Source organism: Sturnus vulgaris, chromosome 6, assembly GCF_052056855.1.
Source record: "Sturnus vulgaris isolate bStuVul1 chromosome 6, bStuVul1.hap1, whole genome shotgun sequence".
Classification (NCBI taxonomy): Eukaryota; Metazoa; Chordata; class Aves; order Passeriformes; family Sturnidae; genus Sturnus; species Sturnus vulgaris.
The window spans coordinates 28,761,168-29,049,525 of record NC_142248.1 but is presented as its reverse complement, the minus strand read 5'-3'; the positions used below and the strand labels follow the sequence as shown (position 1 = coordinate 29,049,525).

The following is a 288,358-nucleotide window of genomic DNA, read 5'->3' as shown; positions in this document are numbered from 1 at the left end:
TATAGAATAAAAATATTTGAGTAGCAGGGGAATTATAGTAGTATTTATGAATCTTAAAAAAAACATAAAATACTGCATTCAAATGAGGACTCTGAAGTTCCTGTTTTTCTAGGAAACCTCCTTGATCTGGTTATCAAGGGGATAATCTCAAAGGAAAAGTGTTTAGTTTTATCTGAAACTTCTGGTCCTAGTCAGAATTCAAGAGTGATTAGAGGCTTCTTCTGCAGATTCTTCACTGTATGTGTAATTGGCACTATGTTATCGTGGCTCACAGCTCTGCATAGAAAACGAAAAAGTAAAAAATGAGAATTCAAAGGGCAGCATCTATCATGCTGGTTGTGCTTTGGCAGATTCTATTGCTCATCTCTGTAGAACAAGCACCAGACTCAGAGCATTGCTGCAGAACTAGGTGATACTGGAGGATAAGGTGTTTTATGATCATTCAACCAATTGGTTTTCTTATATTCATTTCTAGAGCAATATCTCTTGTCCATATTGATCTCTGCCCCTGCTAAATATCCCACCTAACATCTTCCAAGACCCTGTGTAGTGATGCACTGTCTTTAGCCCCATCAGGAATATTCTCAAGCAATGCCACTAGGTAAAAGAGCAACATACGGCTCTCCCAGGGAGCCACCATGGGATTACAACAATGCCTACACTTCGTATCTGTTCATATAATGAATGAGGGCTATTACTGAGAGCCTTGTCCCCGCCAAAAACCTCCAAATGAGGAGCTCTCTATTAAAATCTGAGAGGAGTCAAACAAAATAGGCTGCCAAGTCTGAAACATGCTGTGGAGGAGGGATGGTGTGGGGCAAAAAGAATCCTGAACTGGCATAAACTGGTGGGATCTTTTAGCTCCTACATCTAACCTGTTAGAATCTGACCTCAGCCCAGGGCAGTAATCTGTGGCCCCAGAATGACAACATTTACAGTCCAGATAAGAAGAGGTGTGCAGATGCCTCAAGAAGGGCTGCACCTGCCAGCTGTGAGGCTGCCCCTCTGAGCTGCAGGTATGAGTTCAGTGGGAGACAGAGACATCCAGTCACGCCAGACAGCCAACAGAACAGCCTCCAAACTATGGACTTGAGTTACTAATGAACGTAAAAGTTAATTAGCATATTCTAAATACAGAAGACAATGTTACATTTTAAGTTGTAAATGCCCCAGATTAATTCTCTCAGTGACTCTTCCTGCTGAAAGGGAGCAGTTACTTCACCTTATCACAAGGTTGATAATTCTCAGAAGTATATCCCACAGCAACTTGGCAATGCTCTTTTAAAATAGCACAATGCTGAAAAATGATAATTATAATTCTTATTACTATGCCCACCCTAAATGATTTCACACTGAAGCAAAAAAGTGCTTGTATTAGAATAATAGCACAATTTATTTATGAAAGGATTGTTTTCTGCATATGCCTCAGTCTTCTCCAAATATAAAAATTCAGTGAGGTGAAGTTATTTCATATTTATCCAGTTTTGAATTTTAATGAACAAGAATGCCATACGTCCATGAAATTTTTAAAACCAAAAGATGAATTAGATTAATCCACTTCACAGCCCCTCATGTTCTAGAAAGAGGTATTGTGCAGACTTTTAGGTAAATAATGTTTAATTTAATTTAATTATTTAGCTATATAGTGCATTCATTTCAGCTCGAGAGAGAGATGATTAAAATGCAAGAGGCTGGGAATTTTGATATCACTATGCAAATTTTCAACATATTCTTAAGCAATCATGTAAACTACCATAATTTTCCCAAAAAGTCTGAAATTATTCTAATTTATAGGTGCCAAAGATGATCTTCCAACATATAGGTAGTTCCTTCTTCTTCAGTGCTGTCATACTCCTGTCCTACTAGGTATGACACTAAGCTAATACAACAACTTTTGTAAGTTCAGAGGAACTGTGAGCAGATTCAATTGCTGATAGGAAGAATAAAACTCTGGGGGCGGGGGGTGGAGGATTGCACTGGCTGGGCTGTGGGCAGACCCTATGGCTGGAAGAGCAGAGAACACAGAAGACGAGGGGGGTTCTAGTCCATTAAACACCTTAGGAGCATGAAAGTTAAAATACCTTGATGTGCCCTAAGCTAGTAGCAAATGTGGGCTTACAAACGAGCAAACGAGGGAAGTGTGACAGGTGCTGGAAGGCCACCTGCAGTAAAGATGCCGAGGGACCAACACGGTGCTGGCCAGCCCACTGCTCAATGTCACACTTCCCAGTGTCCTACGGTCCAATGTCACACTGCCTGGTGTCCCTGTCCCACTGCTCAGTGTCCTGCTGCTCTGTACCTTGTCTTCCGCCTCAGTCCAGCACTTTACTTTCATAAGCAAAATATCCACTTATTACATCTTAAGTAAAATTAAACTCTTTAACTCCATCTTCACTATCCTGACTCCCCATCTACCCAGGTTCTCATGTTGCTTTCAACCCTTAGCTTTCAACCCTTAATGGATCCTCCTGTCATCTCCATTTTCTCCCCAAAAGGGTGAGAGACCCCAAAGGTTTGTTGCCTCTCTTAAGAGCGACCCTTCTCTCTGAGAACACTTCCAACAATTTTCTCACGTTCTGGTATTTTTAGATGGCAAGCCAGAAGTTTCACTGCACAAGCAAAGAAAGCAATTTACAGCTTCATGTAGCAACATAGCCGCTTCTAGTTCATTTGTTTTTCATCTTGATTATCAACACGTTTGTCATCTCTCTGTAATTTATTCATTATCTTTAGACAAGGGATGTGAAAGGGAGGGGTGGGAGTGAAGAAGGAGATAAGTACTTGTCAAAATGGGAAACAGATGTTCTAACAATGACTGGAGACAATTAATGTTCTCAGTAGGTATCAACAGGCAAGGTCCATGGATTGCTTCAAATTTTTGCAGCAAACAGTCTTCTGGAAAATGCAAATGCAGAGGCTTTATTTTCCAGGCACGTGAGAGCATGTCTTGTTTGTAATGAGCTGTCTTAGGGAACTTCACATTGCTTCTTGAAAGCGTGGCTGTTCTGATCATTGCTGGCCTAAATAATAACAGCAATGAAGGGGGAGCTGGGCACCTGGTAGCAGAGCTAACGAACCTGTCACTGCTCCCTCCCTCTTCTTCAGACACAGCATGCAAAGCAAAGCATTTAGCACATGTTTAACCTTGAATTGCTCAAAGTCAATAGCACATAAGTATGCACCTAAAGCAACTGCATACTTTTTGATTGCCAGGGTAGGCATGCATCTACAAAGGTCTCTGCTGCACTGGGGTCTTTCATTCCTCCATGAGGAATGACCCCCTTGCTACAGTCCTTAAGGGACAGCACCTCATCTAGTCTTCCATCCAGTACAAAAAAAAATAAAATTTGTACAGCCAAGGCCTTACGATCAGCCTTTAATCTGTATCACTCTGGGAAATACTGCTGCAAAAGCCAATTATAATAAATAAATATTGTCAGACAGAAAAAAATCTATAATGAATAGATCTGATCTGATTACTAACATTTGTAATAATAGTTTATTGTTCCATGCCACATGTAGATTTCATCTTCTCTCTCTACACTCTGTCAGTTTAATTTTCCCTTCTGCTGTTCTATTATCGAAAAAGATCAAACACCTACCATGCCCTGGAAAATACACCAATTAAGAGCTACATTTAAATCTGCATGAATGGGCCTGTCACAAAGTTAATTGGAACAAATGCATATTTGATATGACATTGTTTGAATTCTGCTTCAAGCCTGACTATTGTCCATTAGAAGCTTCCTTTTTGATAATTTATATTTTTCCTTTTCTCACTTTTCCTGCATTTGTTTCATTACTGATTAAGTAATGATAGCAAACACCAACCTTAGAAGTTCTTCCAGTTCTTCCTCCTTTTCCACCCCTTTCTTCCCAGCAGCCTCTCTCCCCAGCTGGGCAGAAAGGGCAGCAATTCAGGTGTCCTCCTGAGCACTCCCTCAGCTATGGAAAACGATTCCTTCACCACGGACCACATTGGGCTTTCAGATTTAAAAATCACCAATAAGCCTATCCAAAGGCCTGTTATATATTATATATGGCAATGAGTTCTACATTGGATATAAAATAGTACATTTTTACATGCTATCACTTTTTTTTCTGTTGGCCTCATTCCTGCTGCCATGTCTATTATAAAAAAGACCAGTGTTTACTTAAGTGACAGTCAGCAAATGCTCTCATTTTCTTTCCAGTGCAATTGCTTCAGCTAGGCATCAGCACTACAAAAATTAAAGACAGTGAGTATGGTAGTCTGTGGTCACTATTTCATAAAATATGGAGAGATTTATAGCCAATTGGTAAGATAAATTGATGTCTGCAGCAAAAGGAGCACTAAAGTTTGATCAACATATAAATCAAACACTGTTTGAGAAAAGCACGGCAAAACAGAAATCCTTGCCTTTCTACTATCACTGGGATCAGGGTATTGGGGTTTTCTAAGGTGACATGATTTAACTAGTCTAAAAGGAGTTAGAATGCTAATTTCCCTCTCTAGCTTCTTATCTTCTGAAACGAGTCAGCTATCCAAATGCACGACTGATTAAACTGCACTGCTATCACCAGACCTATATCAGGAGCAAATTTTTTTCAAGGGATGTATTATTCATTTAAATGCTGGGGTATGACATTTTTAAACATGCAAATGTGACTGAATAATTTTTACAGGGAAGACATCTGGGAAAGAGTTTCATTTTTGCCAGTCATCATGATTTTGTGGCATCCATGCATGGTACACAATATGAAATCAGTTAAAAAAGGACATGGCAGCTCCTCTTCATGTATGCAATGAGTATTTCTTCTCTAGCAGTAGTTCAAGTATTGAGGTAATCTATTTTTCATTTCCAGCACAGCCACATTTATTAACAGAGTTAATAAGACAGTTTTTCTCAGAACATATTGTCTGTTGTCAAGATCTAAGGATTAACATTGTACTGCATGTCTGAATAGAATTACTTTCCCATAAGACTTGCTATACCAAGTTAGTTACATGGTCCAGTGGGTCTGGTACCCTGCCAGATGGCAATAAATAAATGACAAATAAATAAAATTTCAAAGAAAAATGGAATTCTCATACACCAACTCACTCCAACATACATTATGTACCTTGATAATTGTTGCAGTATAGCACGAGAGGAAAGATTTCTTCTGACCTCTGTGGACAATTAGTTAATGCCCTAAAACCTGGCACTTGATTAAGGTTATCTGCCAGGCATAGCCACAAACACCATTATCAGAGATTCTTTCAGGATTACAACAGCCTTTTCACATCTCTGATTATGATAAGGAACAGTATAGCATTTGCAAACCTCTGTGGTAATCCAGATGAATTAGATTTCAGTAATAAGAGCTTGATAAAGGAACATGCTCTCCTAGCCCAAATCACTCATAAATATGTAGATTCTAATAAGTAATTATCTTAGATTTTCATGAGATTATTTTTCTGGGAAGCTGTCAATAACAATTTTATTTTAGATGTGGTCCTAACTTCTCAGACACAGTTCATAGTTTCCAGACGCCTGGTAAATGGAGGAATGTCTTTTTTACATGATGTGTCTCCCTCACTCTGAACTAATTGTTACAAACATGGAAAATATCTATTTTGCTATAGTGTTGAACTTTTCAGAGCTTTTCATTTAAGAGATCAGAAACAATCCAAATAAACTTCTTACCACCTTCACATCACTTTTTGCAGTGGAATTATATAAAATTATAGTTTCCGTTTTGAAAATAAAAGTGGAAAATAATTATTCAACAGTGACCTGGACAGACCCTTAATTAGTGATCTGTGCTTGCCTAAAACACAGCTGATTTGATTTTTTGCTGGGTTGCTGTTCCTAAAACTGGCAGTTGCTGTGGGCTCTCCTGGAAAAGCCTTAGGAGTGGGGAAGTGAGGAGGATTGATTTTTTAACCCGGCAGCATCCCCTACTGCTGCTTTTCGGAATGGAAATGCTTCCATTCCAAGGCACGTCCCGGCAGTGCCCAGACGGGAGGGCAGGACAGGGCAGCTCCCAGCGCTCACAGCAGACCTGAGGGGCAGCAGTGAGGAAATGGAAAGACTTAGTGTCCCCACGGGACTCACAGGTGACTCTTTAAGGGAAAGCTATGGCCCAAATAATTCAAAATAGTGCATATTTCACTACCATAAAAATATCAATGACTGGAGTAGCAATTTTCTAAGGAACCTTGACCACAAGAGACACTTGCTAATTTAAAACAGACTGGCTTGAGCTGTTGTGGTTTCTCCCAGTGAGTCCTATTCCCTCACAGAACATATGCCCATGTTTCTCTTAGTTATGTGACAGCTGTCAGCCCCAAATTGGCTTCCAGGTGTTCATAGAAAAAATGAATCTTTGAGTGTACTTGGAATTTTTTTGTTTTGTTTTGTCTTGCAAATACCTGTATGACTACTCATAAATTTGGAACATTTCTAGATGCCGTAATACTGAAAAGTACACTCAACCATATCCTTTTATCCCAAAGGGAACCTGTAAGCACTACTTTCAATTTTCATTTCTAGGGGTATTGAATTTTTTCTTTATGTATGAACAAAAGTTTGCAAAATATATAAGCAGGTAGAGGCAGGAGTCTGAATATATGTGTACTGATTTCTCTGCATCTTGCTTTCTTTAGCTATTAAATTGGGTTAACAGTACTTCTACATATCCCAGGAGTGTTGTGAAAGCTTACATATTAAAGTTGGTATAGTATTTTGAGATCCTTGATGGCAGATGCTACACAAGTACAGAAACATATCTTGATAGATACAAATGGCAATTTACTCCCAGCCTCAACAGTGTTCAGTAGGGGAGTAACTGAAGGATATCAAATGCTGCAGGCTCAAATCAAAACGACCTCATCAAAATAAACGATTTAGCAGAGGCTTCCAAGCACCCTGCTTCCTACAGATGAGATGAAGAGTTCATCCCTTTCTCTGCTTGACAACAGAGAATAAACCATAGCACTGCACATCACTAACAGTGGTAGTAGCATTATTCTCTGTTGGAGAATTTCACTTCATTGTAAAGCCCCATTAACTGATGAATTGAGGTCAGAATGGTTCATGTTATCACTGTGAGTACAGAAAAAAAAAAACTTGGCCCAAACATGGAAACCCAACTGACTTTCATCGTGAAAAAAGGCTCAGGGACGTAGGGATGTGATACCTGTGAGTATTGCCATATAAGAGTGTCTTTTTTTCAAACTTTTAGCTAGTCTAACCAAAGAAAAAGCTTGTGAAGAAAAAAAGTAAATAAAACGACCCCCACCCAACTTCTGAATATGGGGAAAGGATCCACTTGTATTTCTGTGTGATCTACAGAAGGAAAAATTTCTGCATCTTCAGTACTGTGAAGAGCAACCAATCTGAACTCATCTTTAATTTTGAGGGTTTATACTGACATAGCTACATAAGCCCCTTCTGCACATAACCTAACTCCTTTAGAGCAGCAAAGTTTCTAGCAGATTCATGAGTCCTCAGTGCTTCTCAATATCTGAAATTTAAAACTTTTTATGAGATAGGACTTTCTGATTCCATCAAATCTCTTCAGAATTTCTGTGCTTACAAACTTGACACCTAGTCTGCACAAACTGACCCAATTTGCCTTTTGAACAAAAGTCTGATAATGAAATTTCTAACACTCACTACAGCTGGACTAGAACTAATTCAATCAGATCTGACCTTGTGACAGACCAGGTATCTTACATCTCAACTCAAGTAGTAATTTTATCTATGAAACTAGAAAAGAAGAAGAGAAAGAATTTCAAACCAGAACAGAACATGGAAATTTCTGAGTCAGTTTTTCTTTTACTCACAACCAACTAGTCCCACTCCAGTACAGCCTTGTGACCCCAGACATGTTCTGCAGCTTGAATCACTCCTAATCCTCAGCATCACTGTAGTTATCCAAGAGGGAAACACCACTGTACAGCATAAATATGGGTACTGGTCTCAAAGCCCAATCCAAAATCCTTTTGAATCTGTGGCAACTTTTAAAATAGCTTTGAAGCAGAACTTTAGCTTTTAACCAATTTGCTACACTGATGGAGTTTCAGATGCCAAACTGACAGATAAGAGGTGCAGCTTATTTCCTAAGCACCTTCTACTCCTATTGATTTCACAGATCAGGCTGAATGAATGCTTTCAGTATGTTTCTTACCCGAAATGCAAGTTGTCTTAATGACGTTATTCCCACAAAGTTGGCATAAATTATTTGTAGACAAAATAAAGTAATCTTGAAAACTGAGGAGGAAGATAATACTCACTTTCACTTTAGAGCCTGTTGTTACTTTTTTCTAACTGTTCACAATTCATGATCAAGCAACTTATTCCTTTCTAGTCTTTTCTTTAAAGGAGATTAATTATTTTCATTACTAACAAAAAGGTTTTCTTCTAATTAAAAGAAATTATAGGGCATTCACCAGTGGCATTATTTTAGTCAATAAACAAACTATGGTTGTGGCAAATGAAGGAAAAGCCATTCAACTGATCTAAATACTGTTATTTAAAAATCATTAAGTATGCGATTTTCACATTTCTTGAAAAAGCAAAGTAGATCTTACACACACATTTAGTCACTGTTTAGACTGTACAGAAAAAAATATTGAAATCAGTATATTGCCTCTGGAAATTTCTAGCTGCACTACCTACATTCACTTGGTGCATCCTTGTGATGTCATTTCAGTTGGAGCAGGAGAAGAGCATTGAACCTCCCTTTCTTATTTTTCTGCTGAAATTTCATGCCAATTGAAACAAAGTCATTCCAAATAACGAAAGTGGCATGTTTTTGCCTGCAAAATAACATTCAAATTCAAATTCAAATGCTATAAAGACTTCATTGATTTCTCCCTGCTATCATCACCATCATCATCATCACCATCATCATCGTGAAAGCAATCAAAAATTTTTTTCACAACTTGGCAATGGGCTAAGAATGTTACATTAACTCTACATTACAAATAAAAATTTGAGAACTAGCATAACGGTGTTTTTCTGAAAAGTAGACATAAAGTCACTAGCCAAGTCAGACTTCAGTTCAAAGGCAGAAACTTTATCTGCAACTTATTAATTCTCTTACTTTTTGTGCACTTTTAAGGTACCTTTTTGACACAAGTTGAATATATGAGCCTAGCTAGATATTACATAAAAAGTTGTGATTTTCCTCAACAGAATGCACCTGTTGCCTAGGCATAGACTTGTAGTCTACTGCAACACAGAGCAGAACTGGTTAATTGATGGGTTCATTGAATCACAGGATCAAAGAACAGCTTGGGTTAGAAAGAACTTTAAAGATCATCTAGTTCCAATTCCTCTGTCAGGGGGAGGGACACCTCTCACTAGACCACATTGCTCAGAGCTCCATTCAACATGGCCTTGAAATGCAAATTGGTGTTGGGGGTGGAGGGGAGGATGTTTTTATTTGGTTGATTTAGGTTTAAGTATTGCAATGCAAATGTTGGCATAGTCCATAACTCCTCCTCATTCGTGGTGGTTCCTCTTGTTTTGAAGCCATTGTGACAGGGTTACAAGTGTTAATACAATCACATCCTCAAATTTGGGTATGTAGAAACATTTTAAAAAGGGATGTGATGAAACAATAGAAGGAAAAATATTTAGTCTGGATTTTGAAGGCCAATAACAAAAACTTCATCATCATAATCTGAAGTAATCCAGCCATGCTACTAATACTTCTGCCTTCCTTTTTGATAGCTTGCCTCCCTCATGTCCACATGAAAATCCTCCAAAATCAAGCTGCATTGGAAGGTATTCTGAGATCATTTATACAATCAAACTATGTCAGGTAACAGCAATAATATATTAAACCATCGTTAACACTTAATATCTAACTGATAATTTTTGCATCAAAGCATAAATTCTGCATTTACTGTTGGAGCTTTCTGATAAAGATTTAACATTCCATTTTGAATCAACCATTCAGCAAAGGGGACTAGGTGCTAAAATTGCTAAAAGTTCAGGAAATTTGCTAGGTTACAAGCATTTCTGAAAATCTTTTGGGGTTTGTAGCACACTTTTTGACCTACTTATTGACTCTTTCCAGCTACATAAAGTTTTGGATTGGAGAGGAAACTAGAACAATTGTTAGCTGAAGAAGAAGAAGACACTGCCATTACTCTATTAAAAATAAAAAACAGAAGCCAAGTTTTTGTTGTGCTAGGCATCTCTTCCATTTTCTGGGTTATGTATAGGACCTTTGAATGACAAGCTGGAAACAAATAGATTGAGATCTAATTTACTTTCACCATTATGAGTAAAATTGCAATGGGGATCAGACTCTATTATTTTTACAGAAGAAAAAAATTAGGGGAATTAGGGGAAAAATTTAAATTTTGGGCATCACTGGGCCTTCTTAACAACCACTGGGCCTGCTTCACAACCACAGATGCATGCCATCAGCAGCTGCTATATGGCTGGCCCTCAGCTCTGAGGGAAGACATCAACAGCAGCAATCATATTTACCTGATCCAGAAAATTGAGAGAAAAATACTTGTTTCTTTTCAGTCCACTTTCCTCCATCTTTTTCACTTCCCCATTGCATTTGTCTTTCCCACTCCATAGATGAATCCTTTCAAACATCTCTCCTATGCCCATTGAACTGTTAGCAGTGACTACTGGCTTTTCTGAAGCTGTTCACCTTTGCTCACAATTTTCCCTTACATGGACCACTGTCTGCAATCTCAGGCTGGATTACTGGCCCTGTTTACGAGGTAATGGCATACAACGTGGCCTTTCATATTAAGCAATTCACTTGCAATGCCATCAGTGAATGTCTTTCTCCATATTTAATGTGTTTCTACTTTTCCTGCTACCTCAAGTCACAGCTCAGTTATGACCCTTTCTGTACCTCATCTCTCATCTGACTGTTTTTTTGTTCCTTACCACTGTTCACTCAACCTGTTGGTCCTTAGTCTCTTCTTACTCACAATTTTTCACATCTAGCTTTTTATACAGCCTCCCAGATTTTGACAAAAAACTGTCCTCTCTCTCCTCAGTAGTTACAACTTTAAATCCTGTCTAATCTAGTTCCCACTGACACAGCGGATCTCATCTTTGTCCTCACACAGTTTCCAGTCCTCTCCCTGTTGTGTCTCAATTTTCTCTCTCTTGACTTCAGGGGGGAAGTGCAGGGACCTCACATGAAGAGAAAGATTAACTGGGATTTACATGTCTAAGTTCAGACATGCTTGTCAAAATACCCAGCCAGTTGAGACTTAAATTGGAAGAAAACAAATTCCTTGAGTATCCCTGAACTAAAATGTGGGGCTTCCCAAGTGTTAAAAGCTTTATGCCACTTAGATGAGTGGGTTTGCCACTAACTATGGGAAGAGTCACATATGGGATATTTCTTTTGCCTCTCCTGCTCAAGCAACTTTGGTCTAGTTGACTGAGAAGCATCTGGCCAGATCACAAATTCCAGGTTTCAAGGATTCATTTTAAATAAAGAAATACTGGTTTCTCATTTTTATGTTTGCTCTGGGGAGGGCCATTGGTTTGTTTTAAATAATACCAGCAGGTGGAATAAATACATTAAATTTTGTCCACTATCTCAAAGAATACAAAGCTACATTTCCCAACCCTCAGAGGCTGCTCTAAGAGAATTTGCCTGTCATGAAGACATGAACGCTTGCCCTCAGAAGTCAATCTGCTGTATATAATTTAGGAAGGATGAAAACCTTGTCTGAACAAAGACAAAGAAAGCAAAGATAGAGGTTATTTTTAATAATGGCCCTTTATGCAGTGCAGTCCCACACATGTTTAGAGCATCCAGCAGAGCAAGGCAGCCCCTTCTGCTACAGAGATAAAATGAAAGTGTTGGAGGAAAAGTGAGAAATACCCTATAACTATGGCTTTACTTGTACAACGCCAGTCTGTCTTTAAGCTATTATATATATATATATATTGCCCAGTTCCCTGACCATCTTTGTAAATGGGAATTCCTATAGGCATCAGAGTGAACATGGAACAGAGAAGGCTGTAATGGCAAAGTCTCTGCTGATGGTTTGAACTACTCTGTGAAAGTGTAGATGAACAAATGAATGCACAGAGAGTATTTGTGACCAAAAAAACCCCAGATAATTATGCCAGCTTTATGGAGCAATGCAAACCAGTAAGAGAAAGGACTGGGATGAAATGGTAAAAGGAAATTAGAGTGTAAAGGTTAAGAAAAGAAGCTTAAGCTCACACTTGAGCATGGCCAGATGAGTGTGAAAAAATGACACAAACTGAAAGACAGCACAGTGAAAATGTCCTGGCTGCTCAGGAACATCATTATTTGTATCACACTCCCACCCAGAGGCTGCACATAAATATCAGGGTCCCATCGTGCTACATATTGCACAAACAGCAAAAGGCCAAAGTCGTAATCACAGGAATAAGCAAAGAAACAGCATCAGCACAGCAACATGTAGGAGGCAGAGCTTGGATGCACAGGGAGCGAAGTGAAAAGGTTTCATGCCAGAATGTCTCTGGGTTTGCTACAAAGGATCATGAACCTCTCAACGAACTTGCAGCCCAGTGAGTTCCATGTACTTTCAGGTGCTGTAATGAATGTTTCACAGAGAGATAATTAGCCCTCCTCACCCGAAAGCTCTGCAGTGCTAATGCTTTTCAGCACAATCTGTCCATGACACCATGCTAGAGTGCAGAGCCAGCTTTATTATTTCAGTTTGTTCTGCTCCTTTTTACTGCTACTGCTCTCTAAGGTTAATTGTACTCCCTGTGCTGATGCACAGTAATATCTATACATAGACCTCACTGTATGGATTCTTGCTTTTCCTTTTTCTTTTTTTCTCCCTTTTTAATCAATAAGAAGTTAAAATGCCATGCAGCTTTCTCAATAAAATGCCAGGAGTCATCCAATGAAGTGGGAAAGGGCAAGAGTAAAGGAGCAAACCCTTGACCCTCTATGACTCAGCCAATTCTACTCTTGGGCTAGAAGAGGACTGAAAGTAGATGAAAGAAAAGACACAAGATCATCCAAATGCAAGCCTTTTTCTTGTGAAAGGTGTATAGCAAATGACAGCACATACCATGACCCAGATTTCTATATCTCTGTCTGCTTCCAGACCAAAGTCCAAGATCTAGCTAAATCCTTAGGCCGTTCTTTCTTCAGATTACTAAGTTCATGTTCACTTCAGAGCTATTTGGGAGACTGGATCAGTGGGAGTTTCATCAGGGATTTGGAGATATATTCTTTTTGGGATTGGCTTCAACCAAAGGGACTACATCCATACCAGGAGTAGCACACATATCTGACCTTTGTCCCAACTTGTGACCAAGGGGATACAGAGAAGCAGAAGAACAAGACAAGTCCCTTGTAAATGTCTTCCTACTTCAGTAGCTATGTGAAACCCCAGTTTTGGGTTTAAAGTGGAGGCTCAGGTTCATCACATGCTAATGTAAGTATTCTGCAGGTTCAGCTATCTTCTCACATTGGACTCACGAATGGACTCATGATCACAGTATGAGATAAAGAGAACCAATGGTGCCTCTGAAGATTCAGGACCATCAGAGGAACTAAATCCTGAAGTCACCATGTCCACAGCATCCCATAACCAATTGAGGAGAGGACAAATATATGTCTTTTAGCATCTTGTTAAATGAGAGGAGCTCTGTCCTAAACAGCAGGCTGTCCACATGGCTCCTTACAGCACTAGTTCTGCATAGGGTCACCTTGCCTCAGACATGACATCCTACAAATCTGCAACTCCAGCAAGTGTTTTGCAGTCAGTCTCCAATTTTCTGTAGATCAGTTTCTCAGGGGTCCACAAACAAGCACGAAGATAACCAAGTTCAAATTCCAGAGCACAAGTTCAAAAATGTAAAGATTATGACAGATTCACTTCAGCACTGAGACAACTTAGCCAATTAGGTTAAGAAAAATTAGCTTTATCTTATTAGGTGCACTGCCAGAAATTTATCCCAGTCTCTAATAAAACTGTCATTAGAATCTGATGAAAGCCAAGCACACTGTCAGATCATTCCACGCTGATGTCTGTTACAATATGTTTCCAAGATAACCGTTTAACACTGCTCACTCGTAGCAAGCATCTTTGAGATATATTTTAATTTCATTTTGTGAGTGAAAAGATTGTATTTTAACAGGGATCTGTAACATATTCATGGTAGTAAGCAGTGAAGAGTTAAATCAGATTATTAATTTCATGCTGAAATCAAGCTGTGCTGAAAGTAAACAACCACCTTTGCTCTCTTTTGGATGGTCTTGCTTCTTCCTGGAACAGTTAATACTTAACTTGAAGAAATCTTTGCTTGTTTGGAAGTTTAGATTTGAGGAACAGACCAAGACAGATGGTTTCTTTCTCTGTAAGCTATTGATTAATGGATTGTACTAAATGGTGTGACATGCCCTTTAAATGGAATTTACAAGTAATATATTGTATGGCAACTGCATTATTAATGATTTTGATACCTGGTATTTGTGTCTTCCTACTCTGAATTCTTCTTATTTATCCTGGTGAAGGTAGAGGGCAAAAGCTGGTTTCTCCTGGTTGCTGGCTTTTGTTCTTAGAGTCATATATGTTCTTAGGTTTATTCCCCTTATTCACATTACAGCTAGCCTGACAATTTTCCTAACTGTATGCAAGCACAAGAAGGAAAAAAATTTCTCTTGCAAGAAAATTGCCAACGCTTCTAGATAAATATATCTATGTAAGAATTCAAAATGACTGGAGAGTTCACTTGGCATTATTAAAAGATGTTTACAGTCCTATATTAAAAAAAAAACCAAAAACCAGAGAAAATCAATCTTGATTTTTGCTTGGGGTTTTTTATTAGTTAAAAATTTCTCTGCTAATTTTTCCCACCTTTGAGAGGCAGCCTGAAGTGCAAATGTGCTATTTTGTTTACCAAGAGGTACACTAATGTATGGAAGACTGAAATAAAAGGGAAAGGGAAATTAAAAAGCAATTAAACAAGAAGGAAAACTTAAACAACAGCACTTTCAGTTCTTATTATTCAGTCTTTTTAGAATGAGAGAATTTTGAGGGATATTTCACAGAAAATAAAGACATTGCAGAAAAAAATGCATTTAATCTTCACAGGCAAAGGCATCAGGGAAATGTTTACTTCAGACCCTTTCCTGAGCTGTTGGAAAAGAAAATATGTTATCAATCTGATGGGTCAAACTACAATGAATCATAAGAATCTGGTTGACCTGCTGAGGAAACTTCTTAGTAAGGTAACTTGCAAAAGCAGAAGTGGTGCAACCTACTCATGAAGGTATTTTGCTGTCACCATTAAAACCAAGGAGCTGGCTCACAACAGGTAATCATGCCTAGCAGCTTTATGGAATACTGCATACCAGATATTGAAACAGCTTGGAATGATCAGAAGGAATGACAGATTAGAGCTATTACCTAGCATATGTACCTAAATAAACATATGACAAGGACTGGAGGTAACTGAAAGTCAGAAGTGCCACTTGGGAACATTTGAACTTGTGAAAATAATTTACCCATTTCAGAATCGCTAGCTTCCAAAATGAGAGAATGGGAAGTAAAATCCATAAGTAATTGCCTGAGAAAATCGGTGTTGGAATTTTCCAGGAAGTCACAGACTCTCACTGGGACATAGTTTAAGTTCACCTCCATTTCCATTGCTGCTGGACCTAAGGAACAGACTGGGAACCACGTGGGTACAAACTCTGGGAAGAGCATCCAGAGATAGACACCAAGCTTGGAAGTCAGGGATTTTCATGTTCACCTCTGCAGCAGGAATCGGGCAAGCCTGATCTCTTGAGCCAGTCTGAAGTGGTAAATTTGTTTCAGAATGGAAGATGCTTGAAGCTCAGGCTCTGGATGAAGAAACTAGAAAACTTAAACTTTTTTATTGAAAATAAAATTCCGCTCCTACCATGCAAAAAAATTAAAATTAGCATTTTTTTTTTCATATTAAAATAGCCAGTGTTATGGAACAACAGATTGGTCCAACAGAGAAAAGAAGTAATTACCATTGGTGACAGGCAGGTGTAAAAGTGTAGGTGTGCTCTCTGCTGAGCATGTCAGTATACAAACTTAAACCCTATGTAATAATTATACTGTTCAACCCTGTGCCGTGGTGTGACATACAAAATCTCATTAATTCAAAAGGCCACTATAAGAAGAAAAAGTATTGAAGAGTGCTGAAAAAGCTTTGAACAATGAAGTAAGAATAGATACAATTCAACATTCATTAAAGTAATTTCAGGGACAATTGCTGCATTCCAAGAATGAATATTATTTACAAGCATTTAACTAATCTAGGGAAAATTTTTTAAACCTTTTAAACCTGTGCAAAACCGCACAACTGTCTCAGAAAAACTCATCTGAACTACATCTTTTAAAAATTAAACCAGAAAAGGGAGCTTTTTCTCTACCAGTTCTTTAACCTCCAAGCAGTGTTTGAACAGTCCGCTGAAGACACTAGAACCATTTTCATGAACTGTGCAACTCTTCACATCTTGTGCAGCACTGAAAGCAAACAAGGATGATAGAGGAGAAGATGGGTTTTTAAGCCTAATAATCTTCTCAGGTGTTTTCATGCAGAAATTGAATTTTCTTGAATCCATTTATTGAGTGGAATGTATTGAATTTCCTTAAACTAGAGATTATTTTGGCCTTTGTTTTTGCATCATTAAGCAAGTTTGTTTTTCTGTTTAACATCAGGGTTTACACCACTTTCAATAGCCAATGGAAAATGTCTTCCAGCTCAATGCCAAACTTTCTGAGATGCCAGCTGTGCTTAGGTGCACAAAACTTCATCTCTCACACACATATATAGCTTCACAGTTAAAATGAAGTGTTACTCACAAAGCAGCAATGTACATTGGAGCAAAGATTCCCATTATAAAAGAAAGTTACTGTTTTTGTAGACTCCACAAGAACTGGATAAAACAAGAACTCATCTGATATGTAAGGCCAGTCTATATAGAAGCTGATTGAAACCCTACTTCAAGTTTTAAAAAATGGTTATAATCTGTTTTCTGAGTTATAGTAATTGATTGGGCTTTCACAACCTGTTTATTTAGAAAAATATATTTTTTAAAAGTGTCTTAGGAGTCTTTCAGTCCATTTGAAGACAGTAAGTATCAGATGTTTTCTAAGAAAATAAACATAGTATTATGGAACTTGCACATAATTACTGAAAATATAATACAAATCACAGTTTCTAATCTAACAATGAAATTTAAAAAAAAAAGCCTTGCTAAAATCATCTATATAGCTGAATAAATTGCTAAGCAGGAATTCTGTAACATTTTATCCACTTATCTGCAGGTTTTTTTAGAGTAAACCACTACTTCAAATGGATTTTATCGACTTTTAAGTTAAAGATAAGTGGTAAAGTTGAAAATCCTTTATTCCCTTTTCAACCGAAGTAATGATAGCAATTGAGGAACGTGGTAATTTTTTCCAAAAGTATGCTATTTCCTTATAACTCACAAGATTGTAATAACAGAAATTAAACTGACAAAGAAAAACATGGCAAAGAAATAATGTAAATTTACTGATGGAATCACTTTCAGAAAATGTGTAAACAATCAGGTATATTTACTTTTTCAAAGAAAAGACAGCGAAGAAATGTATTTCTTTCATTAACCTACCCATTCCTATGTTTCAGGTTACTACTTAGGAGATGCTAATATATTTCTATGTTGAGTCTAGAGCTAGCAAATGCTCATGAAGAAAAAAAGAAACAGTGTACTTTATCAAAAGTTTTCTCATTTCCTTATTAAAACAAAATGAAAAGTCAAATTATTGTTGTCAAGAAGCTAACTGAAATTATTTTTAATTCTCCTGATTTAACAGTATTGCAAGTCGAACTTAAATGCAAATAAAACAAAATTAACTATAGTAATTAACTATAGTAATAACTTGTTTCCATTCATCTATAAGTCCCCTCTTTGACCCAAATTATTTCTTTCTGAAGTGATTTTTTACACACTCTCTAAAGATTTCTTTTTCATGGGACAGTATTTGTAAAGGAGCATAGATTTTCTGAAGCTCACATTACGCATAGACAAGAATATAAATTCTATAAAAATATACACATAAACTCTTTTTTTTTTTTTTAATACAAAAATCAGAAGTTTTTGGATGCTTCACTGAAGAAATAATGGTGTCTAAAATTCAAATTCCTATCTTTGGACCTTCTGTGGGCAAACTCAATGTCCGCAAAAGCAGAAACTCCACCATCACCACATCAGCGATGAATGTGGCACATGGTAACCACAGTTCTCATTGCCAGAATGATTCGGTGGTGAAACACTTGCAGCATGTCATACAGTCCCAGTACCATTCCCACTAAACAGGCAGCTGTTATGTCATAGTAAGGCATGGCCACAGTCACATCCTGGTGACAAGATCTCCTAGTCTGTGAAGCAGCCCTGGCAACTGAAATACCTTTCCTACTCTTCCTCCTACCTTGACAAAAAAGCATTAGCAAAAAAATATTTTCTATTGTACTTTTTCCTTATAACAAAGTTGATTTCAAAAGTATTTAAGTTTGAAGAGGAAGAAATCAGCACCTTATGTGACAATGCCTCATTGCTTTCAGCATCTCTAGAAAGAAAAGTTATGTCTTTGGTATAAATACGGTTTTGTGTACTTTTGGGGAAAAAAATTAAAACACAGTAATCAAAGTGAGATAGAGACAGTAGTCTTTTCTTTCATGGGACATATTTTTTTAAAAAGCACATATATATATATATATATATACACACACACACACATATGTCGAGATAATAAAAGTCATGTATATTTCATCCCCTTCGTGAATGGGAGAAAACTATGAGCAAGGATAATGTAGGAATGAGACAAAAGACAAAAAGATGAGAATTTAGAAAAATGCAAACCTGATAATCCCAAATACACTGTCACTGGATTGTACCAAGTTCTGTATTTAAGAAATGCCTGATTGCATTTAAAACTCAAGCTGAGTCCCATCCACTTCAAGACTTGAGGCAAAAGATTTTTGGCCTTTCCTCCACTCCACCACAATGGAACCCCTCTACATGCTGACTGCCCAGCCTCTGGCTTCTACTGGCAGACAGCCAGCAAGTTACTGCAGCATCATCACTGTGCAGGATGTGTCTGCAATGCCAATTTACTGTAGGAATCTGACTAACCAGATCAGAACATTGTCCAGCCTTGTCAAAATATCTGCTATTCCCAAGGAGACCTTTTGCTGGGGTGAAAATGGCCCCAAAGTGCTTACAAAAACAGGCTGTCCCCCTCCTTTTATTTTTAAAAGAAGGAGTGCTCTCCCTTTCCTCAGGAAGCAGAAGGTCAGGAGCAGCTCATAATTAGGGATTATTATCCAGCAATATGAAATGATTGATACAGAGTTGAAGCTAATGACTTTAGAGATGATTAGGTCATTTTGTCACCAGTTGTCTATAGACACAAAAATCTCTTTACCTTAACCACTGCAGAGCTCTATATGATGCCTGATGGGTAGGAAAGAGAGTATAAAATGTGACACTGTAATGCACTATGATATAAGCTGAGCATTGAGAGATAAATGTTGAAACCAAAGAGAAAACTTGGCATTTGTCTAGATAAGCAAGCTGCAGCACAACTGAAGATGAGTTTGATGTCTTTCAGGAATTTCTGCATCAGACTTGAATGCTACATCTGAAACCTGAGGTTTGAACTGAATTTACTGTTTTCAAAAGTTACAAGAACTCTGTTTTCATTCCATTTTTTTTCATTTGAAGCAAAGTTAAGCAAATGATTGGAGACAAAAACGTGCAAGCAAAATCACAAAAAACATTTCTAGGTGAAAATGTCTGAATATACCTAAATGAGGTGGTAAAGACTAACACACCTGTAAGAAATCCAGTTTTTTGACCTGATTCAATACAGAACAGGAGAATCTACTTGTACTTTTAAAGGTAACAAGCTTTAATAACCTAATTTAATAACCTAAATCAATCTAAGCACGTTCTTACATGCTTTCCTGAATGCAGGGGGAAAAATCCTACCTCTCTAAGTGCATTGCTGAACCAAATATTCAACAACGACCTTTGAGTCGTTACAAATGAGTCCCAAGCAAATGTCGAGTCAGCAGAGCTGCTGGGATTCCTCAGCCTGCTTCTTCATAATCAAAGCAAAAACAAGCAAAAATGAGCTCTTCTCCCTATGCCCTCAGAGGTGGGAGGTATCTCACCAGTCTCACCTTTGAACTCATCATTGCTAAAGATTTGCAACACACCCCCAGTTGCTTTATACCTCGATCTCAGGAAGATACATGAGCTGGACACCTTCATCACTCCAGTAACAGGGAAATAATCAGAGGAGACGAGGCACTGGAGGGCAGCCTCCCAAGGGAGAAGGGAAGAAGCAGGGAGGTATCAGGAGGCCATGCCTGATGCCATCTGTCATTACTGCAGCTGCCTCATGGAAGACTACCCTGTAACAGAACCCTACCAATTTCTTTGTAAAGTATCTCATTAGTCCCTCTCTTCTTGAACTGCTTCTCTATTAAAATGTGATAAATTAATTCTGCCATTCCCAGTTCCAGCCTGTCCCCTTACTGAAATGTAGATGAGTCATGCGGGCCAGGACTCAAGATAGAGATAATTATACAGGGGCCAGGGAAAGTATTTCATTTGCTGACTGCTGAGCCGCCCTATCAGTAGCAGTGATGGGATCTCCCATCCCTCCCTTTGCTCTAAGAAACTCTGGACAGAGAATAAGAGGGTGTGGAAAATATTTTATGCACAGGCTCTGCACAGCATGCTATTGTAACATACATCTGACTAAGCAGGAGCAGTGAACCTCAGGGGTTTGATACTGGGACCAGATTTCAGTGCTGTGCAGGTCCTCCTTGTTCAGTTCCCACTGTGATCATGCAGTAACCCCTGGGTGCAGGACAGTGTCTCTGAGTGCTATCCAGAGATACACACAAAGGTACACATAAAGGTATGAGTGCTCTCTTTGCCTCTCATGGGGGTGCCTGCCTGTGCCAGCTGTGCAGCAAGGACACGCTGGAGGGCTGCAGCAAAGCTCTGACCTTCCCTTCTGCAGTCAGTGACTGCTTCTGAGAGGAAAACGTCCCCCAGCTCTGTGTGCGGTATTTCTGACTTCCATCACACACACTCACAACACAAGCACTGACTTCCCTGGGCATTTAATTCCTGGCAGGAAGTTTATGGGTCATAGTGAATCTGAGAATTTGACTGATTTTTCTTTTAGCACATTGCCCTCTTAAACACTGACAGGATCTCAGAGCCCCTGCTACTTTTCACAGCCAGCTAAGTGATGCACTGATGTCTTGCCAGCTACATCTGAATTCAGTTTTGCACAAGACAGAAACATCTTCTAGATGTGCTGGGTTTTAGTTGCATAAGGAAAGAAAAGAAAAAAGTTATGAGTAATCTGAGAAAAAAAAATCTTATTTTATCCACCCTAACCTTCATTAGCAAAAATAAAACAACTGTCTTCACCACCATAGTCACTGTCCTCCCTTCTTTTTTTTTTTCAGAACAAGAAATAACTGAGACTAGAGGTAAAAGAGCCATGGTTTTATTTATATATTATATTTCATTTACATCAGAACAACAGCCACCCCAGGGAAGAGGTTCATATTTTCCACTGTTTTACTGTGTAATAGTTGACAGAAAATCAAATAAACAACAAATGTTGCATATGCTTGAATAATGTCCATTCTCCATACCTTTCACAATTTAAATGTTGCCCTTAAACAGAAGCAGTCATTCTGTGCATGTATGTTGCCTGTAGCAGGCAGGGACACTAGCATGTGTTATACAGGATACCCAGACAGAATCCCCCAGAGTGGAGGCTGCCCAGGAATCCTGGGCTTGTAGGAACTATCTGCTAGAATTAACACTGAAATACATAACCAAGTAACTGAAAAAATTTTATGAGAGATTAAAAAAACAAACAAAATAGTACAGATGTACCCCCTCCTTTCTTATCTGTGCTATAGTGTCTTTTTTTATTTCTATTTACTTTTTTTCTTTTTTAATATATTCTTTCATATACAAAATGTTTTTGGACTAACAGTGCATTAAACAAGAGGATCAGCATGGATCAGCACAGAGCAGAGGCAATGTGAAAGAGCATGGTTCAGGGGGATGATTCACCATGTAACAGAAAGAAACAGGAAGAAGAAAATGTGAAGGCAAATATCTCTGACCCTCTCAAAGATGTCTCTACATCTCTCTGTCCATCTTAATCCCAGCATTTACCATCCAGGCAACTGCTTTGGTGAGCAAAGAATAATTCTGCAGCCTACAGAGAATAAGTGTACAGCTTGCCCAAGAATCTGTAGAGGTCAAGCTCTTCCAAACGTCCATGATAGCTTTCCCACATCACACCCAAACTGGCTGTTTGCTGGGTGGCTAAACCAGGGTCACAGCACAGTGACTTCAGGGCTGCCATCTGTAGAAGCAAAGACATGGCTAGTGAATCCTAGGGAATGAAAGACACTGAATCAACGTCTTCATGTCTGGGCAAATATAAAATACACAGTTGTGTAAATGATATGCAAAACTGAGAACAGAAAGGACATCATCCATTCAGAGAAAGAAGGGGAAACAGATATCAGATGGAAGGAGACTGGAACCACTAAGACAATTCATCTGATTTAGAGCCTTGAAGTTTGCCCTTAAAATGAGCACAATAGAGACAAATTGTTCTATGGCTTACAAATTATTAACCACTGGTATTCAGATTCAAAGTAGAAGCCATAGCTGGCAGTGATCTGCTGGTTTCAAGTGAAGATTTGAGCACAGTTTCTACACTCTTTCAAGACAATATCCTAATCAATGGCTTTATCTCCATGTTCAAATCTGTTCTAGATGGTGTGAAATAGCCACTGGGGTGTAGAAGTGAAATCTCATTGTTTCAGTTTGTTAATTCCCCAGCTGCTGAGATATCCATAATTTCTTTCTGGGTTTTCTTCCATATTGACTTTATAGAATATTATACAATAAGGCTTGTATATGAATACTTGTAGAATTAATTCATCTTTTTGTGTATTTGCATGCTCTACACTGAGTGTCATGTCCTCACATTTAGTAGAGTGAGGAAAGTGGGAGGTGATTCATTATTGCAAGGTATTCTCCAATTTGCACATATGTTGAATTTTGAAAGGGGCTGTGGGTAGACGTGTTAAAAGGGTGCTGGCTTCTAAGGGCAGTTTGGAAGTTTGCAACAAAGACTTGCGTTTTTGATCTCTTCTTGAAATCTCTTTTCCTTTTTTAATAAAAGCAAAATCACGCTATGAATACAGGTAGGTGCTTTGTGAATTTTCAGTACACTGCTGCCTCTGTAAAACCTCTACAGATTAAAGCTCCAGACCTGTAATTTTAGATTCTCTCCACATATTAACATTCCTAGGTATATGGCATGGCCCACTACTCATGTTTTCATTTAACAATTTCACTCTATATCCTTATTAAAATATTTTGCCTAAAAGACATCTATACACAGCCCACTACAGACAGTTGCATTTGTCTGTCTCAGGAGGGTGAAGAGTCAAGAAAATTATGACAGAATATAACTCAATATATCCAGAGAGGCTGAATATTTTGAATCAGATTGCTGAGACACAGGTGCCAACCCCTTTATTCAGAAGAGAACCTCTGCATTACATTTGGGCTATACATTTTGCTTTTAGCATCAGCTGCACAGAAAATATAATTGAAGAGATGTGAAACCAAATATTTTTGAATGAAGCTTTTATAAGAAATTAGACCTAAGAATTTGAACATTGTTTTCTCCAGATACCACATGGTCAAGAACGTGCATGCTCTGCATCTCTTCAACTCTCCCTCCCTCCCTGTGCAAGAGACCTGTGATGCTGAGGTAGCATAAAGGGGCTGTATGAAACATCCACGAGCAGAAAATTTTCCAATTCATAGGAAATGCCCTTTCAGCAATCACAAGCTGACTCTTGCCTTGTGCATTTCCCTGGCTGGGACAGGTGGTATCTCAGGGCCAATGGCTGTGACAGAGAGGAGTTACACTACGCATTTTTGATGGCACAGAGGCTATTAAAGGATGTCAACCAAGCAGTGGAATTAGAGTAGCACAGCTGAGCAACATCTGAGTTTGGGCTGGCCCTGCTCATAAAGAAAATGTAAATGGGTTTATCAAAATTGCATTAAGATTACAGAGGGTGGGTGATGTCAGCATTCCTTCATGTGTTAAAGGAAATCTTTCTCTTTCCATTTTTTGCCCACAACTTGCGTCAGTATTTATAAGTGATTCCATTTTTATTCTAAAATATCGTGACCAACATAATTACATCACTTCTGTTCTTTCTCCATCTCTCCCTACATTTTCATGAAATAATCTACCCTCAAGTGGGGATGAGAAAAGAGAACGGGCAAAGAATAGAAGTACAGTTTAATAATTTTTTTAATTGTTTTCTGCTATGTTGTATTCTGTAAATATGTGTATAGTCAAGAATGACTAGAAATGAAGCAGAGACTCTCAGAAAAAAAACCCAACCCTTACATATGTATATATTGGTATGTTTATATGAATATACATGTATGTGTCTATTTATACTATAAACAAACAACTGTAGTTTGCACTAATCACAGACATTTCAGGTAGAGGTTCAACCTGTGGCCAGCCCCACACCTGGACAAGCTTCAGATATTGCCACCTTGAGAGATTACCACTGCCACAACCAGTAACATATTTTTCCAATTAGTTTCAGGGAGGAAATGAGACATTTTTCTTTGTTAATGCCTCTCTCTCTTCCTCTGCTTGCCCATCCATTTTATGCTTCCTGATGGTGCTCAGGAGGCTGCCAGGTTCCCTCCAGCACACTTCCTGCTTCCACCCAGCAGGAACAAACTGTTAGCGCTTTGTTTGAAATGAGTCCTGAGAAGTCTGATTCCTCTCACCAAAATGTGAATAATTGTAGCTTTTGACTCTTGGCTTCCTCCTCGGGGATCCTTCTGAGTTAAATAGTTATTGAATTTATCCTAACAGAGATTGCCAAAGAAAACTTTATTTGAAGGACAGAGGGGGGAACAAACTGTTTGCTGAACTGAAAAAAGTTTGAAATACTATAAAGGGAGAGAAAAAGTCCCGTAATGGAAGGTGGAAATCTAGGACAGACAAATCAGGTTATAAAATGTAATATCAACACAGCAGTGGGAAGCAGGAAAGTGTATCCTGGGCCAAACATACCAGTGGATACAATTACACACACTGACCTCAGATGTCATACACAACATGCATCTGCAAACCACCTCATACTCCAAAGTCCCACATTACACCAAGCTCAACAAGTCCACGCTGGAAATGAAGAGGCTTGATTGTGTCAACAACAGTTAAGTGCTCAGTGTATGAATCTAAGACACAGACATCTTCAAACCCATGTATTCAGTCTTTCATTTCTAAACTAAGGCCACTGGTTTTCTTATTTTAAACAACAAGAATGTGGCTCTAAGCAAGGAAGAAATGGTCATCCTTTTCAACACATCTGCTTAGTGTATGCCTTTTAATTGCACAACATCCAGTCCAGTGAAGAGGCAGAAAAGCATGTCAGAAACAACACAGCTCTAGAAGAGGGAGCTTAACTCTCTTTGGACCCATGCACCATGGAGAACCAATAAGGCTCCTTAAATAACAGTAACTGTTATTCAAGTGAAATGCTAATGAGCTCCATCCAAGACAGGTGACTTTAAACTTCCCAGTCACTTTCAAGTGCAAAGCTCAGATGTGATTTTCAACCCTTCTGGTTTCCATCTGAAAAAGATGAGCATAAGTACTTGAAAGAATGTTGCTTTCCAGGTGTTCTAGCAACAGTCGTCTGCAAAAGGTGTCAGAGCAAAAGCCTGCTTTCTGTTAAATTTTTAGCTTAGTTGTGAAATTGGTAGGTGGTCTCCTACATGGAGTAGTAGCGTCACACTTGGCTTGCACATAAACTCTGTCACCCACTAACAGTAATGACATGGTATCAAAAGCCTTATGGAGGATCCCTTACAACTGAAATATCCTGTTCTGATCTGTTCTATTCTATTCTACTCTATTCTATTCTATTTTTCCCCAAGTCATCTGGTCAAACGATGGGAGGTAACATAGAGTCCTCTTGCTACAAGGCTCTGGGAAGCACAAGACTTTCAGCTTTATCTCAGCAGCCCATCTTTCCAGGGGTTTCCCACAGCCACAAAATGTGCATATATGCAACACTAGCCTCTAAGATTTTTCTCTGCTGATGTAGGAATACCGATTCTGATACATGTTACCATGTTAGCCACAAAAGGCCCTGACTAAGCCATTTCAGATTTGCTTCACCAGAGAAGCTGAGCAGCTCACAAACTGATTAAAGAACATATCCTCACATTTTTCTGGTGATATAAAGAAATGTCACCCTGGGACTTAGCCTAATGAGAGGAAAACAATGCACCATCAAACACAGGCCCTGTCAGCTGCCCCATTGTACATACTAGAGCATCAGAGCCCATCTGGAAGCACTCACAAGAACCCTGGTAACAACAGCTACTGTCTCCATTGGCAGCCAGATGTTTTTTGTGGTGAGAACCAAGGCTGTGCTCTGGTCACCAGGAGAGCATGCTTCTCTCTCATGGCATTTCAGAGTTCCAGACTTGGGCCCATAACTTCAAGATAACATAAACTCCTCTACACTCACAAGTCGTTTTCCTCTGTCACAAGGAACTATTAATGGCATGGCAAAAGTCTCAGCAAAGACTCCCATTTTCCCCTGAATTTTCTGCCCCTGCTGACACAGCTCATGAGAATTCACAGATTCTCTGAGAAGCAACAGAGGCATTGTGGTGGGGAGATCCATCCTTGATGACATAATTCCTATGCAGTTTAAACTCACCATAAGACACTGGGAGGGCAGTGGAGGACCAGTAGATGTGTGCTACAGCTACTAGCCTGGGGGTACCTTGTGTCTTCACTGAAGTTTAACTAAAGAGTAGGATTGCTAAATTGCCATCAAAGAGAAAATAGTGGCAAACACTGTAAGTGCTGATGAACTTTCTTTTCATGCTTACCTGTGGTCTCTAGGTGTTTTACTTACAGAGTCAAACCCTACCTCATTTTTCTCCATTCCCTTCTTCTGTTCACATTGTGTAGACTTTGGAAAACCTACTCTATTGGCAATAGTTAAGATTGTCACTAGTGCAGTGAATCTCAGAAAAGAGACTGGGCAGTGTTAACACTTTTACTGAGAATGGAAATGTGAAGCTTTTAAAGTCCATGGAACATGAAATCTCTTAGTACTTTTTGGAGTTATTTCTTGTCTTTCTACTGAATTGTAACCAGGGTGCAGATAACTAAAGAGCAGGATATTATAAGCAACAGAGTTCACAGTTCTGTTTGTGGCATATTTTGTCATTGTTTTAAAGGTTTACTCTAGGATCTCAAGGGATCTCTACAAAGAGATTTGTATTTTTGTGTGGGAAACACTTGTAACAGTGGTCAGAAAATGGAGGTCTTACTAAGGGAAGGAAGGGAGATAGGGAAATCCTAGAACAGCTTTTTATGGATTACAAAATCAAGATCGGGATCATACATGCTTTCAGAATTATTTCATTCCATATGAAGGTTACACCCCACTGATAACCAGCTGCTTTCCACAAAATAGTCTCCCACATTATCCCTTTCAATTTGGATTTTCCCTCCCATGTTCATCTGGAAGAGTGAATGAGAGTGCCAAGGTGTGCAGTGGAAAGGAGATGGGTCCAGACTGTGCTCATGGTGAGTTTAGAGAAACCACATGTTAAGGATCACCCTCTCACCTCCCAAACATCCATGAACATGAAGAAGGAAACCTGAATTGGTGAACTCCTGAGCAATGGAGTGAAAACAGAAGGAAAGAGAGGCCATAACTGCTGTCCCCCTAAACCACAGTATTCTCATGTTGATCAATAGCAAATAAGGACTGATTTTCATTCAAAACCAGACCCTTTTCTATCCCAGAGAAATCACAACTGTACACAGATTTATAAGAGCAGTCATGCTACATCAGATGAAAGGTCACTCTCTGCTAATACCTAGGGAGAAGTATAAGAATGCAGTAAATGTGATTTCCTCAGTGCCTCTTGCAAGCTTTTTGTAATGTGAGACTGAGACCTCTGAAGCCAAATAGCATTTTTGTGAATATGATGATTCTCAATGGACTCCTCTTGCAAGAACTTATCCCATCTTACATCAAACATATACAAACTTTCAGCCTGTGGCAAGGAGCTTTGTTCTCCAAGGATTTAAGACCTAACTCTGATCTGACACAGTTTTGTCATCTTGGCATGAAGTCCTCAGGAAATCACCTCTGCAAAATGCTGTGAGAAAGTCTTCAGAAAAGAAACCTTAAAGATAAGAAAAGGAAAATTACAAATTACCCCTGGGCCAGGGACGGTGGGTAGCTCAGAGATTCAAGTAAAAAAAAAAAAACCACCAAAGTGGAAAGGTATAGAATCCTAAGGGAAAAACCAGGAAAATGGCACCTCATCATTCTAGAGGTTTGGCTTGAGGGAGCAGCAGAAATCAGTCCTTCCTCACCTGACTCACGCCTGCTTTGTCAGGAAAGACTCTTGGGGTACTTTATCAGGTGGTGAGCCTGCCAGCATTTTGCCTTGGAGTTGTCTAAATCCTCTCTCTCTCAAGTGTATTAGCTAATAAATATTTACTTCATACTTTTAGGTCTGCTGGCAGAGTCTTTTTGCAGACAACTAAGGTGCCAAAATAAAGTGTCTCAACGAGGGAGGTTTGCACGGTTCAAAGTATAAGTAAGGCATTCAGAGATACATGCAGCACATTAGCAGATGCATGTGCATGATGCAGTCTTTAGAACTTAAGACTTCTAAATTAATAAAGCCAATATGTCTTCCTAATCCACAATTTTTACCCAGTATTTCTTTTTTGTTTGTTTTTACAGACACTGTGCACAAATAAGAACTGTATTCTTGGGCCACTACCATGCCTGATAAGAGGGATGAACAACACATACAAATTTTAAGGTCAAACTCTGTTTGCAGGGAACCAATACCATTATGGAAGCAAATACAAAAGAATGATCACTACTTTCTCAAGAAAGTAAAATAGATGTAAGACACAAGAAACTGTCACTCTAACGTACCCACATCATCAGACAGAAACATCTCAGTTATTTGAGGTAAAACAGCACTGTCAGAGGATCAGGGTTTCCTACTAGAATGATAGATACTTTGCCTTTTATATAGCAGTAGAAAATTATCATCTGTCTTGAATACATTAATGCCTTAGTCCATTCTCATTATCCCTTGGCTCACAAAAAACATTTAGAGTTCATTTCATGGTGAAAGTCCTAGTGAAGTGTCTGTGGGAGACAGATACATATGGGGCTTGATGGCAGAGAGAAGGGAAGGCACTGTTTCATATGTCAGCAGGGGAATTATTTAGTCATGTATGCCTCACGAATGTGGTAAATGTTGCCATAAAAGTCTCTTCCAGTTAATAATTAATTATCTAAACACAAACGTTCTTGTCTCACAAGAGAAAATATACCACTCACTGAAGAGTTCATGCTTACTCAGAAATTTCCCCTTTATTCCTCTTGTACATCGTGTCTACCCAAATTCTTTTGTAGCAGTAAACTTTAAACTTTAAACAAATATGCATATGCATATGCTTCAGATGTCCCCATGTCCAGGAAGGATCTCAACCAGCTGTTAGCCATGGAGGGCATGTGCCATGTAGGATAGGCATAAAACCATTTTCCAATTCATTATCATATCTGCCAGCTTTCTTTCATGTAATTGTACAAAAATGATTCATGACGACACCCCTGGATAATCACTGTGTATAGTCAAGAGAGAAAATCCACAGAAACACTGAATGCTAGCCTCTCCACAAGCTTGAAAGTAAGTGTTATTAGTAATTCCAGCAATAAAAGACAGAAAATCAACATTGTATTTAACAAGTTTTTGTCTTGTGCAAAAGTACAGTACTGCAGATAGTGTGCATGGAGATATATGTGAGACAAGGCACCTGCCTGCAAGCTCATGGCATCCCACCTGGGGTTTCTGGGTTTGATGGAAAGTAATGAGAGTTTGGCAGCTTTGGCCAAGTATTTAAGTGTTCTTGTAATTGCCTCACAACTCTCCAGTCAATCTGCTACAAATATGTGTCTGGAACAGCAGAGTCCCAGAGCTAAAGCAGCAGGGTTGATGTTAAGTCAAAATTGACTTTCACAGCTTCTGGCTATAGTGACCCTCATTCTTGCAGCCAAGACTCAATACCCTACCAATAAAAATTACTAAAATTTATCTTCAAACTGCTAATACAAACTGAGGAGAAAATGCCAACACAATAAACCCTAGGATCATTAAAGCACAGAAGAACACCCTTGACACACTCCATGTACTTCAGCTAGTGATCTTATGGTTGTATAAAACTAGCTGGGAAGTAAGCCCCAGGTAAGACACTCCCTTCCCCTCCACCCCTCTCTGGTGAGAGGGACAAAGGCAGAGACTATAGATTGAGATAAAAGTTTACTGAAAGCAAACAGCAATAAGGAACAGTTACAGCAACAATATTAATAACAAAAGCATGTGAAAGACAAGAAGCTTTACACACAAAAGGTGTTCATCACCTCAGCTTAGTTCTGCCTGACCACTGGGACAAAAACAAGATGGCAACGTTCCTGCAGCCCGGCAGTGACACAGTTATTCCCGAGGCAAAAGACAAGACAGAGGTGCTCTCCACAGCTAGTGCCACGTGTTCTCCTGAGACAAAGACAAGAGTGAGTGCTCTCCAGAGCTTGCATTCCCCAACCCCAGGCCTAAGACAATGAAAAAAAAAAATGATGGGTATACCCTCAAAAGGCCAGATCATCCATGTTGCATCTCTCACTTTCCAGAGCTCTGGGCTTGGCTGTGCTCAGCAGTACTCGGCTTGGCTCCTTGCTGCTGGGCTTGGGCTGGTTCACAGCCCAATATCAGCCATCATCTTAGAAGCAGTCTTTCTTCAGACATCCAGCTGAATATTCCTGAATGGCAGGAAGCAGTGTGAGTGAGCTAACCCACCACCATGAATTTGTGACCCTGCATTGAGGCTCTCTACCCCAGCATTTTCTAATATACACATCACTGTGACACACAGCACATTTTTTGCTTCCTCAATTATTGTGCAGGGGATACATCCCTTGTATGAAAGCCCTGATGACATTTATGGTTTTGCAGTGAGTGGAATAAGCAGGTGCATTATTAAACACATCCCTTTCAGGACATAAGAAGAGAGGAAATCTGTCTCCTCCAACAGCATTCAGCTTTCTGGGGATTCACTTATTTCTTCCAAACCTAAGTTGAAGCACAAGTAGCTACTTGAGGCCTGTAATACAAATGGTTTCCACATAATAACCCAGTCTCTTGTTTTTCAATTTTTGGACCAAGTGCAGGTGCCAGTGAATGCTGTTTCCCACCTCTTTTGGCATAGTGTGGCATCACAAATCATAACTTTCCCAATCCCAGTCTAAACTGTCTTGTAGGCTGTTGGCAACAGAAATAAGAATCCTAGGTCTCTTTACATAATTTCTCACAATGTCAAAGGAATGTTAAGAGACTGAAATGTATTGGATTATTCTTTTCCAGCTGTGCTGGAAGCCTGTATATTCTCTTGATGCATTAACAATGGAACATGAGGATACTAAAGAAATTCATGAATCACAATTGTCAAAATGAAGCTGCCTTTAGGCAATGAAATGGAAGATCATGAAAAGTGGCCAGACTAGTTAGGACAAAAGAAAATGTACTCAGAACTTTTTCCCCAACCAACTGGGCTACAGAAAGGGCTGTAGCAGGTTAGCAGACACCAGGAACAAGGAAGGTGTGTTAGGGCTGCCAGCACATCATGGCTACGTTGGCCCCAGCAGGATTGCTCTCTAGACAAGACTCCCTAGCACATTGAAAGCCCTGTTTTAAATGGGGCAAGCAAGGGGCCTGCTGCAGCAGCTTCCTTCAGGGAAATTATTTCACAATTCCAGTAAATCTTGCCATTAAAGACTGCTTTCTGACCAGCACAGTGACTTTTCACTGGCCTTGATCTTCATGCACACAAGCAAGTTCACTTAGCCTTTTTCCATTCTTCTCTTATACAAATCACTGAAATACAAGCAGAGGTTGCAAAATTCTTATAGGAAGGGGTCTGGAGTTGGCATTTTTTGTCTCTTTAATCCCACAAAAATGGAGAAATTGTGTCTTTTTGACCACCCTCACTCCAACATTTTTGCCTTTAAAGTCCATCAAAGCTGTCACATTTTATTCTCATTTTCTGAATGATGTCACTGTCATTGGCCTTTTACTTCTTTATCCCATTATTACCAACACAGCTTGGTTTTTATATTAAATTTTTCTCTTTTTTTAATTTCAAATTCTCTGGCCCTTTGAATAGCACAATTTATTTCTTTTTCTTATAGAGTTATTTCCTTGTAAGATCATAAAACTTAATGTCCCTCAGTGTATGTCATGTACATAATCCAATACAATACAGACAGACAGCATCCCAAGTTAAGACCTCCCCAGTGACCTCCCATGTAGTTTTCCTCTTTGAATGCATTGATTTTAAATATCTTCCTTGGGTACAGCCTCTCATTATTTGTGCCTTCTCAGAGGTGAATTTTTTTTTTTTTCAACAATAACATTAGAGCAGACAAGACACTTTTAAAGAAAATTAACACAACCAAATTGTTGTGGCTGCAATTTATATTTGTCTCGGTGTTACATGCTTATCTCATTCCTTCTTTATTCCAGAAGGGCAAAAGTAAACAGCAGTAAAAAAAAAACCCAGATAATCTGGTTGTGTCTGGTACTAAAGCCTTTGCATTTTGTGATGCATGCCTTTCTTCTCTTGGCTTATTAAAAATATAGAAGGCAATATCATTTTTCTTGCTGAATATTGAACTGGAACCCAAAATAATCTGATTTTATATATGTTCAATTACTTCCTATCTTTCAGTCTTCCTCTTCTCCCAGGGAATGTGTTTTGTTGACTAATCAAGTTAGACCCAGAGTGTCAGCTGAAGTGGGGGAATAGGATTGACCACCTCCTACTTGAAAAGGCATATATGAGCTTTAATTTAAAGTTGTCAACAAGCATAACAGCTTTTCCATAATTTTGCAACTCTTCCTCTTGTAAATTTCCCAGTTATTCTGTTCATATTTTTTATGTACTCCTTTCAGTGAAATTGGCAATGGCTTAAAAAAAAGTCTATTTGATGTTTTATGCTGTTGAAACAGAAGAACAGATGGTAGCAGAAGCTAACAGGAGACCTCTGCAGATAGTTCTGAAAAAAAGGGCAAAAAATTTTGTTTAAACCACCAGTATTGACAGAAAAAGAAAGAAACAAAGAAAAAAGTTACTATAATCTGTCTCTAAAATAAGCTCTTCTCCATAGAAGCATACGTTTGTACTGTATTACCAGTAATTTCATGGTGGGAAAAGCTAAATTATCTCAAATCTGACATAGGCTAAAAGCAAGATTTACCATGGTTCAGCTGTCTTTTAGGAGTTTGTTCAGCTGCACTAAATCATATATTTAAGAGCCAACACAGATTAGTTAATCCCACAAAATGTTTCAGTGCATTGAACTGTTTCAGTGCGTTGAACTGTGCTGGACTATAGCAGAGCAGAAGGGAAGGAGCCATGTTGACCTCCATAACTGACTATTCACTAATATCTTTTAAATTTTCTGCCTAATTTCTTGCTCTGTGGAATGCAGCTCAGAAATCTCTGACTCCAAGGCAGATTCCTATTAGTTAAGTGCAGCAGGAAAATATTATTAGTAAATTTAAAAAAACTGCTCTCTTAAAAAAAAATTAAATTACATTTGCACTACATGTAAGATGATCATTCTTCCTTTGTATACCAGACTGCCATATTATCCTAAAGTTCCTTCTTGTTATCCTTATAGCTGGTTACAAATATCACTTGAGACCTGAAAAACTTCTCAATACAATTTTCATCAAATCAGATAATTTCAGATAATAATTTTAAATAAGAATGCTTATTTCAAAGATTAAGCACTTTCTGACAAGCAGAAGTGTTTTACTGGATTAACTGTGTGTTAGCATCATAGCCACAAAATGTGATGAAGCAACATATCTTACCTTCCATTGTGGAAAAAAAGATATGGTTGCTGTGCATCAGAGAGAGAGTAGAAAATAAAGTTGAAAGCTGACAGCCTGGGAGCAGTTCACTCTCTGTTATGAAGCCATAAGAGAATGGTATGAAGTGTCATGGCACACATACCTTTTCTCTCCATTTTTTGAGTGAACTACAAGATAAAAACCTCAATAATTAATTCATTTTTATTATTATTTTTTAATTTCCATAGGAGAATGTATTTTGCAGAATAAATGTAACCACCACACAATGGCCCAGGCTGCTCTATTCACTTTCATTTCCAGTCAACTTTTAATCTGCATTCCTATTGCCAATAAATACAACTAATTGCACCTGGCCAGAAGCAAAGAAATATTTTTCTGCCTCTTAGATCACTTTCTTTGAACTTTACCAGCAGATACCAAAGGAAACAAACACACAAAGATAACGTCCAAATTCCAAGGGAGGACTCATGAACGTGTAACCTCCAGGCATCTAATGATTTCCAGGTGCACATCACCAAGTGTCTCATCCTTAATTAATTAGCCAGCTGTCCTGCTTTGTCAGGAGCACAAGAACAGCACAGGCACATCTTGAAGGTGTGCTGAGTGCCTGAACTTCCAGTTCTGTCTGTGACTAGGGAAAACAGGCACAGTGCTGCTACAGTTTCATACAAGTAGAGGCAAGCTGAAAATTCAGTTACAAAACTCCAGTGTTTTCCATGAAAAGTCCAGCATGTCTTGTTCGAAGTCAAACGCATGAGTTCTGTCCTTAGCTCAGTAATCAGATCAGGGAATATATAAATTGCAATAGGTATAGCTGGATATTCCTCAGGGTAAAACACCACATCCCCTAGCAGACAGCTCACTTTTCTTTAGAATGTGATAAATGAGAACATTTTAGAGTATCTTCCTTATTCAATTTGTTTGTTTTCTTTAGTACACATCTCTATTTTTTCTTCATGATACAAGCTGAAACTAGAAGGAAGTTATTACCACTTGTTAGAGAAGTTAAATGTTAGAGATAAACCTTAAAAAAAAAAGGGAAGTATTGCAAATCTCTCAAGAAAATGGTTTCATGATCCACTGGAGCACGAGAATCTGAATAAATATAGAGAATGGGAAGTGCAGTGAATGTTTTTGGAGCAACCAGATCTATGTCCATTACTCAACAGAGGGCATCTTGTTAAGAATTACTATGCACTGGATACCAGTGATTTACCCCAATCACAAGTCAGAAACAGTGCTGGACCACTCATTCAAATGAGTTTGCTTAATTGCAGTGGATGCAGCTGGGTAGAATCTGAAATCAACAAATTCAAACCAGTCGTGTTTCATCATGTTTGCTACAACCAGAAAGCTTTGAATATGGAAACTGGAAATCTCTAGATTATTTAACCCTTTAGGGATTTATTCTTTTTTGTTACTAGTTAAGAAAACAAAAAGGGATTTTGAAATAAAACATGTGACAACTGTTTTGTGTTTTTACCAAAATAGAACCTTTAACTGAGGCCTGGTTGTTCTGGTGTTCCTAGGGTGTTTAGTTTCCAGTTAAGCAAATATACCTTGTTTCTTCTGGTTTTATACTGAGCTGGGCTTGAGTGGATCCCAACAGAGTCTCTTTTAACTAAATTAAATTAATTACACTAACATTTTGCTAAAGAATCATCCAGGAAGGAATATAGTCTTGCTTCTGAGGCATCAAGGAACAGAGAATCTACCACTGTTCTTGGTTAAATTTTCTTACTGCTTAGATCTTTTGTTTATATATTATTTGATTCGATTTTTTTTTTCCTCCTAGCTTTAGTTTATACTTTCTGACTCACTACGCTTTTTTTCCACTAGATTAAAGAACTATTTACTACCAGGCATTTTCTTCTCAGGAAGGCACTTACATGCTGCAATCAAGTCACTCCTTTAGGAAAACCTCTTAAAGCCCATGGTATAACATTTTTCTGTAGCACTTCAATTATGCTTTCAATGCTCTTCTTAAAATGTAGACACTTTGGCTAGACTCAATATTCTAGTACTGGCTCTCACTACACTGTGTACAGAGTAAATCCCTCTCTAATCCTACTTGTTACTCTTTCTTAAATTTCTGGGGCTGAAGCATTTTTGCTGTTTGGTTTTATTTTCCCTGTATGAGTGTTCTGGTAGTCCCATGTCACATTGCATTTCAGGTCTAAATCCATGTCTTCTCCTGTGTCACTACTTTCCTGGGAACAGAGCCTGATTCTGTAACTGCTGCATGTATTCAGCTTTCTAGACAGAAGCCTATGATTTAGCTTAGTTGAACTTCTATCTTTTAAATCTTTAAATTTAAAATTGTCAAGGATTTAATATTTACTGCTAGAAGATTGCAAAAAAATGCAAGTGGCTTCCATCTAGTACTGATCCTCACAAATTCCCACAGGATATCATCTGTAGATGTAGGCTGCAGATGGTATAGTGAAAAATAGTGTCCTATTATCCCTTTAACCTTGAAGTGAAGGCAAGGCAGAAGCAGAATTTACTTTAATCCATAGGAATTGACTCCTAACTGTCAAATTATTTCACAGCCCAAGTAGAAAGAAGCAGAGGAAACAGGGAACTGTGTTTCTTCTTGTGTCTCTCATTACCTCAAAAAACATTTTCTCATGAAGTTTCTTCTCCATCACAGTGCTTCTGAATTAGTGGAGGGTTCAAAAATTTATTTCAGTATCTCACACTTTGCATGTTTTCCTCAAAAGCTGAATCTGTATCTCATTTGTCCTCTCCTTTTGAGGTACCAGAAATCTGGATCTGGATTTTGCACTCAGTGGCAAAGAAAGGCTGTCTGTGACAGAATAAAGTGAAATACAAATTAGACAGACAATAACTGAAGGAAATAAATTTACCTTCAGAATGACAAAGTGTATATCTTCCATCAATCGTGAGACTCTGCAACTCCAAGCTGATTCTTAATGGAACTGGCATGATCTTAAGATAATTTTTTATGAAAATTTTAATGGTTTTGAAAAAGGTCTCAGTTCATGGTAGAGATTTTGTAACTTCTTCTATTGTAATAATTGTAAAAAAAAAAATATTTTGGTTTGTTAACTGCATATCAAGGGGGAATTTTCAATATGGTTTTGCTTCCAAAAGAGAGAAAACAAAATCATCTCTTGCCTGGTAACTCCATTGCATAAAATGTGGTGTCCTGGTCTTAAGATTCATCATTCATCTTCAAGTCCTAATGATAAGTCAAAAAGTGAAAGCTAAGACTCCTTCAGTTGGCATTCTACATGCAACTTTTGAAATTGGCACTGGTATACTCCCCTAAGAGTCAGCTCCTGTTCTTTCCTAAAGAGTATCTTCCATAGTTAGCTCATCTGATTTTATTCTAAATTATCTATCATTATAGAATAACATAGGGAATATTTTCATTGGCTTTGTGAGGAAGATTAAAACATCCTTTTTCAATGGAGACTTATCACATATGTTGATATTTTGGCAGCTTAATGTAGAACTATTGAAAGTCTGAATTTGGAAAATACAGATGCAAGATTCAATTTCCTAGACTATCTTGAGAGGGTTTTCTCATTTGAAGAGTAAATTAAAGATACTTACATGAAGTCACAAGGGATGGAAATCCAGGAGATCTTAGTCTGGTTTACTGTGGAATTCCTTGTTCAAACATTTATCTTTAGTATTACTAGAGAAAACAGCTCTGCCACTAATTAAAAGATATTTTTTTCCATGATTTTGATTGCTCTGTCTTGGCATCTCACTTTAAAATAGAAGCCTGTGGGCTTGTTTTACACAGGTCAATTCTAGTTAAATGACCACTGCACTTCTGGAGACAATATCTTTAACTTCTGCTGTAGTGGGCATGATCAATAGTCCTGAAAATCTAGCACTGAATTCTGTGAAGATGAGCACCCAAAACCGAACCATAAAATTTTAGTGTCGGTATTTGAACCTCTTAAGTTTACCTGTGTTTTTTGTTCTCCAGCTGCAAAACAAGGTACTCAGACTGTCCATGTCCTACTTTACACTCAGCTTCCCCAGTTTGGCTAACTTATCATTAGAGGGAGGAAGTTATTTTAGTTTGAGATCTCAGAGAAATATACTGATACCAAAACATAATTAGCTTGCCTCCTTGGGGAAATAGATGGTCATTTTCCTTTGAAGTTATACATATTGCTTGCTATATGTAATGGCATAGCAATTTAATGCATGCCCTACCAAAGCTGGCAAATACCTGTGGAAGGATCACATTTCTAGACATTCTCCAGGCTTAACTCCATGATACTAGACATAAATATCACAATGGAAAGGAGCTTTATGCCCACCTAACCATCAAATTTACTTTGAGCACTTTAGTTAGTGCCTGTTCCAGTTTCTAGTCTACATCAGCTCCACTTAATTCAATCCTGGTCTTTCTTGGGCTTTCTGCCTTCTTCAGAAGGTGCTCTGTGCTCCAATGGCTATACAGAAAGCTAAGGCTCCTAATTTAAACTTGCAATATATATCACAGAAACACAGAATGGGTCAGGTTCAAAGAGACTCTAGTGGGTCATCTGGTCCAGCCTCTCTGCTCAAGCAGCATCATCCTAGAGCACATTGCACAGGATTTTATCCAGAGGGCTTGGGTAGCTCCAGGGAGGGAGACTCCTCAGTTTCTACAGGCAATCTGTTCCAGTGGTCACCCATGCAATAGACCATAAGAAAGGACACACTGCTGGCTCATGGACAGCTTGTCCACTGGTACCCACAGCTCCTTCTCCACAGAGCTGCTTCCCAGCAGGTTGGCCTCCAGCAGGTACTGGGGCATGGGGTTATTCCTCCCCAGGTGCAGGACCCTGCATTTGCCTTCGTTGAATTTCAGACCGTTCTTCTCTGCTCATTGCTTCAACCTGTTGAGGTCCTTCCGAAGGGCTGCACAGCCCTCCAGGGACATCAGCCACTCCTCCCAGCTTCGTGCCATCAGCAAACTTGCTTGCCTCGTTTTAGTCATTAATGAACAAGTTAAACAATACAGGGCTCAGTACTGAACCTTGGGGGACACGACTAGTGACAGGCCACCAGTGCCACTGATTCAGACCCTCAAATGAGTAAATTAATCAGAGAAAATCTCAATCTCTCCTCCATGCTCTGGTCACCCTAATTTTTTGAAAGTCCTCAAATCCTGCTGTGGGATTTTAAGCCGTTTTTCAGGTTTGGGACTCAGCCTGCAATCAATCTGTAATAATTTTTCATGTTTTTTTCTAATATGCCTTTTTGTCTTCAGAGCCTGGCAAGTCCTGATGAGACAGATCCCTGGCCTGGCCAGTAGGAGAAATCCACCTCATTATGCCTTCACAGAAAAATCTTAAGACTTTTACTGATTTGAATAAAGCTATTTTCAATCTTGCCATCAAGGGACACTGCAAAATGGAAAGAATTTCTCTCAAAACACGTTGTGGGGATATGTAAATCTGTGCCTGCTTGTAAAGCTCTCTCAGCCCTGGGGAAGGGGAAGCAAACAGGAACTATGCATTGATATCAAACAGCATACAAAACATATGTCCAATTTCAGGCAGATTGTATTTTCCTGTCTTATTAAATCTCTGTTGGGGGAGAGAACGGAGAATTATGCCTGAATTGTTTGCTTTCCTCCTTGTCATTACCCATATAACAGTTTAAACTCTTCCCTTCTTAATCTAAGGTGACTTACAGAGGTTTCCTATCAAACATAGACACTATACAACATTATATTAGATTTTACACTTTGTCAGAAAAGTGGCACTTTATATACTAAATGATAGCCTGTGCTCTACAACCATGCTATCATTCTTGCTCTAAGATCTTGTCAGAGCCTATAAGTTAAGTGGAATTTGGCTCTGGAGTTATATGAAAAAGGAGGGCTGTAGGAAACAAGAGGATGCTGCCTCAACTCACGGGACTTATTTAAAGAAAAAATCTCTTCCATCTGCCCCAGGGCTATCATTTCACCACAGGTTGCCTATTTTAACCTATACATGACACAATGAGCAGCAGCATTAGGATACCACTTCATGCTATTCCCTGACGACTGCGTCTTGAGTGTCTCCATCTACAGGAACTGCATCTCCTATTGTGATGCTATGCTATCCAAGCTAAAAGAGAGAGATGCTCTCCGAGTATGCACCAGATCTGAAACAACAGCCCTCACTGCAGCTCGTCTCTACAAAGCAGTAGGTCATTGCTTTGAGAAGCTGAGACATCATTGCTCAGAAAGCAATAGCACCCGAGTTACTGCAGAAAAAGGAGAATACAGTGAGCCAGATCACCCCTCTATCACATTACCATGTACATTTTTACCCAGGGAGGAGAACTGAGGAATCCTTGCACTGCAGCCCCTTGGTAGCCACTCCTGAGGAGGTGGAGGAAGCCCTTTGACACTGTCTGTAACTAGAAAGACTCAGTCAGAAAATGGACAAAAGAACAATGTTCTGATGCAATGTTCTTGGAACCTCTAACTACTTTCATTTAGATGTGAATATCTCACAATAACTGGGATAACTCTGACTATAATTTGGTCTGGCAGCCTCCCCAGAAGGAGAAATAAATGCTGTCTTCACACTTGCAGGTATTTTTACTTCAGGGGCAGGTAGCTGAACCATCTACAGAGTTCTTTGCTATTCTTAAAAAAGGACACATCCAATTTCAAAGTAATTATTAGGCTTGCATGGTGCATTGGCTTCAGGCAGATAAGGTGTGTGCAAACCACATGAATGATCACTGAAAACCCCAGTAGTGCTGTGCTCCTGAGCTGTTCAAGGACTCGAAGCATCAGTAGCTTTGCTGCAGAATGCAAGTGTGACTATATTTGCGTGCAAAATAAAGGCAAAAGAAACACGAATAAGTTTGTAGGAACATACAAGTCCTTCTTCAGGTTTGAAACAGAAACAGTAAGATTTTGAGTTAATGACAGATAAGGAAGATTTTTTTCAAGTGTAAATGAAGTTGGTTTGAGCAAAAAACACCTTGTAGACAAGCGGGAGCAGGATATCAGAACTCCCTGGTGTGGGGCCATACACGCTGGGCTCAAGCCCAGCGCACAGGGCTGTCCCAGCCAGCGCAGAGCTGCTCCTCTCCTGAAAGCCCTGTCAGCGTGGATTCACGGGGCAGAACAGCGGCCAAGATGACAGAGTTTTCCTACTCCGGTCTCCTTTAAGAGCCTTCCTGCCGCTGCCAGCCCGGAGGGAAAGCGGGTGGCAGCAGCAGCAGCAGCAGCAGCAGCAGCAGCAGCAGCAGCAGCAGCAGCTGTCCTGCAAATGCACAGTGACAGTGCTCTCTGGCGGCAGCTGCAATCCCCACCCAGCGCCTGCAGAAAGCACAGATGTGCTGCTATCCCAGCCACTCTTCTCTGTGTCACTACGAGGTGATGACGCCCAGGAGCATAAGCAAGTATATAGGCAAGCAAAGATATGTATTTTAAAACCTATGGAAGTTGGGCAGATAAAACTCCAATTAAAAGTCTCAGCACAGGAACAGTGCTTATTTTCAAAAGCTTTGTGGAAAATGCTTTTTTGCTCTGTCATACTGGCACTTTTTGTTTGTTTGTTTATTTTATATGGAAATGGATGCCACAGATAAAAAGAAATGTTTTCCTGGCTCTAAGTTAATGCCCACCTACCAGTCTCACCAGCATGAAAACTCTTGGTACAGCAAAATACAGAACAGGAACTCCCATAATGGCTGGAATCTGCAGATCTCCAGACACTTAATCCAGCCCTCTGATGAGGTTTAGAGTATCATAGTAAAGGAAATACTCATATAGATAGGTCAGCTGCAGAAGGTCAAGAGGTTTCTAAGTTGAAATATAGCAAGGAATATTGACTTTTGTCTCTGCCTCCTACAGAAATGACAGATTTGCAAATACCAGAAGCCACATGCCAGATACAGATTTTCTTTTAACAGTGTCATCAACTACAGGTCACAAAGGTTTTATCAACACAGGATCATGGAATAGTGATCCTATGTCGGAAGGGAAGGGATTTCTTGAGGTCATTTGGTTCAACCCCACTGCTGCTCAAGCAGGGCCGTTTAGAGTTGGTTGCCCAGGACTGTGCATTCTCTGTTTATGCTTCATCACCTTACTGTAAAAAAGTATTTACTGATGTTCAGATGGAACCTTCTGTGTTTCCTGTTTGTGCCCATTGCCTATTGTCCTGCCAGGCATGTCCTTCCATGTTGTAATGTACATCAATATTCCACATTTCATGACACACAGTCCTTTTCTATATCCAAAACCATCTGTACTGGCCATTTGGATGCTTTAACCTATTTCTGTGTGCAGAAGGACTTGACCAACAGGCTGTTAGAGGGAGTACCTATCCTTCACGAGTATGTTTTATTTTGTTTAAATGGGAGTCAGGCAAACAAGAAGATTTTTCAACAACTTAATGAAATGCTGCTGTGAATGTTTTCTTTGCCAGTGGGATATTTTCTAAGACATTAATAATTGTAGCTATGTCTTTTCAGTTCTCAGAGTTTGCTCTGGCACCTCTGCCAGGGCTTTCTGGCAGACCTGAGCTTGCACTGACTATGTACTGAACCAAGCAAGGGCAAGTGGGGCCAGAAGCAGAGGCTGCACATATCTATGCTCAACACAACCTCAGCAAACAGAATACTGCAAAAGGAATGTGATGACATGGTATTGCTGGTTTGGAGGACAGGCAGGCAGCACCTGTCACAAGACTTCAGTCTATATAGAATATAGAATTAGACATTTTACAAGTAAAAAAATCTGCTAGAACACAACCAACTAACAATTCTTGAATTCAGTCATGTACATTTTACACGAAACTCAGCTGAAGCCAAAAGACAAGCAATAGGCATCATTTGAATTCACAAGCCTGTAACTCAATGCAGACCTTACTCTCACCTATGAGGGTGAGACTGAAACAAGGTGACTGGAAAGCTAGAATAATAAGAATAATAATCTAAATATACGGAGTCAGTTCAGACTTAAGCTACCACATGGCACCTGAGTCCCACTGGCTGTTCAGGTACAGGCTCACAGCTCATAGCAAATGAGGAGACCTCAACTTATCTCACAAAAAGATTGATGCTATACCAAAACTTTTTGTGCTTCTTGTAGGCTAAAGAATACTTAACGCTAACTTTAGCATACATGTGATTTTTTTCCCTCACCAGGTCAGTAATATTTCCTCTGAACTCCCTGAAGTGGATCTAATTAAGCCAGGCAAGCTGTTTTACATTAGCTGGATGTCCTTTTTCACTCTCCACAAAATACAGATACTTCTTCAAGATTTGTGTGGTTTGCTTGGAATACCCAATATTAAAAATTAAACATTTCACACTGATTTCTTTTAAACAAGTCATTAAAAAAAATCCACAGCCAGACATGAACAATCAGAGAAAAGGAGAACAGAAGAAATTGTGTTAAAAGATATCTGTCAAAAACTCTTCACTTGTTTTTACATTGATCTCTCCAGAATCAACCTGGTAGAGCTGGGACAAGGACCTTGGTCCTCAGAAGTAGATATCAGCAATGCTTCATGCTATAAGATTCACAGCAAGTTTTACTGTTGCTATGGTTATTCAAATCTTCTGTTCAACGGGAGAGAAATAAATTCTCCAGGTCTCTGCAACACATAAGAACACAGCCATCTCACTGTCAGTCTCTCCACATGGGGGTGGGCTTCAACAGCATCACCCTGAATCCAAACATCAAATGGAGGTTCTTTAAATATTTAAGAGAATTTAAAAGCAATAATTACTTAATATAGAAGATGCAGAGGGAGGGAGGGAGGGAGGGAGGGAGGGAGGAAGGAAGGAAGGAAGGAAGGAAGGAAGGAAGGAAGGAAGGAAGGAAGGAAGGAAGGAAGGAAGGAAGGAAGGAAGGAAGGAAGGAAGGAAGGAAGGAAGGAAGGAAGGAAGGAAGGAAGGAAGGAAGGAAGGAAGGAAGGAAGGAAGGAAGGAAGGAAGGAAGGAAGGAAGGAAGGAAGGAAGGAAGGAAGGAAGGAAGGAAGGAAGGAAGGAAGGAAGGAAGGAAGGAAGGAAGGAAGGAAGGAAGGAAGGAAGGAAGGGTTCCTTGCAATTCAGCTTACTTTGTGAATCTGTGATTCTGTATCAAGGAAGGCTTCAGATCAAACTGTTCTCTGGTGCCAGAGAACCTTCTCAGGTGTCTTCACTTCAGCATGCCATGTTCACAGTGCTGTGTTGTGCAGTGTTTTCACCTCCATGATTTAGGCTCATCTCCCAAACCAGGTATGCATTTAATTGTTTCATCCAGACTCCAAAATACCCCATCATTGTGTAGGGTCAAAATCTCTGCTTTCCTGTTCCTATTCAGAAATTTTCTTCTTATTCATCTGAGGTCACATTAGTTTTCAGCAACAGCATCACACTGAGAGCTTTTGTTCAGTCAATTTTCCATCCTGACTTAACTCCTTTCAGGGTCACTGTTTCTCTGGAAGCAAGGTCTGCATGTGAAGTCTATTTCTCTTGTTCCCAAACATACAACCTTGCACTTGTGCTGGTTAAATAAGACCCACTTTCCAAATTAACTAGACTGATCTGTTAAACTGATCCAACTTCACCACTGTTTACTCCTACCAATGCTGCGTCCTCTGCCAATTTTACAGGCACTGATTTCCTCACTTCTAAACCATTAATAAAACCTCTGAATTGTATTAGATGGAAAAAGATTCCCATGGAACCCTGCTGGAAATACCCTCTGTGGATGATGATTCCTCATTTACAATTCCTTTTTTGAAATCCATCAGACATTTATAATCTATTTATTATGTGCTACATAAATTTTGCATAGTTCTAATTTTTTAATTGGAATGTCATGTGGTATGAAGTCAAATGCTTTTGAGAAGTGCAGGTAGATGTCAACACACTCCTCTAATCAGCCTATCTTGTCAAAAAACAAAGCTGTGTTTGCTTAAGCAGATCTGTTCTCTATAAAGTGAGATGTGCAACAGTTGCTGCATAAGACTGTGGATTGAAACAATTCTGCATTCTTAATGAGCAATGAGGAACCGTAGAAGCCTAATTTTAAATGGGATACAGACCAGTTGCATTTTCTTACTGCCAAGCCCAAAGATTTTCAAATCACAGTTCACTGCATTTTTTGTGTAATATATACTATGTTAAAACTCAAAGTGTATGTGGATAAAGGACTCATTTGGGATCTCTCAGCACTTCAAGCCACAAACACTTATCTACTCTGCAGTAGAAGGAGATGAGATGGACTCAGCAGCACATTTTCTTACTCCTTCCTCATTCTGTTTAACTAGCTCCTGTCTATCATCTCTAAGGAGTCCTTGTAGAAGAGTCCATCTCAGCGTTTAGAGAACATGTTCTATAAGGCAATAGAAAACACCTTGTCTTGATGAAATTTGATGAGAAATCTAGAAGATAATTTCAGCTTAAAGGTGTAATTGACAGGGGAGAGAAAAAGTAATTCATGAGTTAAGGGCAGGGAGAGATCACTCACCAAATACCATCATGGGCAAATTAGGCTAAAATTGGGGATACTAATTGAATTTATTACTAACGAAATCAGAGCAGGATAATGAGAAGTAAAATAGGACTTTAAAAAAACCTTCTCCATACTCCTTCCTCCTTCCTAGCTCTACCTACTCACCCAGTGGCACAAGGAGACAGGGAATGGGGGCTATGGTCAGTTCATCACATATTGTTTCTGCTGCTGCTCAAGGAAAGGAGTCCTTCCCCTCTTCCACCATGGGGTCCCTCCCATGGCAAACATTTCTCCATTAACTTCTCCAGCCTGAGTCCATCTCACAGGCAACAGCTCTCCATGAACTGCTGCAGCACGGTTCACCCTTCCATGTGGTGCAGTCCTTCAAGGACAGGCTGCTCTATCAGGAAACCTGCTCCAGCATGGGCTCCTCTCTCCATGTGTCTGCAGGTCCCTGCCAGGAGCCTGTCCCAGCACAGGCCTCCCACGGGTTCACAGCCTCCTCTCAGCCATTGGCCTCCTCTGGCATGAGTCTCTGCCATGGGCTGTGGGTGGATCTCTGCCTTGCACCATCCTCCATGCGCTGCAGGGACACAGCTGCTTCACCACGGTCTGCACCACAGACTGCAGGGGAACGCCAGCTCCGGTGCCTGGAGCACCTCCTCCCCTCCCTCTGCACTGACCCTGGTGTCTGCAGGGTTGTTCCTCTCACATATTCTCACTCTGTTCTTCTCTGGATACAATTACAACCATGCAATCTTTTTTTTTTTTTTTCCTTTGTCTTTTCTTCTTCTTAAATATGTTAACACAGAGCCATTACCACCATTTCTAGCTGGTCCAGCCTTGGCCAGCAGCACATCTGTCTTGGAATCAGCTGGCATTGGCTGTGCTGGACACAGAGGAAGCTTCAGCAGCTTCTCACAGAAGCCATCCCTGTAGCTCCCATGCTACCAAAATCTGGGCACACAAATCCAATACAGTTTTGGACATGTTTAATTTGGTGTTGGCTTCTTATAGAGAAAAGTAAAACACAGCTGAGTAGAAAAATGGGGAAGAAAACAGATAATTCATAACATTTATAATGTTATAAAACATTATAAGCAAACTTGAGACCATCCCCCAGCTAATCCTTCAGTACCTGATTATGGTTTCAGATGTCCTGAAGCCCTTTAGATAAGCATGTTCTGCTATTGAATAGACATTTGGCAATTATTACTATAGCTGCTTGTTTAAAAGAAGAAAAATATTGAAGTAGAAAAATAAGGCCTAGGATAACAAAATACATCATCCACCCATTATCCCTTCAATGTATGCATCCTGCTGGCATGGTTCAGAGTTCATTTACATGATAGATGCTTCTACTTCAGCCTAAAGCAAGGCTGGCCTTCATGTCATTTCCTGTCAGGAGCTGCTGGACCTCAATTATTTATTTGAGATAAATGATGTAATAAAAACACACTTTGCAGTCCAAAAGCCACCTTCATCAACCGTAGAGGCCTGGCTTACTGTTTCATTCCCACCCCCCCACAAGGCACTTGCCACAGTAAAATAAATTCTTCTGGTACCTAAGCAAAAGAACATCCACTTATTTTGCTCCTCATAAACAGCCTCAACCATCACAGCTGCTTTCTTGTTCCCTCCAAACCATCCTAGCAAAAGGTAACATGAGAAAGGAGGGTAACTTGTAAAGCCTGTGGCCAACTTGTAGGAGCAAAAACTGGTTAGGCCTTATTGAAGTGGCCCATGTTACACTCATTTCTCTTCTCTGCTGACTGGAGAACAATCTGAGGAGGAAGGAGGCTAGAAAAATTTCCTAACAGTGACAACTTCTTTACCTTCTTACTTTATCCAGCCTGCTGATGAAGTGAACGAGGGCTCACAGGGCTGACTAAATTCAGAAAGAAATTATAATCACTAGAATTCAGTTAGTTCTGTCACAGAGCAGTACTCAGTGAGATCAAAAGCTGTATAATAACAAATTAAATTCAAGTCTATCTCCTCTGTGTGCAGTTTCTCAGTTTATGTATATAGGAAAATACCCCATGGGGTGTGGTAAAGATTAATCTATTAATGTGTTGTATTTGAAAACCTAAAGTGCTATTAAGTGCTAGACTGATTATTTTAATCAACACTGTTTTTGCAACATCTGCAGTTCTGTGGGTACAAATGTAACTGTGAAATTATATTTCAGGTATACAGAATCTCTCTCCACCTCTCAATTTGTATTTCATCATTAGCACAGCACCCAAATGCTTAAGATGAAATCAGATTCAACTGCAGATGAAACATGAAAGAAAATGCAGTACGATGACATTTCTTCTTCTGAAGGGCCCAGACAGGTATTGTCAGATGGTGAGTTGAACATGAGACAGTTTTGATGTACATAGTCTTGATATTCTTGTGTAGGAGCCACAAGGAGGGGGGTGAAAAATGTAGGCTTTTTAATTTTCATTTTACAGTAACCAGAAAAAGCAAAGTTTAGACAGAAGACCTCCAGCTCTGAAACAACATAAAGTCACATACTTCATATTTTCTATTTACAGGTTAATGCTTTAAAAATAAAGAGGATGAAATGTTTTATTAATTACACACACTAAATATGCTTTGTAACCTTAGGAGAAAAGCAGGCAATAGATAAATCAAAAGAGATCAAAAGAGGGAGGGTTTAGCAAGAAATTTGACAGTGCTTGTTAAATAAACAGCAATGAAGTGCTAAGAAATTGCATCCTGAATTTTGTCTGGTGTTGCTCTGCACTGATAAATAGCTTTGGATCATGCTCCTATATGTTACAGCTGTGCTAAAGATAAGCTCTTAACCTTGATACTAGAGGGTTATGCTATTCTTTATGAAGCAATCTATGGATAAAAAGCCAACACCCCCACCCTTTTTTTTTATTACTTAATATCGTGGAATCCAATATTGACTTCATCCCTGATTTAAAATGATACCTGCTATGGACAGAATGGCACCTGCACCAATTCTTTTCACACAGCCCAGTCAGCAAAGACAGTGGAGCTACAGGGGAGAGGACAAATCAACAAACACTCAAACTATTACGAAACCTGCAGTTACAGAGAAAGTAAAGCTCTTACAGGGGTACAAAAACCATAGCTACCCCATATCGGTGTGAGCAAATAAGGGGAACTGGGCTGCCAAAGAGATTTTTTTCCCTTCCCCTCCTCTTCCTTCCACTCCCTTCTCTCTTTTCTTCTGCAGTAAGATGTGTTCAAAGATTCTGGAGTTTGAGTCCTTTTTCTCCATGGACAAATATATCAAAAAGGCTGGAGATTTCTAGCCAAAAATGCAAAAAGGTTTATTTGTTCCTGAATTTACATCTGCAAGTCTTCACTGGAAGCAATCTGTGTAACCTCTATGAATTAAACATACTACAGTCAAAAGACTTTGGCACCAGTTGAGGATTAATGGCCAAGTGGAAAGATGATGGCTTGAAGAAAGTTGAGCCATCATTAAGCCCGTATTCTAATGCCAGAGTTATTGCCATTATAGGCCATTTTAAAAGCACAGAAGAAAATAAATATTATAGAGCAAGTAGTTTCTTGTTTTGAGCCAGTACCCCTCCTAAGGGTTTCTGCAATTTTGAAGAGTGATGCTTTTACTCTTGACACACTTTTCCAAAGGTCTTTAGGAACCAATGCCTGGATTGCCTCATACTTGGCATGTCTTCTGGACCCCAGAAATGAGCCAGCACTTGTTTTGGTTGAGAGAGGGACGACTGTAGGTTATTACCAATTGGTAATGGCTGGAAAAGCACCACTTCTAAATCCACTTTCTCATATCCAAATGCACTATCACAGTCTAGAAAGTCTGTTTCTTGTTTGGAATGATTTCTGGGAACACCTGTGGGTCTGTATAAAATTTAGTGATATTATGAATGCTGAAAGGCCAAGATTCTGTAAATGGCCCAATCTTGGGTATATGGACAAGGGCTGGATGACCAAATTAAAAATACTTAGTGTTGTTAAATTGCAAAAGAGATTATCAAAATGTTACATCATCTTTCTGTTGGCATAAACATGAGATAATTATTTCTCTTTTAGACAACACAAATGAGAAAAATTTAAATTTGCTTATATTCGGGCTATTAATTTGTAACTCTTTATGGGGCCATTTTTATCTGTCACCATTCCATACTCTTGCATGTTGCAGTAAGTAGTAGGGAACAAGAAAAAGTGCAAACAAGGAGTCTGGGGAAGAACAGTAGAAGTCAGTGGTACATGAACAGAGCTCCTGCAATGAAGGGTTCTCTTACTGAAACAACTCTTTGGCTGTAAAATGATGCAATCCACCCTTACTAAACAAGTGCCTCACTAAGCTGTGTTCCCTGTTAATTCACTCTTGAACGATTTATTACAGCCTCTGGCTTTGCTGCTTCATTGTAACCTTTCTGAACCCCTGTCTGAACAAAACCATGATTACATGAGAAGTTTCCAATGGTGCTTCCATAGCATTGAATCCCAGTCAAGAAATTGGGCCTCATATACCATAAAACAAGTAAGGCAATTATATTGATTTTAAACTATAATTTTTAAAAAAAAAGGGAATGATAAAAAACAGCATCATTTATCAGTCCAAAATGTCGAGCCTTCCCACATGCAACCTTTTCCCCAAACTCCTTACTGTCTTTTTTCTTATGTTACACGTAGTCTCTCAGATTTAGTGACGTTAGAAGAAAATGTGCCACATTCATGGGTAATATGGCAAGACCCACAACAGAGCAAGAATTAATATATGCTTCTATCTTTTGAACAGTTTAAGCCATATCAGAATGAGAATACTTTATCTAGGCACAGCCTTGTTATCCATGGTTAAATCAACCTAATCAAAGAATTGAAGAAGATAACTTAAGTCTTTGATGTAAGAGAGAAAAGATTTGACATGCAGCCTCATCTGCTTTTGGGTCTTCTAGCAGTCAGTTATTTGAAGCATCTCAGTTGTTGGCTGCTACAAAAGTCCACAACACCACTCACATAAAGAATAAAAAACTTGTTTAACTCAGAATTGAGCCAATTCTAAAGCTTCCACTAGCATTTTCCCACCACTTTCCCACCTATATATAGTCCCACCCCTTTTATCAGCTACTGGAGGCCAGACAAGGGCAGAAAAATAAATTATTCTAGAGAGCTTTTCACACTTTTTTTTTTTTTTTTTAGTTTTAAATTTTTAAATTTCAGGCTTGAATAGGTAAATATAAGAGATTAATCATCTGGGATTTATTCTATCTGGAATACAAACAGGAGAACAGTTTCTACAGGAATCAAAGTAAAAGATTCATCTGACAAATGAACTCAAGCTAAAGCACAATTTAGGCTTCTAGAGGAAATCTACAATTTTGCAATATTTCACTTTTTTTTATAGGCCCTTCATTGGACATGTTAGCTAGCATATTCTTCTATATTATTAATCGGTTTCAGTCCTCTTCACTTTGCTTTACAGATATGAAGAAAAATGGGTACTTCATTAATCAGCTTCAGTCCAGTAACCAGTAAGGCAGAAATTTCACTGACTAGATTTTAATGCGTTGGCTGGAGAAAAAAAAGCAGACATAAAAATAAGCAAAACTGAAAATCATCCGATTAAATAACTCCTCCCAATACAGGCAACTAAGTAGTCTTAATCATTACTAATTACTATAAACATTTCAGTCTTGTTTTTTTTTTTCTGCATAAGAAGTCCTGTTAAAACTTATGTCTTTTGAAAATAATAGGGATTTCACATTTAGTCAAGGTTTGTTTATGTTAACAAGTGATAGGCAGAAATTCTGTACCCACGACACAAAATAATGTAAAGGAAAAATCAAGGTTTGGGAAGTTCTAGCTGGCAGTTGAACTCAGAGGACTGCACTAACAGTGACAGGTTTAGCCCATTCCTACCTGTTTGCTTAAGTCAATCTTAAGGACTGACTTGCTTCCTTTGCTTAAGGAAATCACTGAGGATGCCTGTGGGAAAATAAAAAAAATGTTCATAACAGCTAATTTCTGAAAAACAGTTACAATAATCACAATAGTCACAGAAATAATTACAAAAATGTATTTCTCAAAAAATCACTTTCTATGTATTTGTTTCTTCATTTTGGATTAGGCGTGGTTGCCATGACATGGAAGCTTCAAATATCTGCTGCTGGACTTGGCAAGTCAAATGAAACATTTGAATAAACATCTTTTACAAATGTAAGGTATTGCAGCAAGATCATTCAATACAGCTGGAATCTGGTGCAGATTCTTCAAAGTCACCAGGAAGATAACACTATTGTAGAAATGATGCAATTATATTTTCCCAGAAGGATTCTAAAGGCCAGATTTATTTATTTCCAGATCCATAGCGGCATCAGCTATGTGGAGAAGACAATTATCCTTGATGATATATTGTACTTGCTTGTATCTCTCTGAGAGGGATCAGTGTTCACTTACAACCCTGTGAAGTGGTTAAGTATCATCCACCTCAACCTCTAGAGAGCAAAAATAAGGCATAGAGTTGGGATAGTGAGAAAAACAAGTATTATAAGTCAGTAACTAAACTGGGAGAAGAACCAAGCACTTTCTACTCCTAATTTGGCCTCTGTCACCTAATGAAATATGAAAATTGTAGGTGTAGAGAAAGAGATTACAGGTGACCTTGCACTTGGTAAGTCACAGTTGTACTAATTACTAAAGAAGAGGAACAGCCTTGCCCTTAATGGGTCACAGCTGTGACTAATAAAGATAAGTGTGATAAAAAGGGTGGGGTGGCTGGGTAGGAGGGCTCTTAGAGGAAGAGAGCCTGGAGGAGGTACAGGAGTCCTAAGGAAAAAGGAACAATCCAGAGAGACACATGAACAAAACAAGTGAGAAAGTTAGTGAGTAAAAGTTCTACTATGAGGTCAGTCTAGGTTTGATGGAGTTGGAGCCTGCAGTCACAGCTGAGCTGGGTAAAGGCCAGTGCTCAGAGTCTGCAAACCAATGCTTACAGTCAGAGTCTGCAGCTGGTCCCTGCAGTAGGAGCTTGCTGTAATCTGAGTCAGAATGGTTAATCTGTAAAAAAAGAATAAACTGGGATCCCTTTCATGTTTTTCAATGAGAGTCTGTGTCTTCTAAGATAGAGGCAAGTGAAACTATATAGGTACCAAATAAATACTATATAGTTACTTCATAGTCTGTCTCCAAGTTCTATTTTCTAAAACTCCTGCTGTCATTTCCCCCATGTCTTTCTCTCTGCAGTCAGAATCTAAATAAAGATCTAAGAAATCTATTTAACATTCTTCCTATTTCTAATCTTCTATTGAAAATATTAGCTGCTTGACATCAATGCACCTTCTTTCAATGCAGACTTCTGTCACAACAGAAGAACAATAAAATCATTACGTGAGAAAAAAAAAATCACTGACAAACCAGGAGCCTTTCTATTTTTTTTTATGTCCCTCATTTTCACATTTCCATTTTCTAATTTTTTTTTTCTTTCCTTGAATGTCTGGAAAGACATTCTATTTCTGGTTTTAACATATTCTAGTCCAGTCATCTTCCTTCTCAACCTTTTTTCATGTGTTTATTATTCTTTTATATGGAATCACATTCTCTGAATCAGTCTATTCCCAAGTTGCTCATTTTCAGGTGATTTTTATCATGCTTTTTGTCAGTAACAGAAAATTGTCTTCCTTACATTATACTAGAGTATGCACTTCATAACTTAAGTTAGTTCATGCAGGGGTCACCTCAACATTCTCATTGTTTCAGTTGGAAGGGAGTCTAGAGCTGATCACACCTCTTCCACATTACTCATGTCTTTGTGATTTGCTGTCATTCTCAAACCCTCCTATTTTCAATTCCCTGCAGGAGCAATTTCTTCCTACTGTAGCTGCACAATCTTATGCTATCCTGTACTAAGTAACATTGATAACACTGTTCACCTGGGGTAAAATTTGAGATTTCTTATCTGGAGGAAAAGGTCTCTAAAAAACACAGACAAATTGACTGCAGAGAACTTACACAGATTCATCTAAAACATACATCACAGAAACAAAAGAAAGCAGAGTTGAGTTCTTCTTTACTATGTCATAGGTCAGACTGAACACTTATCTCTTTTCCTAGTTCTTGAGAAATGCAAAGTGAACGCTATGTGTTGTAGAAAAAAAAACCTAAGCAGATGTGTGGGCTAACTGTAGGATCATTCGGTTCAGGCATGAAAATGTTTCTATTTTACTTTTTCTTCTGATTCAATAATTCTGAAAGTCTCTTTCTGCCTGAAGACCCGTTAGAAACTTCCACGAAAAGAACTCCTGATGATCATATGTTACAGAGAGCATTACTGGAGGTGAGGAGATGAGCAAAACCAAAAGATATGAAAGCATCCATATGAAAGCATCAATTGATCTATAATTTTAAACCTCAAAATATGCAAACTCTTTGTACTCTGATCAACAGAAACCTTGCCTTTTATAGCTCTTCCTTCCTGAAGCAACCTATTGATAGGGCAGCAAAGCAGGTTATCAGTGCAGCACTTCCCTGAAGAATAAAAGTAAATGTTAACTACATTCTCAGATTCTAAAGCATCTCAAACCTTACTACAGGAGAACTAGCAAAAGTGTCTGAACTGCTCTAGTCTGTATCTTACTGCCAAGTTTGGCTGTTTCTGCAAATACAATAAAAACTGGTCTTATTTGCCATCTGGAATTAATGCATAAGTACTGTGGAAATCCTGCAGAGCAATAAAAGATAATTCAGTTTAAGAAGAATCTTTTCCAACAGCATAAGCATTTCTCAGCAATCATTCAGATTCATATGTAAAGGCATCTATATGTAACAGACCAAGCAGAGTGTAGTCCAGAGCTGGGTAAAGGAAAGTTGAAATGCATTCCTTTAAGAAGGGAATGGAGCCAAAGTATTCAATATATTTAAGCAATAGTATCCTTTTGATTAGTTTATAGAGACTTGTCATTTACTGATACAAGGTAGAGCTGCCAAGGCAGCACTATTGTTTATACCAAGTTGTCATTCATGTCCCTCACATTTGAATGTAAAATGGAAATCACAGAATCAAAGAGTCACTGAATGGTTTGGAAGAGACCTTAAAAATCATCTAGGTTCAACTCCCCTGCCATAGGAGCAGGTTGCTTAAAGCCCCATCCAACTTGGCCTTGAACACTTCCAGGGATGGGGTATCCACAACTCTTGGGGCAACCTGTTCCAGTGCCTCACCAACCCCACAGTAAACAATATTTTCCTCATATTTAATCTAAACCTACTCTCCTTCAGCTTAAAGCCCTTCCCTTTGTCCTGCTGGCTTTTCTGTAGTTGCACTACCACTCAGGTGAGTCACACTGTGTAAAAAACAGAACAGAAAAAATAATCAATTAGAATGAGTATGAAGAGTATGAAGCTTTTTGGTACATCCTTGCTTTCATTTCTAACATTTATTTTAATAGAGGTATAAAAAATGCTACAAGGGGACAATGAGGTACATAAAATATATTATTGCTTATATCCAGTAAATAATGCCAGGAATTTATCTCCACTAGGCAGAAAATAATAACTCATGATAACTCATAATTTCAAAAGAAAATTTTCATATCAAATTTGAGCTATTTTATATATTCCTTAATACATCACAAGGAGGATAAAGAGATCATAAGTAGAAACCTTCTATGAGTGAAGGTTAATTCTCTCAAACCTGACTGATCAAAACATGTTTAAATTAGAGTGAAATTGTTATTAATCTCAGGAGACCAGAGGAAGTGAAAGAAAGGAACAATTACTGCTTCCTTATCTAAAAGCTATAAAACTTTCCTTTTGTGCTTTTATAATTTTTTTCTTGAAGACTGTGTGACGCACACCGAAGAAAAACAGCTATAGAAAAACTTCCTTGGTTAAATACATTTTATGAGGAAAGTTTGTCAGCTGAATCATTAGAATCAAGTACGGCAATTGTGCAAAACTTCAAACTTGACCTTTATGCTTTACACAAATTGTCCTTGTCCCATCATTTCTCTCTCTTTAATGAACAAAAGTGTAGGCTGGCATACAGATACTAATTATCAGAGAAAACTGTGAGGTTCTGGAACAATATTAAACACAGAAGTACCATAAAACCCCCAGAAATCTACTTCTAAGAAGCAGCTGATAAACACTTGAAATGGCAGTGGCCAGCTGTAGGTACCCTCCCTCCACAATATTCCTTTCAGTTTCATATTCTCATTTGTTCACATCAGATATTTTCAGTCTGGCCTACAGCTCTGAATATAATATGGTTCCCACTTAACAAGGTGCACTACATTAGAATAAATCCTGTGTAGCATATTTGTGTTTACAGCTGTTGATTTCTTTAATAAATGCTTTTCACTTAAGAAGACTATGATTCTGTTCCACAGAACAGTCCAGAATGCAATAATAAACAATAAATATGTCCACAGACCACCTGTAGTTCTCTATGGTGTACTCTGCATTTTTTAAAAATATATTTTCTATAGATAATGAAAATTCTAGGGAAAAAAACATCCCCCACAAAATATTTTCCAGAAGTCAGATAAGAGAAGATTAGTTCCAATAAGTTTTATTCATTCTAGAAGCCTTTTCCAGATTTTTTTGTGCCATGCACTTAGACCTTTACTGAGTGAAAAATTCTGAAGTTTACCAGAAATTTATCTTACTATATAAGGATCCTCATTCTGAGAGACTGCAAAATACTTTGTTCTTTCGTTTTATAATAGACTCTGAACTTTGACACTGCATTCACATGACAGCTTTTTATTTAGATGTTGAACTGGGAACTTGGTTTCTGTAAAACGTTCTTTAATTATCATAGGCAAAGGATGTAAATTTTAGGGGTTAATTTGATTTAACAGATTGATATGACTTTGATTCAAGAGGCACCTGTCTTTGATCAATATAAATGACAATAATGTCTTAAAATATTTTGTTCTTCATCTCGTGTTTAGTTAAGAGACTAATGAGATGATTCTAAATTGACTTTGACATTCTGCCAAAAGTCAGAAAGCCTAGAAATAGGACAAGACATAAGCTATTAAGTGAACTAGTCAGTCAGACACAGACCAGTCACATAATTGGACACAGTGAGCCTTGTGGGTCCCTTCCAACTCAGGATATTCTATGGTTCTATGTTTCTAATCTCTTTCCAATGCATTTTTTAAAAAACTCAGACAGCACTGCTTCTTTTTAGTACTTGATGGAATAAGTGGCAGTTATATCAAAAAGAGATGCAGCTTCTTCAACAGTGATTATGTCAGCTTCTAGGTTTTATTACCTGCCCAGCTTGTATGATAGCTATGAAATCACACATGGATGAATGCTCTTTAAGCTCTGGGGCCTTTAAACTCTGGAACTTTTTTCCCCAGACCACAAAACTAACAGCTTTTCTTAACATAATATCTGTTCATTTTCTGGTGGCTCCATCAAAGTGAAAAAATTCCATGCTGTCACTAATTGGTATTTTGTTGAGAGTATTACAACTTGATAACTGAATTAATGGGTCAAACTCACCAACTACCTCATTTCTGGAAACTTAGTCTTTCACTAAAATGAATAACATCTTTACAAAGACTATATTTTTTAGAGTTTTTTCACTTACGATATTGAGACATTTTGAGGAAGCAGTTTCCACTGCCGTGCTCAAAGATACAGTCTACTATCACCTGACTCTAAAATCTCAAACTTGAAGACATTTGGACCAATATCTGAACTTTTCATCATCCCAGCCTGACACTCACACAAATATGAAAAGCAAAAGAGGAAATGGAAAGAAGTAAAAGTGGTAAGTTTAGAGTAACCTATAAGTTTAGAGAAATCTAGAAATTTAGATAAATAACTGTGAGATTTATTATTGAATGAAGCAGTTTTTCAAGTCATAGCTTCATGAATAAAATGAAAACACTGAAGGAAGATATGCCACATGGAAAACAGACAGGAGTCATGTTATCATCATATATATACTAAAATCCTTTGATGAAGGTGCATTTTGGACCCTGGAAACAGAAGGTCTTTTTGAGTGATTCTTTACATATTAAGCTATGGACTCAGATACTGTAAGCTCGAATGCCACAAGGACACATTTCCCACTTGGGATCAGAAGAAACCAGTTAGATCTGCCTTGGTTCCTGTTTTACCTTCAAGCATTCAAAATGAGTAGTGAGCAACACTAGTATGCTGTTCTGCAAGGCACCTGCAAGCCCACATGCAGTACAAGAAAAGGGGGCACCTTGATTTAATGCTTTATCCTGGTAGCAGCAGAAAGGACTGAACACAAACCAGGCAGGCCAGCAGCAGGAGGATGCCTGAGAGGAGGCTGTGAACCCATGGAGTCCTGTGCAGGAGCCACAGACCTGTGCAGAGAGGAGCCCATGCCAGAGCAGGCTTGCTGGCAGGACTTGTGACCCTGTGGGGGACCCACAGCAAAGCAGGCTGTGCCCTGAAGGACTGTACCCTGGGAAAGACTGACCAGCAGTTCATGGAGGAGTGTCTCCTGGGACCCTACCCTGAAGCAAAGGACTCCTCTCCCTGATCAGCAGCAGAAACAACAGATGATGCACTGACCATGACTGCCACTCCCTGTTCTCCTGTGCCACTTCAGGGAAAACAGTAGAGCTTGGGAAGGAGGGAAAGAGGTATATTTAACATTTATTTTACTTCTCATTATCCTGCTTTATTTTTATTACTAATAAATTCAATTAATATCCCAAATTTGAATATTTTCTGCCCACGTCAGTATTTGGTAAGTGACATCTCCCAGACAACTCATGATTCCTTTGTTATATTTACTCTCTCTGGTCTTGGGGAGGAGAGTGAGAGAGCAGCTTTGAAGGGTGCCTGGTATCCAACTAGGATCAACCACTACAATACCCCATGTTCCTAAGGCTGGAGATTTTTCACAGTGTATCATAATCTTAAATTTCGAGAAGAAAAATAGCTACGGGAAATAATAGATATAGGAAATACCAACTTGGATTAGATATTTTTTCCCCTAGAATGTGGAAAACATTCTCCATTAATAAGAAGTTCAGTCACATTCAATTTTCTTCTTCTGTGGAAGAACTTATTAAAAAATTAAAAGAAAGAAAAAGTTTTACCATCATCTTTGTTGGCGCACATGTCCTAAGTCAAGCTATGAGCAACCAGGAAATAATAGGCTAGAAGGGTGATGATATCATAATTAATGGAATTTTTTACAGTTTTGATCCAAATTTTCTGAACAGTACAGGCTTTAGTCTTTCATACATGCAGCCACAGTTCAATAAATTTCTTTACAATACAGAGGAACTGCTCTCTAGCAACTTGCACAGTTTGTGCTGATCCATTTCTAAATATCGGTTCATTCTTAACAAATTTTTGAAGCGTTGTGCAAGAGACACAATAAAAAGCTTCTTTCAAAAATTCTGAAGTCAACTGATTTGTTTTGGGAAAAACCTTGCAAATATAATCTCAGTTTTTCCTCAATGTGCTGTATAAATGCAGTCTGTTCTCCTCCCCTTGCAATAAATATAATCAGCATCTGAATATTTTCTTGTGCTTTTATTAGTATTATTAAACTATATAATCCTCAGAGCTCATATTCAAAAACTTATTTAAGAACATCAGATGGTACTTGTGTCCATTAAGAACTGATCTGGGTGATATTATGGTGCTAATATTTGTTATCACTGTATGAAAATTATTATAGCAATAAACCCACACAGTTTTCGAAGTGATTCCATTTAATCTCAGCAAAAACAAATAATTTGTCATGCAGAGTACTTTACATTATTAATCCACTGCTGACAGATAGCCAGAAAATTCGTAAGTGTTGTTCCTCATTTACTCATTCATGAAGACTGATCTGAATAAACTGGCAATGGGTGAGCACCACCAGACCTGGAGGATCACTTTGAAGCCAGTCAGAGCACTTGAGAGCATTATCCCAAAAAGACATTTATAACTCTGCAATGAGAATGGGGATGACAGTTCAATGATTGGGTGCAAAGAGTACCATGAATAAACAATAAGGTGGTAAAACAATTTCATAGATATCATTATTCTCATTTTATAGGCAGACGAAGTAAGGCACGGCTTCTTACATTTTTGGTCTTGTATTTTTAGCAAGTCTGAACTACAATAGGATCTTTCTACACTTAAAAACAGAAGCTGTGTGTCCAGCTGATATGCAGATTTGAATACCAGGACATTATTAAAAAGAAATTTTGTTATTATCATATTCTTCTGTGCCCAAAGATTCGTAATTTTTATGAATCCACATGCCTGAATGGTTCTATACTATACCACTGAGAATTTGGGAGTCACTGCCTAGAGCTGTATTAATCACTTGTCTGATAAACACATCTATAATACTGGCAAGAATTGTGTCATATAAATAGAATTAAAGTTTCTTGTATGATTACTGTCTACATTTAATTTGGGATGGTATTTTCACATTAGTGTGCTTGGAAGGAAATGTCTTTAAAAGATGCCTCATCATTATATGATGAAAAAAGTTTTAAAGAAAAGACTTGTGTCATTTCTGATCCAAAACCTATGGGCAACTATAGCCTGATTTAAGCTGAAAATATGTTTAAACTGTACCATTTTGCACAGCTTTACATTTGAGATAATAAACTATGCCTTTTGCAGCATATGAAAGTGTGACTTTCATTTTGCATCTCATTATATAGAAGAGTAGAGCAAGATTCTCTCCAAAGGCAGTCCCTAAGAAGGCTCTGAAGAAAGTGAGATTTTGACGAGAAGGAACTTGCTTTAAGGCCATGTGTCACCACATCAGCAGAGACAACATGGGAGCACTAAGACTTTCTCCCCACTCCCTCATTCCAACCAGTGGACCATAGTCCCAAATTTCTGCGAGTCAGTTGGTCCTTGTCTGTCACAAAGACTTTCATCCTTTCATGGATTGCTATCTCATTCCTACACTAATAAAAACAGTTAGAGTTAGTAATTGGAATTTATGACTTTATTTTACCACTTTTCCAAAGACTCATTAAATCTCTTTTATGTGTATTTTTCCGTGCCTCATACTTTCATTAACTGGAAAAAAAGAGAATAAAGTCCCATTTACAACACCACTGCAGCCATGCAGAATCCTTGCTTGACTGATGTTCTTCTAATGAATTATATGTATTGTAAATAAGTAACGAAAACTAGCCCAAGGTCTTAACCATTAATTTTTCATTAATGAAATGCACCACTTAGCTTGTTTGACACTTAAGTGATTCCCATAAATTTAAAATAGACATCACCATAAGGAAAGCATTTGAAAGTGCCATTGAGGGAACAAGATAATGAACTATTCACCCTTCCTCAAGCACTTCTAAATTCACAGGCTAGCCAGTTGTAAAATTTGAAAATGAGAAATATTTTAATTCTTAAAGTAGATGCCAAGATTTAATGAAAAAATTAAGTAGTAAGTGAGCTTCTTCTTAGGGGCTTTTTCTTGTCTTCTGCTTTTCTCTCCTTTTACATTCTACAGCAGGAAAATTCTTATGCCTTATTTAGCTTAGTATGTCATGAAAAAATAATAACACCTATATGAGAGAGGAGCAAAGGATAGAGTGGGCTTGGAGTTAACCTGTAACATCCTGCTTTGGCTGATTGCAATTGATGGTGGGGCTTGTGAGGTCATTGCTAATAGGCAATATCTCTTTCATGTTCCAGGGAGAGGGCAGCTCAGTCATAAGCTTTGACTCTGCTTTCTCACAGGAAATCTCTGCAATACAGGCCTTGATCCAGGCATCATTTTCTGCTACTCAGCTACACATTGCTAAACAGTGGTTTCTCCTAGCTATATCAGGCAGGTCACTTGCTGATGTCATTACAATACTACAATTAGGCAACAGACTTGAATTGCAACCCTCTGGGCCTGAAAGTAAAGCTTAAACATTGATATTTCCCTCCAGATCAAAATTTATGTGAGCAGCCAAGTGAAAAAAACCAAAACCCCATAACCAACAGTAATAAAAACAAAATTACAGCAAAACAAAAACAAACAAACAAAACCAACAAAAAAAAAAACAACGACCAAAAAAAAGCAACAACAACATGGAGGACAGCACAAGTAACCAGAAACCCTCTTTTGTGCAGAAATAATACTACCTACCCTGAAAACCTGTCTGCTTATCAAGACTGTTGTGAAGGCTGGCATGTCAGAGTACAGCCCACCAATAGCCAGTCTGAGGCAAGATCTGTGCTGTGCTTGCAGCAACCTGGTGCTGCAGCAGTGGTGCAGAGATTGGCCCCCAGGAGGCAGAGGGGACCATTTCACTGAGATGTTTCCTATTTTCACTAAGGATCTGGTTTTGGCACAATGTAAATATGATGGATGAAGCCAAAAATACCATGGTCCTTCCTGTGGATTTTCTTTCAGAAAAACCCCAAAACCCAACAAAAAAGAGAAATATATAGAATACAACAGCTCAATTGTAAGGGCCCTACAAGAGCCTTTACTCTCCCATTACATAAATGATCCCCAATGTGTTGTCTGAACCTACCCTTTCACAGCTTTGAACCATTCCCACACATGTTGCTGAAGGATGAAGAGCTCATCACCTCCCCAGAACACAGTGAAGTTGTCCCTCAGCCTACTTTCCTCCAAAGTAGACAAGCCTAGTGTAGCCAGCTGCACCTTATAGGGCATTCCTCCCTGTCACCAGCTGTGTTGCCCTTCTCTGAACATATTCAAGGACCTCCATATCCTTCTTAAAGTGTGGAGTGCAGAACTGCACAGAGTACTTGAGGTGACACTGCACTAGTGCTGCAAGGATGATGACCTCTTCTGCCCACCTGGTTACATTGTGTGGGCATTTTTTCCAGTACTTTGGAAATGTTAAATTTGCAATGTAAACAGAGATCTGAGGTGTCCTTTATATTGCCTTGCATAGTTACTGGCATAGTGGCACTGGATTTTTGGAAGCATTCCTTATCAAGAGTTGTGAAATTGGGATTTTAAAACGCTTGAAAGATTATGTAGTCTGGATCATACACTAATTTGTGTGAAGAATGATGTTGTCTAAAGCATCCTAGTGAACTACAGCTTACATAAAACCTCTAAACTACTTTCTTAGCTTTTCTTGTATTCTCAAAATCGTCAATCCCTATGCAAAACATGTTTTGTATTGCTGCTGAGCATTTGTCATTTTTTCTCATCTTCCATCCAAGAGAATTCTATATTGCTGCATTTTTTAAATGTTGGTTGTGAGATTTAAGAATACTGAGAATAATTTCTAAAGTGTATCAGATACAACATGACCTATAAATGACGGAAAGAAGTTTCAATGAACCCTTATCCAACTTTGATCAGTTCATATGGTTTACTTCAGATTTATTTGCAAGAATTGCAGTTCAAACATAATTTTTCTCTACAATCTGGAACTGCTACTCTCTTTTTAGGTGTGTGAGATATTGAGAGAGAAAAAACTGAGGGAAAAAAAGTGCTCTCACTCCAAGTTTTCTAGGTATTTTGGCATCCTCAGTAAATGTAACACTATCCAAAGGCAGAAATGATTAGCAACTAAAATCTAATGACTTGAGAAGTTTGTGTGTAGAAGAAGGGTCACAGGCACAAAATATTGGGTTGCTGCTTTTGATACAAGAGTAAGATAGCAAAAGTGCAGTCACCTCTCTGGGGAGGCATAAATTCTATCTAACCATGAAGTCTGAAATATAAGGGCATGACAATATACATAGAAATACAGTAGGAATGTTTGCCTTTCATATTTAGTTGTCACAAACGAATCTATCTTAGGCTATTTTTAAAAAATAACTGAAATAATTTCAATGGCCCTTGCAGAAGCAGTTCCTTGTTCACGGCTCATTTTCTTTGGACAGGTGTCCACCAGAAAAGAAATGCCAGGACTGCTAATTAGTTCTCTTTTAAAGAATCTCAGAAATAAATGCATGAGGCACGACCTCAAATCAAAGCATTGTCACTTTCAGCCCTTCAGTACAGGATTTAGGCTTCTGATAACTTGGATGGTGGTAATATAGGCTTTGCTCACTCTCTTTCTTTTAGGGTTAATAAATAAACATGTTCATAGCCCTGAGGGGCACTTGTGCAGCAGCAATAAATTCTGAAGGCTGTGTAGAGATGGTAATAACTATTATGCCTTTCACACCGCTGTAAATACATAGCAGGACAATGGAGGCCAATCATCATTAACATCATCTGCTAGTAGTCCAATTCTGTGGGTGAAATGAGCAGGTAGGTCTTGGCCTTCCTGAGTCCTGAACGGGTGAATCCATAAAAAGACAGACCACAGGCACAGCCAGCCCCCATTGGCTCCCTTGTTGACTCTTTTAGTAAAGACAACAACTAATGAGCAAGAATGAATTCTGAACTTCCTAAATACAGCTGCCTGCTAAGGTTTAGTTATGAACAACAGATACTGAGCATACAGAAACAACCTGCCCTGCTACTTTCTGTACTGAGTCTACTCTGGTTGTAAACCAAGGACTCCCCTCTTTTGGGCTGCCCTCATTGACATCAAAGGATTTAAAACTGAAACCACTTACAAATTGGAGCAGAGGTATATCTCTTGAGGTTAATAAATGGGGACATTGTGATGTTGCTAGTATGCAGCAATGAAGAAGGAAAAGCTTGTTTTAAGTCATACCTTAATGCAACTTCAGATTGAAACAATACTACATATTTTAAATACGTATTCTGCCTCTATCCATTTACCTCAGAGTTTTATAATAAACCTTTCATCACTGTATGAATGTCTGTTTACATCATTCTCATTTGCCCATTTCATACTCACCACCATCAAAAGATACATATCCTTCATTAAAAACAATGGACTATACCCCATAGATTTGGGAACAATGTGGAGGAGCTGAAAGTTAGTGAGTGCATCCCCCAGCACCATCTTAAAGCTAAAGAATAAGGTGTATACTATAGAACTTCTTACTCTGAAATGAGGATCCACTTACATGTTATAGTGGATCATGCATCAAAGCAGCTGACAACGTCTGTGAAAGCTGGAGGGATTACTCTTATTACTTGAAAGCAATACAGCTAGGCTGACTACAAAGAGGAAGAAAAAAAAACATTGACAGAGCTGAGAGGTAAGATCTGAATCTAAACATAAAATGCTTTAGCCTACAGACTTCATTGAAACAAGCCTCTTCCTCAGTAAGGTAAAAAAGGCAGACAACAGTAAGAAATTCACTGGAAGGAGAGCCACCGTATACACTTTAATGAAATTCAATTCATTCTGTAATTGGGTCACATCAGTAAAAATGAATGCAAATTTATGGGCTTACAATGTGTTTCACAGTAATGAATGCCTAATAAATCAGTTTTTAAAAACAATGGGTTTGTATTCTCACCCCAAACCTCTGTCCTATCATTAACCAATCCTACAAATGCCCCCAGGAAGTATGGTATCAACTATCTACAGCACACATGCAACAGAAATCAGGATGTAGCTCAAAACCTGTTACCTTTTTAATTAGGAGTTTAGGTCCTCACCTTCTCCCATCAATGCAGGCAGCTCAAACTTTAACAAGATGAGTACTTAAGAAATCAGTGCTTTGGGGTGCTGATGTCATTAGTTGAAACTCCACAGGAAAGCCAGGCACAATGTGGGTTCCAGTAACATAACACTATGAAAAGAAGCCCCAGACCCCCTATCTTTTCAAAAAGAAGAAGAAATTACTCAGAGGCTTTTTAAAGGGATTTTATTTTAACAACAAGAGAGAAATCCATTTCCTCTAGACTTTGGAATGTAGGTCTCAAAGAAGTAGAAAGTGCTTTCTAAGATGATGGAATTACTTATTGGAATATATGTTAATTTAACAGGATTAAAAGCCCTTAACGTGCAAGTCTCCTGCTCTGCCGTGTTTGCAAATAAAAGCTGAAGTATTTGTTTGAATTTCACAGAAACACAAAATATTCTGAGCTGGAGGAGAACCACAATGATCATCTATCCAACTCTTAACTGAATGGCCCACAAGGAGATCAAAACCATGAACCTGCTGTTATTAGCACCATGCTCTAACCAACTGAACTAAAATTTATTCCAGTAGAGACCTCTACTTCTTGGAAGGTTCCAGTCTTTTCATTAGACCTCTACTGTCAGAAAAAATCACAATCACTTAGGTTGGAAAACACCTTCAAGATCATGGAGTCCAATCTTTGACCAATCATCCCTTTGTCAATAAGTCCATAACATGAAGTGCCACCTACAGTCACTTCTTGAACATTTCAAGGAAAATCTCACCGACTCAAAAGGAATTAAGTCCCCAAATATTTAGAGTCCATATACTGTATTTCAAGACATGCTTGTATTAGGTTTGGGTAAAAAGAGATCTTAATCACAATTGCTATTCCTTTGGAAATTTCATCTGGGAGACTCAGGCTAATAAAATGAAATGGTAGACACATGAAAAGAGCATGGAAAGTAAGATCATCAAAAAACTTTTACCCTTCCTTGGACTTCAGAGGAGCCAGTTCCCTCTAGCTGCAGGCATTTTTATTAAAGCCAGATTAGTCCTGCTGCAGCATCTACAACACATTTGCAGAAATGGACAGCAGAGGATTAGTAGCATGCTTCTGTGCTGCTAACGTGGAATAGTTCTTTCATGCACTACCCTGTATTTATTTCTCAATCTGTACAATGTGAAATTCACTAAATCACAACAACATTCTGTTATCCCAAATTTGCAGTGTAAATAAATATTTACTCAGCTAATTTATCTTGCTATAAACTGTATGATTGCAATACATATTTTCCACTGTTCCAGCAGAGCAACATCCAAGCAAGGCCTCGGGGTTGTGCTCTTTGCTCTAGCTCTGACTTGCTGTGTCACTGGGGAGTAATCTTTTAACCTTTCTGTGCTGTGTTTAATCTAAATGTAAAATGAACTGATATTATAAACGCCCCTGAAGTTTTTCCATCCCAAGTGTGTTGTAAGGCTTAATTAATTAGTGACTGTGAGGCACTTCATGTGAAAGTTCTTAATGTGAAAGACAGTGTATACTGAGGTACTGTGATTGCTTGTCATGTTTATTAATTCTGAATAGCACCAGAAAGCCATTTTCAAAATATATTTTCCATGTATTTTAGAATCTGGTTAGGCAGAATTATTATAGGGAAATTTATGACTGCAAGACTAATTCACACTTTTTCAGACCCCTGTCTCAGCTCTGGAAATTCTCCTCATACTTGGCTCCCCAGCTTGCTCTCACAGATCCTCCCTGCACATAAAATCCCCTAGTACTTGAGTCTGAATGGAGTCAGGGGGCTACTATTGCCACATCTCAAGGCATTCTCCCAGGAAACTGTCTAGATCACCTAGAGAGGTGCTAACACCAAGAGGGTTTACTGTTTAAGGGCAGCTTTTTCAGAAAGAAGGATGCTTTGAATTCAGTTGTGTTTCAGAGTGTGGAGATGGACTGCTGCAGCATGTACCACTCAGACATTGGAAGGGACTAAAAATAATAATAAAAAACAGTGACTGCCAGGAACTAGATGATCTTTAAGGTTCCTTCCAACCCAAGCCATTCTGCGATGATTCTGTGAGTAAGATGGTCTGACTTCTTGCCCAACTTTCATGATTCTCTCCCCATGTTTAGATGTTTCCTTATGTCATTGCTGGTGATCTTCTACCTCCTCCCCCCCGCCCCCAATACTTGTTTTTCAGTCACTGAGTTAATAGGGATTTTGTCTCTGACCAATAGTGATGCTCTGGACTGTCCACCAGAGAAAGACTTTACTGCCCATCAAAGATTTTGTGTCCTTACAAACCTCCATGGCATATCTTTATGAATAACTGCACAAAATCTACCACAATTTGTAAGAGGTTCATAGGTTTCCTCAAATCATCTCAGCCCTATCATAATGTCTTCAGATAGCAGATACACAAAACTTCCATTACTGTGCTTTCTCTTCCCTAATCTTTTCCATGGATCATATAATTTTACTCAGGGTAGTAAACAAACTTAGAAGAACTAAGAATATTAAAGTACATAAAATTAGGTCATAAACTATGTAGTACCACAATGGCAGGCTGCAGTTCTATTCACTGAAGAATCAGAGATTTAAACCTGTAATAATTCTTTTATGCTGTATATTTTGATTTAAAAAATGTTTTCTGCATTAAATATTCACAGATACCTGTAGATATATTCTAGAACTATAGAAAACTTTAAGGAGTTTATGAATTTTTACAAGAATTTTAATACATACAATACTCCCTTTTGTCTAAGTGATGTTATCATGCTAAGTATTTAAGAAAACGACAACAGCACCAAGGAAGAAAAAAAAACTATGTTGAAATTTCAGTTGTTCTGAACAAAAATATTTGATCTCACAAATATGGAGTCACAGAGCATCTCAATGATTTTATTCTTTTATTATGGAATAAATGAGACGTCAAATGTGAGCAAGGGTTTAGTCCATAGTAATTAGGTCAGGTGAGATCTGGAAGAAATGGAAAGCCTCCTGGAACTATCACCATTGTGTCTATTTCACCTAAAACTGATACGACTTTGCTCCAGCAAGTTAATGAGCATTTCAGCTATTACTTCATTATGAACAAAATCATTCTTTTCAATTACATATTATTAGATTAAAAGCTCCCCAAAATGATCTATAGTTACTTGTAAATTATTAATATGACAAATACTTTCAAAATGTTCTAGGCAAGCTAAAACTTCTGAGTTTTCACATGGCATTTTGCTAAGCTTTTAATGGTAATATTTCTTTGTGTTTTTTACCAAAACCTTGAATAGGATGAATATTTGCTATGTCAAAAGGACCTACGTATCTACAGTCATTTAACAAAGAGTACCAGCAACTGAGCCCCCATGGAATACACAGATGCACATGTGCAAACTGTCCAATGGACACTGTCAAGTTGGCAGGCAGTGAAGTATCAGTGCCTAAGCCATGAAAGAAGCCAGGAATCCTGATCTGAAATTCCTTCTCCAAGCACAAACACAGCTAATCCTGGCAAATCCTTAAACACCTTTTGAAGGTCACTGTTTTTAATGTCACCCAATTATTCTATTAATATGGGTTTATTTATATGATTGCTTCCTTTGTGGTATTCAAAACTAGCCTAGATTAAACACAAGAATTTATATAGCAGTTAAATGTACAGCATTAGCATTGAATGACCTACAAATGACATTTTTTAATGGAACTAATTCTCAAAACACAATCGAACTTCAGAGCTAGCTATGTTACAGTAGCTCCTATAGAAAAAGAAAAGCAATGCTCTGTTAGGTTTAAGGTTTCAATTACATATTTTGTGTTTGAGAAATCTGTAAAACAAAAGGGTTTCCCCTTTCATAGGATAACAATCTGACCTCCTGTGACCATCCAAACTCCTGTTCTGTACTGCAATATTTCACATCAGAGGAGGCATTAAAGACCTTTTGTTCCCTGTGTCAAATCAAATCTCCTATGTTATATTCTGGGCTCCACTTCCTTAGGCTAAACTGCTTAATTCTCATGCTTCAATTGCAAAAAAAGTTAGCTCAAAACTCAAGATGAGAACTGACATTAATAGAAAAGATATTTTGCTGTGAAAGTGGATAGTCTGAATCAGTTGACATTCTGTAAGTGCTTTGAGATATTCAAATGAAAGTTTCCAGCACTAATACCGACTACGAGCTGTATTACTATTAATGCAATCTAACAAAAATTGCTGTTTTAAGAAAGAGGTTTTGCTATTTTTACAGTTAAGCTACTAATGCAATTGGCTAAGAGAGACAAAGCCAATGGTATAACAAATTATTCAAAGAATTACTAGAAAATAATTCCACCGAGAGGTTTAGGTGACATCTTTAACCATAAGAGATCCACCAACACACAATTTCTAAATATTTATAACAACACAAGGAGGAAATTAATGCTATGTAAATCCCTGCAGAATACTTATTTTGCTGGAAATTATTATATTGGAATAAGAGATTCTAATTTACTTACGTGAATATATGAAAATTAAAGCATTAATTATTCATACAAATAAAATGAGAAAATTAATATAGGCTGTATATTAAAGTTGCAATACAATATGACCTGATCCCCTCCTCCATGGAAATGGAACCTGCTGCTTTCTCAGCTGTGCAAAAGTGCCACACAAAAGTTGAATATTTTCAAGCTGTGAAAATTTTCTCAACAATGCAGGATTTGGATACAAAGTTTCAAGAATCCGAGCCTGTTCGATTAATTTTGTGTCTTCAAGAGCAAACTGCTACCCTTTCTTCTAGTTCTCATCTTACCCTGCTACTTCAAGGTTTATTTGAAAAGCCTGACCCCAAACATGTCACTTTAGAAGAAATCAAGATTTTCAATATTACCAAAGCTTGAGGTTTTACCAGTCTTTAGTAGGATTTCATGTTAAGCTGAAGCACCTGGTAAGTCTGTAATTGCATGTGCATTTTCAAGTTTAAAAGGAAAAAAAAAACACTTGAAGGATATATTTCTATGGAGAGGGGAGAGAGGGGAGAGAGGGGAGAGAGACTCATGCATTTAAAAGCAAGAAAAATGCACATAAAAGCACTTTCTCTAGAACTACAGAAAGCCAAGGACACTCCTTAGTCTCTGCACCAATTCTCAATGGCTTACACTTCAGTGGACTGCAATGAGACAAGCAACTTGGACAGTGGCCTTAGACCCATGGGAGCTTCATTAAGCAGCACTCCAAATCATCAGTGAATATTTAGAAGAAAAAGAAATCCCCACAAAGATTTTATAAATATATTGATTGGTTTCTCATGGCCCTGCAAGGGTTAGAAACAATGGTCTGAAAAAACATTTTCTCCTACATTTATTGTTTCTATCTCTGGGCAGATTCAGAACAAAGTTATTAATGATGCCCTAAAACCAGAGCCCTTTGCCAAACTGTCTGTGGTTCAAGTCCCTGCAACATCAGCTGTGTTTTAAAGATCTGACTCCTGTGGCAAGCTGTGCAGCAGCTCTGCATGCAAGACCAAATTTTCAGAGTGATGGTTCTGTGTTCCCATTAAGCCACATGGAAGGAAAAGAACACTGAATCAATGGCTCAGGAATACCACGTCCCATTAACACATCTACCACTCACAACTGACACACAATCTTCTACTGTTGCATCTGTATGTTATTTCCAACATATTTACATTTGCTCTATTAACAGGGTGAACTACAATTTTACTAGGGGTGACTCAGGTGGCACATTCAGCCATTGGAGATATTATTTTAAATGGTTGATGGCTAAGACCTGCCTGGTTCTGTTACAGCAGGTGCCTTCAGCTGGAAAGGTTACCAACAATGACTGCAATGAGAAGACATCACTGTACAGACCTGTCACTCCCTCTTGAATCTGCAAATGCTGGCCAACACTGCTACCATGAGTGATGATCCATCACAGCTCAGCTGCCTCTCAGCTGCTATAAATACATATAAATATATAGCAGTATTAGCATGAAGCTTCCTCAGCACTCAAAGTTATCAATTTTTTTCATACTAGATATTTGAGTTTAAATGTTTTCCAGTGGACAGATGTATATTTTCACAAAGGATTAATGGTAAGAGCAGGTTTTCTTTTCTAGATTGGGTTGGCCAACCAAAAAGAGGTGTTGCTTAAGCTGGCTCCAGTACCTCTGATTTTCTTCTTGTCCCTGAATTATCCTTTAGGTAATGGTGGTAAAAACATTTATGTTATCAAGTTGCAAGGAAACAGGAAGTCTGGTCCAGCTGACAGATAACCTAGGTAAAAATAATGATTATACTGTTACTAGTATTACTCTTTTGCAAGTGAACCAGTTTTCCAGCTCAGTTCACAGAATGGCTGCACAAACCCATATGCAGAACCAGCACAGGGCCAGTAGCACACAGCAGATTAATAACTACTCAAGGCAGAACTGTGGCTGAAAAGCAGTTTACTAGACTGCTCTCTTGCTTGAAAGGTTGCAATCCAGAAGTCACAGTGTACATATTAATAGAGTGCCTTCAACATGGCATGGTCAAAATCTCAGGGAAAAAACATGCAGTTGCACTTTTTGACATTCATGCCATATGCATCCATAAAATTGATGCTTGAGACAACACAGAAAACAATATGCATTATTTAAACAATTCTTGTTATTCACTGTGTGCTCCCTGCTTAGTAAGAAAAAAAAAGAGGGGAGGGGAGAGAGAGGGAAAAAAAAAATCTTACTAGCTTTTGTTCTGGTTTTTTTTTTTTTTTGTAAGGGATTAAAATTTTTTTACCCTATGTACTGGGGATTTCATCTCAGGCAGCTGTACATTTTCACCTACATTAAAACATCAATGTGTTCTTAACAATTTAAGACAAGAATTGTGGTCCCTCTGTAAATACAGGGAATTAAACCCCATTCTGTTGCTGCATGCTGAGTAAATCTAGAAGTATATGAGCTGTTAATTTTTTTGTTTTGTATATCTTGCCTCTATTAAACCAATTTTTTCAATCATGCTGAACAGTTTCCTGCCGCCTACATTCATGAGAGTCTTGCTTGCCTTGGATGGTGATCCCTCTGTTGCACTTTGCTCACAGCATTTCTAACAGTGGGGTACATTTCCCTTTGAGGTATTTTTACTTGCTTCTATAAATACATTTGAAATCACTGAATGAATATTTTCCAGCTTTCTGCCAGGTTCCCTCCAGCCCTCTTGTACTATTCCCAGATAAAAAGGACCTTATTGGAAAAACCTTATAAAATTGAATAAAGACAAAACACTCCCTCTAACCTAACCTGAATTTTAAAAGACATAGTGCTACCTGCTATGACATTTTCTTTAAAATGCGCTTTAGAGCAGGCCATGAAAAGAAATATATATTTGTACCAGTGCATTTGAGACAGCTCTTTTTTTGAGTCAGAAACATTTCAGTGCAAAATAAACAGAGCTAAATGAAATCAAAACTAGGTTAACAGGGTGAAATTTATCCTGAGAAAAGCAGTGGCAAAAATACCCTCATCTTCTAAGTTCTTATAGAGCTCTTTACACCACCAAAGACTTTAACAAAATGTCACCAGAAAGAAAGATAAAATAAGGGAATTTTCACACAAGTTCTTGAAACTCAACCATTCACACAAATATCTGAGCACTAAGGAGGACATGAATTGCAAAAGTTATACTGCTATAGAAGTGATAAGTGTATAAAATTATTGGCATCCCTCATTGGTCATCAAATGGACAAAATTCACTGTATTCCTCCAGAAAATACTGAAACTCGATAAGCAAAGTATAAGAAATGTAACTGGCATTATTTTAGTCTCCAAAGGAGCTCAATTTTTATATAAGGTTTACTTTATAAAGGAGACATGACCATCACCAGCTCAAACAAACAGCCCAGTATTTAAATCTTTCACTCGTCAGACAATAGCTTTTCTCAGTATTTAAAACACATTCAAAAACCTATCCTTTTTTTTAAGCATGTGTTCACACACAGATTTCCAGGTATTACACAAAGGTCAGCTCACACATAAATATGAGATTTTCTAGAAATTCAGTCCTAGTATAAACCAGTGCCTCACTTCTGCTGATCTCCCCATTCTTCGCCTCCTTGCACCAGGTCTATTTATGATTCATTGCTACAAACTCATCAGTATCTTCTCCTAAAAACTGCCTACTGTACATGACTAGCCCTTTTTCAAGGAATTCACCCTGTAATGTTGTAATGAACTTTACCAAAGTCTAGCTCAGGTATAACTGATCAATCAGTGAAGGTGCTGTTGTTCTACCATCCCATTGCACTTCTTGGAAGGAAACAACTTGATAAAACTTCCCTTAGCCTAATCTTTCAATGCTCAGTGCCAAAAGCACTATGTCATTCCTCTCCTTTATGTACCTTCGGACAACTTCAAACAAAGCCTTTCCCTAAATGACCTGTCCACCTGTACATTTACTCAACAATGTATATGAATGTGTGGGGTCTCCAGATAATGATTTTTCACATTTAATTTCTAGGGAATGTCAATTTCCATCAAGTGATACACAAACTGCATGTTAATCAAATTCCATGTCTATAGGGGCCTGAATTTACCTACCTCATGAATATACAAGCAGCTCTGTTTTTTGTGTAACACAAGTATGTTTCTTATCAGATAAGGAATGCAGTTATATGTATATATTTTCTTCCTCCTTGTTATTTTTTGCATAAAGAGGATGAGATCCAATGTTTGCCAGAGCAGACATATTTTTTCCAAGGTATAACAGCAGCCTAGAGCTAGATGATAAAACTGCCTGCCATCCATATAATGCAACTGCAGTTTGAGTCTTCTGGTTTTCATGTTTTTGTGTTGCACAAGCATAAAGCTGAAATCACAGGCAGAGTGATAAATGTTAACAATTTATTCAGGGTTTGAAAACACTGAGAATCAGCTCTCTCCCTTGGTCTGCTTTTATTCAGACGCTTAACACCAGAAATGGCTATCAGATCCCCTTGTCTGACCTTCTGTGTAATACATGCCCTAAAATTTTACCATCACCTGTGTATTGAGCTGGCTTTTTTTTTTAAGGAAATATATCTTCTAAAAATATGTTTTGTATTGCTCTATCTTTATTTGGAGACCTCAAGAAATAAGGACTCCATAGCCCTTAATATTTGTTCCAATGGTTAATCAATCTCACTCTTAGAAAAGAGGCACTGATTCTTAATTTTAATTTCTTTGGATGAAAAATTCAGCAATTCATTTTCTTCATGTCCTTCCCTGCTAGATTAATGAGGACATTACTATTTAGTAATTTTGACTTTTGAAAGTACTGATGTCTTGCAATCAAGTCTCTTCTCAGTCTATTTTTGGTTCAGCTAAACAGACCTTACTCTTCAGGCTCTTTCTGTAATGAATTTGCCATTTGTTGTGGTAAAGACTTAGCTTCTGCATTGTTTAAACTAGCGAATTAATCCTTTAAAAACTGTATTCTTGTAACATGCTAATGATACAAGACAGTATGTATCCTGGTACCTCAGTTACAGATGTATTCCAAGTTAAAACCTCTATAAATGCCTTATTTACATCCACAATTATGTTCATTCTCCACAGACCTGAAAGAGTAGAGCTTGCAGTTCTTGAAGTAATTCTTCAGTTATAAACACTGCCAACATTCATATTGTACCATGCATCCATTACATAAATCACACCTGACTGTAGACAGAGAATGAAGGACAAAAGAATTAAGTATATTTTCCAAGAGTCAAAGCTATGGAGAGATAGGCTTAGGACAGTATGGCAACCAGTTATGTAAGCTCCCTGCCTTTCCCAGACTCCATCTGCTCTTTCAATAAATCCTCTAAATGCACCTAGTGACACAAAAGATTCTGCAATCTGAAGTGTTCTGATATTTAACATCCACAGACCTGATGCAAAAGCAGCCATATTTCCATGAAATCTGCTAGGTGTAATTTAGACAATTTGCAAGAAGAATATTTCAAATCATTATTTCTGATGAAGAAATGTGTGAGGAAATCCTGTCTGTAACAGAAACTCTGACTGAAACCCAATTACTTTTTGATCTTAGATTTCTGCAAATGTCTTACCCTGTCCATGAGCTTTAAAAGTAGTTATTAATGAATCTCTGCTGTTTTCCATATTTTCTATTTTTTCCAGAGGCAAACTGACAGTCCCATATTTAGATAAAGGTGACACTCTCACACATTCACTATGGACGTGGCATAAAACCTAGCTGTCAAAAAATGTGTTCAACTAATAATCAGCATAGAAATGTTTCTCATTAGATGTGTGGTTTTTTCTACCAGAAAAGAAAATCCTTACAAGAGAATTAATCTCTTAATTTATTTTTAATTTTTTTTGGTTGAAACCTAACTCTATGGCTAAAAAAGAGAGCACAGAATGAGATTCTTGTAAAGACCTAAGCCAATAAAGTGGTTTAGTTTTGATCTGCCCTGGCCCAAAGAAATTCTATAATGGATAACTAACATAAACCTGACCTCAGGTCTCATCTCAGCATGTCACATTTTGCTAAGAAGGTTGGGAGACACTTTTGCTTATCTGTCATTTTCTTAAACCATGGGCCTTGATCCTTGACAGAGAGTGCTCAAAAGGACCCTAATGCTATACTGGAGCTCATACAAGATACACTTTTAGCTTATGAGGGCTTTGAGTCCTGTCCTTTGGTACTCTCCTTTTCAGAGAGTCCACATTCTGAGTCCAAAGAATGGTCATATGGTAAAAACCCTTTTCCTCTGACACTTTTGGACAGGTGAGTAGCTTGGTTTCTTTCCACAGCAATCACATTATTTTTTTCTCCTTTTTCAAACTTTGTACTATTTAAGCATGTCTAGTTTCACTGGCTTAGCAGTATACAGTGCTACTATCATCAAAAGGAAGAGTTGTAAAATAAGTCTTCATCTCACTAGGTGAATTTATTGCTGTCATAAAAATAAAGGCCCCCAAGGTTCATTGCATCCAATGTACTAAAGACACAGAGTGCAAGCTTGGGGAATTTACTGTAGTACACCACTGCGTCATTGTACCTACCTGAAAACTTGGCTAAGCTGACATCTGAAACCATTATTAAGGAAAATGCAACCTAAGGGGAAAGAACCAGGGATATTTGATTTGTCAAAAGAAAAAATGTATATTATTATGCAGTCAGAAAGCAAGCTGTAAGCCCAGATGAAGATGTTAGCTGGGCTTTATTAATGCTTTCATAAATAATTTGCTGAAACAGAGCCCTTTTACAAACTGCATACTTATTTATCTGGTTTGGGAGTTTGCCCCTTATAGGAAGCAATACCATTTGAGCAGGAATTTGGAAATGGTTTCAAAGCTAATTTTTAAAAGGTGGTTATCCTGAAACTTTGTTTTTTCCAGTGAGTCCAAGAGAGACCAACAGGAAACCCCAGATTGCCTATAGCAAGAGAAAGAGCTGGAAAAGACTGTGTTCAAGAAACCTCCCTGTCTGACCATCTGGGAGCCACTCTGGCAGTCACATTCAACACCTGAGCTGGGACTAAAACCCCAGCAACAGCCACAGCACCCCATGCTCATGCAATGAGTCAGGTCAGCTTTCCTTACTAGCTTGACCTTAGATTTCCAAGACCAGTCTCAGATATCTCAGTCCTTAAAATAACTTAATCATGGCACAACCACAAAGTGACAGCTCAAGGTGGGTAACTCCAAGGAGGGACCCCAAACAAAGGAAACTTTGGCTTTTTATACCCTCAGAGTCCATGCACACAAAAATCTGGGACCATCAGCTCCAGGGAGTGTCCAGTCACCTGGCTGGGCCACGGGTCCCTGTGCCCCTTGTTCTGCAGAGGGGTCAGCACCACTTCATGGCCTCAGGCTCCCTCCACCCAGAGCTCAGCCTAAAGCTCACACTGCAGCTCCACACTGAGCCACCTGCACTGAATGGATTCCTTAACAGACAGATGAGGAAATAGTAGGTTGTAAGAAGCTTTAGGATGTTCAGCAAACAATCCTTGCCAGACATGCTGCAAGACTGAAGGTGCTTGCTGAGTAAAACTTATTTGCAAGCAACACTGCCCAGATTGCTCTGTTGATAATGTAGGTGACTGGAGGACCACACAGAAGACAAGACCTAAGTATGCAAACTGCTGTTCAGTATTAGAAACAATTTCAGCCCTGAAGATACTACAGCCTAAAGAAAATGGGAAGGAATTTTAGGGATATAGAAGTCTCCCATGGTTGTGCCAAGAGGACAGTGGTAGAGCTCAAGGGAAAAAAAAAAAAGACAAATCAAATCAACCTGCCTGCTGCCTGTACAACTCAATACTATCTTCTAGATCAGCAATAGTATCAGCAGAGGGAAGAATCCCCAGTTTAAGGATTCACCCCATCTAATTTAAAGGCCTACTTCTGAAAGCATTGGCTATATATGTCTTTATGATGAACAGACTATTATGAACAGAACATCTCCTAGGCTTTTCGTGTGTATCTTTGTCTAGGAGGAATCACAACATAGATGTCTCCAGGGTTTTGTAAATGCAACAAGAAGAGACCTACCCAGCATAATGAGGACAAGCATTACTGGAATCCTTTGATTCAATTTGTGGCTGAACACGAAGCAAAACCACAGCTGAATCTAGAATTTCAAAAAGTCAGAGAGAAAATGCTTTGAAGTAAAAAAATGTATTCTGCTGGCAGCAATTTTAAGTGTTCAAGCTGTCCAAAGAAAAGTTCTAATTCTCAATGGTTTCATGTCATCATGTGACCTATCAACAAAGGAAAGCTAAGGATTTTCACTGATATTCCTGGGAAACTTCCCCAATAATCCTAATGTAAACACAGCACTACTGTATATTCTCAAAATAAACATACAACTCAACCGACTGATCATACCACATGAGAACACAGCTTTAAAAGCCAGTGTGTTCTAGACATTTGTGGCAAGAGAGTCTGCTGGGAAGAGATAGGGAGATGACTTTGCCAATTGTTTCAAACTTTTTGCAGAAACATAGCCTAGGCAGAGATATAATTGTATAATATTCTGTGTATACATGAGGGAATACTTTCCTTTTGCTAATACATCCTCTTCCAGCGTTAATACATATTAAAAATTTAAATATATTTTTTTTAAGTTAGACAATTTACAACCCTGAACACTTGGGTTTATTCAAGACAACTTTATTCTGTTTTCCCCCTCCATGAATTTCTAAACAAGGAAGCTTTCTAACAAAGATTTCTACATTATTCCAAATTTTAAAGGCTATTTTCAAATAAAACAAACAGAAATGTTGACACAGAGATCAAAATTCACAGATTCCTTATGCTAAGACAGCCAATATATGAAACACATAGCTAGAGTCATGTTACAGAGGTGAACTTCTGCAGAAAGCATGTGTGAGTGATATTACTTGATGGAAGGACTACATTATGTTTTTCCATCATTCCTTAGCTGTAGAAGATGATCCCAGCTGTCATATGAAAGTCCCACAGTTTTAGCAGGACAGCTTCACCCATCCGCTGCCAAAAAAGTCTACGTGTTTCCAGGGAAAATAGAAGCCGTGCACATTGTTCAGCATCTCACTAAAGCCCAGGAATGGGCTGGAAGCACAAGAAAGACTCATGGGAGCAAGTCACAGGTCTGGACACCTGGCCATCTCTTTCCAGAGAAGAAATGAACTAGAGTGATTTCAAGCAGACATAAATGATAAACCACTCAAAAAGCTTCACTGGTTAAACCTATGTCTTCACAAAGTTACTTTAATTTGGTGTGAAAGTAACTACTGCAGAAGTAGCCTTGTAACACCCAGAGAGAAATTCAAAGTATGTGTTGTCAGCTGAATTTTCATTGCTACTTTGGTGATAAATCAGAGGGAGTCTGTATCAATTCAGCTGAATATGTCACAAACCAGCAGGACTGAGATTACCATTGTGCTCTCATGCTGCAGATCAGACATCAAATTTTGTGCTTCCCCTCTCCTGCATTTGGTCAGGACAAAGACATCTCAGACTACGGTTTGCAGTCTGGAGTGCTGTAAAAATGAGGTACAATGAATACCACAGAAAAGCATGAGAGAACAGAAAGGCAGCAATCTGAAATTTTTCAGCATTAGTAAAAAGTAGTGATCACCTTTAGTGGCTACAAAGGGGATACTGGAGCACCCGTCATGGGTTAGTTGTGAAGCTTTTTCTATTAAAAATTTGTTCTTCAAAGAACTCAAAAAATCTGCATGCTTTCTTAAGATGCACCTACATTAGTGTTTCAGCTTCAGCTCAGGAATAGCTTTGATTCAGCTCTGCCACCTTCCTGCCATCTGCGACCATTTGCTGTCACTGATCTTAGTTTCTGAGTGGTTTTGGTGCTTGCATGTTAAATTCCTGTCAAAGGAAACCAAATGAACATCTGTGCTCCACAGATGTGCTTCATCATTTAATTGGGCACACAGACCTGTGAATGACCCTATAGGCCAAACAACTGCAAGTTTTCCCTCAGGGTTACATAGCACCCATCTACCATTGAACCACTTGAACCCTTAAAAGATCCTGTGACAATCTGTTGCATTTTACAAAGGACCTAATTCAGTGCTTCCATCTGGCACCAACTGCCAGCACTCCACTGACTATTCCAACTGATCTATCAGCTATTCCTGAAGATGAAGACACATTTTACAATTTTGCCTATCTCTTATCTGGTCTCTGAATCTTTATTTTACTCCCCTTCTCCCCTGCTTTTCTGTTTTTTAAAATTTTCTTAGCATGTTGTCACCTAGTCATCTCTACCAGCAGAAAATCAAAAATGTTGCAATTTGAAAAACAAAGGAAATACAAAATTTGCTTGAAGACTGGGAAGATTTCCTTAGAAGTTAGCATTACATGATGTCAGCCTCCTGTTGATTGCTGAGATAGATGGTGTTCAGTATTCACTCACATTTGGATAACATAAAAAGAGAAGGCAAACAGAGATGCAACGTATTTGAAAGTGGCAAAATGTGTGCCCATTTGTTGGGAGCTTGGTGCTGAAACTGCACTTCCACTGGATTTACTGTTCTCTGCTGTCACATCTGACCCCATGACACCAGCACCAACAATGAGCCACCAGCACTTCCCATCTTTGTGCCCCCAAAAAACCACTTGCAAGGATGCAGCCCAGGGTGCTACTTTACCCCACCCAATCTGCCCCCGGAGCACCTTTAACAGCTCCCAATACCAAACAAGCTGGATGGAAAAGCAGCACTGACTTTCTGTTCACGTTTAGTCCAGGCTGGGATAGAGAAAGAAGGATGATTGGGGTATCTTTTAAAATAATAGTATTGTGCTCCAAAATGCAGGGAAGTGCTATATGTCAGAAAGCAGAGTGATGGCAAGGGCTTTCATGTTTCTGGAAGCAATTACCCCAAAGCCACATAGCAACTACCAGTGTAAGGAAATATCCGCCCACTCCCTACCCTCTTTGAATGCCAAGCTTAGTCTCAGCATCAAAAAGCCATGAATGTGGTGTGCCATGATAAAAGAGCCCTGCGAGACTTCCACAATTGCTTCTCTTTGTAAATGCCCTGTCCCTTGTAGGAAGCAGTGGTGAGACCACTATTAAAGGCATAGTTTATACCTCTGCATTGTTTTGTACTTAATCCCTTAGCCAGAAGGATTAAGCAGGTTTAAGGGAGCAGGAAAGGTCCTGCTGTTCCTGAATGCCTGTTGTGTGCATGCAGTGTATTGACCTCTGAGTATGGCCTGCAAGCATCGTGTTTTCCCAAGCATGTTCAGTTGTTTTCCTTGATTTTTATTTCTTCAGTTGGGCAAATATCACATTCCCTTGAAATGAAGCCCTACTTGGTTTTTCAATCAATGGAAAAGGGATTGATTTGTCTTAAAATGTAGCAATTTGCACAAAGTCTTTGAAAACATGAGGATGATTGTTCGTATCATGAGGCAAAATACAGCACAAATTATAGAAGCGTATATGACTCTCCAAATCCCAGCTATTATGTTCCTAGGCCCTTACTGTAGGACAAGGTGTGATTTCCCACTCAGAGCAGTAGGAATGCTACTGGTAATCTGGAAGACAGCAATGGTAATGTGAATGTGTGTCCTTAATCAAGACATACAGGACTCACACACCATCATGTGTCACAGCCACGGCTCTGACTGCCTTCTCCAGCTAAAATTTGCATCATTCATTACATCTTCACTTACCAGAGGTACCCTGCTATGGACAAATGAGATGTTACCTAGGTACTCCCAGTAGCTGTTGCTATCTACAGGAAGAGAGTTAAGATTCACTTAGAATATTTTCATTCTATCTCCTGGTTGTCAAGAGTTTGTGTCTGAAAGTATTTTAACTTTAGTTTGTTTCCTGATTTTCACAGGTGTAGTTCTTGCTGAATCTGACATTTTAGAAGAAAGAATATACTCCTCAGGATCTATAACCTTACACTGATGACATTTTTCAGCAACATGTAGACAAAGACAGAAATTACAGAAAAGGAGCTCATAACAAGCAATAACTCCACCAAGCTCTGTGAATTTCATCATTATCAGTATTATTAATGATCTGGATTGCTGATAGAGAAACTGTGGTTATGTTGTAGGTAAAAGCCCTCAGAATAAAAATTTTGTGAGAAACAAAGGTAGTCCACAGACCTATGTGCAGCAGTGGTCACTGCTTCTGAAACTGTGAAAGGAAAGAAAAAAGATAAAAGAGAAATCCAACCCTAGTAAATTCTCTAAATTATGTTCTAAACATAAAAGAAATAATTTAAAAGGTATTAAAAACTTCAGTAGATGGATTTTCGTTAACCATATTTTTTTTTAAATTGAAAGCAAAACAAAAACTAAAAACTAGAAACAAAATATGAAGCTGTTCAGACCTTTTCATGGAGTGCTGAGGATTTTGAAGTATATACATTTAGCACACATTGCAGGACTGGAATGCAGAAAAGAAGGATAAAATGAAATGAAGAAGAATGGAAAGATTAATGTATAAATGAGGAAAGGGAAAAGAGATTTGTCAGAAAACAAAGTCAGGTGCCTGCAAGCAGCAGGGGGAAACAATAATACAAAAGAGAACTGGTCATTTCTAAACAACCAGAAAAGACTTTCAATTTACTAAAGACAGCAGCACCTAGTGAACACACCAAGACATTCTGCAGCCCTATCAAGCATCTGGCAGGCAATTCCATTACATTTGAGACAGGAACCAAAGACATTACAACACTAATAAAGGTTGTTACATACATTAGGAGACAAGGAGCTAACAGAGGTTCATGTCACGCTGAGACATTTTGACAATAATGGAATTTCAGTAATCAAATCACTCTGCACAAAAATAAAATGTCCAGGCAGTTTAATATCCCAGGCAGAGGATCCTCACAAGCTGTAGCTACACCAGTTTTTAAGGAAGAAATGCTGCACTTATAAGTGGTGTGTGAATAGAGAAAACAGGACATCAAAAACAAGGCATAGAAAATAGGATACATCTTGTTACATGCCTGGTTATCCACAGTAGGGAAGCTGTCTTACTACACTGCATCCTCTTCTTTATCCCCCTCCTTAAAATCCACCCTGCAAGCTTTCTCTAGCTTAACTCTAGGAGCCTACCTTAAAGGAACGAAGATTAGCAGAAAAGTCCAGACTATTTGAACTATTCAGCATGCAAAATTTGCTTCTTAGGAAATATTTCTCACCTGTGAGCTTCGGTGAATGATTACAGCATTTAAGAACAAGAGGGAGAAAGTGTATTTTTAGCATCAATGTACAAGGAGTAAGACACATGCCATTCATTGATAAGCAAGACAGAAAGGCTGTAGCAGAGCTGTGGTGCTGCAAGATGTACTGTTGCTTTGCCAATCTTCTTCTGTTCATTTTCCCCTGTACTGTCACTGATTCAATGGCATTATCTAGTCAATGCACACAATTCATATTAGAAGTATATGTTTTTATCCACTGCACATTCTACTTGCACATGTACAGCCTGTAATCAAAAACAGTACAGCATTTGAAAACCTCAGAAAACTGAGCTAGTTGTAGCTTGTAAGGCTAGAGCTGTCTAGCAATGTGTTCCTATATGTATTTTAAACATCAGAAAACATTTTCTTCCTATTCCAGAAAAAAGCAAGCAGTCATCCATTTCCACTTTCCCATGTTCAAGGCCATTCTTGAGAGGAAAACAATGAAAAAGCAGCAGCAATTACGTGCCTAGCAAGGTACTCACTCACATGATACAGCAGCCTGTATTACTAAACAGGGTAGATGATTCTTGCAGAATCTCTTCCCAACCTTTTTCCAAATTAAGCAGGGAAGTTGACATGTCCCTTCTTCAGGCAGCCTGGGTTTGCTGGGGTATATATGCAACAACAGTGCCTTTCTTCTCCTAATGAACAAACACACACAGACAAAAAAAATTATATCCCTTTTATTTTCAGGAGCTCTCTGTATTCCTGAATCCAACACAGAATTGTTTGTACTCAGTCCAGGGCAAGCTAGTTGTGCTTTTATTTGTTATTGGACTTGGGAGCAAGCCCAAGGTTTATGAAGAGAAGAATTCAGTAAAATTCCTTATTTAGGCTAGGGAAGAACAAACGAAGGTTTACTCACTAACATGACCTTTCCACTCCTTAAGTATGCTGTATTTAATTTTTACATACTTCTATCAATTCAGTATTATTTACTATCATCAGTCTCCTTTGACAACTCTGAGCAGTTTTGAAGGCTTGTTAAAGAAAACTTGCTATGCTAAACAAGAAAGTAAACAAAATCTGCCATATAAAGAAGTGTGAAGGACAACAGCACTTTGGAGTGAACATTGTCACTCATTGGGAATAATCTTTTACCATAGAGATAAGAAATTCACCTTGACAGTATTGAACAAATTTGTGAAATACTCACACACTTCTCTTACTGATATAATGACACACTCACTCTTCACTGCTCTGAAAAAAAAAATGGCCCTTGAAACAGGCAATCTCCTTCTTTGTTTTGTTTCCAAGCATAAGTAACTCAAAACTGCTCACTAGAAGATATTGGTCATGCCAGTCTTGATGCAACAGCAAACTGTATTGCTCTCTGTAAAGCAACCCTAAACTATCAGTACAAATTTAATGCATCTTTGTCACAGATTTAAGTAGTTGAAAGCTTCAGAAGCTGTTGAAAACTGTTTACAGATCTAGATTTGACAGTACACCCGTGTAAATCCAAACTGCTTTATAACCATTTTCTGAGTGATTTAGAACCAATGAAATATGCTTAATTAGCAGCCACTCTCAGCTCAAAGAAACACAAGGTTGGAAATGGCTCAGTGACCTTTCATTGCAATTGGCATTTTGCTTATAAAGAGTATAAAGAGTGAAGCAGAAGTTGACCTTTCTGTTTGGCATTAAGTTCTCAGCTGGGCATTCTGCTAAAAGGCATTCTAATGGTTGATGCAATACTGTTACCAGCCAACTGGTTGTTAGTCCTGACTTAAACCACCTCTTTCATACAGGTCACTGAAGGGCTGTCATGTAGCAACATGTGATTAAAAAGTGGATTCACAGACATGGAGAGTCAAGGTCTGAAGAACTTCATATCCCATTTCCAAACTAGTGGGCTCAATGGGACACAGTATATTTCACAAATGGCAGGTATATAATACAGCAGAAAGCCAAGAAAAAAAAACAAAAGCAGCAACTGAGGAATCTTAGCAAAAACACAGAAGTGCCACTTTTAATAAACCCGACTGTTTTATCAAAGCTGGAAATGGGAAAGAAGCTCTCTGTGACAAATTTAATGAGACTACATTTCAGTCCTTAAAAACTACTTCAATAAGGTAATTTTACAGACTACTTTGTCTTTTCATCTTTGTGACTCTGGGCGAATTATGGCAGGCAACATGAGAGAAAAGGAATTTTGTGATCCCATTTCTAATAGAACACATTGCCTGAAGATATCACCGTTGAGCTCTGTTTAGCAATTGGAAATGTAGATAAACCACACACAGAAGAGCTCACCTAACACAGTGTAACAGTAAGGAAAGTTAGAAAACTGTTCCTTACAATCAGGTTTCAGGAAACATTAAGAAATTTCAATAGATTTATTAAGTGAAACAAGACACGTTAGTATATGACATTAAACCTACTACTTCAGGGTTTGTGAAACCATCAGTCTTTTTCACACATTCTAAACTAACACATATTAAAGATAAACCAAGGGACAAACTTCATGTTCCTTAATCTCTGGCAAAGTTCCCATCAAATGAGAAATGCATGCAATATTCTGGCTTTATAGGCCTCAGTAAGTTAAATATGTAAATATTTGGCCCTGGGACAGCTGAAGTCTATTTTTGCATTAAAAGGGTAGCTTGATGAGTTTTTCTCCCTTTTACAAAGGCTAGGAGCTTTGTATCTAAGCACACTTCAAGTTGATTAACTATTAGAAGCCCAAAAGCCAGATAATATCAGGAAGAACATATTTTTCTTAAGCAAACCTCTCTCTCTTATGATATTCACATTTGCTTTTGTTTTCACACTTTTCAAGAATGGCCTTGAAAGCTCTCTCAAGTGTCTCTGAGGCAAAATGACAAATTTGTATGAAATTCCTTAAACTCAAATTTGAAGAGCTGACTGCTCCTTTGGGGCTAGCAGAATCATTCTTCATTTCACTTCATGAACTGATTTTCACTACAAATGCCAGCACACATTGAAAGAAGACAGCAAAGTGTTGAGTCAAACATCAAATGAGAAGCAACAGGATACAGAGGTGATGGCATGGCTTGGTGTGAATCAGCAACTGAAAAACAGATACAATATACTAACTGAAAAACAAATTTTAAAATACATATGTCAGAATTCATGTTTTCTTTCCTATCTTTTCATGGCTGCTTCTTATTACTTGAGTTACCATGACTTCAATATGAAGCAATGAAAGACAAATTGAAAAATAGCAGGTGTTTCCTCACAGAAAGGAGGACAAAGTGTAAAAGAAAAACCAAAAATCACATTGCATACAGTTATGTCTCAGCAACCCTCACAGTAATTACTGGACTTTATCCACATAATCTAAAGTCTGAAGGAACATCCCTATTCTGTAAGAGGATTGTTGAGCAAATTATGCAGGGAAATCTATACGAGGGACTATGTGGTGAAAAGTCATCTTAAATACAATCAGCTGATGCTCAGCAAGATAAACAGACTTCTGCACGATCTGATTAATTCCAGACTGACAAATAAGAATTATGGCAAGGAACAAATCAGGAATACAGAAATCACGTGTATTGTTATAGTGACTTGGAGCACAGCTTGGGAGCTATCACAGGCCAAGTTTCATATTAACTGGTTCAGATGAAACCTCACCCTTTTCATAAGCTGGCAGTGCCATGGTACTGCAGCAGTTCTGGGGAGGGGTCTCAGCCTCTGTACACATGCATAAGCACATCTTAACACACTCTGCAGTCCATAAACTCAGAAACTGCAAAGAAAGAGCAGAACATCTATGACAAACCAGCACTGCTGTGTTTGAAGGTGACCACACCTCAGACAGTGCAGCAACACAACCAGAAGGGCACAGCCCCCAAGTCCTAAAGAGGGTGAACAGAGCAGGGCTGGTAACTGCAGCAGCATCCAACTCCAGCATCACGAGTCCAACAACCATAAGACAAGATAGTGAGTCAAAGCCAGGATCGATCCAGAAAATCAGAACAACAATTTGGGAACAGCAGGGAACATGATCAAAGATAGACACACCTGTCCAATGAAGATTAGGTGCCAGGGCCTGAGTCCCTCGTGCAAGGATCAGAAAGCATGTCTGGGTAGGAGAGGGAGCTGTCCCTGGTGAGGCTGTCAGGGCTATGAAGACATAGTGGTGCACTCTGGATCCTGACACTTCTTTGGAAGCACTGGGGGTAAGAGGAAAACCTTGTGGAACAAAGAAAGCCAAAAAGAAATGAAAGATAATTTTCATGAACATCTAAAATAAAGTAGTTCAGGACCAGTGAACCTCTTAACATAAATGAAGTGATAGCAAGGACATGTCTAGACACAGGATTTCAAATACTGGTCCAGTACTGTTCAGTACAGTCATCTTTCTCATGGCAAACTGACATTCATTACCCATGATTCAGTTGAGATATTCTGGGTCTTTAATTTGTGTCTCTTCTTCCTATTTGACTGTATCTAGCCCAAGGAAGCAGAATCACTAACAGAGGTCATTATCCAGTGCTGCCCTCTTACTACTTTTGTCACCAGGTCTGTGGTAGATTCCTGAGCAAAAGGCAACTGCAATGAACTCTAGTGACTGCTGAATTTGACTTAAAGAAATAGGAAGGAGAGTGGGCACACAGACATATTTTCAGACCAGGGGAAACTATGGATACTCTGACAATGGCATCATGCACCTAAATTACACAAAAATTCAGAACTGATTATCACAATATCCAGTCAGTCCCTCACAGTTATTTCCCCCTGAAGCCAGGCTGCTGAGTGCCCTCTCAGACCCTTCAGGGCTGCAGGAACTACAAGGAGCAGCACAGTCACTGGGCAACAGCCACATAATTTAGGACCACACTGGTTACCTGGCATGAAGCATGGTGGGGACATTCAAAGCTCACACCACCTGATACACACTGGTAGGAAGAAGATCCACTTCTGGCCTCATAAATGATAAATACACCAGCTGTGCAGCATGTGTCAGCATAGCCAACCTGCAAGTGTCCCGGGGGCACCACCACAGACCTCCTCTCTCTACTTTTATCTCTTAAACACCGTGAATCTGGACATGGGTAAATAATCTGATTAATTACCTCAAAGACTCCCTCAATTTATTGTAAAAATTAGCAGTATTTTTAATTTTTCAACTGAAACTTTAATAGATATTCAAGTTTTTACACTAACAAACATTACAAGTATTAATAAGCATCAAATGACTTTTTTTTTTTAATTCTTAGTCCTTCAATATGAAATTACAAAGACTGGAACATATTGATGTATTGGCCTTTGCCAGAGGAAGTATCCACTCAGGTCAGTGTAACATAGACATACCTCAAGATGGCCATCACATTTCTCCTTCCTGGGCTGTCAAATAAAAAAAGTTTATTCAGGAGAAAGAACAATTCCTTGGCCTATGGCCCTCATTGCTGAGTCAGAAGTAACAGATATTATGTTATTGCCTGGCAAGCTGATAAAAATTAAAGTGTTGTCATTGCACCCTAAATCTGAAGAAAAGAGTGAAGACAGCATGTGCTCTTTCTTCCAAGGACAGCAAAAGTGAGACAATGCAATATATATGGATAAAATAGTGGATAACTGTCCCATAATACGTTTTTTCCCTTGGATTCAGTCACTCAGGTTTTGTTGCTTTTCTTTTTGTTGTTGACTGGAACAATAAAAGTGGTAGAATATATAATATGAGCCTGACGGGTCCAGTAATAAACCCACAGTCATTAATGATCTGTTCTGGTTCTAGTAATGAGACTCTGACAGCTGTCAGGTTTCAAATACATCAGATGCCTATCGTGAAATATTGTGAGAATATCTGAGGCCATTATGATTCTTAGTGTTGCATACACCTCCCCTTGCAAAGCCCTTTGGAATCATGTATCGTGTATTAAAGAATTTTTATAGATAGGGAACGATCATCTTCTTGTGGGATTTGCATCCTTCCTGGATGTGTAGCCCTCAGCTTGATGCTGATCATGTGTCTGCACTCTTCCTGTGGGATACTAAGACTACCTCCAGGATCCAAATATGGATTTTATCTATCCATCTGGTTGGAATGCAGTATGAGAGCACAAGGAGTACATAAACAAGTATCACAGGACCTGATTCTGCAAAATCTTCCATATGTGTGTAAAGACACAAGTACTATAAATTTCTGTTTACTTCAGAAATGCTCAGACACCAGGCTCCCATCACATGCAGGACATATAAGGATAAGCACAGTAGAAGTAAATGGATTCTAGAATTCACGCTTCAGGAAATTATGGAGTAGACCTTAAAGAAAACCCAAGCATATTTTTTGAATGGCTAGGGAAAAAAAAGTAGAACTGAGCTTCAGAATGAGGTAACAGGAGGATCATTTTTCCTTGGAACATATTTTGGGTCTATTTGGGACTGGCAAAGAGATATGGTAATTCACATCCCAGCCAAGCCTTCATATCAATCAAGGGCCAAATTTTAAACTTCATTCTTAATTCCTGTCTCAACGACGGTTGAGTGATAAAGAACAATTTGAAACACATGTTCTGAGAAGCAGAGAAGCAGAGTTTCTCCATACTAGGACAGAGTAAGCCAACAGTTCACTCTCATCACTGGTCTCTCTGCATTTCGATCATGCCATTCATTGCAGACTATATTCCCAGCTTCCAATATCCTTCAGATTTTTTCCTTTTTGTCAATTTACTTCCACTGCTTCCATAATCATATTAAGGAAGTTGTTAGGGTTATGAACTGATTCTTGTGATTACTCTGTTCACTGTCTTCTAAGTCCCAAAACAGCAAGTCCTTCTGTCATGCTAATGCAGCAGTGAACTGATACAGACAACAAAATCAGCAAGGACAAACCTGAGTATCCAATCTGGAGAAGCAATCTATCTGAAGGACTTGCTACAAAGCTGTTTATTCCATTGCTGGAACAAGCTATTAGTGGGGCAGAGTTCCTGGCATAGTCTCAAATCCACTTAAGCTCATAATGAAGGCCACTTTTAATGTTGATTTTGTATGCTTCATGCCCATAAGAGCTGCCAAGAAAATGAAGATAATTTCAGTCACAAGGTTCTCAAAACTCTCCTTGCTGTTGTGAATCTGTCCATGATTAAATCCATGATGAAAAGACTAAACTGCAAGTTTTTCCAACAGTTAGCACATTACTAATTTTTTTTTTTTTTAAAGAATACATGGAAAATATTTCTTTTAAAATAATTAATGGAGATGGGTATCTGTTTTCTCAATGTTGTCTTATCAACCAAAATGTTGCAGCAATAGATTGATAACTGAAGACTTGAAGGTTGCCTGTGTCCAGTACCTTGTGCCACATAATTATGGTCAGTGTCCCCAGCTTATCATAGACCCCAACTAAATGTCAACAACAAAAGGTATTAAAAAACCAGGAAATCCTAAGGAAAAGTGGAACTTCTTCAGCTGATCAAATGGAGTAATATCTAAAAATTAAAAAGGCACTTTCTACTGGCAAAAATCCAAATTAGATTATTAGAAGTTAAAAATAATAGTCTAAGTGACTATATGTAACCAAAGGCAAAAAAAAATTAAATGTACAAGATTTTAACTTTGTGGCTAACTGGGGCTATAGCAAATCGCTTCTCTTCATGTGGGAAATACTAACAGCACGTGATAAAATTATTAATGTGTTTGTTTACAATATATATGTGAAAGATAAATTAGGTATGCCTGTTTGTATGAAAAGAAATAACACAAATCATTGTTTGAAACAAATTTTGCAATCTACAAGGTGCCTTAGCAAACACTCTTCAAAGACAAACTGGATTATAATAAAGATGTATTTTAAGGATCTTCTCAGAATGCATTAAGAAATGGGGGGCTCAGATGTTACAGTTAGAATGTTCCCACAGGACATATGAAAGAATATATTCTTTGATATTAGAAGCTAACACTTTATAGAGCAAATAATGACACTTGTTTTCTTTTCAGTCACGTAAAGAGGAAGAATGTTATTTAGTGTCAAAATGTTCAGGTGAAGTCTTGTCTTCAGAACTTCAATTGACTTGTGGTTGAATTAGATTTCACGTCCCTGAGTGTCTTGGGGTTGCAGGACAGACACTGACCTTGGTGAAGCAAAACGAGACTGGAAGAGCTCTTTTTGAAATGAGAAACGAAGAATATAAGGATTGTATGGCAAATTACAACACAAGACAAACGTCCATCTAACATTACCAAATCAAATAGATCTCAGTGCTGTGTTAAAAAACAAAGACTAGCAAGTCTAACATAGGATGGGTTACTCTCAGCCTAGGAACATCCTTGAAGAGAAGGTAGGATGAGTAAGAAGTGAGGTGGGCAAAGATGTGCAAGGAAAGCAGACAGATGTGAGTTGAAGAGAATCATTGAATAGGCTGTGCTGGACAGGACTTTAAATATCATCTAGTTCCCTGAATGTCTCCTGTTACAGGAGACAAGAACAGGATAATCCTCATCACTTTATTTTAGAAGGTCTCTGTAGAAAACTGCTGTCACCAGTACCTGGACTAAGACACACAAGCCTGGCTCTCTCCTCTCCAGGAGGGAAGCAGGTTAAATGGCACTGATATCAACTTGCTCTGCACACAAGTGTAGAATTGCAAACATAATGTATCCTTGCAGTTGCAGCAGCTGTGGACCTGCGACCTTTGCACTCAACTTGGAAGTATGGCATATATATGCTGAATTCAAATTCTCTGCTCATTTAATTACTTCATTTAGAGAGATATAGCTTGAAATGGATGAGAATAACAACGTGCCCTTTCTACCACCACAAAATCCCTCACAGCTCATCAGCTGCTTGCCTTAAGTATAAGAAAGATAAGTTCAAGTTTACTTAAGCAAAAGTGAGACAAAATTAGATTTCCCTGAGCTGAACTACTGCTAGTACCTTTGCAGCAGAACTGCTGGGTAAACTTTGTTCTCAAATACCCTGTGCAGAGTCCAGTATTTCAGATTATATATGCCTTTATCAGCAATGTTGTAAAACAGAAGTACAATCCTAAACCTAAAGAAACCCAAAGAAGGCCCAGATATAAAGAAAAGTTTAAGATCACATCATCACTGGGATGCTTCATGATATAAATTCTGTAAAAGCATAAATATTTTCATGAAATCCACAAAGTTAATAATACTCAAGATTATGTAGTTCACTGATATCTCTGATACTTAAATTTTGCATTGTTAACCAATAGTGCCAGACAACGCATTCCTGAATCAGCCTTTCTGCAGACAAATTGTGCACCAGAGATTATAGTCCCATGGACTGAAATGGAATTTGAGAGGCTAATTCTTGTAAATCAATCCACCAGTTTTGCAAACTCTGGGCTGACTGTTTCTGCTGGAATTTTTTACTAAGTAATGTTGGATCAGAACAACTTCTTATCCATCAAATCAAGAGCACTGTTATATGAGCATCCACTCCGTATCTGCCTCCAGATACCAAGAAAAAAAAAAAGCAGCAATCATAATTAGTTAAATTAAAATAGTAAGACATATACAACCATCCCTTTTTAGACAAGACCAGCTCCTAAAATGACAACTGATGCAAAAATAATTAAAGCAAGACAGATGGGGGGAAAGGAAAAGGAGAAATAACATATTTAGAATTTGAAGAAAAGTAATTAGTTTTGGCAAGTTATTTATTTATATAAATTGAAAAATTAGCTGTAGCAGACACAGGCAGCAGATACAAATTTTGCTCTCTACTCACTACTCAGAAGAAGAAGAAAAAAGTTATGCCTAAATAGCCCATGGGATTTCAGAGTATGTATACTTCCTCAGAGAATATGTAAGAGTGTTTCCCATAATGAAACGTCTCTGGTCAACAAAATAGAGTATACCAAAAGACATTCTTGTTGTGTCTCAGAGGGCTTTAGGATGGGTTTTTGGTTTTTTTAACCAGAGAAACTTGCCTCAATTTCATTTTTCGTAGCAGTCTTTCAGTTCTTGTATTACCACTGCAGTGTACATTGTCTTCTCAAAATTTCTTACACTTCAGAAAATAAGCTGAAGTGTGACTCAGTAATATAGCTATGTGAATGGAATAGTACTACTGTCTGGAGAAAAAATAGATGGGTATAAGACATTTAAGTTTTAATGATGTTATAGTCTTATTCTTATACCTCCCACTCCCTTTGATTAATGTGTCCTCTGGAGACAACATCAATGCCAAGATGAGACAAGTATTTAACTTCTTGGTGTCAGGTGCTATTGTCTGCATGTTTACAGAGGCCCAGTATATTTTTAGCCAACATTAATATGCAGAACTGGAGAGGTTGTTGTTAAAACAACACACAATCATTTTGTGGTAAGTTACCATTCCCCAGTTTCACAGAATCACAGAACATACTAAGTTGGAAGGGACCAATCAGGATCACCAAGTCCAACTCCTAGTCCTGTGCAGGACACCCCAACAGTCACACCATGCACTCAAGAGCATTGTTGTGATGCTTCTTGAATTCTTTTAAGCTTGGTGCTGTGACCACTTCCCTGGGGAGCCCGTTCCAGTGCCCAACCTCTGGGTGAAAATCTTTTTCCTGATATCCAAGCTAAACCTCCCCTGACTCAGCTTCAGCCATTCTCTCACATCCTGTCACTGGTCACCATAGAGAAGAGATCAGTGTCCTCCTCTCTTCCTCTCAGGAGGAAGCTGTATCTGCAATGAGGTCTCCCTTCAGTCTCCTCCAAGTGGCCTTAGCTGCTCCTCATACAGCTTCCTCTCAAGGTCCCTCACCATCCTCATTGCCCTCCTTTGGACACTGTCTAATAGCTTAATGTCTTTTTCATACTGTGGTGCCCAAAACTGTATGCAGGACACAAGATGAGGCTGCACTAGTAGAAAGTGGTCCTTCAGCCTTTTTTCCCCTCATTCTTTTCTTGTATCTATATGAAAACCTATGCATCCAACCACAGGTAGACGATATTTTAACCCTCTACAAGGTTAAGGCACCATCTCCTTTGGTAGAGGAAGGATCAAACACCGAGAACAATTCTGTCCCCTTTTTCAACACATGGTGCCTTCGTTGTCAGACTCCCCAGTGTGATTATCCACTAAAATTCAAATTTAGTTTTGAGTAGCAGTCTTCTAGTTCATCAAGATTTACAAAGATTAAATCAGAACTATTTAAGCAGCACCTTCAGACAGACTTGGGAACTTACATTCTGCTTTCAGCACCCCAGTCTGGTAGGTGATACAGCATACCACCTTCAGCATCTCTATTTCTTGATTTCCAGATTTACAAAACATGGATGCTCCAAGGCATGCTTAACATCTGCTCTCCCCAAGGAGATCAACATCCCAAAGGCAATGATCTAAATACAAGATAACAAAAAAAAGAGTAGATATTATTGCTATTTACATTCACTGCCTTTGACCTGGAAAGCCTTTCAACCTTTGAAGCACACTTGAGTTGCATTTTAAGCCATTGCAGTCCACTCTTTCTGCTTAAAAGCACAAAATAACAGGCAGCAGAAGGACTATAAATTGCTTTATGGATGCTATAAATACAAATAATCCTCACCCATAAAGTTACATTGGCATTACAAAGATCTAGTCATTTATTTAATGCATGGCACAGCCACACTGCAGCACTTTGAGGAGGCAGATGATCATGCTGTCACAAGGATTCCATCTTTAGCATGTGAAATGTCTCTCTGACTCACATAAGAGAAAAAAAATGCTGGGAATGCAAGCACCAGCAGTCCACAACAGCCTTAGAATCATAAGAAGCAATGAAAAGTGCTCCTAAAAGTGATGAATGTGGATAGCTTCATCTTGTGATTTATATACTATCACACATAACTTCTGAAATCAGTATTTAACTGACTTTGTGTTATCCACCATTTTGTCTGGATCATCACTCCCGTCTACAAAGTGTGTAATCACACAAAAAAAGATAAAAGTCAGACAAGGCTTGTGAAAAAGCTACTTGTAGAATTCAAATAACATGCTAATAACTTCGATGATACCTGTGGAAACTAAGTTAAATAATCATTAAGGTTTTTGGGTAATTTATATTAATACTGTTAATAACTAAGTATTAATATATAACTGTAGAGTTATATATATGTGTATATCTATAACTATATGTAGTTATATATGTATAACTAAGTTATAATAATTCAAAGAGCTGCAAATATACAAACAGCAATTCTCCTAGGACTCATAACATATATATGGTATGTTTGCTAGAGTATATTAATTTTTTTGCTTTATTGATAAATTAATCTTGAAAGTCCTTAATACCCATTATGAAAAAAATGCCCACATCTAAAAAGATACTTTCATCCTGTAACATCATATTCACAGCCCTGATGGTGCACACAGCAAGTGGTACACCAGAGAAGGCCAGTAAGCAAGCCCTTCATCTTCCCTGCTTGCTTCTATGAACAATCAAGTTGGTTAAACACGGAGCCTTGAAAAGAGAAAATAATATCCCCATTGAAACTTACCAGTCCTTAGCCCATACTCCCAGTAACTTTCTTTTAGGGGACTTTCAGACACGTCTTGTTTGTTTTTTGCATTATTAGAAGTTATATTTAGCCTCCAGGGAACCTAAATTAGGCAACAATTAAAAACATTCTGACACTTACTTTTATAATTGCTAAAAATAAGCAGTGAGAGTACCATCCAGAATAATTCATAGCTAATCATTTAGGTTCCCAAAATTATGAACTGCCTAATTAACTATGCAGCCCTACTTCAAATGAATAAACAACTTCAACATTTAAAGAGGTAGCACAAGGAAGACAGGCTGAGATATAAAGTATAGACTAAATTCTTGAGTTTAGGATAGTCCTGTGGCTGATGAAGTTAGTAACTAGAAGGTGAGTATGGACACCTCCAAGTGGCATTCAGGTGTCCAAGGCATTTCATTGCTCTTGCCTCTGATTTGCTAGAGTCCTCATTCAGTATTCAGTGCTATTCAGTGTGACTACTCTCCTAGCACAATTTCCACAGTCCTTCCCTGCAACCTGTCATTTAACAACTCTTCTGTGAAATCACTGAGAGTCTTCAATCAAGGCATTCTGAAAGTAAAATAAACCAAATTTTCATTATTCAGACAAAATTATTTGCTTTGAATCACCCAGAAAGACAGAATCACTTCCTCAGGTAGGATTTAGCTGCCACAACCAAGAAACCATGCACTGTTTTTCCTGCTGTCTCCTCTCTCTTCTGCCCACAACCTCCCAGTATTTTCAAAATTTTACAAAGAAAACTCCTAGCATAAACTGCTGTGTTCCAAATGAGTCAGAAAACCTTACTACCAGAAAAAGTGTTTAGAAACTTGTGTCTGGTACTGACAATGTATCTAACCAAATGAAATTAATTGCATGGACAGCTTTCATTGCCTTACTTCCCAGTTGCTTACTACTGCTAGGCTGCCCACGAATTAATGTTTTAAAGTCACTTCAAGTGTTTGCATCAAGTGCTTGCATCTAGAAAGGACATTGACTGCAGCATTTCAAAGTTACAGTCATAGATGAAGTTCTGTTCATCTCTCACAGGTATACTCTAACTGCAGACACAGAATTTAGATGCAAATTTCTATGCAGAATTTGTACAAGATATGTAAATGATACCAAAGATTTTTCAGGAAGCCAAACATTAACTTCTGAGTTCAAAGCCGGATGGCATTTAAAACAACTAAACTGCATTTTCCCTATTGTCATTCTCAAGAAACACAAAGACATTTAGGACCGTGTATTCACAACTGCATCAAGCTGACATTCAGCATGGAAACAGTTCAGGCAACATTGTTAAGTCTGACAACTGAAAACATTGTCTTTTAAAGGAACTGATCTTTAAATAATGCATGATCCTCAACCTTGCAGTTGCTACAATTGGCAGCCCAATCAGACCCACCTACAATACCTGGATTGCTCAGGAAAAATGTTAATTCTTTCTCTATATGCCTTTAAACTCTTATCACCTGAACAGAGCATTGAATTAAAAAAATAAGCAAACCTGAACATTATACATTAGGAAGGAAGTGAAATAGGAATCAGAGACATGAAGCCCATATGTCCCATGTACACTACTACAAAAGGCCAATTTATCTCCAGGCTACCTGTATCAGCCTTTATGTAAGAAGTCTGATGACTTGATGAGCAGTAACATGCTGTTGTCTGCATATTCTTCCCACTCCAGAAGGTGATGCCATACTTTTTATCCCACTTTTTAACAATTACATAGAGGAAGACAGTTTTCCTGGAGTACTTTCCACTACATCCAGGATGAGTTCTGAGGCAATTTATTTTTTCTCTGCTGACTTCTTTCCATCTCAAGGGAACATTACCTTAATATAACCTTCTAGAGGGATCATTTGGATAAAAAAATTAGATACAGATTGGCTAGAAAACATTTTTCAAAGGGCTGGAAATTCAAATCAGGGCTTATAAACAGGCCCTGTCAAGATCCAGATTCACTGAGTATTGCTCAGTCAGAGATGCATAAAGCAGTTCCTGTGATGAAAGGCCAGCCAGTAACACCTGTGAGAACTGCTCACCTGCTAAGGGAGGAACACAGTTGCTGAGAAGCAAAATATGGCTGTAGGGGACAATGAAAGAGGAAGAGCTGGTCAGAACAATACAGTACTGCTAAACTCTATTAGTAAGCTCAGATCTTCAGCTCTGATGGTTTTATACTGTAAAAAAGGTTCAGCACAGTGTAACAGGACCCTAGTAGCTGTAGTGCCAGTCAGCTGCCAATGAAGTCCAACATAAACTCTGTAACCAATCCTGCTAGGGCCCGGCTTGGAAAAAAGCTTGTTCCCTAAGCAGAATCTCCATGCAGTGCTAGAAAACCTGCAGAGTAACCTGTTTTCCAGGAGGTATTTTTTATCCACTCAAACCTGAGAAGTTAAAAGGGAGAAGAGTTTCAAAGTGAGCATGCACAACCCCACAGTGTTTGCCTGAGGTCAATCAGCATGTGTGTGTCAAATTTGTCAGCAGAAGTCTCTGCACTGTTTGACATAAACAGCAGCTGCCTTTCTGCAGAGCAGCCATGGCTGCAATGCCAGGTTTTGCTCCAAGTCAGGACAGAGCTGGGCACCCCCAGTGCCCAATTATCTTCCTCCACATCCCCTAGCTCAGGGAGAATTCCTTCCCCTTAATGTCTCTCTACCATAACAATTTATGAAACACCACTGAGAGCTGAAGCTCAGCCAACACCAGAAAGCTATTATGGGGGAACTGTAATGTATTAAATGTAGCTCACAACTGCAAGGCTCTTAAATGATAGTAGCATTTGTTTTGGGACTTTTGCCTGGAAATGTTAGAAGATCTTTTAATAAATGTACCAAATAAGATGCATAATTTAGCTTCTTCTCAGCAGAACGCTGGCTGGCTGCCAGATCCACTCTCAGGTTTGACTCAATGTCAGGGCTGCCTGCTGGCCCAGTACAAATAGACTCATTAAAAAATGGTTGCTGCTGTGTGCTCAGGCTCTATTTCTCCCACTAATGGCTCAGTTTATGCCTCCCCCTCTTGAATAAATAGAGGAGCAGCCTCCAGAGAGAAAAATAATATTCTGTACACACATTCCACACGTGTGAATGCAGGCAACATGCTGGGAGGTGTAGGAAAGCAGAAAAGAAATGGCTGCCCCATGCAGGAAAAGGAAGACATTCAAAGCAGTTTTATCACATAACATGGACTCCAAGCAATCGTGGTGTTTATTAATCACAACAGAGATAGTTCACTGCCCAGATTTGGTCTCCATTTCCATTGTGGTAGACATACCCAGAGCCCAATCCACAGCCAGAGCCCGACATCTAAACAAGCAGCATGGACAAAGCCAAGATAAGAAAAATTTACTGAAGGAGGCAGCTACCCAGGGGCAACACTCACATGCCTCTGTTTTCAAGTCACATTAAGCCTTGTTTCTTCTCTTGATTCAAGATGGTCTGTGACTATTATCAAACCTAACAGAGTTTCTCTGTAGTCACTCATTTTCAGATTTGCTCCAATAAATTTCCTTTCAGATGTGTTTTCTGCTTAATAGCAAAAACAGTAGTATAGGTAAAACCAGTTTTTTACTTATTTCTATTAGGAGAGCAAAAGAATCCCACTTTATATTCTACCTGGACTTCTGGCAATGCCTAATAACACTACTGGAGGTAGGGGATGGGGTAATGTTATTTAAAGCTTTTAGGTTTTTTCAGTGGATTGCAAAAGGCTGATCCTTACACTGGAGAACATGACATTAGCAATATGTTTTGTATGCTGAGTCTGATAATACATCTTAGCTTAAAAGAGAATGTAAATGCAAAGGCTTAAACAGTCTCAAAACACCTCCATCTCTTCACCAAAAGTAAAAAAATTATAACACCTAAAATTATGTTTCTGTTAACTCTACAAGTACTTGCAACTCCTGAAACACACCTTAAAACACACAAATTCAAAACTCAAGCTAAAAGAAATTAAAATTAGTCTTCAATCTCACCCACTTACTATTATTCGTAAGAGTCATGTTCGGTCAGATAATTGAAGGCACAGCACGCCCACATAGCAAAATAAAGTCGTTTCCACATTTAACTCAGTGTCTGCCTTTCACAACAGTGGATCAGATCTCTAACTGTGAAGCTACAAAAATGTCACCATCCCACCCTCTGTGGCCCAGCAAATCATGTCTTCTTTTCTCTTCCCACCAACAGTCAGAAGCATCTGGTGTGTCTTCCCACATTGCTGCCTCCTGGAGTAGCCTCTATCCCCACATTCCCTCCACTAGATTAGTTCAGTGAAAAGGCAAGCACATGAAATTAAAACTATGTTTTGTTTTTGAATAGTATAGTAAGAATTACCAAGCAGAAACCCAGATAGCCATTCCTCACCTTTCAGATACACCCTTATATTTAGTGTTTCCTAGTTATTCACTCTGGACTATGCTCTATCACCCAGACTATTCTCTGAGGTGCCTACATTTCTTTGAGATCCTGCAAAGAATCCAGGAACACAAACCAGACATCTGTCCACAATATTTTTAGGTTCTAGGCGACATTTTTGCAGTAAAACCTAGAGTCAGTGACAGAAAAAGGGTAGGTACTTCAGGCTTAAGCTCCCTCGCTCTGCTCAAGCCTGCAGTGATATTGCAGTATGCTGAATTTCAGAGCTGGAATCTTTGATTCTATATTTTAAAACATTGCATAGAGCTTTTAAAAGCTCTGCTGTTGAAATCTAGTATACCCAAATCACTATGCTATTAATTCCACTTGGAGATCATTACAGCTCTGTTGAACTAATCTAACACCAGATTGAAAGAACTCCTAGATTCTTAGGCTATTTCTTCTGCAAGTATACACCTCCCAGGCATACATTGTTTACTTACAGTCTATCTCCCAGGCCTCCACTGCCTCTCTCACACATCTTAACCTTCACTGAAAACATTCTTCTTAATACTCCTTCCATATTTTCTTAATACAAAAACGCCCTATTTTTATTTTAAAGAGAAGCTGAATGGTTACACCTGCTAATCATTAGTACCTTTGAACTACATCTGACCTTCCTCTTTTAAAGGAGCTCAGCTCTTCTGAGTCCCATCTAGTCTATTAAAAAAAATTAAACCCACAACATGCTATTAGGGTAGACAATGGCTATGAAGAAGATATTAAGACAGCCACTTATTTTTTCTAGGTGTATTTTTGATTTAGAGCATATAATGAGAGCAAGTACACTTACAAAGACTTATAAATGCATATGAGATGACAGACTAGTGAGTATATAGCAAGGAATAGATGTTCTGCACCTTGTTCACTATACATTGTAATGTCTTTGCCAGTTCCGTACAGCTAAAATAGAAAAATTTCAAAACAAAACCAGAAGTGAGGCAGTGTTTTCTCAGAACTGGTGAGCTATCGTGGTGATACAAAGAAGTCTAGATAAGACATAGTTTAAGGATATTGTCTCTCAAAACACAGCGTTACCAAATCCAGATAGTCCATTTTAGTCCCGGAGAACCGACAGTCATCATATAATTGTGTAAACTAATTTACCCTTTTAATGTATGTAAAAATGTTCAGAATCTTTATAAATCCTGTGTAGCTCAAATTAAGACTTTAAATTCTATGCTCACTGGAATTCTTCCACCACAAAAGCTTGTCTATGTGCTGTCAGGTACCAGTACTTCATTTTAAGAATATATAGTACATTGTTTCCCAATTAGATGTTACACTGAAATCAATGGAGTCTCTCTTTGCAGCAAAATAGTAAAGCAATGTTCCAAAGCCTTATTGATTTTAAAAGGGTTGTGCTAGCATGGAAAGACCTATTTGTGTGAAATATTTTGTTGGAGGAGAGACTGGAGTTTTGAAAATGTCTAAAAGGAAATAACTTTCCTCTAAGGGTTATATGCATTTGTGGGGAGTACAAAGATGCTTTGTAGCTCGAGTGTTACTGCTGCAGCTATCTTATTCCGTTTGTCACTGAGAATTACAAGCCTTATTGACAGAAATATACAGTGTTTCATAACTAGGATTTCAAAGCTGAGCATACAAAAGAGAGTCAGGCTTATCTGATGTGTGCCCAAATGTCCCCAATACTCAGTATGCCAAACTTGCTTGCTTCATTCTCTCCTCCAAGGGATGTAATCTTTGAGTCAAGTTGTAGAAAATTCCCTCTCGTCCAAGTTGCATCAAATTATCCACAGTGATTCTGGGAGAAAAAAATTATACTTCTGCTGTGCCAGCATCTGGAAAGCAGCCTGATTGGCAAGACTAAAGAGCAGTGTAATTGCATGTTCAAACACTTTAACTCTGTCCTTCCATATGGAATAAACATTCAGTTAAGAACAAACAGCAAAAATTCCCTGTGAAGGAGGTGTTGAAAAGATTATCCTTCACCAATGTTAGATATCCAGGGTAAAAACTGTGTAGGTTTGAAAGCCCATAGTCTTACAAAGCTTTTAGATTTAGAGAGGCTGAGTTTGAACTATTTAATGAGATCTATGTGCTGGCACTTATATTAGCTGAATAGACTGGATATGATGGTATGTACTCAAGTATTCACAGAAATAATTTACAGCCAGAAAACCTGCAAAGTCTTTTTCGTTACAAGGGCATCCTGGGACAAGTCCAAAGAGGACAGAGCAACAGCAAGGCACTTTATTTTGCTGAATACTATAACATAGTCATAGGAAATCCGGAGTTGCACAGCATAAAAATCCCTCATCATACCCTCATCTCTGATTAATAGGAAATGAATGACAGCAGTGGAGCTACTCAGTTTAATTATCAGTTTTGCTGAATTTCTAATAAGCTCTTAAAATCTAATTTTGGAAGCAGGAGTTTTGTCTCCTGCAGGGAATGGCTGATAGAAATGAGCAAGATTTTGGTTTGTCAAGTCTGGTCATTTCTCTGGCATTTAAATCCTTAGTGAATCAGTAGGTTGGGGATAGAGCAGAATTTATGTAAACTCTAATCCACTTTACTGCTATTTTCTTTAGCTTTCTAGGGATACAAACTACTTCCACATTTAGACATGGCCCTGCCAATTCCAAGCTCCCTTGCTAAGGTTGGGTTATTTATGAGAATGAATAATCACTTCATTCAAGCCTGTCAAATGGGAGATAGACTGGCCATCAAATAATTTCTGACAGCCACTCTGCAGTAACAGTGAAGATCAGAACTTTGACTTACATAGCAAATCAATGTTTCATTAAGCTTTAGGAACCATTCAGAAACTATTTTAAGTATGCATTCATAATTACACCTGCTGTAGCAACAGGAATTAGGCTTCTGGCTGTTCTTAACTCTAATTTCCCTTCCCTCAGGCTAGTCTTCATTGCTATGCTAGCATGAAAAAGCACCAAGCCTCTCCTCTGACCAGCACTAAGCCTCTCCCCTAGCTAGCCACAGGTCTTGGAGAGATGTGTCTGGGGACACAAACCAGTTAATGGCTGCTGATACAGACTAATTTCTGAAGGCTATTTGTGAACTCATTCACTATTAAAAGTGATAATTTATTAAAAGGAAAACTGAGATTCCATGACCAAAGGGAAGGTCAGGTGGCTGGCTCCTTCCAGCACATAGATATCTCCTTTGGTTATTAGAGGGTAGGAAATCAGTGAAAGAAGTGTTGGATTAAATCTTTGTGACTATTATTCAAATCCAACAAAGGAAAGGGAAAGGGAAAAGGAAAGGGAAAGGGAAAGGAAAGGAAAGGAAAGGAAAGGAAAGGAAAGGAAAGGAAAGGAAAGGAAAGGAAAGGAAAGGAAAGGAAAGGAAAGGAAAGGAAAGGAAAGGAAAGGAAAGGAAAGGAAAGGAAAGGAAAGGAAAGGAAAGGAAAGGAAAGGAAAGGAAAGGAAAGGAAAGGAAAGGAAAGGAAAGGAAAGGAAAGGAAAGGAAAGGAAAGGAAAGGAAAGGAAAGGAAAGGAAAGGAAAGGAAAGGAAAGGAAAGGAAAGGAAAGGAAAGGAAAGGAAAGGAAAGGAAAGGGTTAGCAAAGCTTCGAAATCTCCCCTTTTTTCCCCCCTGTGTTTTTTCTCATATTTTGTAAAGCTGTCCAGCACAGACAGCAGGATTCTGAGATTGCCCTTGGGTTAAGGAGAGTGGGAGAATAGAAGAAAGAACCTACAAGGCAGGCCAGGCCATTTTTCAATCTAAACTAGCAACTCACAGCAAGGTCTGAATTGTTCAGTATTAATAGCGAAATAGTGGATAAAGACCTGTATACAAGAGGTACTGCTTATGTTTCTAAAGGCATATTTCAAAAGGGATTACATTACAGTAATACAAGAATAAATATGACTAGAAAAGATGTTACCAATGCATTGCATTCACTGAGGAACATATTAATTGGAACTTGCTCGTGTTGCCTCATGTCAGGAAAGAATCTTATTCATGGCTTCAGTGTGTGCAAGAGACAAGCTGCACCAGACTACACTTGACTTAGGATTTTGGATGGAAGATGTAGCCAGGCAGCAGAACGCTGATGAAAAATGAACTTATATGTAAGTTAGACTAAATACATTTTCTGCATTGATGAGAGTAATTACCTCTTACATAAAATTAGAAGTGAGTAGGAAGAGGGATTGCAATCCTGAAAAGAAAAATGCTGATTACAAAATATTTTCTCTTCCTAAATATTTCAGTTTGGTAATTGCAAATTATCATTTTTTTGGTACTTTACTATAATTAAAATTGACTTTTACAAGTGGAATAAGCATTTAAGAACTAAAATGAAAACCTTTTCATCTGAAAATCCCAGAAGAGGTATTTGAATTTTTTAACAACTATTTTTAGGAACACATGAACCAGAACAAGCAATTTCCCCCTTCTCAGTCTCAATAAATTTCAGTTTTAAGAATCTCTCCAGTCTTATCGGTACAGGGGAGAAAATAGACATCTGAAGTCTTCACCTCAAGGAAACATTATAAAAATCCATCTTGATAATATGTACTCTCCCACAGGGAGAGAGAAAGCATATCTAGGAGTCTCTTTGCTTCTTTCAGCACACTGCCATTTTTAGGTCAATGTCAGATACTAGGTGTTGCCTTATGGTAAGTCTGTGCATTGCGAGACTCAAGAATTAAGTGACTTTTTTTGCCTCTTACTGTATTTTTGCAGCTCTGAAAAAAGTGGGATTACTTTCTCCTTATTCCTTTGTTCAATGTTCCAGCCAGACTCTACTCTCAGGGAAGTTTGTCACCTTCCTGAGGTCCAGATTAAGACCACCTCACTGCATCCACCTCTCAGATCCTCAGCACAGGAAAGACATGGACCTGTTGGAGAAGGTCCAGAGGAGAGCCAGAAAAATGGCTTAAACTAAAAGAGGGCAGATTTAGACTAGCTGTAAGGAAGTACTTTTTTATGATGAGAGTGGTGAAACACTGGCACAGGTTGCCCCAGAAAGGTGGGAGATGCCCCATTCCTGGCAACATTCACATTAGACAAGGCTGTGGGCAACCTGGTATAGACCACCTTTAAAAGGTCCCTTTAAACCCAAAATATTCTATTTGGAGCAATCTAGAGGCTTGTGTCTGATTCTGTCTCCTGGTGGGATTAGAGAGTCTGATGTCTTCAGTCCACAGACAGTAGCTAGAGGGAAACTGTAGCAAAGACTCTTTGTGAGGAGAACCCGTTTGAGTGCTGAAAAGTATTCTTTTATTTCATATGTGGCTTTTTTTTTTTTTTTTTAGAAAAAAAGCCCTGGTCACTGCCATCTGGAAGGAGAACTATGTCAGTTCCTAAGCCATGTTGCTCTGGCAACTTCTAAAACAGTCTTATAGTCAATTATACTGTCTCTACAAGATTCCGACATTTTTGATTCAGACTTCTTGGAACCAAAGTTCCAAATCATCCAGGATTTCATTAATTTTAGTTTTTTGCAGCAGTGAAAGCAAATTGGTATTATTTTATTTAGACTTCTAATATTATAGAAAGCTAAAGCACTGTGATGTTTTGATGATCCTAAAAGCTTTGAAGTTGCTATTTCACATTGCAACTGACTTCCCATCACTTCATCCTCACAGTCGAACTACCTGTTTTACTTTTCACTTTGAAATACAGCAATCACTGAGGGGCACAAGCTGAGGATTTCTCTTAAAAGAAACTGAAAGGGATATGAAATGAGGACAGAGGTGTAAATATAAAACAGCTATTTTTCAGAATTTTCTAGACTTACAGCATATATAGAAATGAAGCTGCATGGCTACACAGAAAACCTCCCTACCTCTCTCCTCTTTCATTATTACTGATGAAACACTTTAAAATCTTAACTAAAATTGGAAATAACAAATGTGAGCAGCACTGAAAAAAAACCAAACCAAAACAAACCAAAACAAACAAACAAAAAAAAAAACAGAGGCAGGAGAAATTGGAAATCAAAAATGAAAGGGAAGTCTGATGCAACTTGAGGATGAAACTTCTATATTTACCCTGTAACTTTTCATTCTAGGAGATACTGGCTAGTAGTTCAGGTATGTATCTTTGCTTTTCTGAATACCTGAATTTGAACATACTTCTAACAGAACAACAAAAGGGTGAGTGGTGTTAAAGTTATTCCAGTTTTTCCTCTTTTAGAACTATGATTCCCATTGGAAATCCAGAATTTCATTTTAAGTACCTGTCTCTCTCTAAATATTAAATTTGGGGCCCTGGATGCTCAGCGTGGTCAAACACACACCAAACAGGGAAGCCATTTAAAGATCAGTTCTCTCATTTGATATGGGAACTGTATCTCTGAGAATTCCTGTTGTGTTTCTGTAAGCATGCCTGAAAATGCCTGTCAAAGTCAAACCCTAAAGTGATGCTTATCTCCTGAAGCCTGAATGGCCTTTCTTTCATTCTGCTCCTTTCACTCATGACCAATGCAGCTTTTATGCATTAAGAGAGTGACATCACGTGCCTCAGTAATTACAAAGCAGAATATTTAAAGAGTTCAGAGACTTATGAAATTAAAGGGCAGTTGAATGGGGCTTTCAGTACTGCAAGCTTGGACTTAATTTTAGGATCTTAAATATAATTTTGATGCCTTAATATTTGTTATTCTGGACATTGATATCTGAAAAAAATAAATTTTACACTAAAACACTAAGCATAAAATTAAAGTATTAAACACAAAATAGTGGATAGCAAAGAGATGCTACAAGAACAGCAGCATTAAATTTAGTAAATGGGGAAGGAACAGAAGTAACTTTGATATCTTTATTTAAAATCAGTCCTGTCTGATTGATTAATGTATTTCTTAGGTAAGCTGAAAATAAGAAATGTATGCACCTAAAATACAAATTAATCAGCGCTGTTCTTTATACCGTATTAATTAATTATACCACATGACAGATGCAGATTTAATCACTCCGTCTGAAGGATCTGGGTACAGAGATCAGTAGAGAAAAGCTGCATTTTACAAAATTTATGAATGTTCTACAACCACATAAACTGCTGAAATATTCCATGAGATGCTTTTTCTGGCAGATCTTGGGAAGAGTCTTCAGCAATAATTAGCAAAATTTGTATGTGCAGTCATTGATTTATTTCAATGCAGTGTTTTCAGTGGGTTTAATTAGGAGTTGTTAGCGTTGTGACTGATAAGTTAAAAAGTACAGTGAGATGCTTCATAAGATAGAAAGAGATATCTGCCTAGATCTGTCAAAGTCACCCTAATTTGCTATAAAACTGATTTTATTCCAGAGTGTAACAGGGAAAACAAAACTTTTCAAAAAAGCCACTTGAAAATCTTCAGGTTTTCCTATGCCTTTTACAAAGAATCTGAATTCCATACCATTCCACGTGTCTCCACCTGTGAAAAACGCTACACACTGAAAGGAGTACTTCAAAATCCTTTTCTAGATCTGGGTGGTAGCTTAGTCCTTGTTCTCTTTCCAGTCTTATCCCCTACTCTGTACCTAGGTTTTTCATAGGAGCAGGAATTCTAGGTTAAGAGTCAATAATTTATACTTTTTAAGGATTGCTTCATTTTTTATTTTACATGCAACAAATCCATGACTATCTGTTACTGAGTAGCACAATAGCCATTTCTTGCCTCACAACATGTTTAGTCCCATTCCTCCTGCTTCAGGAAATCAATTTTGTATCACTTGAACTCAAATTCTGATTTCTATCTAAAAAGGATTTAGGAAACTTTGATAAAAGAAAACTTGTGATAGTGATAGACTTGCATTTAAATGTATTTATTCTCCCCATTTTCACCTTAAGGAAATATCCTAAACAAAGCATTCAAGAACAATGAAAATTCCTACTCTGTTTGTTCAAACCTTTTTCTTGGTCTCTGACTGGCTGAGAAAGCTTCTCATTATACTACTGAGTAATGAGAGAGCCTTCAAAACAGATCTTAAACAACCTTCTGAAGGTGGAGAGCTGCAATAATTTCATTGAGGAGCTGAAAATGAGCCCCTAATGATTTGGAATATATTCTCCCGTATTAGGCCCTCTCTTTAGGTGCTGACATTGTACAGAGTCTGAAGCTGAAATGAAAAACAGGAATGTAGGAAAGAAAAGGACACATATGCAGAAATTTTGCATTATAGAGCAAGGAGTTATTAACTTCTTTATCTGCTGTTTCAGTGATTGCACCGAGGATATAGTATTTAGCCCTGGACTGCCTAACCTGAAAGAACAAAGAGAACCTAGGAAAAGACGAAAACTAAACATATAGAGAGGCTGGTTTAAAGATAATGATATGATGAATGAACTAGTATTGGTGTTAGGATTCTTGGAACTGTTTTATTATATATCAGTCACAGGCAAAAATACTCCAAAGAATATGCTGACAAGTCCTCCTTTTCCCCCATTTCTGACTTGACAAGCAGATCATGATTTTGTGGAATTAATTTGCTATTCAAGCTTATTTCCAAGTTAAATATAATGGCTCATCCACAACTACTTATCTGTAAGGATTTTCTATTTGAAATTCCAGCTGTGCTGTTCAGATTTGATAGGCTACAGCAAACACATGGTATGTGTTTGTTCCTAGGAGGATGCCTGCTACATCTCTGCTAGTAAGTTTGTCTATCAGTATTTTTGGAAAGCAGGCACAAAAGGGGCAATAATAGTGACAGAAGATTTTTTCAGACATGCAGAGCATGTTTTCAGGGGATAGTTTTATTTCAGGAACCCATCTTCAAGCAAAAATATCCCTTAGGTCAGGGAAGTGTCAGACAGCTGGCACACTAAGAACAGAAGGACCCTGAATGTTAACCTGCCAGTGGCAGAAAGGCCATATGGGCATGATGGAAAGGGTAACAGGTACTGGTCATGGAGTTATCAGCCATATGGCAACTGAAATTGATGACAGACACTACATGAGCATCAGTAATAAACACTGAAAGTGTTGGGATAAGGACTCCTTTACAGATTACAAATAAAAAGCTAGATTAAGCAAAAAAAAAACCTAAATAAGACAGGAGGACTGCAAAAACTTGCAGAGTATGGGGCTAAGGAATTAGCATTTTGAGGAAAGGTGCAGTGCCATACTTCAGAAACTCAGAGTGGACACACATATTGCAGAGAAATACCCCTTTTTTATTAATTGTGAGACAACTGTCTCTTGTGGGCAAGAGACAATGAAATATCTATGTACTAGATTTGCATTCAAGTATTCAAAAGAAACAACATTTACAGGTTTTGTTTTAAGGCTTCTTCTCTATTCTTATTACAGAGAGAGAGTGAAATTTGCATACAGGGAGTGTGTTTAAATAACTTGCAGCTCATTTCCATTTAGAATGTCTGTTTAAATACCAATTTGACCTCTGGCTGTCTTTGGTGCTGGATAATATGTGTAAAATGGTCACCATTTGAAGCACATGTGTGAAGCACAGGTTTATGAAGCACAAGTTGAAAGGAACATACTGAATTTTCTTATATGAATTCTTATGAATTTTCTTATTATTTTTTACCTGATTATTTTATTTTCTCCTTCAGGATGTCAAAGGGAGAGAGGATATAGGCAACAAATCAATAAGGCAGAGAAGAATCAGGATATTTGCAGTACAAGATGAGGAAAAGGAAAGCTGGGTGACTCATTACATCATGTAAAATATGCACTTTGTGACACCATGCTCCTGGAAGCAAGAATGCAATACTCTGGTGCTCAGATACCGTGCTGAAGAAGTAAATACAGTTGCAAGTAGCTCAGATCTAAATGAAGTTTCATGCAAAAACTGAAGGTTTACTACAGGAGAAAGTGATGTGCTGTTTCTTTATCATTGTTTATAATAAAGATTTTTTTTTTCTTTAATGCAGACTTCCCCTGAAATACTGGAAACCACAACATAGGAGGAATTGAGAAATGATTATGTCCATGAATAGCAAGTTAAATTCTGTGGGCCATGTACTTCAATAAAAGTAAATATTTTTTTGGTTTCTTTTGGTTCATTTGGGGATTTAAAATTTTTTTTTTTATATTTTCCTTTCTTTAAATCCCTCTAGCTTTGAGGGATTTTTATATAAGGCACATATCAAAGAAAGATGTATTCATAACTATCTTGCAGTATAATGGTAGACATGTAAGATTGTCCCACCTAGCACACATACAGTATTGTGTAACATTGAAAACTTGAATTAAGGTTCCAAACATTCCAAATGCAGTGCAGAACTCTCAAGCTTCACAATATCCCATTTAAAGTTTAGTTGAGACATAAAGGTTTTCTGCCCACAGGAATCAACACCTTCATTTAAAAGCAGAACTAAATTGCAAATTTTCCTATATGAGGCAAATCATTAACCTTTGCCAAATAATTACCTCAAGAGATAATTAACAGAGTTCTTGCAGAAAATGTAACTAATAAAAAAAGCTCTCAAAAATTAGTATGAAGAACAAATGTGGTCTGCCTCCCAGCTAAGGGACTCATGTCCCCAGAGAAACTAAGTTTCTAAGGATTTTAAAGACGGTTAGGCGAAGAAAAAGAGGATTATTCTAATTTACTAAACCCCCAGGTACTGGTCATCTTAAACTCAGCAGTGATGTTAGAGTAGAAATTTTATATTGATATCAAATAAACTCTGGATTACATTAGTTAGACTACAATTCAATTAAAAACAATAAAATTTTTCCCTAATTTTTCAGTAACTAACCTGACTTTGCCTAGTTACATAAGAAAGTTAAAGGCTTAACATGGGAAGCCAACACCCCTGGCTTGTCTATTGACTTCATTTCTTCTGATCTTCTCTTTTATTGGTCTATAAATATGCACATAAATATTTAATTAATTTACAGGACAATTATGAAGATAGATACATGCTAGTAGAGTCCACCAGGTATAGCATACCTTATGTTCACTCACCTCCTGGCAATTGCATGAGCTTTATGAAGTTGCAGGGAAAATCACTGTGATTTTATCACTTGTGTAATACTTCTATACATTATTTTTAAGAATCTAGTAATAGGACACATAGTTTCATTATATAACCCCATAAATAATCAAATAAAGTATAAAATTATATGTGCATCAGAATCAAGCAAATCGAACCAAATACTTACTACAGTCACGAAGGCTCATGAAAGTAATTTTTTCTAACAGATTATGAGATCTGGTTTCAGAACAGTGTCACAATGGCCTTTTCCTCCTAATGAATTAACTCAAGGAATAGGGACTATGGTCTCAAGAAAAAATAACAGCCTCAGCAGCCTGTCTGTCTCATTGTATACTTTTTGTTACTGCACCTGTCAGCTCCTGAGGGAAAAAAAATAAGTGAAAATCAGGCCATTCATAAAAGATAGGTCAATACTTCTCAGGAATTCCACATGCTGTTATTGGATCCTCTGGGGAGCACTATGAAACTTCTCCCATATTCCATCTACTTGATGAACCCTTGTCTTTCCTGTATTTAGTAAGGTGACTGCAGCAAGGTCCGAGCTGGGCATCTGGAGCCTCTCTTCTCAACACAGTGTGTAGGACTCTGCTCTGTGCAGTGCTGATGAGGATAAAGGGAGCAACAGGCATCCTCCACATGGGCTCATGTCTCATGTCAATAGAAAACAGCCACAGCCAGGATTATGCTATGTGTTTATAGGCAATCAGGATTGTATTTTAAGATAATGTTACGTGCTGAGGCTTCTGACATTTCTGATTTAAGCAAATAATCTTCAGCAGTTATTAGCAAGACAATATCTTGCACAATTAAAACAGCACATATCATGTGTAAACCTGCACAATACAAAATAAATCTTTACTAATGAGCCAAGCCTAAGAAGTAAGTCTTCTCCAGCTTTTCTACCACTGACTCCTCTTCCTTGACTAAGACCCTGGCACACGGTTTCTCTCCATTTTGTACATGGCTGCAAAAATGACAAGGACAATGTGACATTTATGCAAATGAGACACGTAGATATGGGCTTCTTTCCTCCATTTATTTCAACAGTGAAATGTATTTCTATGTTCTGCCTTTTGTATTGTTGGGCCTCTTCACAGGTAAATCTAAAAAAATACATGGGAATGACTGCTTTACTACCAAACCCCTCTTGCTAACAGAAAGCAGTGACCATGCAGTCACAGCATTATTGAATCCGTTAAAAATATTTGTGTAATCATTAACTGCAGATCTTTCAAGCTCTTTAAAATTGGGCCAAGTAGTTTTCTGTGAGTGATTTAGTATTTGCTATAGCTACAAATGAGAAAATTACCATAGATTTCTGAATTTGGGGTTATTCACACGTGCAAGGGGTTAAGCTGGGACTTATTGGACTGCTGAGTATTTAATTCTTCTGATAAGCTTCATGAGGTCTTTATTCCCAGACTGGATAAATACTTACTTGCTTCTGGATCAAAGACTTGCATTAACAAATTTAACATTAATTTTCTTCTAAAGCTTTTACATGTAATAGGTTTTGCATGTAATACCCCAGTTCCTTCATGACGTGAATCTTTAGGATACTCCCTGAAAGCCATGCAAGTAGGGGAGCATGAGAAAAGTGAGTGCATTCAAAAACTGACTGAATACTGTCAGGAAATTCCTGTGATAATTTGCTGTTATGCATATGGTAGAAAAGGATGTAGTCAGGAAAAGAATAGGGCAGAATAAAACCAAAGGAAGTATCACATGCTGGTGAGTCACATTGCTGGATTGAAACAGAATGGCCAGAACTTAAAAAATAAACCTAATGATCAGATAGGACATGCATAAGTATACTGAACTCCTACAGCTAGAGCAGAATAACCAAAGCAAATTTAAAAATCCAAGAGACTTGTTCTGAAAAATTTCAGCTGATGTAACTTCTGTAAGTGGCCTCATAACACACTGAATTTGCAAGAGTTATGAATAATGTTCTGTGTCTAGCCTCTCCCAATTTCAGGCGCTTCTCCCTTATTTATTTGCCAAATTATTTTATTTTACTCTCAGAATTTGATTCAATGCTACATCAACATAATTAAGAGTGCAATCAATGTCAATATTGAAACATATAAACTCATTAATGATAAAGAGCATTTAATGGTATGAATATGGAATTAGGATGGAAATTGATACATTCAGTAGGATTTAAGAGATTATTATAATAATAGGAAAACAAGGCTGAAAGGAAGCTCCAGGGGCCAGATACTCCATCCAGTGTAACAGGAAGAATCTTGTCACTGTCTGGCCTCCATTGAAAAGACAGTTTTCCCACACCATAAAATTTTGTAATAATTTTAAAAGTAAACTTATAATTCCATATTGTCCTGAAGATCTTCACAATTTTCTCCAGAAATACAAATTAAGATTCTCTGAGCTGATAAAAATACAATTTCAGCAGTTTGTTCACATTTTGTTTAATGTTTAATTTGTAGCAGATCTCCATCAAGTTGTCCTGTTTATCTCTGGTTAGTTCTCTCATTACTAAGCCATGATACTGAAAATATCTGTCTCTTCTTATATCTCTTCCACAGTGTAGAACATCTGCAATACAATAATGTGTTTCGGTCTGAGTATAAAATAAACTGATGCTTTAGGAAATCACTTTTTCAAAATGAATGAACTTTTTGGTCAGAATAACTAGCAATAAGGCTTGAACATGATTTCCTTTTTCCTGTTGACTACAAAAATTCACCCTGTACTCAGAAACACTTTTCCAAATCTAACTGTTATCCAACTATCTAAGTTTCTAAGTGAAAATGCATGTTTTTACCAAAGAACATTTCCCTGGTTCTAATGTTTCATGAAAAGCACCTTGAATTTAATTGCATCTCTGTGTTAAAAGTTATCAAACTTGAAATATGTCTTCCCCAAATCGTCAGAATCACTATCATCCCAGAGAATAAACCTCTCTGAGTTTTCAAATTCAGCACCTTTTGGTGGTATTTTCTATGTCCTCTGTGTAGGTATATATTTCATCGTTGTATCTATTTTTTCTATTTTTAAGAAAATGTCCATTTTTAAAATACACAGAATTGTCTATCCACAACAACCAAAGTAAGGTGAAAGTTTTTCTCTCTATATGGAAGAAGGTAGTGCAGTGTTCTTCAAAATAACTGTGAAATGACCACACAAGATGTTTAAAAGTCAAATATAAATAAGACCACGGTCAAAGCTATGTTGGAAGTAAACAGAATCAGAGAATCATAGAATGGAATATTCTGAAGACAGAAATGCACTTGTGCAGAGAAATGTACAATTGCACACACCAACCTAAAGACAAACTCTACCTTCCAAAGCCATGTTCTATCAAATAGATTACTTCTTTGAAGAAACTTCTTGTTAGGTAGACAGAATCATACCACAAGCCCTACACAATCCTCTCTGGGAAGATGTGTAGAAAATCCTGGACAAAGGTCATAACATGAATCCGTTTTTCAAATACTCTTTTCATCTCTTCAAATTCTCCTCTTCCTTTTTAGAATGCTCAGAAACAAATTTCTGTGCACCCACATACATCAGTGTCAGATTGTTCCTAAGCAAGAAATGCAAGATCCTACCATGCATTTCTCACATCCACAACAAAGTATGTTCACCTTGTCTCCATTTCATAGAACATCCAGAATATAACCCACTTCCTTTAGTGCATTACATATCATTGTAGCAGCTCTGCAGATGAAATCAAACAACTGCTTATATGGCAGAATAAACTTTCTCAGAGCAGTAAGTCAGAAATACCTATTTACAAGGAGGATAATGCTCTTCTCAAATCAATCATCTCATCTAGACTCTCAATCTCTGATCTTCCTACACAGAGTGCCAACAGAAATATGCAAAACACCATCAAAAGGCAAGACTATGAATGAAAATCCAGGACTACTAGTATATGCATGCCTTGGTTTTAATTCACAGGTTTAAGCCATGTACCTGGGTCCATGTCCAGATGCAGGTGATACTGTACAGACTGACGGGAAAACTGAGCTAGTTCCACTCTAGTATTAGAGTGGCAGGGTATCATGTTTATCAACTACAACAAAGGCGAGATTTTTTCAAACATAACATTCCTAAATTGACTGACCTGGACAGCTTTCAGTACCCAAGACTTTTCAGTGAGCAGCAAGAATGAGATGCTGCACAGGAAAGGTGAGCCAGCAGTCAAGTGAGATAATGAAGTTGTGGGAGCAGTGTCCTAAACACCAAGAGGGCAGGATGCAGAGCAGTGATGTCAGTTCTGAGGAGACAGTGATCAAGAGTGATCAGGGTCAGACACAGCACAGTGACCACCGAGCAAATCTGCAGCAGCCAGGCGGGTCCAAAGCCGAGCCAGGAAGCCAAACCAGCAGGCCCAGGTCAGACTCACAGAGGTGGGAGATTAGGCAGAGTCATAGTTGCTTCACAGATGTGATGTGGCATGGGCAGAGGCAGCACTGAAGTCTCAGCTGAAAGAAGCTCCCAAGAGAAAAACATGGCAGCTCTCACTTCCAAGTCTATTTGCAACAGCTCTTAGAAGCTACACTTACGAGCTGAATTCCTAGAAGGGGGACAGTCTCCAGTTTACTTTCTAAACTATAAATGTCAATTGGTAATCGTTTCTAAGAGCTGGAGAAATGTCAAAGAATGGAGAACTGCAACTAAAATCTCAATAACCAGAAAGGGAATTTTTGACCAGGAAGTCTCAGACATCCTGACTGGAAAACTAGAACACTATAGTATAAAGATTTCTGAACAGAAATATGGAGTTGTTTTGAGAGTACAGAATTTATTACACAAAATTTCTGCTTCCTCTAAGTTTTACTAGATTGGTTGCTTAAGGGCCATGAATTGCTATAATATAATTGGACTTTTTGTTGGCATTTGATTTAGCACTGAAATGTGTTTAAATGTAAGATTTTCTAAATCTCCCTTTCAGAAACAAACTTGATACTGTAAAGTCTTGCACATGTACTTAAATAATCTTAAAGAAATATATATGAGTAAAATGTCTTACTCTATGAGAGCTGGGTTTTCCTTTGATACTTTTTAGAGAAAGAAATGCAAAAATGTGGAGAAGACACATAGATGAAGCACTTAAACTAAAGGTACTTAGTTAAAAATTTAAAAAATACTTTTTTTCTCCGTTTTTTGAAAGATTACGTATTTTTCTTTTTTGCTTTAATTTATTTCACAGTTTTTCAGATGGACATATGATATAGTCACCTCATTATCACTTCCTTATTTTTAACACAATCTGGCAGGTGCTCATCACAGGCGTGCTATAGAGGCATTCATTTTCACAGCACCTCTTTGAGACATTCATTTTCCTACACCTCTGTAGCCATGTACAATATCTTACTTCACCACTCAGGGAGGTTAGAATTCAAGCTAGTAAGACCAGTTGCAGTAAATATTTTTTGCAATAAACACATTTTCCGGGTAGCATATAGGTATCATTGTTGAGTGAGAAAGATGCAAATAAAAAGCCATCCTCATTCAATCGACAAATGAGGTCATGAGTAAAAGTTAAGCTGTGTCTCACTAGCGGTCCACTTAGTTCAATATCCTGCTTCTGGAAAGAGCACACACTTGGTACTTCAAAAGAATGAAAAGCTGTTGACAGAGCCCATCATTATGTGACAGAAGACTCTTGTCTGACTTGTTTAAACAACATACTTGTAGATGGATGCTGATCTCAGCACGAGCAAAGGGCAAGGGTCAAAATGCTTCAGGAGTTGCTTGTTCCAACTGAAAGACATTGTTCTATTGTCTGCTGTTTTTTGTTTGGGTTTTTTTGTTTGTTTATTTTTTTTTTTTACTATTTTCATATAATGAGGCATTGCAGCAAATGACTGCAGCTCCTACTGGAAAAAGCCATGAGTGTCAGCAACCAGAAAGCCTTAGAGGCTCATTTCTCTTCTCTGCTTTCACCCATATTGGTCTGGCACACAAATTAGCACACTCCAAACTGCAAGCTTGGTCTTGTCAACATATCAAACTGGAGTGCTAATCACTAATAACTTTTTTCTGAGACAATATTGACAGCTGCTTTGCTTTATTACCAATGCCATCTGTGCCCAGCAACCCACAGTCTCCTTTCTACTACTTCTTAACTTGCTCTCCAAATGCTTTTCAGGCTGCAACAAGCAGAATGGAAACAACAGCTTGAGCTTCTTAAGAAATATCACCAGCCAACTCAGGGAGCCCAGAAGATAAGGAATAATATGATTGTAGCCTACTGAGTTTTCATCATAAGCCAGCTTTATGAATAACATGCTGTCAGATGCCTTTTCCTACTAGAGATCACTTTCACTGTTTCCAAAGACCAATATTATGCACTTGATGTTCAACTGGTCTTTTTCTATTCTGAGCAGTACTGAAGCCTCAGTAAGAATGATTAGAAAATAACAGTATCTGAAGTATTTTTTAGTCTCCTTATTACAGTCATAATACTATTGCTTAGGTCACAAACTTCTTAGTATCCAAAGACTAAATAAATGCTATAAAAAGGCAGCTCCTAGTCTTCTGCTGGGCTACTTGAAGATTTTTCATTTGTGAGTTCCCAAGGTGTTTGCACTTCAGTACAGCACTAATAATAAGACTTTTTCTTGCTAACCAAAGTGCATTCCTGTGAACAAATGAGAAAATTTACATTTCAGAGGTAAATTTAGCTTGAGTCATCAAAGGCAATTCAGTTTTAGAGACACCTACCAAAATTATTTAAAAACTTGTAAAGAAAAAGAACTGAGAGTGTTCATTCAAGCCCTTTTTGTGGATCAGCTCAAGTGGGATGAAAATGCTAAGATAAAATGTATAAATAGACAGATATTTGATTGTTCTGTAGTAACAATTTGGAAAAAGAAGGGAAAACCAAAGATTTTCAAATGACCCACAGATAAAATTTTAAGTGGGGATGACTTTTAAAGTACACGTGCTTTTGATTTTTCTATAGTGCTATTTTGGGCAAAGGTAGAAGGAGCCCAGAGATCTACCATTTTCTTTGGAAAAACTGTCTTTTGTCTAAGTGAATTTTATAATTTGAAATTTTTAAGTCAGAGAAAAGAAAAAGATAAACCGTGTTTTTTTCACATGTATGTATGTAAATGTAAAAATTCAAGTGCAAACTCAGTCCAAAGCTGAAAGGTCTGGAACAGATGGCTTAAAGTCTTTGGCATGTCAGTTGAAAAGAGGCTGTCAGTGGCAGATAATGATATATACCTTCAGTGAAAAATAAAGGAAGAACTCTACAACAAAGAAGGAGCTCAGGTAACTGGTTAAGAGCACTTGCCAGGAAAAGAGGGGAGTGCTTTCTGGGTGAAGAAGATAGTGTGATAATTGATAAAAGATTCGTGTTAATCACAAAAGCATTGGGGTTTGTATAATACTAAGCTCTGAAGTGAAGCATGGACACTAATAAAGGAAATTATATGATAAAATCATTCTGTTTAAAATCACTTTGTTATATTATGTTATATTATGTTACATTACATTATGTTATATTGTGTTATGTTTTCCAAATAAGTTGCATCAGCTACCAGCTTGCAAAATCAGACTTCCCAATAGCCCTTCCTCCCTTTGTCTGATCAATACTGCTTATCTCAAGGACCAGACTTCCAGACCTTCTCTGGTGGCTATCTACAAGGACCAGATGGCTATCTGTGACTGATTATCGCCTGAAGGCTTTGTGAATTTGTGTAAGGATGTTTATTCGACTATCACTGCTTACCTGGCAAAATTATGACAGCAAAAAACCAAAAATTATGGATTACAACGAGAACCCACAGTATAAGAAGAAGTTGCAAACCAAGGTTCAGGGGAGCGTGGAGTGGGTGGTGACCCCTCACATTCCCCAGCGCGCTGCTTGCTCTGTCTATATCAAATAAAGCAATCTAAAATTTTGCTAAATATCGAGACTTTTGTCTCTCATTTATAACAATAGATATATTTTTAACTGAGGAAGGGACTGGGAACTCAGAAAGCTTGTCTGTCTGCTCTTACCAACCTTATCACTGATCTAAAAAAATACCCTATCTCTGCAGAACTTGCCTCTATTAGATCTCTAGAAACCATAGGTTCAGCAGCCTCACTACTACCATGTAAGAGTCACAAGTCGGGAGAAAGAAAGGGGCTTCAGAAGGTTGATTGGAGGCTGTCACTTCATGGTAAGGTTTTGCAGGCCTGTATCAACTGGACGGAAAAAGATGAACAGTAATTTCTGCAAATTCAGTGTATGTAATTATCTCACACAGATGACCTGCCAGGACTGACAGCATGCTGCCAAATGCAACACAAAACTTTTTTAGCTTGAATAGTGGAGGAAGGCATCTGTGGTGTGCAGTGCTCGATGAATGACCACAGTTGCCATTAGGGCATTGTTCATTGTGCTTCCCCAGTACATTGACCCTTGACTGTTCCCATTAGTAGTCAGCAGAAAGAAAACTGATCACAGTGACCCTGTCTCGTGTGGTATCACAGAACCAACCTCAATAGAAACAGAATCTACCAGAGGATTATAATGCTTTCAACACTGGATGGTGTGTCTCTACCCATCTGTAACAAGACTGAATCCTGCAAAATCAATGTCTGTTTCATGTTACCCAGACTCTGTGGATCACAATAGGGGACATAATGAAGAGGGAACACACAAGAGGAAGCCAAGCTATCTGATAAGAGCTAACAGCCTATCAGGGCACAAAGCATGCCCAGGAGCTACTCCTCTCCAATCCTGATCTGGGATTCCACAGGAGACTGCAGATACAGGTGAACAGTGTGAGACCTGGCAGGTCCACTTTGAAAAAGGAGTAGAAGAAAGGCCCTTTTTCATTTAGTCATTACTCTGTCTGTCACACGGACACTGCTCCCTTGGATCATGTTTTCAATACCACACACAGTGTCATAAATAGTTCCTTAATTTTATAGGTTAAGTTCAGGGAACATTTGATCTTATCTCTCAATTCTCCATTCCTTTTGTTGCCATTCGTAGCATTAAAAAAATTTCAAACCAGCTTTCTTTTTCCAGCAACTAATGAATGAAAACAAATGTAATTGATGATTTCAAAAATACTGAGAACACTTAGGCATAAGGACTGAAAAATCTATCATTAAGTAGAATTCTACTTAAGAGACTGATTAACATATTAATAAACAGATAGAAATCTTAAGGATAAGGGGTTTTTTATTATTGTTATCATTGCTTTGGTCTATTGTAAATACAGGAAGCTTTATTTATAAATTCTATGATGTGCATACATTTAGTTACATTTCCACTAAGTTATCCCTTTATTTCATGACAGTTGCAGCCTCAGATCAAACAATTATCCTCTCCCTCCAGGCACAATTTTAATGTCTAAACAAAAGTCTGTATCAATGGTCTTTGGGACTTTAAATGTGTCTTTGAAAATTATATTGTATGCCATGTATGGTAAAAAGAGCGTTAACTATATCTGTACCTAGTCTAGCCCAAATGGTGTGTTAAAGATGTGTTTATTGAACTTGAAACTTGCCAAAGCAGACTAACATAAGTTCCTCCACCTGCTGTCAGATAGAGCAAGCTGAACTGCAAAGATAGAAAAGGTGTTTTCTTCTTTTCATTCTAGGTAAAAACACAAAGATTTTTGACCTAATTCAATTTTTACTTCAGGAACAGCAACTGAAAGAATTTCCAGGTTTCGCTGGAGAACATTTGAGGAGGTCAGTGAAAGTCAGTCTATCTTGGTAAACAAATATTGACTGAATAATCTCCAGGTCACTATGAGGGATCTCTTCCCTATAAAGATGTGTTCTTTAACATATAGAAAAGTGAATATAGACAAATTGACTTAATACCAATACATGATAAATCTGAAGGTATCAGACCTTATATGTCCCAGAGAACTCCCCAGACCTGACGTTTTGTATCTCTACTGTCTTTGAGGCTGCTTAAACCTGGCCTGTGCCCAGAGCACTTAGAAACTCCTCCTGTCATTGTAGAAGCCAATGCTGATTCTTCTAGGAAAGTACCCAGTGTCATCTGGCCTGCTGGCAATCAGCCATGCAATACCTCTCTGAGAGCAGATGGATAAAATGGAAGCTGCTCATCTAGGCAGAGCCTGGAGCTTATGTGAGCAACATCCAAGTGCATCCTGGAGTGGTGTGCCCTGGGAATTTGCTCTGGCTTGCTCAAGAGGCAGCCCTGACAGCATACCCAGAAACATACTCAGCCACAAATTACAGGGACCATTACTCGATGACTGTGACTGTGTGCTTGGTCTTAGGGACAGAGAAGTGCCAATGCAGTGACTACTCTGAGAGGCTGAATCCTCCCGTTCTTCCAGCAGTTTCGGACTTGCTGAAATCTCCTGGGCTGTGTCATCTAGTGGATGAAATTATAACAATGATAGAAAATAGGTCTGGAAGAGACCCCAAAAAGATGTCTAATTCAAAGCAGAAGTAACTAATGTTTCCAGCCCTATAGATTTCCCAGTCATTTTTCCAGTGCTTTGCTTTCCATTATTCTTACAAATAGAAAGCCTCTCCTACTGCCTAAATTCTTCACCCTTTCTCACCATAAATGCTAGTCATTAGCTGGCTGTATTTTTAAATTCTAAGTAATTTTAATTTTTCCAAGTAGACCTTCTCTAGAACCTTTTGGTCAAGTGACGGAACAGCAAAGAGTAAATCCACTCCACATTTAAGAGCACTAGATGAATCCCATGAGGAGGGACAAGGTGAATAACCAAGGATCAGTTACCACACTGTTTTTGTCTTAAGCTGCAATAAAGATTTTTGTGAAACCTACTGATTACAGCCATGCAATGAAAGTCCTCCTTACATCATTCACAGCTTTGTTATACACAAGAATGGCAACAGCTCGCTATTTGTTCCAGCTTGCCAGTGCACCTTCGATGTAACTTTTCACATAAAGGCTCTGAAATTCCTGATCTAGAAAGGGTTTTACAACCATCTCTCCCATAGTCTGTGCCACTAATGTGTCTATCACAGAACTGCCATCAAAAAATAAGCCTAATGCAAATGCTCATATGTAACTCCATAAAACTTTGCTACCATTTGATTATTACTTCATGGCAAATCACTGGGTATTGCTGAGGCTGGAGACATTGAAGCAGGAAACACAGGCATATGTAAGTCCAGGTACAAAACACCTGAGATATTTCCAAGCACATATCCACCTGCAGAAGTTGGCCAATTCTCTGTACTAAGATTATGATTTAAAAAAAAAAAAAAAAAAAAAAAAGAGAGAGAAAAAATTAATGCCTATCATGAAAGTAAATCATTCCCAAACAAAATCTAAATGTTACTGTTAATCTGCTTGAAAGTCAAAGGAAACATATTAAATGGTTTTCATTTAGGAACAGAAGCTGTACAAAGACATCTGGGAAAATGATTACATGGAAGCAGCTTTATGCCAAGATCTTCTGCTTATTTCCACTGGCACAGTGGCCTTTCTGGTCAGGATGCCAAGTCTGCTATAATCAGCAGAGTTAAGGGCTCTCAGTGCTTCAAAAGATTGGGATCTAATTGCTGCAAATTTAGTTAATGCCAAGGGAGAACGACAGGCATCAAGATTTGGGCCTTTGCCCCAAAAGAGAAGTGCAAATAATATCCATAATCATTAGACAGTTGTCAGGAGAGTGCTGAGAACTGGGCTGTACAGAAGCCTGCCTGAAAATTTGATGAACTAAAAAATTAATGAGCTTTGGGTTCAAAAGGTTTTCTTTGATGTGCATCAAGCATTTCCATGAAATACAAGTAACTACACAAATGTGCTATTTAGCAATAATGGGTCATATCAGAGCTGGATATCTCTTGATCTCCTGTTGAGATGACAGCATGCCCCACACACTTCTGCCAACACGAAACAAGTGTTAGCAGATTTACTCTTAATGAGCTCATCACACCAAAATACCAGTTAAAGGGAGTAGGTCACAGATCATGTTTGTTTAGTTGTCCTGATGTGTCTTGTTAATTCCACACACAAATGTGGTGCTGGGGGAGGAAGTGCCCCCAGCTCATAGTGCCTGCCTATTTTCTGCACTGACATCTATAAGCTTTCTGTCTGCCTGAACTTGGGGTAAATTGATACAAATTAATTTGTTCTGTGCCAGCTTTGAATCTTGCCCTGCACACATGCACTTTCTGCTCTTAACACCTTTGCCGACCTCTCTCTCCACTGAAAAAAGATGCAAAGCAAAGTTGAACATTTTGGCCTTGGATTTGGTGATCTTAGAAGCATTTTCCAACCTTAATGATCCTAAGTTTGAGGTAGGGAGACAGTTTCCAGCTCCACCAGTCTAGTATTTTCAGATTATGTTTCTGTTTATGTGTTTATCGATCTCATGCATGTTTGTATGTGGTAGAAGCCTCAGTCCCACAACCCTTTGAATTCAAAGGTGGCTAGATCAAAGAACATTAGGATTGAGAGGATACAGTCCTGTGATGCAGGAATACCACAAAATCTGCTGAAAGACCCACACTACATTCTCTTCTAGGTACATGAGAAACCTGGGATCAGGCAATGGGCATTACTTCAGCACTCAGTAACATGCACAGCTGATTGGCAGATATTTACGTCTAAAAAACACCACAATCCTTCATTCCCCACTCCTCCACCACTTCCAGTGAACCCATGCCTACCTACCTTTTGTTTCAATTCCTTTCTGTGCAATAGAACATTTTTCACATGAAAGTAGGGGACTTGCTAGAGGAAGAGGTTAAAGACCCAGAAGCTCTGCTGCATCTCGATTTTATTGCCCATGGGAATGAGGTTTACTGTTTAATCCAGGACTTCATTTCTCTGTAGGGAAATGCTTAAGGGTTAATGTGCAGTCTTGATCCCTTTCTCCTGCATAGGAAGACAGTGTCCAGTGCTGTATTCATAAGGTAAGGAATAGGTTAAGATGAAATAACTTTATATAACAATGACATACCAGTATGTTAATTTTCTTGAAGAAGCATCATCTGTCCTGCTATTCTCCTAACAACAATCTCACTTTAAATATTTTCTGTGCTGGACTTCATAAAAGAAGCAGTACGTGATAATGTTATATGAACACTTAACAGCCAATGCTATTTTCACAGAAATCAATTTTGTGTCATAGCCCATTAGGTACTTCAAGGCAATGCAACATTTGAAACTACAAAAGCTTTAGTAAGGCATATAAATTACACAACAGACTCTTATCCTTGTCAGGATATACTTAAACTACAACTTTGATGGTGGGGAAAGCTAAAAAGGCTCCTATTCTTCCCTTCTCTTCAATTTGTTTATAGAGCTGTCTTGGAAACCACAGCACAAACTGAGTTTTGGAGTAATTAATCTTAAAAATAAACCTTTCTATTTTTTTGAGTAAAGAGGGGCTGAATCCAGAATACAGTGGTGAAATTCCTGTGGTGTGACATAGTACACTACACTGGTAGCTGTACTGCCACAAAAAAGGAATAACAGTGCTGCACAAGAGCACCAACAAGAGAGCAGGAGCTCCTTAAGCCACTTTGAGTACTTGTTAATGCCTTGTTACTTCACACCTACCCAAAAACTAGTCCTATCAATGACTAGCTCTTGAAATTCAAAGCACATTTTGGTCAGTAATCAGCTTCCCTGATTTCCCACAGGTTTGTTCCCTGTGATTCTAAATGTATACAGTGATTTTTCATCAACTAGGACTAAATTTTACTCCACAAGACGCAATTATTTGGAATGCAGACAAAACATAGGAAAATGCTACATAATAATGGTGTCAAAGCTGGCTTTCTTTTGAAAGGAAGGGAGTTAAGTTAGCATTACAGGAAGAAGTTGGCCTTACTGGTAAATGATCCATTTCCAGAGCAAAAGCATTTCACTGATAGAAAGAATCAAAACACAATAGCACACCTTTGGAGCAGGTTATGGTGGCTACACAAGTCAGAGTTCAGTAATAGTAAAAGCAGAACAATGAGAATAAAAGTAGCATGAGAGCTCTTAAGAAAAAAGCATAAACTCATCTGGAATTACAAGTAGTACAGAAAAGATGTTTTGAGAACAGTGTTTTTATAACAAGAAAGCTGTAGAAGCAACAGTACTTGTCAAGGGTTTCCTCTGCTTCACGCATGATGTTTGGATCCAAACTGTCTGTATATCACTTTCACTTTAGACATAGCGTGAGACTTCATTATCCACCTCCATAGTTTTCATCATGGCTATTATTCCAAGTATTTTTCTGCTTTCCTCCCCCAGAGTTGATTGGCTCGGCTCCCAAAAGACATCTTTAGCAGCCCCCAGTTTGCTCTAAACAAAAATCTTCTGCACTGCTGCTTCAGACACCATGGCTCATGCCCCATCATTACCTCACCTCTTTCCAGATGTCTTAGTTCTTCTTTGTAAATATCTTACTTAATTTCAGGGACTGAATTAAACAAAAGCATTCACTGTTTCCTTCCCCTCTGTATACTCAACCAATATATGCATCACTGCAGTACAAACATGAGGTTAAGTCTGTGTTTATCAAATAACTCTGACAAAACTTGAGGTGTTTGGTCTGTCTTTACACACAAATGAAAGAGAATTTGGCCAGCTTAGGAGTGGAAACTGAGTATTAAAGGTAATTGAAAAATACGAGGTGCTGTAATTCATTTAATATTTCAGCATCCCAAATTGCCTCATATTGCATCAGTTTTGATGTGCTTCTTTAAGGCAGCAACACTTAGAAGTATTTTTACCAGCATACATCCTCCTTAGCTTTTGCATACTTGTTACCTAAATCAATATCCAAGTAATTAATTCTACACTCAAAGTCTTAGGCATCCTTACTGTCTTTTATCTGTAAACACATCTCCTTATTATCTCCTTTCTCTAATTGCTCTAAGGATCTCAGGGGAGACAATATCCACCTCCTTTCAGTGCCCTTCATTCCTACTCAAACTGTCTCAGAAGTTATGCTGTTTCTCTTACAGACTCAAACCTCTTCAGGACACACCATCCTTACTGGCTTACTTTGTGGCTTTTGGCAGCTCCTGTATTCCATTCAGTCGCTTGATGTTTTCCAAGCTTGTCTGTGATGCTCTATGAATTGTGTATATCTTTTGAAAAAAATATCCACTTAATTCTCTAGTTTTGTGCTATATGCTTCAAGAATTTGTTTGGAATATATTCACATTGTACTTTGAAATCCCTGACATTTATAAGATATCAACTTGAATGCAGAGTACAAGAACCTAAACGCAAGAAAAAATATCTCTATGAGAAAAGATCAGGACTCTGTACTGGGATTTGAAAAACCTGGGATTACTTCTTGGTTCAAGAATTCTGTGTGTGATCATGAGTTACAGCTGTATCATTATAAAACAGCGGTCTCTAAAGGGATAATGAAGCTCTGCCTTCACTCATCCTCTCTTCAAACCATCGCCTTGGAGATGAATTGGTGAGACTCTGTATGCCCCAGGGTGTTAATGTATTGGCAGCATATTTGAACACCCAGATGTTTGAACACATTATTCCTGTGTGCTTCAGAAAGTACAGCTTAGATCTATATTTAGTCTGCAAATTTGCAATCTGTACTTGCAGCCTTTAGAACTTCCTTGACCCAGTGGTGTAGACAGAACTTTTTTACCTCTTTCCCTTGCCTCCAACATCTCTTTCCCATCTGCTCTGAACCATAACTACTAAGATTATACCTTACTCTGTGTAAAAAATTCCTATTAAGAAAATATTTAGGGTGTACATACAAATAACACTAATTAGGACTTTGCAAAATCTTCAAACAAATGACATATTCTGCACTAATTCAGCGACTAGTTCCAGCATGTAACTGACTTTCACTTCTTAATATTTTCAGTACAAATTTACAGACTCTTAGGGCAAGCAGCCTTTTTGTTACATTCCTCGCCTCTGTTTAAACATAAGGAAAACTTTCCTTCTTTAAATTATTTTAGAACTGGAGCAGTCTGATCCCAAAATGTTTTCAGTTCACCTTACCTTCAGAAGTCACTGTACAGTGTATTGTTCAAAGTCACTAAACATCCTTAGAGCTGTGCTGACACCAGAAGGATCACTTAAAGCCTAAGCAGAAATTTAGTAACAAATGAGGACTCATCTGAACAGACCCCATGATACCCACATGGCAGGAGACACTCAACAAATAAACCTGCAGTAATGATCTCTTGGTAGTATTAGCATTTACATTAGTATTTTAAAAAAGTAAAACCAGGGCCTCCCTAGCTCTTTTTTGTTTCTTGTAACTAGAGAATGGGGTTGAGAAATATACACCAAACAGGGCACTTGGAGCACATCACAGGGTCTACAGGCATTCGGTGATCAGGATATCCTATATCTGCCTTAGGGTACTTCCTCTGGATACCCATCAGACAGTCCAGCACAGTGTGTTCCAAGGACACAGAGTTAAAGCAGGCAGCAGAATCTGAGTTCCTGGAATTCATTTTACTAATCGACTTAATTAATTTAAATGGATTAATTTAATTAATTGATTGTTTTAATTAATTTAAATGTCATTAATCACTTTACTTCATTTCTCCAATGACAGAATTGCAGTGAGAGCCAAAGAAGCACAAAGCAAACAAGCAATCTGGAAATTCAAGTCAAATGCAAGGCAGTTAAAGCTAAATTAATGGTGTAAACACAGCACATTAATGTACTGCAAGGTCACGGCTGCTCGGGCAGATGAGGACTGCATCCACCTGAGCTTTTCAACATTTGGTGAGGGATAAATATTCTGAGAGGATGAGAACCTGTCTCCTCTTGGCTGCTATGAGACACATACTATGACCAATAAATTCAGAACAAGAAAGCACATTCCAGCAGTGAGTACAGCTTTGCCCTGGAAGGTGAGAAGTGATATTTATGAAGGACAGTTAATGGTCCGTCCTGTCCCTGTCTGGCTCCCTGGACCATTCCCACATTCCGACCATGACTGAGCAGTGTCCAAGCCCCTCCTCACTGGGCCTGGTCCTGATTTGCTAAAACTTGACCCTGGACCTGTCACCTAACAATGGGATTTCCTGATTGCTGAGACTCTGAGCTGACTCTGGCTGCATCTCCAGCCAGGCTTCTGCCTGATGCCTTGTGCAGTGCCTAAGGTGAACCACCAGAACAAAGAAGGTTACTTCAGATCTACAGCCTTTTTACAGGCTGATCAGGAGAGTCTCATCGTACCCAGGACAGAGCCCCACTGCTCGAGTGGGATGATGGTTCCTCCACAGAGACTTCAAGAGTCTGCTTTAGGTACAGTCCATGTCCTGCCACAGTGAGGTGCAGAGCAGCAGCCTCAGAAAACTACCAGGATCCAAACACAGGAGTCTTGTTATGTGTCATTCCAGAGATATACAGGGGGTAAGGAGGCAAGGTGACATCCAGGCATAGTCAAATTAGAGGGGTACTGGGGATACCCAGAGACTTCATAACCCAGTTTTATAAAAGTTCAAGCGTTTCTCCTTTAACTAGTCTGTAGAGGTTTTCCCACTCCTAGTCTTCCAGTGACTAGGTGACACTTACTTGTTTGCAGACCTGGATTTTGGGATCCCAGCAAATCCAAACCAGTACTGTACATTAAACTAAACTTTTTGGAGGTTTATTTGTTTTAACATCTAATGGGATGCCAATCCAGACAATATTTGCTACACTGCCTTCTTCTTCTCACCTGTCACCTGTCATGGCTGCAAACCTGTGGTTAGGAGATACTGTTGCTCTGCCATTGTCTGAAGGATCACAGGCAATGGAGTGGACACCAGCAGAAAGCTCTATGCTGAGTCTGTTAAAGGAGCTCCAAAATCAGTTTCCATCAGATACTTTGGTTCTGTAAGAACTGCACATTTGCACCTGTTTCACCTCACTTCTGTGACTTGACCTGTTCTCCTGCTACTGCCATTCCTCTGTACATAGGGCTTACTCTCTTGCATAATCCCTTCCATGAGCTCTACTTCAGAGTCTCTATTCTAGGGACTAAATTGCTGTAGCCGATTTTTAGGATCCCAGTACACCCATTTAAATATTTTTACAATATGTAGGGACCGTATCTGCCAGAGCAACTTGGTAACTGAGCTGATTTAAAGTCCAAGTCTAAGCACAAATTTGCTTCATCTCTATCCCACAAAACTGTCAAATAAAATACAGACAACTAAAACTGGATTTTTTAAAATATAACGTACCACATTCTCCTACTACCTCCCCCCCACCTTTGCCTTTTAATTGCTTCCACTAAATTAATTATGTCATTTTAATGTCTGATGAATACCATCAAAACCCATTAATAAGTCATCTCAGAAGTCACGTAACCCAATCTGAACACAAAGAGCAGATCTCTTAGGATGGTTCCATCATTCTTCAGCACAGATTCACACTTTAAACCCTTTGACAGAAATATAATGATTTTTTTTTTCCAAAGCAGACAGCCACAAATATGTTAAATATGTACTATGTTATCTTTGTAATTTTTCATTCTTTTGGATTGAATTCCACTCCTGCCTTGTCAGGTCAAAAACAGTCCAGGAGCTATGCTGCTCTGAAAAATAGCATTGTTGCTTCTGGTGTGGCCTGTACCCTATACACTTGCACTAACTTTAACAATTTAAATAACTACATTGCAGTTTTCTGCACTTTGGTAAAGACAACAAAACTGAATCTTATTAGTTTTTAATTTAACATAATATTTTCACAGAAAATAATAGCTGAATTTTTTTTTCTCTCTCTCCTTCTGTTCCCCCTCCCCCATTTTTGGTTAGTAAAGCCACTATTTGGCTTAATTTGAGATTTGATGGAAGATAGCCAGATGGAAATATCTGTTTGGATTGTCTTTAATTGTAACTAAACTTAGAAACTGTTTAGAGTCCTACTTGTCAGAAGCACAAATGTACCTTAATTACTCCAGAGTTAAAAGAAGATTAAAATTTGGATGTGGAAACCAATGAGCATCTTCAGCATCTAGGTAGGTACCAGGTTTGGTTAGTCAACACTTTGGTACATTGAATAAGTGAACTTGTCAACACTGTCTTCTGCCTCTGTGAAAGGACAATGAAATTTCAACTGATAAAGAACACAGGTAGTGGGAGCTTTAGGTTTCACTTGTAACAAAAATGGAGTCAAAGGACTAAGATTTTTAACTTTGAAGACATCAAATTCTCTGTTCAGATGCAATTCTGAGCAGTGCATGCTGCCAGGGGCTAGAGTGAACTGTGTGAAAGAAGAGAGGAGCAGATCCAAGCTCCATGAGGGCTTAAATCCTCCATAACTGCAGAAAACTGGAAAATATCCAAACAGCTTTGTGTGCTGTACCTGCAAGGAATACATGATAATTAAAAAACATATCACATACTTCACAATGAGCAATCTTTGAATCATTTGATGCAATTTAGCAGCTTCAATTAACTCAAAGCAGGCTCTTTATGAAATCCTAATACAGAATCATGAATTCCAGGCAAAACAAAACACAAAGGCTACAAAAACAAAAGGACAATACAGGAGATTTTGTAATTGAGGGGAAGACAAGGAACAGATCTTGCTCTTTCTGATATTAAACACTAAAGAAAGATAATCTCACAGTAGTGATCACCAATGTGATCCCAAAGGAGGCACTACCAACTACTGACAAACAATCTATCCAGCACAGGCAGTCACCCAGCCCCATAATAAAGTGGTTTAGAGGACAGTAGCATTCTGGCAATAAGTAGTCTTATGTTGAGTCTTGTTAAAGAACTGGCAATTTTTCATGTGCTTAAAAATCAAGCTTTTGTTAAAAATCTACACTGAAATTCACTAAGACTTCAAAGGAATGATATCTGGAAGGCAAGTACCGGTGCATAAGAAAAAAAAATCTCTTGATTATTATATCTTGAAACACTACATTCAATCCATCATAATGAATAAAATAACCTACAATTTAACAGCATACCAACAGCATTTTTAAGGAACCAGGTGGAGAATCTACAAGCACAGCTGAAAAGTTGTGTGGCATGTTTCATCAGGATTGATCATGAATATTCATATCACATATTTAGACTAATGTAAAAGGCCACTGTCAAGCAGAAAGCATGAGTCAGATCCCAGGAGCCTATTCAAAGTTCCAGGCTTCTTTTTCATTTTTGATATTGTTTACTTTGCACCTTTCAGTCATCTCGATATAAACCCTAGGCCTCATCTTGTTCTGCCCACAGTACAGATGGCCAGAATCAGCACCTAAAATTCAAATTACATTTGGTAAACACAGGATGGAATAGAGGTAATTAGGGCCTCGGTTTTTTGCAGTAATTATAATTCTGACATGCTAGAAAATTCTGTTGCTTTTTAAGTAATTTTTATTCTTTTAATTTTTAAGTAATTTTTTATTTTTATAAGGGGAAATAATCCTCACCCAATGATTTACTGTTGTCTTAAACAATACCAGCTTGACTCACACTTTTTTACAGAACTCACCAGTGAAGAAATTTTTCCAAATATCCCACCTAAACTTCCTCTGGAGCCACATGAAGCCATTTCCTCTTGTCCTACTAATTATTACTGGGGAGAAGAGACTGACCCCCACCTCACTGCAACTTCCTTTCACAAAGCTGTAAAGAGTGATAAGGTCTCCCCTGAGCTTCCTATTCTTCAGGCTAAACAACCCAACCCCAGTTCTCAGCTGCTCCTCATAAGACCTGTGTTACAGACTCTTCACCAGCTTCACTGCCCTTCTCTGGACTCATTCTGGCACCCCAAGGTCTGTCTTGTAGTGAGGGGCCCAAAACTGAACACAGGATTCAAGGCACAGCCTTGTCAGACCCAAGTACAGGGGGGATGATCCCTTCCCTTATCCTGCTGGTCACACTATTTCTGATAGAGTCCAGCATGCCACTGGCCTTCTTGGCCACCTGGGCACACAAAGACTTATGTTCAGATGCCTGTTGACCAGCACCCCCTGGTCCTTTTTCACAGGGCAGATTTCCAACCATTCTTCCCCAGCCTGGAGCAGTGTATGGGGTTGTTGTGACCCAAGTACAGCACCTGGCACTTTGCTTTGTTGAGTCCCATACAACTGGCCTTGGCCCACTGACAAGCCTGTCCAAATCCCTCTGCAGAGCCTTCCTTCCCTCCAGTAGATCAATACTCCCACCCAACTTGGGGTTATCTGTTACTGACTGAGGATGCACTTGAACCCCACATCCAGACCACTGATAAAGATATTGAACAGGATTGGCCCCAATATTGAGTCTTGAAGAAAACCACTGATCACTGAACCCCAGCTGGTTATAACTCCATTCACCACCATACTTTGGACCTATCCATTCAGACAGTTTTTAGTCCAGTGATGAGTGCACCCATCTAAGCTATGGACAGCCTTTTATTATTATATTTAAGAAAAGAAAGTTAGCTCCTCTCTTCCACACTCTTTTTTGTTACAATGCTAGAGATTAAGTACTGATATGGCAGACAAATTAAAACGGATCTGTAATGCATTTGATATTCTGATGTGTCATGCTGTAGCCCTTCTCTGCAGTAAACTGACACTCTACCACAGTATTTCCCATTCTTCACTGTAGACAGCTTGTAACTAACACAGTGATTTTAATTACACATTCCTCTGAATACAGCAAAGAATGTATATTAAACTAGAAACACTGGCAGCTTGCTTGGCCCTAGAGTAAACCGCTGCTTGCTCAGTTCAGCACCATCACAGCTGCATGGCAATAATAGTCACTAGTGTTACAAAAAATAAGAAGGAATCAAAGCCAAATCCAATCAACGTAACTGCCATGTCCCCTAGGTACCTTCTAGACAACACACGATTGAGCAATCTCTCTTTAAACCATTGCACAAGTTTTGCTTGCCCCTGACAAAAGACACTTTTATACTGTTCACTTTCCACACAGGGTCAGCTAGTAAACCTAAATCTCCTTCCATTACTCCACACAATTTGGGAAACCATGGAGTAATCTTCAGGTGGAGACTAAAACTTATGACACAAAGGAACTGCTCCACCACAATCTAAGACTTGTGATACAGAGGACAGAATTCTAGCTGTGCATTCAGAAAATAAATAATAATGAATAAAAATGCAGCAATGAAGGGGCTAGGAACCTCTTCTTAGACACTCCAACTAATCCAAGTATTTCCCATAGCTGTCATTATGGGCTGTTCATACTGTATTTTATTTCACTGACGAAGCATAAAGAGAAGCAGAACAGATAGTATTTAGGATAGTAGTTGTTCTAATAGGAGAGATTCTGACAAATACAGTGTTCCAGTCAATTTGAATCTCATAGCTCTTCATAATCACAGTGAAAGTATCTGTATTGTCACTTCTATTTTCCAAAAATGCATTCCATTTGTGTTTCCTGAAAAATTCGACTATGCATTATGGTAGCTGAGCCCGAACAGAATCAGGGAAGAACTTCAAGGGAAGAAATGCAGTTACATATTTAGGATTCAGTCTTGCCACAAATCTTCCTATCTTACATTGCTCTTCTAAGAAAAGTTCAAAAACGCAACATCCAAAATGTGGGTGCTGAAGTTCTACTTCATTTCTCACATTATTTTTTTTTCTAATAATGATATTGAAGGAAGGCACCACCTTATGAATCTACTGCAGTGACAAAAATATATGGAACAACTGTTGGTATCTTCATGTTTCATTGATGTAAATTATGTGAAATGAAATGAAATGACAAATGTTTTCATGAAAAGCTCCACTAAGGAGAGATTGAATACAGACAGATCCAGCCCATCTTCTGAGTTACTGAACAGCCTCATTGGTTCACAGAACAAACTTATGTTCTGATTTTGATTCACAAAGAAATGCAAAGAGATTTGGTTTGGTTTGTTTGTTGCTAAGTGTATATTGCTATAGATGAACTTGATGTAATTTCTTGGCCAAAATCCAGTTATGAAGAAAAGCAGCTGCTGAACAAGCAGCGTAGAATTACTAGAACTTACAGAGAGGTACAAATCTCAGCCAGGTTTGTTATCTAAATTATTTTGCACAGTTCTGTAACAATACACTGGACATGAGTTCCATTCTCTGGGCCACTATAAAGATGATGCCTAAAATACCTCTTTAAATCTTTTTATCTGTGAATTATTTAGTTCCATGGATTAACAACCCTAGGAAGCAACAGCTTCTGTATGCTGTAGAACAAGCAGCATCAGCCAAACGCAGTGTAGGGAAATCCCTTTCCTGGTCTGTTAGTATGCAGAGATTTCTACCTGGAGATACCAATACATGCCAATAAACAGAATAATCTCTTGGTATTGATCTCAATATTTCTTTCCTAATATTCAAATGGAAATGATCCATTTGATCCCTTGCAGCACTTACATTGATCTAAGCAGATATTGCAAAGTGGAAAGGTTGCATAAATCTCAGACACAACCCTGTCTATTTTTCAGTCAGAAGCATTTTGACATGTTACTGTGGACTGTATTTTATAATGAAACATGCTGTGCTTTTGGCAGATGATGGCTTGTACCCATCTGGCAAAACATGAATCACAGTCAGAAACATAGCCTAACTGTTGTTATGATTTTAGGACAAGTCGAGGCTACAGAATTAAATTAAGCTTTCATATTTCCCCTGGATGAACTGGTCTCCTAAGCTTCAGAGTGTAAGTTCAAGCCTATTTTTATTACAGGTTGACTTAAACAGTACTAGTAAACATTGTGGCACTATGAGTTTTTAGCAGTCAGTAGGGATAAGTGACTACAGCAAGCAGAATGAAAAAATAATTGCCTTTGAGTCTATTCAGTGAGTAGAAAATCCCATTTGTTTCTTCGAAGCCAAAACTGGCCACAGAATTACAGAATTATATTTCCATATTATTTATGGAATTTATGGCTTGCAATTAGATACAAATGTGAAAATCAATTAGTTTAAATGGAGAGAAATGGTGCAGGTTCACACTGGTTTTTGAATAAGGATTTAACCAGAAGTTGGCTGCCATGACCCATATCTGAGACAACTAACAGCTGACCAATCTCTGTTTCAGCCATTTCAAGCATATAAAGGGCTTGCAGTACATTTTTTAAGACTTTATATCACATAAAAAGAGAGATCTTTCTTTCCCTCTGTACTATCTCCCTGGTTATTTCCATCAATGATGATATAGCAACATCTGCTTTTATTTGCTACAGGAGGCAGCAGACTGATTTTTTTTATTTGCTACAGGAGGTGGCAGACTGATTTATCCCAGAGAAAGCTCTTGCTTTCTCCAGTAAATTTATCCCCTGAGTAGCATCACAGATTTCACAACATTATATTAAGAAAAAAACCCTGGCCTATCCTCATATATATCATTTGGTGTCTTGAATATAAATCTAATTTCAGACTAGTGACACAAAAGTTAACCAACAATTCTTGTCCTTTCACTGTGGCACATATTTTTAAATTTTTAAGATTATTCCTCATTCAAGAATTGCAAGAAAATAAAAATGTTAAAAATTAAATACTTTTTGAGTTACATGTATTAACACCACACAGCAATGGCATATAGTTAAACAGTATTTCTTGCACAGTAATTACACAGCCATAAATGTTTTCAGAGTATTTTGCACAGAATGTTTTACTTCTAGTTACAGCACACACTAATACTTCGAGCAACAGCAAAGAATGCAAGAAAAACGTGGGAATTCGAGTGTGTTGGTCAAACTCTAAACTTACTTGACTGGAATACTCAGACTGAAGGTATATCTTACCCTTACCCTTACAGAAAAGGATGCACCATTGAATATGGCTTGACAGACAGTAATCCTTGAAAGAAAGAAGACTGAGGCCTAAAATAAACAAAACATAGAGGCAATTTATCTTTGCGTATTTAATAGGATGTTTCTTCCATGTTAAAGATGACTCTGACAATAGGATTAAGCCAATTTAAAAAGGATCAGGACTAAGCCTTCCAAGTCTAAGATCAATAATTTGGAAGCCCAAAAGTATTCTGCACATCACAACAGGAAGAGGAAATTTGGTGCAGCCAGGATTCAGATTCATGTGATATTCAGAAGCTACCAGTGAAAAATAAACATGGACCATTACTTACATAGCTTGAACTGAACTCCAGAAGCTAAAATTCATCAGAAAAACATTAATAGCCTTGAACAGCAAAAAGATTTTACTCCACAGGACTTTGCCACTGGATCTTTTGCACCCAGATGAACTGCAGTTTCTACGTCCAGAGAAGTTAAGCTTATTCTTTACTTGCTCAATTGGGTGTTTGAGGTAGAAAGAGTGGGGCAAGATGCTCCTACTTTCTCACATGTTCTTTTTCCCACAACAGGACTAAGCTCATAGCTTAATCATGCTGTCCATGCACAAGTCTGTAAAGAGGTGAAGTTGGGGGCCTTCAATAATTAATGTTTCAATTTTGCCTTTTTTTCAATTAAATGACTAATTTTTCATTTGAGTATATTATTGTCATTGCTCTTACCCAAGTGTTACTTGCACTGTGACTTGGGTTTAATTCTAAATTCATTTATGTCCTAGGATTTTCTAAGCATCTTATTCCCCATGCTCTGGGGCTGTATTTCTGAGAGTTTTAAAATTCTATTAAAACCAAAATAATTGGTTACTTGTAGTATTAGAGTGTGCCTGTAGGTATAATCTAGTACAAGTTCCAAACCCCTAGAAATCATACGAATTAAATAATGTACATACTGCTAAAATCCTCTGAGTCACTCTAAGTGCTATAAAACAAAGCTTTACAACATCATTTTAGTATATGCAACAACGAGCTGCATTCTTTTAATATTTTGCCTTGAGATTTAAAAAATAATAATAGAAAAGCTGCAATTTTGCTTTATTGGGTACCTTTTCCACCTGCAGGTAAGGGGCAGCAAAGCTACCCAGGAGAGCAAGGAGAAGCTCATTGAACAGTCATAGCAAAACAACATCCTTTTAAAGGATTTTGCTTCAGCAGAAGAAGCCTAGAAGATAGATAGGAGCAAATAAAGCTGTTTCAATGTAAAGAGCTCCATTAAATGCTTGAATGGCCCTTCCTAATGAATAAAGCTCTCTGGGATGGAGTAGTAAGTCAGTAAAGCAGGTGCTATGCTGAGGGGCAGACACTGGAATGCAATTGCCAGTTAGGTTGTCTTTTTCTGCCCATTCAAGATAATCACTTCAGTGCCCATAATGCATCTTTGTGGAAGTTATTGCCACAAATCAAGAGTTTTAAACCCTTTAGCAACAGCTGAAATTGTTTGGTTTGGAGAAAGAATAGAGAACACTGAGGAAATACAAATAGCAGAACAGAGGCAATTCAGTTCTGTTACAGTTTTTCTGAGAAACAAATGGGCTGACCAGGATTAAAAAAGCTAATATTACACAGTGCTTTGTCCTTCTCCAGTAGTTTCCATCCGAGCTTCAGCATTTCCTTGAGGAAGGAAATTCCTTTTGGAAATTTCCCTTTTGTGTTTGGATAGCTAAAGAACAAGAAATGAAGGTAATTTGTTGAAAGCTGCACGCCTTTCAAAATTAGCTGAATTCATAACCCTCAAATTCAAATTCCCTTTCTCTAAGCTCACCAGCACTTCCAGAATCATAGCACTAGTATTCTTTTCATTCCTTATATACTGTTCAATTAAGAATACAAAAACTGGTTGATTTTTTTATTAAAAATAAATCACAAAAATTTGTGAAAAGGGAAGTGTCAAAGAATTTGTTAAAGCTCAACAAAACTAAATTAAACCCTTAATTTCATATTGACATTTATATGTATAGGAGGGATTTATTTGGGCACTTTTGTTGTTTTTCTTAAGGTGTTTTTTTGTTTTTTTGGGGTTTTTTTTTAGTATTTAAAACTAAGAAATGAAAGCTGATTTTTCCACTGAAACAAAACAATGGATACTTTTTAATTAATATCATACCTGGTGCATTAAAGTTGCCACTTTCACATTTCCTGCATGAAAAAATTCACAACACTCATTAGTTCTCAGAAATGTTGGGTTTGTATTAAAAACTTGATTAAATTTCAACTATTTTTTTCAATAGGAAAAGTGGCATCATGAAAGAGCCCAATTCTTTGTGCCATTTGCTCTTTTGTTTGGATCCATGCTCCATAAGTAGCTCGGTAACTCACTAAAGTACTGTGATAATGCAGTTCAGCAGTCTCATCCTAGCTTTGAATATGAAGGAGCTATGGAGTAAGACTGATTCTGGGAGTTTTTGCCAAAAGCCTACTAATTTCCAGAATCTATTCACTTTCAAAAAACTCTCAAAAATAAGGCTCCCACTGAAACAAAGCATCCCTCATTCTACCATGATGGCAATCCTGTTCACAAAGGCAGAGAAGCCTTGTGAACTCAAAGCCACAGGATGCTTCTCACTTTCTTATATACAAACCATGGCCCAAATATTTATTAAATCAGCTTAAAGTTTGTAATTTCATACCTGTTAGTGTAAATTAATTTGAATTTGTACTAAAATGTATCATAGAAGCCTCTGATAATTCCAGTTAACAACATCAAGCAGGATTTAAATTCTGATAGCAGATTAATCCTTTGAGAATCAATTCATACTTTCTTTCTTGGTTTTGTTTATATTTAGAATGGTTCAATTGCTGCTTCTTGGGGAAAGAAATAATTGCATTCCTCTAATACATATTAGAAGATATGTTGAATAAGAACTTATATTCTACCTCAGAATTTCTCCTGCAATCTGGGATTTATAATTTTACACTTTATTTCCATTTCTTTGTCTCCAAAATGCAAATAATAAATGTGACTATGTGCCTTGCATGGATTTATCAGAATATAGGATGCTTTGGGAAATCCTACTGAAGAACCTATTTTTAAAATAAACTGAACTCTACTTAAACCTTTTGAGCATTTATTTGATTATAGCAGAAGAGCTGGTATGCATAAATATAAATTCTCTGTGACACACACATCCCTACTGCATCTGATCAGAGCATTATACCTATGTGCTTTGTTGATACCTGTCATTGTATCAACAATTCAGTTAATCTGGCTACTTTCTTAAACCACCATTTTCTTATCAGCTGCTACTCCTCTCTTATTTGGCACTCTTCTGTGTGCATAAATTCTAATTACTGGTCTCTGCTGGCACCTCAACACTTTTCAGATGTGATGGAACTTCTGCTGTCCCACATTTCCTTTCAAAGCATAAGGTGGTTATCTTACCACAGATGAAATCTTTGAATGCTTTTAAAAGTAAATAATATCCTTCAAGCTTGGAAATGGAGAAAGTATGGCAGTGATCAGTGGTTCACCGTGTAGGATTTTTTAAACACTTCATTTTCATCTTACTTGAAGTATTTAATGTCTTTAAAATAAAGAAGCTAACATGAGTTGAATTACCTTTCTGCCTAACAGCAGTGTGTCTTGCATTAATGACCAATTACACCTACATCCAAGAACAGACTTGAGCTAAGAAAAGTAATAGGATTTAAACTTGAAATTACATTGAACACAACTGCAGCACTTTTGCATCTCTTTTCACTTGTATGAGATCTTACAACTGGTATGATAATTCTATATTTAACACAAGGCAACATCTTCTAAGTTTACAGGTGTATTCAATGATCTTAAGGGTTTTTTCAACACTAAATTAGTCTACGATTTTTCGAAGAAAAAATGTCAAGTAGTCTTTTAAAGTTTTAAAGTTTTTTAAACCCATGACCAACTCATTCTCTCTGGGCATCAACCAGAGAACCCAAGAAACTGAGCTTTTGGGCTACTGGGTTCAGTATTTCCTTAGACTCATGTTAATTCCCTAATGTCACTCAGTGTGTCTCTTTTCTCCTCTGCAGAAAGAGGACACTATCTTTGTCAACACAGTGCTACAAGTCCTACTCCATAGCACTGGTGAATCACTCTCAGTATCTTCAAGTGCAAGGCACACAAAATACTTTGGCCAACAGTTTGCTGCTGCACAGAAGGAATGTACACTGCAGTTCCAGCTGCCCTTTAAGATGTACAGACTTCAGTAATTTTTCTCGCCCACTGAATCACTAAGTGTAATACAGACTTAAATATTTTTGGAATATTGTGTCTTTCTTTTTCTATACATAGGTGGAGTTTTTATTTCCTTTTTAATGCAAAAATACTTGTCCTCTGTTTGACAATAATTTGAAAAAAAATATTTTTTTCCTGAGAAAGTAAGGACAGAGAAGTACTATAAAAGAGTATTAAATCAGGAGAAAGGGCAGTTTTGTGCAATTTTAAAATGAAACTAAACATATTAATGATGTTATCATTAGAGTAATAAGAGTAATTTGATTGTTTCTCACAGATTCCTATAGGAAGATAGTACTTTTTACCATAGGATTCTTTCAGTCTAACTCAGAAAAACAAAATAAGAAGTAACAGATTGCCAATTTTTTCATGAACATTTTTTTGAGTTAATAAACTTCAGCGCAAGGTGCTAAATTCAACTCTAGAAAATCCATGAGAGCCTAACTGGCCCATGATATACACAGGGCTACACAGAATGATCCTTCCTGGCTAAACCAAACTATGAATACATCTTATCTCCAGCATCCTTCCTAAAAGCTCACCTGAGAAGGCATGGCTCCTTCATCTTCTAATGAAATTTTTAACTCAAAAAATATTTAGCACAGATTTTTCACAATGATAGGTCATTTAAACGACTGGATTGTGACTCTGCAGATTCTAGAGCATCTATTGATAAAGGCCACCTCAAATTCCCATGCTGTTAACTTAGTAATGCAATCTTTATTCAGACAAAACTCCAGCTGTTCTCAATGGAATAAGGCCTGAGTGAGGAAAATGACTCACAGCCCTTCTGTGAACAAATGGACACCTACATTTCTCTCCTGAAACAGCAGGCTGCACTGTATAAACTGCATCCATTATAAGCCAAGTTGAGAGTTTTGCATGTAATTATAATGTAAACTGTCTGGCAGCCTCAGAGGCTACACTGACATGCCACTTACATGGCCTGAACCTCAGTGCCAGGTATCTGCCAGGCTAACCACCATTAGTGCTGTGTAACAAATGAAAAGTTAACCAAAGCCTGTTTCTGAGAATACATCCAAAGGAAAATATTTAGTTGTAGTAAGATATTATTGCTGCTGTAATGTATTGCCTTCCTGCTTTGACTTGGGCACTGAAGCTTGGAAGGGAAGCTGAGGAATTTCATTTGCAGAGAGTTGGTCTTTATAGACCTTACAAAAACTTGTCATTTAGTTAATAAGCCTTGGAAAAACTGAAGCTGTCATTCTCACCAAGAACATATATTAGCAACTTGAAATTTCCAAAAGCCCAGGTTCAAAAGAAAAATTTCCATCATCTTGGAGAACCTTCTGCTGGGTCTCTGCCCTGTTCACACACCCCATGATTGTGGGTTGTCAAACAGGAGAGTTTAGACTACAGCTGCACCAGAATATACCTAATAAGAGCAGTTCCATGTGTTCACAACCTTTGTAATCTTTCAGTGATGTGCTTGGAGAGATCTAGATTCTGCTCCTTTTTCTTCTAGTCACACAAATGAATAAGATGGTATTAAGTTCCCAATGCATCCATGATTCCTGAAAGATAAAAAAATCTTAATTTAGAAAATTGTTAAGAAATCAAACATCCAAAAATATTGCTCCTTCCACAGTTAGTTACCACTGGAATAAGAAAGGATGAGAGTAGTTTAGGGACACTTCAGGAACCACTGAAGAATTGAAAAAGCAAATATGTCAACATTTTATCTTCTTACAAAAATGAGCAGTTAAAGAGTTCAGCAGTTACAGGTGACTCAGCATTTTCTCTGAGAATGTTTTCTATCTTAGTTTGTTTTCTTCATCTTTCTCCTCTACATCTAGGTTATGTCCTTAAATGGTCAAAGTTGAATAGTTTTGGTTCTGAAATCTGATTCTGTCTGAGTTTCAGCAATAGAAATCAAATTATTTTGGCACTCATAAAACTATTTCATTGCCCTCAGAGCAATCTTCAGATTCATCACAGACACATTCCAGATTTATGGGGCAAAGAGGTAAAGTAAATATATATCTTAATCCTGGGCTAGAGATACAGTAAAATCAGTTCCTTGGATAATTATTGTAGTGGTCAGTCAAAGCAGTGGAAGATTCATTGCAGTGCAACTCAGACAATTGACATTGCATGTCTGGGAACAGAACATTGTTGTTTCAAACCCAGTTCCTGAATCACATTTCGATTTTAAACAAACACCTTAAATACGCAAGCATGTATAGATGTAGATTTTATTTTTGTGATCACACTTCTTTTTTATAGTCAGAACCTACAAACATGACATATCAGCCAAACTGCTTCTACAGAAGGTGAACTTTGCAGTACTTTTGAATGCAGCACTTTTGCTATATTCTCAGTAGGACATTCACCAGCATGATTGATTCCATGCATTCCTACTACTTATGTGTGGCCTTTCACTGAGATCAGTCACCCTACCTTCATTCACACTAGTACCACAGAGATTCAAGTCCAGAAAGAACACACTCAGAATTCAGTCTTCTGTGGCACCAGAGGGCAGGCTGTAACATTCCAGAAACTGAGTTAGAGGGCTAATAGCAAGGAGATTAGAAAATTATCTGAGCAGTACAGTTCTGAACAGTCCCTGCATCCACCATTAAATCGTGTCCTTAAGCACTACAGGTTTAGTGTTGGACTTCACAGTGCTGGGTTAGCAGTTGGATTCAATTATCTAAAAGGTCTATGATTCTATGATTTTTATTCCTACTGTAACGTTTGGACAATTGAACTTAACACCTACAGGACACCATATTCATATGTTTTCAATGTTTCCAAAGGGTAAATACATAATTCATAACAGGATTTATTGATCCCTGCTTGTGGCCTAACCATCCTTTTCTCACTTACTTGTTAGTAGAATTTTCAAGGACAAATTCAGCCCCAACATAAAGAGGGACGGGTACCTATTGAGCTCTGCCTGGCTGTTACATTTTATCCCCATAATTATGATTTCATGGAGATCTGGCTATTTCTGCCTCAGATCAATCTCTAATACAGGAATTCCTGAAAAAAATGTCATTGCTAAGAAGAATACATTTTTACTTTTTTACCTTCAGTTATTCCATAGCTGCTAATCTGGTACAACTTGAAACTACTGAAGATACAAAAACATGAGAAACAAATAGAGCATCAGGACCCAATGGCATGAAACATGAAGATAAACTTAAAAAACAAACAAGCAAAAAAAAACCAAAACAGAAATAAATTAAAGAGAACTTTCCTAGTGATCACAGAATTGTTTCCAATGCTGATCCATCTTGTGTGATCCTAATATTTCATCCAGGAGGAATGAACATCTGAGGTTTTCACTATAACACACGCACATTTTTGATAGACTATTTGGACACCCTTTTTGAAAAACTTATGTCCTCCCATTTTAACCAAATACAATTTTGTAGCCTCCTGTGCTATACATCTATTAAACAGATAATTTGTAAGTTTCCTGCTGGCACTAGGAGTGACATGAAGTACCACTGAAACAAAGAACATATACATGGTTTTTCATTTATCTAAAATTTAGCTCAGCATTTTCAGAATCTCAGGCTTCTCATCTCCAATTAGCAAGCACACCAACAGAATTATTTCCATTAAGACTAAAAGATCTAGTTTGATGGTGAAACTAGATTTACTAGATTTTCAAAACAGTATTTTTCTAAAACCAAAGCACTCATATGCCTGCTTGTGTAAGCAGATGGAAAGCACATCTGTTTTACTTCCATCAATGACCTTATTTTAAAGCAATTAAATATTCCTGCATAGTATGTGAGATGCAAGGAGTGGAGTTACATGCAAGTGCACCAAAACAGGGAATTAAAACCAGTGATTAATCAACAGCTGACTATTTCCACTGCTGAAACTGAGAGATATAAAAGAAGGATATCATTACTGAAGAAGATGAACTTTTTAAACCATTTCCATCACAAAAAAAAATATATTATAGCTTTATTATAAACAAAGATATCTATATAAGACTGAATAAATAAATAGAAACTTATTAGTTTCTTACAGCCTAAGTCTTGCAACTTCACATGTAAAAATCCAAGCCTCAATACCAATCCAGAATACCACAAAATTTCTTGAAGAGGAAGGAAGATACAATTCTCATTTATTTTGTTCTAAGAGTTTCAAGTTTTCTCCATTTTCATGAAGTGCTCATGATCTGATCCTGACAGTGGGCAATTCTTGTGATTATATACATTTTGTAGAACAGAACTTATAGAACAGAAACATTACCACTTAGCCAATAAATCAAATATGAAAGTGGGAAGTGAAATTTTATTCTTTATGACACTGAGTGTTCAAAAATTAGCTAATGATACTGCCCAAGAGGTAGGCAGGCTAGTAAGAGAGAACCATGAAAACACGTAAAAACTTGAACCATTAGTTTTTCATTTAGTCTTGCTTTCCTGGCCTATTTTCCCACAATTAACACTCTGCAGCATAAATAATTAGCAATTCTTACTCTTTTGTTCTTATTGCAACCTTTATGTCTTAGACTGAAGAGAAATTTAGACAAATTTTCAGTATATTTAATGGAGAATAATGCACCTCTTGAGATAATTAATAGCATCACAAGAAATTATTGTAAAAACACATGCCTGCTTCTCATGCTGAATTTACTTTACCCTCAGAACACTTCAGCAAAGAGTATGCTGAGCATTAAATGAGTTTCTGATCACCCAGGGCAAGGTCAGTGAGACTGTCACTGGTGTCCCAAGCAGAATAATAGAGCTATCAATAACAGTTAGATCAGGGTTAATAAGTGGAAGATAATGAGAGGGAATGAGAGGTCACATTGAAACACGCTGCAAACGCCTTGGTTTACTAAGATGTTCACCAGGGGGGCTGGCCTTTATTCCCACCTTGTCCATTGAAAAAAATTACTTTTTAGTATGCTTTTAAACTGACTCAATCTTCATCAGACGTTCATTTTGCTGTCAGCTTCAGGCAAATAAGGGCCAAATACTGCTGCATAATCGAGTTTCCCTGTTTAAAGAGGAAATCTTTTTTCACGCCTCCCTAATGTTCTGCACATAAGAATAGTGAAAACTTCACCAAAAGCTTATTTAGGTAGTTGAGTCTTAATGCTGCACTGTTGTCTATACCCCTCATTACTGCATTAGCAGTGAGCTCCCAGAGACACAAATCTCCTGCATGCCAGTCAATGCAGAGGCAAAAGGAGCCCAGAAATAAAAAACAAGATTGGCAGCTGACTTATCGGTGGAAAGGAGGAGCAAGACCTCAGACAGTAGTGAGTACCAAGAAAATAGCACTCCCTTCCCCTTACACATACATATTCATATACAAATCCACAGCTAAACTCTGCTGCTCTGTGCACTAAGTACAAATCTTAGCAGTAATTTTGAGGAAGTGTTTTTAATCAATGTGGGGATAATTTGCTTCTTTTAGAACTACATGCAGTTTAGATAGACATAAAATTCCTGATATGGATTCAACCCTACCTAAACCTATTTGGTGAAGATATTCTCCTCACTTGAATATTTTCCAGCAGACCTTCCTGATCCTCTCACCTCCTGGTAATTGTTCATGCAACGTCTCCAACCTTCCAACTAAAACCTTACCCTCTCCTGCTTTCGTACCATGTGGCACTCCATCCTGGTTTCTTTGGGGGATAAAAACACAGATGCACCAGCTGTATTTTTCAGGATCTAGCTTGGGTGAAATTTTCATACCCAGAAAAGATGTAGTTGGGTTGCTAACTCTCAATAGCTTTCAAATTACAACTTTCACAACTAAACAAATCAGGGAGAGAATCCTATATTACAACAAGGTCAGTGTTATAAAAATTTGTGTCTAAATCTGCATAGACCTGGTAACTAACTGGTATACTTATGAACAGTCCTTTCAAAAAGAGAAGCTATAATGCTGCTTCAGACCTGGCTGTCTTCTTCTTGATAAAAACAATGAAACACGAGAACTGACACAGAAGACACACTGGATAATCCACATTAAACAGGTAACTGGATGGACTTAATTTTTCTCAGCATGGAATGTTTTATACAGGTTTTATTTGGTTTGGTTTTGTTTTTTTTTAAGGGAGAATGAAGGAATTCAAGTTTTAAAGTTCTACTTATGGTGTAAAGGAATTTATCATAAATGCATAATGTGGTTTGTGGGCTCACATTGCATCTCCTGCTTTCTCAAAAACATATTTTCACTATTGTACATTACCTTTTTTTATATATAATAAACTTGTGATTTAAAAGTCACAAGACTATTACTGGAGAGGATATGAGCAGATGTTTGCATGTATAGACAAACACACAGAGAACAAAATGTACTCCTACACAGAACATCATGGGGACTTTTTTAACTTTCTGTTATTTTAGCAATGGCAAAGGATTATAATATCCCCACCCTGATGCCGCCCAGCTCAGGGATCCTCTTCTCCCTGAAAAGGCCATTCTGCAATACACTTCACTTCCATTTCACTGTGAAAGTAGATTTTCCTCAAAAAACATTTCCCAAATATGGCCCCAGTTTGCATGGTTCTAGGACTGCATCATCTTTGGCTTATTCAGATAATCAATGGACCTTTCAAACAGACATCTCCTTCCTCTTTCCCACTCCAGTCTGGACGAATTAGAATGACAGCTTGCCTGTCCCCAAGGAAATTAAACTGTCGATCCTAATCCTGTAGAGCTGTAAGGGGGCACTTCTCCACCAGCTCTCTCCGTGATACTGTCTACACAGTTGGAATCTCTTCTAGAAGAGAGAGAAGAGCAATCAATAGTGCCTCTGAAAAAGATGCCATCACCAGCACGGAAGCACTTAGCCACTGCAGTGAACCACACGCTTCTGATTAAGATGCCCAGGCAGGGGCCGATTGATTTTTCTGGCTGCACAGCATACTAACCATGAGTCTTAAACTCAGCAGCTTCCCTGCCCTGCCACCCTCTGCCTTCCTCACCTCTCTCCTCCTTGGAAAGGAAGGAGCACGTACTGGTGAACACGGTGCTTAAATCCATACATTGGCAGAAGAAATTCTCATAGCTCACTCTGTGACCCCAGTGACTTGAAGTAATAAAGTGCATGACTACAACTCCTGGAGACACATAAGGAAGAGATAAAAATGGCCTGGTAGATTACACTTAGCCCATCTCCCTGGAGACTACAACAAAACAGCGTGTTGTTTAAAGTGACTAGAGTAATTCCTCAGAAGACTATTCCAGACCCTAGAAGGCTCCACGTTGGTAACATGGGGTGTTTTTTTTGGTCTCAGTGCTATTCAATTTAATCTTTTCCAAATCTGATGATATTATTATTGCCCATAAGATCCACTTCATTGGATGACACAAAGTCACTACTTTCTTGCAATCCTTAGTGGTGCTGGCGGTGCTTTTGGTCTCAGAAATTTGCCACAGAAATAATTCTAATTGTCATTAGATATTTCCTAAAGAATTTTTAAAAAGTAGAAACGGGAAGAAAGGGGTGATAAAGAAAAGTAGGAACATGGTAGGACCAGAGACATAGTACTGAAGAGCAGAACCAGCTGCGTCATCTGATGTGGCAAAGGCTGTATTTAATTTCAGGAGGATATTTTCATACTGGCATGGAAAAAGCTCAAGAAGGTCTATCATTTATTTTACTGAATCAGTTCTGTCATAGCCTTGCAACAAGACTCTAATGCCTCTTAAACATCTGTGCACACAATTTGGTTACAGCCTTGCCTAACAACCAGAGTAGGTATTGCCCAGAGTATTCAGGAAGCAGGCAAAGGATGAAACAGCCATTTTGCTTATTTTGCCTGGGCTGACTGCTGCTGCTGCTGCCACCACCAATTAAGAAAAATTAAATATAAAGGAGCAGTAATTTTGGAGCAGTAGTCAATAAAATATTGATTCTCCCCATCAATCACTCATAAGAACAGCAAACCTGACCCTCACAGCTGTCTGCCCAGCACAGCACAGCAGTTTCTTTTTTTATTCCCTCAACCTCTTTTTCCCATAGTAAGAACAATTCAGCCACAACTTTGTGCCAACACTTCATCCTTCTGGGAGGCACAACTTAGTTTTACTAGAATGTTGAAAAGTGCCAAAGCATCCTTCCTTCTTAACTACTTCAAATATGATGGCATCTTCCTGATAGCACAAAGAAAACATAGTATTTCAATGCAATCACTTCTATGCCTGAAGCAGTTGGTCCCCATACCAACATCCACTGCACCAATTAAAACCAATCAAAGTTCTCAAAAAAGTGCTTAAACAAAACCTAGATTATAGGTGTCTGGTCTTTTGTCCCCTGTGTATTTGACAAGACAGCTCAGCATGTGTATTTCTAAATGTTTTTACAACACACCTCTCAGATGCAATTTCAGTTACAACTTACTACTAGCCATATTTTTGGCATTACTCCTTTCCATAAGAGTAATGCACTTTTCACCTTTCAGAGACTGTCTGATTCCTTCCTACTGTACACATCAGATTCTTTTCCTTCTTACAGGATAACTCTGTTCATGTTGCCACGTGCCTGGCAGTAACACAGGTATCTATGGAAATTATGGCCTCCCTACAGGCTCCTTTCAAATCAACTTGCCATCTCATAATCAATAAACACATTTTTGCCTTATGTGGCTATCAAATCTTGTTCTTCTAGTACAGCAGAACTGAAAGTGATGAACATGGTCTACATGCCACTCTCTCTCCTTTTTCCTTTAGCCTGAGTTTTTCCTCACTTGTCTTAGTAGTCTCAAAAAATACAGAGATATAGGCTTTTTCACTGTTAGTATCTGGACTTATTTTAGTAATATTTAACATTATATTGGCAGCACTTTTTAGATCAGCAATGTCTGTCTCACGTAAAACAAAGTTAGTGCAGCACTTAGCGTGACACTATCTCTTTCCAACTTTATACATTACTGTTCACTATTACCATTTCTGTCCTCTGCTCCTTCAACCACACTTCAGTCCAAAGTTCATAGCCCTCAGCTCATATATAGAGTTAAATAATATTTAAAAGAGGCATATTCAGCAATTCGGGAAAATACAAAGGAAAACAAGGCCACTGATTTTTGGGAAACATTATACGAACTAAATCCGGAGGCAGGAACACATCTTTATATCAGTACTATTAGAATATCAAAAAATAGTTTGTAATTATACCCTTGAGAGCCGTCCCATATCTCAACCACCAGGTGGCAATTTCATCCCATTATATGTTCCATTAAGTAGGCAATGGCCTAAACTGTGTGGAAAGATGAATGTGTTTTCAGTTGATGTAGTCTGTAGAGGGACCGAGAGATTTCCATGGCAGGCAGGAAAAATGGCTTTTCATCATAGAGGAGAGCTGATATCTTCACGTAAGTGGAATAGTCTTCCTTCTTTTATTTGAGGGCATCTATTGAAAATCCCTAGCTTCTCACCTGGGAACTGGCACTATATAATATTTGGCAAATCAAAATCAAAATCAAAATGGAAGTCCTGACCTCACTGAAATTATAAGGAACTTACCTCACACTCAATAGGGGTTTTGATCAAGAGAATATGAAGAAAAAACAACTCTCAAGAAATTAAACCAAGTTCCTTATCAGTCCCTTTTCAAATGGAAGTAAAACCTCACATTTTTTTATTACATGAATTTTGAAATTATTACATAGATATTCCCTGACCCTTAACATTTTCTTTGCAAACACCATATTCCCTGAAGTCTCTGCTATTTCTCTTCAAGCCCAGTGATGTTTGTCTTCAGCTTTCCTCTTCAGTAGATATTCTATGTCTGGGGCTGAGCAAAAAAGAGAATATACTTCCTTCATGAGCCACATAAACGAGTGGATTTCTTCCTCTGAATTATTCATTCTTGATCTTTGCACAGTGCATAACAAAGTAACTAATGACATACTTTAGCTGAAGTCCATGTGGCAGCAGTCAACTGCTCTGTATTGCAATGTCTCACATTCAGCCCTGTTTTGAGCTCATTTCCAAAAACAAAAGGAAACACAGAGACAAATTTTAACTTTGTTCCAAATTCACAAGTTTAGGTGAGTTAGACTGCTCAAAATTAGTAATGAGCTATATTTCCTATTTTGTTTATAAAGCATACTGACTATTCATTTACTTCTGATTTTTAACTTTCATATTCAAAACTATATGGCTTTGATATAAAAAGAATGAGGATTCATGTTTTATAGACATCTATATATAAAGCAGAGCTTTGTATATAAAATATACAAACATTCTAAATCATTTATACTTGAGTTAAAGCCTGCATGTTATCTGAATGTGTTCAGCTGCCAATTTTAAATTCTCCAACAATCTGGAAGGGAATAATTAATGTACCTATTTCATATCAGTGTTGAAGTTTTGATAAAAATACCCCACACCTAAAGAGGAAAGGGTACAAAATAACTCACTTCTTTTCAAGTCTCTTTTTCAAACAGGAAAAAGGATATATTGATGTGATGAGGCTATTTTCAAACCTTCAGCAATTACAGATGATTCATTCTGCACTTCCTGAAGTGTTCCTGATCAAGTTTGTCAAGCAGAAAAGTTGTCTAGGAAGCTGTGTTCTGGCAGCGATTACGCATTTTCCACTGATGCTGAAACTCAGTATTTTAGAGGTAGTAAGTTATGAGGTTTATGGGTTTCCCTTTGCTGCAGATATGACTTGAGTATTCATTCAGCACAGTAGAACGCTAGCCTGGGGGCAAATCTCTTATCCCCTTATTATATTGCTACCATATTTGAAGTCTGAAGCCAGTGTATGACAAACACCTGCAAGCTGAAAAGGGAAGTATTCTTCCAGCTCCATTATCACAGGAATACTGCCACATCAGAACAGACTAGTTTCATTCTGCTTTGGTAAATTGATCCACAAGCTTAACCTTTGTTTGAAACCTCTAGGGCTGTAACAAACCAAGTGCTGTGCTTATAGCAGAAAAGCCTTGTCAATGCATTCTTCCAGTGGGGCTATTACACAGCACAGACTAAGAAGGCCCTTCCCTAGGAGAAACCCAACAGACTGACAATACTTGTCACTTCTTTAAGACAACTGTACCTTTTTTTAAAAAGTAAACTTCAGATGTTTAAACTTGTATTGGGTTTCTGTGGCAAGGTTTTAGTAGCAGGGGCTCTGTGAGAAACCCCAGAATAGCTCCCACGTTGTAGAGAGTTGGAAGAAATGGTGGTTTTAGTTTTGTCTCTGTTTCTCACTATCCTACTCAATTTTTAATTAGCAATAGAGTAAACTAATCTTCCCCACGTGTTTCCCAGACCACAGAATGTCAGCTTGTAATGTGATTTCAGAAGCTCCATTCTTACTGACAGAAGGTCCACAGAGTCTCTGTGGAGCTTGTTTCTCAGTTTACAACCATGACACCCTGGTGACTCAGTTTTTGACCACCTTCCTAGTAAATACACCTTCATTTGACAAGCAGCAACCTCCTGAATGACAAGCAGCACCATGGCTCGAGAAAGACATGGCTAAGTGGTGAACATGATGGTGCTGGGTTGGCACCTGGACTCAGTGATCTTAGAAGTCTTTTCCAGCATTAATGACTCTGTGATTTCATGATTCTATGATTCTATGACATTCTAACCTGACAGCCCAGACAGAGCTGGGAAAAAGCAAAAATGAAATGGCCCCACATCAAAGAACCTTCCATATAAATGAGTGATGCATTTGTCAGTGTCAACTGCAAATATTATGCACTTGCATTTTCTCAAAAGCCATGAAGAACCTACAGATGCCTCTTACATCTGCTTTGGGACACACAGGTTTGCCTGCAGCCATCTCTGCTATCTCATGGACCAAGACTGATGAAAGCATTTAGCAACCAGCCGAGTAATTGAGAAAACTTACTCTTGGGATAGCTCCTTAAAAGTGTTGTTACTAGATTTATGAAATATTATGCCTGTAGCAAGAACTGTATTATAAATACCTTCAGCTCCAGACAGGTGTTATTAATTTTTTCACAGCAGTGGCACATTAATGGGCAAAAACCACTTCCACATTCCACAGATCTGACACTGACAGCTGTACAGAAGTATACATGCAGCTGGGTCTCCTGTTCAGTAAATAAAAGGAAGATCAAAGCATGTTCACTAATTGAGACGTGCTTGCCAAAGGATATATTGTATGCGTTTTGTCTTCTGATCAGATGTGTGCACTATTCACTTATTAAAAAAGGGAACTTTAAAGTAGAATCAAACTTCCCAAAAACTTAATCAATCTCTGTTTAATGTTGATGTACATTAAGTTTTTGGCACTAGTATAGAGAAGAAAATACTTTTTGACTACATGCAAAAATGAACCACCACCTACACAAAAATCATAGGCATGTTCTAATGCACAAATCCTGATTTAAAAACGGTTTTGATTCATAAGGGAATCCTACTTTTGCCCCAACCTTTTTCTCAGTATTCTATTTTAGAAAGGCTGTGAAATGCTTACACAGGAATACCCTAAGAAATACAGAGTACTTCAGCCTAGACTTCAAAAACTTCTCTATTTTGTGGACTGCTGTACATTTTTGCTGCTTCACAGAAAGGTTACCTTCTGAATGCATTTTGACAGCATATTCTGATCATTCAGTACGAAAAAAAGTAATGGTGATGCCACTCATAAATATAAATAAAAAATATATTAGAGATGTAGGAAATGTATCTGTACTAAACACACATATAGATACACTTTCTATGCTATATATACACTCTGTGCTATAGAGAGTTTTTGACAGTCTAGGGAACTTAAACTGTTTCAACAAATCCACATATGCCTCTGCAGTTATCACATTATTTAAAAAATATTGCTGCACTCTTGGGCTAATTTTAGACACACATATCCTCTGTAACAACAGGGAACACGCCAAGAAAATATCGAAAGGTTTACATAAACATTAAATTAATTATTAAAGTAAAACAAAAAAAAATACAATTATTTTTACCAATTTCCAACTTTCAGTTGTTATATTTGAGAATTTTAGTATGCGGCTGAAATTCCAGGTGTATTCTCAGTATATTTTGTTTAGCAGAAGATAAGCACACATATATTCCCATGCTTCATAAAAGCATCCCCAGCATTAGGTGGGTTTTAAAGATAGAGCCTAGAATGTGGAAATCACAACGAACTAAATTTTGCATATTATAGCCATTAACGAGAGAGTCTTTCCTTATCCAGAGACTAAATGTGTCTGCTGATGCATATTTTTGAACAGACTTCTCTTCTTAAAGTGTGTTTCATACAGCACAAGGCTTTCTGATTTACAAGGTAAGTATTAAATTTGTTAAGGATGTCCATTTTCTGCCTGTTTTAGTTGAAAAGTATTAACTTTTCCCTTATCCACATCATCCTGCTCCAAATGTCAGACACATCTGAAGTATAAAGAAGCAAGTTGTAGCTTTCTCAAATTCATTTAAATGTAGTCTTTAGAAAACAGCCTTCAACAACACAGCCAGGACCTGCCCAGCTCCAGTTCTCACATTCTCTCTCTTTTCACTCCCCCTCTTGTGATTGAACACCAGATTTATTTTGGACTGTGAACCCATTTTACTGTCTTGGATTAAAACAGATAAGCAGCAAATACAGCAAAATTCAGTAACAATCTAATTCATACTCCTTACCCAACTGTTTCACTTCCATTGATTGCTTCTTTTAAGAGAAAGCTTTCTACTCCTTAGACTTTTAATGAGGTTCTTACACACTTTTAGGGACTTCTTATTTTGATTCTCATCCAAAGAATGTTTCCTTTTAAGATGCTACAAGTTCTTTCTGAAATAGTTGCTATTCAACCATGTGAGAACAAAGTCTATGTTCCTTTCTCTGTTGGAGGGGAAAGACTGTATGAGTTTCTTTACAAGTTTTTTTCTTTTCACACAGCTGGACATGTCTTTCTTCAGTAAACTCAGGCTTTAAAACAGTCTGCTCTTACATCTCCATTTTACACCCAGCAGCAGCTCTTTTCAAAATATAAACCACTATCCAGCCTGACAAAAAAGCTCTACTCTTAATCTAAAAGCTTCTGGTATAGGAACATCTAAATTCACCAGCAATTAGTCACAATGTTTTTGGAAGCATCTTCAAAATTTTCTAGAAAGAGTTAAATGCTACTAGCATACATTAGTTTCTCTGTAGCTGTTACTTGCATGTTTACCCAGGAGGTTTTAAAAAGAAAGCTATATTTTGTGTTTAAATTAATGGTAAAACCTTTTTCTGGTTTTGGGGGGTTTTTTGTTTTTTCTCCTTGAGACTATGTTCTGGACGACCCACTTACTGTTCAGTTGCCTATGATATCGATCTTTCCAGTTTCATAACTTTCACAAGCAGACCACAACCCAATCTACAATAACTCATATTTATTTCATGACTGGAGAACAGCTGGCTAATCAAACAAAAGATAAGCCCTCTATAGTTAGTAAAAGGATATTTATAAAGGAAGTCTTTATACAGAGTTGCCAATTATTATAATAGTCTAGTCTGCTCCTGGACCTAACAACGTTCACTTGGCATTTATTCTGTACATTTTCTTCATAGAATATCTTTTACCAAGTTGGTGGTCCCTGTAAGTTTTCAAAAAAGGGGTATTTCCATTGTATACTGATTTCCAAAAGCCATCAGGCTGAAATTTACCTTTCTGGCTTAAGCCTCTAACCATGAATACTGCTAAGCTGAGGATTTTTCTGAAAGTGTTTTTGTTTCCACTGTCTGATAGTGTTCTTCCTAACAATTGGCACCCGCAGTGGCTCTCCAGCTTCTTTCAAGCTTGTTTCCCTTAAGAGCTGCAACATAATCCAAGACTGAATTGTTCAGAATGGCCAAAATTGATTTTTCCTGACTCAGAGTAAGCCCTTTGCTTTATATACACACCTTTCTGCCTGACATTTACCCATAGTTTTTCAGTCCTGCTGACACACACAGCATGACATGTTGATTTTCTGGGATCTCATTTATGAGTTCTTTTGAATAATCACCCACTGGATGGTTTAAGTCTCCCTTATGATTCATGAACATCGCATCACCTGTCAAGGTATTGGCAATGATCTTGCATTTCTATAAAAGAGTGCTAAGTGATTGTAAGCAGGTGAAATGGGCTATGAAAATGTTTTTATAACTAGCATGTAACTGTCTTTGGCATGCTTCAAAGGCAGGCAAACCATTTCATCACTTCTACAACTGTATAATGAACCCTGGTAATTACTGGGAGGGAGAACTGTAAAAGCATTTCTGGAGTCAATGGCAGTCCTAAAAAAAGAAAATACTTATTCTTTGACCACATTTACTATATGAAGAACTTCAGAAAAATTTCCTAATCTAGCATTTTGTGGAGCTCACTGATTAAATTGTATGATTTTATTCATCTGCCATTCTGATCATGCAAGTGAAAGGAGATGCCACATATTTTAATGCTGTCAATTCTCAAAATAACAGACGGAAGGAAAGGTATCATCAAAGTTTTGGAAAGTCCAACATAACCCCGGATTTTGCTTAGAGAAAGGAATGGAATATTAAACAAACAAACAAATAAAAACAAAAAAACCCCACAAACAAACAACATCAAAAAAAACAACCAAACAAAAAATAGAATAGATGTCATAACCAGTTTAAATTTGTAGCATGACTATAATTACTCCTTTTTGCAGCTAGTACATAGCCAGGCACTAAGGGTTGTGACAGCCAACTCTTTTTTAGACAAATACCCAACTTCCCTCTCCAAGCCATGCTCTTCTTCTTACACTCCCAATGGGTTCTACCGGCACATTCTCATCTCTTGAGATAACTGGCCTTCTTCAACTGACCTTCTTCCATGTCTTGTAACAAAGAAAAGTATTATCCCACATCTCTTTAAAGTTCTGACTGGTTTAGAGTAAGAGGAGAAAAAAACATGGAAAAATCAATAATTTAAATTCTATGAATATCCTGTTCATTTAATCATCTGAAAAGTACTTGCTCTCAGTTCCTCACCCTGAAACTTGTAAAATATCTTGTGTGTCTTGTCTACAATACACAGTAGCCACTGAAAAACTGGAGATGAATGCTAATCCAAAATTCCTCCTTTGAGGAGGATGTACTGTGATGCTGTAAGAACATTAAGCTGTAAATAGCTGTGAAGATAGATGCCTGGGTCATGCACTGAAAAACATTATGGTGTCTTCTTAACAACATAAATTTCCAGTCTCTTCATTTTACAAAGTCTTTACATACAAAAAAGGCCAATTCCTTGTGTAAGTCAAACATTTCATTTCAACACATTCAAGGTATTACACTTTTCCTCCCCAGTACATAGATGTCAACAGATTCCTTCCAAGCACACTGATATAAGCTCCATAGTACCTCAGTGGGTAAAGAACTGCGAGTCCATGAAGATCTTCATGAAGTCCAAAATGTGTTGCCTGTCTTCTGCAAACAATTGTCATGAAGAAAATTCCTTTCTACTGAAAGGCATCAAAGAATCCATCCCCATGAGCTGTCAGTGGTCATAAAGACTCCTTTCACAGGTATTACTGTTTGCTTTGTAAGAAAAATGACGTAACTTTAAATATGATTTTCAGACACTTAAACTCCCTGTGTAGCCTAAATAAGCTACAGCCAGGGATGCTTGGAGCAGTTCTTGCTTTTTGAAACAAATGGTACTGAATTCTGCACATGCAGTTACAGCTGCACAGATTTTTGTGTCTGGCATGACTTTTGAGATCACTTTACTACAAACTTTTTCCCATCTGGTCCTTGATAACTAAGGTTATCATGAACATAACTGAAATTTTTGAAATTCTCCTTTTACAGAATCACTGTAGCTTTTGATCTGAGAATATTTTCTAAATGCAGCTGTAGTGCTGATTGTTACCTTTTTTGTTTTTTCTCTCCAGCTACTCCAGTGTCTCCTGCAGCTGTTTTGCTGCTGCTACTATTTCTGCATTCATTGCAACCCCAATAGAGAGAGACAGGACAAAGCAGAAAGTACATATCACTAAAAGTATTATTTGGATCTGCTATATGTCTCCTTTTTTGTGGATGAACATGTTAAAGGGGAAAAAATTTACATCTATGAAACCTCAACTACAGAGGCAATTTCAGACTGAGTTGAATTCCTTTATTCTTTTAAAGATACTTACTGATCCAGTTGAATAAATCCGCGACAGAAAAATGACCTTTCATTTATTTTCAATGAAAAGGTCAGTCAAAATTTCAAAAACTATCACTTTAGAAAATAACCTTGCAATTATTCATTATGTTTAGTCTTCAGAAAGCAATGGGGTCAGAATATGCCTCACACTGATAAAATCAAAGAATATAGAATCATTGAATATGCTGAGTTAGAAGGGACCCATCAAGACCATCAAGTCTGACTCCTTGCCCTGTGCAGGTGATCCCAAGAGTCACACCATGTGCTGAGAGCATTATCCAAATGCTTCTGGAACTCAGACAGGCTTGGTGGTACTTTGATCACTTCCCAGACTGCTGCAGTGCCCAACCACCCTCTGGGTGAAACACTTTTTCCTGATATCAAATCTAAACCTCCCCTGACTCAGATTTACGCCATGTCCGTGAGTCCTGCCACTGATCACAACCTTGAAGAGACTGGTATCTGCCCCTCCACTTCTCCTCATGAGGATGTTGAAGATTACAGTGAGTTTTCTCTTCAGTCTTCCCATTTCCAGGCTAAACAAACCAAATTACCTCAGCAATTCCTCATAAGGCTTTCTTTCAGACCCTTCAATATCCTCACAACCTTTTTTGGATGCTCCCTAATAGCTTTGTATCTTTGTTATATTGTGGAACCCAAAACTGCCCCCAGCACTGGAGGTGAGGCTGCCCCAGCTCAGAGCAGAGCAGGACAATCCCCTCCCTTGCCTGGCTGGCCATGCTGTGCCTGATGCCCCCCAGGACACGAGTGGCCCTCCTGGCTGCCAGGGCACTGCTGGCTGAGATTCAATTTGCCAGTGATCTGGACCTGCAGGTCCCTTTCCACAGGGCTGCTCTTTGGCCTCTCATTCCTTAGTCTATGCACACAACCAGGGCTGCCCCATTCCAGATGCAGAATCCGGCACTTTCCCTTGTTGTTCTCCATATGGTGGGTGATTGGTCTCTCCAGTTTGTCAAGTCCTTTTGAATAGATCCCATATCTTGCCCCAGTTAATCCCTTGCTCACCAACACTCACTGTAGGGCCACTCTTCACTTTCGTCCTCACCAAGCTTTTATGTCATGAGGAGACAGATCTGCCCTGGGGAGAAAACCTCTCTCCATTTTTATGCTCTTCAGCAGGCTGTCCACCATTATTAGCAACTAGGAAGACATTGTTTTTCAGAGGAATTTTCAGATCATTTCCTCATCAGCTTCCCCCAGGACATGTTATGCTAACATGCCATCTTCAGAGCCTTTCCTACTGTGTTGGGGTTTCAGTCAACAAATGCCCCATAGCTTTTCTCACCCTTGCAGACAAACTCGAAATCTTGGGTTTGTTTTTTTTTTCCTAGAAAAATTGCCTCCTGAGGCCTTCACCAACAGTATTTGCTCTGTTAAAAAGGTGAATTACGTCAGTTTGAAGCTTCTAGACTTGCTGGTGTTTAACACATTAAGTTATTTACTTGCCTGAAGTCAGTAATTCACATAGAATTGTCTTCCTTGTTCTCTCTCCTTTGACTATCCTTGGCATATCGTTTGCACAAAGCACAACCTGCATAGCCTGCCTTGCACAGGCTCTACTATTATGAATAATGTTGAATGGCCCTCATCATTTCTTCTTTTTTCTTCAAATTCTTATCAGGGTATGTCTCAACAAATATTAGAGCAAATATCATACTGTATATCACCTTTTCTTTAGCAGTAGCTGCTAAGCTGAGAGTATTGGGAATCTTATCCTCAGTCTGGAAATTAATGCTTAGAAACAGAAAAACTTAGCACACACATGCAAAAAGAGACATCTACTTCTTACCAAGTTCTGAAGTATCTTAAGAAATGAAAGCGTGAAATCAAGTACATCTAAAATATGGTTATTAAAGCTCTTGTATATATTTGTCCACAAAATTTCAAATATTTCTCTTTCTGAGGTCTCATTTTATTTCTTTACAGCTTTTCAGCACCTTGAGAGGAGTCTAGTTTTGACAGAACTATTATTATTACACTTTTATTACATATCTAAAATAGATTTCGATTTGCAAGCAGTAAGATATACAATATGGTTAGAGGAAGTTTTTTTAATATGCATTGATTAAAACATTTAGAGCAAGCAGAGAGGAATTTAGAGAAAACAAACACACAGAACGTAGTATCAGCACACAGGCTATAGACATGCAACCTCCACCATAGATTCTACTGTAGGATTTTAGAATTTTTTTCTTTATACACTGCTCTTAGTCACAGATGGTCCCTGGAATTCTAGAAAAAAACAGTGTATTTTGGTTAATGAGCAAATAAATGTTAGTATGGAGTCCTATATGACAAATATTATTAATAGCACTGACACATCAAAGGGGAGATTTTTCTAGAGAAAAGTATTATGAAGTATAAATTGCAACACTTTTGAAGGCAATCTTGCCTCACCCCGGAATTTCAATAATCCACTGACGGAGAGAAAAGCCTTAAAGCAAGAAAGAACCACTGATTAGTGAAGGTAGGCACGTAAAATTTTTTGTGTCTGAATACATATAAATGTAACTGAACAAGTAGTTATAATCAGCACTCAAGCTTTGCAGAAACCCATTTGCAGGATTTTCAGATAGAAGAGAATAAATAAATAAATGTAAAGGTTGAGTTTTGCTATTCCACAGCAGGAAGGTTGCTTTAAACCAAGGTGCAGTGCAGTGCAAAAATGTGAAAGTCCCAGAAACATTCAGCAAATGGATGATGCAGATGACCACCATCCCCCATCACCTCTGCATGCACAATTTACTGTGAAACTCACAGCTTTTCTTCCTTCTTTCTACTAGCAAATACATTTCACAAAATGCACAACTCTGTATTTCTGTGTTACTCTGAAATGCAGAATAGTAATTTACGCTTTTTGTTTTCTTCCAGACAGAAATATGATTTTAAAAAGAGAACAGAGAGTCACAAACTCACAAGATGGCAGAATCACTGGTAGAAGAAAAAGCCTTCAGCTACAGCTGTACTCTCAATATATTTGTGGCAGAAGTAGCAATAGGTGGCACTTCCTGAAAATGAATATCAGGTAGAAGTTGGTTGGGAGGGACCTCAACAGTTCTTCAATCAGGCTCCTGATCAAAGCAAGGTTAACACTGAAATTAGACTAGGTTGCTTAGCTGGTATCTAAAAACAATGTGCTTGCTTCCCTTTTCAGTTGTGGGAAGACTTCAATTTGGGATGGCTTCTATAAACTTGAACTAAAACTGACATTGTTAGTTTTGGGAATCAAATCCATGCAGACTCACATTGGGTACAGTTTAAATGCTACTTGGCTATCCAGTATGTGACTTTTTAAATTTAATTTGATGTACCTAATGGATACGCAGACAGAAACCAATTACAACCAGACAAATACATGTTTTCAGGTTATTTAATCTCAGAAGTTAAGTTTCATTCCAACGAATGTATTTATTTCTTTAGCACCTTCAGGTTTTCCTTCAATTAAATTATTTTTGATAAGTCATTTATAACCTCTGTTACAAAGTATTCATCGTTCATACTGTGCTAAGTCACTGTGTTCATCAATCAGCTCAACAACATTAATTAAAAATCATAGTGAAAGAATTCATATTCTTCTATGATTTTTAAGGAAGCATGATGTCAGGGTTTTTTTAAGTATACAAACAGCCTGTCACAAAGAGTCATATCCCAGTGCTAAAATAACTTCAAGAGCAGTTTCCAGGTCTAGTTTAGCATAGGAAAACCACAGGTTTTGTTCCAGGTTTTCTTGGTGAAATGCAAGTCATGCAATTAAAAATCTATTGGCCCAGACAATTTCTGTCCCACAAGCATTAGAACACAATTAAATACGGCTTTTTTGAATATATTTCATAGCTATGAAAAGCAAACATTCTACAGCTTTTGAAGTTCTTGAAATTACTTTTGTTACCTGTCCCAGGTGCAATGAACCTTGTTTTAACAACCTTTAGGAAACATGGCATTGTTGGGGCCACTCAATCTCTAATATAACTGCTGTCACTACAAACATTATCTGCACTTCACAGGTAGGCCATGCGCAATTTGCTTAACGAAGCTGCTACACCAAGACTTGAAACCAGATATCCAAAGTCAGAGCTGTTGTTTGACTTCTTTTCACACTGTCATAGTAGGTTTTATAGTTTCACTGCCACACTAAACCTGACATATACCATTGGCACCTGATATATCAATTATTTCACTTGGCCTGATAATCAAGATGTACTCAAAGAACAATTTGGTCCACGCATTTGTCACTAGCACATGCTTTCTTGTCCATCTGCATGGCCCACTCCATTTAACTTCACCGAGAAAAATTTCCCCATGTTTCCACTCCTTCCCCTGCTTTTAGATAGCAAAACAACTACTGCAGGTAATCTGACAACAGATGATTAAAGCAGGGAAGGGCAACTTGTCTTACAAAGATCTGTAGCTAATAAATTCTCTCATTCTTTTCCCTTTCTTTCACCAATCAGTTTAAAATTCATTAGTTTGAGCCATACCATTTCTGAGAGCAGTCTCAGCACAAATTAAAGAGCCATACATCCTCAACCAGAAAGAGGGAGTCTGATCAATATTCAGTCACAGCCCCTATAGTGACCAAAACACAGGACTGTCTTATTATACCATCAGCACAAGGGTTGTTCATAGGGCCCTAACACCATCATATGGTCCCATTTGCACTGTCATTTTAAGTTTTAATTTAAGCTTCACAGAAACTTCACCAGCAGAAGGCATTTAGCATAAACTACAAATATTCACAAAGTTCTCTGAAACCTTCAAGTCCAAAACACTGCATTTCTTCCCACGGCAAGGGTTTCAAACCTTAAGACAGCAGGTGGAATAAGTGGGGCAGAGTTCCCGTAACTTGGCAATCATTGTTGAGCCTTCTGCACTATCTCTTCCACCAGATCATATTTGAGACAAGGTCTCCCTCTCATGTCAAATTAATGAAGGGTAATACAGTTAGTTTTCCTGAGAGACATGTCACTTGTTAGCAGAAAGCTTCAGTGGAACAATAGTTTGCAAGCTGCTGTGAGGATACAATTCTCATCTTGTGCCTTTTAACTGTCAGTTAAAGCACCTACGGTGCTCCTGAAAAAGACGCAGTTGGATAGCTCAGCTGGGTGAACTGTTCATTCAAACCCACATCAAGAGGAGATATATTCATCCCAAGGACTCACAAAGGTCACAGATCTCATGCTGACTCCTGTCAGTCTCTCATTCTTCTAACTAGTAACACTACTGCTGCAAAAGGGTGAATGAATCAGTCTGTGGTTCATGTCTCCTGCCTATCTTCATCCGGTAAAGAGGGGGCATAGCTGCAGGGATTCCTGCTTTCTGGGTCTACATGAGCATAATCAAGTCATGAACTGCAAGGAGAAATCAGCTCAGTATTGACTCTACTTGGCTGCTGTTGGACTTGTTCCTGGGATACATAACAATCCAATGTCAAAGAGAAGAAAATTTAATTGGAATGAAAGATGGCATAAGAATCTCTGTTTCAATGCCTTGGAAAGGCTGGGGGGACAATCATCTCCTCACATCTCATCACATCCTGCTTGTCTTTACATAGATATAGCTACCTCTCATTTCCCATGAAAAATACACTGACAGTAGTATCTGAAGGGCTTTACAATAAGCTTGTTGCAAAGCACAGCTACCCCTGTATCCCTTGCTTCCTCAAAGATCCTAACTAATTCTTGCACCTGATTTCCTTTCCCACTAAGAGTGCTGTGAATCTGACATGCTGCCATTCATTTGAAATGTCATGATGGAGTTAATCTCCTGACCTGCTTCTCTCTCTCCTCCTCCAGACACTTTTTGAACTGATCTGTAGTCAAGTGTCTTTTCTTATATTTGTTTTGCCTTATCTTAGGACAGGTAACGTTTCTCTCTCCACGCTTCTAAAATGTGTATGATTTGATCCCACTCTATAAATGTTTTAGAATAACAATACAACTAAAGGATGCTTGCACATCTCAGCTGTCAGGGAATCAAAGAAGAACATTTTCCACTCTAAATATTAACTGTTAGAGTCTTCTATTTGTATCATAATTGAAAACCATTATCGTAATTGGTTAGCAAAGCCACCAAAGGCACAGGCCTAAAATGGAAATGAATGAAGCAGCTGTGGAAATGACATCTTAATAAGAATAATGAAATTCAAACCCCTACTGCAAGTACAGTGTATAATCCATTACATGGAGATTAGATGAGATATAAATACCTAAAGGATATAAGATGATTGATCTGACAAGTCGTCAGGTTTTGCAACCATAAAATGTCAAACAACAGGTATCTGAACACTGCAAATTGCCTAACTACAGCTTTTTCATGGAGAGTGAGAAGGTAATCTGACAACTTGCACTGTCATGCAAGGTCTTACTCCATTCTGGGTGCAGCATTTTAGCTGAGTTTTTCCTCCTCCTTTTTACCCAGAAAGTACTGTCAAGGTCTGAATAAATTTTTTATTAATTCCCTGGATCTGAAACTCTGTGGATGAAGGTTCAATTCCCAGTCTACCCATACAGTTAACCTCTTTATAATTCAGTTTCTTGCTCATGAGATGTAGCAATAAAGCTGGCCTTTGCCATTTACAGGTAGAGAAAACATTTGATAAACTTAATGATATGCCAGAATACTGTATCAATTCTGGGTACTGTTATATTTAGACTGCTACAAAACTTCAAAGACATAGAAAAAGAGCATCAAGACTGTACTGAAGAGCATGGGAGCTGGGGAAGGGTTGACTCCTGAAAGAGGTTGCTACTCCCAAGGTACTCAGCTGAAAAAGCCAGGGTTTTAGTAGACTTTTAAGAATCTCTAGAAATTCCCTATTTCTCATTGATTTTTAAGTGAAAACAATGAGGACTGACAAGTCTAAATCCCTCCCTGTTGAGCTAGGGAGAAATCTTCATCCACATGTGAGTTATTCCAGTGGAAATTACCTATCTCAATGTTTGTATCACTCCTATTTTTGTTGTGGTCCAGAACCTCATAAACATGCATCAGCCATGGAGGCAGCTCAACACAAAGATAAGACAGGCTTTTGAGAATTCTAAGGGTGGAAAAAATCAGAGATTGTTTATATTCCTTTACAAAGCCTCCCATTCCTCGCTCATGTGCTAGAAAACATGCAACAGAGCAGGAATCCCAATGCTTAGACACTAGTTAGGTATTCATCATTTCTCCCAAATCATCTAGAAGCTCCAACAGGACACACCATGATGAGGGCAGCAAAGTTAAAGGCACAACAAGAAGGTTAACGTTCCTACTATACATTTTCTCTGGAGAGCTTTTTGCCTGAGCCACTTATGCTAGTGGTTTCTGTAACACACACACCAACACTGCACTTTAAGTGAAGGCAGTCATTGAGCATAGCTGGGGGGAAAAAAGTCTCTACCTTAGCACAGGCTCAAATACACACATAACTTCTTTACACATTTTCAGTTTAACCATGCTATATTCTACCTCACCAGATCTTGGCAAATTTCTGTCTTGTCTGGGTTTTGTAACACATCAGTCAAAGGCTCCTGATTAGAAGGATCTATTTCATGAGCACAGCAAAAGACCGGAGGACAGCTAGGATAAATCAGTGAACTTGGATAGCTGTGTACAAGCAACACCCTTCAGATATATACAGATTGGGAGTACTTAGCTAAAAGTAATGTCATAAACTGCAATAAGCATTAATGGTAAAACCTGAAATCCACAGTCTTACTTCCTTATTCAGTAGTAACTAAACCCTTTGATCTCCAAGACTGTCTCCTCTACTCCTAACAACTTTACTAGCAGATTTATAACCATAAAGTAATTACAGGAATGAATTAATTATTTGTAAGGTAAAGTTGTGCCAAGTTACACAGGTTGCTTTAAAGACACTTACAGAAAAGAAAATGACTATTTTATTTTCTTGAAGTCTTTTTAACTTTACTCCAAGCCCCCCTGTGCAATATCCTTCCACCATGACTGGAGAAGTGCTCAACATTATAGGAAGGAACAGTCTACTGAAGTGTGGTCTGCTTTTATGCTGTTCAGGCTGTCCCCACTTAAGATATGTGCACTTTAGCCATTACATTTGTTCAGCAGCTAATGGGAAATATTAAGTGTACTGGAATAAATAAGGCTAAGTAGAAGAGGCCTTAATATTTGGCTTTCAGTAAGCTCTCTTGTCAAGCTGTCACTTTTTGCAGGTTATTGTCTATACATATTCTAGAGAATAAGCTGCAGGAAGGCTGGAATAGGAAGATACCAGGACACTACTTCAGGGTAGCTAGAGGTAACTTCTAGCTAGCTGTGTCAGCCATAGCAAAAGGTCATTTTCAATCCTTCAGTGTGGTAAGTGTAATTCTTAAATAACTTGAAGGCAACTAGCCTGAAAATTTCCACAGCTTGGAAGCCCTTTTTGTGTTCAAGAGATTAAGGAGCAATTGGAAAATCTGGGTTTCTATCCTAGGCTCTGTCAACGGGCTATGCTGTGTGATCCCTTAATGGATTTTTTTTTTCACCGCAGTTACCCACATCACCACATCCTCTCTTCTTCCTTCTCCAGTTAGATTATTGCTATGCAAGTAAGATGCTACATCCTCTGTATACTTGAAAGCTTCCTGATGTAGTGGGGATCCTTTCTGGATAGACAAGTCAAGTATCAGAAGGCATGAAATAAAAATATTCCTGATTCTCAGAGTTTTTTAGGCATAATCTGATTGAGGACTATGCACCAGGTCCAGTCTCAGTAGAACTACTTGCCAGCTCCATTCCTGGCTACTCCAAAATTTGCTTTGCTGCTGTATTACCTTCCTACCTAATTAGGATAATCTCAAGGAAGTGAGACCTTGGGAGGAATGAAGACTTCAGAAAATATAATTGCCTTCAGGAGAAAAAGATTCCCTTGTGAATTCAACTTTGTCTGCCTAGTTTAAATGTCATAGCATTTTATTCTCATACCCCTCACCCTGGCTCTCAGCTTTCAATTTCTGCAAACTGCTTGAATGAGCAGCATATGCTGACATACATGGGTCAGTTTTTATATCTTTGACTCATTCACATGAATATTTTTCTACCATTGCTCTGTATGATTCTTCTAAGGTATCAGATCAAAACAATGGGCCAGCCCACTTAACACACCCCAACTACTCGACAGAAAAGACCAGAGAAGCTGGCATGTCCCCTTAGAATTCCAGTCTTTTTCCCCTGAGTTTAACAGATAATGAAAATAATTAAAATCCAACTGTTCTGTTTTGTTGGGGATTTTTTTGTCATCCAGCACTCTTAGTGCAGATAGCCAGACCAGTGATGTAGCTTCTTGGAGTACTTACAGACTTATCCCTGTATTTCTACTATTAAGCAAATATAGTTCATAACCAACCACTTTCTGGGCCATTAAGGTCCATTTCACTTGCAGATTGTTGTCTGCATCAATTCAATGTTACCATGAGCCTGGTATCAGCCTCTCAGTCCCTTGAGCTGACCATATCTGCAAAACTTTACATGCTAGACTGTGCCACTTTTCAATAACGTGTCCATGACAGGGAATTGATATTGCTTTTAAATGTTTTGATAGCATATTAACAGATGTTATGTAAGATCTTTCTCCAAGCAGCCCCAACAATAAAATTCTTCTTCAGTGTGAGCTATTTAGTACTAGTGTTACCCATCCTATTTTTCATTTTCTTTGGCTCAGCCATAACAGACTTCTCAATTCGTACTCCAGTTTTATTTAATCTCATCTGAATGTGTGGAGAAAGTCAGAAACTTATACAGACATGTACACAAAAATTCTTACCACTAGCTTTCATAATGGGACTAATACTTTCCTTCTTGTGGAAATGCACTGATCAATATCCCTCAACTTAGCTGAACCTGATGTTTAAAAGCATGAGTTTACTTCAATGTTTCCTTTGTTTCTGGTCACATCTTTATCTTAAGGCTATTCCAGTTCAAAATATTATTCCAATATATTCCTACAGGTATTGTTTCATCAGTAAACTCTTTCCACTTTTCTCATAATAATTTGTCTAATTTGTAAATTATCTACATTCAACATATTGATTCTTCATCAATTCAATTTCTGTTGCCATCATAAAACAAACAAAAAAACAAACAAAAAACCAACCAAACAAAAAGCCACCAAAAACAATAGTCCATATCTATGCCTCTGTACTTATTACTACACTCTTCCAACTGAAAAATTTCATGCTCTTGAGTTCTGGTTTTAATTCAGAATAGTATCTACAATTTTCATTTTTTCATCCTTACTAATCTTTGTCTGTACCCTTAATATCAACAGCTCCATCACTATTACTACTGAAAACCTGTAGCAAAGTATTCTGTTTGTTTTGAGGAGTAGCTAAATTATTGTCTCATCCTCATTGAAGAATTATTCAAATTTTCTTTTTCTCATTTTCTCTTAATGTTTTAAGAACCTGTTGCTGCCGTGTGTAAGACTCAGCTTGACTTCTCCCATTTCCCTTTTTTCCTACACTTACCAGATTGTTTTGATGATTTGTGCTTTATTCCATGTATTTTCAGGTATGTTTTTCTGGTTTGCCTGAACACACTTCAAATGCACATTTATCTATTTTCTCTTAATTTCTTCTCATCCTAAACTGTTCTGTGTTCCTTGACAAATAATATCCAACATTCATCACTAAAATACACCACAAAATACTTGTGCTGATGATCATTTTAGGTAACAATCGGGTCTAAGCCCTCTTTTCCATGCCTAACAATCAGAACCACAATTGCTTACACTACAAAGGCAGATTCTCTAGTCATCTACAAAGGTCCCCACTTTATGTAGAGGAAGAAGTTGCCTAAGACTACCAGATTATTTTTTGTATTTCTGCAATGAATGCAGCTCAGTGTTTCCTGTACAGATCTCAAAGATCTCCTCAATACAGTTACCATTCAGGCAGACTTACTATCTTCCATCTTCTTTGCACATTCAGCTATCTGTCACTCTCTTTTATGCTTGTGTTTATCATTTTCTAAAGGCACTCCTAGGAGGTAGCAATGTAGTCTGGTTTATAGATATACAAGCCAGACTCAGTCTGAGTTCTGGGGGGTTTGTGCATTTAAAATATTTCTTTTTTTCCCCCTTAAGTTGCTAATCAGTAAGAAAACTCAAGACTAGGATCTGTCATTTTTTAAATTATGTACATGAAGAATTTTGTGGATGAGTTACACCCAATAATGTCTTAGGACTGTTGGAGGGCTAATTCCATTTTTTACACTCAGGCTGGTCAGATACTTTACAGATACTACTTTTACCTCTCACAAATTTCTTTTTCAAAGTCGGTATTAATAGGCATTTTAACCTGCAAGAGATAGTCCAGATAATGAGGATATGTGGTCAATTATGATGAAAGTCCAGTCACTGTGCTTAGGGTAATGCAGTGGGATTTGCTGGTTACTCTGCCTTAAGGAACACTTTGGATTCCATTTAATTTTTAATATTACTTTCAAATCCCTTTCAAAGTTTTTCTAATAATCCGAAAACTTTTAGCTACAACTGCATACTTTACCTCTTGGCATAGACTACAGATACACATCTCCAAATGCTAACCCTCTGAACAGGGTTAAAAACTTATACCAGGCTGAGTGCCTTCATTCATCATTGTAAGCTTGTGAATGACAAGCAGTATATCCTTGGTGTAGCAGCTGAGAATAATAATTTCTATTAATTATAAAACCAGTATTCATGTTCTGAGACTAAACAACCCCAGGTTTCTGCCAACCTTTGGAACCATCAAATACAATTCAGAGTTACTCTTCTTGAGAAATACGTTTAGGGCAGGTAACTCTATTTTGCATTTTGGTGAAGTCTTTGGTCTCACTGTAGCTCTCTCAGACACACAGTCCTACAGATTCACAAGGATTTCTAAAGTTCAATCAGAGAGTGTAAGTAATTTATGCATCTTTTTCTTTTTATGTATGCACCCTCTTGACAACAGGCTCTGTCACACCCTGCAAAAAAAAGCAATTTGTCAGGGAGAGGTAATTTCTGACTGCAAAATCACCCACAAAAGTCTTTGATTATGTGAGACAACTGGTCCAGAAGCCACTGCCAGGGGGCCAGGAACCACCTTGCTTCAAGGAGCTGTCTTTATAAGACAGATGGAGTGGGGGTGCTCATGGCAAGCACATAAGCTTGGTGAATCGGGGGTAATCCTGACTTTCTGCAGTCAGAGAGCACCCTGAGTCCATCAAGAGTAAAGGGTCTTATGCTTATTTTGTTGTTCGTTAAACAATTTCTCTTCTGTTTTGTTTGCCAGGTAAAACACTGGCACTGTCCTGACTCCTGCTCCCAGCTAATGTCTCTGATTCTCTGTGTGGAGCGTGTGTATGCCTGACGTGTGAGGTTATTAATCAAACAATCATAGACAGAGTAGTTAGGGCTGGAAGGGACCTTGAAGATCATTTAGTTCCAAGTCTTGCTATCTGCACTTTGTCTGTCTGGAAGCAGATGTTTTAAATGACAGAAGAGTGAAGACAGCAGTTCCTGTGAGTTCCATACCAGGTAGAATATTCCTGGGTATCAATATGGCCTGGAGCCTGGAACAGTGCCTAAATCTAATCCTGGAAGACGTCATCCACTTGGCAGATTCAATGGCTAAATCCTTTGCTACTGTGGTCACTCGAGAGGGTAAAATGACCATACTTTAAGACCTTGTATTAGCTTGTAAGATTACAAAAATGCCATCCTTTTGTCCTGTGGGATCCTGTTTCACCATATAAATAAAGAAAATTTGTTCTCCCCTTCGTTCTAAGCCATAATGCTGAGCTACAACATTTAAAAACAAAACAAAAAAGAAGTATTCCAAAGGGAAAAAACAGTTCTTCCAGGTTTCTCTGCTCTAATACTGAACGGCAGCTTCAGAGGAACAAATAATCAAGTAAGGCATATAGAAACACCTTGGTTTGTAAGCAAGTATGCAAGGAGGAAAGTATTTGGAAAACCAAGAATAAACCCAAGTGCTGTACTTTTCAGGGAAATTTTCTGAGCCTCCCAAATTCTCTTGTGCTTATGTTTTGAGGGCTCCATGTACAAGGCTTCTATCTACCATCCATGTGTCGAAATGTAACAGGAAATAAAATGAGAAAAACCTCATGGGTAATTGATATGGAATACGTAGGCGATCTGAAGGGAAAATCAGGACCAGAGATGTGCCAGGGAACAAAAAGGAAAAAAAAAAAAAAAAAAGGAAAGGAAAAAAAAAAAGGATGTTATTTAAAATGCCAGCCTCCTGTGAGCTCGTCTGCTTTCTATCACTTATTTTGCAGATCTGGGTTCCCACAGAGGACTGCTGCTGCCATCTACTGCCACCAGCACTGCCAGAGGCTGAGCTCCCCTCCTGCAACCTGGTCACAGGAATCGGCGTCAGGGAGGATGGCAGGGCATGAAAGATTTTGAGTCAATAAAGCAAAAACAGTTTCCAAGGACAGAAGGCTCACAGCAAAAATTAAAAACTCAAGCACAGATTTTTCCATTAATGATATAATGCAAAAAATGTCCGTGTTCTGAGGAGGGAAACCTAAATGGACAATCTTCGGCTTTCAAAAGGGAAGAGAAAGCCACATCTGGATCCACAATTTAGCCATGTAGTGACCTAAACCTACAGTAAAGGTCTTAAAGGTTATTAGCTTAAACGACATAGCTGACAGTCTGTGTTCAGCTTCATAAGATGATGAAATGACTTGCACAGCAGCAAAGCTATGGAAGGGCAAAGAGTCTGGGGGGGCTAAGTCCAAGTCTCCTAATTCAGTTACCTGTGTTACTCCTGTTCTAGGAACAGAGGGCTTCAGATTCTGGTAATGGAAATCCTATATCTGACCTTAGCTTAAAATTAACATCAACAAAGACTCAGAGAACAGCAAGCCCTCAGTTATTGCATGTATTTCTAAATGAAATCTGGAAGGAATGCATATTCCACTGTGTACTGAGACAGACTATGGAAAGAACAGAAAAAAAAATTTGGCAGCAGATATGCTGGATTTCCTAAGTTCTGAATTTCACAAAGTCCATTGCAGGTGGCATTAAAGATCAGACCCAGACCTCCCCAATCTCAGATCATATTTCTTCTCTGTTGGTGCTATATAGCAGTCTTCATTAGCAATACAATCTACACAGTGGTTGCAGAGATCTGAGAAGTGAAATAAATTAGCCTTTCCCCTTCTCTGTGCAGCTCTTGTGAGACTGTTCTCAGCGTTTGAGTCAAATGAGTTAAGTAGTCTCTAACTTGAATTTATTACATTACCTGAAATGCACAGTGGAATAATTTAAAGTTGATTTATCTAAGCACAGTGATAAAGTCATGTTTTTAATCCTTACAACAATCGTCTTTGATACCTACACTACACCATGTGGGCCCTTTCTATATGGATTAAAATACAAGCCAGTCCGCATGCCTAGCATGCATTTCTGGTACTATGACTTCATAAAAATGCCTAAACACGTCATTATCTTTATTATACACAAAGAAGTACTAAAAACTAAGTTATAATAGCAAGAGTGCTGTGCCCTAGCAGTGTGATTGAAGCCAAACCACTGTCCACACTGACAGAATATTGAAGTATTCCCAGGAATACACTCTCTTCCCTCATCTCCTCTAGGAGCTGATCTACCAAAACATGCCTGACAAGAAGGGCCTTTGTAGATCTGCCTTGCTCTACACTTCAACAGCCAGATTCTCCATAGAGGAACTCTGTAATGAAATAGGAACTAAAATTCTACAGAAGCTTTCTGGGTAAAAGAGAAGACAAAAATCACACTGGAAAGCCCTGGAGTTTGTGGTGGTGTTTTTCTTACAAACTGTCCTCCAGGACAGAAATGTTTCCTTCTAAATCAGTTGGCTGAATATTTCACTCTTTGTATGGAAGCTGATGTGGGTAGGTGGCCTTCCTTAAGACACTGTCAAAGGCTGATCAAAGAGTAACAATTAATTTGAATGAATATCTGAGGCCCAGCCTAGTTTTTTGATAGTTGGTTGTGTTTTTTTCTTTCTTTCTAAAGTCTTTGTCTCTTGCTCAGGCTTCACTTTTCTTTAGATTCTTGATTCAGTGTGTCTATCCCTCAATTCAGTGGTCAGAAGTTCCCTCCATATAAAGTTTCTGGAGGACAAAAGGTCATTATAATTCCTTTACTCAGTGTTTTGCAGTGTTCCAGGAAGATGTATGGGAAAACTTTGTTCTCCAACAGTTCATGTGAGCAAGGAGAGTTTTGACCTTTGCCTGGCATAAAGCCTCAAAAGAGGCGAGCTAGTAACTCAGTGCTTCCATAGATGACTGCTCCCTCACAGAGCCCACAGAAGTGAGGAGAGAGGGTTGTCTGGCACTGCAATCTTCTGGCAATTTATCTCTTGGCCACACTACTGAACCACAGAGACACTGAAGCCTGATCCAATGCCTGCTTGCAAGACGCAGGATAAATCCAGTAGAAGAGTGATACTGTTCCAAAAGCCATGCAAGGTAAATTGTTAAGATGGGGAAAGTATTATCATTCCCATTTATAGGTAAGAAAGGAACACAAGGTCATAGATTGGATCTCTGCCTCTCTTTAATGACACTTTGACTGTATGACACAAACTGCACATGTGCAATTCCAGGAGACTAATACTCAATGCTCAATAATGAACTAAAATATTATGTGGCAATGAGCAATGAGCCAATGATCAAAGATGAATAATCTAGCCAATTAAACTTGCCAATAGAATTAGGCAGCTACTTTAAATTATCCCAAACATAATGATGAGTATTCACTGTTTTTATCTGTAAAATATGTGTTACAGAGAGCCTTTTGGAAATCTCACTAAATGTTCTCCATCAACATGGAAGTATCTATGTAGCATTCATTTTCTGCATGGTTTGAGTTTTTGTCTTGGTTTGCACCTGAGAGCTGAAACGAGTCCTCATCACTGCACAGAGACAAAAAAAAAAAAGAAAAAAGTCATAACCTTTTTGTCCTTTTAGAATTTATCACATACAAATGAAGGAAAAACATTTGATTTGTGCTTACAGAATGTACACTGTTACCCCATGCACATCCACTAGACCATCACAACTAAACCTTAAGATCAAATTAGCAGAGAAGGGGTCTTGCAGGTGTTTTTGGAACCATGAATCACAGGAAAAATTAGGTCAAATCAAAACACCTTGGTTTCCCTCTTCATGCCATGGTGAAAAAAAAAAAAAAAAACACGGACTATAATCGAAGTGCTCAGGGCATCAACAGAGTTATATTTTTCAGATGGGATTTTTTTCTGCTATTTTATTTATCAGTTTATGCTGTTTTGTCATTGCATTTACATAAAACTGGGTCCATTTATAAAAGAATGTGCGAAAAATAAGTTGATTAATGGGGATACCACAGATCTACTTCTGCCTCTCCCCTCATATACAGTTTTGACTTTTTCAAAGCTATTTCTAATATGATTTGGTTTCAGGAATAATGAATTTATGAATTCATAAATTCAATAAAAGGTCACACTCTCACGAGTTACTAGTGGTTTTATTTTAAGGTGCACTTTGCTGCCATATTTCAACCACCTACAATGTTTCACATTTATGCCTTTCCTAAAAATAGAGAGGTATTCCCAACATATTAATCCTTACTTAATAATATCATTTCTGTCGCTCTTCTACTCTATGATGGGTTCTTCATCCTATCTTATGCTACTGCTGTGTTCAGCGAAGCTCCTGCTGTGTTTCTCTCCAGATATGGAAGCAAATAATTGAAAACTATGATGATCCTTTTCCCACATTCTATAAATCAACATTGCTGCCTTTCAGACAGTCAATAAAGACTGCCGAAACTCTGCTGAAAACGAAAGGTGCAGAGCATATTCAAACAATTGTCAAAAACAGACATAAAAACTAAATAGTCCATTTCCACCCAATAAACTTTGCAGCTTCCTCAGAGCTGCAGATGTCCATTAGCCCTGCATGATGATTTACTTCGCTGCAGAAGTGAGAGGGTAATGACCTATTTTCTTCTCAGCACCTCTCCGAACTTCATTCTGCTCTAGGTCACATTTATGAAGGTTATGACCCCATGCAGCAGACATTGGGAGGTTGTCTTACTGATCAATACTTCAGACAATAAAAGTTCTAATGAGAGCATACTACCTTAACACACTTGTCCAATTTAACTTGCATTTCATGCAACCATTCTCAAATGGGGCATCCAAGTGTTGTGTTACAGCTTTGCTGCTGGATGTGATGTTCAGGAAGCTGAGTGACTGAAAAAAGACCTCTTAAACTGAAAAAACCCCAACCTTAAACTAGTTTTATCACAAAACTTTTCAAAATATTTTCCTTTTCCCAGGAGCATGCTCTCCCTCAGATCCTTCTGCTGGCTATGGGAAAAAGGCCACCTTGTGCATGAAGTACTTTTAGTCAGCTTGTAGCACGACAAGTTCTAGTACAGAAAATGCCTGTTGAATAGACTATTCACGATCATTAATCTCAGCCTGAGTCTGTGCACTGAAAAATGGGAAGAGAGAAAAGGAAAACGGTCTGGTAGCACCAAATCCCTGACCTTTTCTCATTTTCTTGGATAAAAGAAGCGGTCTGAGTGGTAAAGACCAATTCATCCTAATTGGCTTCAGCAGTCATTGGGTGGTGGGGATGAACCTGGTGTTTCAAAGAACATGCAACACAGACTAAGGTTTGTCTACTACCTTTTTGAGTACATTGATCACTATTACTTCAGGGTGGCATCATGCAGTGCTAGCTCAACTGTTTTTATTTCATTTAAATTATTTTCCTTCCATGTTACTGTACATAATATATATCCGATATTTTTAATATTTTTTCTCTTCCATGATACAGATTTTAATTAGACAACTGCAATTTTAGTTAGGTGTAAAAAGTCACCTACGCATAAGGAAAACATCAGTATTCATCACAATTAAGTATATGGCTTTACAGCATTATCTCTACAGGGTACAGAAACGTATCTAACAGGTACAGGAGAGAAACCTCACATAAATACCTTATTTATGGAATGCAAATAGGATGGATTTCTTAAGCTGCCTGACAGAGAAACATGAAAATTGTCAAAACCTTAACTAGCCACTTGAAATTTCTGATTTTGCCACTGACTGTCACCAGCTGCTCCAAAGGAAGTTTGCACGCACAAGACACTTGCCTCAAGCCTAAAGGATCCTGGTCTCAGGTCTGAGAAGGCTTGCAGAGCATTTCACAACAGGATAATAACAGGACATGCAGTACTGAGTTCTTCTACTCATTGTCCTGCACCTCAGCCTTCATTTCAAACTGTGGTTGTTTTGCTTAGACCTTGAAGAAAATGTTGAGGAATCTCTCACAAAAAAAATAAAGCAGTGAAGCTGGTGGTACTTAAGAAAATTTCTAATAATTTTATTCCTAAGATATTCTATTGAAAATATATGAGAATATTCTATTCTCATATATTGAGAAGCTATTGCCTTCAGTGCTAACCTACCACGGTTATTTTCAGGGTGTAATCACTGGCGTGAAAAAAAAAATCTCTGCTTGGAATTTCTGAGTATATTTCACTATAAACATTTCAATAAATTTTTGTATACAAACATTAGGAAAATTGATATTTTGGAAAAGCAGAAATATGTGCATCAGAGCACTAAAGAGGAATGCTTTTGCTGGATATGTGTTTTTCCCAGAGACACTGTTCAAGAATTTTGTATTCTATGCAAGACAGATACAGATCCGTATACCAGCTCTTCACTGGCTCATCCCTTATTTCACACTCGACCAATTTTAATCTCTATCAATTGCTGCAAATAGTAAGACAGACATTATTTCCTCAAGTTATATTTAAGTGGGTGTCATCCGGGTTCTTTCCAACGAAAAGTAAAGCAATTAAAATTGTGCTGGAGATCTATACTCGTGTGCTCTCATTTCAGACATGAAAGCCCAGAAAAGCAACCGTTTTTTTTTTTCTTTATACATGGCTGAGAGTTTATTTGGTTTGAGATCAAAGTTATGATTTGTTTTTTGCTAGTGATTCATAGCCAACCACAGTACCTGCCAATCCAGTTGGTATTTGCTTTTCCTCGCCTCATCACCACAATAAGCATTCTGCAAAGGAGCTTGATCTTCAAACTGATCTCTGTGAGGTAGCAAGGATTCAACTCCTTCTGTTGTAGCTGTGTTTGAACTAAAGCAAAAAACAGAAACAAAAGCTCTATATTATTATAATCATCACCTATAACTTGAAGAAACTAATAACAGCTAAATCAGAGAGAAATTTTCTGCTTTATAGTCACTTTTATGATTATTATATTTAAACTACATCTATAGTGTCTTGTTCTTTAATGCTAAAAATTACATGAGAAACCTGCATGTCTGCAAGTCAAGGGACAGTAAGGTTTATATAAAAAAATAAATAGGCAAATTTTAGCAGGTAAAAAAGGCCTGGCAGACAATCAAAATGCATTTAAACGAATAATTTATAGCATTAAAATTTGTAACATAACTGAAGTTTAGTTTCTTAATGCATACATGGATTTGCATGTGCACTTGCACAGGTGTATATAATATGCATACAGACATGCAGACACACAAAGTTGCAACAGATTTCCAAACTGTGAGACAAATGCATGGACAGAATTACCTCGGTCTCTTAACAAAGAGGGCCACTTTTGATCTCATGTAAATTCACTCAAGTCAGGGGAATTACACTGGAGAGAGGTTTGACCCAGAATGTCAACAATTTTGAGAAAAGTATAGATTTATTTATTATGCAATTATTCACACAGAGGGACTTGCTCTCTCTTTTAAGAGGATGTGTCATGCAGTTTGATGTCTGCTGCTTCTTTTTCAGAAACTACGTTTCCAGTTCAGGCAAAGGAAGAACAAGCAGAGTCAGGGACTTACCTATTTGATTTGCCTGTGTTTGCAGTAGGAATATAAAGTTTTCAAGCCAGAAAAAGAAGAGATTTTGCATGTCCTAGGACGTGGAAAAGATGGGATTCCTCCAGCCTGGATACAGAAAAGATTGAGATGAATTGTGATGCATCTTCCCTGCACCTTTTCCTTTCCTGCTCTTTTGTTGGATCTGCTCCCTCCCTTTTCCTTCCCTTGACAATACTTCCGTTTGTTTGACCAGCAGCACATCTTCCCTCTAATGCATATCTAAAGCTCAGTAAAACAGGATCAAGGAGTCCTTTCTGGCACCAAGGCAAACAGTCCAGGCTGACTTGTGTGCCTTTGATTTAGAACTGCCTTCCCTCAAAACATATTGGTCATATACATGCTCCACAGTACTTCCCCCAGATCCCCCTTTGAGCTGTATATTATTTCTCTAAGGTCCCACAACTTAATTATAATTGGTTTGAGCACACCTTCCAATTTAGAGCCAAAGACCAAATAGACACATAGTGGGGATGGTTGGGTAGAAGAAATGCTTTAGTTTCTTCTTTGGCTCTCATTTATTTAACACTATGCATATACTAATTTTGACTATTTTACATTCCTACAATCTCAAGTAGCTTTCTGGACCAGATTCACTAGATGTCCTTTCTTGTGCCCCAGCTGGCAGCACAGCTGCCTCCAGCTAATAGTTACTGCAACCCTAAACTGGATTTCCTTGGCTCAAATATAGAATTAAATCTGAGGAAAATTACTATCAGTGCCTCTCTTTCTTCTTTCAAACAGAGTTTGTTACCTTGTTTATACACCTAATTCCAAGCTTGCCCCACTTAATCCTAGACCTTCAACCAAATTTGCAAATCACCCTCAGCTGCCCTGTGTTTAAAGGAAGGAGGTGGGGAGATTCCTTTAAGCAAAGTCATCTCAGAACTGCACTATTTATGGTAGATGTCTGCATTTTTCTTCTAACAACATGGATGCCCAAAACAATCTTATTTGCGGGTAATACTTAATGAAGAAAACTCAGACAAAAGGCAGCCCCTAGCAGAAATAAACAGACTCTTGCCATGTCGCCCAATGCAGGTAGATATTCATTGATTCTGGATCTCTCCATGAGCAAATCCTTTCTCCAGGACCAAAATCCAAACCCCAAAATTCCAAATCAAACTTTTCCTCCATCTCTTGGCAGCCAGTTTCTGAAGGAACAGCCTCAAGATCCCTGTCATCACTCAGCATATTTATTACTCAACTTACAGATCAGATATTTAGAGGTAAGCATTAGTACCGAAATCTCAAGAAGCTGGCAACAAATATAACATCAGAGATGACTAGATCCCCCTGTAAGAACTCTGTGTCTTGGAACATACCATCTCGTTTGCTGTCTTTCAAAGAATGGAGTTATTTAACAGCAAGCAAAATGCAGGATATATGCAGGCTTACAGACACATCAACAAGAGATTCACTGTCCTGATACCTCACAGGACTGTTAATGTGCCTCTCGTGCATAGTGCTGAGCAAAGTGCATGCTCTTTAGACTATGGTGATTTCCAGCATAAAGAGCAGGTATGAGCATTCCCCAGAAATGAAAATATGAAGACAGTAACTGAAATGCTGAGAGTAACATTGCTGAGTTCCTTATCAGGACTCAAGAAAACACAATATAAGATAGTCTCTAGGGAATTCTAATGCAATATTCACAAAAAAAAAAAAAATATGTTGGTTTGGAGTTTAATAAGTATCTTAGAAATTACACGTAAATTTACAAACTACTAAATTCATAATTAGTGTAAGTGTTATGAAACTATTTCTTCCCCTTGTAAGCTGAGAAACAAGTGATGATTTACAAACTAGACAATCAGTATACCAGCATATGTAAGGATACTTCTGATTGTACCTGCTCATGAGCCAAATAAAGAGCTTTTATCTTTACGTGATAAAAGTCTCAAATAACAGTAACACTTCATCCTCAAGCTCGGGGACAGTATGGTGCCAATCACAAGACGAGATTAGAGAGAAATTGCTTACAGAAGCATTGTGATGAACATATTTATTCTCCAGTAGTGCCTCTGGAATAAATATCACAGAAATTATTGGTCTACATTGTCAGTTCCAAACTTCCAACACAGGAGTTACAAAGGCCTTTAAACTGTCTGGGACACAGATTAATCTAACCACAGTGACACATAACAATCACTGTGGTCACCAATAAGCAAAGACAAAGAAAACAAGTAAGTTTAAAAAAAAAGTTATCATTGCATAGGGACTGGATTGATACAATAGCAACACCTTAAATACACTGTCCATATGGAGTATTTTACCTATGATTCTGGAACATTTCTGTGTACTAGTCTTCTCAAAGGAAACACAGCTACTTCCCCCACTCTCCAAAACATGTAGATATTCTCAGTGATCAAATTCATTTAAAAAGCAGCCCTTAATTAAGATTTTTTAAAAGTTAGATTTTTGTATTATTAAAGCATAATGGGGTCCCCTAGGTTCCAATTAGGAAACTGATTAAAAAAGCTTTGAGCTTAAAACGCTGCAGGTAGGGAGTTCTGCTCTCAGCTGCCTTAAATTAGCATATTGATGGCACCACAGCCCTAGCTGGAAGGAAAGGCAGAGACGCTGCAGACATTTTGCCAGGACAACACAGTGCTTTGTGAGTATTCTTGCCCAGTCCAGGCCTGACCAGCAACAAAAAAGTTACAGTAAGAGAAATGTCATGGGAAAAGTATTTGCTGGTAGTGGTACTTCAGGGAAAAGGTATTGTGATTGGAGCAACATGAAAAAGAACAAATTCTTAACCAAAACAAAACCTATGAGGTTTCTGGCTTGGATTTGGAAGGACATTAATCTATGACCTTGATGCATAACAGAGCTATGGCTTCAGTTTCAGCATATGGCAAAGTTTTGGCACAAACTCAGAAATCTGCTTTAGAAAGGCCCTTGAAATCTGGGTTAACTTTCATCTTGAAAATTTAAGACAACTAGACACACGTTTCAAACTGAAACCCACAAAAAGTGGGTTTAGTAGGATATTTAATTTTTTGGTCAGAGCTCTTAAATATTAAGCTGATGCTGGCAGAGCACTTAAATCTAGTTTCATCCTAGAAGTCAGTTCCCAGACCACTCAGGCACATACTGAACCCTACAAACCTTTGTGAGCACTGTGAACCCCACCAATGGGAGCAGTGTGAATTTTCTACCACAGGTGCCTGGCCTGCTGCTCTACCTGTCCCTTCCTGATCTAACCAAGTATCCTTCAATCAGAAGATAAGGAGAAACTTGCAAGACACTGTAGTAGAAGCTATTAAGTGACTTGCTTAAATAAGGTGCTCAGGAGACACAGTACAAAGTTCAGCCTTGGTGAGATAATACAACAGAAAGCACAGGGAGGGAAGGTCTGACAGTCTGTCAGAAGAGCACAAAACTAATAAACTGGTGAAACTTACCCAAGCTTGCACACTGATGACTATTACATGAGAAGAGGATGAAAGTGACTCATGATTTGGTGGAAATGGGGTATTTTCATGTTAAGAACATCATTTTTGCTTCAGGCAGTTCATTTGGCAGGAGACACTGGAGAGTTTGCACATCATTAAGGATTACTCTGGTGGATAAGGTTTAAGCAATTACAAAATTGTGCCAAGATTTCTAATGATTGAGGTGAGGGAAAAATAATTGAGAATATGGGGTTTTTAGTATATTGCTTCATTGCTAATAAAAGAAAATAATAGCTCTGAAGGACCACCTTGGCATTTTCTTTATCTTGGATAACGTTGCAGTCTTTAGGCTCATGAACACTGTACACTGCAGAAACACGTACCCAAAAGCAGAGGGAATCTACCTTGGTTCTGGTTCAAGGACTTCCTGTTCTCTGTAGCTTCTCAGGTTACAATAGCTCGCTTTCACCTGTACAGTTTTCTTGCAAAGAAGATTTTTCAGGTTTTGAAATGGCTCTTCTCCCAAAAAGGATGTGTGAAGTAAAGGATTAAAAATGCAAAGCCAAGATAGGCAAGGTTATAGTTCCCATGGCACCTGTAACTCAGATGTCTCCAGCACATAAAGTACTTTGTAATATTGAATTTGCTGCTAAGCTTAGGCCTTAACTGCACTGTATGTATAGTACATTCTAGTAGGTTTGACTAGTCACCTTGTAGCTTGTGAAATACTATGGGTCAGCTTTACATCTGTTTCCTTTCTGTTAGTCTCTTGACTCTATTCTCATCTCCATCACAACTTCTGTCATAGGTCCTAGACTAGATCCCCCTTTAATTCCTCTCCTGGAGAACTAACCAAAATCCACAGCTAAGGCAGTACTTCTCATCTGCTGCTTCTTTTGAGATATGTTTCCATTTCCTAAAGTAGGATATGCCTGTTGTGAAACATTTTGCTAAGTTTGTGTAACTACAAAATACTACACTGCACGTGTGGGCTGAAACAAAGCTATTTTTTAGTGATTGCTGCTTATGAAACCTGAGGCTTGTAGATGCATATTCAAAACTATTCAGAGACTACCTAAGAGCTCTGCACATGAACATTTCCTTTGGAAATACCACCTAAAATTGTCAAGTAATGCCAACAGCTTTATTCCAAACACTAAAAGTCTCTGTGTATATGATCTGCCCTTCATGCATGGAAGGGAATGAGTGCATGAGTTCTTTCACATCCTGTCATGCAAGGGCACCCAGAGACCTCATGCCTTGTACCTTTGAGCGTAAGATTTAAAAAAAAAAAAAAAAAGACGTAGTGTTGCCTGCTATGCTGCAGACACAAGAGACCCTTCACATTGCACTGAATATTAAGGAAAAGCCCATTTGAGGAAAAGCAATTCTTTGTGAAAATCCCTGAAGTGTTGCTAACTTCAATAAATTGGGTGAATGCTCTGAAGAAGATACACAGAAACGAAACAGTCATCCTGGTCAGCCAAAAGGTTAGTCTAACTTAGTATTATGTCCCTGGGCATCCTGTAAATGCAAAGGAAAACGTATAAAACCAGACAAGCACAGAACGATGCTTTTCTAAATACTCCCTCATGATTCAGATATTTGTAGCTTTGAAACAATGCCTTTAACATAAGCAATCCATCCCTCAAGAGGGACTCAGGTCATGAAAGGAGAATGAAAAGAAAGCTAAGAGTGAATGCACATATTGCCACAGCAACAGCAGCTGAACTCTTGAATCTATGCACAGGGGCGTTTCTGTTTTGAGGCAGGAGGAGAGGACATGCTCTGATGCTAACATTGTACAGACCCTCATGGCTAGGTAGGCCAACACCAGCTCTTGACTATTTCCTTTAAACTTATGAACTCACCTAAACTCATAAACTTTTTCTTTTATAGATCAACCACTAAAGTGAGGCAGCAAATAGTTTTCTCAAATGCACCTATAGATTATTATTTTGAATAAAATGCATTCATGTCTTAAGTGTAGTTTTGTAGACTAAGATTCTGCTGACTTCTTAGAATAGCAACTGCCACTGAAATTGGTTAGAAAAACAAGAAAGAAATTATTTCAGAAAACTGAATTACAATAGTTTAGCAATTATGATGTAAATCAAGTAGGCATCATAAAAATTTTAGTGAATATATATATAAAATTGGGAAATGGAAAAACAAAATGATGACTTAACAGTGTGCTGTCAGTTCTTTTAAGGGTCATAAATTACAAGAATTCAGGCACAGTAACAGTTTCCTTTAAGCTAATTATATGGAAAGCCAAGGAATACCCACAGTTATGCAGTTAAATAAGGATGTAGAACAATGCCCTTTTATTTTAGCAATATTGTGCAAGATCCAGAACAGAAAACACAGGTTAATTGTGAAGAACCAGAAGAAGAAATCAGAGTTTATTCAATCAGCTCTTCACAGTTGCTTAAAAATAGTTCTGCAAAACAATCCTGAGAATGAATAGCTGATATTTTTCTATGTTGCATCCCTCGAATATTTATTTCATTTATCATAAATAGATTGTAATATCTGGAGTGCAACATGGCACATCTAGTGGCAGCTGGGTTATCAAAGAATTAGGACTCCAGTTAGTGATACTTATGGATACTGGAACAAGTGCTTTGCAGAAATCTTGTCTACTTTAACTCTGCTTTTATAGCAGTAAATAATGTTACCACCATGGGATATTATTGCTAATTTACCATCCTAAAACTGACAGTGCTTCTAAAATCACTTGAGAAGGCACACAGAAATCCACAATCCTGTAGCACTGTGCCAAGACACTGACTCAAAGGGAGAATATCCCACATCCTGAGACACCTCTTTAATCCACCAGACACCTTACAGGCAGGCCTGCAAACCTAAAAGGGAGCAAAATCAGTATAATGTCCTCCTGATGTTCTATTCAAGGTAAAATATTGGAAATTACTGGAATCTGAAGAACTGTATTAACAGACGGAATTTTCTTGGGCTGATTTCTAAAGAGCCTTACTGTATGTCCTGTGGGGACCTGTGAAATGCACCAAGAAGAGCTCCAGAAAAAGCAATCACTCCACCTGAAAGAGAAAGCAGGGGAGGAATATGCAAGAATTGTGAACTGGGGCTACTAAAGCCCCTTCTTGGAGATGTATGTGTATTGATTTAATATTGCAGTTTATTTCCATTGTATAAGTACTGTTTATCTCGCAAGACTACCCTGGAGAGGAGCAAACAACTCTGCAGGCCTGTATTTTAACCAAGTTTCTTAAGACTAAGTCCAGAGAAGCAGAGTCAGACTATTAATGGGACTCAGCTAGAAAGCTCTGGTGTCCTTGTCTCAGTGCAGACATGCCCCTACACCTGGAAATACAGAAAGAGAAGCCAGAGAACGAAAATCTCATTGTTCTATTTGTTTCTTCCTCACAACCTGTCTTTTACCAGATCCATTATATACTATGTCATACATTGTTATCTCAAAAACTATAAATTCTTAACACTGGGGAGTAGGAACTACATTTTGGTTCTGTGTTTGCACCTAATGCAATGGAGTAATTAGTACTTTACACTTCAAAACAGTCTATTTGTTCCTCAGGCCACTGCTTCAAGCTGCTCTAACTTCGTTTTTGCCAGCCAGTTCTGTTGAGATCTGTAATCTGCTTAATATGCATGTTTGCTCTGAGCCAAATCACCTGATACCAGAAGAATCTCATCCCTGCCCAGATGCAATGAATTGTCTGTTACTGTCAAGTTATTCAAAATTTTGCAATGGCAGCACCACTGCAAGCAGCTTGTTTTATTAGTTCCCAATTTATATTAATTCCATATGCTGCTGTGTATTAATATCTCTCGTCTCTCTTTTATTTTTAGAAATAAAAAATATGATTTATCAGCAGCCTCTTTATACTGCCAGTATATAATTGCACATGGGCTAATTGTTAAAGTTCTGAGGGAGCAACACTAAGGGATCAATCCTTTTATTGCTGCAGTAATGAGCTTTTAATGGCTGGCTGGATAGACCTTCCAGCCTTCTCAGGGAGGCAAGCTTTAGCCATACCCTTTCTTTCAGCCCATTAATCATTGGTCCCTCGTAGCTGTATATCAAGGCAAACAGAACTGCACTGTTGAAAACAGGAAGCAAAAACTAAGACTCATTGCATCTCATTATCTCCACTAGTACATACATATAATAGCACTGCAGATAATTTCCTTATATTGTTTGAAAAGAAGCCCTGGATGGCTCATGGCCATGGTAAAGATACATCAGGCTTGTCATCTTTACGTTAGTATTTCACATCCTGACCCGTGTAATAGTGACCAGTAGTCATTAACAACTGATGACATGTTTAAAACTTCACAATCTGGGGAAGCTGCCTCACATCACTGACAGCTGTAACTCTCATAGCTGGTCACTGGAGAGCAATAGCAATAGTTTACAAAAAGCAGAAAAGGCCTTAGCTGTGTGTAAGCCCTGCTCAGGGCTAACATATAAACATCATAACAAAAACATCTTTCTATTATCAGCATTACATTCAGCATAAATCCAAAACACAATCCCATACCAGCCACTGTGAAGAAAATTTACTTCAGTCAAAACTAGTACTATACCTTGTCTCAGCTCCTAACAGCAGGACAGTGGAAGAAACACACATACTTCCAGGTGATAGATTTATGGATCCAGTAAAATGGAAAGTGATCAAGCAAGCCACGTTTCTGCAGCCTCTGGGTAAGGCAGTGGACATGCACTATTGACAAACCAAGAGCTCTGCTGCACAGTTGTACGATGTGTACCAAGGAAAGTGTTCTGTATAGTCCAGCCAGGATGTTAACACCATTTGTATGAGCCTGCTCCCCCACTTCTCCATTGACTATGAGGTGAGGATTCTGTGATTCAGATCCTGTTTGGCCAACGTATTTTTTATCCATTTGAAGGAACCACACACTATCTTGCATGCAGTAGCAGCACTGGATTGATGAGAGGTCACACACAGTTCTTTTATGTTCTGTCATAAAAAACCACAGGCCAGGCTAAATTACACTAGGCTTACTGCACACAGAGTAAATTATACCAACACATCCTGTGTCACATACAATTTCTATCAAAGTGCAAAGATTTGGAAGACAGTAACTGATGACTATAGTGTCTGAGGACCTGGTGTTGAGGGAAGGAAGCAGCAATCTGGCTGTTTGACGAGCAGAAGTAACATCTAATGTCCTTGCAGCTACTTCATCATCTAACACACAACACGTAACATAGAATGGTTTGGAATGGAAGGGGCCTTAGAGATCATCTGATTCCAGCCCTCCTGCCATGAGCAAAGACATCTTTCATTAGGCAGTTTGCTGAAAGACCCAACCAATCTGGCCTTAAACACTTCTAGCGATGAGGCATCCCCAGCTTCTCTGGGCAACCTGTGCAAGTACTTCACCACACTCACAGTGAAGAATTTCTCCCAAATATCTAGTGTAAACCTACTCTGTTTCAGTTTCAAGTCATTCAACCTTGTCTTATACCACATGTCCTTGTAAAGATTCCCTCTCCACCTTTCTTGTAAGCTCCCTTTAGGTACTGAAATACCTTCTCATCAGCTGACATGTAGCTATCCTTCAAAGAGGAGGACACAAAAAAGATATTTACAGCTTACTTCTCTTCTTTGAATGTAAAGACTATTCCAAATACTGCCGAGTAGGAAAGAATCTGGAAAAAAGAGAGTGATTACAAAAATCAAATGGTTCCTCATTAGAAAAGTTACGTTTAGAGAAGCTAAAACTGCAGTTACATTTCCTGTCTTATGTGCTCAAATTGACTTCTTGGTGCTACCTCTGCACATTTGCTCTTGCCTCTGACACATCCATCCATGCTCCTCCCCACCCCATAAATTCTAAACAGTTATGAAACAACCAAGTAACTAGCACAGGAGAAGGCAGAGGGCACTTGTGAAAACCTTTTTGAGTATTTCATCCTGTATATCCCTCATGGCCCATGTAGCCTTACACAGATATTCTCATCCCAGTCCCTGGCACTTTTCCTCAGACATAGAAGGATGCAAGGAAATCTTGAAGGCACTCCAGAAAGATAAAGGCAAGGCATTTTCAGGACAGTGAAGGCACCGCAGTCCAGTATGCTGACTTCAGTGTCTCTATTGCGATACAAAAGTACAAAAGCAACTCTTTCCATCCTAAGATCCTGGACCTTCATTATCTACCTCTTCATGAAACAAAGACAGCAAAAGACAGTTCTGAAATGACGCATTTACTTCTACTTTGTTAATCCAGAGTTTACATTTCTTTGGTAATGGACAAAATATTTTCCTTTAGTTTTGACATGTGAAGAAAAGGACATGATAGAGACTGAAAAGTAGAAGAATGCAGCATTTAATTTTGTTTTAATTCACTGACCTGAGCAGCACTTCTGCCAGCATTACTGGTTTGAACACCAGATCCTGCTTTAGTGGTAGTATACTCTTTACCTATTGCAGCCATCTGCTGGCTTTCCTGACAAATGGCCCCAGTGCCTGGATCAGACTCTGGGATCACTGCTCTTGTAATCAAGTGTCATTCTATCCAGACAATACATGGCCTGTGTGCCTGTGCATGGTTAGTCTGGGATGTCTGGAGCACATGGACGGATACACAGATGAGAGCTTCTACACATATACTGTTTTTCCCAGTGGAAATATTGACAAAACTGAGGACATGGAATCTGAAAAATGTATCTTCTACTTTTACACAGATTATATGTCTGGGCTCTTATGCTTTCCCTTGCACTTCGGGAAGACACTCTCATGATCACCTCAACACTGAACCAGCTCCTGGGTTTTTTAAAAAGACACCCAGAAATTCAGGGGCTGTTCTGAGGAGGACAGAGGGCTGAATTCACAGCAGTTTTTCTTATTATCTAGTCAAAAAAGATAAAACCAAGGATATTTATTTTAAGAAAAACACAAGACTTTGGCACTGTGGGAGAAAGATTAGCAAAAATTTTTTTTGCTCTAATTTTCTCCCTTATCATTCAAATTAGAACTGGAAAAATGAATTTTTTTTCTTTTTGTACTTTGAAGGATAAGTAGTAGGAGCAATCTTTTTGCAAGGACAAATCAATTGGCTATTTTAAGATAAATACTGACATAAACATCTGAAAGATTACTTGATTAAAAAATTCTTCTGTTCTTATTTACATGCTCTCTTAATCTGCATGGAGTTTATCTCTTGATTTCCCATCTTCTATCATGGGATAAGCATAGAATCCATCACACTCCACCGCCCTGAGTAATGGGACAAACTGACAGTAAGCCACTGCTAATGAACCACACAGTTAGAAATGAACACAAAGTTAACTGAATCAGAATTATCCATGACCCAATTCTGTAACATATTCTACCTTTCTCATTTGCTCCAGTGCAAAAAGCACAGAAAATGAAAATTACACCAGATGGGAACTGATGTAAAATATTTTGCATTATTATTGCTAGCAAGAGCACAACAAAGAATTGTGCTCCTACTTTTAATTTGTTGGCATTTTCTGACCAGTTTGTCTGAAGCTAAGCAACTCAAAGAATGGCAGCATCCAGTCAAAGCCCTGTCATCTAGAGAGCAATCTGTCTTTGGCTGTCAGCCATATAAATGCATGGCTGGAACGTCTATTTAGTGAGTCAGACATGGACCATTAAGGAGCCAGAGCCTGAAATGGGAAGAAGAGCAATGTAAGCCCCTGCCAGCCCTGAGCTATGGAGAGCAGAGCCAGTCTAATGGCAATGAGTTACATTGCTAGTGGAAGCTGAGGGTTGAATAAACAAGTCCTGCTCCACCAGACTTTGCTTCTTAAGCCTGATACTCATTGTGTAGTAAATTGGAAGTCATCAGGATTAACAAGCTTTCTGGGTCAGACAATGGAATAGCTGGACACCAAGTGTAAAATGCTGCAATTTAGAAAGCAACACCTAAGCCCTTATCTGACCTAGTAAATTAAAGAGTCATAGTTGCCTTCAGAGCATTCACTACCCATCACTTTAGGACAACCATGCCCCTACACCAATTTCAAATACATGGAGGTGTATATTAAAACAATTAGCAATTAATAGAGTTGGCATGCAGTGAAGCAGCAGAAAAATTAATGCCATCAATCATCTTTCAATATCCACTGCAATATCGAACAGAATTCTCATCTCCGTATTATGATGCAGCACAGAAACTGAACTAGTATTGTTATTAACTGAAATAAAACCCAATCTACAGGATTTCAAACTTACTTTGAAATTCAGTTTATTAAATGCATCTCCCATTAAGCCACTTTCATTATTTAAACAACATCATGCAATAAAAATACCTCCAGATTAAACTTGCCATCTAAGTGACTTATTTGTAAGTCACAAGGAAAATGGTCTCACATATCACTTCCATGCACAGAGTAAAATATCATTGCACAACTCGGCATGATTTGCACTCTCTACTTGAGAGTTTGGTCCTCATATATAGGGGATACATTTCAAACTAGGAATAAGCATCATTATGTGGAAGAGTCTCTGTGTTAGCACTGATATGCACTGTGAAACAGTACCCACTGAAGAGGAGAACCTGGCACAGACAGTACAGACTTGTCATCATCCTGAGCTCATGTAACTGGTGATTACAGGTCAGAAAGAAGATGTACTGACATATTAGGCTCATAGGCCTGAGGCTGATGCACATGAAAGAATTTTCTCTCTTTTCTAATAGAACCAGAGAAATCAAAGGAAAATAGTGGGCTGCAGGTACAGAAGAAACAGCAGTTTTCTTCTCACATAGTTAAGCTACTGAAGTCACTGTCAGAGAAATGGCAGCTACTATGCATTTACAAAGACTCAGAAGGCAATTAATTGGACTAAATCCCAGAATAAACATCTATAATGATTTAATAAATACAAAGATACTACTTCCAGATTATGAAGTTCTTGAGCCAAATCTTGTTGGATGCTGGAAGAGTGCACTGGGGAGTTTTTATTGCATCTGGGTTAACCCAGTTCTTATTGTCACCCCAGGCGCCCAGATCTGGCTAGTACAGGCGTTTTACATTCTTATTCAAGTACTAAAGGGATAGACACCATGTAAAAACTCCAGTTACTCAAAAAAAAAAATGCTGAGGCATTTCTACTCACTAGCTATGGGAGACAAAACTGTGTTTACTTCAAACTTTAAATTCTACTGCCAAATTAATTTTATTCTGTGTCTCAGACTCACCTCTATCTCATCTGCAAATACACCCACTGTTACTTACAGATTATCATATTTATTGGTGTATGACCTGTTGGTGTTTATCATAGCACTGATTCCAAGACAAGTAATTACAAAGTTCACAGTCTTTCCCACTGAGAGAAACAGGTCAATTTTCAGTTCTCCAACTTACTTTCAGGCTTTCTGCAGAATCAGACCAGATAGAATTGATTTTCACTTTCCTCACTTGCAAATATACAATTAATAAGTAATAGAAATACAACTGCATTACCTGCAATTGGATCGGTTGCAGTTGTACCAAATCTGGTACTGAAATGTATGGATGTATGACAGAAAATAAATTCTGTGGCTAGAGAATACAAGGCCATTATGATTAATTAATTTACCCTTTAGGAAATCTTGTGAGAGGTTCTACTGTTTTAGATGGGTAACTGTATCACAGAATGCTTGAAGAACAAAATTCCACCTATTTCTCTATGAGACCTTCCCTTTTTATATTAAAATGTGCAGCCCTGTTTCGCCCTCCCTGACAGAAAAGCCTTTTGCTACAATCCTTTGGGTCAGTACATATCAGTCTAAGGTCTGTTCCAGTTATGGACTCTTTTAAAGATAAACAGATAGAATTTAGCAGGTCAGCAGAGTAGGCCAGTGAGGAGTAGAAGCACCGCTATCCGTGTCAAAGAGTAACTAAAACCATTTTTTGGTTAATCTAGCAGAAATCTTCAGTGTTGGCAAAGGGACTACGAGTGCCACTGTGAGGTTTGGTCCTGCCTTAGTTCATTAATAAGGCACAGAATTATACACAGAGAGACTAGAACTGCACATGCAGATTATCTTGCTTTTCTCACAAATACTAAATTTATGGCAAAAATATAGGAAAGAGACAGAGAAACAATAGTATCTGTGAACAGTATCAAGTGAGACTCCACAGAAAATACAAACTATGTCTGTATATTTCTGGACATGAAACATATTTTCTCTTTACACTTCATACAGAAGAAAAAAATACATTTTAGCTGAATGACTGGACTCTAGAAGAGCTCCTTAAAAATGAAAGTCATTAATCTATTTTCAAACCAGTAGTAACAATTAGCTCTTAATGAGTGCTTGTCATAAGAAAAGACAGACATAATCTGTTTTAAACTAAGGTGATTTCTGTACCTACTCCAGCATGAGGCCCCTGTGCAACATCAGCAACACATCAGCTGCCTGAGGAAAGGTTTGCTGGTGACCTGCAGCAAGGGCACAGATAAATGGCAGATTTCAGAGCTCAGTTAGAGGTGGTATCATCTCCCATCTTTGCTTTGCCAGTGCACTTCATCAAAGGCCTGCAATGAAGAAGTGATCACTTGTAGTCTGTAAAGGGAACTGCCATTTATCAGCCAGCACTTGACAGACCCAAATGGCTTGCCCATTGCACTTGGCTGCAATGCACTCACTGAGAAGGGCTTTCAGGAACAGAAGGAGACTGTAGCCACTTTGACCATACCCTACCTGGGCTAATTCTGGGAGAGGCCTAGCTCTGTGCAGCACTTCTTGCACTGCCCACAGTGACAGACATGACAGAGGGCATTTGACCTTAACAGATAATGCAGATAAACAGAGAAAGGAAACCAACTGAAACACTGAGTCAGGCTGAAGTGAAGCCTTGTATCCACACATCCATGAATGTTCCCCCTGGCCCAACATTCATGGTTGGATCTGAGACATTTAATGCTGCTTCGATAAATGCAGTTAGCACAGGGAAGCCTAATACCGGTGCTGCTTGAAAAAGAACTACTAAACGGTTTGATTAAAAACTTTTAACAATCACTCTTCTAATTTCCTCATTTCACTGGTGTTTATTTTATTCTACTCTTCCTTACTTCCCTTGTCAGGCAAATATAAGTAGGAGAGTTCTAATTAGCTAGGGATATTGCTTTATAAAAACTTTGCTAATGACTTACTCCTGCTTATAAACCCTGGGGCATCAGCTTCTCATGTGTCAACAGCTTCCCGTGAAGTCTCATAATTTTGTCTGTAAACTTTGGTTCATGCTAGAAAATTACCTCATCACTTCATATGACAACTTTGATAAATACTTGAAAATTAATAACTGACTCATATAGCTTGATGTATCAAAAGAAAGGTACTCAGAACTAGTTGAAGAGATCCATTCATTTGTTTATGGATTTGTATATGTATTTTTTAAGAAAAGGCCACACAACTTTATCACATGAAAAATTTTCCAGTTAAGACTTTACATGAATCTTTTTTGGTCAGTTCAGCTGTCTTAGACTCAGCTGCCCTTAGGTCTTTTACCTTTAGGGCAGGCTTTTTCAAAATGGGTCAAAGAAATGCAATAAAACTCACTCTGCTAGTTGCTCTGTCAAAAGCATTATCAGCATAGTGTTACGGATCACAGAAGCTGACCTGGCTTGAATTATGTCCTTTGGTTGCATTTTTCCCACCATCTCCTCTTATTTTTAAATCAGTATTCCAAAGAGGTATTTTGCTATAATTGTCCCAAATGGTTCTACTTTAACTTTGCAGCTTACATCGTAGCAAGAAAAGTTTTGCCAACAGAGACAAGAAGGTGCTTTTGTAGGCAACAGCTTTGCCTGTGAAAGTTTCTCTGAAGTCATATGAAAGGGATGCAACCAACATGACTAAAGAACCTAAAATACTGAAAAATATTAGATTTCTCAGAAGCAGATAACTTATACTTTACAGAGTGATTGCAGATGATATGGCATATACATCAGTGTGATCTGCTTGGTAGAACGTGGCAGGACTGAACAAGCATTCAAGACCTCAGAAAGATGCCACAAGACAAGTAAAAATCTTTATGTGATGAGAGCCATATCAGAGCCAAATTGTTCGTATTTTCAGTCAGGTTGTGGTTTCCCTTGTATCAAAGCCTGAAGAGGGAAAGGATTACTATCTGAGGTATATAACACCAGAAAACCATAAGGAAAGCTGTTGCTGCAGACGAAGATCAGGCAAAGGCTTTCATAAGCTTTCAGTAATTCAGAAATTACATGAAGTGCCCTTGTCTCCAGAACCTGCATATTATTTCACCTCTAAGACTATATTGAACCCAAGACAAAATCAAACCAAACAGCTTTCAGCTTATTTTTGAGTAAAGGATGGCAAGCAAGAAATCTGGTTCAGTGTTCTTTCTCCAGGATGTAATTTTTTAACCACTATATCAGTAATCTTCACATTTGCCACACTATAACATATTTCTTTCCCATGATAACCATGTACAGCCAAAGAATATAAAACTGTTTTTCCTTCTCTTTGAGGAGCTACAGCCTCACCAGTACTAGTACAAAGTAACTGTCACTATGACAAGACCTACAGGCACAAAACCTGAAATGTAAATTTTACCTGTAGATATGGGGTTTTTTAAGCTGTACTGGCAAGCAGATTGAGAAAACAGGAACGGTACAGTTTAGCTTCAAAAAATGCTTACCACAATTTCATTGTCAGACAGTAACTGAAAGTCAGCTGAGCTTTAGGAAAAGTACAGATGGGAACTTTTAAAGATATAATATACGCAACTGACATTTAAAAAGATAAACACCACAGAGAGCAAAGGGAGCAAATAAAATAAGGATTTGGCAGTGAATGTTTATTTGTCTTAGAGGACTCTTTTTTCTTTTTTTAAAGAGCACCATTCACGTTGCTCATTTTCAGTCTTGGTTCATCCCTGATGGATCATTTTCAATTTACTACCCTTATTAAAAAATACTAGACTATTTCACAGCAGTAGTCCCAATCACTATAGCGACACAATGCTGTGTATTATCCTATTCACCTTAAAAATGCTCCATAAATATTGAAGACTAGACCACAACAGTGAAATCTACCTTGAATAAAGGCAGCCTGCAATTATTTCAGCCAAAGATCCTAATTGTCTCTACCCAAACATTGCAGTTACCCGTCTGCATTCTTCTTGTTGCCAAGGGTTCAGTGTAAGCAGAAGTATGGCTTCACCTGAGTTTTGATTCCTTATTTGTCATCTATATGAGAGCTGATGCCTCTTTAGAAATCTCACATGACAGTGAATACCACACCAATGAAAAGTGGACTTTTAATTTCTAAGGTGTCCTTGAAAAATCTTCAACTGGAAGCCCATATGCTAAAATGGTTTTCCTGAATTTGAACTGCACCACACTGGATTATGCTTAAAGTTTTAGAAGTATCACCATTTAAACACATCAACACGTACCTTAAGAAGTTTTTTAAAATAATTTTTTAAGGTGCTAGATCCATTTATAAAGTTTCAGAAGAGGAAACACAGAGAAAGAATAAGAAATTAACATCTTCTATTCTAAATGTTGTTTCTAACACTACTCTTTCATGTCAAGAGTGCTATTAAGAGGTTATTTCTCATGAAGACAATATCATGTAATATTCAATCTGCTTCAGCATGGTTAGCAGCAGCTGCTTACCCAAGACATTGGTAAAGGACAAGAGGGTTAGGAGGCAATTTCTTTCTGCACTAGGTTACAAGCACTTCCTTTCTGCACTAGGTTACACACTTTAAGGTGGAGAGAAAAATTTTGATATTGTTCTAATATTACATTTTGTCTACATAAATACATTTGGTATCAAAGATGAAGATATCATATTTTTAATTCATCTATCATCACAAGATATATAGTGTCATTTAGATTTCTATTGCATCTTCAAAAAAGAATAGAAGAAAGATACAACTTCACTAATACACTGTTTATTTTAGTGTGGAAGCACCTACAATTACATAGATCTTAAATAATTGCAGCTGACTAACCCTATTTAGCTATACATTACAGTTTTAGGATTAATTTGAAGTTAATTATGTGTTCTTTCAATAATGAATATTTTTGTATTTCACAGACCAGCTACCAGGAAAATGCTTTTATGACTATTAAAGCCATGCTGATATCCAGGAGATACCAGGTAGGTATCTCTATGAAATGCATGCAACTATTCTCTCTCTCAGTTTCAAACACTGGAATAGGTTCTCATAATCACAAAATGTCAAGCAATATTTTTCTGGAACTCAGACACAAGTAACACTACTGCTGTGTCTTCTCTTCTGATGACTGAGCACTAAGAATGTCTTCACAACATTATTTTATTTTATGGACAACCACAGCTTCAAGGTCTGGTGCATTCTACTTTTCACAAGCCTTCTGTTATATTAAGCAATACGAGTGGTAAACAATTAGATGCAAAATCAGGAGAAACATTCTCTAGACACTCCCAGTAAATCCACGCATCCAATAATTACTGCCAAATACAAAGAATAAAGCAGCAAGATGGCTCAGCTACCTACTAGTTTATAGTAATTTTAGGAGAACTATTTGTGTGAAAGTTGTCAAGAGAGTTTTATTGATAGCTTGGCAAAACACACATATATTGACTTCAAGAAAAACAAATGATAAAAACATTGCATCTACTATAATTTATTCTCAGTATGACCTCTCAGAAAAGTTAGCCAGACATCTAAAATTGCTTCCCTTTATTGTGAAAGCTGTATTGCAAAATAATACTCCATCTTCCAATTCATCTCTTTTCTCACCTATCAGCTTTGCTTGTATTCAGAATTTTTGATTCCTCCTCTTCCCACTCCATGCTTCCATTCTGGTGAACTCAATAGCTTCTGTCAACACTTGTGAGCACCCTTTTCCTAGATGACTATGTCATTTAATTGTTTTAGTTGAGGCATAAAAGCAAGAAGAACCCTTTCTTAAAGAGATGTGAAAACCTCAGCCCGGAGATGAGCCTCTTGAGACATTCGGAAAATAAGACTTTTAGCTTAGTTGTTCTGGGAAAGGCAGAATCAGAGGACTGTACTTACAAGAGCTGTACTAAAAATCACTGGACAACATTAAATACTTCGGTAGGTTTTTATTTCTGTTTGTGATCTGCAGCTCAAAACTGTAAATGTGCAGGAACGTGTTTAAATTATGGAAACTGCAGCAGGGATCCAGCAGAGTGTATCCCGGCGCTTGGGACCAGGTTACAGCCATGAAGCTGGGAGACACTCCAGTATCAACACCATGTGAAAGAAAGTTCAGTAACTGAGAAGTTGAAGCAGAAGCAAAGTTGAAAAACAAAGCAATAGCATTTTTAAGTATCAGAAAAATTAGTCAAATATGGTCACAAAAACTGTTTTGCAGGAAGTACAGGATTGCTGCCAAGAGTCTGGCTCCAGAAGAGAAGAGTAAGAGCAGAGAAAACAAAACACAAACGACTGCTCAAACAAAGGAGCAAGGGTCAGAACTGGGAATCAGAGATGACTGTCCATGTCACACGAAACAATGGGCATCCCAAAGCAACCAATGGGTTTGTTCTTACACCTATTTAGAGGTAGCAGATCACACAGCAGTTTTACAGACCATTCTCAAGTGGTTAGGATTGTTGGGCTCTTTGCTGCCCAAGCTGAAGCCCAGACAGTGACAGAAGAGTTCAGTCGTCCAGCTGAAATCTAACAGACTAATAACAACCTTTAAATAAATCCTATGACTTTCAGAGCAGCACAGCAAACACTACTTCTTGTGACCTCTTTTTTACTCAGCCATAACTGAAAACTTCCTCCACCTCCCGGAGGAGATTTTAGAGTCATGATACAGACCTGAATGTTGCAAAATTAATTGCTGTGGGATATGAAATTCAGTTAACCATAACCACTGCTTGGGACACCTCTGTAAGTATATGTTGCTCATTTCACAGCCTCAAACAAATGCAGCTGACAATCTACTAACGAATAAGATTTACTTATAGCTTTAAAATCCTGTTGTATGGCATTTTTTTGATTCAGTAATTGAGGGGGGGGGGTGGGGGGGAGCCAGATCAAAATTTGTATTAACAGCAGTTTCCTGACTTTCATTATAATGGACAAAAGGAGATTTTAGGATGCTGCAACTGCCCTATGCATTTTACACAGAGTAGGAAGTGCTGGGAAGAACAGAGTCTGAAGGGCTAGAAGGAGATGCAGGTCTGTTCCCCAGATTTCAGTTAACTGCTTGTTCTGCCTAGAAATCTCTGAGAGTTAGAACTGTCTGCCCATAAGCTGCCTGCCCTCCTTGGCCTCATTGTGTGAAGCATGAACTTGTCTACTGGGACTGCTAACACCATGGCCTCAAATGGAATTATTCTGCTCAGAATCTCTCATCCTCCCAGAAACAAATGCTGCAAGCATGATCTGCATGTAGGTGTAGTTAAACCTACACAGATACTAATCATAGATTAAACTAGACTGATGAATCATCAGAAGTCAGTACCCTCTATAAACACAGATATTTAATGCATAGATAGATGACTGCTAATTGTATGCTGGTAATCTCTGTCAGTTTGATGCAATAGTACAAAGCTTTATTTTAGGCTCTAGCCAAAACTACCAGATAACCCTAGACTAACTTAGCAACTTTTAGTGCAGAAAAAGGCAGGGAATCATAATACAACTGCTAGTTCATTACTACAGCACAGGACAGAAAGCAATCTCTGTATCATAGACTGAAAAAGGATAAACTCCGAGATGGAGTAAGGAGATCACAACACCCTCCGAAGGCACACCTGAGTTTGAGAAAAATAATTCTTTTCAGCAGTGTTTTAAAATTGCGTCTCCAACTTCAAGTGCATCTTGATGTAACAGGAATGCAGTTCAGAGCAACTCAAGCGACAAAGTGCTAAAGGATGTTTTACATAGCACTCACGTCATGAGGAGACTTGCTAAGAACTCTGCTGGAAGGACTCAAGAAAGAGATGAGCAACCTTAATAAGATCAGGATAAATGAAAGAAAAATTAAAAGAAGATAAAGAAGAAGAAAAGAAAGGCCAATGTAATAGAAATTTTTTCTGACTACAAAGACTGAAGAGATGAAAGGCAAAAGTAACCTCATGTGTTTTCTACCTTCTTGTTTTTGGATTCAGATGCACTGGCACATCTCTGCAAATGTCAGCGAGTCAGAAAGAAAATCAAAAGAAACAGCTCTGATCTGGGGAGTGTGCTTTTGATAGGGATACTTCTCCTAAGAGTGTAACGTGGCATATCAGGCTACCTGGATAATGAGGGGCAGCAGATGAGAAGCAGGATGAATTATGTCAGCCCCTAAAGAAGAAGGCTGATGGCAGGAATAGGTCCATTTTGCTGGAGCTTTCATTAGGAATCATTTGTGTAAAAGCATTTTGGGCCTTTATTTGGAGCACTCTTTTCTGTACAGAATGGGTGCTGTTGGACGTGAAATTTCAAGAGGGTAATCTCTGGCTTGGATCCACAAATGACCAAACTCTCACCTCAAAACATTTCCAGAAACATTGCAAAACACTGAGCTAAAGTCCATTTCTGTCCACATTTTCCTATACCTTCACGGAATATTATGAAGTTAAAGGAAATTATGACTTATGAACTGCATCTTAAAATGTTGGTTTATCTTTTAAGATTATTAACTGATTCAAGAATTACTTCTGATATCTAGAGATTTTCGCTATACAATTTTAACAAGAAAGTGATATTCATATACAAATATAATGACAAATGTGATTGTTCTAGTGACATTAAAAGAAAATACATTAGTAATAATTTTACAGAAATTTAAATAAGCTTTGAGGTTTTGTTGAAAAGCTTTAGACAGCAAGTTTCCAATGGAAGTTCAGGAGAAATGTGGTAAGTGCAATTATTCTAATGAATAAATAAAGGCCTCAACAGAGGAAGTTGAAATTTTCATAAAAAGGAATAGCCAAGGTGTCTTTCACTTACCTTTTAGCAACACATTCCTTGAAGTATTTTCCATTACTGTGAAATAAAACAGGATGAATGTGTAATCAAGAACAACTTGGCTTGTGATAAATTAAGAATTTGTACTGTAATGCTACTGGTATTGTTTTTCTCATTGAATTTTGTGTTTTACTTCCACAAATATTCATGTATTTGTATGAACATTCAGATTATTCAAAGTGCTAAAGGATTTGAAAAGCATAATCTGATTTAATTTATAAATAATCAATGAAACTTAAATAGCTAAATGACAAATACAGAACTATATTAAATCTTTTTGATTAGAAATGCATTTGGTGTATTTGGTGAACTAATTTAGAAACTGGAAATTGCCATGTTTTTCATTAAAACAAGTAAGTTCTCCACCGGCTGACCATGATTTCCAAGCACATGACAAACAGAACAAGAGAGAGGAGAGGTCAAGTCAGGTAATGATCAGGCACCAGCATTACATTTTAACCGGTGCTTGGACTAGCTCTACTATTTGATTTTCTCAAAAAAATTAGGTTCTTTTTCTCATGAATATTTGTATTATTCTGCTATATTCCGAGTTTCCCTCAGAACTACAAACAGAAATGTTGGGGGGAGAAAGCACACTTGGAAACAAAGCCATGAATGATGCTGCTTCAAAGCCAACCAGGAATGAAAGAAAATCAAAGGAAGTCTGTTCTAATGAGATTTCTCTTCCAAAGATTTTTGGATGCACTTGGATACACATTTGAACCCTTCAGGGTTTATCTATTGGGAGATGATGTGCTGGGAAATCCCTTTAGGCTCACGGGTCCAAATTATGACCTGGAATGCCTTGTTGTGCTAGAAGTGATAAAGCAATGAAATGGATAGCTTTAGAGAATTAAAATGTTGGAACTGAACAAGGAGGAGAAACACAAGATAATTAGTTGAAGCCCATTAACTTTTTCAGTGTGCTTGGTATCATATCTCAAATACAAAGCATTTCCATAAAAGCAAAAGATAAATATTTCACGTTATAAATGAAGGTGCAATCTGTTTTTATCTGGATGCATCCACATCAATGCTGGCTTTGATCTGAGGATGCATAATTGAGATGGCAACAGAATGACAGGGAGTCTTTAATTTGAGTTGTCCAGGGCAGAGTGAATTGTTGGAAATACACAGTTTTGCAAAAAGAAAAATGCTTTGCTGGCTGACAGCCTTTAAGCACAGCTGCTTTCTGGGAACTAGGGAATTTCACGTTTTGCTGCAGCTTTGGTGTATTGCCACTTTAGTCCTTTAAATCTCTGTCCAAGACAGTAAAGATTTGTGAATGAAACGGTCTGGGAATATAGTTCCAGAACACATTTTTCCTGTCTCAAAAGAGGAATAAGCTACAACATGAGGGCAACCTGTTAACCACAGTCCCTGGTAATATCAAGGAGTCAGGAGTCCCACAGATGGCTCAGAAGTCTGTCCTTCTTCTGACCCGAAAGCTGCAGATGAAAAGAACTGTGGGATACTGAAAATGTTTATGGGTAGTGATTTTGGGGAGTAGTGCATATTGAGATGGAGAGAAAGTTTGAAGAAATTTGGGCATACAAATTTGGTTTTACGGGGTTACCAACACTCAAGCACAAATTTTTTAAATGAATAAGGACTGCTAGGAGTGAGTGAAATTTCTCCATCACCTTTATTCTTTTCTCTTCTGAGTAACAGTAGGAGAAACCCCACAGCAGCAGAGAAACAGACAGCAGCATACCAGGAACATGAGGCTGATTTGCAGTTCCCATGAGGACAAGCACAGTTATTAAGTCATTGAGAGAGAAGGGTTCTTTCTCTAAATTTTTCTTTAAAATTTTGCCAGCCTTCGTATTTTTTAAAAAAAGTCATGTCGTTCAAATCAATGCAATTCTGATTCTTACAATTCCAGATCCAGGTAGTTTTAAGAATTAATTTTATCACTGCCTCCTCATTGCAGTGAACAGAAAGAAACAATTAAGAGCAGAATCTGCTTTATTGCTTGCAAAGCTCAAGGGCTTTCTGCAAAGAAATTCAGGGTTGTGTTAAGCAAAAGATGAAGGAGCCAGTCTGGCTTCTCTCTTCTGTATATTTGCAACTTCTTCCTATATACACGTACTTCCTTTGCTTGCTAAAACAACCCTTTCCATTATTATCAACCTTGCCTTCCTGAACAGCATCTTGTGATTTCTGAGCCAAAGACAGTGTACTTTGAAAGCAATCCTGCATTTCTAGAGTAGACAGGGGTTGGTAGCATTTACATAGATTTGTTTGGACAAAGAATGTCATATGTTACTTCAAAGACAGCAGCATTTTTTTTTTCTTCCAATGTTTTTCCCATATGTTACTTGCTAGAAAATGTTAAGGTCTAGAGCATAAGCCAAGAGCAGTTTTTACTTGGTTTTCAGCAGTGATTTCGTATTTTCATTAATTAGAAGTGGGAGAAGAAAATGCAAAATTAAAACAATCCAGACATACTATTTGGATTTCTACATTTATTCCTGTGACTGTTGACAGGATTCAGAACAAGACTTACTCACAGAAATAAGCCATGAAGTAATCAGAAAAACATACCTTCTTCCAAAACTTTTAAACATTATGGGTGAGAGATTCTCTGAAACCTGCATTCATTTTAACAGACCAGGCTGAGCAGAAAGGCTTTGCAGAGAATCAGTTGAAGGTCTAGGTCCTTCATTAGCTCAATGGATTTTTGCACAGAGATGAGCAAGGGCCAGAAGGATGCCAGATGGGAGCATTAGCCAGGTGGTTGATGCAGTTAGTCTGACAATACAAACTCAACACATAGTCAGAGACAAACAGCTGTTGTATTTATCACATAGAACAAAGGGCAACAAACAATTGGAAGGAAGAACCACAAGTCTTGATGCAGGACATACAAATGGATGATGGTAAACATTAAGCAAAACATAAAAGCATAGTAAGCATGACTGGACATTCCACTGAACAGGATAAACTGGTCAGAAATTATGGAGATGACACTAAAGAAACAGAAAGTGATATAGAAAAAGTTCCAGTTCATGTCAAATCAGAGGCAGAAACATGCAAATCAAGAATCATAATGTGGTGGCTTTATTTACTGGAGGGGGGAAGTGATATTGACAACTACAAGGCATGATCTCAATCAGGAAAAATATGAATTGATGAATATCATACATAAAACACCATGACAAATAACATAATCTTATTTGCCAGGTAGGTGATTTTCTAGGGAAATTAGGTAAAATTTAATCCATCAGACTTAAGGAAATCGATCAACATGGTCTCAGATGAAAAATTATTATTCAAGGTGCAGGAAATACAGAAAAACTGTAAAATGTTAATAGCTATCTACAATGAGGGGAAGATTGCTGGTGATTACATTTCTAAAGGAGTCAAATGTAATATTTGAATTAACAGGACATAAAGAGAAGAAAGTTATTTTCTAGTGACAAAAATTGAATAATTGTTAACATAAATGAAGGTCTAGAGACTTTTAATAGGAAGACTATGCTGCTGATAAGTTCCAGAAGTGTTGAAAAAAGTGTTTCACAGTGCTGTGCTTCTAGGCCCTGTAGCAGAATTACAATTCTGCTATTAAGTGGAGAATCATATTTTTAAACAAACAAAAAGAAAGCACAGCAGTTGTGGAGTGTTATCACTGCAAATATCAAGAAATGTGACTCTGAGCATGATAAGCTCAATTCATTGTATGTACGTGGTAAAGTATTTCCAGTGAAACAAATTGGTATTGTATGTTTACATCATAAAAAGCTATACCAGAAAAAATGTGATTCTATTCAGTCTTTGTTGAGGAAAGAATTGCTTAAATTTGATCAAAGACTGTTCCTGAAGGGAAAGGAGCAGTTGTTTTAGGAAATGGCAACAGTTTGTCCAAGCAAAGTGTGCACGGATGGAGGGTATGGCTGCTCTTGTAGAAATATAGGAGAAAAAGTAATTATTTAAGCTCAGTAAAAAGGAAAACTAAAAAATACGTTTACAAACCAGGAACAAATACAGGTATTCTAATCTCTAAAGCAGAGGGTAGCATAAAAATTTCCTAGGTTTATGACAGAGCTAATATATGAAAAATATTTTGTGAAGGCCTTCAAAGATCAAGTACCTGATCTTTGTCCTTGCTTGGGTGTGCCACACTGCTCCCCCACTGCTCCAGTGTATCCCCTCCACAGTTTGCCAACAGGTAGGTAGGTGTTCTCTCACATTGAACCTGGGCCTGACACAGTGGATGCTCACCTCAGTTCTGTGATCAGGATTCTCTCATCATGCAAACAACCTTTTGTCAGTGCTCCCTTAAGTGTTTTATTTATTTATTTATTCATTCATTCATTCATTCATTCATATGTAAATAAAGAGCTAATAACTACCTGTTGCATAGAAATCAGTTTATAAATAAAAACACAGTTGCACAGAAGGATTTAGTATTTCTTACTAAGAGGTATTCCTGAGCGTAAGCAGGGAAAGGACCACAATGGAATCAGTGCTATGCTCTTCCTTAGAGCCACCAGAACCCAACGTGAGACAGATGTCTCCATCAAAACCCACAGAAACATGAAAATTTAATATTTGGAAGAACACAAATCCATCCAATCTCAAAGAACAGGCTCTGACTTCTAACAAAAGCTATTTCTGCAGCTGAGGGTCAAGGGCATGCAGCTGAGCAGTCTGGATCCCTCCCACTGAAAGACTTAATACTATGCACTGCTAAGGACACAGTGAAATTGAGACTGATGATTGTCTGCTAACTCCACTGACTCAGTGACAGCACACTTGAAATTTTTATTACCCGTTTCCTGGTACATTAACTGGGCTGACTTATACTCCAAACTGCCATAGCAGTCAGAGAAGTTCTTCTCACGGCCATTGCAAACAGTTGCATTGAATTCTTGCTCATTATTCCTTGTGAAAGAAAACTACTATGCCTGGATTATTGCAAATCTGTCTCCATTAAAGCAGTTTTGTGTTAGTCACTGTCTGTGGTAGTGGATATGCTGTAGTTCTCCAAACAGCTCTATAAAAATCTCCATGGAAATAAGGGTCCTTAGCACTGGGAGAATGTGACCTGTACAGAGCTCGGTCCCACATAACCTTCTTGCTGTGTGAGCATGGGATAAGTAACCTCAGACAGCAGTGTGGAAGCTCTCTTCTCAGTAAGTCGTATTAAGCATATTCACCTTAGCAGTGAGGCCTACAGGGAGCCAGTGTGTTCAGGAGATGATGTGTTGTTATCTGCTGGGAACAAATGGAGACTGAAAATCTCAAGAAAAAAATTAATTGATTAGATGCAGAAAGCATGAAAGTGCAGTCAGTATCACAAGTGCCTCCAAGAATTTCCTAAGGCAGGCTTAGTTTCTCACAGAAGCTGTTTTCTATAGATTCAATATGACAGTCTTGTGTGTATGCTGCTTTTCCACTGCACTGTGTTCTGACTCAAAGAGGTGACATGATGTCAACAGAAATCTTCTAGAAGCTGTGTTTCCGGCTTTGATCCCCGATATCCTGACCAGAAAAACCGGAAGCTTCACACCTTCATTTCCTCCCTAAGCAGTGTGGTTATCTTATTTACAGTAACAGATAAAATTAGGAGGATACAAATACTTAGTTATACTGAGTGTCATGTAGAAGTGATCAAAGAGTACTATGTGTCAACATTTCATATAAGGATGTTGCATAGGAAAGGATTCCCTGCTGTTTTAAAGTGAAAAGTTCCACAAAGTAGAAAAACTTTCTTTGTTTTTAAATAACCATAATATAAATACAAACCTTGTCTTCACTTTCTTTTTTCAATGAAGCAAGAGAAACCCTATAATGAATTCAAAAATGTAATTTTCTTGCTAGAGACCTAAATCCTGAAAGGGACAATCGTGACAGAGAGCCCAAAAAAGGAGGCATTCCCCTCAAAAGAATCAAATGTCTTTTAAATCACTAGTGCTTTGATAAGACTGGCTGGTAATGCAGTTGTAAGAGAAGTTGCCCTGCACCTTGCACTTTTATTATCTTATTTCTGTATTTTGCACATATTGATACCTGAGACTTTTCAATTTCAGTTTCAATTTCTAGAGACCTCAAATCCCTTAGGCTTTCTAGAGGATAAAATATAGAGTGATGTTTTTTACATTATGAGTTTTTCTGAGTACTCCTGCCAGTAAGAACACTCATTTGCTAGCAAATCAAGATTCAGATTTTGCAGTTAGCATATCAGCCCAAAATTTCAGGATCTAGGCACCTGTTTCCTTATCATTTCTTAAAAGTGTTGTCTCTTTTCACCCACAGACATAACTGTTTCCCTATTTCCATCATCATATCACAGTCAAGCTGCTGCACAGACAGGCTGCAAGATTCACCTGATTGCTTCACAATGCTGTTAAAAAGGGTATTCACACTCTGTCTATTGTCATCTCTCAGGAGAAGTATTTTTTATACAAAAAACCGTTTTGTTAGTAAGGAGGAAGAACCATATTCAGAGAGGGTTTCAGGCCACCATGGTGCACAAATATCCATGTTTCCTTCTACTGCCTTCAATTTATGATTCTTTATTAAACCCATCTGATGAGCCCACATGACTTAGGGTTGAAGGGCTACTAATGAAGGTTTTGTCAACCTGCTTGGGAATCATCTAATTAAGAGGTATCTACTTCAAATGTAAATCATATCCCTGTTGGGTTATCTCTGAACTCTTCACAATATGGCATCTGCACTGATGCACAAAAACAGTAGCATAGCTGACAGTTGTAACAGATCCTATTTTGAATAGATCGTATGACCTCCTGCATAACTCGCTCTAGGTGACTCTGCCTGGGAATTTGGATTAGGTGATCTTCAGAGGTTCCTTCCAATCCTATTGACTCTGTGATTCTCTGCCCATCTCTCCAACCTGTCAGGGTCCTTCTGAAGGGCAGCACAGAACTGTGAGGTATGGGGCGTTCCTCCCAACTTTGTGACATCAGCAAAGTTACTGAGGAGGTATATGCCCCTTCATCCAAGTTATCGATGAATAAATTAAACAACACTGGCTTTAATATTGGACTTGCTAAAACTCCCAGCCTAAAATCTGTTTTCTGTCAGGAGTACATAAATGCACTATGTGGAGGTAATATGTGAGGAGTCATTCTTTTCATCCAATGCAACCAGTTCAAAGCTTTCCCACAGCCTTCAAACAATTCACATTTCACAGGACAGTCCAATGGAGAACATCACACACTTGTGCCCTTGGCTGCATAGTGATTGTTCAGCATCTTCATCTCTGCAGTTATCTTATATGCATGAGAATGCTATTTTTCCAACTATCTGCATAATGTCTTGTCTTTTCAACAGAGTAAAAAAAAATCCTCAGGAGACATGGGAAATACTATTAAAATGATTCCTACAGATCATCTCCTTCTCTATTACTTTTGCTCCCTCCCCAAACTAGGTGGGGATGGATTTGAATTCTCTTTGTGGAGTACTGAGGAGGAGATTACATACACAGTGCCCACTGCTTCTGCCAAAGCAACTGTGTGACTTTAGCTGGCTTTGAGTCTTAAATTTTGACACGTTGTGTCATGCTCAGAGTCCTTGTTCTTACTGCATGATGAAGCATCATGCTGAACTTTTACCACTAAGCATATCTGTAGCTGGGTGGTGGGATTAGGCAATAAAAAGCACAAACTTCATTCTTCACTCCCCTTCTCCTATAAGGATTTCTATTCTTCTGTATGGGCATGAGTCCATATGCATATGGGTGACTTCAGAGCAGATGTCTCTGGAATGAGGATCCCCCCAGGTATGCAAGTGCACACCAGTGAAAGCAGTGTTTAAAGTAACCTGTGGGTTTGGGCCAGGGATTCTTCTTGCCACTCCTTGTCTATTTCCTCAGCATTCAGCAGAGTTGTGATTTCTCTTGGCTTGGTACCTGTTTCTATGCCATGAAGCATACACCAAACACTGTCCTCCTTAGCATCCACTTCGAAATTAAGAGGATAATTAACAGGGAAAATGAAGAGAGTTTGTTTAGACATATCAGCAATAGATTCCGGGGTACCAAGCAGCTTTTGGCTAAATTGTTCTTTGCCTGTCTCCTTTAGTACCTTTTAGTCTGCACTGAGCACCTTCATCATACTTTGGCAGTTGCTCAGGAATCTGAGTCATTTTCAAACACTAAATATTATTATTAAATAGCAAGTCCTATCTATGCTAACACTCCTCATTATAATCCTTAAGAAGACCTGAGTATTTGTAAACTTCAGAAATGAGATACCTAGAACTGTTGGATCAACCTCTTCCATCAGCCCAACCACAAGAGATTTTTCTCCAATATTTTCAGGTAGTTAAACCACTCCAGAAAGCCTTGTGAGCAACAGACAATTTTGAATAAAGAATAATGCCATGTATGTATGGGCCTAGTGAAGTACTACCAGATACTTCTCATAGTCACACCTGTGAAAGTCCTCCCCATTTTTTCAATCCAGAAAATTGTAAATTTCATGACACAGGGGGATTACTGAAACCTAGAAAGATTGAGAAATTGTTATCTCTGCCAGTTCTCACACAAGACCCTATTAATGCAGATTAATGTCGTGATAAGCCATTTGTTAACAGCAGTAATTGACCAATTGTGAGAAAATATGCTGTATTTAATGAATAATGTCAGAAAGAGTGCACAGAAACTTGCTGGCATTGCTATTCATATTTTTGCTGTCTGTGGTAATGAATATTGCTAAATGGTTGCTTCTAACGGCAATTTGCTATCAGAGCCCATTACCCCATGAAACAGCAGAACTGCACTCTGATAAACTACATAAAAACAGGAGTTCAAAGTAAACTCAGAAGTTTTCTCTACAGCAACCTGTTGTTCCCCAAAGGCTAAAATTTCATACATGATCTCCCTTGCAAGGAGATTCACTGGTCGAACAGAAGAGCTAGCTTTTTCAAACAGTCCAGCAATTCCTCTCTATTAAGCAAGACTAGAAACAAGATCTTTGGGGCTCTGTGCTCTCTTTTCTTGAGTCTCTGAAAGTGCTAAAACATAATGTGGAGAGGAAGAAGGAAGAGGTAAGTATTTCTGTTAAAAACTCCCCAATAATTGTCCTATCTCCAAAAGATAAAATTTCCTTTCAAGCTTGTCCCCAAAACCTAACAAAACGTGCTCCAAAAGATTTTCATTACTTTTATACTCCCTCCCATTCTGACATTTTCCCCGCAATTGAATGCAACATACTAAAAAGCATTCAGAATTCCTTTCATTGCTTTCTTATCACTTTTCTCTGCTCCTATCTGACAGTACATCTTTTTGGAGGTAGAAGTCTTGAAATGCCATTGAGAAAGAAAAAAGTATAAACAAAATACAAACCCTCCAGTGGTTTGCTTCCACTAATAAAAAGCAAGGACAATAGAGAGGAAGATAAAAAAAATGTTATGCTACTAATAGAACATCTCTAGTTTTAAAAACTAAATGAAACTTTTAAGTTTGAGGAAAGTTTTGCAAATACACTTTAAAAACTAGCATCAACTTTTGGTACTACAAAGACTGTAGTGGCTCTAGAAACAGTCAAAACCAAGCTAGGGCTATGAAAGCGTGTCAGTAGGCAGTGCTCAAGCAGTAGCCAATCTAGGTAAGGACTCTTAGCTTGTCAATTTTGCAATATTTATATAAGAAAAAATTAATTTCTTCAGATATTCCTAATGAAATAAGATTATCACAACTCCCATCAATAGAGCAGGAATTAAATACTTTATGCCAAAGAATGAAATATCATCATTCCATACTTTTACTGAAATTTGATAACAAAAATCAGCTTCAGCTTCCCTTTGCCTCCTTTTTTGCAACAATTCTGGAAACAAAATTAATGTCTCATGAGATTCACTGGATTCCAAGAAAGAATTGAGGATTTCTTTTAGAGTATGCTTATCAAGAAATGTGCAGTGGTATACATGTGGAAATATGGCTCCAAATTAAGACAGTTTAATTCAAGCAAAAAAACTACTCAGCATAATTACAGCCTAAATTAAACAAACCAATGTTCCCCAGTTAAACTCTAAAAAGTACTTGCTTTAAAATACTTGATTCTGGAGGCATTGCTAATAAATCTTAATATTTCCCAAGGAATAATGAATGGCTTATAATTTAATTTTTATTGAGCTATTACAAAGTCCTATTCTAATTAAATCAGGGCATCAATACCAATTCCTCTAAATCAAGATCTGAAAATATAAATAATACATTAAAATAAGTAAATAGATATCATTGTGTTGCTCTGAAAAAGGCAAGCCAAGAACACAGAGCAGGAACTAAGGAATTTAGAACTAGAGGGAACTTCTGTATGCCTGTCTGTCTCATGTAGATTTGTTCAATATTTTATAATTTCCTCTTCATGTAAGTTTAAGGGTTGACAGCTAAGGTGCCTTCTTTGACCAAAGGGCTTGTGAGAGAACCTTTTCCCTGGGGATGAGATGAAATAAAAGATAGAGAGAGATGAGAGAGGAACATCAGACAAAAGAGCTGCCTCCAAGGGCTCCTCTCTCCATCCTGACAGACCTTCTTCCTGCTGCACCAGGAGTCAGAGACAAAACTCCAACTGCAGTGGGAAAGTGACAGACAGAGCAGGATCTTAGATGTGTGAATATCACATTTTAGGTGTGGGCATGGCAAAGTTTAATGGATTGATCACATGAAAAATAAACATGGAGACTTGTGAATCTTCCTCTTTTCTCTGCAAGATATTAATATTTTTTTTCCTTTATTAGAATTATCTCTAGGGACCTCATTCAAGCTGGAGATCCACTCTATTAATTATTTATATGGAGAAAATCCTGGAATATTTTACAATTTAAGAACACTAGGTTGAAAAAAGCAAGAAAAAAGTGGTTTTGTCACATTTTGGGTATCAGTTAATGTCAGAAGATTCCCAGCAGTAGCTCTGGTATTTGCTCGTCCACCTCCCAACAGAAAAATAAGGCATGCTAATTGTATAAATGGAATGTGAAGGGTAAAAAGTTAGAAGAAATCATCCAAGCTCACATGAGAAGCTGTGGAGATAGCAGTAAGTAAATCCCACTATAATAGCACTAGTTCTTTAGGGCTTCAGAAATACCTCCCTTTCAGGAACAGTTTGGCTTTCATGTTCATTAGAGTGTGCCAGTGAGGCCAAATACTGAATCTGAGTATCTGGTCAGATATACTAAGATTAGGAATCCCAATGGGAAATGATGCTGTGTATTCAAGTAACAGGAGATGCTAAAATATTCTGTCCTGAAATGAAGCAACAAACATAACAAAATAATTAATAAAAAGGAAAACACACTAAGACTATTTGAACGAATATTTTTCTCTAACTATTGGCCATTCTTGGTACATAAAAAGCCAAAAACAATGGTGTCAGTGCATGAACAAGAGACTATGAAAGCTAACTGCAGCAAAGGAGGGGGGAGAGTCCCTGCTCACCATTCAATGTGTCATTGCTCTGTAAATACAAAGTGGGCCACATTCATGTTAGGGTAGAAGTGGAGTGCCCTTCTTCAGAAATATCTGGTGGGTTGAGCCTGTTTTTTACCTTTTATATACATATTTTTTTGGCTTTGGATTTCTGAAGTAAGTTCCAAAAGCTTCTGCAATATTCTATGTTTGAACTGTATTTGCCTTGGTCTGAATGCCAGCACATTTCTTGGTATTAATTCTGCCTGTTTATTCTATGTAGATTTGTTCATCCAGTTGGCTTAGTATGTTACAAGGTTACTGACAATTGGGGCTTTTTTATTTAATATTATTAGGTTTTTTATCTCTACAAGTCTCACTTAACAAAACTTTCACCCTTATTTTAAAATGCACAGAGCAATATCCACCAATCATTACAGGATCTAGAAGTGACCATGCAGACACCATGGAATAAGTTTAATGAAGGAAATGTATTCTTCCAGTGTGGAACTTTCTATCACATTTTGTCTTCTTTTAGAAGAAAAATGTTTCTGGCCCTTTCCAAAGTCATGTTCTCTGGTAAATTACAGGATGAACACACACATGCACAAGCTCACTGACAAATAGTCAGCTTTAAAAAAATAAATCACCTTTGTGTCTAAACACAAGGTACTCCCACAAGAAATAAGAACTAACCCCAGATGCCAGTAAAATCAGAAGCAGGTATCAGAGCAACAGCTGTTCACAAAAGGCTTCCCAGACTGCACAACTTCACAGGCACATAAGGCACCTCCCTCAGCAACTGCAGAGTAAGGATCCAAAGTCACTGAAAAAACCCCACCCCAAATATGCTGGTTAGTATGGCGTAGGTGTCTACACCTCCTTATCTCCTGGCTTGTCCCTTCACACCCCGGGTGCTGCATCTGAAATAAATCTGTGGTGAAGTGGGGAACCCAAAGCACTATGAAGGAGAAGAGAGTGCTCTTTCCCAAGGGACACCAAGCAGAAAATATTCACCCATAGCTGCTGGCATGCAGCATCACATTTCTCTTCCTTTCCCATGACCCTGTACCGGTTGCTGAGGTAGCCAGGCAACAGCACACAGAACCAACCATTTGTTACACACCGTCAAAGATGAGGAAGAAGAGAGCCCATGGGAACTATGCAGCAAATGTAAAGCTCACACCGAGTGTATGAGACTGGCTAAGCTAGACCTAAGAAGTGTGGGAAAAGGCCAGCTGAAAGGTATTCTAACCCCAAAAGACATAGGAAAGGTGTAAGGGAACGTATTGCAGACAACTCATCCCAAAAGTATTGTTGTGGGAACAAAAAGAATTCATTAAAAGCATTTTAAAACATTTTAAAGGTTATTCAGGAAGAAATTTGAACATTTTTAATAGTTCTTGTAAAAAGGGAATAAAAATCAAGTGGTCAGCCTGCTTTTAAATTATGAGGAAGGAACCATGGGTGGTATTGTTCAAGTTCTCTCACACTGCAGAACACTCAGGTATGGGAAGCACATCAGGGTTACAGCTTTTGCTCCCCTCTCGATGTAGGGCTTATGCTGACGGCTGTGAAGTGTGTGGGCTTGAGGCAGGTTTGCTCCCTAGACTTTTACAGACTAAATGTCTCTTACCAAGTTGTGTGAGAACTGGATGAATTCACTGACCCTGGTGATACATTCCTATTCTATGAATCTGTTTCTTCCTGCAGGGTTGATGAAGATCAAATTCAACATTTACAAGGATAATTGCATAAAAGGTAGAACAAGATTTATCACGTCTGGCCATCACATTAAACATGCTTCTGCTATTTTACCTACATACCACAAGCATGACTTCTTTTGTATTTCTAGTTATTCTGAGTTCCATAATAAATGTCAGGGTTAATACAAAGCAGGCATGTAATACATCCTGAGGTTTCTCCAGGTGGGTTTTGAGGTGTTAATGTCAGAATGCTCTATTTATCATACATCTCATAAATAATTGTATACGCTGCATTGTAAACCCTAAAGGGAAATTCAGCTCTTATAAAGAAACTACAAAAAAACTCATGTTTGGAAAATCAACCCATCCATATACACTTCTTTCCTCATAAAATCTCCCAGACATTTTCTAATGTGTTTTAATTACAAACTTCTATTCGGGAAAGAAGTGGTTTGTACATTACACAATATACAGAAAATAGCCACCCACAGAAATTTCTTTTCCCTCTAGACTGAGAGTTTTTCAAATGCTTGCCAGCAGGTTAAAAAATATTTATTATAAAGTCAATTTAAATAGTGCCACATATAGTTATTTCAGTCTAGTCTCTTACAGCATAAACATTTTTTGCCAGGACAATAGTGCTTAAAACAAATATTCCTGTGTGCTCCATCTACTTTGCACCCTCACTCCTGCAAAATTTCACTTGCAATAGTCTCAATGTGTTCAGCTCTTATTAATAAAAAAAATTTCAAAAAAATAGATACGCATTTCCATGGAGGATCTATCTGTCACATTATGCTTCTTGCTTCTCTTCAGTAATACTGTCCTTGGAGATGGCACCTGGACAATTTCCCAAGTCCCTAAGAGGTGTTTCTATTTAACTGCAGCAGGAAACACAGACAGAAACAAATTCCAGGTCTTCACTGGAGCTGCCCCAACCCAAGTTTGTCCCCAGCTCTGCTCTGCAGCAGCTCGCAGCCCCTGCCCATCATGAGGTACAGCTGCACACCCAGGCACTGCCTGCCCAGCTCAGCCACTGGGACAGGTGCTTCTGCTTTTTCCTTTCCATCAAGTAAATTCGAGTTCCAAACAGATGGACACATAATACAAGAAGGCAAACAACTGTAAAGCAATCTAAGGATGGTGACCCATTAACATGACCATCCCCTTCGAACATGCCCTTCATGATTTCCCTGCTACAGAACAGCACAAGTTCTACTTATAAGCTACATTTAACCTTTATGAGGCAAGCTTATACCATTATGTCATCTTGCTAAACAAAGGAGGAGCAATTTTGCAGCTGGAGAAACTGAAGCACTGAAAAGCAATGCAATCCATCATAAAGCAAGATCCTGTTGGAAAGACTGGATTCTTCCTTGTTTTTTCACTCTCCCCTCCTGCACTGCTACATGTAACACAGAACAAGAAAACTACCATGAATATAAGAACAGGGAAAATTTAATCTTACTTCAGCCATGTCTCTAAAACATGAGGAATGGGAAAGTTATATATTAGGCAGAATGGAAACCTGCATCTAAGAAAATCAATTTCATTTATCAGGCTTCATAAATCAAAATGCTCCCATACACAGAATTTTTCTATTCAAACTCACTGATTCATTGCTATGAAGCTTGATATAATTAATATCATTATTAGTTGTGCTGCTAAGTCCAGATGGACTAAACTTGGTTTCAGAAGTGGAGGAAAATAATTTTTTTAAAAAATATTTTTCTAACGGTTGTGAGTTTTGGATACCTCCTACTTTGCACAATTCTTGAGATAGATTCTCAGGTTCAAAATACAACTTTCCATGAACATGTAAGTGAAGGAGAGCACCTCACTGCATCCCCTTTTTACACAGGATAGATATTAAAATTATTTAGCTCTTTGCCACACTGTAAGGTCATGTGGACCCTCGTCTTCAAAAAACTTATTCAGTAAGCACCCCTGCTCTTACAGTTGCTCCTCTAACCTCCTGCTTACAAAATCAAAAATCTACATGAACAGCAAAGATCTAAAAGCATTTTCTTCATTTATGGTTAAACATTCGTGCTTCATATGACTAGCATTTATTACTTTGCTTATGTGCAAACGCTCGGTAATGTAGAGATAGGTGGGTCTGTCTTATCAGCTGACACTCTATCAAGGTGACACTACCAAGGATACTTGCAGTATTTAATAATATTATCCTGCTGAAAGCCTTTAGGGGCTCTGATTCATGGAGCAGAGGAGGAAACTGAATTATATGAGAGAACCTCAAATATAAGGAGTGCTAGTGCAGTAAACCCCTCCTTCATGGCACGGTACAGCTGCATCTGCCAAACCTCACACCAAGTCAAATCAGAGCCATACATACCTCAGAGGGCTACAGCCTAAGCTATCAGAGGGACTCAGGGCAGCATTACAGTCCATGGAAAGGATAACTTAGTGCAGACCACTACTTCTGACAGGCATCACTACCACGAGCATCATAATTTTTCCCCCAGGGACAGAAGAGATGCTGTTTTTAAAACCAACAGAATACAGCTGAATGTTTTAAGCCACACACTAGATTTTTAGTGATAAGAGCAGATTTTTAGACATGACATATGAAAGAGGCATTTATGATCACTCATTAAAAAAAACATGTAGCACCTCAGGAATACATGCGAAAGTATTCTCCAGCTCACCCACAACCACCAGTTCCATTCTATTGAAGAACAGAGACCTTCTAAGGCTATTAGTGAACAATTACTTTCTTTGAGCTGTTATTTTGATTCTGAAACAGAGTTTTTGAGCAGCATAAAAAATTAGTTCACTCAGAATGCAGTATGTCAGACATACTGTTATCTTGAATGTTTTTCATCTCCCAGCTCTGTATAAGATATGCAGTATCATCTACTTTTTTTTGAGCAATCACATATGGACCCTGATCTCTATGCACAGTACAGAAGCGGCAGTGAGAAACTGCAGGTTCCAAGGAATTAATGCAGTAAGCCTAACATTCTACTGTTTTTAAAATTTATTTTTAGTCTTAGCTAAGTCTATTATATGTTCTTAAATTGAAACCAATACATTTTATTTAATTTTAATCTTTATCTGAACTCAGTCCAAACCTCTTCTATCTTTCCAAAAATGCTTTTATGTTAGTAGGTATGATACCTCATCCATACATCAGAACTAACAAGTACTGCACTACATATTGAGCCAATAAAGCACACAGCTGACAAGTACTGACATTAAATATCAGCAGAACTGCAGGAGACATGAGCGCCTGGACTCTAGTGGCAATGATTTCTAATAGCAGAAACCTTCTTAGCATCGTGCCTCATTACTTTAATACTTTGTGTGAAGTATTATATCCATTATAGGTAGAGGATGACATGTTTCATTAACAGCTCTAAGACAAAAAGCACTTAACTTCTCATTACTCTGAAGAGAGTCATATTCTAGCACTAAACTTAAGAGCCACTTACAAGGCATTCAGCACGTCATGCTGTCTTGTAGACACTTGCATTGAATTTAGTCCTCACTTCTGCTCACAGCAAGGATGATGCATTAAACACTTTCACTATTGTAAACTGTCATGGAAGAAGAGTCATTAATTTACTGGGAGATAAGAACATTTTGCCTCCCCTCCTTTCTACCCATTACTTTATCCCATTCTTGTTTCTTGAACTGATTTAGGGAATCTATAAAGTCTTTCATTGAAGCACCTGGGTTTTTTTGCATGAAAGATGTCCTTCCATTCCAGACAGAAAAATTTCAGGAAAATACATAAATACTTCTTAAGAAAATGAAAAATAACACTTTTGGAGAGTTGTGCTTACTTTTTGCCAAGCTACATGCAAAAGCAGATGATCAAACAAAAATTCATGTTTTCTTGTGTCACAGGGTAGCTATTCTAAAACTGGAGACAGTTTAGAAAAAGGCAAGCCCTTAAACAAAAACGATAATAATAATAATAATAATAATAATAATAATAATAATAATAATAGAACAAACTTATTTTACTGCACTTATTGGCAAGAAGAAAAGAATTGGCAGGTAAGAAGCATGAAAATTCCTTTTCTCCCCTACAGAACATTATGCTTTAGAATAAATGTAGGCCAATTGTTTCATTTTCTAATCTTGTTCTATTTTCTGACAACATCCTGAAGATTTGATTCCTGTACCCTTTACTTGCATTGTGAAGCATTTTACTTTGCGATTACTTCCAGTCAAATTCAGAGAAGCTCTTTTTAAAGTGATTGCTAGCCTGATTATGGATGACAAAACTCAATCTGTATCTTGCCAAGGTCATCAGAGAGGAAAAAAAGTGATTTGGCAAACCTGTCTTTGTTTGTTTGTTTGCTACCTCTGAGAAGCACAGAATCAATTAGGGAAAGAAAACAAAATATCTGGTTCTTAGTTGAAGCTAGAACAATCTAGATGACAGACCTGCATCCTGACTGCAGCTGTCCTCCAGCAGTTGTACATGCCCAGACTCCAGATTACATCTTTCCATGTCCCAGTGCATTAGGTGGCTGTGGGTTGGTAAAGGGTTTGGACCACACCTTCCATACCCAGAGACACATACAGACTCTTACCGAGACTGTCAGAGCTGTGACTCTAACCTGTTGAACTTAATGCAGTACAGCCATTCTTTTTACTAACGTTGTGTTCATTGCACCAAATGCTCCCTCTTCTACCCTTGTATCACCATCCAAACTACCTTAACACCTGAGGCAACTTCAGGTCATTTCCATAGGCTCTTCAGCTTCTGTTCACATAATATGAAAAAGCTTCAATAAAAGAGAAAACCAAAATTTACAGTCCTAATAAAAGTTTATTTCCTTATCAGCAGCAATAGCTACTATATTTTCAGCTGTCCAATAAGTTACAGACTTCCTTACTCATTAGCTCAAGAAACAGACCAACTCCTTTGAGCTCAGGCATAGTAAATCATGAACTATAGAGCTTCTCATCACTTCTAAGCTACGTAACCTGAATTCTCTCTTCAGTTAAAACAGCTTCCTTGTTACCTCTGATATTTTTTCACCTCAGTTCTTACCTTCTTTGTTCCTTTCTCATCAATTCAGAAAGCATTCTGTTTTCTAAACTACCTCCTACTTTTCTAGCCATCATTCACTGTGCAGGTATGCTCTGATGACAGAGACTGAAAACATGACGTATTCCAGTATCATCAAAATACTTTGCATTTTTTGAAGTCTCCTTTTCTAACCATACGTGACCTGAAATAGGAAAAATGGAATTCTAGTATTTCAGTCCTCTAGATAGACAAAAAAGGCTTGAAAGACTGTAAAGAAGTGCAGGATACGGGAAGAGAAAAAAAGGAGCACTGCCTTGGGGTTGAGGGGAGAACAATTCAACTGGATTTACTCTATTGGATGTACTGTTCTTCCAGAAACTGTACATGAATGACTGAAAAATGTAAGAAGGAATATAATACCACAAGTTCCAAACAGCAAAGCTTGATTAATTTATAAAGATTTTTTTTTTCTTAATATTGTATCTATTTAAATTTCTTCATAAACATTAAAGAAAGTGGAGATAGCAATAAGGTGTCAGGTAAAATAAGAATTGGCTAACAAGCAATCGGAAAGAGCTCTCAAGAATAATATTCCATTTTCCTCACCAGTATGTTGAAGGGATATGAAAGGTCCTCATTTTACTTCATTGCTATCTATCTAATTTTATCATCCTGCCAATGTCAAAGAATCACTTCATTTTTTTTTAGAAATTACAGCTATTGATTTCTCCCTTTTTCCTGTCCTTGTAGGAGAAATATGACTTATGAAGGGTTTCTCTGTTTGGTTTGGGCTTTGTTATTTTTGAAAGAAAACTTCTCATTCTTCCCTCCTATTTCTTCCTGTCTGTATTCCAAAGAGACTAGAATGAAAACCAAGAAGAAAGAGACACAGACAGGCCTAGTCTTTCTAAGCCCAACCACCATAGTAAAGAACATCCTTGGTGGTTTCCTTACTCTACATGAAAAAGGGCACAGACAAAGCTCACATGCCTTTTGCAGACACAGTGCACATAACTGAATCCCCACAGTCACATCAGACAAAATTTATTTGTACAGCAGGAATCACATCATCAGCCTAGGGAAAAAGGGATCATTTGAGAATGAAATAAAGCTAAACCTCTGGATCACAACAAATAAATGAGATTACCCTGTAGTTCCAATCTCACCACCCAAATACAGCTGTTACATACTCTTTAATTACTAATGAGAACTCCTGGTCCCATGGAGGAAGCTGTTCAACCTGTTCATGGCTCATCTAAGGAACACAGCAGTACAAATACTGATTCACTCTCTCTGCTTAGTGGAAACGTCCACAGACAAAGAAAGGCTGGCTACTGTGCATAATCAGAATTCATTTTGGTACAATTTCTCTTTTCTACTCTCCTAGTTTGATTAACATATCCTGATTTCAAACTATTTTTAACAAAGTAATTTTTATTCAATCAAAGGGCAAATGCTTTTTCAAGAATGTCAGTCATCTAAATTATCCATCATTTTATAGTTTCCTGACAAGTCTCAAGAGACTCTACCATAGAAATAAAATCTACAGCTGAATTAACTTAGACTGCTTTATAGGCACCTGCTATTATGGCAGTGCACCAAATCTCGAAGATCGTTGAAGGCTGTGGTCCTTAGCACTAACTTTAGCTTTTGCAACAATTATCCATAGCACATGAGAATACTGGTACCTGAATTTAACTTCTGTTGAATCTACATAAAGCTGAAAGGATTCTAATACTATCAGTGAAATTATTTTGCATTTACAAGGGTAGAATTGAAATAAAAACAATCTTAGAAAGGATAAGAAAATATTTTTTATTTTAAAAATGGGATAAATGGGTGAATTTGAAAACACATAGATGGCCAGTCAAGTGTTTGTGTTTTTATTGAATTGTTCTGAGCATGAAATAGCAAGAACATCTCATTTCTCAAATTCAGGCTCTCCTGAGAGTCCAAAACCACCACTGCCAGCCAAGATTTCTTGCTTGGCTGATGGTTACCAATCATGACACTTGCTGGTACTCTGTGTTGTGAAAAATTCAGGGATGCCGAGTTGCTCAGTGACAAACTATGGAGAGTAAAATGAGATCTGACATTGTTGCTTACCTGTTTTTGCTTCACAGCAGAATTAATAAGCAGGATCTCTCTGTTAAGCCTCGGGATTACTGAGAAGAGATCTGAATCAAAATGCCCTCATAATACTCCCAGTGTTTGCACCACTCCAGCTGAAAGGAAGAAAGCAAAGAGGGTCTTTGCTTAAAATTGCTCAGGAGCATAAACTAATTGTCCAATTGCTGTAAATAAAACATTTGACTGAATCTAGGACAATGCTGTTTACTTCTAAGTCACAGAATTGGAAAAAAAATAACTTTCTTCTCTGGGAAAGAAGGAACTGAAGGTAACAGCCACTTTCTGCTAGATCCAGCTATGCCACTGTAGAAGGAAGTGGTTACCATGTTCTGCTCCACATCTTACTGAGAGTCAAAAACATCTACAGAGATGTCAGCTGAACCCTTTGACACTTTTAATTTGTTCAGACAAAATCACATTTTGGGCCTGGTTTGAGTTGACCTGCATGGATTCAGCTGACCTGCATATCCTGGATTAGAGAGCACTTTCAGCACCTACTCTAAAGGAAGTTGATAAGAGTGCTTGATAGACTGAGGTTAAGCTCCAAAATGGTTCATGTCTCCTTAGGCTAAGAGCATTTGAAGAGGAGGAATCTTGATTTACACCTGATGTAGCTGTGGGGAATCAGTTGTGTATACCAGTGCTGCAGCCTGTTCACATCCTATACTGGGCTCTCTTTCCAGTAAGGTTAAGTAAGGTTAAGAAGGCCCTAGAGTGCATTCTTCATAATGTTACTTGACCTTAGAAACATCAGCAGAGAAACTAGAGCAATGGAGCACAGATGAGTCAGTATCTTTTTATACAGCCATACCTAGATCCAGAAAATTATGTCTATGCAAGGGCTCGGAGCAAAAGGCCAAGAACTTGCAGTCCAACCTAAGAGTGAGCAGCCAGGCCACTGCTGGAGTTTTTTTCTGGGGCAGTTACAAGTCTCAGGACTTTTATAACACAAAGGGGTTTTGCAAAGAAAAGACTGGCATGAACTGAATCCTAGTCAAAGCAAGTCTGTACAGCTATTGACCGATAACACTGATAACCATGCAGAGGAGTCTGGCCTTGTGAGCCTCTTGCATTAAGGATTTTTCTTTATCTCGGAAATATTTATGTTGACTTCACATTCTTAAAGAGAGGAATTTAGGGACTAGAGTCATTAAAACACACTTAAATTTAAAAATGCAAATCCCTGTAGTGTCTTGAGTTTTGGCAACACAAAACAATTGTTTCTTCCCTTTATTTGCATAACAAAGACACCAAATCCCTCTTTTCTCTAAGCCCATAGGGAGGGTTTCCAATGCACTTGAGGCACAGCATATTTATCCAGTCAGGGGGAGAAGAGGAGGGCATTTATACTGCTAAGCTTTCTATAGCACAAGAGTGTGGTAGTAGGCACTTACTTTCTTTAAATCAAAAATGAAAAGGGTATGCTAGTAAAAAGCCTAAGCTTTACAAAATCGAAATGCAGTTCTATAAACTTTAAAGTGCACCTGTGATTACCAAGCATGAGTAATAGCTCATTGCTAAAGACCACTAAAACTTTCCCTGAAGGGCATCAATTTATCTGCATGAAAAATTTTCTCTACAGCATTAGAAACTGAGTATTACTCATGTACAAGACTGAGAAATCTTAAGCAAAAACAAGTGTCAGCCATTAAGTTGACAATTTTCATTTTACTGCCGCAGAGGCAAACGGAGTCACACACACACCACAAAAAATCTGGCATAAAGAATGAAAAATAAATGAGATTTATAACCCACATTCAGTTTCACTGATCTTTTCATGGTTGTAAATTTGCAGCCTGTTGTATCTAGGAAATCCATGTAGTGTCTAAAAAACAGGAGTGTAACAGTTACTGGACCAACTTTGCCACTTGATATTAAAGACATTTTGGTTAGGTTAAAAGTACTTTCAGTAGTAATAAAAATTGTCTTTATATAGTATTTTCAATTTTTTTTTTTAATTTTTACTCTAAATTTTTATTCCTTGCTTTTTTTCTTTTTATGGTAAGAAGGAGATGCACCTATCGTTAGCTGTTTTAATACTTGCAGTCTTTGTAGGAACACCACTGAGCAGTAGCCTGAGAAGGCTGACTTTGTACTATGTATTTACTCCCATGTAAGAGATGCTGTACACTCTCTTGTTAACATTTAGTTACCTAGGAGTTCTCAGCCTCATAGAAAATAACCTGCTGCTGAAGAAAAACTGTGTGCAAGATGACATTCTCAAATTTTTATCTTTATGAACCCTGAGTTGGACAAAGATGTTTTTCAGTCTTGGAAGAGTCTATAACAAGTTAAGCTGTTTTACCACATACATTAAACTTTATGAGTTACCAGAATTAGTACATGATTGTGCAGGGAGGTTCTCATGGTTTACCCAAAGCCAGCAGCCAAGTTCCAAACAGCTGTTCACTCACTCCCTCACCAGAGTGATTGGGGACGGAATAAGAAGGGTAAAAGCTGGAGAACTCGTGGGTTGAGATAAAAACAGTTTAATATGAAAAGCAAATACCAGGCCCACAAGCAAAACAAAACAAGGAATTAATTCTCTGCTTCCTATGGCAGGCAGGTGTTCAGCAGTCTCCAGGAGAGCAGGGCCCCATCACATGTAACAATGACTTGGGGAGACAAATGCCATCACTCCAAACATCCGTCCCCTCCTCCTCCTTCCCCTCCCTTTCTATACTGAGCATGATATCACATGGTCTGGAATATCCCTTTGGGCACTTAGGGTCACCTGTCTTGGCTGTGTCTCCTCCCAACATCCCCTGCATCCCCAACTTCATCACCCGCTCAGCAGTACAGAGAGCAGAAAAGGCCTTGGCTCTGTGTAAGCTCTGCTCAGCAATAACAAAAACATATCTCTCTATTATGAACCCAGCAGTCTGTCACACAGGTGGAATATTTCTTTAGGTTGAAGAAATGAATTTGAGTCATTCTTAGAAGTAAATATTTTATGCCAAACAACATTCACAGAAAAGCCCCATACCAGAGACTCAGCCAAGTGCATTTTGAATTTTCCATGTTAAAATTGAAAACATTTCCTGATCTATTTTTATTCTGACACAGTAAAACTGGTGACCTGAAAGTCAGCTTGGTTGGTTTTTTTCCTCTTCAGTTATGACCTGTTCTGTGCTCCTGGGATACTCATAAAGGAGATCAAGGAGGAGGGATGAAGTATCATTCCTGCAGCTGCAGGAGTACTGAGCTGAGAAAAAAAATGCTTTCAAGACCATTCTTGACCCAGATTCATCCCCAGCTCTGTCAGCTTCTCATAGACTAGATTTGAGGAAGAACTGTGATTGTGATGGCAAAAATGACTCTCAGACTTACTTTGATCAGTGGAACCCTCAAGCAGCCTTTATAATGCAACAGTGAAACATGAAATATTTACATCTTTAAAATAAATGACAGTTTCCTGTTTCCTGCCATGAGTCAGATCATCAGAAATGGCAACACTTCGTAGAGGCAAGATCAGGCAGGTTCTGCAAAAGGTAGAGGAACTTGCTACCTATCATCAGGCCAGAAGGCCATTCCACATGTCTACCAGTGAAAGCACCGTTAAAGCTCATATATAACAAATAACTAAAAGCCTTTTATTTTTCATGGGACTGTACACAAAGTACATAAGAGTAACAAATATTTAGCAGTAAAGTGCATTCTTAAGTGCTTCTCTGCTAATGTTTCAAACCCACTGAATTTTAGCCTGGCAGTACAGCTAGATTCCTTACTACATGTCATGCCAACATCCCACAGTGCTGTTGCTTCAGTCAATAAAATGCTTAAATTAAGATTATAAATGAAATAATATTCAAAGGTATTCAAGGGTAGGTGACAGTAAATATAACAACAACTGAATTTCAATCTCTTCATTTAATTTTGTTGCTTTTGCCTACTAAATTAGTCTAAAGACATAATGAAAAATGACATGGTTTCTTGAAATGTATCTGAATAGTTCTGACTTGTGACACTCAAAAATAGCATTAGCACATGTTCCCTTCATAAGTTCACAGCTTATGATAATATGAAAAATAAAATCATAAGACCATATGAGAGTTACTGAAAAAAATGAAGCAAAAGGAGAAATATCAGCTTCCCATTGGCAGAAAATAAATAATTAAGTAAAAAAGACAAAGTTGTAAAAGCCACTGCCTACATACTTCTGATATACCACCTGCTCTGACAATAACTTTTAGACGTCTCCATATCCTATAGGATCTTACTCTCCAAGGTAACTTCTCTTCTTTCTCTGGACTATACACACCCTTAAAATTTTCTGTACAGCACTGCATGCATGCTCGTATTAGAGCATGGTACTAATAATGCCAGGGTCATGAGTTCAATCTCCATATAGGTCATTCGCTTAGCACTTGGACTCAGTGATCCTTGTGGGTCCCTTCCAACTGGGAATATTCTGTAACTCTGTGGAAATGGTGTTTACACTATTAATGGTGTCTACACAAAGAGCAAAACGGTCCTCAGTGGCTTAGTCAACCTTCTTTTAAATTGAGAAAAAATCTATAGAAGGATGAAGAATATACAACAGGAGAGTTTTGGAGTATTTTCTATTGTATTAAGTCCCTGCGTTTTCTATCACAGAATCACAGAATTATAGAATTGCCTCGGTTGTAAGGGACCTTAAGCATCAACTAGTTCCAGCTCGCCACTGTGGGCAGGGACATCTTTCACTCGACCAGGTTGCTCAGAACCCCATCCATTCTGGCCTTGAACACTTCCAGGGATGGGACATCCATCTCTTCTTTGGGCAGGTCTGTTCCAGTGCTTCAACATCTTCACAGTAAAAAATTTATCCCTAATACCTAATCTAAACCTACTCTCAGTTTGAAACCATTCCACCTTGTTCTGTCACTACATGCTCTTGTAAACAGTACCTCTCCATCTTTCTTGTAGGCTCCCTTCAGGTACTGGAAGGTTTCAATTATGTCACCAGAAACCTTCTTTTACAGGCTGAACAAATACAGTTCTCTTAGCCTTTCATGCGGTGTTTTTTCCCTGCAACATTTCACCTTCGTCCCATCTCACAGTCTTCAACTGAAATTGCAAGAAATCTCTCTTAATGCAAAAATTTCACAAAAAACTCAGCTGAACCAAAAAAAATCAAAACATATTGGACTTTGGATATTTATCCTGATTTGCACTTGCTTAAAATCATTTGATATTTTCTCATTGAAGGTATTTCCTTACAGTAGGATTTTCTAACAACCTTTTTGTTCCAGGGAATAAGGGCTATTTTCTTTTATATGCTCTTTAATACCCAGCTTCTATACTGAATATATGAAAATTTTTGTGAACTTCAAGTACTCATAAATTTTTAATTCAAAGATGTATAGTAAGTAAATAAAGGATGTCTGACTGTAGGACCCTGAGTAATCACACCATCTCCTATTTGCTTGAAAAAGATCCTTCTCGGATATTTCTATTTGCTTGAATACAGCCATGTCAACAGGAACAACGTGAAACTCCAGTTCTTTGAGGTGGTCCTACATCACACAGGAAGTTCATATGCTGATGTCTTCTGAGAGGCTCATCACATAGACTGCATTGGCAGAATGATGGCAGCAGCCCTTGATTCTGTCAAAATTTTCCATGCAGATCTGTGGGACAGAACACTTTCCCTGCAGACTGAGAGCTGTGAGACATTAAGGCATACTGTTAGGTCAGCTTTCTAAATTTTACATCTAGGTAATTTTCACAGATAAACTACTTTTCTGCCTTCTCCATCCATGATAGCCCTTTTATAATCTCTTTCAATATTGATTATCTGTCGTTGGACTTAAAGTACAAGTAGAAGAGAAAACTGGTCAAGTTTAGGCAGCCTCTAAATCCTTTGTGGATATCAGCTTCAATGACCTTTGCATTATTTATTTCACTTACATATGCTAATGATCTTAAAACACTATTCAAACTGATCAATGACCCAAACATAAGACTATCTTTAGCCAGCTGCTGCAGCGCTGTATAACAGCACGCAGCAACCATTTTAAGGTGCAATACATTAAAGAGAAGTGGCTACTACAGGCTACTCAAATGAGAACACATGGAGATTTTACTTCCCTGACCTATAGCAGTAACATTCAATCTAACTGCAGTGTTCTCCTCCTTCTCCCATGGCTTCACTTGGCAACATGTAGAGGTGAGGCTAAGATTGTGTCTCCAGCTATACAGTGTCCAACCAGCACAGCTGTAGTCTTGGTTCTCTGCCCTCCCTGACAAAGCATAAACCCTTACTAAAGTACCAGAGATTCAAGCTGTTAAGTGCAGTCTGGCAGCAACCCATTCTACTACAAATTTTGGCTCTCCTTACCTCTCACAGTATCTCTCTCCAGGGCACACCACAGCCACGGGAAGTGGCAGAAGTCGAAGCTCAGTAAGTGTAAGAATCTAAATTGCTCACGCTAGTACAGTTGATGCTATATCCAACATAGGCAAAACAGTCTCATGTCCTTTGGTCAGCACCTGTTCTGCCTAGTGTCTTGAACTGGCTCCAAGAATGGTTTTATGCTCCAAGAATAAACCCTTGACACAGAGAACATCCAATTTCTTACAAATGCTGATATTCAGCTGTATTGTATCTGCAGCCTGGTACTGCTGACAGCCAAGCAGGCAGATGTCCTTTCTACTTACAATTGTCTTCACATAAAATTAAAAGCTCAGATAGCTATAAGTTTGCTTACATTTTTAAAAGTCACTTTCAAGCTTGGTTGACAGCTCCAGCTAGAGACTAAACACTTCTATCCACTGGGTAGGTAAAATATAGCCAGTTGCAATGCTGTCTCTCCAGTGAGATGGAGTCAATTCTGTAGATGACAGAGGAGTTCGTAACATTTAGTTTATTCTGTCTTGTCTCTCAGGTGGCAGTCAGCCAGGGCACCAGCAGTGATATCTTCTCCTGCCTTCTAGTAGCTCAAAAATTGAGCAATGAGCACTAGTGACCTGGACCACATTTGAACTAGAATTCTATGTGGTACAAAAAGTCTCCATAGCTGTGAGCAGTTCCTTGTCCTACCTACAGCTAAAAACCAATCTATCCTGAAAGTTTACCTGAGCTGTGCATTGTCCTGATTTTTCCTCACAAGCTGACAGCAAAACTTTTACACACACAGAATTAAAGCACAGTATACATGCAGAAGTATGGAATTTCCTTAACCATCTACAGAAGTATCCTATCACTAGCAAATACTCAGACCTTTGCAAAAAGAAAAGGAAAAAAAAAAGAAAAAGTAAAATAAACAAGCATGGTCCTATTATAGACATATAATAACCACTTAGAACTCCTCTTGTCAAGTAGCTTATATGACAAATTGCTTTGGCTCCTCATCTGCCTTCAAATCAGATGTGTGAGAGGACATCAACTCAGAAAAATGCTGGCCAACCTCACTGTTCTCATAAGTATTTTGCAATTTCTTCATTCACCATCCTGTATTTCACAGGAAGTGACTGAAAACAAAATCACAAAGAAAGTCAAAAGGAAGAACTAAAAAATAACTCCACTTTCAAAAGTTATTCCAAGGTCAGACCAGGTATAACTTAAGCCTTACCCAGAAAACATAGAATTCCAGTACAAGAAGATGCCGAAGATTTTTTTGCAGTTTTACCTCAGAGCTTGCCACGCTGCTGCAACAAGAAAGAATACTTAATAAAATACTTGCTCTTATAGACAATTTGTTCTGGCCTGGCTAAATAAGAGGTGAGTGTGTTATTTAGAACAGTGACAATTATACTTCTTCAGTAATTAAACTCTGTTGTTTTTAAAACTTTTGAATGACGAATTACAGGTGTGATCTCCAGAGAGAAGTGTATAATCCCTTGCTATGCTGCAGAGTGCCCCAGGAGCACCATATTGCTGAAAATGCTGCAGGCACCAACTGAGACAGCTGCCAGGTGTTCTTGGGGCTCAGGGCACTCCAACGATACAACCACCTGTCTAGCAATAGTTGGATTCAATGCCAAAAAGATTTCTTTACATTCACTCATGTGTTGAAACAGCATCCATAACATATTTCACCATTCCAAGTAAGAATCCCCAGAAAAATCAACTACAAGTAAAAAAATACATGTACACATTAAGAGAGAGATTTCTCTGGCACAATTGAGAGCTGCTCTCTTAATACAAAAGTGCAATATCAGATTAGGATTTGGCCCATCCAATTTGAATTCTATAATACATGCATTCTTTAAAATTAAATACTTAACTGTCAGCTCCATCTAACTGCCTCATTACTGTTCATTCATTTCCTGTCAGCACCACAAAAATAGTTAGAAGAAGGATTTTCCATAAGAAGAGAGCTCACAATGGAAAGGGGAGGTTTCCATATGGAAAAGGGAGAGCATATTGGCAGCAGAGAGATGAGTGCAGGGGAAGCAGATCAGTCCACTCAGTACTCAGGTACAGGATCAAACAGCAGAAAAAGAAACTATACCTGGGGAAATGAGACTTAGGTTTTAAGAGTGTGGGTAGCTATTTAAGTAGTTTAAGTTAAAGGGGACATTATGTACCAGGAAAGACAAATTTCATGTTCCCTGTGTCTTCTGAGTGTAAAAAAGGTCCCTAAGAAGCCAATTCTCAACAGCATAAGGAGACTATACTAATGCTCTAACCTCTAACTCAGTATTATCACATCTAGAAATCTCCTCTGTGCCCTAGCAGAAGAAAGCCTCACAGGCAGTATTACGTCATTGAAAGCAGCACTGAAAACTACCCACTTGGCATGCAATGAATAGGGCCTTCTTTTCCTGCCTTTCTTATGCTACAGGCTGTGAGACAGTCTGACCATCTGAATTTCAGAGCAGCTTCAGCATGGAAAAAGGCAGCCTAAAGCCGTAACACCTGCCTGCCTGTACTAGTAGTCATAGTAATCCCTTATAGTACCCCCCACCCCCACGCTGGAAGGAACACCAGTGCTGTCCCCCTTCTCTTTTCAGAAGAGAACAGTCAGCAACAGAGAGTCAGCTTGAGAGTGAGAGGACTTCAGAGCTTAATGCTCAGCTCCTGCTGAACCCCAACTGACCTCCTTTGCTGTTCGGTGTTCAGAGAACTGGGGAGAGAGAACTTGTCAATGGCAAACCAAACTGGAATCACTCACACTAACCAATCCTGGTGCTATGCCTTCTAGTCTTGGTCCTTCCCTTCTAGAAGGGCATTTACCTCTGTCCTGTGTTTCACAAGGGCAGTGGATTCATGTATTTTTAAGAAAGAAAAAGTAGCTTACAGCCACATTCCTACTGCACAGTGAAGTGCAGTCCCTTCTGATACTAAGCAGCCTTGCAATGGTTTTGCCTTATACCCAGCCTGGAGAAGTGCCATCCATCAGGTTCACTGTATTAAACTCAGTATAGCATGTGAATAATTGTAGACCTTTAAACCACCAGTCTGCTGCAAAATTTGGTCATCTTGTATGGATGTCTACAAAGTTTATGTATATATGCAAATCAAGCTATCACAAGAACAGACGTCAAAATAAACAGTGGAAATACAATTGATGACACACAACTATAGCAACCCTTTGTTTCTCTCTTCCTAAGTACTGACTACAAGAGTAACTATTAAATTTCAACCATCACTGTATCTTGATTTGATAATAGCACTTTTCTGCATTGTGAGAGTTTAAAAATGGGTAAATAACTCAATTATGTCTGATTATGAGACTAATATTATTGATTTTCTGACTAGCAAGGATACTAGAGGGAATTCTCTTGATCCAGAGAAATCAGCATCCAATGACACAAAGTCATGTATTGGCAGAAGCACCATAAAGATGTTTCACATAAAAGCCCATAGTCTAGCCAGCTTCAGAAATCCAAGCTGAAATCCAACTATATCACGCTGATAGCAACTCTTCCAGTAAGTACGACACAGTAGCACACAGTCATTACATATTGTTATTGTACAATGTTTTCATATATAGCTTGTTTCTGTCTACATTGCCAAGAATCTAATTGTAGTAAGTGGCTACCATATTACTAGCATGAGTAAGACCCTGTTTTTCTAGGGCTCGATTTTTTCAAAATAATGACTGCAAATCAGATTCTAATGCTTACCACTTATTCTAAAGCTGTCACTATATGCCTACATAAGCAGACTTCCAAGGGGTTTCATGGTGCAATAGATATGCCAAATGTTGAGTATCATTCCTCTTCGGCATGTCTTCATAGGGAGAGTTCTTGGGAAATACCTACTCAAATAGTCAGGAAGAAATGGATAGAAGGTGACGGAACATCTCAAACGTAAACCACTGCACTTTATATATAAGCATTTTCATTGTAGCATTTTGGCCTATATTATTCTCCACCTTAAGTGCCCATTTAAATTGCATTTTCAGCTTCCCACAGAACTGTGTGGAAACTTTTGTGTGTCTCACATGGTTCTTCCTCCTTTTCCAAAATTTATCTTTTCCCCACATTAACACAAAGAACTCACTTTCTGTTAATTGCTCAGTAAAAGAGAGTACCTTGGGGCTTTATTAAGTAAGATTTCTGAGAGACTGAACCACGTGTGACCTAAATTGGCTACATAAGTGATTTCTGGAGGGCACAGAGCAGCATTCACAAACATAATCGTCTTTCACCTTGATGTTAATTATATACTTTGCCATTCAAAATAAGTAATGGCCATGAGCTAAAGCATTTATAAAGTAAACATGTCAGGAAAGCAAGATACGGGAGAACTAATTAAAATAGTAAATTCAGCACTATTAAAAATGCCTTTTCTTTTTACTCTCAATATCTTGTGTGGCCTAAACAGAAAACAACCACTGGTCTCTAAAAGGAAGGCAGCAAATTTTCAGCTCCCTAGGTTGCTTTGTTTAAAAATAAAACTACAATGCACAGGTATTTTCCTCAGAATACGAAAATAAATGGGCCTTCCTGGTTAACAACAATTTGATGAGATAGAAGTGCGTCAGGTCTCATAAAATATATTTCCCCTAGGAAAAAAGTGTTTTACACAACCTGTGATTTTTACATTTCATTTTCTGCTTGGGTTTTTTCTTCTCTTTTTTAAATCAAGGATACTTAAACAAAAACAGGATCTTTATTTCTGAACTGTGCTCTACTTCAAGTCAGTATGATCCATTTTTGAGAAAGATTTTCTGTAGGATTTGTTGCATACTGTTTAAGGGACGACTGTAAGAACCCAACAAAAATCACCATGATCCAGAAAGCAAAATTTCTGACACAAAGAGATGGCAACCAGAATCTACTGACTGCCAACAGCAATTAATGATGAGTTTAGAAAAGCATGTTCCACACCTGGCCAACTTTAAAGCACTAGCTCAGCTGAGACAAAAGTACTAGATTTTACAAACAGATTTTTGAGGCATTTAAGAAAGATCATAAAGAAGATGCTTGAAAAAAATTGGAGTTTTTTTTGCTTTAAATTGTCATCTGCCACACTGTTAACAGGATGCAGTACAGTTGAGGATACAGAGCAGAGATACTTCAGGTTTTTCCTGTAATTTCAAGCTTTGAAACCACTCTGCTCACCTCCTACTGGATAGCCCACCTCAGCCCCTCAGAAGTCCCACTGGGGCATTGCCTCTGAACCCAGGCTGTGCTCTCTCCTACAGTGTCTCCTACATCAAAATTCAGTGTGAACAATTCTGTTTCTCATTTGACTGAGGTTTCCATTTTCACTCTTCTCCATCCACCATTTTGTTTACCTGATGCCTAAATGCTAAGTCCCCAGTGCTCCTCTGTAAGCCCATAAAAAACCAAACTAAAGTATAAAATAGATGTCTGTAGCTTCAGAAAAATACATGACAGATTTATAGAAGATTAATCCACTGAAACGTTCAGTACCTGGGACAATATTTTGGGGAAGTTTATTTTGTTCATCTTTATGCTTTCTTTCTAAACCAGTGCCGATGAATTGTGTTAAAGCAGACTGATGACACAAATAATCCTTTGATCTGAGCTAGCAGGGCTGCTCTTATGCACTGTCTGTACAATACCTCCTTTCTCTGTTCACTCTTTTATGTTTCTTTATAAAAGCTAAGACTAAGCTTCTTGCAAAACAATTTTATTGATATCTGACATACTTTATAAACTAAGTAATATTTCATAAGCCTGTAACATCACCCATGTGAATCATACTGGATATTTGTTACAAGTAGAATAGATTAAATTAATACTACAAGTATCATTGTGAAGCACTTTCTTTAAGATTACAATACTAAAGTTTAGACAAAGAATTTCTCACCTCCTTCAGGATATTAACTGCAGACCAAAAGGAATGATGAGGGCATGGATAAGCACACAGTAGAATAAAAAAAGTATAAGGAAAATTTTTAAGCCTCTTTTATGTCATTCTTTTCACTGATCAAGTTTATTTTTTTTTTTCCTTTATAGGATACAGTTTAATTCTTAACTCAAACCTCTAGAAAGTATTAGAGTCTCCCTGTACTGGGCATTGGTGAGACTGGTACCACTCACAACAAGGACATGGAAGTTCTTAAGTGTGTCCAAAACAGAGCAACAAAGCTGGTGAAGGGTCTGGGGCACAAGTCTGATGAAGAGCAGCTGAGGAGCTGGGAGTGTTTAGCCAGGAGAAAAGGAGGCTCAGGGGTGGCCTTATCACTTTCTACAGCTGAGTGAAAGGAGGCTGTAGCCAGGGAAGTCAACCTTTGCAGGATCTTGCCAAAAAAACTGCTAACTTGTAGCACATGACAAACATTTCAGAGATGACTCTAAGCCAGTCTCCTAGTTTGATGTTTTAATTATATAAACCAACAACTACCAAGAATAATGATTTACGGTATCAGGTTGCTACAACAGTGATGCAATTTATTAATCCACTCACTGTTACTTGCAAAATAAGCAAATTTGAGCTGAGATAAATAAGCTCTGAAATGTCATAACCAGGAATAGTATCTGAAAGAGCTAAATTGCCCATAGTAGAACTGAGACAGAATGAACAGACAGTATTAATAAGTCACAGGCAAACAGACCTTCACCTCATTCAGCTGAGTTGCAGGATCATTAACGATTGAATATCACATTCTTAAGGTATCCTAAGAGATAGGTTACTTATACTGAAATATTTTTAAAGTATCCTTTATTTAGTAAATATTTTTCAGAAATTACTATATGGATGCCATGAAGCATTGGTGCAACAAATACATCCTAACCAACCTGTAACTGGAAAAAAAAAAAAAAAAAAAAAGGAAGAAAGCAATAAATTACTTGGAAAGGCTGAAGTATCTACACAAGAGAGATATGATGCAGGTAAGAATGTCTATATGAAACTAACAGAGTAACTGGAACTGCACAGGTCCCACAGTTACAAGGGAGGTTTATTAAATTGAAAATGAGAGAGATATTAGTAATTTCTCAGTGTTTATTAGTATGAGCTGTAGTAAATTACTTAGCACATTTCTGATTAGCTGCACCTCACAAAAGTTATGGCTGCAGCAAATTATTTCAGTAGGTATTCTTAAAAGCAACTTTACTCCAAAGAACGAGAAATCATAAACAAATCAGTATTTTCACCATAGCTGTCTGAAGTACAGATAAAAGTCCTGTAATTGCATCTAGATATGAATACAGACATCTGGATGTGAATATAATCACATCTAGATAGAATAACATCTAGATTAACGTAAGTACTATGAAAACTATGACATGGAAAGTAGCAATAGAAACCAAACCCAGACTGATACAAGAACACTCTTTAAATTCAATCCTTTGCTTTCTTCAAGCTTCAGTCTCTGAAAAGATTGTCTAGGTCACAACATTAATTAAATACACCAACAATATTCATTACCGGTCATAATGCAGTGTTTTATTTCAGGTATTTACTAGTACATCTAATATACTTAAAAAATTATTATATATCTTTTTACATTTTGATCCTATTAAACTGAGTGGGAGCCTTTCTATACCCTGACTTAGTTCTGAATGGGATTCACAGACTCTCCAATGAAAGAATTCGAGTAAAAGCAATACAAATAATGAAAGGGTTTATGCAGTAAATATATTAAATATATAAAAGCTAAATGAGCTAAAGTTAGGCACAGGTCTGGTTTAGTATGCTGACTTTGGCAAAATGAAAGCTATCTTCAAGAATAAGGAGCCAGAATTCTCTCTGTTCTTCTTCCCAGCTGACAGAATTTACAGCTCTGTGAGAAAAGTTCAGTTCCCACGGGCAATTTAGCCCCTGTTCCCTTGCTCAGAACACTAGCTGGTCTGCAAATTAAAACAACATTTTCTACTACAGCGTATATACCCCACTAAGTCTACATTGGCACTAGATGGTAGAATCACTTTGGGGAAAATTACTAAAGACTACTGGGACAATCACATACTTGTTGATAACACTTGCTGGTCTTGGAGCAAAAGCCTTTTGTACCACTAACTAAACTAAAACTTTCAATCTTATTGAAACATAAAGGAGAAACTACACTGCTCACTTACAGTAATACAGGCAGTATTTCTAATGTTACAAGATATTGTTAAAAAAATAAAAACCAATTACCTCTTTCACATAAACCACGAAAGAAAACACGTTGGGTGCTTTCAAATGCATCTATTTTCTAACTGGTTTGGTTTGAGACCAGTTTCCAAGCATTAAGAAACTGCCATCTCTGAGCACCAAACTAGAAAGGTTTTCTGGTCAGCATTTCTGTTCTTACTCTATCTGAGAGAAGATAAATTTATATACATGTACTGAAGACATCATAGCCCAATTCGTAAGAAAGAGAATTGAAAAAATTTTAGTAAGCATACCAAGAATTAGCTGATTGTTCAACAACATTGTGAAATAAAAAGTAAGAATAAGGTAAGAATTAAAAACAATAAGTGTTCCTAATAAAAGTCTTTGCATCATCCTTTAGATGATTCATACAGTTTTAGTGATTGCCATCTAATTTGCCGAGGTCCCTCTGCAGGGCCTCCCTGCCTTCAAGAGTCAATAGCTCCTCCCAGTTTTGTATCATCTGCAGACTTGCTTAGTATCCCTTCCAGTCCTGAGTCCAAGACATTTATGAAAATGTTGAAGAGCACAGGACTGAGGATGGAGCCATGTGGAACCCCACTAATGACAGGTCACCAGTCTGCTATCACCCCATTCACTGTAATCCTTTGTGCCCACCTGTGATCCAGCTGCTCACACATCACATGATGTGTTTATCCAGCTGTGTGCTGGATATTTTACCCAGAAGGATCCTGTAAGAGACAGTATCAAAAGCTTTACTGAAATCCAAAATGATAGCATCAACTGGCTTCCATTAATCAACTAGGTGGGTTACCCTGCCATAAAAGGAAAATCAAAGTCCTGATAAGCAGACTTTACCCTTCACAAAACCATGCTGGTTGTGACTGAGGACTGTGTTGTCCTTCAGATGTTTTCAATAACTACCAGAATAATCTTCTCCATAACCTTATCAGGCACTGAAGTCAGACTGACAAGCCTGTAGTGTCCAGGGTCATCCTTCTAGAACTTTTTGAAAACTGTGACAATGTCAGCCAACTTCCAGTCAACTGGGACCTCTCCAGATTCCCAAGATCCTTCAGTTATAGTCAAGAGAGATCTCATTATCATAAATACCCTTAAGAGTTAATTCACAGCACTTTCATTATTTCGGTCATTGCCCACAGCTGAGAAAAACTAAAATTATAAGCTATCATGCTATGAAGTTTGAAGCATACCAGGATATTTCATTTTTACAGAGAAACTTCCATTAAGAAAAAATACAAGTGACCAGTTTGTATTTATTTATTGAGCATCATTTAAGGACTGTTAGAGCCTTTTAACCTTCTCCTACCAAGACAGTACCAGCTTCTTCTTTGAATAAAATTATATAAAAGTATAAAATTGAGGAGAAGATTAAATTGCCAGTACATGGCTGTTGTGATAAACACCAGCGCAGCACTGAATAACATCTTTAAGAGTACATGTGAGAAACAGTCCTGCTGAGGGCCAGGGAAGGGGAGAAGTAAGAGAGAAGGTGCTCCAGATAATGCAGCAGGAGATCCTCTGCAGGAATGGAGGAAAACAATGGTTTAGCAGGCTCTCGCCCTCCATTTTGTGCCATTGGTGAGCAGATGTGCCCCTGCAGCCCTTAAGCCACACTGGAGGCAGGTAATGCTTTAACCCCAGGCAGAAACAAAGTGCCGTGCAGGGCCTCACTCTCCCCACCAGCTTGCTGGGGGAGAGAATTGGAGGAGTAAAGATGGGAAACCTTGTGGCTTAAGATAAAAGCCAATTTATTAGGGATATCAAAAGCTATACATGCAAGCAAAGCTGGCAACACCATCACCATACAGCCATTGTGACATCACTGGTGAGGTCAGCTCTGTAAAGTGCTTACATCACAAAGGGCTCCCCCCTGGTACCCCTATAAAAGCAGGGCAGCTGCTCACAGCACTCAGCGAGAACCACCATGGCTGGTTACAATCGGAGGGCCAGACGCCGCAGGAGCGGGAGCCGGAGCCGGAGCCGCAGGCGCCTGCGGAAAACGCGGCGCACTGGCCACAGCCGCTCTCGCCGCCGCAGCACGCGGCCAAAGGCCCAACTTGCAACACATGGCCCCCCAGTCATCAAGCGCCGGCCCCCCAAGAGGCACAGGCGCCGTGAAGAGGAGGAGGAGCCGGACGTGCTGGAAGACGTGGGAGGGCTCAGTGAGCCAGTAGATGGCTTTGATATTTAGAGCCAGAGCCCCTGAGATGACCAGCTGCCACACGGGCCTGGCTGCAAAAATAAAGCATAGCAAGCTTTCATGATGAGCTTGTGTGTCTCCGATGCATTGCGCCCTAGGAGTAGATCAGTCGGTGTCCATTTATGTTTCAGGGGTGTGGGTGGACACATGCCAGTGTGTCCATGCCCAACAGCAGGATGTCTGTGCCGAGGCATGATGTTCCTGTGTGTGATCTGTATGTCTGAGGATGCTCATGCACGGCAGTGTATATCCAGGGTTGTCTTTGTTTGGGATGAGGTGTGATTGTGTCTGAAGCCCAGCGTCTGTGGAGAGTGCATACGACCCAGGACACACAGTTAACCTCTGCTCCTGGCAGTGGTCCCCTGGGCTCCCTTTTTGGGTCCCTCTTATTGCAGGGTCCCTAAGAGCTAAGCAGAGCCTACAGAGAGAAGAATCCTCAGTGCCTCATGCCCCCTCCTGTAGCACTGCTGGAGATTCGAGGGTAAAGGCCAGACAAAGCAGTGAAAGTTGCTTTGCCCATCCAACTCCTGACTCTCACCCTGGCCATCCCACCACTCCCATCAGGATTATCACGTTGCCCTTCACACATCTCCCTTTAGACAGAGTCCCTGATCCTGCAACATGCTTCTAAGTACTGCTGTGCTTACTCCTGCCTCCCCCTGGTTCTCTGTGCCTATATTGGGCATAGGTTGGTGAGGGCTTCAGAGCGGGGAGACAGTGTGGAAAGCATCTGGGAGAAGATGCCTCCAGTTGCCTCATGTCTGCCAGGGATAGTGCCAGCCAGGTCCAAGAAAGATTTGCCACTGGCCAAGGCTGAGCCCATTCACAAAGATAATAGTGCCTCAGGGATAAAGTCTTTGGGAATACATTCGAGAAACAGTCCTGGAGAGGGCAAGGAAGGGGAGAAAGAAGAGAGGAGGTGCTCCAAACAATGCAGCAAGAGATCCTCTGCAGAAATGGAGGAAAACAATGGTTTAGCAGGCTCTCGCCCTCCATTTTGTGCCATTGGTGAGCAGATGTGCCCCTGCAGCCCTTAAGCCACACTGGAGGCAGGTAATGCTTTAACCCCAGGCAGAAACAAAGCGCCGTGCAGGGCCTCACTCTCCCCACCAGCTTGCTGGGGGAGAGAATTGGAGGAGTAAAGATGGGAAACTTTGTGGCTTAAGATAAAAGCCAATTTATTAGGGATATCAAAAGCTATACATGCAAGCAAAGCTGGCAACACCATCACCATACAGCCATTGTGACATCACTGGTGAGGTCAGCTCTGTAAAGTGCTTGCATCACAAAGGGCTCCTCCCTGGTACCCCTATAAAAGCAGGGCAGCTGCTCACAGCACTCAGCGAGAACCACCATGGCTGGTTACAATCGGAGGGCCAGACGCCGCAAGAGCAGGAGCAGGAGCCGGAGCCGGAGCCGCAGGCGCCTGCGGAAAACGCGGCGCACTGGCCACAGCCGCTCTCGCCGCCGCAGCACGCGGCGAAGGCGCCGAGTGGCAAGACGTGGCGCCTCAGCCATCAAGCGCCGGCCCCTCAGGAGGTACGGGCACCATGTAGAGGAGGAGCCGGACCTGCTGGAAGACTTGGGAGAGTTCGGTGAACCGGTAGATGACTTCGAGTTTTAGAGCCAGAGCCCCTGAGATGACCAGCTGCCACACGGGCCTGGCTGCAACAATAAAGCATAGCAAGCTTTCATGATGAGTTTGTGTGTCTCCGATGCATTGCGCCCTAGCAGTAGATCAGTCGGTGTCCATTTATGTTTCAGGGGTGTGGGTGGCTTGTGTCTCCATGCCCATGCCTAACAGCTACGGGTGGTACAGTGTGTGTGAGCGTTTAGAGTAACAGGCCATGGACACATTCACACCTCTTCCTGGACACTCCTGACTTTTATCTCAAGCTACAAGTTTTCTCAGTTTTAGTCTTCTGATTCTCTCCCCCAGCAAGCTACCCTGAAACTCCCAGCAGCACTGTGGCACAAAGCACCAAATGTTATTCTCTGTGTGGGCTCTGCTCAGCCCTTAGGGACTTTGCAAAAAGAGGGACTCAAAAATTGACCCCAGGGGACCAGACAAAACAGCATGGACATCTGTGTGGGCTTGGTCACATGAACTGCCTAATAGTGAGATATTACATGTATTGTTTATATTCATTTATTCATCCCTGAGCACCTTCAGAACTCCTGGCTGAATACCATCCAGGCCTAGGCATTTTTACGAGTATGTTTTATAAAATTTATGTATATTTTTACAATAATTTGTATGTGTATTAGCAGCCATGTAATTTAGTACAAATGTTTCTCCCCTTAAATCTCCTCAGATGTCAGTCTAGCAGTGGTATTCCACTTAAATATGCAGAAAGTAGTTTACTAATTAAACATTCCACAGGTTATATAACTTATAAAACTTTGCCTACATTTAAAAAGCAATTGGAAGGATTAATGGAAGAAAATTCTGTCAGAGGCTATGAAATATAAAGACTTCAAACCCAGGAATACTTGGGCGTATCCTCTGAGGAAGTATCATTACACGTTTGACCTGGTCAAACAGTGCTTCAGCATTCACTGTTGACCATTATTGGGCATTCTTTTGTAATTATATCATAGTATGAGAAGCACAAAGCTCCATCTTTTGACTGATAAAATGTCAGACACTCAGAAACATCCATAAGTGAGGGCCAATTCACAGCATATAAAAGAAACATTTATTTATTTATTTCCCTTCTGTAGCAAAGAACGATGTCTTTATCAGCTTGCTACATTAAATCAGCCCTGGTCAGACATGCACTTCAATAGATGCGAAGTTACCACGGCGCTGATGGACAAGTATCCTCTGCATACAAGCAATGGCTTTCATTTGAAGTTTGCTGAGCTCAAAATACTCTCTGATGAGTCAGTGAAGTACAGAGACTGAACTTGGAATTTAGTCTTCTGGGGATCTTGAAGATGTGATGTAAAGTGCACTGCTGTATGTTATGCTGCATAAGCAGAAGCAAAGCTGTCTGGATGAAAACGTTCAGTACAAAAATACACTTGCAGGCTCAAGAAAAGAAATAAATATGAAGGATGGGAGGAGTGAACAATCCAACAACAAAGAAAATTGCTAGGAATAAAGAAAAGTGCTGTTTAGCATTTCAAAAGATGTCTTTCTTATATATGTTCACAGTGTTCCAAATCCGTCAACAAAACAGAAATCCTCAAGCTAGAGTAGTAGCTGGCTTATTTCAAAGGAGATCACCCTGATGGATGGTAATATATAGAGCTAGTATGTCAGTGTGAGCTAATCTAAAGCTATAGGGCTGATCTGTCAATTCTAACAAAGATAAATACAGCTTCTGCCTCAGAGTGTTTCACAATGCCAGGCACTGGTGCCACTGGTTTCCCCAACATGATGGATTTTATGGTCAGGTGTGGTGACATCTCATGACCTAAATAGCTTTCAGAGAACAGCTGGTTTGTTTTGAATGATGATGGATTATACTCCAGAAGTCCCTGTGAAAAATGATGTCTCATGCTTGCAAGTATTGCACAGACATGGATAAGTCCCAGACAGCTCTTGGACTTGGTAAACATCCTTATGTCTTTATTGCAAGTTTCTGACCATATTTTTCTCATGCTTTATAATCTCTCCTTGGTTTCTCAATCATCCTACATAAATTGATAATCACATCCTCCCCAGTACATCCTTGCAGGGTTACAAACGGAAATGTGAAGAAGACACTGAAGTCAGAAATACTGCTAAATGAAGGTACCAAGCAATATCTGATTTCAGCTACATATCATGAATTTTAGCCATAGCAGCAACAGTGACTGCAAACAAAACTCTTACTTTCTTGTGGTATATCACACAGCAGAATGCTGGCAGTAGGGGAGACAAGGGAAGCACCCACAAGCAATGCCTAATGGAGTAGACAAGCACCACCAACAGCAAGAAAATAAACAAAATTCCAAAATGTTCATTCCATCTCTTTGCTATACTATGGCAAAGTCCATTTTTAGTGTAATAGCCAAAGGATTTAAAAAATGCTTCAGCACTGAAAGAACATGGTTTCACTAAAGAAGTTACTGTACCACAAGCAATGACCTCTTTCCTGTTTGAAATACATTGAATACCACAGTTCTTCAGAAAGTGAGGGACTGTTTGTGGGCACAAGATGAATCTAGGTGAGCATCAAACAAGCTTTTCATGCACCAATTTTTGGAATGCCTCCCTGTGACCTGCAGTACCCAAGCTGCTCCAGTCCTACCTCAGCCCCTCACATCTCACATCTGCATCCGGATTGTTGTTGTAGTATCATAGAATCATAGAATCATCACAGAATCCTAGAATCCTAGAACCATAGAATCATAATAGAATCATAGAATCGGCCTGGGTTGGAAGGGACCTTAAACATCATCTAGTTCCAGCCCCTCTGCCCTGGGCAGGGATACCTTTCACTAGACCAGTACTGAATATCTATTGAACACAGCTCAGACTGTGCCAGACCCTTCTCCCAGGATTCATGTCCATACCCAAACTGATTTCTGCAAATGAAAGATCCATGTTACCAGAGCCATTTCAAGCTCCTTAATAAACTAGCTTGAAACAGAGCTGAAACCAAAGCCTACCATTGTGATACAGACAAAACTGCAAAAGAAGTCACTGAAAAGAATTCTAAAGCAATGATTTCCTGTCTAGATATTATGACTCCTAGTTTCTACTATTTTGTTTTTTGGAGTGTGAGCGTTTTACAGGACTGGAAGTAAAGGCACAAAATAATCTGCTTTCTGTTGAATTAGTAACCCTGCATCCTGGAATCTTATCACTGGAATCAGAAACACAGGGAATACTGGAAGTCAATTTTTAAACTCAGTCACATACCAACCAGTAATCATATATACAACTCTCGCTGGGAATATCCAAATTCAGCCACGGCCACACTTCAGCTTCAGGCTAATCAACACTACTCCAATCAACCCTGCAACTCTGCTGCAATGCAGAAAGTATCAGATCCATCAGCACCAGAGGCATTTGACATGACATACAGACAAAACAAGTCCTAACCCAAATCTTCACCAAAGAGGCAATTCCTGTGACATAGCTCCAATTAGCAATTTACATGTACTGCAATATCAGACAGACTCATTTCGTCTTAATTTGTTTAAATAAATACAGTCCTACCATCGAGTAAAGGTCTCACTGAGAGCTGATTATGATCACTTGTTCTTGTTCAGCGTAACAACCAAAGCCTTCCTTGATATCTGCTCCCTCTGTACACATCAAAACTGTGTTTAAAAAATTCCCAAATCAGGCCATGGGAGCATATCTATGCCTAGGGAACTTTTCACAGGAAACAAATACAGTAAATCAAGCCAGTAAATTTATACTAAAGATGCAAAGATAAGTGGTTTGTTTTTGTTTTTTTTTCACAACCTGGCATTTAAAAACAGTTCCAGAAACTTTCAGGATTTGTTTCCTTAAGGGATGGGGAGTGTTTTACAGTCAAACTCCTCTTTAGCAGCTCATGAAAACTGCAAGAGAAAAAAAAACACAAAGCCATTCACTTTTATTATAAGAAGAACTCTCACTGCAGGATGTTTAATATATATTGAAATCCTGATAAATCATCCTCTGTGCATGAAGAATAAGGGCAATTTCAAAAGAGTTTCCTCCAACTTAACTATAAAGAAAGAAAGGGGGTAGGGGAAGGGGGAAGTGAGAAAATATGTTTGTTGCTTGCCTTTCTAAGACACTTAGAAAAAAACAAAGATAAAAGTCAGTTTCTCAGTTGCCAGTGTGCAAGGTATTACAGAAAATCCAACGTATCTGATGACAGAAGGGGCAGAAGCCTAATCCTGCCTTATTCAAAATGCATAGGTTATTTGAGCCTAAGAGAAATTTCCTCAAGCTATTTCCACTGCAACATCCAAGAGATTCAGTAAGCATTTCTTATTTTATTGATAATGTTTGTCCCTGCCCAGAACTTGTGTATAGCTTTATTAATCTGAAAGACTCAGTAAGTGGTTGTCATGCTCTAAGGTTCCCTTAAACAGACTGATACCAACAGAGCTTTCTAACATTCTTTGTTAACAGAATGGCAACTTATGTCACTTCAGCAAGAGACTTCTGCTGTACTTTATATATTATGTTGCATTAAAAAAAGAAGCAAGCAGAAAGTTTGTAAGGATATTTGGAGAGGCTTCTAGCTTGCTGATGTTCAAATTCCCCAAATCATTATGATTCCTGGACCACATGCAGAGACAAGGGAAAACAGAAGATGAGCTGAAGAAAGCAAAAATTAGCTTCAGCAATGCAGGCAGATGTCTAATGGGAAATATGTCTTCCTGAAAGGGTAGTGGAAGTCCCATGGAAGTGAAAATCAAATTTACTCAAAGATCAGCCTCAGGACTGTATTTTTTTTAGACGCATTAGTAATTCAGGCCCAATGAGGAGGAAGAATTATCTATGTCTATTTAATCTCAGCATAACTATGAGTTACTGATGCAACATGAACATTAAAGATTCAAACATGATTCTGGGAGGTTTCAGGTAAATATAAAAAACAAATAGGCGAGTAAAAATGTCACTATGATCTCAAATATGATGCAGTTGCTGTGCAGGTCCTCTGACTATTAACTCTGAAGTTATTAACTGAGATTAACCCAACCGGTTAGAGCATAGTGCTAATAATGCCAAGGTCACAGGTATGATCCCTGTACAGACCATTTACTTAAGAGTTAGACTTGATGATCCTTGTGGGTCCCTTCCAACTCAAAATATTCTGTGATTTATAACAGGAGGAAGGGTTTTTCTCTGTTATTCCCACCTCAAAGAACAAGATCACAGAAGTAAAGGTTCAGGGAACGGTAATAAAAATTTTCAAGAGATTTGAAAAGATCACACAAAGAGACACTGAAATGGCTTCAACTGTTTGCTTTAGAAAGGGGCTACAAAGGATGAGACAAGATAAAAGTACATCAAATAAGGAACCATAGCAGTAAAGAGAGATGGGGAGTTTCTGTTTTCTGTTGCATAATATCATAACAGGAAGATATGCAATGAAACTGTGAAAAGTGAAAATTGAAAATCAGCAACAGGAAATCATTCTTCACACAATGGCAGAATTTTTTTTTCATTGGAGGCTGAAGATGCCAAGAACTTAACAAGATGTTGAAGGAACTGGGTGTTTACAGAACATAATACCAAATTCTGAAACCACTGAGTAGCATGCACTCATCAGAAGACATTTCTTCCTCACTAATGTTCATATTATCAACCCCTAAACCTGCCTAGACAAAAGAGAAATTGCAGGTAATCCTTGGGTTTTACTTTGAATTCAAGAGTCTGACATTGCAAGAGTCTGTCTGACAAGAGCAAACTCTTGTCCCAGCTAGCCTCATCACAATAACCAAAGACAGCTCTGAAACCGAACTTAACCCCAGCTAAGCTAAAAATAAAATTCATCTGCTTGCAAAATACAAACACACTATTTCACACTATTTTAAAATACAAAAGTTACAATGCAAAAAGAGAAACATTTGTTTCTACCCACCCATATATAAGTGTTGTTTTTACCAAGCTGACAAGAGAGTCTGAACTCCTACTTATTCATGCAGCTCAGAGATTTCCTTTGGAGACATCTTTTTCCTAGAATTACTGACCACCTCAGCACTATTAACAACTATTAGAAATTATTCACTTTCTGTGAGGTAGATGTGTAATTTTATGCCTTACCAAGCAATGTTCAAACCTGAAGATGAAGCCTTTTCACACATTAACATTCACATTGTGACCCTTCACTTTGATATTTACTTAGGTCTTATGAAGTCTTGCTAACACACACCAGACTCCATTGCCATTCTGGGAACAACAGAAGCATTTCTGAGGTTGCTTGCTGAAGAATTGTACTAAATCCTGCATTCATTGTGGCAGGAAAACTGTGAGGACAGATGTGAATGACCAGGTGGGAAGCTGACATGGTCCAAGGAGAGGAGGTCTGCTGCAGAACCAGACTACACAAGCCACTTTTACTGTCCATCTCGGAATCTGTCCCCAGACATGTTCCTCTGAGATACACATGTCCCCATGGGAAGGACTCCTGGTGCCTCTGCTCACCTTGCAACCTCTCTACCACTCAGACAGGGGTTATCTGTACATGAAAGGGAATACCAGCATAAAAGAGTAAAAATAATCTCTTGCCTGATCAATTTCTTTCTCATTCAGACAAATATTTTCTGCTTTCCTACACAGAAAAAAACAGTGCATGAAAGATAGGTGCCTGAAGGGTGGATACTTAAGGATGGCCACTTATCTGATGTATCCATGGGTAAAGGAGAGACCCCAATCTTAAGGTTTGTTGGTACTTCTCTTTGCTAGTATTTTCTGAACTTTCATTAGAAATCAAATTAATTTAATTTCTGAATTCCCTGCACAAACAACCTCCCTCTATATCCCTCTACTCCATCACCTGGCAAACCCGGCAAACATGAGCATCTCAGGCACAAAATACTTCTGCCAACAGCATGACTTCTTCAACACTTAAAACTTTACTCCCAGCAAGAATAATGGAAAGGGAGCTCCTTAAGCTGTATCCATCAATTTTTATTAAGCAGTTCCGTCAAAGCTGTGAGGTTACTCATCCAGTGATAGCAAAGCTCTGATCTGAGGAAAAGCTGAAAGGTTTGGGGGAAAGAAGATGAGAGCCAACTACATGAATACAATCACCAAAATTTCAACTTCACCCAAGGCTATTAGAGGATACATTGCTGGTTGCCAGGAGTCACACAGAAACATAACTGCTCTGCAGACTTCAATATACCTTGAGAGAATCGGATTTTTGTGAGCTGTAGATTGCATTCTTTATCTCCCTCTTCCTACTGATTTGTTTTGGGTTTTTTTTTCCTTTCCTTCCCTTCCCAGTGTACTCCATACCAATTTAAACAAATCTTCTTCTGTTTTGCAGGCAGGGAACACTGTGCTAAGCACATCAGAGGTCTGGCACACTATGGACTGTTGGTAACATTTCAACAGGGTTGTGATGGGCACTGCAGGAACAGTTTCAGATGACTGAAAAGCCAGTAGCTAGAAATCAGTGCCAGTCTGAAGGGGAGGCATAGGAAGAACACAACACCTCTTATGTGCTTTCAAGAAGGTACAGTAATGTCCCCTGAGCCACTCGGGGACTTCAAAGTAGAAGAGAGAATGGAATGGACCTAGACCTTGATTTGATATGTGATTCCTATGCCCTCAGGAGAACCCAAAAGGAGAAACAAGTTAAGTGACTTGCTGATCTAAGTCGAAGGACATCTGCAATAGCCTTGCCTTTCAAGGCTGCAGAGCACTCAGTGGAACTGACCCAAACTGAGCTGTTCTGACTGGTTCTGTGGCAGGGGTGACAGACTAAAAAGCCACTAACTGTCCTCTTGTAGGCAGAAATGCCCTGTGGACAGCAGGAGACAGAGTACGGTCTTCCATCTGACCTACTAAGTGACAGTCATCTGAATTTATTATTTGCATGGATTATCCAGCTGTCATAGATACAAAGAAAGTTCAGATCCAGATGGATAATAAATTAAGGCACAGCACCACAAACGTTCAGACTGCTTTTAGTATCATCTTGGTTTCCTCTAATGGCACTGAAGAACAGCCCAGAGCTGGAACTAATGAAGTCTGCTAGGATTAATCTGGCATTATGCTAGCTCTAGGATTTGGAATACACAGGTGTCCTGATGCTTTCCTATGCACTAGCCAAAGGTCAGCTGCACCTCCTTGCTTTAACCTGACTTGACTCCACAAAGACATTTCAGCCACTCTTCACTCTCAGTCTCCAGGAATTGTGACAAGCTGTCAAGTACCAGCATCACTCTGTGTTGAGACTGATGATCCATACTTGAAAGCAGTGTACTAGGAATATAAAGAAGAAATCCCCCAACTCTGGATCCACCAAACATGGTCCACAATCAACAGTGATTAGAGCAGTGGGTGCCAAGCCTTATTTATGGTGGGAAGCATCAAACTCTACAGCACATACTATTTGACATGTTTAGTTTTCTGTTTTCTTGGATAGCCCAACCATCCAGTACACTGAGTTATGAAAAGCTTTAAAAATATGTAGACATATACCAGAAGTGACATTGTATCTGTGGCTTCCAAGGTTTTATCTGCTAAATATGAATCATTATTGTTCACCTCAAAGACTACTGCAAGAGTAGTCAATTGATTAAAGAGCTAAATTCAAGTAAGTTCAGTTCCCACTGACTTTCAGTAGAGTCAAGGTAGGCCTCATTTCAAAATTCATAAAACTCCTTACAGAAGTTGCTTAATGTCATATTTTAATATATACAGGTCCTGCTTAGGAAACAGAGAGATTGGAAGGTTGTGATCTGTGTACTGAAGTGAGAGATTTGTTTATCTGCAGGAACAGCTGTGTAAAGTAGCTTTTCCCCAGTACCACCAGAAACCTGGAAAATACCTCATGACTGATGCAAGTTGCATCCTTCTTTCCCCTTCAAATCCCAACTATATTGCAAATTATATCTGGGAAGGAGTATCTGTGCAACATTATTTTAAAGAGAGTCCTCAATGACAAGATGAGATTCTGGCTCTACTATCAGTCATAACACAAGGTCTGAAAAGATCACAATTGGATGTGACAGGCTTAGCAGATGATGTTTTGGTTGTTTCAAAAACACATTCTATCTGGTAAGACTGTCAGACAAGGATTCTTATCCAAAGCCAAACTTTACCCAAAGTAAGCAGTGTTTGTTTTGGAAATTTGCTCCTGTCCATTAGTATATTAAATAATTCAGAAAGCATTAATTAGAAGTGCTTGTGGTTGCATGTGCCTTGCCAATTACTGCTTTCTCAATGCCTTGTTTTGCTGCCCTGAAAAATAGAGCAGTATTTTTTAAACTGTGGAACTCTTTGAGACATTATGTTAAAAAAGAGTACAGACCAAATCTCCAGATGAAACGAAGCAAAATTAATCTCTCAGTTGTTTCCAGTCTACTGTAACTGTGAATGAAAAAATTTAGAACTGGAAGCACCATTAATGTCCTACATGTAAAAGGATATCAAAGGAAATAAAAGGGTTCAGACCCTTGCAATTGTACTGAAACAGATGTGGAATACACAAATGTGGAAAACTGAGGTCTAGAACAGAGAAGTTACTTTCTTATGACAGCACTGTTGCTGAGAGCCACTTCTTGTTTCACATCCATATGCCTTAGGCTCTGAACTCTGTAGGATCACAAACATCATTGGACACAGCCCTTCAATTCAAGCATTGGATAGGAGACCTTTAATTCTTTGCAAGCACTTCTGACAGGCCTGACTCCCTAAATATTCTGCTCAGCTACTTCTTCATTTTGTGTTCTTCATGTACAATCACAAAGACACAATGTACTCTTCAGGTTCTCAGAATTCAATCACACCACACTTTCAAAGGTGTGAAATTCAAGCTAGGTCACAAGTTCCAGAAAACAGGAAATTTCTCATTTCAATAGGACAAAAAAGTGGATCTCACTACCCACTTTTACGAGAATCTTCATAACAACAGCTCTCCACATTTTTCATTATTAACTATCCAACTTCCTGATTGTGTTTGTCTCACTTGATCTTTCTCCAGCATTTCTCTGGCACATGGTGGGCCAGCTTTCTGCAGCCGAGATCTCTGCCAGCCTTAAATCCTTCAGCTGTGTCCCAGTAAGAACTCAGACTCTTGGCCAGCTGGAACAAGCACCCCCTTCCCCCACCTCCATAACAGCAGGCACAGACTGTGGCTGTAACCCTGACCACTGTGTCAGAGTTAGAGAGTGAATGAGCAAGCATCACAACATGTTTGAATAGAAAATGCTACTCATCCACTTAGTAAATACATTTCAGATATGACATCACAGTATGCTGTGTTACTTCACCCTATATTCCACCATGACAACCAGAGCAGAATTTTGTCTCTTCATGTCCCTTTTATTACTGCTCATTCAACCACAGTGGCATGGTGGTGAGCTGCATCTACAACCTGGCCCATGACCCAGCCACTCAGCACAGCCCAGGGTAAACCAATTACTGTTTCACAATCTCAGCAAATTTATCCTTTTCTAGCAGCAAGTTAGTTAAGTCTCAACCTTCCCACAAGGAATTAAGTGAGGATGAATAGTTCTGTGTGCAGCATTCCTTGCTGGAGGGTAGATTCATTTTAGTCACAGTTATTAGTTCCAAGATCTTGCAGAGGAAGAAAGCATTAATGAAAAGACACTGAACCTCATCTTAGGCTCCCAGCTGTTTTGTGATGAGGGTGATGAAACAGGCTTGTTAAAAATATCCCATCAGAAATATAATCTAACCAAATTTAGCTATACTTCCTTTATGTGACTTCAAGAGTGTACAAAGAGAGGAGACCTCTTGGCATACAAGCTCAAAGGTTGTGCTATGATATCCTTGCTTTAATAAAGCCTTCTTGCAGTCATACGCTAAAGAGAACTCCGTTGAAAAAAGGAAAAACAAAACAAAAGAAACCCAACAACAACAAAACAAACAAACAAACAAAAAAACCCACAAAACGTATTTTTGGCCCTGGATCCAAAGGGCTAAAATAATTCCACTTGGAGTGACCATCAGGATTCTGCTGGAGTTTTTTAGATATAGTTTAATAAATCTTACTGTCTTCTTCCATAACAGAAATTTTCATCACTTAGGTGAACTTCAGAGAACTTCAATGAAGCCACTTTTTTTGAAGAATGCATTACCTGCTAAGCTGCTACAGCAACAGCACATAGCTAGTCAAAGCAGAAGGTGAAGGAAACTGCTCTATCCCTTTGAGCAAAAAGGAGCTTTTTTAGTTTAAGAGACAGAAGACTTGATATAAGTCATAAGATTCCATGTACCAGCTTTAGACTTCTAAAGTGTTTGAATTAGAGACTCCTCTAACCTCTAGTAGAGATTCCACTACCAGTTTGTCTCTAAAGACTCTGTATTCTTGCTCTCACATGCAACATTACTGAGGCCACTCATGCAGGCAGTAAGCATTTGTCAGATGTTTTGGTTGTGTTCCAATTCTGTTTAAAATCTGAGACAGAATATGAGAAACTAAGAGTTACTTATGTCTTTCATTTTTTTATAGGGTTCTCTTATTCTCCTTGGAAATGTGCTGAATAGGATAATGTTAGCTATATTCTGCTTCAAGGTCTCTACTCCATTCCAATGCAATGTCTTGCTGTATTCTATATGCACAGCAATAAGGATGCTATGCAACAAAATTACTCCTTCTTTCCCAAAGACAAATGTCAAGTTCCCTACTCCTAGCAGGATGCCATCTGCTTCTGCCCCCAATGTGTTCCTGCTAAACCTCAAAACACCTGCTTTGTGAAACACAGAAAATGCAGAGCTGCCAAGCAGGAAGACATAGAAGTCGGGGAGCACGAAAAGTCTTCAGGCATCCCTCTTACAGCATCACCATTCTTCCTGCTGGGCCCAATATTTGCATGGTCTCTCCCCACTACACGGATGAGGTCAGATGCTTGACCAAACCAAGATGCAGGAAGCATAGTTGTCATCACTTATTTCAGGGACCATGCAGAACATCTTCATTCCTGTCACTTAGGACCACTTACAGAGTGGTTCCTGTGTTCCTCCATCTGTTTAGTTAATATTCCTGAGCCAGTGATGGCCAAACACAGACATGGACAATATTAGGAAATTGAGTTTCCTTGCTTGGTTACCACTATGCTTCTACCATCACTCACAGTCTTGCCCCAAACAACCACCAGTTTATTCAAACTTAATGCTGCCTCTTCTCAAGGATATTTATATTCTACTTACAGCATTAAGATCAAGTCAGATTCCAGGTAAATCAGAGTAAGACTCCAATAGACAAGTGAGAGCTTTTATATACAAAAATTTTTTTATGGTCAACCAAAAAGGCATAAATTGTGTGAAAATCAAGGAAAAAATATCATATTATTAGTTTAATTAATGGTCTAGCAAACTAATGTAAAAATAAGAAATACTTCTTCAACTCAAATGATCCCATTCCTACTGTGAATTATCACTAATGTAACAAATGTCTAAAATGAAGTATTCCAATGTCAAGTTCTCATCCTTTTGGTGCAGTAAGTTGTCAGCCAGAGGAATGCTGTTGATGGTGAGTTTTTTCTTCCTAGGTCTAGTATCCATTCTATGAGTACTTCTGTGTGTTTATACTCCACTTTGTAAACAGGTTACATTTTTTCCTCCCCTAATGGTTCTTAGCATTACCCACCATTACTTCTCTATATATGCTATGATACAATAAAATGGGGCATGTATTCCTGGGAAAGAACCAAACAACTAAGTAAGTGACACGAAAGTGAACTAAAACCTAAAATCAAGTAATAATGTAGCTAAAAAACAAGCTCAAAACAACAGAATAGGCAAAAGCCACCTTACCACTGAAAACTTATGCTATTAGAGTTGGGCCAGGCCACTCAGTAGTCATCTGATTCCAGAATTAGATACAGTTTCAGTAATTTTAAACATACAGCTAAAGTTAAGCTACAAAGATCATATAAACCTAGACAAGGCCTGACAAGTTTTACAGACTGGTATGGTTATTTATTATTAGAAAACTTGAGGTCTGTTATCAGCTCTAGAAAAGTCAAACTTCTGGGGGACAGGACTATAGAGCTATGGACAGGAAACAGACAAAGCCACGAAGGTACCATTTCAAAACACTAGGAAAATACAAATATTAAGTCCCAGTCTATTCCAGCTGATTTGCATGGATCAGTCTAAAAGGACAAAGCAAAGACACAGAGACCAGACTGCAAACCAGATGGAACACAGGAAGGCCAGGGTGAGGTTTGGAACAAAATCACAAATCTGAGTAGGAGCTGAAAAACCACTTGGGAACCAAGGACTATCATGGAAAAGATGGAATTGAGTAGAGGAGTGGCCTGACTTGTTTACAGCTCATATGGAGCTTTTGTGTAGATCCCCACTTCACGCCAGCATAGCACTGTTGGGTTTTGGGATTGAGCAGTTCAACACCTTCCCCTCTGCATGACTGCAAATGCAGTTGCTGTCTCTCCATGCATTCACTCCAAGTCAATAAAACAAGAGCCAGACATTACAGTGGGTCTCCAACAAACAAGCAGGCTTTTGTATGCTCTCTCATGCATTCTTTGTTTCTGGATATTGTTGGAGGCACAAGTTTTCAATTTAAAAGACAAGGAAGGCACAGAAGTTGGCTGAGAACATTTAGTCATAAATATAACCACATTATGTAACATGCCTCCTAACTGGAAGAAGCCATAAGGGCAGTATCTCTTACATATGTAGATCTCACAAGACTTCTGGTGTGGCAGCTCAAGCACAGAAAGTCAAGAGAGAAACGATTCTACCTTACAGTTCATCAGAAGTAATTTCTTTGCTTTTTTTAATCCTTCCTTATACCTTTGTAACAGCAGAAGTAAAGCCAGAAACCTCTCAAGCAAAGTGGGAAAGAACAATGCCTGTGAGCACCGTTTTCTCCTAATTGGCAGACAGACATATGTATTAACCAATTTCCTCTCACCACTAGGGAAAGGCCATGGATCAAATCCTTCAAGGCAACATCAGACCTCATTGTGTTCCTGACAGGTAAGAAGCATCAAACCAAGATGGGTTGCTTGTCTGCACAGGACACCAGTACTGACAATGAGGAATATATAATCCCAGCAAGCATTAATTTTACTTCATCCTTTCAGCTTGTACTGACACGTAGAGACTTGACAGAAGAACACGATGCAAACAGAAAGGAAATTATCAGAGGAAAAACCTGCTGTAGATAGACTTTAACATAAAATGTCCATGAAATCATTTCAGAAATTATTTCATAGTCCTGGTAAAGATAGGAGAGATACCTATATCTTGTTTTATGATACATGACTGTGTGAATTGTAACCAGATCTGCAGGCCTTGAGACCAATGAGAGAAAAAGGGGGAGGGAAATGAGGCTGCAGCACTTTCTTGGCGTCTTTTGTTTCCTCTGTATTTATGTATTTCAAGACAAGACAGCTCTACTTGTTAGGCATAGTATGGTTTTGCCTCAAGGTTACAAGGTCTTCAAAAACCTAATAATGAAGCAGACAACGTGCAGAGAAGGACATGTCTGGAAAGCAGGAAAGCATTGTGAAATTCAGGCAAAACCACACAAAAATTAATGCATCTGCTCCTTAGAATTGATTGATTAAGAAGGTGATTGAAAGAGAAAAGTATTTATATTCAGAAAAGTATGCTCAATTCCTTGAAAGAGCAATTATTAGTCTGAAGGTTAAAATAAAATATTCTCTACTTGCTTTAGTAGAGCTCTAATTATTTAAAGTGTGATTTTTAAAAAGCTCATACTACTCAAATGTGTAAATTTTTTTCATACTGTAGATACTTATCAATACAAATAGGTTCACAGCTACCTCTCCTGATCACTTTCAAATGCAAAAACAGAAGTTTCTTGTCCTGATATTGCAAATTATGAAGGAAGATGTTTATTTAATGTGGGATCAAACTGAAGGCTTTCAAAAACTTTATGCTTTTTCACTTCCCAAGACATTCACAAGTCTATGATGGACACACTAGCATGAAAAACAATAATGAATCCCTGAATCCAAAGAAATTGTGCAGTAAGAAGTATGTAAGAAGGTCAGAAATTCTGCATACAGAGAAGATACGCTTTATTCCTACTCAGATTTCAGAAAGAACTCTGGAATTGTTGTTATGACACAAGTTACAAAGTGCATATTTTCATCATCTACCTTTTTTCTGGCAAAATTTGACCACCTTAGCCCTATTTCATTGCCTTTTCCTGATAGGTTAGGTGTAGTACTGCTTGTATCAGATACACATACTCACAACTCAAAATGCTCCTGCTTTAAATTGCATTCCTTCTCCATTGCAGATGTGAGTAAACTCACTCATGTGAGCAGAGTAGGAGTCAGGCAAAATGGAAATTAGAAAGAAGTGCTCAACAAAATTTGCTGAAACACAAAAAATCTAAGCTGGCACTGCAGCCCTGACAGCAAGAAGCCACAGTGCCCTGTGCTGATGTGAAGTGTTGCTGGCAGCAGGGACAGCAGCTCTGGCAGCATTCCTGTGCCAGGGATGCCTGCAGGTATCTGGTGTATCTCTGGTGCCTGCTCAGGTGCACATTTGAATCCAGGCATCCAGTCCTTGAAACTAAAGGCAAAGTCAAGAGACAAACTTCTAAGTGCTTTTCTGCATAATGAGGATATGGGCTTGTTTATTGTTCCACCAGTTAAGAAATACCTTTGTTATGACCCATATCCCAGAATTCCCCTCCCCAGCTGAAAGAAAGGTTTATATTCTCTAGTGTTTAATCATCATCCTGATCACAAGATTTTCTCACTGTGGGTAGGATTTACTACTATTTTAGTACAGGCTGGAGGAAACAAGGTAAGTTTAGCAATAAGATTCTGCAAAGTAAGGTGTGGGCACACAGTAAGTGCTGGGTGTGTGTGATAAGCCACACCACTTGCTGGGAGAGGAGGCAGGTTGACAGGCTGGTGGGTTAATCAAGGATGGGCTGAAAATTCATGAAGCTCAACAAGAGCAAGTACAGTGTCCTGCACCTCAGGAAGGAAGAAGCCCATGCAACAGTACCTGCTGGGAATTACTCAAATGAGGTCTCCCTACTAGAAACAATTCAGATTTTCAAATTATATGAGCATAAAGGGCTTCTCTGTTATTTATTTTGTGAAACAGTGCCATGCCTGCCATTCTGTAAGTAGTCGGGGGAGGAGGATAAAATCTTTTGTTGCTCAGGAAGTGGAATGATTTTCTTTATGATTTTCTTTATGATGAGTTTTTCAATCTCTGGCATAAGTTGCCAGCACATATTTTTTGAGCTTCTTGGCATTCTGCTCATGTCTTTGGCACTAACACCTGCTTAGAGCTTGTGGAAAGTGTTCTCCTATTCCTAAAATTTCATCCTCCTTCTCCTGTCCACCCTCAAATCTCAGCAGATCTCACAAAAACTGGCTCTGATACCACTGATACCACTTCTCCTGCTGATACACAGCAAGCTTTTAATCTCATTTTTCTTCAGCAACACATTTGCTAATTCTTCCTTGGCATTGCTTATAACCAGATATTAACAGATATTGTGAGAACCCAAGAGTCAATGATTTAAAACAGGCAAAGAGAGAGGAACAGGAAAGGTGACTTTTACAGAGGCTTGCCAGCTATCAGTTTTGACCCAGTATCAACCTGTTTCCCTCTCCATTCCCTCTTGTGCCTGGAGCAAGAAGCAGGCTTATTTACAATTTTCTGCTTAAATAGTTTTACACAAGGAAATATAAAACCAAGGGGTCACCAATAGATGCCAGTGTCAGCTACAGAAAGATTCCCAACCATAAATTTTAGGACACACTGCACATGAACACACTCGGTGCTCGTTCCCCCTTACGGTTGAAAAAGTGGAGCATCATTAATTAATATAGGAAATGGATCTTCAGTGAATCCTCCTCCATTCTTTCCCACTCAGGTCTCTGCTGTCAGCACCTAGAATATACTCAAGTCCAGTACTCAATCTGGCCCCACTCAGGAAAGCAACTGTCAAGATACTTTGGGGCTTCTAAATATTTCAAGACCAAATATGTCAATATTAGAAGTCACTCAACTTCTGCTGACTCAATTTTGACCATTCAAGCTGCTGTTTTCATCTCTTCTCACTAGGAATATAGGTTTCCAGCAAAATGGTCAGCTAAAATCAGCTTTTGTATACATGATATAAAATCATCTCCCTCACTCTCCTGTGGTTGTATTAAATCTACAGGGCTAGCAGGGGAATAGCTAAACTATTATTTCACTGTTTTACTACAAGAAAGATGATGTACTAAGATCTTAGGGAGCTGCTGTTGAGACCTAACTCTACTTATGTCAAGATTTAAACTGGGGAAAATAAAAACATCAAAAACTATGAAAAGTATCAGCAAAAGATTTTGCTCTGATGATGCGCTGCCATAATTTTCAACATTTGTAAGTGATAGCACAAAACTGGACAGTCAGGTGTAAACAATCTCACTGTCTGTTGAATAAAAATGTGCCATTTAATGATGTGTTTTCAACAGGAGACAGTTTAGGGTAGGAAGTTATCTATTACAGCTTTGATAGTTGGCAACATTATTTGGCATGCTGTATGTGTCCATGCAGGATGGTTTTATGTGGTTATTAACTATTAACTGCTCACAAACAGAGTAGAGCATTGACATTACATCACTAAGTGCAGGCTTGCCTATATTTAAACTTGTCAGGTAAGTGGCAATGAAAGAATTGTGGCCTTTTCCTTGTGGCTTTCAAGCACGCAGGAGTTATTTCTATTTTGGCAGACAGCATTCATTTGCTAGAATAAAGGTTTTTCTGGGCCTCCTTAAAATTATTCAGGAGCAAAACTTCTTGCTAATCACCTTGTAAAGAAGCGAGAGCTTTTTCTAAAAGACACTGGGAAAAGTTTCAACACCCACCAAGCTGGGAATATAGGACCTCTATTAAACAACAGAGCAGAAATCACAGTCACAGAAGGGATTGGAAGGGACCTGTGGAAATCACCTGGTCAAATCTGCCAAGGTAGGGACACCTAGAACAGGTTATACAGAAACTGTTCCAGGTGGACTTTGAATGTCTCCAGACAGGGAGACTACACAACCTTCCTGAGAAGCCTGTGCCAGTGCTCTGCCACCCTCAGCATAAATAAGCTCTTGTTCAGGTTGATGTGTTTGCCAGTTATCCCGCAAGGGAAGATTTCCCTTTCATTTGCACCATTTTCACTACTCTGGAAAATTAAGTTTTGAAGCGAAAGCTAGAAAGTGGAGACACGTTTTTTAAAGGGAGAAAGAATACTCTGCCTACTCCATCACAAAGGTTAGTCACCAGAGATTAAAAAAAAAAAAGAGGTCCCTTCCATGAAACAGTTCCCTAGATGCAGCTAGACCATAGCCATCATGAAGGGATGCCAGCACTGTCCTTCAGCTCTTGGACTTCACTGTACAGGTGGCAAAAATCAAGCTGAAAGGAGGAGGTAGAAAGAGATAATTCAGACAAATTGCCAGTGAAAATGCACTACTCAGGTGTTTTGCTTCAGACTGGATTATTTCAAACTCTGAACAAGGCAGGACTGGGGCTGCAGAAGCTATTGGCACAATCCCCAGCCTAGAGACTGGCCATTGTGCCCTCCAGCACATGGCCCACATAAGACTGCTGTGCATGTAGACTGCTGTAGCTGTATGTAAATTACACTCTATTTATGTCACTGAATTTGGCTTGTTGCTTTTTCCTTTTAATACAAGCTGGCTTCTACATATGGCAATTAAAACTAACCTGGCAAGTGGGAAAACACCTGTATAAACCTCTCATTATTCTGGCACTCCACACTAATCATAACACAATTTAAGAATTCAGTATTGCCTGAGGTGGACAATTTTTGAGACTTTTACAGCCAGTGAACTTCCACCAGAGGACCTGACACTTTCCCTGATCCCATAGCTTTAACATTACCAAATCCTGATTAGCATTGTGGATTAATCATGTTTCAGGCCTAACAGCCAAGATGGATTTTACCTAAAGCTCTATTCACAGTTGACTGGGCAATACCTGTTAGAATTTACAGGCACTGGCAGATCTGCTTCAGATAGCTCCTTGGAAGTAATTATCTGTCTTGCTTCACAGATGCCACGTGTAATATATTCCGAAACACTATATTACATAGAATTTACTGATGTCTTGAGTTTTTTATTCAAACTCAAGACTGATCACATTCATCAAGAGGGCCAGAAGCCTGGAACCAGTTTCCAAAGAACTGCAGTTTGTTTATCAAGCAAAGGTAGTGACTTCACTCTGCTTTGCTGAGAGAACAAAGCAATTTTGATTTGGAACATGTTTTGCTTGGACAATCTGAGACTACTTAATCCCAAAACTACAAAATTCACATCAATTAACTATTTGCCTGAGTTTTGAAGAGAAACCTAGCTTCATAAATCCTGCTATCAAGGCAAATTCCTTATTAAAAGAATCTGTTCTATGTACAGGATGCAGTTGTAAGGACTGAGAAATACAAAGTTCTTCTGCAACCCCTATTCTTTTCTTGAGGTCAGTAATATTTTGGGCAGGCAAAAGGCTGCATGCTGACAGAAAGGAACAAGATACCACGAAGAGGGCTTACCCGTGTTGATACCAAGAGTGTTACTATACAGAAGTATTCAAGGCCAGGCTGGATGGGGCTCTGGGTAACCTGGTCTAGAGGAAGGTCCTCTGCCTGTAGAAGGGGCTTCAAATCAGATGATCTTTCAGGTGACTTCCAACACAATCCATACCATGAAAACTTTGGGCTGCTTGCTCTTTTGAGCCTTGAGAGCACTTTCTGAATGACCTTCCCAGACCAGTGATGATCTCCATATTGAGAATAAGAAGGGAAGCAAGCGATTCTGTGAATATAAAGGAAAAAACCTCTAGTCTCAGTAGTGTGGTCCTAAGATACTCAGCTATTAATGAACTAAAGACATTCAAAACATTCAAGACATTCCCTGTTAGAGAACAAAGGGAAGAGTAAGGGAAGGAAAACTGCAAGGCATGCTGTTTCATTTCGTAGTAGCCAAAATGATGCTACTAAAAAGAACCACATGACACTATAGTGAGAATAAAAATAATAATAAAAAAGAAATTTATTCATTATTTGTGGTTTGACAGTTTCTTTTATCTGTTGGAATGAAACACCATGAGAAATTAGTAATACTGAAAGTTCAAACATGATTCCCCAGAAGAAATTTCGCAGTGCCAATAGCCCTAATAACCTTGGAATGTTCCAGTATGGAGGTGAGCAAGGCTCAGCTATTTCACTAGCAGAAGGTCTTAGACTCTAATATTTTCAGTAATATCAACTTCTGTCCTCTTGCTCTCCTATCTTACCTGCTTTCCTTTTTTTTTTTTTTTTTTTTTTTTTTTTTAATATGGTTGGCCAATTATGGTTTCCCATGGAAGGACAGGCATTTCAAAAGTCATATTTCTAAACACAGGCTTCTCATCCAAGTAGTGCAGATGACTTTGCAGCAGTTACATTAGATGTCTGGAAACAAGAGGAGAAATCAAAGCCTCAAACCTTTCACAAATTTTTGCTCTCGGTATTCATTTTCTTAAAGAGAATCTGAATCCTCTTCTTAAATTCTCAAAGCAACTAGTTATGGCTTTGGGTTTGACTTGGTCCAAAAACATAAGCAAATTCAATCAGGTTTTATATAATGGAGGTAATAAACAAACTTCTGTAACCTACTCTAATTTCACTGGCATCTTTTAATCCAAATTATATTATGGGAATTTTTAACAACATAAGCTGTAAAGTCTGAATTCAGATCCATTTTCCCCCCTTTTGCTCAGACCTAGTTTTTTAGTGGAGCCTGCTACGGAAATAAGAGTGTCCACAAAAAAGCTCTAGATCCTGATGCTTTTTAGTCAGGTGTTTTTCAAAACCTATCTGTCTAAGAATACATACCTCATACTTTGGAATCTTTGGAAGGCATTAGTGAGTGTCATCACACCTTCTCCCTTTGAACCATTGAATATTCACCTTTGTACCATCCTGTCCATAAGGAACTTTTTTTTATTTCATCAACTTCAACTGATCCTGCTTTGCAGGTAGGCCTATGTGAGGATGAAGGATAGCAGGAAAGGCTAGGCAAAGTGAAGGAAAAAGGCAGCATGATTACAATTCCCAACAAATCCTGGACAAAAATGCTGAGAAAGATGCAATAGCATGGGGTTCTGACCCTAGCCAGCAACCAAACACCCATCCTTCCTTGGCTCACTCAACTCTCCTGTGAGACAATAATTTTAAAAAATCAAAGGAAGGAAATAGCTTATAGATAGAGATACTGACTATTTAATAAGAAAACCAAAAGGTGTGTAGGCAAAGCAAAAAGAAGATATTCATACCTTGCTGTTGGGAAGCAGGCAGATGTTGAGCCACTTTCTGGGAAACAGTGCATCCCCACATGTAACAGTTGCTTGGAAAGAAAAATGCCACTTTTCCCTGACCTTTTACTGTTGAGCACGTCATACAGTATGAAATATCCCTTTGGTAATTCAGATCACTGTCCAAACTATGTCCCCACTCAATCTCTTGCCCACTGCCAGGCTATTCACAGGGGGAAGCCTTGACACTGTGCAAGCAACATGCATGAGTAGTCAAAACACCAGTGTTACCAATACTGTTTTAGGCACTAAGCATAAGCTCCTTGTGAGCTGCAATGAAGTCAAGTACTTCATCCTAGCCAGGACAAGTACAAATGTACATACCATGGCAGGGTATAAACCCAGTCTAGGGTACTCCATTCTAAAAAGAGTTGGGTTTTCACTCTTTTTAAGGAGTGCACCTCATGCATTTAACTCCACCTTTCACTGTCTGTGGGATAACTAATAAAAAAATGCAGAAGGACAGAACTTTGGGTTTGAGCACTTATCTGCTAAGTACTACAAAAAAGGGTTAGTATTATTTCATTAAATGAGAAAAAATAAGTAAAAGCAGGACAATCTCATTCTTGCAGATTACTCTTAGACTTTAATACTTTCACTTCTTAGGAATCCTCACATTAATATCACTTTTCACTCAACCCACCTCCTTACAATCCCAAGACCTCAAGCAAGTTAAGGTTGGTTTACCCATGCTCAGCACCATCTTTTTTCCTTTAATTTTCAGCCTTAGATGGAAATGCTCTCTGTAAGTGGTTCTGCTGCCAGTCTTATGCCTGATTGCTTTAATTAAAATGCTAGAAGGGATGATTTAAGAGTCTCATCATCAGGCTTGGCATAATTAGACTTCCAGACCCAGTGTCAAATGCTCCCAGGGCTGCCCCAACCTTTCATCCTTCTAAGGCAGCTATAGGCAGTACTATACAACATGCTTTGCAGCAAGAACCATTTCTGAAAAAAAAAGTTTAGAATAAAGGTTTTGTCTTCTTTCTTGAAACATAAAAAAATCTCCCTGGCACTTTTTCACAGAGTCCAGATTTCTGTTTATAACCACAGCCAAAGCAGCCCTAACATCTACGCCAGCAGTAGCTTTTTTTTTAGTAATGCCAAGCGTATGAAGTTAAAAATTGCCTGGTGATCCTATGGAGCAGAACACAGTATGTAAATAGCCTCACTATTTATATCCTGTATAGGGTCAGTTTTGAACTAAAATGAGAAAATTAAATGGGAAAAAGAGGCCAGTGCACTCAGATATTCTCCAGCACTTGTCAGCATCAATTAAGCACAAAAGATCAAAGCATCAGAAACAGAACAAGACTGTTCTCAAGGTGTCTCAGATTCTACTGCACTGAGTTGACAGCTGGGTATGTACCATGAAGGCTTGCCAGACAGAGCCAGAAGTAAGCCACTGTGGTCACTGATATGGATCTGGTTCCTTAATTACTACATTTTCTCTTTCTTCTTGGAGATTTCGTTCTAGTTTTTCCTGAACTATGAATGCTGTTTTACATGCACTGCTTTCACAAATTAGAGAACACTGGGGCATCATTTTAATTGTTAAAAATGATTGCCTGTTGTGTAAAGGTAATATTACTACAAATGAGCAGCTAAATTGTTAGTTTCTGGAAGACCAAGTTAAACAGGACATACACATTACTAAAATCTCACAGCTGGGGCCTTGTAGGGAGAACTTACACAGATGTAGTCAGTTTAAACAAGCCACATGGTAGTTTAAGTAAGCAGTTACCATGAATGATGCATTTTCACCACTGCTGAGGTCCAAGTCTTCAAGCTTTTTTGCACTCCCAGTTTCTATAAGCGTTGTTGTACTGCCATCTGGTGGGGAAAACTCATAGGAAGGATAGTCATGGAGGTATCTCAACAGAGGCACTGCAGTGAGTGAGAGTAAGAGAAGTCTGAATTCTCAATTCCAGTAGGAGTATTTTAGGACCCAATTCCAAAGTAACATGCAGATACACGGATAACTGCCATATATTTTCTATATAATAAAGAAACAAGACCAGGAGACTTGGGCTGAGTATCAGTAAGATAGCTGCCACAGGCACCAAAGACTGTGACTAGACCACCAATTAAGCCACATTGATATTGACACTGTAATATGAATTATCTGAAAGCCCACATGAACAGAAATATTTTCTAGGGGAAAGAGAAATTTACATTCAGAAAATAAATCACTAATTGGGAACTATTATTAAAATTATTCAGAAGTGCACAGTCCTCAAAGGGCACATGTAACTTTATGGATGTATCCCTTCTTTGGGTTGGTCTAGTTTTACTGTCAAATACACTTAACTAAAAGGCAAACTATGGCCTGTTTTAGTCAACTAAACAAATTAGTGCCTTACCTTGTGCCACTGGCTTTAATCAACTTGAGAATGCACTGCCCATTCTAACTTAGAACCTGTAAAAGGGTTCTATTTACCCCGTATTTCCTTGGTAGGGTTGGTGCAGTAGGGTCCAGAAAGGACCCTCTGTCCCTCTTTAGAAGAATCAAAGGTCAATTGGAAGTGCTGCTGAGTTCTTTTCTCTGCAATGTCCAACCCTAATACAGATGCTGCAAACTGTTCTCTGTGTCTGGCTCTGAAGAGGAAGCAGAAGGGATTTTCCTGGGTAGACAAAGATGTCCTCTAACTACAATGAGAGCCAACCCTCGAAGATGACAAGAAAGACTTTTGAGGTTATGAGGGGGTTTTAAGACAAAATGTATTCCATCAGTTGCCTTTAGCCAATGAGTTTCAGCAGGGACTTGAGATAATGGCATGGAAATATGACTGACCTATCATTAACACAGCATGTCACCACCAAATGGTATTATTTATGTTTTATGAGTCTAAATGTGTTTTGTATGTTGCTGAGCGTTCTTCCATTAACTGTCAGGCACAAAGGAACATGTTTGCATTTGGCAGCAGACTGCAGACATTGTGTGAAAACTGAAACTGGGAGAAGTGCAGCTGAGGGCTGCCATTCTCAGCAACAGGCACTAACTCAATAGCAAATCCCTGCCTACGTCCTAGGATGGCATGGTATAGTTTAAGAGGTCAGTGCTTTCGTAAATAAAAATTTCCTATTGCAAAAGGGTATGATTCAGCTTACATATAGAGAGTTGCCAATAGTAATCAAAGCATTCTTCTCATTTCAAAGCTGAGATCCAGGTATCTCAGGATCTACCACCATGGTAATAACCAGACAAATATGGTTTTCTGGGTAGCTAACGGGCAGTGCTTGACCACAGATTTCAAAAAGCGAGGGATTGATTCAATCTTCATCACCCTGTATTGAGTACAAGAACACATTGAGTTACTGTGAGGTCTTATCCCAAATCATTTTTTATGATTCTAGGAAACTAACAAGTGACAGATGCAGGAGGTATGCATCTCCTTTGCTATTTGGAGGACAAAGGAATGACCTTCTGAGGCTCAGTACTAAAGATAATACAAAAGAACTATACAGAAAACCAAGGATATGCCACATGTTTTGAATAACATCTTTGCATTGATAGAGCATCAAGCACTTCAAATAGTAAGCCCCAACCTAGCTTGGCTGATTACTATTCAATTAATCAGTGAACTGATATGCATAGTCAGGATTTGTCTGTATCATTATTTGTTCCAAAAATTGTATCAGTTTAGAGTCCAGGTTAATTTAGTGTGAGTTTGGTTCTAGGTACCTCAGAGATAAGATCTTTTTTCTTTTTTTTCTTTTTTTTTTTTTTTTTTTTTTTTTCCCAAAATGTGATTCTGTGGTCGCTGAAATCCACAGACTCTCCCAGAAGGACGTCTTTTCATTTAACAGGAGAGATGGCTGACAAGCAAAAATTCACATTACAGTAGGTAAGGGAAATGGGGAATTTTCAGAAAATGGCAATTAACTCCTCAGGAATATCACATTCTATCTGCTTGACCAGATAACAATGGATAAGCTGAGAAAAAGGGCAGTAGGAACTGCCTGAGTAAGAGGGCAGTGTAGAAACAGACCAGCGATGACAAGAGTCCTGTTATTATTAATATCTTTTGCTGCTTGCCTGTGTCTTTAATTAGAAGCAGCTAAAATGCCTACATCTAGAACAGTGAAAAAGGTAACTGAGCAAATGCCACATCAACAGACACTTCAGGGAGAATCATAAAAGCACTGGAAGGAAAAATGAAAGCAGATGCACCACTGGAACAGAAGACCAAAATACAATGAAATTGTACTTCAGAAACTAGAGAGAGACAGAAAAAAGAATGAGTTTACTGAAGTCAAATATATCTCCTCCTGGGGGAGATTGCTGGTCCCAAAAGAAGGGAAAAAAATCAGTGAATTTACTTTTCTTGGTAAATGTATTTGCTCCATTATAGCTTATATTAAAAAGTCCCCCACAGAAAGGAGGGTCAGCAGATGAATCAACAGATAACTTTACCCTGCAGTTCCACTGGAGGTATGATGGATGTTTAAGTATTTCCAGTCACAGTGCCAGAAAAATGCAAGGAAGTGTCTTGCCTCTTAACTGCAAATGCTTGGGAAGTTTGGAAAGGGTGGACACCATTACTTAACAGGAATGAAATCACGTTATGGAGCAAATACCGAAACAGCAGTCATAGTCCATTACTTGAGAACTTTATAGGTTTGGAAACACAAACTGGCCAGATTGAAAATGCCAGGCATTAACCAAGATCCAGACCTTGTATTACTATTCAGACTTGTACCAAATCAGCCTGCTTCTGAATTTCTCAGCAAAGTTCTATGTTTAACAACTTAAAGCCAATAAACTTAAACTTTGTGTTTAGAGAGCAGTCAATCAAAAATCCAGTTCTAGATCTAAAGCACGGAGAAATAATCCTGGAAATACCACCTCTTCTTCCAAGAATTTCCAACTGAATAGAATTCACAGAACCACAGAATGGGTAAGGTTGGAAGAGATTACAGTTGGGCCATCTGGTCCAACATCCCTGCTCGAGCAGGGCCATCCTAGAGCACACTGCACAGGATTGCATTTAGACCATTCTTGAATATCTCCGGTGTGGGAGACTTCACAGCCAAATCTGTTCCAGTGCTCGGTGACTCGCACAGCAAAGTTATTCCTCGTGTTCAGGTGGAACTTTTTCTGCATCAATTTCTGCCTGTTGTCTCTTGTCCTATTGCTGGGCACCACTGAGTGGAGCCTGGAACCTTCCTCTTGGTACCCTCCTGTCAGATACTGACAGACATTGACAAGGCCCCCTCTCAGCTGTCTCTTCTCAAGGCTGAACAGGCCCAGTTCCCCCAGCCTTTGCTCAAGAGAGAGATGCTCCAGCCCCTTAATCATCTTTGTTGCCCTCCACCGGACCCACTGCAGGAGTTCCATGTCCCTGTTGGACTGAGGAGCCCAGAGCTGGACACAGCACTCCAGCTGTGGCCTCACCAGGGCTGAGTAGAGGGGCAGCATCATCTCCTTTGACCTGCTGGTAATGCTCTTCCTAATGCACCCCCAGGACACCGTTGGCCTTCCGGGCTCCCAAGGCACACTGCTGGCTCACAGACAACTTGTTGTCCACAAGGAACCCCAGATCTTTCTCTGCAGATCTTCTTTCCAGCAAATCAGCCCTCAGCCTGTACCAGTAAATTAAAGCTGCTTCTGTCTCTGCAGAAAAATTAATGAACTAACACATGGACAAACCTTCAAAGTTCTCTGGACCTAAGTGCCCATGTCCCTAAGCCATTTGCAGTCTCTGGTGTCTGTGATCCTTTCAGCATGGCATGTCCCCTTAGACCTCTGGACAGACTTCATACTCTGAGATCCTACAGTCAGGGACCAAAGGTAATAGCAAGGTAAACTCTTCTGTTCTTCACTTTTAATATAGGAATGTATGCTAGTGATAAAAAGCACTGGAAAGCCATCCATAATTCCACAGTGAAATTAACTGTGCACTTACAACCAAGTTGAAATAATTTCCAGCTATTTTATGCTACTCATTTACCTTCAAATATTTCAACTTTTAGATTTGTCATAAAAAGAAGGTACTAAAGGCAAAGAGTTGCTAAGTAAAGTTTCCTCCAGTTTTCCACCCACCAGTTATTACCCTTAATAATGCATACAGAGCAGAAAGCACTTCTCTTCCCACCACTTGATGCAGGATGTATCTCCTGGACATTATAAGCTGTCCCCTCTCACAAACCTATCATGTTTGTACATACCAGCTTCCTCCCCCACCCTCCTGGGCAGTGCTTTTGAAATTTAACCAAATTCGTTTTCAGGGAGTTTGCTGTAGTATTTTATTCTTGTGTTGTCACGTCACAAATTCAGAGCTATTTTAGCAGCCTATTAAATGCTTCTCGGCAGAAATAAAGTTACTTCAAATGAAAGGAAGGTATAAGTAACAGGTACTGTATTTCATTCTTACTCCTTGTTACACAGACTTCACTTGGGAATCATAACCTAGTTGCACAAGGCAAACACGATGAATAAGTATCCAAAGCAGTGCAACATTACAAGCAAGCCTCGCAGTATAAAGCGCCTCATCAGTTAGTGTCAAACTACATTGCTATTGGTCAGTAGCTGCGCAGCTCCATTCTCCTATCGTGAGACTGCTGCAAAACAGCATCTGATAGCGTGGTTGTATCATGTCACAAGAACCTGCTTGGTGACTGTGCCAGAAGATTACAACTGATGCTGTCACACAACACTGTGATATCTTAAAGGGACACTCCTGAGTCATTGTTGCTTGACAACATCACATTTCTGTCATAAAGGCAAATCATCTCTGGGCGGCAGCACATGGGATCATTAACATCTGATATGTATCCAGATACTGCAGCATATGGGGAGAAATGCCAAAAGCAAACAGGTTTCATACCATCTGATTTTGGGTGTCTAAATTAGAAAGCTAATAACCTTGTGTCATCCAGAGACAGAAATACAAGCATTCAAAATACGATTTATAGCTACAGCTTAAGCAACATTGTCCTTAGTTGCCTCCTGAAAGAACCATTGCTACCCCTAGGAAACCTGGAGAAACTCGTCTAAGATAAATATTCACATTTAGATGTCCAGTGTTTGAAACAGACTGGCTTGATTTAAATAATTGTTTGCAAAACTATAATGCATAGGGCACAGGAGGACCCACCAAATTCAAACAAACAGAAGTAGTGAGTAAACCCTTGTATCTATAAGTTAACATAAATCCACTTATATCAGTAGAGCCTCACTAGTTCCAAACTGTCAAAAAAACACAAAAAACTAGTTTGCTGTTGTATTCACTTCCTGTTAGAAATAGGCAGGCAGTATCACAATAAGGTATACTCAATAAGTAATTAAAAACTTTAACACACAAATGCAAAAGAAAAACCCCAGAGATAAGTTAGTGGTACATTTGTTGGCATAATGTTTCCTTCACTTTCAAAATGTATTTTTAACAGTGTGGATGTGCATCTCACTGACCTCACTGAATGCTCAACTACATTATCATCATTTCAGTCCTGCTGTTAAAAGGAACTGTATCATTTATACATGTCTAAAAAAGCTCATCAAACCAAGTTTTCAAATCAAATAGAATAATTTCTTTGCAGTACTCTTGAAATACACTGTGGTCCTCTTTCCTTTGAACTGCAATTCAGAATTATCAAGATCTCACATAAGGCTACATGAAAAAGATCAACAGCAGGCAAACCAAGCCAAGTGCTTCCCCAGCTCTGCCAAGAATTAAACACAGAGCTCCATCAGCAGGAGGGCTTTCTTTGGTAGCAAAATCTGTCTCTGCCTGTATGTAAAAGGTTTCCTAAGGCTGCAAATTAAAGCTTAAAGACCACAAGAAAAGCCTCAAGACAAGGAGCGATCCCATAGAAAAAATGCTGTATAGAATTTCCAAAAATAAATAGGTAATAATTACTTCAGTAATAGCAACAATAGTCCCCCTTTTTAATGATTCTCCTTCCCTAGAGATCTCAGCATGTTTTATAATTTATATAAGCAGCAGTGTGTGGTTCACTTAATATTGAAATCCAGCCATCTCTGAGCACAACTGAAAAGAAAGCATTAAATTACATTTCATTATGTAAGGAAAAAAGAGCTATATTAATTTGAAATCACAAGGGAAGTTTCACAAGACATTTGGAGAAAACACCACTCCCTGGAGAAGTGCCATTGAATATCTAACAAACTGAAATGGTCAAGACTTCTTGCCTGTTAAAAGGAAAAATTATCACTTCATCCCCTAACCCCTGCCAGCACTGCTCTGAAACAAGCTGGGGAGGCAGTTCATCAGTGACTGAAAGGGAGAAGCCCAAACACTGTATGGGAGTGCTCTTAAGAGCAGCTCTTAAAAAGGTTCGAAAACTGCACAGGCACTACTTGCCCTGGAAATGGATTTATTTGGAGCATGAAGCAGCCCGCTAGCTCTGTTCCATGTTGCATGTACCCAAGCACAGGCTGACATACGGACCATACATCTGATTGATAATGTCATATCAGTCTGATTTGTCTTAGCACAGTATGGAAGACAAAGGTGCAGTATGATGAACGAAACAGATTTCTAAAGGAAATTAGTTTGATTTGACAAGAGTGTGCAACCCAAAGATAAGTATCTTTCCCACAGCAATTCTGCTTATTAATTAGTAGCAGTGAAGAAGGAGGCTGAGCATTTCACTTCCTTCTCTTTTTATTAATATGCACAGTAAGTCAAAGCTTCCGTCATACAAATCAAGATGGAATACTGTTAGTCCTATCCCAAAGTAACATATGAACCTCTTGTGATGTAGCACATACAAACACTTCTAAGTCCTTATGCTCAGCTTTTCCATCACCCATCATTCACTCTCATCGCTGAAAGCCAAAAAGCGTGTGGTATTTCTCAAGTGCAGATCAAGTGTTACACTCAGAAAGTATAATAAAGTAAATAAAAAAATTAAAACTGCAGGCAAACAGAATTAAAACCGAAATTTAATCCTGTTTTTCTTTTAAAATTATCATTATATTCTCACAGACCAGAAACACTAGATTGGAAATCCTACATAAGCTGTCTCCTTGAAACTCCTGTTATCTTGGACAAAACCAGATTTTACAGCTAAACAACCTCTAACACAAAGAGATTTAAACAAAACAAAATAAAACAAAAAAAAATTCCCAAAACAAAAACCAACCAAACAAACCCCCCCAAAAAAACCAAAAACCCAAACAAAAGATAAACCCAACCAACTCAAAATAAAAACAAAAAAGGAAATAAAAGGCATATAAACACATCAGAAGCATATTTGGGCTCATTTCATATTGTGGTATTGTGGCCAAAAAAAGGGCATCAGTTCCACAGCTGATAATCTAATAATACCCCACCATAATTAAAACATGCTTCATTTACTTTAATATAAAATAGCAAAAGCCAGCAAGACAGACTTGTCTTTTCCTTTTAACCTGCTATGATGGCTCAACTGGTCTCTGATTACACGAGGCTTACAAGTGATCTGAACACATTAATATGCAACTATTTAATAACGCTACAGTGATTAAGTGTCTAAAGTTATCTTAGCCAGTTCAGTGAATATCTAATGCAAAGTGAGCTAAATTTACAGTGGAAGTGCAAAAGCTCTGATTATGGCAAGCGTATTACAGTCATTTATTTCAGTTGTAATCTCCTGCCAAATTGATGCCCATAGATACTGAAGAATTGTTTAACAATGAAAAGTGGCCATACTGTTGCATTCTCAGAAGTCTTGCAAGCACAAGGAATGGATCACGGAGACTTAAACTGCTCATTAACACTCCTAAAGAGTCATCTCAAAAGGTGAAGCCCTGATATTGCAATGGAAGGAAATTTTGCTTCAGAAAATACATGAATTAATGCTTTTATTAACTTCAGAAACCTGGCAAGGAACAAAAGCCACAGCTTTTAGTAGCTGGAGAAGATCATGCTGAACATGAAGAAAAGCGTTTTCACCAAGAGGGTAATGTAGTATTGGAAGGCATAATCCAGAAAGATGGTGGAATCTCCAAGCTGCTTCCAGACAAAACCACAGCTTACCTGGTCTATCAGTAAGAACAATCCTACTCTCAGAGGGAGGCTGGGTGAGAATATGCTCAGAGACACCTTCCAAAAAACTTTTCCAAGATTCTGTCATCTTGTGGGCAGACACAAGCCAAGCCAAAAAACTAACTGCAGCAGGAAATGGCTGCAAGAGCCCTAGTACAGCAGTAGGGCCATACACCTGGACAACTCTCAGGGAAAGGCTCATAGAAGATCCTGTGCAAGTGCTTTTGTCAGCAACTGTGGTTTTTTCAAGACGTTGATTTTGGCACTGTCTTGCACCTATCAGAAAACATTTTAGCTGAATGACTGAAGCACACCAGCCACATCCTCGTCTTTTCCCTGAGACACACTGTTTTGCCTATCAGACATGCCTTTGCTGAAACACGAAGATGTTCCACATGTTCAAGTTAGAGGGGAAGTCTGGCACACTAGGTTCCCTTCGGAACAGCTGGTGCTGGCATTTGTAGCTGGTTACAAATGCACGAAGAACCTTAGCATAGCAATGGGAGTTCAGCAGAGGAAAAATGCTCTCTTCTTTTTTTGTTACAGTCATCATGGTTTAACTTCGAAAAATTTCTCTGCTTCAAAAACCTTTCATGCATATGAATGTGATTTTCAGCTTGTCTCTCAACTTCACTGTTACAAAGACTTGTTAGGAAAAAAAAGTAACTAGAAGGACTCCAGGGTAAATGAAATATACAAACTGACAAATCTTTCTTGTGTCTGGTTGCACCTTTCATCCCCACTGGTACAAAACATCATTTTTCACATCACTTAAAAAATTGTGTGCATTGGACACTTCTGTATATGCCAGTAAACATACTTGCATCTCAAGCTTTCTTGTAGTGACTGGTATGATTTGCTCTGCAGGTTAAGCATAGTTTCAAACAGCTGGTGCAGTTCCCAAGACAATTTTTTTTATTTGCCTTTTATTTAAGTTTTGGCCCCAAGGCCTTACAAAGAATCTTGGGGGGGGGGGGGGGGGGGGGGGGCGAAGACAAAAAAAACTGTAGGTGGTATCACTAATACTTCTCTCCTTGTTATTTCAGTTTCATCTTCCTCCCCCCAAATCACAACTTTACATTTTACCTCACACCCTTAAAGATATTAAGGATTTCATTAGACAAAATCTTGACAAACTCAGTCAAACCAGCATGCCCCAGCAAACCACAGATCTTCACAGATTTCAATGCCTGCAGATTTAATCTAGCATAATTTTAATACAAATTTCTATGAATTATATTTAAGTATGCCTTTTTAACAAGAAAATCTTAAAATGTTAAAACATCGGAAATGAGGGCAAGTCCACCACATTCCCTAGTGAACTGCTTGAAGCAACCGTCACTTAAATACTGCATCTTTTTTTAGAGTAAACTCATCTATTTCATTGTGTTATTGCAATGAAGACTGAAACTTTTCCCTACTAGCACATCATGTTCTAATCTAGAGTTACTAGCATATATTAAGTCAACTTTGAGACTCCAGAGAAAGAAGTTAAATATATCTATGTACTTAAATCCATCTCCAGCTATGGCTCATTTTTATGCCCTTCTTTGAAGTTGCACCAATGTTGCTACGTTGGTTTTGGATAGAAAGTTCTAAACTGGACATAAGAATGTAGCACTCTTACCAGTGTATCATGCAGAGGTGAAAATACATCTGTTTGTTTGCCTGCTATTCCGATTTTCAATAGAGTACAAGTGTTCACAGCAGAATCGTTTTGATCATCACTTCAGTAAAAACCTGTATCATAATAGGTACTCACTTTCATAACTACTGCTATAAGTTACTTCCTTTCAGGAGTTTCTCTGAATATGTACGGCCAGTATCCTCTACTCCTACACATACTATGTTTTATTTATCTATAAAGAATGTGATGACTTTAATAATTTAGATTATGCTGTAATAACACAGTATTCTAATTACAGTATTATTTGCTATTAAATAATTTAAATAACATTTCAGAACACTACTAAAATGCTGAATAATATAAAGCAAACATAATTCCTGAGGTATCTTGTCAGAAAACAGACATCCTGTTTTCTTCCCAGTAGCAACTTTTTAGATCTGCCATGAGGCCAGATTTTAATCCATCTAATATATAACTTCTTAGAGCCAAGTTTCATTGGTTTCCCCCATCAAGATGTTAGAGTGATAAGACAAATGCCTTTGAGAAATTCAAGCACACTATATTCATTCTGCTCTCTTTATCAGACAGATCTACGATCTTGTCAAGTGATGACAGTTTTGTTTGACAGAACACGTTTCCATAAAACCATCTTGACTGACAATAATATGCTCTTCATCTCTAACCTTTTTTAGATGGCATCCAAACTGTTCTGTTCTGTTGCCAAGACTTCTGTGAAAGTTGCTATTCTGTTGAGCAGGGGATAGTTCCTTATAATTCTCCTAAGTATTTGTATAACAATGGCACTCCTGCATTGTTACAGAGTTTCTCCACTCTCCAACACTCTTCAATATTTAATTAAAGGCTCAGAACGCAAATGCTAGATTTATTTATCCAGTAGGATTTCAGAACTGCTGGCCATAACATACTTACTCTTACCCAGTGCTCCCCATATCGCACTTTGGCTATAATGAATAAATGCATACTATCGATCATAGGAGGGTTGAAAAACAGAGCAGAAACAACAGCTAAGTATTTCTAGCTGTTCTGCATCACTATCTATAATTTTGCTTTCAGTTTAGCAACAGATAACCCAATTTACATCTATCAACTGGAGGCTGATTCATAATATATCTTATTAATAATATACTTTTATAATATACCTTAAAAATGCCATCCTACTACTGTTAGATTTTGGTATTCACTTTACCCCCCCAGGGCTTGCTTTAATATATGGACAAAGTACACATCAAGTTAGACAAAATGTCCTTATATCAGTTTTACATGGAAAGAACCGGGGAAAAAAAAACAGTACAATATGATTAAGTGATAATGTATATGGAAGAAAGCATACTTCATTGAAAATAATCAAATGAAACTGCAAGCAAAGTTTAGATAACTGCTACTTCAATGCTTTTCACTTAAATTTGAATGTTGGCAATTACTTTTTATTACTTTTACAAGATACAGGGAAATACATAAACCTAGAAGACTCTTAATTGTTGTACAATGCAAAAATAGAACTGTTGCTGGTGAGAAACACAGTTGAAAGAAATCATTTTTAAGAGAACCAGAAAATACTTCACCTTGGATACCAACACCCCTGACACATACTCTCCACCTCGATTTTGAAGCAGCATACAGGAAGTTGAGAGATAGAAAACTCTGCAATCCTAATCTTTCCCAACACAATCAGAAAACAAAGGTAGATTCTGAGCTGTAGTTAAAAAGCGACCATCGGAGCTGGACAGACACAGAGGTGTTCTGACTCCTTCTCTTGATCAGATCATTGCCTAAGGGTTGGTGAATTTCCAATAGAGTTTTTTATGCAGGAAAAGTTTATTCCATTCTGTTCTCTGAGGAGTGGGAGGAGATGGCAGAGAGGCATCCATACCTCTCCCAATATGTTCTGTGCTGTTGTGCTTAGCTGTGCATATGCCAGGGACATGAAGCATATGGCCCGGGGGCTGGCACTGTCCCGTTTAGCAGATGTCTTCAATACATTCTGCCATAAAAATCTTTTGAGGGACTGGTTGACTGCTTTTAATCAGACAGTTCTCCCTCTCTAGTTGATAGAGAGTTATTCACCTTAATTGAAATCCCACTAAGTCCCTTTAGAGAAGTTGTACAGCTTTTCATATTCAGCAACTAGAAAATAAGATTTTACTACTCTCTCAAATTACGTCTGCACCTAGCAGATAGACTGCAAACTGACTATGCAGTGCCACAGGAAGACATCAATCTTCCTAAAGTAGTTATGCTGCTTTGGTTTTTTGGACCAAGGAATCAGAGACAGGAATCAATCTTCAAAGGTGAGCACTCTTCTCTCTGCAGCATTACTCCAAAGCAGCCAAGGATGAATACACCTGTAATTTGTGCAGGCCTGCCATGCCAGTGGGTAAAGAAGAAGACTCACAAAGCTTACAAAAAAAGTAAGAGAGCGAGTAGCTATTTGGAAATCCACTGTAAATTAATCTTCCATGTTGGCATTGTAAGGATTTACCAAATTATTCAAATGGTGAACAACATTTAATCCTGTGGGCTGTTTACAAACTCTGCCTGAATTGTTTTATGGACAATTAATTCCCACCTTGAGTTTGTGCATTTGACAACCCCTTCCCCGTAGGGCTTCCAGTGTTTGGGACATCCATCAAGATGATGGACAAAATAATCCCGATAGAAATTATTCCTTCTTGCCATTGTAGAGGACACACCAGACAGTGCAGTAACAGCTGGATGTGAGACAAAAATGTTGTTGCACAATATCAATGCCCTATACCAAAATCAAATGACAAAACTACAAAGTCAAAGCATCAAAGGCAATTAGCTCCTAGTCAGTGAGCTCAAAGGCAAAATTATACCCAAACGTGACTTAATTTCTGTTTTCTTACCTTAGTTCTTGTTATAAAGGCTGGACACTTTCACCAAATGATCTGTTATAGCTGAGCTCAACACTTGTATCATCCTAAAACTTCTACATCCTCACAAATTAGAAGGGAAAGAGTAGCACACTTTGTGATCCCTCATGAAAATACTTTACAGAACAAGATCCAAGAGAACCCAGAAGAATTGCACTTCAAGTGTCTCAAACTTGGAAACTGATGTTCCACACTGAGCATTCTCTTCTCCCCAACCAGTGGTAGAACATTTCTGTTCCCTAGCTGATGATATGAACATGCCAGGCTTCTAACCAGGTAATTTTTCTGATAACCACACAAACAACTCACACAAGATACCTCTTTATTGATTCCTTTATCAATGTGGTCAAACATCCTGACTAAAAATGAAATTAGATTGCCTCAATGAAGTCAATTCTTCAGTGGAGAATGGGAAGGCTTTTATAAATGACTTAACAAAATAAATAGTATATTTTAAATCAAATTAAAGAAAATCTGTATTAATTCCCCTCCGCCACCTTCTGTGACCCCCTAGGGCCAGATTCCTAGTGTCTAAATCACAGATTAATCCATCCTTTAAGAACAATAATAAGCTTAGCTCCCCAGTGTTTTCCCTACGCAGTTGTAAATACCCCAGTGGACAAACTTCTCCCCTCTTTGGGAGGCTCTTCCCTAGCCTAATACATTTCACCATCCACTTGGGATTCAGTACTCCACAGATCACAAATTCTGAACAGATTAAGGAAAAAGTGTATAATTCTCCTGACAAATTACAGTCCATAACGAATTTTCCTGTATCCTTCTCTGAGAAATTAACCAAATTTCTGAGACCTTCACTAGTGTGTTACCATTTTGAAAGCTCATAAGAAGCTCTTATGAAAAGAAGCATATATGAAAAGATTTAAATTAAGAGAGCTATTTTTGTCAATTGCTGCCTAATCCTTTTCATTGGTCCTTACCTTGAAAAGCACTTACAAGCACATTATTCCCCAACTAAATGCCCCAAAGTCCCAATGAATAAAACAGGTTTCATGTTTTCCATTCAAGCCAATACACAGACAAGACTATTACACATAGCTGAACTATTTCAACCTAGCATGAGCCCAACCAATGTGCCTAAACGACTCAGACATCTGCTGATGACTAGACTAAGCATGAAGAATTAATAAAAGTTTTACATGATTGCCATCACCTGTTCAAACGGAGGAGTGTAAGCGTCCATGTAGCCATTGCTATCTACATAAACCCTTAATCCCCTGCAGCCCATGAGCACTATGGGGCTATTGCATCCATGACATGATCACAATCTTTGCTTGGATGTTAGCTCTATGATTTGATCACAATCTGTGAATAGTCTTCTCTTCTGACTGTTCAACTTTTCATCTCTGCAAAACCGTAATAACTCCACAATTTGACAATGGTAGTGCAGAGTGATTGCTCCAGGTGACCTCAGCAATGTCACTTACATTTTCAGAAACTAGAAGCTACTTTAAACCCTTTTATCCACAGTCTCATGATTAGCCTGTTAAACTTTCTATTCATATAAAAAGCAAAAATAAAATAAACTACTGCCTTGACCAGATTTATTAAAGAAAAAAATGAGAGTAGAAGTGATTTCCTTGATACAACTCTTCCAGAAAGGTAAAAGGGATTTTCAATTATACTAAAAAGAAAAAAGTACGATCTCTGTAGTGCATGGGTAGCTTGATGCAAACTAAGAGAAGGAAAAGGAAAGCAAAAGAATGTCAGGCACTGCCCGTTTGTCTATTTTCTGTGGAGAGAAAGATGCATGCTGGTGGTAAACATAATAGCATGTGAATGGAAGTGAGGCAGTGGCACAGCACCAAACTGGTTTGTTTTATTTGAGAAAGCGCTGAACAGTGATGTATAAGATCATTTACTAGAGAAGCTGTGAGAGCAACTCACAATAAACAGTTTAATCTCCAAATGTAGCTCTTTTACTATTCAAACTGTCCACAAAGACCAAGCTATTTTATAGATGTCTGCTGTTTGTACTTATCCAGACAAGTATTTCCTTCTAGTCTATACCAATGCAAGTCCTGGTTTAAGGATTCAGCACTCACACTGACAGAACTGTGACTGCTCAGGCAAGTCAGCTGGCATTTCTATTGCTCCAGTTTAGCTGCATATGCTAAATTCCTTTACACAGAACTAAAACTTCTGAAAGTTGCATCTCAGCATCTACATATCTAGGGTTATTTGTCCCAAACTTAGCATAAAAACCCCTGCTCTTTCTGTACACTTCAAAATGGATGTGAAGAAATGTCACCATAGGATTTTATTGCAAGGTTAGTAATTTTTTTACTTACTTCTGCAGCTCTGCTTTAAAGCACACAGAGAAAATGAGAATTTAGTAGACAGTCTGAGAGACAAGACAGGTAGAATTAGTCCTTTTTGTTATATCTGCTGTGTCCCTTTCCTCCATCCTTTGAAATTCAATTTCTTGTTTGCTGATATAGCATCTCATAAAAGCTTAACCAGAATACACATAAAACATTTCTCTGTAAATCTGAGATTTATCTTTTCAGAAGACAGGTGTAAGTGCAAGAGAATCATATAGCTACTTTTCTAAATGTAACTTGATTACAGACCTCATACAGCTCCCAGAATTATGGCATGGTGATATTACATATCAGGCAGGTAACTTTATATACATTCACTGTAGTTCACGTGCATACTCTGTTTATTCATAATAAGCTGCAGCTGTTGAAGTGCTTTCATTTCAAAAAATAAAACCATTTGGGATTATGCTCTGGGATTTTAGGAAACTGATGGAAAAGAAATGGGTTTTCCCCCCACAATGAATCTCAATGGAAATTCATCCATTTTCTATGAAGACTGTGATTCTTTGGGATAGTACAATTCTACATATATTAAAAGTCAGTGTTAGGCACAATGTTCCCTAATAAAACTGGACATAGTGCTTCATTATATCATACTTCTCTGCTTTCTGTAAAACATACAAAACTAAAGGTATGAAACACAAAACAATGTTTAAACGTTGTTGAAATCCTAGGTGCTGAAACAGACAAAAAATCTGCTGTAATTTGGCACTGGAGAATAGATGAGATAAAAGGTACATCAAGTAGAAGATTAAAAGAGGACATCTGGAAGAGTTCAAGAAGGATTGTGCTATCTCAGAATTCGAAGGTTATCAGTCATTAGACACCATGTAACCCCCTGACCTAAGGAGAAAAATCAGAGAGCACTGTACTCTGCACTTGCTTCTGATCTAATAAATTTTTCCTCGTAATGAGCTTCTTTTCATAAAATCCGACTCAGTAAAGCATTCACAACACTGGTTTTAGGTGTAAGTGATACCATGGATTTCTAGGACGCTATTCATATCACATAAGAATTTAGAGAGTTCAACGTTTGCTTCAGAACATCAAGATAATAACATTTTTGTAGGATTAAACCCATTACGACGGCACATGATTTTACTGGCACAGTGATAACCATCACAGTGCTTTCTAACATGATACTTTTTGTACTGGAAAACCTGTCTCACTAATTTCATCTTAAACTAAGATTTTTAGCAGTCCTAATATTAATTATAGAATTACTTGTAATTCACACAAACAGAATAAAAATGTCTGTTATTTACTTCTTTCTTATTCAAAAATACAAATAAATACATTAGCAAGAAGGGAGAAAAATGTTTGACTGCAACACCTACTTTTCTAAAGCAATGATGAGATTCTTAATGCATGAGAGGTTTTAGAATAATTATATTTCCAAGAGATTACTCAAGGATTACAAATACACTAATCTTAACCTAATTAATATTTCTAATTTTACAGATGGGGTAATTGACGTAACTGACATTTTCAAACTAGGTCTCCTATATTCAAATTACTGTATTCACATTGAGAACTGAAGGAATGCAGGATCTTCGAATGTCAAGACAATTTTTTAGGAACCTATGCATTGTCTAAGTTAAGAACTACAGGAGTTAATTTTTGGGAATTGTGGTCAATATGATGAGACCATGGATATCATTAGGAAGAAATGGATATCTGTTCAGTAGTTTGACTAGTGTCTGATTATAAAGCTAATAGCTTGGTGGTCTGCAGGTCCAACTGAAAGGAGAGCTAGAGGCTTCTGATCTAAAGAAACTCCTCCTTAGCTCATAACACTGAGCCCTGGAACACAGTTGTTAGGTAGGGAGCCACACCACAGAAGAAAAGCCACTCTCCATCCAAGCGTGAGTCAAGGCTCAGTTCATTACTAATTGTTTCTCTATGAACTTTGGGGAAATTTGAGTTTAAAGCAAGGAATCAGCAGGCTACACTGCTTTTCAGTCACAAACTTTCAGCATGGTAGAGAAATAAACTCAAATGGCTCTAGTCCATTACACCCAGAAAGGTGTAGGCAATGTTTGCAAAGCAGCAGTTGCAGCCACTTAACTATATAGCCTTAAGTTAAGGGCTACCTCCAACTGAAATATATGATTAAATATTCATTTGATATATATGATTGAAATTTATTTGAAATATATGATTGTAATACTTATGCACAATGAAACTCTGACCTTTGAACTGCTCCTCCTCCTGAGTCACTAAGAAGATGCAGGTATCTCTACCTTACTGTTCTACACAATAAAATATCCTAGAAAATACTTACAAAATAACAATGCTATCTTGATAATAATTTCATTTGTTCTTTTTAAAGTCTCAGTGTCTTTTGCCAGTCCTCTCCACTAGCAAGTTCTCATCAGCAAGTACAGTATACATTAAATGCTGACCTATTTCTGCCCTCACAATATGCTGGTTCACTTCAGTAGTCAATAAACAAAAAGAAACAAAGACATAAAATTTGGGATAAAAGTAAACATCAATCATTACAAAATTGGAACTGGATGTACTTGTAATATCAAGCTTCATCTCCAGCAATACTGAAAGACCAGTTTTAAATCAGACAACAAGACTTAGCAACAGTTCTCTGGAATGTATTATATAAAAATTACACCATTCATCTTTCAATCTCAAATCAGAAAAGTGAGCTTTTTCAAAATGAAATTCTTTTACATTATAAATTGCTTAAAATTCAAAAGTGAAAACAAATTTACCTAGTCAGTTCCATTTAGATGAAACATACAAAAAACCTAAAACCTAAAAAAAAACCCACAAAAAAAACCCTCACAAGCTAAAAAAACATCAAAATAAAAGCAGAAGTAAAAAGAAAAGGATAGAAACATAAACTGTTTCTCATGGGTTTGGACATACATACTTCATGCATTTAGAGATTAAAATGTCTTAGTCTCTGAACACTTGTTTTCATGATGAAGAAATCAGCTATTACTCTACAACTTGGTGACGCAGATTATGCACAATGACGCCACACGCTGTTTACTGTACTGAAGTCAATTTTGCCTTGCATTTGCTTTCTTAGTAGTGTTCACCCAGATATTTAAATAGCTTTATTATTAAAATACCACAATATCACTCCACAAGCAAGTTCTTGTTCAGTAGAGAAGGGATGCATTACTAATGCCATTTCACAGTTGAGCTACGTAAGTCTTGAGAGATTAAGGCAAGACTTCTCAAAAAGTGGACTCTGAACCCGACAAGCTTTGCCTGTTATTTTTACGGAATGACAGAATGGGGTTGAAAGGGATCTTTGGAGGCCATGTCGTCCAACCCCTTGCTAAAGCAGGCTCATCCAAAGCAGGCTGCCAGGATCGCATCCAGGTGGCTTTTGAGTAGGAGATTCTTCAGCCTCCCTGGCTAGCCTGTTCCAGAGCTCAGTCACCCTCCCACCAAGGGACCTTTTCCTCGACTTAGGACGGCGCTTCCCGTGTTCCAGCGGGGCTTGATGCCCTCGCCCTGTCGCTGGGCACCCGGGCCCTTGGCACAGTCAGCAGTAGCGGCCCCGCCCCTTGGAACCGCAGCAGTATTCCAGGTGTTTTCAGGCACTCAAAAGGAGACGCACTGGGTAAGTGTAGGGGCAGGGAAGCCCCCGAGATTACCTGCAGAGCCTTTCTTTCTGCCAGCACTCCCTGATCCCGCGCCCTCCGCACCGCGCCCCGGCCAGCCTCACCCGGCCCCAGCCTGGCGCCGCAGCGACACCTGGCGGCTCCGGCCGGCACGGCGGGCGGGGAGCCCGCACTACAGCCCATGGTCACAAACGCACACAAACATATCCAAGCAAACGCGCCCGAACAAACATATCCAAACAAACATATCCAAACAAACGTACCCAAACAAACGTACCCCAACAAACATACCCAAACAAACATGCCCAAACAAACGTACCCATTGCAGGCACGCCTATCTATGGAACACACAGATACAACTAATATACCTATATGGTATGACAACAGCCTTAAACTACTGTTTGCAGCGTCCGACTGTCACAGCTTTCAGAAGCTTTGAGGTATCTGAGTTAGTACCCAGCAGGAAACTACAGTAGAGAGGATCCCCATACAATTCAAGACAAATCTAATCCACATCGCAAGCGCGTTTCTTTAAATTGTTATTTTACTTCAGTGTTTAGGCACTGAACAGGCACTGCAGAGGAACAACGCCCAATTGCTAAACCAAATGTGACATGTATAGCAGCATAAGTAGCACAGAGCTTTCTGCTCAAGTCAAAATTACTCTTAAGCCAGAAGTCCCTCTGCACAACAAATGGATAGTTGGATCTCTAATGTAGTCAGTTTATAGCCAAGGATACTGAAGTTTGCAACATGAACACCGAACTCCATCAAAACTATTTGTGTGCTGTAGCTTAAAGATCAGCTAAGCAGACAAAATCCAACATCACAAGTGAAGTAAGCTGGTCACCAGTGTCCTGAGGGTAGGTTAAGGAGTCAAAAAAGACTGATATGCTAAACATTTGAAATTCACAATCACACCGGAGGAAAAAAAAAATCTCAAGTGCAGTTCGTACTCCTTCCCAAAATGTAAGAATCATCTGTCCTTCCATGGTGTGAACTGATGGATGCTTGCCCTGAGCAATCCACTGGAAAGCACAGACTCCTGGTGTAGTAGATGAATAACCTGCCTTAAATCACATCTGACTGGCAATATCTTAACCTGAGCACCATAACTCTGAAGCCATCTATGACACCTGTGTCCTTTAACTAGGTACAAAATTTACAAGACACATAGCAATAAGAAAAAAATTTATTCCAATTTATTTCCCAGCCATTCTTACAGAATTTTCTTACATTCTTACAGCCATCTCACTTTGTAGCTTTACTTTTAATTACTAAACCATAAACAGAAGCAGCTAAAGCTCTAGAGGAAAAAGCTTTTTCACCAAAGCAAATATTTTCAAAATAAAATAGGTTTGATACTTTTCCACTAGTCTCTCTCTAGACATCTCATCACTAGAACATTGTTAGTGCATCAGAGGCTGGACATGAAAAACACAATGAAACTGACAGCAGAGGAAACCGTGTGAATCAGTGTGACAATATCGTTTGGTGGCAAGGTGCTGTTCCATTTCTGAGAAGCAGAGCCCAGCTCATACACTTCAGTCCTGACTTTCTACTAGTCCCATTTTTTATAGCCCGAGTTAGTTCTCTGATGATGTGCTTCAAAGAATCTTGCTGACATCTATTCTGAGTATTCTAATATCAAGTATTATGTTATTTTATAGGTAAATTATTTCTACATACATGTTTCTAAATATATGCAATTAATAATTTTTACCATTCTCTGTTCCCAAATAACCTAAAAAAAATTCCCCAAAGCATGTTCATTATTTACAAGTGTTTATTGGATCATTTTTCTGAATAAATTACACTCAGCATTAATGCCAAGATTGTTTCTTTATGATTGATAGTTTAAAACTTGTGATTGTTTACTGTGTTTTCCACCTGAATGACTCAAATTTTCTAAGCAAACCATTACAAATACTAACTACCCATATTTGAGGGCTAACTTTAAAAAAGCCCAAGAAGTAACAGTATTGGCATACTGTAAACACAAATTAGATAGCTGAAAGTTCATAGCAAGCTAGGGGATGGTTAATATGGCAAAATATTATGTTTTCAGAGACGAACTTTTCATCATCTGACATTGTGTATCTCCCAGAATTACAGCTCTGAAGATGTTTCCTAGTTAATACCCAGCCCTATTATTTGTAATTACTTGTAATTACTGTAATAAATATCATGTTCCTTGCCTGATCACTGAGCAGATCTCTGGTATCAGTCTTGAGCCTGCACTCTGAAGAAAAACCTTCAAGAAAAGGGCTCACAAGCTGGGAAGAAAAACATCAAAACTACGTCCTACTTACCCTTGAACCATTTCCATGCTATACTTGTTATCTTGTCCTATTTTCCCTTGAAAGCTTTCAGCCCCGTTGAGGTTTTCTTACTTTTAGGTAATTCAGGCTACTCTAGAAATGGCCTCTAAAATAACTGACACTGCTAAATCCGTAACTGCAACTGAAGTGCAATATATATTAAAATTTTAGCTTGCAGGCAGCATTAGGTTTAATTTCATCTGCACTGCAACTCATAAGACACTACTGTGAAAAGCATGTGAAAAACACACTAATATACAAAAATTCACGTTTCAACTAGTTTATCATAGCCTGGAAAAAGGGACAGAATGTACCCTCAGCAAGTTTGCTGATGATTCTAAACTGTGAGGATGACAGTGATAGCTGTCATCCACCTGATGCACCTGAAGGCTGTGCTGCCATTCAGTGGGACCTTGAAAGGCTGGTGAATTGGGCCGAAAGAAACCTGATGGCATTCAAAAAGGCAAAGTGCAGGGTCCTGCACCTGGGGATGAAAAACCTCCCAGCACAATCTGGGGGCTGTCATACGAGAGAGCAGCTCTGCTGGGAAGGACCTGGGAGTCCTGGGGAATGATGAGCTGACCATGTGCTGGCAGTGCCCTTGCAGCCAGAAGGGACAGTGATATCCTGGAATGCATTGGGAAGAGTGTGGCCAGCAGGTGAAGGGAGCTGATCCTCCCCCTCTAGTCGGCTATAAACTAACACACAAGAAGTTCCACCTCAACATGAGGAAGAACTTGACAATGAGTGTGGCAGAGCACTGGCACAGGCTGCCCAGGGAGTCTGTCAAGTCTCCCTCTCTGGAGATACCCAAACCCCACCTGGACAAGTTCCTGTGTCACCTGTTCTAGGTGACCTTGCCTTGGCAGTTGGGTTGGACTAGATAATCTCCAGAGGTCCCTTCCAAAACTAACAATTCTGTGATTCTATTCAGTAGTGCAGAAAGGGAACAGGCCATCATTTGTGATTTCCAATTATAGACACAGAACAGTTAGACTGTTTCTTCTTTTCTTCATTTTGTCCAATTTCTGCAAATTAGGGGCTAAAATACAATTCTACGGATTTTACACAGCCTTAAAACAAAAATCTAAATTTTTTTAAATCATAAATACTATGTTCTCACAGACTTGAACATAGCTCAGCCTGATGTCACTATACTTTATCTCCAGAGTAGGCTAGCATTTGTTTTGCTGTAACACCTGCAAACTCATTTGTGCTTGCTATTCATTGTCATCTAAAGACAGGACCTCGAGCAGACCAGACAACTGGATAACATTATTTTTAGTGCAAGCACACCAACTGTTCTTGCTGGAGGGTTCCCACACTAGGCACCAAGCTGAAGCTCTCAGCACAATTTGTACACAGAAGAAATCTATATAAGCAACTCAGTCATGCCTCTGGGACTCTAAGATTACAATTATGGCAAGCATGTAATACTCAGGTTTCGTTAAATCATATAGGAAATCTCATTGAAGATAACTGGAGCTCTTCCCTTGAGAAAATGAACAGAAAAAAAGCAAGTGATAGCAGTAATTCAATAACAGAGATAAAACCAGAACCAATAAAAAAAAGCAGAATGATTCCAGGACCTTAAATAAACAAGAGTATTTTTCCTCTATGCTGCTCTAAGAATACATAGACTGTAAGAGCATCTGGTTCATTAAGCTCTCTAGTTAAGGACCATTCAGTGTAATAGAAGTAATGAGTAACAAGGAAAACAATAAAGCAATAAAGGAAATGAATACACAAACATTAATGAGCAGGTAATAAGGTAGACAAAGACCAGAACTTTTCAGTCACTGATTGATGGCCTATTAGAAGGAACTACTTAGACATAGGCAGGGCCAAGGGGGAGGGGGGAGCAGAAGAGGGAACAGAGAAGAAATCAGTGAGCATGATGGCATATTTGAAAGTCTTTGTGAGAGTGTACCAAAACCATGGAAAAGTAAAAAGAAATTCTGGGAGTTGTGTAAAAAATATAGATTATTTATGGGAAGTGAAAAATGTAAGGAAAGTTAGAGATATGGATGGATGGATGGATGGATGGATGGATGGATGGATGGATGGATGGCAGAGGAACAAACATGGGATACTTGTCTGAGCCACATGATCAACATGTGATCAACACGTGATCAACACGTGATCAACACAGCCTATTCTTTCTTCTTTGACTTTGCCTTTGTAACCTCACTCTATCCTACAGGAGTGCTATAATGTCCAATTGCCAGCAGCTGGAGAACACACCATGGGTCACCAGGTTGTAGATTCAGATGACAACAGAGGGACTAGAAGACAACTGAGATCAAGTGCGAGCAACTGGGAAAGGGATCATTCCCTACTGGGAACAGGGTGTGTATTGGTGGGGTCTAAATGTCAGCAACTGGAGCAGGGACTGTGGTTCACAGGGCCCATATGTTTAAGTGCCAGCAAGCTGGAGACACCAGACTGTTTGTATTTATCTAGGGAATTTAGCTGTGCATACACCTGTGTGTATTCACATCCATGTGTACACATACATATTCTTTGCTAGCCAATCTTAAGCTGGAGTACCAATGAAATAGAAGATCTGTACCTGGAAAGACTCCAGCTCTGAGTCAGCAGCTATGTAAGGGACATTGTGTGTGCATGGACAGTGGATCATCACCCAGTAGGAGATCTAATATCTGAGCAAGCATGCTTGTGAGAACAGTGCATGAGTGTGTGCATCTGTTCTGTACTGAAGATCAAGACAGACTCTTCTGGCAAGCAGGGGAGGCCCCAAGTAATGGGTGAGGGCCACGAGTCTAGGCATGGATATTAGAGAGCCCACACTGATATTACAGAGATCTGTGAGTGCTGGTATATTTGGGAGGCTAGAAAACAAGGGCTGATGTTTTCACTAATGAGCTTCAACCCTTACCCTTTGGAGAGGAGAAACAGGCTCGGGCTATCTGCATCTCTGTTTACACGAATGCTGGTAGTTCACAGTGTTGCCTAACCTCTACAATTTGTTACTGGTCTAGATTGGCTGACAGCTCTTCAAGCTACATCCTTCTTGTTCATCATGACTGGAGTCGTCACAAAAGCCTTGACAACAACTCTTTTCAAACATATATGGAAGAGTCTTCTTTCCTCTCTTCATCACTGCTTCTGTCTCCCTCATTCTCTATGACTGTGCACTTGATTTTAAAGACCAGGTGATATCAACCATGGCAATTTTCACCTTTTCTCCCTTAGGTTGCTTAAATAACACCTGCATTGTGTCTCTTACTTTGCATATAGGCCTTGCTAGAATCATAACCCTCCAGCTGCCGTGAACACTGGAGATATAGGAGTATTATTCTCCTTGTAATTGTTTTCTCAGAAATTAGTGTGCAAAAGCTTTAAAAAACATAGTAAAATATTTTTTAAAAATTGTTAAAACTATGAAAATTAGTCTGCCTAAAACTATCTATTTTGTACACTAATATAAAAAAATAAAGGAATTATATACCTTTTTGCCAGAAAAATCTGTCACAAAGCCAATGTATTTTAGGACAGAAATCTTCCCTAAGAGGTGTCTGAAGCGTTCTCCTTTTAATTTTTCTGAAGCAAGCTGAAAAAACTTTATGAGAACATTCTGCAAGGAGAACTCTTGGGAAATTGCTCTTCAAAATCTACCAAGCTTCATACCTCTCCCACTTGTGCAGTTTTTCTTAAAAAAAAATACAAGAAAGTTTCTACAATCAAAGTAAAAAGTAATGTTGATACAACAAGGATAGTTGTATGATCAAACTACAGAGACAGAAGACAAAAAAGAGAGTATGAGAAATAATCATGAAGAATATACGTCATTAAAGTACTCCTAACTTTACTCCTGCATTTCCATTCTCCTAACTAGAGAACATCCAGTATTACATCATGCCACACAAGCTAGGCAGTACTTAACAGGTCAAATTCAAAAATCTCTTGAAAATGTAGATCAGATAATAGTTTGAGAAAACATACCTAAGAGCACATAAAACAAAATGGATGCAATTTGGGCCCTTACCATTTATCTGGACTGCTGCATAAAAGACCACAACATTTTGGCACAGAATAGAGAGGAAGAGAGCAGCAAAAATACCTAAGATTCTGTTCAAAGGTTCAGAGAAGAAATTGCAAAATGGATTAAGAAAATTAATGGGAATTTTATGGCTGCTGCACACATAAATGGAAAAGTAGCAATAAGTTTATCACACCCTTAGTGTACAGAATATACTAAATGAATCAGAACTCAGTTGGCAGTATTGTCTAATTTTATTTTTTGTTTGGAGGTTATTAATTAATTCAGAAAAAAAATATTTTTCCCCCATTGTGTTTTTCGTCTTGTTCCTCCAGTTCCCTTAACCCCACACACTTTAGAGCTTTAGATGTAGAATAAATTTGGTTAGAAGTGAGATCCAGAGGTCATCTAGTTCAACCCCTGCTTGCAGGAAGGCTGACTGGGTCAAGCTGAGGAGAGATTTGTTCAGTGAAGTCTGGAACAACTCATAGGCTGGGAGTCCATAAGGGCTCTGGGCAGCTGTGATGGGTTGACCCTGGCACATCACCAGGTGGCCACCAAAGCCACTCAATCACTCCCCTCCTCAACTGCACAGAGGAGAGAAAATATAAGGAAAGGGCTGAGGGTCAAGATGAGGACATAGAGAGATCACTCACCAATTACTGTCAGACTGTCAGACTTAACTTGGGAAAATTAATTATAAATTTAATCAGAGTAGGGTAATGTGAAGTAAAACCCAATCTTAAAGACACATTAAAGACCATCCTTCTTCCTAGGCTTTACTCACAAATTCTCTGCCTCTCCCTCCTAGTGGTGCAGTGGGACAGGGAAAGGGTGTTTCTGCTGTTCTTCCTCTTCATGGGAAGAACACTTCACACTACCACTGCTGCAGCATGGGCTCCATCACATGGGAGGCTGTCCTCCATAAACCTCTTCAATGTGACTCCTTCCCATGAGCTGCAGTTCTTCACAAACTGCCCCAGTGTGTTTACTTCCCACAGAGTACAGTCAGTTCCTCAGCCTGCTCCAATGTGTGTCCTCCACACGGTCACAAGTCCTGCCAACAAACCTGCTCCAATGTGGGCTCCTCTCTCCACAGGGCCACAGGCCCTGCCAGGAGCCTGCTCCAACATGGAGAGTCACAGACTCCTCCAGGCATCACCTGCTCCAGCGTGGGATCTCTGCTCCTCTATCGACCTCCATGGGCTGCAGGGACATAGCTGCCTCACTATGGTTTTCACCACCCTTCATGGACTGCAGGAAAATCTCACCTCTCACACCTGAAGCACATCCTCCCTTCTTTCTCTGCTGACCTTGGTGTTTGCAGAACTATTTCTCTCACATATTCTGTCTCACAGCCATTGCCACTGTGCAGTAACTTTTCCCCCTTCCCTAGACGTGCCACCACTGTTGGTGATGGGCTTGGGCTCAGCCTCAGCCAGTGACAGGTCCGTCCTGGAGCCAGCTGGCATTGCCTCTGTCAGACATGGGGGAAGCTTCTGGCAGCTTCTCATAGCCCTGTAGCCCCCCACCATGGCTACCTGTCGTGGTTTGATAATGGCCAAATGCCAGGCACTTACAAAAGTCATTCATTCACCCTCTTCTGCTATACTTGAGCAGAGGAGAGGGGGAAAAAATAATGAAAGGCTCATGAGTTGAGATAAGGACAGGGAGAAAAACACTCTAAGGGCAAAACAGATTCAAATTTACAGGTATACGGTAAATTTATTATTAATAGAATCAGAGAAGGATAATGAGAAGTAAAATAAGCCTTTAAAACATCTTTTTTCCCTCCTCAGTCCCTTCCTCTTTCTTATCGACAGTGCAGAGAGACAGGGCATGGGGGTTTTTATCAGTTCATCACATCTTCTGTCCACTCAGGGAGAGGAATCTTTTTTCTGTTATGCCATGGGGTCCCACGGGCAAAAGTCATCCCAAACTGTTGTGGCATGGGTCACTCATTCACAGAGTGCAGTCCTCTAAGGATAGGCTACTCTAGTTTGGAAGCCCTCTCTCTCTGTGTCTGGTAGCAGGAGCCCTCTCTCGCTGTTCTGGTCTTCCACAGAGCTTTCTCTGACATCCACTTGCTCCAGACTTGATCTGACTTTTCCCATGGGCTGTGAGTGGATCTCTGCATCCTCCATGCACTTCATGCATTACAAGAGAACAGTTTGTTTTACCATAGTCCTTTCCATGGCTTGCAGAGTGTTATGAATGATGTTCTATTTTTCTCAATTTATCAAGCAACAAGATTAAATTTAATAGTAAGTTTTTAATAGTAACAAAATGAATACAATCAAAGTATTGGAGATGACAATTAAAGTATTGGAGATGAAACAATCAAAGTGCATATATTTAAGAATATACAAAATTTGGCAGTAAGTAATTTAGTATAATTGAGGTTCGTATAAAGCATAAGCAAAACCGACCGGGGAGGGGCCCCCCTCCGACCGGGGATACGGGGAGTGGCTCGCCATTCCTCACGTATCCAAGCATCCAGGCTAACAATCCCACTTATATACTGTAGGCTACAGAAGTTTCTAGAAAGCTCCTCCTAGTTTCTATTCCTAAGATCTACGTAACTATACTGCACGGCGCATGCTCTACTAATGGGTTGGGGGTCTCTTATCCTTTTAAGGGTCTTATTTCCGGTGAAGGCTCATCATCTTCATCAGTGACCGAGGTGTGACCTGCAGGTAGCGCAGGCGCCCTGTGTGACTGAGCAGATGTTTTCCATAACATGACTTTAATTAAGTCCCATGCTTGTGATCATTCCATTTTTGACAGCTTCAAGGTTGAAGCTGTATTTCTAGATGCCGCTTATCAGACCTTCGTCCTTTGACTATTCTTATCTGACTTTCTTCCAACCTCCTTCTTCGACTCCCAACATCTGGGAGATGTCTTTTATCCTGTCTCACCCATCTCCCCCTTCTCACTCTGTAACAATTGTCTTCTATTGATCTAAATACAATTTTGTTAATATAGTTACAACTTAATTAGCACGAATCACATTTATCACACAGAGGAATCTCAGCTCCAATGCTTGAAGCACCTCTTCTCTCTCTTTTTTTCCAGTGACCTTGGTGTTGCCATGTTGTTCTCTTTCACGTCCTCACTTCTTCCTCTTCTCTGACTAGAAGAAAAACTACTGCTTGTAGGTACCATTGTCAACAATTAAAGATTTCTGCAGGATCCTGCAGCACTGAGAGGTCGATCTCATGTAGGTTCCATGTCAGAGAGTTGCTCGCAGTGTTTTCACTGCCAGCCACGCAGCCCCACAGCCACCGAGAGTGCAGTGGCAGCCGCTGCGGCGCTGGCCCTGTTTGAGGCCTCTCCTCACAGGGGGAGCAGAGAAGGGGAAGCCGCTGCTGCAGCCCCTGCCCTTCCACCTGCAGTGCAGCTGGCTAGGGACGGCCAGACAGGCAAGGTTCACCGCAAGCTGCACCGAGATGGCAGCAACCATAGCAGATCATTGCCTCATACTGCACCAGGGATGGCCCCCGGTGGCAGCGCCTTACCACCCCTGGAGAAAAACTGCACGTGCACTGTTTTGATTTTCTTCTTAAACATGTCATCACAGAGGAATTACCAACCTCTCTAATTGGGCCAACAGCATGTCTATCCTCAGAGCCATCAGAGAGGCTCTGTTGGACACGGTGGAAGCTTTCAGCAGCTTCTCACAGAAACTACCCCCGTGGCCCTCCCGTGCTACCAAAAAAATCAAGATAAATCAACACACTACCCAAACCTGCCTCACCCACCCCTGCCGTCATGCCCTCTGGGCAGGCCAGAGCCATCTCCTGCAGTACTGCTGAGGCTTCAGGTCACCTCAGGGCCCCCCTGCTGCCTCCAGGGCTGGTCCTTCCAGCTCTCCTGAGCACTGTCACTGCCACACACAGGGGACTCACCACTCCCCGAACGGCGTGGGGTGCCCTCCTCCACTCCAGGGGGTGACATTCACAGGCAGGTGGATTTATGCTTTTCCATTGACCAAAACATAGGTTAAACTTAGGGCTGATCTGAGCACAGAGAAGCGCCCCGGTGAAACTCCTTCAGACCCATTCCAAAATGGAACTCCCACACCTGTGCAGCTTCATTCTG

The 288,358-nt window shown here is 38.6% G+C and overlaps 1 protein-coding gene across 2 annotated transcripts; it reads right to left on the bottom strand.

The window, feature by feature from the left end:
* Positions 1 to 171,879: 171,879 nt before the first annotated feature.
* On the bottom strand, positions 171,880 to 278,068 carry LOC148223386 (uncharacterized). Of its 2 annotated transcripts, XM_088167440.1 has the most exons (5): positions 277,967 to 278,026; positions 217,802 to 217,920; positions 176,221 to 176,325; positions 175,369 to 175,501; positions 171,880 to 172,259 (listed from the first exon to the last, which is right to left on the bottom strand). In XM_088167440.1, exons 3-5 carry the CDS (start codon positions 176,288 to 176,290, stop codon positions 172,154 to 172,156), a joined length of 309 nt encoding a protein of 102 aa, XP_088023566.1. In that variant the 5' UTR covers positions 176,291 to 176,325; positions 217,802 to 217,920; positions 277,967 to 278,026; the 3' UTR covers positions 171,880 to 172,153. The 2 variants fall into 2 exon arrangements, with proteins under 2 accessions (XP_088023566.1, XP_088023565.1); XM_088167439.1 differs by lacking the exon at positions 217,802 to 217,920 and having other exon boundaries at positions 277,967 to 278,068.
* Between the last annotated feature and the right edge of the window lie 10,290 nt (positions 278,069 to 288,358).

What these genes read in the sequence shown, in the direction of transcription:
- LOC148223386 (XM_088167439.1), bottom strand. Translation starts at nt 176,290, where the DNA reads ATGCAAAATCTCTTCTTTTTCTGGCTTGAAAACTTTATATTCCTACTG. An exon ending in AACACAGGCAAATCAAATAG is followed by an intron (nt 175,502 to 176,220) that starts GTAAGTCCCTGA and finishes TTTTTGCTTTAG; the next exon opens with TTCAAACACAGCTACAACAG. An exon ending in AATACCAACTGGATTGGCAG is followed by an intron (nt 172,260 to 175,368) that starts GTACTGTGGTTG and finishes GTCTCTGTGCAG; the next exon opens with TGATGAGGACTCGTTTCAGC.